The sequence below is a fragment of the Scyliorhinus canicula genome, chromosome 15 (assembly GCF_902713615.1).
Source record: "Scyliorhinus canicula chromosome 15, sScyCan1.1, whole genome shotgun sequence".
In the NCBI taxonomy this organism is placed as follows: domain Eukaryota; kingdom Metazoa; phylum Chordata; class Chondrichthyes; order Carcharhiniformes; family Scyliorhinidae; genus Scyliorhinus; species Scyliorhinus canicula.
In genome coordinates, this window is record NC_052160.1 from 16,067,685 (window position 1) to 16,296,053 (window position 228,369).

At 46.7% G+C, this 228,369-nt stretch overlaps 2 protein-coding genes across 9 annotated transcripts; one reads left to right on the plus strand and one right to left on the minus strand.

The window, feature by feature from the left end:
- Positions 1-62,397: 62,397 nt before the first annotated feature.
- On the minus strand, positions 62,398-100,171 carry thumpd1 (THUMP domain containing 1). Of its 2 annotated transcripts, none has more exons than XM_038820349.1 (5): positions 100,099-100,171; positions 71,222-71,424; positions 68,007-68,172; positions 65,246-65,494; positions 62,398-63,359 (listed from the first exon to the last, which is right to left on the minus strand). In XM_038820349.1, exons 2-5 carry the CDS (start codon positions 71,420-71,422, stop codon positions 63,019-63,021), a joined length of 957 nt encoding a protein of 318 aa, XP_038676277.1. In that variant the 5' UTR covers positions 71,423-71,424; positions 100,099-100,171; the 3' UTR covers positions 62,398-63,018. The 2 variants fall into 2 exon arrangements, with proteins under 2 accessions (XP_038676277.1, XP_038676276.1); XM_038820348.1 differs by lacking the exon at positions 100,099-100,171 and adding an exon at positions 71,613-71,830.
- Positions 100,172-100,338: 167 nt separating this feature from the next.
- Positions 100,339-204,416, plus strand: LOC119978905 (acyl-coenzyme A synthetase ACSM3, mitochondrial-like). 7 transcript variants are annotated; one of them, XM_038820836.1, is made up of 15 exons: positions 100,340-100,414; positions 132,333-132,445; positions 138,492-138,786; positions 143,250-143,460; positions 146,175-146,382; positions 154,936-155,079; positions 166,127-166,283; positions 170,019-170,098; positions 179,418-179,541; positions 188,789-188,869; positions 191,797-191,898; positions 194,896-195,023; positions 197,437-197,536; positions 199,083-199,202; positions 204,154-204,416. In XM_038820836.1, the coding sequence occupies exons 3-15, from the start codon at positions 138,529-138,531 to the stop codon at positions 204,247-204,249; spliced, it is 1,809 nt and encodes a 602-aa protein (XP_038676764.1). In that variant the 5' UTR covers positions 100,340-100,414; positions 132,333-132,445; positions 138,492-138,528; the 3' UTR covers positions 204,250-204,416. The 7 variants fall into 7 exon arrangements, with proteins under 7 accessions (XP_038676767.1, XP_038676764.1, XP_038676763.1 ...); XM_038820835.1 differs by having other exon boundaries at positions 100,345-100,414; positions 132,329-132,445; XM_038820837.1 differs by lacking the exon at positions 100,340-100,414 and adding an exon at positions 129,079-129,167.
- Positions 204,417-228,369: the final 23,953 nt, after the last annotated feature.

Consider the following 228,369-nt stretch of genomic DNA (forward strand, 5'->3'; position numbering starts at 1 on the left):
GTATGTGTGTGTGTGTGACTCCGGATCCACAGTGTTGGAAGGCATTTTCTGATCCTGGTCTATGATATAAATTATAGGTGACTCTGTAACTACATTTGTGCTCCTATATTACTTTGGAATAGTTCTGATGAGACAAAAGATACTCATTGGCTTAGATGCCAATTGAATGGCGGAGCAGGCTCGAGGGGCCAGATGGCCTACTCCTGCTCCTAGTTCTTATGTTATGTTCTTATGCCTGTTTAGAAGAGGCAATTTGTAGAAATAGATAGTGTATATACAATGCTTGCTAATATCACAAAGGACACAAAATGGCTGTTAGTTATTAAAGCAATACTAAAGACACAAAATGGGCTGGTTTAGCTCACCAGGCTAAACCGCTGGCTTTTAAAGCAGACCAAGCAGGCCAGCAGCACGGTTCAATTCCCGTACCAGCCTCCCCGGACAGGCGCCGGAATGTGGCGACTAGGGGCTTTTCACAGTAACTTCATTGAAGTCTACTCGTGACAATAAGCGATTTTCATTTTCAAATGGCTGAACTAGCCACTTTCCTGAACAATAAGTTACAAACTGTGTAAACTACCTCATGAGAACCTAGGGAGTATTTTAACAGCCACTAATAACAGCTTCACAGAACAAGGAGTGCAATGTATCCTTGATAAAGCTCAAGGTCCACAGCTGCAGACAGGATGTATCCTTGTGTTAGTTTTGAATGACGTCTGTATGAAGTGGGGGGGGGGGGGGGGGGGTAAGACAACACTCACTTTAACCATATATGTGTTAACTGGGATGCTAAGAAAATTGATTGACTGCATGTAATGAACTGTAACGCGAATATAGTTGATTGATTGTATGTAAATGAGAATACAACTAATTCCACCCCTTGAATCTGTATATTAACCCCTGTGAGCCTTAGCTGAAGTGAGAAAGGGTGCTGTCAATAGGCTGCGGAGCCTCAGGCCTTTCCTCCCAGAATTCTGATATAATAAACTGCTTTTTTACTGATACTCAGGCCTTTGTGTGAATATTTTCACTTCTAACGCACAGCAAATTGGCTGACTCTTAAGGGGCCTGGCAAGCCACTCAATTCAAGGGCAATTCGGGATGGGTAACAAATGCTGGCTCAGCCAGCGATATCCACATCCCATGAAAGAATGAATAAAAGTAATTCCAGTGAGCCCATATGTCTCTATTGCAGTAGAAGAGGGGTTTCATTCAAATGCACTGTGTTTGGTGTGGGCTAATATTTACATAGGGTAAGTTCAAGAACATTTGTAAATTTTAAAATGATGCATCAAAGAGAAAGAGAGCAATATTTCTAGTGCCTCCCTCCCCCTGCCACCCTGACCCATGGATGGCGAGGGCAGCATTTATTGCCCATTCCTAATTGGCCCTTGGGAAAGTTAGTGGTGAGCTGCCTTCTTGAACCACTGTCCATGCGGCGTAGGTGCACCCACAGTGCTGTTAGGGAGGGAGTTCCAGGATTTTGACCCAGCGACAGTGAAGGAACGGCAGTATATTTCCAGGTCAGGGTGGTGTGTGGCTTGGAGAGGTAGTTCCAGGTGATGGTATACCCATATGCCTCCTGCCCTTGTCCTTCTAGATGGTAGTGGCCGTGGGTTTGGACAGTGCTGTCTAAGGAGCCTCTGTGAGTTCCTGCAGTGCTTCTTGCAGATGGTCCACACGGCTGCTGCTCTGCGTTGGTGGTGGAGGGAGTGAATGCTTGTGGATGAGGTGCCCATCAAGAGGGCTGCTTTATCCTGGATAATGTTTGAGTTTATTGTTGGAGTTGCACTCATCCTGGGAAGTGGAGAGTATTCCATCACGTTCCTTACTTGTGCTTGTAGATGGTGGACAGGCTTTAGGGAGTCAGGAAGTGAGTTACTCACCACAGGATTCCTGCCTCTGACCTGTTCTTGTAACCACAGTATTTATATGAGTAGTCCACTTTAGTTTCTGGTCAATAGTAACCCCCAGGATGTTGATAACGAAGGATTCAGGGGTGGTAATGCCATTGAATGTCACGGGGCATTGGTTAGATCGTCTCATTTTGGAGATGGCTATTGCCTGGTATTTTTGGGGTAGAAATATTACTTGCTACTTATCAGCCCAAAATGATCCAATCCAACCCACCCTACTAACCTACTAACCCCTCCTGAGAGACCCTTGGGCTACTCCAACTACAGAGTGTAATCAATCCCTCCTCTGTGACATACCCTAAGGGACGACACAGTGGCACAGTGGTTAGCACTGCTGCTGCACAGCTCCAGGGACACAGGTTCAATTCCGGCCTCTGGTGACTGTGTGTGGAGTTTGCACTTTCGCCCCGTGTATGTGTGGGTTTCCTCTGGGTGCTCCGGTTTCCTCCCACAGTCCAAAGAAGAGTAGGTTCGGTGGATTGGCCACACTAAGTTGCCCTTAATGTCCAAAATGGTGAGATGGGGTTACTGGGTTACGGGGATAGGGTGGAAGCTTGGGCTTAAGTAGGGTGCTCTTTCCAAGGTCTGGTGCAAACTCGATGGGCTGAATGGCCTCCATTGCACTGTAAATTTTTTCTTTATCATTGACAGGAATTTGGCATCAGCAGCAAGTCTCGCACTTCCCTCATCTTCTTGATGAAGTAATGGTAAGCCACCTGTTTGAACCACTGCAGTCCATGCGGTGAATGAGCCAGAGGCTCCATGCCCCAATCATGCAGCTCTGGACAAGAAAGGCCACACCGCCTCTGAGGAGCTTCATCGCTGTTAACTTTATATTTGAACCATTGGTTCCGAGCATGCCTCCATGTTGAGGAGCCTTCATGGTCTCCAACCTACCTCAGCCGCAACATTTCCCATTGAGCCAGGAACCCACTCACTGTTCTTAATAGGACAGAGAGCACGGAGGGGGTGAATCAGGAGGCTACCTCCCAGAAGGTTGTGCCACCAGTCTCACTACTGGCAAGAGTGGGCTCAGGACCCCCAAACTTATCCTGACATTGAAGTCCTGACACTTGCGAGAAATTCCAGCCCTCGGTTCACAAGCGCAGTGACCTAACCACTATGCTACCGTACACCCATGACTAAGTTCTGATGAGACTTTTCAAGGATGTGGAGGTAGGAATTACCCAGGAAAGTCCCAAAATCCCCCTTGACTTGCTCCCTTGAGGGTAGGAACAGGTAAACGTTTCATCCACAAGAAACCGACAAAGGATTTAACAGCTGAAGGTAACGGAATCCTAATGGGGTGAGCATATTTTGAACTACTCTGAGAACACGTGCCTTCGCCAGTCCCAGGAATTTCAGAGTAATAAACTGTAATTTACGGTTACACCTGTGTCTTACTAAGTCCTCCGCTGTGCAGGCTTGAACAATCATGCAGTTTGGGGAGGAATGGGAGGAATTTGGGACATGATCTCATGCCCCTCTCCCCCAGCACATCATTCCATTATTCCAGGCAGTTACCCTTTCATTTTATGTCCCGTGACAACGCTGCATGAAGCAGTGGGGCAAGCTGCCAAGCGGAGTTCACAGATAGAGGTAACACTGGTAGGATGGCATCACTCATTAGCATTTCCACATCCAGCACTATGTACACCTGCAGAGTGCAGTCTCCTGGAAGAACAGATCACAGTGGACGGTGGACCAGTTTTTAAAAACTATTATACCCAGGACCAGATGCTGGTCAAGATGGGGAACCAGTTCTCTTTTCCTGCAGCTATTGAAAACGAGCGAGCATAATAGCTCCGTTTATATTAAGGCAAAGGGCCAGTTTGACACTCCTCCAACCATCCCACCGAGGAGGGTCACTTGGTTCTGCCACCAATATGGTACAGGTTAATGAACACCGATTGAGGATGTCCGGGACTCTTCTGGGATCCATTAAGTCCCTGATCTGTCTTCCAGAATCTCTGGCTGAATCCAAAAAATCTGGCTGGCAGTCCGATCTTCCCCATCCTTTCAGGCTCTCACCCGCCCTTTTCATCCCTCCCTCACACCCCCAACTTGGAGGAGGGCCCTGGGAATCCCCCTTCTACCTGGCAAAGTCCCCCCCCCCCCAGGCCCAATCCCTGGCAGTGCCAATGTGGCACCTAGGCACCCTGGCCCATCCGGTGGCCCTGACTTCAGTCATAATGAAGTGCTTTGAGAGGTTGGTCATGAAGCGCATCACCTCCATACTCCCAGAACGCCTTGATCCACTGGAATTCGCATACAGCTACAGTAATATATGTATATAACACTTAATGAATTCCCCCTTAACTGTTCCAATTCAATAACAAAATCCAATTAAACTAAAACCCATTTTCAAGACCGTGGCCCAGCACACTGTATTCTCACTTGAATGGGACTGGTCCTTTTCCTGAAATTCCAATATAGTTCCAGCAGATTCAAACTCCTTCCGGAAAGCAACTGTATCTTGAAAGTTACCAAGGCAGTTAGCAGCAATGAATATGCTTTTTACTAGAACAGCTTTTAAAATAAAAACAGAGAAAAACACTTCTTTCTCCTTCTGCAGTCCAAAGCAGTCAAACTGAACCTGAGACGTAAAAAAATCCCTCTCACCTGGCAGCCACAGCCCAATGTGCTACAAGTCACATGATAAGAGACTAAACCTTTCTTAAAGGGACACTCACGTGACAGTAGGAAAAAGTTTGCATATCCCTTGGAAAACAATGGTGGGATTTTCCGCCCCTCTCCTACCCTCTCTCCCCCACCCCCCCACCCCCCCACACACACACACTGTGGTGTGTTTTGCCCCCCATTAGCTGGCTGCAGGATCTACCAGTCCCCGCAATGTCAATAGCTTTTTCCATGGTTGGCACCCTCTGCAGCCAGGGATCCTGTCACCAGGGATCCTGCCACCGGGGAGCCTGCCACCAGAGGGTGGGGGGGGGGGGGGGGTTGGGAGGGTTGCCATTGGCAACATCCTCGGGAAGGGTTGGAAAATTTCAGCCAAAGTCTCTAAATGTGGGAGAGGAACAGAGGAATCAGGAGGTACAGATACACTAACCCTAAAATGTAACGATACATGTTCATAAGACCATACAATGTAAACAAAGCACTGAGCTTCCTTTCTGGTGGAGTAGAATTGAAAAGCCAAGAAGTTACAATAAATTTGTACAGAGCCTTGGTTAGACCATACTTGGAGCACAATGAACAGTCCTGGTCCCCATTTTATAAAAGGGATTTCAAGGCACTGGAGAAGGTACAAACAATATTCACTAGAATTATACCAGAATAATAATAATAATCTTTATTGTCACAAATAGGCTTACATTAACACTGCGATGAAGTTATTGTGAAAAAACCCCAGTCGCTACATTCCAGCGCCTGTTCGGGTACACAGAAGGAGAATTCAGAATGTCCAAATCACCTAACAGCATGTCTTTCGGGACTTGTGGGAGGAAACTGGAGGAAACCCACGCAGACATGGGGAGAACGTGCAGACTCCACACAGATAGTGACCCAAGCCGGGAATCGAACCTGGGAGCCTGAGCGCTTATGCCAAAGAAGAAATATTGAGCAGGCTGGGCCTCTTCTCTCTCAGCCTCAGAGAGAGACCTCTCAGATTATGAAGGAGTTCAATTGGGTAGATGGGTGTCCCTACTTGTTGTCAAAATGAAGCATCATAAAATATAAATCAGTCTCTAATAAACTCAATAGGGGAGAAAAGTCACAGGAAGTGGTTGAGGCAAAGCAAAGATACAGTTAAGGGGTTGTGAGATAATCCCACGGGAGGGAAAGGAAAAGTATATTGTTACAGAGTGAAATGAAGGAAGATGGGTGAAGGTTCATGTGGAGCATAAATAACATATACCAGTTGAGCTGAATAGTCTGGTTCTGTGCTGCAAAATTCGAAGTAATTCTATATAATTTTACATCCTCTGTGGTTTTCTTTAGAGATGAGAAGCCCGCTCAGTTATGCAGGCGACCTTGAAAATCCAAACCAATTCCCATCAGCTACTGTAATGTTAATTTGATGTGACATTAAATCGCAATCTGTGAAAACAATAATCCACGTGGGAAACAATGAGAATCGCAGCTATTGCTTCAAATTAGCAAGGATGTAACAGCAATTGCATTCGCTGTTTTATTAACTTCGCTGGTTTTTGTCTCCGAAGAAGACCACGCAGCCCTTGATAAATTCCAAAATAGAGAAATGGGCCCCGATTTTGGAGCATAATTGAGCAGGAAGTAATATGGTGAACATGGATGACATCAGTATATTCCATACCATCGGCTGGAACATATCCACATCTGCAATATTTTCCAGGCATCGGAACATGTCCACTGTTTGACACAAGGAAATGACGCTTGGAACTTATCTAGCCTTTTGAATTTTTTGCTTTCCTGTTGTAGGTGCTTAAAAGATTAGTAACTCTCACGTCAATTGTGTAGACACTGCCAATCTCCATCTATGGCTGCAAATGCAGCATAGTCAGCTTCCCCATGGAAACCCCCTTCCGTTTGTGCTTTTGCGATGCCTGACAGGTCACTCTGTATCAGAGGGCGCCCCTGCCCCAAGCTATATCAACAGAGCCGTACATACCTTGATTTTCCGAAGAAATAGTGCCTTCATCAAGGCGGCATTAACAATCTGCTGGATGGCTCATTGACAAATGCCCTGAAAGCTATGATGCTGAGAGCAGTTCAATGCAATGGAGCCTTAGACGTTTATGTAAACATAACCATCTAGCCGTAAGTGTACTAAACATGTTACATAAGAACATAAGAACGAGGAGCAGGAGTAGGCCATCTGGCCCCTCGAGCCTGCTCTGCCATTCAATGAGATCATGGCTGATCTTTTGTGGACTCAGCTCCACTTTCCGGCCTGAACACCATAACCCTTAATTCCTTTTTTTCTACAAAAAAACTATCTATCTTCATCTTAAAAAACATTTAATGAAGGAGCCTCAACTGCTTCACTGGGCAAGGAATTCCATAGATTCACAACCCTTTGGGTGAAGACGTTCCTTCTAAACTCAGTCCTAAATCTACTTCCTCTTCTTTTGAGGCTATGCCCCCTAGTTCTGCTTTCACCCGCCAGTGGAAACAACCTGCCTGCATCTATCCTATCTATTCCCTTCACAATTTTATATGTTTCTATAAGATCCCCCCCGCATCCTTCTAAATTCCAACGAATACAGTCCCAGACTACTCAACCTCTCCTCATAATCCAACCCCTTCAGCTCTGGGATTAACCTAGTGAATCTCCTCTGCACACCCTCCAGTGCCAGTACGTCCTTTCTCAGGTAAGAAGACCAAAACTGAACACAATACTCTAGGGGTGACCTCACTAACACCTATTACAATTGCAGCATAACCTCCCCAGTCCATCCCTCTAGCAATGAAGGACAAAATTCCATTTGCCTTCTTAATCACCTGTTGCACCTGTAAACCATTTTTTTACGACTCATGCACTAGCACACCCCGGTGTCTCTGCACAGCAGCATGCTTTAATATTTTATCATTTAAATAATAATCCCTTTTGCTGTTATTCCTACCAAAATGGATAACCTCACATTTGTCAACATTGTATTCCATCTGCCAGACCTTAGCCCATTCACTTAACCTATCCAAATCCTTCTGCAGACTTCCAGTATCCTCTGCACTTTTTGCTTGACCACTCATCTTAGTGTCATCTGCAAACTTGGACACATTGCCCTTGGACCCCAACTCCAAATCATCTATGTAAATTGTGAACAATTGTGGGCTCAACACTGATCCCTGAGGGACACCACTAACTACTGATTGACAACCAGAGAAACACCCATTAATCCCCACTCTTTGCTTTCTATTAATTAACCAATCCTCTATCCATGCTACTACTTTACCCTTAATGCCATGCATCATTATCTCATGCAGCAACCTTTTGTGTGGCACCTTGTCAAAGACTTTCTGGAAATCCAGATATACCACATCCATTGGCTCCCCGTTATCTACCGTACTGGTAATGTCCTCAAAACATTCCACTAAATTAGTTAGGCACGACCTGCCCTTTATGAACCCATGCTGCGTATGCCCAATGGGACAATTTCCATCCAGATGCCTCGCTATTTCTTCCTTGATGATAGATTCCAGCATCTTCCCTACTACTGAAGTTAAGCTCACGTGCCTATAATTACCCGCTTTCTGCCTACCTCCTTTTTTAAACAGCGGTGTCACATTTGCTAATTGCCAATCCACCGGGACCACCCCAGAGTCTAGTGAATTTTGGTAAATGATCACTAGTGCATTTGCAATTTCCCTAGCCATCTCTTTTAGCACTCTGGGATGCATTCCATCAGGGCCAGGAGACTTGTCTACCTTTAGCCCCATTAGCTTGCCCATCCCTACCTCCTTAGTTACTGAGGCGGAAGAAATGTCATCTCCTTCTCCTTGAGGAATTGACTGCCAGCACCATGAGAAACCACTGTATTTTCACAGAATGGCAGGTATCCCAAAGGTCCTGAGGGTTATAGATAGCATTCATGTGGCTCTATGTCTTCTCATTGATGCCACAAATCAGAAACATGCACCAGTATCCCTGCCCACTCCTGAGATGTGTATTTTTGCATAATCATTACCACTGCTTCATGAGGTGGAACTACTTTTGCTCTCCTCTTACCACAAGATACAAGGGAGGCCATTTGGCCCATCAAGTCTGCTCCGTCATTCACTGCATCCCCTTTATAAAGCAGTCTCCCAGTCTGAAGCCGGCAGAAGATAAACATGACTGCGGCTATTTGAGTTTGGCTTCAATGCAATGGTAAACTGTGTTGTACATCCCGAAGCATCGTGACACAAATCTCTGTTGCAAACTGCAGAGTCACTATGATGAATCCTGAGGAGAAGCTGCTACAGTTTGCATGTTTTAAGTAATACTAAAATCCACATAAAATCTGCTCAGAACATTACATGGAAACTTAATATTGGTCAAGTTATGCATGAAGCAACAGGAATAATAAATTCTTAACTTGTTGAAGAGCAAGGTTTTTATTTTAGTCAGTGACTAATACATCTATGTCTCCCACTGATTAGTTTCCACAAAGTTCAACTTTGCTGAATCAATTACAGAACATTACACAAAGTGAGGAGGACAGGTTTCTATTTATAATTTCTGCCGCAGAAATTGATATTTCTTTGCATTAACCAAGGTGAAAAGTGACAAATGGGTGAGTGAACCATTTTCCTTCATTATGCATGAATTATGCTGCAGAAGTTTGATGGAGCTCATCTTCTGTACAGTTAAGAGTTTCCTCTACCTTGCTCAATGCCAATTCTGTTATTGATACATTCACAGGACGATGGCATTATTGGAGAGGGCGACATTTGGTTCCCATCCCTAATTGGGTGGTGGTGAGCCGCCATCTTGAGTTGATGCCCTTGTCCTTCTATGCAGTAACGGTCAAGGATTTGTGAGGTGCATCGAAGAAACCGTGGCAATTTGATCGAATGCGGTTGTGGCTGGTACACACTGCAGCTGGTGGTGGAAGGAGTGACATGTTAAGGATGGAAAGCTGATCAAACAGTTGCTCTGTCCTTCCTGGTGTCAAGCTTCTTGGGCTTTGTTGGAGCTCCACTCAGGCAAATGGAGAGTATTCCGTCACACTCCTGACTTGAGCCTTGTAGATGATGGACAGACTTTGGAGAGTTAGAAAATGTTGTTACTCACCACAGAATTCCCAACCTCTGACCCTCTTTTGTAGCCATAGTATTTATATGGCTGGTCCAGTTCAGTTTCTGATTGATGTTAACTCCTAGAGTGTTGATGGTGGGGGTTTCAGTGATGGTCATGTCATTGAATATCATGGGGAGATGGTTAGATTCTCTTGTACTGGGGATGGGCATTGTCTGGCACTCGTGTGCCTTGACTGGAAACTCACACTGAGCATTGTTGAACATAGAACATAGAACAATACAGCACTACGATGTTGTGCCAAACTTTCGTCCCAGATTAAGAACAAATTAATCTCACCCCATCATGTGCAAACTCCACAGTGACCTAGAACTGGGATCGAACCTGGGACCTCGATGGCATGAGGCAGCAATGCTAACCCACTGTGCCACCGTGCTGCCCTTTCCACACACAAAGGTAAAGTTTGGAACTCTCTTTAAAGTGGTATTTGAGCTCGAAAAATTGTAAACAAAAATTTATCAATCGCTGATTTAATTAATTAAAGGTCTTAAAGGGCACGGGCAGCGGCTCGGGTATGGAGTTTGGCGGCAGATTTCATTGAATGACAGCACAGGCTGGAGAGGGAGGGGGCCTTCCTGCCCCATCTACCCCCCTCCCTCCATGTTCTTCTTGTAGTTCCCCTCAGTTTCCTCCTCATTTCCTCCCCCCATTCCATTTTCGTACCTCTTAGCATTGTGTGCTTTTGTCTGCTGTCCCCCATCTCTCCCTCTTTCCCCATCTCTCCCTCTTTCCCCATCTCTCCCTCTTTCCCCATCTCTCCCTCTTTCCCCATCTCTCCCTCATTCCCCATCTCTCCCTCTTTCCCTTGTCGCAGTTGGCTTCGAACAGGTCTTGAAACAGGCCGACAAATTGCCCCCATGCTTTGGGGAAGCCTTCTTCCGTAACCTCGGATGGTGTACTTGATCTTCTTCCAGATGGAGAAATTCTGCCAGGTCTGCCAGCGAGTCTGCAGTTGTGGGTGGTGCTGTTGATCGCCAGCCGAGCAGGATTCTCCGGAGTGCGATTCGGGAAGCGAAAGCCAGGGCATCTGCTCCGTTCCCCATGTGTCGTTCTGACTGTTCAGAAACCCCGAAGATTGCCGCTCTCGGGCACAGCTCCACCCTCACACCCATAACCTTAGACATCGCCTCGGAGAAGGCTGCCCAGAACCCTACAAGTCTGGGGGAAGCCCAAAACATGTTGGCCTGACCTGGCCCCGCTGACACCATTCACATTTATCTTCCACCTCCATTAAGAACCTGTTCATTTGGGTTCTGGTTAGGTGAGCTCTGTGCACCATTTTAAACTGCAGGAGGCTGAGCCTTGCACAGGAGCTGGAGGTGGCCCTGCTCAGTGCTTCGCTACACAGTCCCCACCCCACTTCTGCCCCCAGTTCATCCCCCCCTTTTATCATAGAATTTACAGTGCAGAAGAAGGCCATTCGGCCCATCGAGTCTGCACCGGCTCTTGGAAAGAGCACTCTACCCAAGTTCAACACCTCCACCCTATCCCCATAACCCAGTAACCCCACCCAACACTAAGGGCAATTTTGGACACTAAGGGAAATTTATCATGGCCAATCCACCTAACCTGCACATCTTTGGACTGTGGGAGGAAACCGGAGCACCCGGAGGAAACCCACGCACACACAGGGAGGATGTGCAGACTCCGCACAGACAGTGACCAAAGCCGGAATCGAACCGGGGACCATGGAGCTGTGAAGCAATTGTGCTATCCACAATGCTATCATGCTGCTTCCGGCTTCATCCAGTGGTTGTCTTACTCTGTCCAGTTTGGCAAATAAGTGCTGCTTGATAGTACTGTCCATCCACCTTCTATCATTTTGCTGATGACTGAGAGTTGACTGATGGGGGTAATGACAGGCAAGATTGGATTTGTCTTTCAGTACTATAGTCACAATGTTGTCTTTGTCTCTAACCTTTTCTTTAACCAATGCCTTCAGCCCTTTCTTACTCTCACACGCTGGCCACCCCATCATTGTGGAAGGGAATATTTACGGGGGTCTCCTCTTCCCTTTAATGGTCTATCACAGTTCATGACTGAATGCGGCAAGATGGTGAAATTTGGATCTGATTCATCGGCTGTGCGATTGCCAAATCTGCTGTTCAACATGCACCTATTGTAACTTCACCAGGTTTAGATATGCCTGGCATTGCTTCTGACATGTTCTCTTGTACTCCCCATTGAACCAAGGTGAGACCCTTGGTTTGGTGGTAATGATAGAGTGAGAGATATGAGCAGCCGTCAGGTTACAGGCCTCCGTGGAATACACTTCTGATGCTGTTGATGGCTCAGGAATATGCATTGTTGAGCTGCCAGATTTGTTCTGCATCTATCCCACTTTAGGAAATCCAATTAGCCATTAATTGAAATCATTTAACTGCACTATTTCTACATGTGTGGAACAGTGTCGCAACTCCCAAAGTTGCAGGATGATGGGGCGGACAAACTCCTCCAGTGATTCAGTTAATCAATGCACCGTGTATGTGTGATTCTGAGCCAGACAGATCATGAGTGCCCCAGATCTCTGGCCTGTACCGAATCAGTTATTCTCAGTCTGGGTAGAAGTCAGTAGTCTCTGCTTGAGTTAGGAGGAGAAAGCAGCCAAGCATTCTGCTCTTGATCACTGTCCAATGATCTTTATGCGTATTTGCTCATTCTGGAATTGACCCACGCACAGCTTGTGCATTACAGCACATGAGAATATCATTGGGTATATCTGCAATGCGCACCATGGCTCAACAGCTTAATAATAATAATCTTTATTCATGTCATAAGTAGGCTTACATTAACACTGCAATGAAGTTACTGTGAAAAGTCCCGAGTCGCCACACTCCGGCATCTGTTCGGGTCCACAGAGGGAGAATTCAGAATGTTCAATTCACTTAACAAGCACGTCTTTCAGGATTTATGTGGGATGAAACCGGAACACCCGGAGAAAACCCATGCAGACACGGGGAGGACGTGCAAACTCCGCACAGACCGTGGCCCAAGCTGGAATCGAGCCCGGGACCCTGGTGCTTTGAAGCAACCGTGCTAACCATTGTGCTGCTGCTCACTGTCAATGTTGGAGGACAGGGAGGTTATAAATGGAGCTACGCAATAGCAAGGAACAGGAAGGAAATCAGTTGGGGAGCAAACTGAGTAAAATATGGTCAATGTCCCCTGTTTTAAGTCTCTCTTGGGATGTGGGCATTGTTGGCGAGGGTGTTACTTATTGTCCATCCCAAGTTACTCTCTAAAGGTGGCGGTCATCTTTCTTCTTGAGCCAGTGGTACCAGATTAGCACAACTGCCTGGCTGGCTATGCCTTTTAGAGGGCAGTTAGAGCAAGACTGGAATCACAGAGATGGCCGCACGTTTTATTTTACAACAATCAAATGGCCACTCATGCAGACTTGTTTTCAACTGAATTTCAATTCTCAAGACTTGCTGGGATTTGAACTTGGATTTATCAGTCCAGATCTTAGTCATAATCCTGCAAAAAATTTGCTACACTGCTGTATTTCTATGTTTTGCTTCATGGAAAATTACCAATCTCACATAGGACTGGTAAACCAAACGTGGGTTCGTTAGAAGATATGGAATAAGATTACTCAGCAGACAGATTTAATATAAAGATTCAACAGTTATTGTTAATGTGAAGATACATGCTGCTAGCTAAACTGGAAACACCTTTCAACAATGACTGCAGGTCACATGGTTTACATCCTGCCTACTTATTCAATAGCATTTTCTCTCTCAAAATGTTATCGCAACCATATCTGACCCACAAAATCATGCCCTGCCACAAATTTCTATCGACTGCCGAGCTCATTGCGCACGCTAAATTGGACACCAATATGGATAAAAGTCTTTTCTGTATGATGCCATCAATAACACCAGGAGCTGGATTCTCCAATAATGGGGCTGTGTCCCCATGCCAGCGTCAAAACGCTGGCGTTTCACTCTGGGCTTTCCTTAAGAAAGTCCTGAGTGATTCTCCTACCTGCAGGGGGCTAGCAGGGCCCTGGAGTGTTCCTCGCAGCTCTGGCTGCAGATACGGGGGCCCGCACTTCCGGTCGAGAGTCTGACATGCGCACAGTGGCGGCCTTGCAACATGGCGGGCTCGCACCGCAGACCGTGATGGAAGAAGTAGATTGCGCGCGCCCGCGGTTTGGTGCCGCCCAGCCGCTTGCCTGGTCGTACGTGAGGCCACGCCCCGGTGAAGGATCCCCCTGCCCCCTCCCCCCCCACCAGGGCGGCCACGGACTGAGTCCGCAGCCGCCACCCAAAGTTCCCGACGGTCGATACGTGGTTAGAACCACGGCGTCGGGAACTCGGCCAGTTACCCTCAGTGAATCGCCGGGGGCGGGGGGGGGGGGTGCTTTTCACAGTGACTTCATTGAAGCCTACTCGTGACAATAAGCAATTTTCATTTTTCATTTCATTCAGGGTGCTTCTGTCAATGGCCCCCTACTCGTGCCGAGCAGACCGATCGGCCATGATTCCCGCACGAATGCCCATTCTCCGCCCCCGTGCGGAACTCGACTTTGGCGTGGAGGCTCGGAGAATCCCATCCCAGATTTTTCAATTATATCATAGTCCTTTTGACCGACATATGCTGAACAATTATGGCAGAAAGGCTTGCAACACAAGAATGTCTCTGTGTGATGTAATACAGATTCCAGTGGGTTAGATGAGAGTATTAATTGATAACTGGCATACCGTTCAATATAAAGGGATGTGGCCAAGTTGAAATTACCTTCCTGCCTAATCTTCAAATTTCAACGGGAGAATTCAGATTTCAGCAGACGAGGAGAGAGTTTCCGGCCTAAACTCCCTGAAGCCTGCAGCTCAATGTGACTTTGAAAACGTCGGAACAAGAAGTCACTGATCAGGATCAGCGATGAAAGATTTGGTAACAAACAATATTCATTTTTTCTCTGTCGTCTCAACGCTGCCTGTGCTCTGAGATATAAAAATCCGCAAGTTCCTCAGATAAATGAAGCCAGCCCTGGAAAATGCCACATGCGGCTTTACTGCTGGAGAATTGGCATCACAAAACGGTTTGGATCTGATGTGAGCCTTTAGTTTAAAGAGATGAAATGCTGTGTTGATGGGATCAGAGGGTGTTTCAAAGAAAACTTGGGTAATCCTGCCCCCTCCTGAAGGGAAGGTAGTACTGCACCTGTAGTACTTAAAACACATTAGGTTAACATTATACCATGCAGCCTTTGCACTGCCCTGCATGAGTGTAAAGTCAAAATAGATTTATGGCTTTTTCAAACAAAAGCAATACTGTGACATGCTAACTTTCTGTAAATCAGAGAGCTACACACAATTCATGGAGTTCTATTTTTACTTGCTTAAAGATAGGGTACAATAAACAGTCAGATCGACAGGGCTCAAAGGCTATGTACAGAGACAGGTGGGGTGCCGATCTTATTGCGCCTTGCCGCTGTCCTGCTACCAAGGGAACTGGGTCAAGCAGCAGGGGGTTAGAATGCGCGGCTGGGGCTCGGTTACACGCCGTTGGGAGCTGCCACACGGGTCAAGTCCAGTTTCATAATTTTTCAGGGAGGTGGGAGCACAAGTGAAGGAAAGAATATGAACCTGAGTTCAAATACCATGATTTATGCAGGCAGGGCAGCCACATTTAAGTTTTTTGACTGAATTACTCATGGAGAAGTATTAGTCCCCATACTTCAAATAAATTATTTATCTGCACACTATGGGTGGTGATCAGAAACCAGCATAGCCCAGAAAGAAGAGAAGTTTGTTTTATTTACTGGCATGAGTCACAGTCTGTGCGGAGTCCGCACGTTCTCCCCGTGTCTGCGTGGGTTTCGTCCGGGTGCTCCGGTTTCCTCCCACAAGTCCCGAAAGATGTGCTTGTTAGCTGATTCGGGCATTCTGAATTCTCCCTCTGTGTACCCGAACAGGCGCCGGAGTGTGGTGACTAGGGGATTTTCACAGTCACTTCATTGCAGTGTTAATAATGTAAGCCTACTTGTGACAATAATAACGATCGAATTAAAAATTAAGCTGGGGATGTTAACGTTAGAATCGAGGAGGTCCAGGGGAAATTTAACAAGGGTTTCCAACATCAATGAAGTAAGTAAGGGGAGATTATTTCCAATGCCAGGAGGGTTGGTGACCAGGAAACGCAGAATTAAGGTCATTGACAAAGGAACGAGGAGTGAGCTGGGGAGAATTGCTTAATTCCCCAGTGAGTTGTACCAACTTAGAATGCACTGCCCAATAGACTGCTGAAAGCAATTTAATACTAAATTTCTGAAGGAAATTGGATGGATGCCTGAAGGGAATGGCAGGAATAAGTATGAAGTCTTACAACAGGTTTAAAGTCCAACAGGTTTATTTGGAATTACTAGCTTTCAGAGCGCAGCTCCTTCATCAGGTGAGTGAAGAGTAGGTTACACAAATACAGCATATATATAGACAAAGCCATTGATGCAAGATGATACTTTGAATGCGAGCCTTTGCAGGTAATTAAGTCGTTACAGGTCCAGACGGTGCAACTGGAGAGAGGGACTTTAACCTAGTGGATGGCAGACTTCTTACTGTGCCCACCCCAGTCCAACGCCGGCATCTCCACAGCAGGAATAAGGACAGGAATGGGAAGGGAAAGTTAACAGCTGTTTCTAAAGAACTAGAATAGGAAAGGTGGGCCCAGTGGGCTCTTTGTGTCCTGCATCATTCTATGGTTGTGTTATTCCATCGGGCCCAATTTTAACCCTGTGTAAGTAGATGGGTTTTGGATTAGTTAAAATCTCAACCAACAACTTCTCTTCCTTTCTGTAAATGGAAGATTCTTTTTCTTCCCCCTCTCTTTAGAAATTATTCGATATAATTATATATAAATGGTGACAGATTCTTTGCCCAGATGTGGGTTGAAAGGGAGAAATATGGTTATGATTATAAATGGAGAGCACCTTTGGTGAGTAACGGCTCCTCTTTCAGTTTTTGCACATCACAAGTATTTCTCTTGGAATAATTCACTTCGGGAGGAAGTTTGATCTGTCTAATTAATCAGTAAAGTCCAGAACACAGCTGGTATTTTCCAGACTATATTTCAGCACAGGACACGCCCTTCAGCCCACGATGTTGTGCCGACCATTTTTCCTAATCTAAGATCAACCTAACCTACACCCCTTCAATTTACTGCTGTCCATGTGTCTAAGAGTCGCTTCAATGTCCCTAATGACTCTGACTCCACCACCTCTGCTCCAGTGCATTCCACACACCCACCACTCTCTGTGTAAAGAGCCTACCTCTGACATCTCCAATCACCTTAAAATGATGTCCCCTCGTGACAGCCATTTCCAGCCTGGGTAAAAGTCTCTGGCTATCCACTCTATCCATGACTCTCATCACCTTGTGCACCTCTATCAAGTCACCTCTCTGCCTTCTTCGCTCCAGTGAGAAAAGCCCTAGCTCCCTCAACCTTTCTTCATAAGACATACCCTCCAGTCCAGGCAGCATCCTGGTAAATCTCCTCTGCACCCTCTCCAAAGCATTCACGTCCTTCTTATAATGAGGCGACCAGAACGGGACACAATATTCCAAGTGTGGTCTAATTAGATTTTTAATAAAGCTGCAGCAAACCTCGCGGCTCTTAAACTCAATCCCCCTGTTAATGAGAGCCAACACACCATACGCCGTCTTAACAATCCTATCAACCTGGGTGGCAACTTTGAGGGATCTATGTATGTGGACCCCGAGATCCCTCTGTTCCTCCACACTTCCAAGAATCCTGCCTTTAACCCTGTATTCAGCAGTCAAATTCGACCTTCCAAAATGAATCACTTCGCATTTATCAAGGGTAAAAATCATCTGCCATTTCTCAGCCCAGCTCTGCATCTTGTCAATGTCCTGTTGTAACCTGCAACAACCCTCAACACTATCTACAACTCCCCCAGCCTTCGTGTCATCGGCAAACTTACTAACCCACCCTTCCATTTCCTCATCCAAGTCATTTATAAAAACCACAAAGAGCAGAGGTCCCAGAACAGATCCTTGCAGGACACCATTGGTCACCGACCTCCAGGCGGAATACTTTCCATCCACTACCACTCGCTGTCTTCGTTCGGCCAGCCAATTCTGTATCCAGACAGCCAAATTTCCCTGTATCACATGCCCCCCAACTTTCTGAATGAGCCTACCATGGGGAACCTTACCAAATGCCTTACTGAAATCCATATACACTATATCCACTGCCCGACCTTCATCAATGTGTCTCGTCACATCCTCAAAGAATTCAGTGAGGCTTGTGAGGCATGACCTCACAAAGCCATGCTGACTATCTTTAATCAAACTATGCTTTTCTAAATAATCATAAATCCTATCTCTCAGAATGCTTTCCAATATTTTGCTCACCACAGACGTAAGACTGATGGGTCAGTAATTCCAAGGGATTTCTCTATTCCCTTTCTTGAACAGGGGAACAACATTCGCCGCCCTCCAATCATCCGGTACTACTCCATTGGAGAGTGAGGGCGCAAAGATCATCGCCAACGGCACAGCAATCTCCTCCCTCGCTTCCCGTAGTAACCTTGTCACGTTATAGGTTAAGGAACATATTTTAAATTAACTCAGTGCGCAATCACATCTCTTTCTCAATGACTCTCATTCATCAGGTATGGGGATTGATGACAAGGTCGGCATTTTTGCCCATCTCTAATTGCCCTCAAGAAGGTGGTGGTGAGCTGCCTTCTTGTACCACTGCTGTCCATGTGATGTAGGTACACCTGACATGGACTGTTCGGGATGGTATTCTATGATTTTGGCCCAGCGACAATGAAGGAGCGACAAGATGTTTCCAAGTAAGGATGGTGTGTGGCTGAGAGGAACTTGTGAGTTATTGTGTTCCTTCTGAGTGGCATAGGTCTTGTTTTAGGAGGTGCCATCAAAGAAGCCATGGTCAGTTACTGCAGTGCTTATGGTACACACCGCTGCCATGCATATCAGTGGTGGAAGGGAGTGTGTGTATAAACTGGTGGATGAGATGCCAATCAAGTAGGCTGCTTTGTCCTGGAAGGTGTTGAGCTATTTGTATGTTGTCGAACCTGCACTCCAACCAGGCATGTGGAGTGTACACTATTCCATCACACTGCCAACATGCGTCTTGTGGATGGTCAAAAGGAGGTGTGTCAATCACTGCAGAATATCTAGTTGCTGCCCTGATCAAACTGTGCTAATTTATGTAATTAGTCAATGGTGACTCTCCAGAACACTGCTGGCGGACACTTTAGCGATCGTAATGCCATTGAATGTTAAAGAGATGATTGGATTCTTTCTTGTTGAAGATGGTCATTGTTTGACATTTGAATTGTCACAAATGTTATTTGCCACGTTTGGGCTGTTTAGCACAGGGCTAAATCGCTGGCTTTGAAAGCAGACTAAGCAGGCCAGCAGCACGGTTCGATTCCCGTAACAGCCTCCCGGAACAGGCGCCGGAATGTGGCGACTAGGGGCTTTTCACAGTAACTTCATTTGAAGCCTACTCGTGACAATAAGCGATTTTCATTTCAAATCTGAATGTTGTCCAGGGCCTGAATTTTTCACCTGTTGGGCGTGCAGACTCGACAGGCCCAGAAGCAGGCGTGAAATGTGTTCCTGGCTGTAATCGGCCAGAGTGCAATTTCCCGCCGGCTGTCCAATTGCTGACCATACAGCATGGGACGCACTCTGTGAAAGGCAATGCACTGCCAGGGAGGATGGGATGTGAACAGCTGCTAAGAAAAGAGAGCGTGTTGTCTCAGGGAGACAGACTCTGCGGAGTTATCTCAGGGAGCTGCTGACCAGTGAAATATAAATATTGGTGTTCAAACTACAGCACGAGTGTCTTGGCAGCACAATCGTACACAGACCTCAGTCCCCAGACACACTTGTTAATTTTATTTGAGCCCTGACCATTCATCCCGCCCTGGATCGAGATTGCAGCTTAAACGTGGCGGCAGCCTTGTCAACTGGGACTCCCACCAACCATAAAGGCAGACAGGCAACGTAAAATCCCAGTCAATTGGTGTTTAATTGACTTAAATCGGCTTCTTGATTGTCGGGGAGCTTGCTTCCGACTCGCACACCTGTTGACCGTAATATTGCGCAACCCGCAATGACATCAGGACACAGGCCCGACCTCTCGCATACTTTTACACACTTGTGGATCGGCTGCGTGCCCAAACTTTATCCATAAAGCTCAGGCCCAGGGCTTGCTGCATGCAGGCATTCTTAATTATCTGAGGAGTTGTGAATGGAACTGAACGACATGTAATCATCAGCAAACATCGGACATTATTGTTGCAGAAAAGGTCATTGATGAAGCAGTTGAAGATGGCTGGGCCGAGGCAATGCCCTGAGGAACTCCTGCAATGATGTCCTGGGACTGAGATGATTGTTCTCCAACCACAAACATTTACTTTGCGCTAAGTATTATTCCAAGCAGTGTAGAATTTTACCATTAATACCCATTGACCTCAATTTCTACTGGGCTCCTTGACGCCACACTCCATCAAATGCTGCCTTGATGTCCAGAGGAGTCACTCTCATCTCACCTCTGGAATTCAGTTCTTTCGCCCATGTTTGGACCAAGGCTGTAATGAGGTCTGGAGTAGAGTCCCCTGGAAGAACACAATGTAATTGTCAGTGAGCAGGTTATTACTGTGTAAGTGCTACCTGGTAGCACTGTCCATGACACCTAACGTTTTGCTGCTGATTGAAAGTAGGCCCGTGGAGTGTGTATTGGGTGGATTTGATCTGTCCCTCACTTTGTGGATGGCGCATAACTTGGCCGTTTACCACATTATCAGGTAGGGGCCAGTGTAGCAGCTGGACACAAACACCTTGGTTGGAGGCATGGCTACTCCTGGAGCACAGGTCTTCAGCATTTCTTGCAAAAGACGATTGCAAACTCTTCAACCTTGTCCTGTGCAATCATGTTCCAAGCTCCCCCATCACTGAGGACGGAAATGTTCATGGAGCCTCCGCCTCGCAATTTTAGCATGGCCAATCCACCTATATTGTGCATCTTTTGGTTTGTGGGGCAAACTCCACACGGACAGTGACCTGTGTCCGGGATCGAACCCGGGTCCTCAGCGCTGCGAGGCAGCAGTGCTAACCACTGCGCCACCGTGCCGTCCTCACATTGGTTATTTCATTATCCACCAACACCCATGAATGAATGTGGCAGGACTGTCAAACGTTGATCTGATCCACTGGTCGTGGGGCTGCTTAGCTCTTTCTATAGCATGCGGTTTGGAATGGATGTGGTCCTGTGCTGTAGCTTCAGAGGGTTGGAATGACATCTTTAGGTTTCCCTGATGCTGCTCCTGGCATACCCACCTGCACTCCTCATTGAACCAGGGTTGATCACCCTGGCTTGATTGTATTGGTCGAGTGAAGAATATGTCAGGTCATGAGGTTATAGATCGTGGTGGAATATAAATTTGCTGCGACTAACAGACCACAGAGTCCAGCGCTCATAGCTGCCCAGTTTTGAGATGGTTGATGTGTTCTGAACCCATCATTGCTGGTACTGCCACACAATGTGATGGAGGAAGCCAATGGAAATAAAAAGTTGGAAGAGACAGAAACGGGTTTGTGATTCGCCATCATCTGTAAAACTCCCAAAACACCTTGTTCAGTCCTGACAGGTCATCCACTCTGTTCCCCACATCGTCCACTACCCTGCCTATTTATCTGGCCGCCTCCTTCCTCCAGAGTTGCTGCGCAAGCATTGTACTAGCTTTTTCCCCATACTCATAGGCCATACCCTTTGCCTTCCTGAGTTGTTCCACTGCTTTGCTCATGGACAACACTCCCAGCTCAGTCTGCCGTCTCCGTCTATCTCTAAATAGGTCCTCTCTCGGAGCCTCTGCATATTCCCTATCTGTCCGGTGGATCTCCTTGACCAGTCTGTCCGTCTCCACTCTGTCCATTCTATCTCTGTGGGCTCGAATTGAAATCAACTCCCCCCGTACCATCACCTTCAGCGCCTCCCACAGGGTCGTTGCTGAGACTTCCTCTGTGTCATTAACCTGCAGGTAGTCCTGCATGCACTTCCGCAGTCTCTCGCACACCCCCCTTCTCCGCTAGCAATCCTACTCCAACCTCCATTGCGGGCACTGGTAGCTCCCTTTGCAGACCTGCAGGTCAACCCAGTGTGGGGCATAATCCGAGATGGTGATCGCCGAGTACTCCGTGTTTTTTACTCCACCTACACAATCCCTGCTCATGATGAAACATTGATTCTAGAGTATACTTTATGAACATGCGAGTAGAACGAATATTCCCTCCCCGTCGGCCGTCTGGCTCTCCATGGGTCTACCCCCTCCCCCCCCCCCCCCCCCCCCCCATCTGCTCCATGAACCCCCTCAGTTCTCTTGCCATCGCTGGGAGCCTACACATTCTGGAGCATGGCCTGTCCAGTCCAGGGTCGATACCGTGTTGAAGTCCCCACCCATGATCAGCTTGAGTGAATCTAAGTCCGGGATTTTCCCCAGCACCCTTTTAATGAAGTCAGGGTCGTCCCAATTTGGAGCATATATATTCACCAGGACTACCCTCATCCCCTCAAGCGTACCACGGACCATAAGAAATCTACCCCCTCCGTCTGCAATTGTGCCCTCCGCCTCAAATTGAACCCATTTATTAATCATGATTGCCACGCCTCTGGACTTCGAGTCCAAGTCCGAGTGGAAGACCTGGCTAATCCAGCCCTTCCTTAGTCTGGTCTGGTCAGTCACTTTCAGATGTGTCTCCTGCAACATGTTACGTCCGCCTTTAGAGCCCGCAAATGGGAGAACGCACGCGCCCTCTTGACTGGCCCGTTTAGTCCCCTGACATTCCAGGTGATCAGCCTGGTTGGAGGGCACCTGCCCCCCACCCCACTCCTTGCTGATCAACCATCCTCCTTCTTGTGCCCGCCCCAGCCCATGTGCCGCGCCCCTCCCAGTTCACCTTCTGGTAGTTCCCACCCCCGACCTCTGCTCTGTCACCTACTTTAAATCCCTCCCATGTCAGCAGAATAACTTCCCCCCCTAGCAACAACACCCCTCTGTAACCCGACCCCTGCCATATACTGGCTGCATGCATCCCCCCCACCTGACTCCCTTGACTAGCTTCCCGCTAGCCCGGTGACTCATCCCTCCGGCGCCCACTTGTCTCGCTCCCATTGTTCCCTCGAGCTCATCCCCCGACCCATCCACACCCATCTCCCTGATGGGTCCTGCTCGAGCAGTCTCTCTCTCTGCAGTACAGGAGATCAAACAACAAACAAGGGCAATCAAACAAAGACTCGAGACCGCTCCAGCAGTAATGCTGTTCCATTTGTGTAAACAGATGAGTTATACCGATCACCCCTTTCTGCGCATTAGTAATAAAAACACACAGCAACACAGTACCCGCGTCATCCCCCTACATCCAATACCTTTAACCCCCATTGCTTCCCGGCCAAATTCCTGTCCTGTTGGAAGCTCCAAAAAGAAAAAACACAAGGAAACCCCCCCCCCCCCCCACCCCCGTCGCCCATTGTACCCATAGGCAGCGAAAACGGAAAACAGAAACTACAAAGTGCCTGTGAGGCAGCAAAAAACAGAAAGTCAGTCCAAGAAAACTAGAAGTCCCACAAACAATAATACTCAGGCTCTGACTTTGGTCCGTGGGCCCTCAGTTCAGCACCATTCCCTGATTCTTTGCAAACTCCATCGCCTCATTGGGGTCCATAAAGTAGTAATGCAGGTTCTGGTGCGTGACCTGCCTCACCTGCACTCTGTGTGCCCCATCCAGCTCCAGCGGTCGCAGAAAGGAGTTAGCCCCCACCAGCTGCTGCAACAGGTCTGCCACAAACGTCGTGGAGTCCGCGCCTTCGGCCCCCTCTGGGAGGCCAATAATTCTCAGATTTTGTCTGCGGGCTCTGTTTTCCAGGTCTTCAAGCCTGACAAGCAGCCTTCTCTGTCGCTCCTTCAACCCATCTATCTCTATTGCAGCGAACGTTTGTGTGTCCGCCTGTTCCTCCCCTGCTTGCTCCAGCTCCTTGACCTTTTTGTCCTGGGCCTCAAGCCTTTGGTTCACTTGCTCCACCACTTTCTGAAGCGGTTCGAAGTTATCCCGCTTCATATCTTCAAAACTTCCTTTTATGACCTGCAGCGCTATTTGGATCGTCTGGTCCGCGGTCCGTACGTCAGCCATCTTTGGTCCTGGGTCAGCTCCCACACCACTTTGTCTCTGCCCCTTCCTTTCCTGCTTTCGCTGCTTTCTGCTCGTCTTTGCTTCCATACAGCTCCGCACGCTTCAATCAGCACGCTTTGTGGCTGTCTTTTCCAGAGCTCAAAAGTTCCGAAAAGTCGGGAAACCAGGCCCATAAACCCAGCCGGAGTGAGAGCCACCGAATGTGCGACTCACTCCCTCATAGCCGCCACCGGAAGTCAGGTTTTTAACATTTTACACAAAATGTATAAAGTAACAATCACAACCACAAACCGTGTATCAACAACCTTAAGAAATGAAACCATTCTGTGTTGGAAGTAGAAATGAGTTGTACCGGGGGCCCAGGATGGATTATTTTCTCTTTTCTCTGCACCTTGCTGAACACAAAATTAACAAAATAGTAATTGTTTTTTTAAAAAACGTGATGCAGCTGTTATGGAAAATTATGATTACCTCAGAAAAATGATGTAGACCTTTCACGAATTTATAGGTCGGTTTTTAAAAATCAAAACCGTGCTCGCCGTTCTCTCCCCAGTTGTGTGAAACTGAGTAACCTCTTTGATGTGAATTAAATCAAAGAGATCCCTACTACAGCGTAACTTCAGAAAAGAGATGATATCTTAATTAACGGGTTCAGGAAAACTTTGATGATTACATTCTCAAGCAACTAGACTGGAATCTTCAAAAAAGGTTCAAGTATCTTAATTATAGTTGTTAAAGGAAATTCTACATTCAAGCATTTTAAATTTCGAGCCAGCTTTGCCAGGGGGAGAATCATACCTGCCTTTAATGTGTTTTTTTCTAAAGATGAGTATGAGAAGGTTTTTTTTATCAATAAGTCATGGTTTCAAAATTCCTGTTCAGTTGGCATTCATTTTGAGATAAGAAAGAGATGTCAAAGAACACCATTTGATTTTATGTGCGTGATGTAAAGCCAGAAATGTTTGGCAAATGTTTCGACAAGCTACAGGTGTGTGATTTATGTGATTAAAAAAGAGCCAGCTAGCTGATGACTCATCGCTCTCCAGATCTTTTTTCAACTTCCATATCTGGTTATCATTTGTATCCACATTGACGACTTACGTGTCTGTTGTTGGCTATTGCAGGTCCCAACTGCAGAACGCTGGCAGAGGACCCAATAGCGTCAAAGTCAACTCAAACCCCAGTGCACGTTGAGCAATAGTGAAAAGGAACAAATTAATTGACGATTCCTTTTCTCTTTCTGTCTGTGATGTTACTCGATGTACAATGCAATGCACAGAGAGCAATGATCAGAAGACTGAAATTAAATCGCTGACGTAAATGTAAACAGATGCTAATATTCCGGTGGCAGGAGAGTCAGTAACCACAGGACACAGATTTAAAATTGATTGACAGAAGACCCCAAGTGGGAGCGGAGGGGCGTGATTCTCCGTTGGCGATTGAGCGGAGAATCGGTTCCGACACTAAAATCGCAGCGGGCGCTGATTTGACGCCAAATCGCAATTCTCCGTCACCTTGGCAATGACGTCAATACGGTCCGGAACGCATGTACAGTAAACAATGTTTGCATGTCATTAGCTGGCACAACCTGGTATTCTCCAGAGCCTCCGCGATTCTCTGCCTCCTATGGGCCGAGTTCCTGACAGAGCAATTCACCGGCGTGGTGGCTGCTGAGGGAGAGACAGGGGGTACGGAAAGTGTCCAACATCACTATAGTTTGCTGACAGTTGTGCCGCTGACCAGGGGGCTTCCGCCAGGGCCGGAGGGAGTAGTGGGGGATGGGCTGTAGGATCGGGGTGGACTTACATGGAACACCATTGCTGCAGCCGACAAGGCAATGGCGTGCAGAGGTCTGGTGATGCCCAGGGCAAATCTTGATTGTATGCCCCAAAGACTCAAGTATAAGGCCTAATATACTGAGAAATATTATGAGAAAGGAAAACATTGTGAGTATATAAACATGAAATAAACGCTTTATTCGATTTTAATATAAATCAATCAAATTTATTAAGTTATTTTCCCCAAATGATACCTCCTGTCACAAAACACCTGAACTACCTCACTTTTTACATCAGCTGTGAGAAATTCTTTTTCAATGCTTATTAAAGCCAGGTTGGTCAGTCGCTCCTGTGACATAGAAGACCTCAGATATGTTTTTATTAATTTCAGTTTTGAAAATTACCTTTCACAGCTTGCGACTGAAAATGCGATTGTCAGCAGTAATCTGTATGAAACACACAGCGTCGGAAAGACATCCCTCCCATACTGCAGTAAAGACTCCAGAGCATCTTTAGGATCAGGGGGAACTCTATTCCCTCCAGCTCGAAGGAGCATCACGAAATCAATAATTTCGTCATATAACTGAATTGCAACCACATCATTGTCATAATAATTTGCAAAGTCTGAACATTCCTTTTTTAATTTCTCTCTTTCTTGTTCATCTTCAATCACTACTGAATTCAAGTTCAGAAGAAAAGAAAATCGGTCACTGAGTCTTTGAAGACGGACACTGCGGTCTTCAATTTCAGTTTTTAATCTGTTCACAATCTCTACCGTTACTCTATTCATTTCTTCTTGTGCCGTCAGTCCACTATCTCTTGCTGACTCTCCAGGCATTATTCTCCTTGTTCGTGCAATTGGTATTCCCCAATTTTCACAATATTCATTGACTAAATCTATTGCATTGTGGATAATTTCGTCATTCTTCAAATTCAAGATATGAATAAGTCCTCTCAGATCACAAGAAGCTTCATGGAACCCCATTTTCGGATCCTGCAAACGTTTTGAGACTTTCTCCGCTGATGATAAAACTGAGTACCAAAAATTTAATAAAGCTATAAACGGGAACTGTTGAATAGGGTTCAGTAGCGATCCTGCATCAGATTTAGTTACCCTTGAAAATTCTCCTTCCAGCAGGTGTTGAAGGCTTGCAATAACGTTGTCACACTCTTCGTGGATTACTTGCACAGCATCATGGCTGGAACTCCATCTTGTGTCACACTGTCTTTTCACAGTCCAAGTGACAAATGATTTTAACACTTCCCAACGAGAAGTAGATGAAGAAAAAAAAGTAAAGAGTTTTTCTAGAATGCCAAAAAATGTAACAACAACAGGTTGCACCTCACTTGCATGGACACAGGCCAAATTGAGGCTGTGGTTCTCGCAGTTCACAAACACAGCTTTTGGGTTAACTTCAAGAATTTTTTGTTGAACACCTCCTCTCACTCCAGCCATAACTGCTGCGTTATCATATGCTTGACCACGACAGTCATTCATGGAAATTTTGTCTTCTTCCAATTTTTCCTGAATTTTATTTACCAGGCTGACTGCATCTTTCTTGTTGACTTGAAAAAATCCCAGAAATGTCTCCTTTATTTCTACTTTTCTGTTTTCATCAATATGAACGTAACGCAGAATTTCAGAAACCTGATCTTCATGGGCAATATCTGGAGTTGAATCCAGCATTATGCTAAAATATTTTGAGTCCTTAATTTCGAAATTATATTTTTCTTGACAGTTTCACCAAGAAGATTGATTATTTTGTTTTGAATTCTGTTGGACAAGTAGGTGACACTTTTTGGTTTCTCTTTCCCTCTCTGCAAGTGTTTTGCTAAGATGTCATCATATTTGGCCAAAAGTCTGATTGTTGCTAGAACGTTTCCTGTATTTTCACTGACTGTCTCCCCTGGCTCTGATAACCCAGATATTCCTTCTCCTCGATGTCCACGATAGGCCAGATTCTGTTTTGCCAGAAAGGATATAACCTCGACAATCCGTTCAGTTATAGCTTTCCATCTTTTCTTTTCAGCAGACATTTGCTGTTGAAGTTCAGCATCTATCGTAGTTGAATGATGGAGTCGAACTACGGTTTCTTCAAACAGCCAAAATCGCTTCTTTGCAAAAATATGCTAAAATCTTCTTTATTTTCTTCACATGGATCATCATCCTGACCACGAGACTGAGGAGAGAGAGTATTATGTTCTGACCGAGCTGAATCCGTATCAGAAAAATCCTTCTCTGCACCCACATCATCTTTTACTTCTCCAGATTCTCCTACTTCTTCTTTACTTCTTTTTATCCATGCATCTAATGTCCCTCTTTGATGGGACTCTTCTTCGACTCTGGCCCTCTTTTTTTTTCTGTTCTGTGCTCCACTCGGTTGTAAACGAAATACTCGTAACATTTCATTTTTTATCTCAAAAACCGTAAGACGCATGAGAAAATGGGAAGAAAATGGTAAACAATGGGTCAGTTGCAGACGGATAAACCATATTTCATTTCTTTGTTCCTTCGTATCAAATTATTTCACACTGATTCTCCACTGATAATTTTGTGCAATTTATATCATAGACTTGCAAATTAGTGGTATCTGTATTCGAATATTAGCATGTTAAGGAATAATGTCTCCTATTCCGAGATTAAATTCCATAGCAGTCCTCTGATCATCCAGGCTTCACTCTTACTACATCCCACGTAAATATTTCATTAAATATCACCAAAAAACCTATAAAAAACGTAGTTGCACCCGTTCTAGAGCTATTCACTGACCTGAGTAGGTAAAAGAACTAATCTAGATGCACAAAAAGCTGAAGAAAAGACAAGTTATGACTCGAGGAAACGCAGGAACAAACAGCCACGTCTGCTTGTTGCTTTTGATGGTTGCACCACGTACATCATGCGCAGGCGTGTGGGGGGATGGGGAGAAGCACCATTTTCTCTAGACAGAAAGGGTACACCATGTTAAAGGAATAAAGGAATAAAGGGCTAACAACTGCCTCTGCAGTGCGGTGAGCCTCCAAAAATTGATTTATCACCGCTGAAATTTTATAATTACTATCTTATTTCCTTCTCTGGGGCAGCACGGTGGCCTAGTGGTTAGCACAACCGCCTCACGGAACTGAGGTCCCAGGTTCGATCCCGGCTCTGGGTCACTGTCCGTGAGGAGTTTGCACATTCTCCCCGTGTCTGCATGTGTTTCGCCCCCACAACCCAAAAAATGTGCAGAGTAGGTGGATTAGCCACGCTAAATTGCCCCTTAATTGAAAAAAGTAATTGGGTAATCTAAATTTTTTTTAAAAATTAAAAAAAAAAAAAAAAATTATTTCCTTCTCTGATTGGATACCCCCATCCAATGGATGCCCGGGGCCAATGCCCCGTCGTCCCCCCCCCCCCCCCTACACACCACTGCGACAAGGCAGCCATGCAGCTGCACACACCACTGACAGCCCACTGTGAAATTAGGGCCAAGGGTTGTAGAGGTGTCCCCTCCAGGCCAACCCCCTTAGGTGCCTTCTGGCCCCAGCCGACCCATCAGCTGTATGGATGCACTCCAGCACAACCAGTCCCAACCAGGCTGGGATGAGTGTGTGTGGGAATTGTAATGTGTATGTGCATCTGCAGCTTGTCAGCCTCCCGATTGTTAATCACAAACCCTGCACTGTTTTAATTGGAATCGATTGTGTTCCACGTGGCGCCAGTGCTAGCCCCTCCACAGTCACTGAATCGATCCAGGTTCGGCGCCAGTTGAAATGAAATGAAATGAAATGAAAATCGCTTATTGTCATGAGTAGGCTTCAATTGAGTTACTGTGAAAAGCCCCTAGTCGCCTTTTCGGGGAGGCTGGCACGGCTAGTTTTGCTGTGCTGGAAGTCCAAAAATCTTGCATTGGTGTCAACACTTAGCCTCAGAAACGGAGAATCCCACCCGAGGAATTTTGTTTCCACCACAAGTTACGATATAGAATGTATTTGCCTGAAAGGTGATGGAAGCAGTGCTACATTTTAAAAGGAAACTGGATATGTATATGAAAAAGGAAACCATGATGTGGAGATGCCAGTGTGGGACTGGGGTGGACACAGTCAGAAGTCTTCCAACACCAGGTTAAAGACCAACAGGTTTGTTTTGAATCACTAGCTTTCGGAGCACTGCTCCTTCCTCAGGTGAATGAAGAGGTGGGTTCCAGAAACATCCCCACCTCTTCATTCACCTGAGGAAGGAGCAGTCCTCCAAAAGCTAGTGATTCGAAACAAACCTGTTGGGCTTTAACCTGGTGTTTGAAGACTTCTTACAATGCAAAGGAAAGGTTTGAGGGCAATTCCGAAAGATCTAATTGGATCTAATAGAATATTTATTTCAAAAAGCACAGAGAGTGCAATGGAGTGATTGGCCTTCTTTCGTGCTATATGATTCGTATATAATTTATTGAAACCAAAAACGATGTGGTTGGATTTATTTACCTTAATTTTTCTGATTGTGCATCAAATAAATTAGCTACTTGGACCCCCATGGAATCTGGGGAAATGTTTGTTCGTTCTTTGGAATTACTGCAGGTAAATCACGCTGTAAAATGTTTCTGCATCCAATGCAGGCAGGATATTTCAGTCCTGCCGACGCCAACCCCCCGCTGTGCGTTCCCCGATGGCAGCACAGTCCAGGAATGTAAATCACCATCGGCTGTGGGGGAATCGGAAGATCTTGCCAACAGCTGCTTCTCCCATGGGAAAGCCTGTCACAGTGGGGTTGAAAATTCCACCCAGTGTTCCGGATGTATCACAATGCAGTGTAGAAAGAAACTGCCTTCATATAACCACTTTCACAACCTCCCGTATGGCCCAAAGAGCTTTATGTCAGAATATTGGTCTATAGGAACTGGAGTCGGCCCCTTGAGCCTGTTCTGCCATGCAGGGTGGCCTATCTCTGCACATTTGTCCTATTTTCCTTAATGCCTTTGGTGGACAAAAATCTATCAACCTGAGATATAAAATTAATAATTGATCGAGTAAACAATTGCACTATGTGGAAAAACATTCCAAACTTCTACCATCTCTTTGTGGAGAGCTATTTCCTAAATTCACCTCTGAGAGAACTGGTTTTAATTTATTTTCCTTTATTCTTTCATGGGAAGGGACCGAAGCGTGGTACATTGGCGAGACCATGCAGACGCTGCAACAACGAATGAACGGGCATCGCACAACAATCACCAGACAGGAATGTTCCCTTCCAGTCGGGGAACACTTCAGCCGTCAAGGGCATTCAGCCTCTGATCTCCAGGTAAGCGTTCTCCAAGGCGGCCTTAAGGACACACGACAATGCAGAATTGCTGAGCAGAAACTTATAGCCAAGTTCTGCACACATGAGTGCGGCCTCAACTGGGACCTGGGATTCATGTCGCATTACATTCATCCCCCACCATCTGGCCTGGGCTTGCGATATCCTAACAACTGTCCTGGCTTGAGACAATTCACACCTCTTTAACCTGGGGTTACCCCTATCTCTGGATCTGTAAAGACTTGATTACCTGCAAATGCTTGCATTCTAAGCATTGTCTGGCATCTTTGAATTTGTCTATATATATGTTTCTGGAACATACCTCTTCATTCACCTGAAGAAGGAGCTGCACTCCGAAAGCTAGTGTTTGAAACAAACCTGTTGGACTTTTACCTGGTGTTGTAAGACTTCTTACTGTGCTCACCCCAGTCCAACGCCGGCATCTCCACATCATGGGAAGGGGGCATCGCAGGCGAGGGCAGCATTTGTTGCCCGTCCCTAATTGCCCTTGAACTGAATGGCATTTAAAGAGTCAATCACGTTGCTGTGGGTCTGGATTCACATCTAGGCCAGACCAGGCAAGGACGGCATTTCCCCAAAGGCCATTAGTGGGGCTGGTTTAGCACACTGGGCTAAATAGCTGGCTTGTAATGCAGAACAAGGCAGCAGCGCTGGTTCAATTCCTGTGCCAGTCTACCCGAACAGGCAGCCGAATGTGGTGACTAGGGGCTTTTCACAGTGATTTCATTGAAGCCTACTTGTGACAATAAGCGATTACTATTATTATTGAATCAGATGGGTTTTAATTCCAGATTTTTATTGAATTCAAATTTCACCATCTGCAGTGGCAGGGTTTGAACCCAGGTCCCCAGAGAATTACCCTGGGTGTCTGGATTACCAGGGACAATACCACTACGCCACTGCCTCCCCATGCCTCCTAGCCCAAGACACCCCAACTAGTGGAAATGTTTTATCTCCATTTACCCTACCATTGGAAATCCCTGTAAATAACATCCACAGATATCACCTGCCTACTACCTTAGTCACCTGTTCATGTTGTCATGCAAGAAGTACCTTTTACAAGCCAATGCCTCTGATCAGCAGGAAGTTCTCAAGAAGAAGATATAGAGATTTCTGATTTTAAAAAGCGGGTTAAAGGGATATTGGGAACAGGTAGGGAGGTGGATTTGAGACCAGGAAGAGATCAGCCATGATGTGATTGAATGGCGGAACTTCTGTCACTCTATCCTGAATTGCAGGCGCTAGAAATTTCCCAACAGCAGATGTTAGGCTAACCGGTCTACAATTTCCTGGTTTCACTCTCTCACTTTCCTTAAATAGCAAGGTGACATGCACAATTTCCCACTCAAAAGGAATAGTTGGCAAATCAAAAGAACTTTGGAATATTATAGTTAGGGCATCTGCAATGTTTTTACTGTTTTCAAACCCGGTTAGTTCCTATTACTTTGCTAACATTATTTCTGATCCGTCCCTCTTCTTGATTCAATCTTCATTTCCTTGGGATTTCCTGCATGCTGAGCTCTTCCTCAACTGTAAAAACGGAGCATGTCCACCTTTTCCTTATTGTCATTGACAATGTTACAATGATTAATTTTCGAGGTGCGCACAGTGATCCCGACCATGCATTTTAAAATATAATTATTTTTTAAAATTGTGTTAATTTTGGATATGCCGAGAAAGTTTATTTTCATATTTTCCTGAGTAAACTGCTGTCTGTTTGCTACCATGGAGGATGTAGTTATAATGTCACTGGGCTAGTAACCCAGAGACAAAGCCAGTGCTCTGGGGACAAGGGCCCAAATCCCACCATGGTAGCTTTCAGTAATGGTGACCAGGTGATTATCATTGATTGTTGTTCAAAGCCCGTCGATTTCACTAATGCCCTATTATTATGGGCCAGAGTTTAGAGAACACCAAAGTACATCATGTAGTTCACCTGACCCACAACTTTAAATAGATTTTGGTTATGGGGAGCACAAGGGCCCATTTTACAGGTGTGATGCAACAGAGGGCTAAAGTATGTTTAAAACAAAACAATGTTTATCTATGAATCCAGTTAACATTTTATAAACACACAGTAAACAGTTTATCAACTACAAATCCTGACTATCCCCCGAAAGATACAGTGCTCTTGATAACTTTCCAAACAACATCCATCAGTTAAATCCATTTTAAAATAAAGACAGCAGGTTTACATTTTCTACAGAAACAGGTATTACTTTGAAATCATCAAGTGATCTTTAGATTGCAGAGAGAGATCATTGCATCTTCCTGCTGTGAATGCAGCTCTTCAACTCTGAAAATGAAACCACAAACACTGCATCCGCCAGCTCAAAAACGAAAGCGCAAGGCAGACAGCCCAGCTCCACCGCACACTGGCATCGCTGCAGATATTTGATAAACACCCCATTTATTAAAGGAACATCCACCTGACACTATATGGAGGAAGGTCTGTCATCCTTACCCGGTCTGGCCTAGATCCAGACCCACAGTAATGAGCTTGACCCTTAACATCCCTCTGAAATAGCCTAGCAAGACAATCAATCCAAGGGCAGCAAGTCATTCAATCCAAGGGCAGCAAATGCTGGCCTTGCCAGTGGCACACACATCACTTGAAAAATGTGTATCTTCCCTGTTTGCCAGGATCTACGTATTTTTATTACAATCTGCGTGCTTGCTCCTTTAGTTTAATGTCATTTCATTTCATTTCATTTCATTTTCATTTCATTTCAATTTTCATTTCATTTCATTTCATTTCATGTTGTCTCTTACCTCTTTAATCATCCATGGCTGTTTGTTTTGGCAAGTATATCTCTTGCCCGTTAAGGGTATAAACTGGTTCTTTAACCCATTAAATTATTTTGTGAACAGCGCCACCTAATCTTGTCAGACAAGTTATCCCTACGGCACCTTTCTGTGCAAGTGTAGGAGATGCAAGGGCAGCACGGTAGCATTGTGGATAGCACAATTGCTCCACAGCTCCAGGGTCCCAGGTTCGATTCCGGCTTGGGTCACTGTCTGTGCGGAGTCTGCACATCCTCCCCGTGTGTGCGTGGGTTTCCTCCGGGTGCTCCGGTTTCCTCCCACAGTCCAAAGATGTGCAGGTTAGGTGGATTGGCCATGCTAAATTGCCCCTAGTGTCCAAAACTTAGTGTGGGGTGGGGTAACTGGGTTATGGGGATAGGGTGGAGGTGTTAACCTTGGGTAGGATCCTCTTTCCAGGAGCCGGTGCAGACTCGATGGGCCGAATGGCCTCCTTCTGCACTGTAAATTCTATGTAAATTCTATGTAAATGCAACACCTTCCCTTTCGCCTCTTCCCTTCTCAGTGTCAAAGACCCCTCACATTCCATCCAATTGGAACAGTGTAGTTCTTTCGACTTAGTATACTGTATCTGCTCCTCTACATCGGGGAGACAAAATACAGAAGGTTTTGTGGAACACCTTCATCCAGTCCCGCAAGCTTAACCTCCAGCTCCCAGTTGCTTGATATTTTAAATCTCTGCTTTGATCCCAGGCTGATCTTTCCTGCATCAATGGTCAGCTATAGCGTTCCACTGAAGCGTAACACAAGTTCAAGGAACAGCGTCTTATCTTTTGAATTAGCACTCTGCAGTCTTCTGGATTCAGCATTGGGTTGATCAGTTTTAGACCGTAAACCTTTGTTAGTTAGCCAATCTTCTATCCATGCTGAAATATTACCTGCAACACAACAAACTCCTATCTTGTGAAGTCATTTTTTACGTCACATCTTCTCAAATACGCTGAATCTCCTGGTTGGGCCAAATTGGGCGGCGTGGTAGCACAGTGGTTAGCACTGTTGCTTCGCAGCGCCAGGGACACGGGTTTGATTCCCGCTTGGGTCATTGTCTGTGCGGAATCTGCATGTTCTCTCCCCCGTGTTTGCGTGGGTTTCCTCCGGGTGCTCCAGTTTCCTCCCACAAGTCCCGAAAGACGTGCTGTTAGGTGAATTGGACATTCTGAATTCTCCCTCTGTGTACCCGCACAGGCGCCGGAATGGGGCCACTAGGAGATTTTCACAGTAACTTCATTGCACTGTTAATGTTAGCCCATTTGTAACACTAATAAGAATTATTATGATCTGTTTCTATTCAGCACATCCTATGCAATGTAATGCAATCCTATGTATAGTGACTGTGACTCTGATATTCTTGAGGGGTACAACCCCATTGCAGCATCTCTATCTGACCAATTCCCCAATTTCACCTGCAGCCTGTATAAAAGGAACCCATAAAGAAAGAATGAATGTCTTCATGAGAGGTGAGGATAGAGACAAGGAAAAACTATTCCCATTGGTGGAAGAGAGCCAACAGATACTGGTTTGTGGTGAATGGTAATATAACCTATGACGACATGAGGGAAGACCTTTTTAAGTAGGCATAAATGATGCTATATAAATGCAAGGTTTCCTTCCTTTCTCTTTCTTTATTTATTTCCTGCCTTTCTTAATTCCTCTATTTCTTTCTCTGTCTCTTTCTTTCTCTCTCTCGTTCTTTATCTTTCTCATTTCTTTCTCGCTTTCTTTCTTTAATAAGGACACAGGGACTCCACACTGAGCAACGTAAAAAACTATATTTATTCACAATACAGTACATTGCCCGGTAACCCTTACCAGGTACCTCTCTCTGGATGGTGCCTTACTGGCCAACCTTTTATTGATTCGTTAATTAGAGTTCAACCATCCCTAGTGGGGGATCTCGTACTCCGTGAGGACCACATAGGTCCCGTGCGGGATATTACACTTCCTTTCTCTCTTGTCTTTCTTTCTCCCTTTCTCTTTCTTCCGGGTGTCCTCTTTCCCTCTCTCTCTCTCTCTCTCTCTCTCTCTTTCTCTCTCTTTCTCCTTGCTTTCTCTCGCTTTCTTCCTTTCTTTCTAACAAAATGGTCTCAAACCAACAAGTGGGCCTGCCTATGTATGAGATATAGGGTTTGCCAACTGTGATTGAATGTATTTCTGGGGATTTCCTCACATGACCTGCCCCCACATTCCAGCCAAAAGTCATCATCCTTGCGACACACTGCCTTCCTCTGCCAATTGGAAAGCAAAAAGCCTCATTGGATGATGGTTGACTGCCAGCCAAACAACCTTTCTTTCACATTTTCAATATTTTTTACAAGTGGTGAAGAGAAAAGTTCAAAGGAAATGACAAAAAAAAAAATTCTTATTTAATGTCCTGATGATTTTTCTCCAGGATTGCACACAGCCGTGTCCTGGAGATTGATCTCCAGTTCCTGGAGACTCAAGGCCAATCCTGGAAGTTTGGCAACACTAATTAGATATGGTAATGAGGATGATTCAATTAGTAGCCCGACAGTGCATGAGCGTTTATCTAGCCACGATCAGGGTATGATCGAGTTTGACATATTGGGTAAATGGACAAGGTCAAAAGCCAAATATCATAGATGCTGCAAATCTTGAAATAAAAACAAAGAGTACTGTCAAATCTCAGCAGGTCAGGCATCTGTGGAGAGAAACAAAATTAACATTTCAGATCCATGTCCTTTTATCAGAACTGAAGAGATATAATAAGAGCAGCACTGTGGCACAGTGGTCAGCACTACTGCCTCACAGCGCCAGGGCCCGGGTTCAATTCCAGCCTTGGGTGACTGTTTGTGCGGAGTTTGCACATTCTCCCCATGAGTGCGTGGGTTTCCTCGGGTGCTCCGGTTTCCTACCACAGTCCAAAGATGTGCAAGTTAGGTGGGTTAGTCATGATAAATTACCCCTTCGTTTCCAAAAGATTAGCTGGGGTTACTGGGTTCCGGGAATGAGGCATGGGCCTGGGTAGGGTGCTCTTTCAAAGGGTCGGTGCAGACTTGATGGGCCGAATGGCCACCTTCTGCACTGTAGGGATTCCATGGTTCTATGAAATGTAAACGTCTTTAAGCTCAGTGTGCGTCTCCTGCCAACACAAAATGGCCGCCTGCATGTGTACACTGATCCAGGCAGACATCGTTCTGCCCAACATGAAGGCAGCAAAGGCTAAGGGAGCAGCGAAATAATTCAAAGAAGTGAAACGGTCTGTGCAAACTACAAACGTCCCAGCACAGTGGATCTCAGGTGGAGTAGATTCCTTTGCAACCCGTTGCCATGCAAAAGCTGCTCCGGTTTCTTGTGTCGACCATAGTGCACCACGTGCCGGAAAAACAATCTCCTAAAATCTCCTTGAATGTTTTGCAGCAAACCACAATTCATGCTCGCATAGAACAGGAAAATGATGGAGGTAGAAGAGTCACGTTGGACTCAAAGCGATAACTCTGTTTCTCTCTCCACAGATACTGGCTGTCTTTACCTCCTATTATCTGTTTCTGATTCAGATTTCCAGCATTCCCACTATTTTGCTTCTATTCAATCCGTGCTCTCTAGTTCGGAATCACGAGAACGATATTACCCAATTTTACCTGAGCCAAGTGTCTCGCAATTCTGAAAAGAAATTGAACGGTATTCCGTGTTCTATTTTTTCCATCGTTTCTCATTCCTAACATCATAACGGTGAATCCCCTCCGGGCTCTACAATGCTTTAACATCCTTTCTCGATATTGCCTTCTTGGGTCTGTGTGCTATGCAATATTTCTAAAACCTAGGATTTCACATCAGCTTATCAACCTGTCTTTGCACTTCAATTTTTAAATTACATCTTCCCCTGAATTCCTCTTCGGAATCCCATTTGTTTTGTTGGAAGCCGCTGACATGATAAATTATAAATATACTACCTCAGTTATCAGAGATTGGTGGCAGTAAAACTGTAGAGCGCTCAGAACACTAGAAAAGTGCAGGCAAACACAGCCTTTTAAACCAGCGGAAGATGGGGAGGCAGAAGAAGGGACAAAAGAGGTCTGTCATAGGGTGGAGGGCAGGGGAGATTAAATAACAGCCAAAGAGAGTGGCAGTGGGCATAGTAAAGAAACAAAGGTTGTATCCATATGAGGTGCGAATTGCTGAATAAAAACCATCTGAATGCAGCATGAAGGAGTTAAAGGAAAGAAACAACCTGTAACAATATGTATATTGTAAAGAATACAAAGGGTCAACAACTTGATGTTAATATTTCTCACCACCAGATGGAGATAAGGAGCAGTCATATAAATATCCTGTGACTCCTGGAATTCTGGGAGCAGGTGTTTAGTCGTGAGTTGGATAAGTTGCATAGGGACGAGTTCTGTAGTTAGAGATATCGGATAGTTTCATTTAATAACTTATATCTTGTGACTTGTTCGAATCTTATTTAAGTAGCGTAAATAAATCAGCTTTATTCATTAACTTAGCTTGATGTTCTTTGTTCAACACTATGTTCTCAAGACATCACACAACCCAGCAAAACAAAAAAAAACATATTGGGAGGGATTTTCAGGCCCCCCTCTAGTGGCTTGCTTTCCAGCGGCAGAGACAGTTCACCATTGGCCGCCAGCGGCTCATCATTGGCTGCCGGCTTTGCCGATGTCTCCAGTGCTTTATGTGGTTCGCCCTGCCCGCTGCTGGGGAACCCACCGCTGGGGGTGGGGTGGGAAGGGGGAGGGGGCTCACCTCTGTCGGGACAGGGAGATTCCACCGGCGAGATCGGAAGATCAAACTGGTGGGAAGGATCAGAAAATCCCATTCCGGTGAAAAAAATGGAGGCAGGAGTTCGGTAGAGTCGGGATATTTCAGATTGACAAACTATAACTAGTGGAGTGCGACAGGGAGATCGGTGCCGCGGGACATCAACTATTTACAATATATTAATGACATGGTTGAAGAGACAGAATTTATTGCAGTCTAATTTGTTGACAATCCAAAGATAAGCATGAGAGCAAACTGTAAATGGGACACAACAAAAGATTAAGTGAGTGGGGAATAGTTGGCAGATAGAGTATAATATGGAAAATGTGAGGTTAATCATTTTGGTAGCAGCAGTAGGAAAGCAGAATATTATTTAATTGGAGAGAGGCTTCAGAGTGCTGTGGTCCAGAGGAACCTACCTCAGACATGAAGGACAAAATGTCAGTATGCAGGTACAGCAAGTAATTGTTAGCCTTTATTCCGAAGAGGACGGTGTTTAAAAGTAGGAACAACTTATGATGAGATCATGCCTCGGTGCTGTGTTCCATTTTGGTCTTCCTCTTTAAGGAGGGGCTTACGCACCTTGGAAGCAGTTCAGAGAAGGTTCACTAAGTTGATTCCTGGAATGAAGGGGTTGGAGTATGAGGAAACGTTCAGCAGGTTGGGCCTATACTCATTGGAATTTAGAAGAATGAAAGATGCAAGATTATGAAGGGGTTTGACAGGGTAGGATGTTACCCCTATTGGGGGGATTGAGAGCGAAGGAATACAGTTAGATTCTTAGTGAATTCCAGATTTTGGGGGCATTCAAATTTCATCGCCTGCCGTGGGATTTGAACTCAGGCCCTCCGAGCATTTGCCTGATTCTTTGGAATACTAGCCCAGTGACAATATCCGTGTGCCACTGCCTCCCCCAGTGCCTCATGTTATTAAAATATTATCTCATGAAAAAGATGTAGAGGCGCGCGAGAGATTTATAGGAATGATACCGGAAATGCATGGGTGTGCATATGTAATAATAATAATCTTTATTGTCACGAGTAGGCTTACACTGCAATGAAGTTACTGTGAAAAGCCCCTAGTCGCTACGTTCTGGCACCTGTTCAGGTACACAGAGGGAGAATTCAGAATGTCCAAATTACCTAACAGCATGTCTTTCGGGACTTGTGGGAGGAAACCGGAGCACCCGGTGGAAACCCACGGGGAGAACATGCAGACTCCACACAGACAGTGACCCAAGCCAGGAATCGAACCTGGGACCCTGGCACTGTGAAGCCGCAGTGCTAACCACTGTGCTACCGTGCTGCCCTGTCAGGAAAGGATCGACAGGCTGGGTCCCTCTTTCCTTTGCTGAAGGCTGAGATGTTTAAAATTCGGAAAGGTTTTTAGAAATTGGATAGAGAGAGAATGAGAGGGCGTAACTGGAGACATAGAACATAGAACATTACAGCGCAGTACAGGCCCTTCGGCCCTCGATGTTGCGCTGTCCTGTGAAACCCCTCTAATGTCCCTCTACACTATTCCTTTATCGTCCATATGCCTATCCAATGACCATTTGAATGCGTTTAGTGTTGGCGAGTCTACTACTTTTTTAAAAAAATAATTTTTATTGAAATTTTTACAAAATATAAACAACTCAACTCTATTAACAAAACAACTGCGGCAACACCCCAAGAACAATACCCATCTGTCTTCAAAAGCAACTACAAACAAAAGAAGAAAAACAAAAGAACACCCAACAACAAAAGGGAAAGAGATAACACCCGCCACATCCCATAAACCCATGTACACAGTTCTCCCTCCCCCTGATCCACGCCCCCCCCCCCTCCTCCTCCTCCCTCCTCCCTCCCTCCCCCCCGGGTTGCTGCTGCTGCCGGCCTATTTCCCTACCGTTCTGCCAGGAAGTCCAGGAAAGGCTGCCACCGCCTGAAGAACCCTTGTACTGATCCCCTCAGGGCAAATTTCATCTTCTTCAATTTAATGAACCCCGCCATATCATTGATCCAGGCCTCCACGCTTGGGGGCCTCGCATCCTTCCACTGAAGAAGAATCCTCCGCCGGGCTACTAAGGACGCAAAGGCCAGAACACCGGCCTCTTTCGCCTCCTGCACTCCCGACTCCACTGCAACCCCAAAAATTGCGAGTCCCCAGCCTGGCTCGACCCTGGATCCCACCACCCTCGACACCGTCCTTGCTACCCCCTTCCAAAACTCCCCCAGCGCTGGGCACGCCCAAAACATATGGGCGTGGTTCGCTGGGCTCCCCGAGCACCTAGCACACCTGTCCTCGCCCCCGAAAAACCTACTCATCCTCGTCCCAGTCATGTGGGCCCTGTGCAGCACCTTGAACTGTATGAGGCTAAGCCTCGCACAGGAAGAGGAGGAATTCACTCTCTCCAGGGCATCCGCCCACGTCCCCTCATCAATCTCCTCACCCAGCTCCTCTTCCCATTTAGGCGAGTCCACTACTGTTGCAGGCAGGGCATTCCACGCCCTTACTACTCTCTGAGTAAATAACCTACCTCTGACATCTGTCCTATATCTATCACCCCTCAATTTAAAGCTATGTCCCCTCGTGCTGGACATCACCATCCGAGGAAAGAGGCTCTCAATGTCCACCCTATCTAATCCTCTGATCATCTTGTATGCCTCAATTAAGTCACCTCTTAACCTTCTTCTCTCTAACGAAAACAGCCTCAAGTCCTTCAGCCTTTCCTCATAAGATCTTCCCTCCATACCAGGCAACATCCTGGTAAATCGCCTCTGTACCCTTTCCAATGCTTCCACATCCTTCCTATAATGTGGTGACCAGAAGTGCACGCAATACTCCAAATGCGGCCGCACCAGAGTTTTGTACAACTGCAACATGACCTGAGGGCCTGAGTTCAAATCCCATGGCAGATGATGAAATTTAAATTCACTAAAAATCTGGAATCACTAAAAATCTAAAAGTCTAATGATGAACATGATTGTTGATTGTTGTAAAAAAATACCCATCTCGTTCACTAAAATATAAATGTCGCCACAGTCCCAGAGGACCATTGGCTGCTCTCCCCTTTGAGAGCTGGTTGGTGCTGATTTAACCTGAGGGTCACCAAGGTTGAGAAAGCGGGACCTTCATGAATAACCTCAGCCGGCACGGGAATTGAACACTGTTGGCTTTGCTCCGCAACTGGGCTAAGCAAGCCCCCCCCCCCCCCATGTGACTCCAGACCATAGCAACATGCTTGACTCTTAAATGCCCTTTGTAATGGCCTCTGGCAGTTCAAGGGAAATTAGCGATGGACAATAAATACTGGCCCAGCCAGTGACCCACCCATATCCCATAATTGAATTTTTTTTAAAGTCCCTACACCCAATTTCCAGCTTTGGCTTTAAGTCCTGGACTGGGACTTGAAGCCACATCTTCTGATTCAGAGGCAGATTCATTTGGTGCAGGCTCAAAGGGCTGAATGGCCTACTCCTGCTCAGATTGCTTCTTCAGATTGTTTCAATAGGTGATTTACACTGGGTAAGATACCAGCCCCCCTGAAGGGTAGATATGGGAATGCCACCCTGAGGGATGGGCTGTTGCTGCTGCTGCTGAGGTTCTGGGAAGATGGCAATGCTCATCGGGAAGCTGCCTCCTTCAGATGGAAGCTGGACCGAAGGAGAAGGAATGTCGATGGAAGAGTTTCCTGACACTTTGACTAAGATCTACACACTGTGCCAACTGCTCTCAACTGTTACGGGTCATATACTTTCTCTGTCTAATTAGTTATGAACCATATCTAAACTTTTGGTTCTTAATAAACTATCCTAAATTTCTTTATGACTAATTGACTGCCTTTTTAGGTACCTGTGGTCCCCGAACCCTACTAGATCTTACAATTGATAATCCCAAACACTCTCAAGCAATTTACTGCCTTTCTAACATGTGCTAAACTGCTCTGTCCAGTCTATATGAAAGTTAACCCCCTTCCCCATTAAAACCACTTTGCCTTTGTTTAATGTCTGTGTTTATACAATCTGACACTTCACAGCTGCTACCAGTGGGCCTGCACACAACTCCCATTACGTCCCTACATTCTTTGCTATTTCTTAATCCTACACATAAAGTCTCCACTCTCTGCTTACCTCTCACTGTCTCATCTCTTATTATTGAAGTGGTTCCATTCTTAATCATTAAGCTCCCTCTTGGGGCGTCACGGTGACACAGTGGTTAGCACTGCTGCTTCACAGCTCCAGGGACCCGGATTCAATTCCGGTCTTGGGTGACTGCCTGGGTGGAGTTTGCAATTTCATCCCATCACTGTGTGGGTTTCCTCTGGGTGCTCCGGTTTCCTCCCACAGTCCAAAGATGTGCAGATTAGGTGGATTGGCCATGCTAAATTGCCCCTTAGAATGCAAAAGGTTGTGTCTGGTAACTGGGTTACGGGGATAGAGTGGAGGTGAGGGTTTAAGTAGGGTGCTCTTTCCAAGGGTCAGTGCAGACTCGATGGGCCAAATGGCCTCCTTCTGCACTGTAAATTCCATGATTCTATAATACTGTTTATCCTCTATTTCCTGTAGACCTAATAATCCGGTATATTTAGTTCCCAGCACAGACATGATGGGCCGAATGGCTTTCTTCTGAGCAAGGCATTTCTATGATTCTGCGGACTACTGATTTTTGCATGCAATCACATCACTAAGAAACACTTTTATTTGGGCTGGAGGAGGTTACAGAGACAGGAAAGTTCAAAGCCATAAAGGGATTTAAAAACAAGGATGGCATTGCTCTCGGCTTTCCTTGGATTCTCACCTTGCCGTGGTGGAGAGGTTTGACCATCCCAATGCTACCAAGAGCAATGCCGTCGGGAGTCTTAAACTCCTGGCAGGGTCACCATGGCAGCAAGGTCGGAGGGGAGGAACCAGAGAAATCGCCATCCAAGACAAGTCCTCAACGGCGGATCAGGCAGAAGACACTCATATGGTATCAACCGCTGCGATGGCGAAAGAAGGCTCCAGCAGCAGGGAGATCCCCAGTCATCGAGGTTCTCTTGCCACTAGAACTGGACCTCCCCTCTGTCAGGGATTGCATTCTGCTGATGTGAAACGGCAGACCCACGTTAAGAGATGTCCCCACATCAGGCATCGTCTACATAGAATACCGAGTATGCGGCCAAATAATTGTTTCCACGAAAAGGTACATCAGGTTGTTTTTGTAACCTCTTGCCCGCACTGAGCATTTTATTAGCCAAGCCCATCAGTTAGGCAACTCATAAATCCTCAGCAGAAGTACAGAGAGAGTGATAGACAAATGCAAGGAGTCAGCTCCGTACTTAGTGCTTGTCCTCCTCACTGAAAAACAAAAAGTGCAAAGCAGCCTTTGTACGCGTTCTGGCACCATTGGGCATCCCACTTATCAAGTCTCAGTAAATCTCCCACATTGAACATCAGCCAGTCTAGGAGATCACTGCATACTCTGGCTGATCTTGAAATGAACCTGTCACAATATATATTACTTTAGTTAAAAAAAAACAACAGTGATGAAATGATGGTGGATGGGAGCAGTGTGTTTTGGATCTCAATGCAGTGCAATCTGGTTAGAGCTCAGAAAAATGTGTTTTATTTGCCACAATATAGAGTTAGAAAGCAGCAGGCCCCTGGTTTAGTTTCCAGATATAATTGATCACACCTGACTCTCAGCCGCACCCCCAGAGGGTTTCTGAAGCACGTATTGTAGCTTGTCAAATATAGGCTAGCAGAAACCCTCAGCAGCCACTAGCAAAATGAATCTCAACGACAGTCTATCACACTATGCTGACTCCTGTACTATGAACAATTTCTCAATTAGCATTGATTCTTATGGCACAGAATGTGGCCATTCAGCCCATCGCCCCTGTGCCAGCTCGTCAAAAGAGCTACACCATTAGCCCCGCTCGCCCTAATCAATCCCCAGCCCTCAGTAATACATTTACCCTTTCCAGTACATAATCATCATGGTTCGATGAGCTTCTGTTCCGCTAATCTGAATATGGCTGCAAGATTCCCAATGAAGCATTCAGCTCCCAGATCAACAGTTCTCGATTTTCATTGATGGTTTTGCAGTAAGTTCAATTTCAGTTGGGCAGAACCTGAGAGCAGACAGATATTCATCCAGCCTCTCTATTGCTTTGAATAATGTCACTCAATTGCTGCAATGATGGGCCTTGTGTTTTACAGCTCCTTTGACCCTGACTCCAATCCTCACCCAGTCCAGCCACAGGCAACATCTTTCCCTGTAATCTGGTCAAGCTCCTTTTGTAAAAATATTTTCCATTCCTCGTTATTGCCTCGATTTTCACCACCCTGTTATGTCTTTTTTCCCGTTTTGTTTAATTGTCCGTCACACTCTTTATTTTATCATGCCCCGTTCTTCCTCTTTACATCCTTACTCTTCATTCCCATCTTGCTGTTTTCTCAATGGTTCCTTTTCTTCATTTTTAAATTCGCTGTTCTGCTTATTAAACCCCGTTTGGGCCTCATTTTATTTCTTTTACTCTTTAACAAACTCACTCTTTAACCCAGTGATTGTCAAACTCAGGGGCACGACCCGCGGGTGGGTCGTGGGCGGGAGTCTGGAGGGTGGCGGAGCCGTTTCCGCGGCACTCCCAATCGCACAAATTCGCACACAGCAGCCGGCTTGTAATGACGCTGGCTGCAAACGGCCTTCAAAATGGCCGCCAACATGCGCGCCAGATCAGTGCAGCCGCTTTTTTTTCTAAATGGTCGCAGCTTTTGTTTTATAAGTTCGGGGGCGGGGTTTATTCATTTATTTTGTTCATACAATTTTTATTTTTTTCATTTATTTTATTCATTTATTTTTTTTTTTACAAGTTCGGAGGGGTTTTATTTGATAAAATTTTACAGGAAAAAAATGCAGAACTTTGGACAGATGGAGACTCCATACTTTCCGACACCGGAAGGCTTCACCTTCATCCAACAGGTTCCATTGGAGGAGCGTGTACGAGGGCCAAAGGGACCCAAAACCATTTCCTCCATTTTTGTCAGCAGCAAACAAGGTCAGAGAAAATGGTGGGTCGCTCAGGGCGGCCGGCGTGGGTCGCGAAGTTCAGCCAGCGTGGGTCGCGAAGGTTGGCCGGGTTGGGTCCCAAAGGTTTGCCGGTTGTTAAAAATGGGACCCCGGGAAAAAAGTTTGAAGAACACAGCTTTAACCTACCGTTCTCGCTCATATTCTTAATTATTGTCCAGAAGGTGGATGGCTACATTGCGCAGGCATCAAGGTGAAAAAAATATGCTGACCACATTTAACTTAAAGAGTGAATGGTATTGGGGGATTTTAATTACCTAAATATGATTTGGGATAATGTCAGTGTAAAGGGAAAGGGGAAGGGATTTATGAAATACGTTCAGGAGAACTTAATTGGCCAGTGTGTCCTCAATCCATCAAGGAAGATGGTGCAGGGGAGTGAGGTAGGTCAGGTGCCTGTGGGAGAACACTTGGGTAAGAGTGAGCATTGTATAATAAAGTGTAGATTCATCGCGGAGAAGAGTGAGAAACAATTTAAGGGTGGGGTTCTATGGCCTCCCCACAATGTGTTTCTCGGTGGCCCACAATTAGCCGGAGGCAGGGTCTTCTGGACCAGCCGCTGTCAATGGGATTTCCTACTGAATCCACCCAACATCTCCGGGAAACGCAAGGCAGGGGTGCGCCATTGGTAGAACCGGAACATTCCGCCGAAGTGAACAGCCAAAGCATCTCGCCCAAAGTCTTACTGCACAATGTATGCAGCACTTAAATATTTTTACAAACACTCCCCACTCTTGAATGAGTCTGAATTCACCTGGCACCCACCACCAGCTGAGAGCTTCAAGTCTACCTGGTGCTCTGCACATGCGACGGCCGCACTTTGCTTCAACCTCACAACTCGAACCAAGTCGACATCCAGCCGTGGTTCAATTATTGTGTGGACCCCAGGGAAGCTTCTACGGACCTCCATAAGACCATAAGACATAGGAGCAGAATTAGGCCACTCGGCCCATCGAGTCTGCTCCGCCATTCAATCATGGCTGATATTTTCTCATCTCCATTCTCCTGCCTTCTCCCCATAACCCCTGATCCCCTTATTAATCAAGAACCTATCTGTGGACCCTAATTTGAGAACCATTGACCCCATGGCATTGCATCAAGGAACAAGGCACAAAGATGGGGGAGGAGGATCTGCTACTACATACACATATTGTGTTGACCAACTCAGTAACTGTCCTGTATCTGCTCCAACTCAGTAACTGTCCTGTTTCTGCTCCAACTCAGTAACTGTCCTGTTTCTGCTCCATCTACCACCTTACCATGCACCACATTCCCCTTTCATTCTGTAGCCTGAACTCATTTTCAGGGTACAGTTCCCCTTTGCTTATTGTCATCCTCCATAATCAACCACCAGTAACACACATTTACATGGTGCTTTTAACTTAGAAAAATGTCCCCCGCGCTTCAACAGAAAGAACACAGATGCCGATTCAAAGGAGGAAAGATTTGGAGGGGGTTACCAAAAGCATTGGGCACAATGAAGAAGGATCCTAAAGAGGAAGGAGAAGTGGAGAAGCTGAGTGATTTGCAACAATTCTTTTTTTTTTAAATAATATTTTATTGGTTTCATTTTTAACAAACACGAACTGAACTACAATACAACAACTGCACAAATTGTTCAAACGTGGTACAATTCTCACATTAACAACACAAGAAATTGGAGATATAGCAAAATACACAACAAGTGTATTGTATTCTCAGTGGGCAGCACGGTAGCATGGTGGTTAGCATAAATGCTTCACAGCTCCAGTGTCCCAGGTTCGGTTCCCGGCTGGGTCACTGTCTGTGTGGAGTCTGCACGTCCTCCCCGTGTGTGCGTGGGTTTCCTCCGGGTGCTCCGGTTTCCTCCCACAGTCCAAAGATGTGCGGGTTAGGTGGATTGGCCATGCTAAATTGCCCGTAGTGTCCTTAAAAGTAAGGTTAGGGGGGGGGGGGGGGGGTTGTTGGGTTACGGGTATAGGGTGGATACGTGGGTTTGAGTAGGGTGATCATTGCTCGGCACAACATCGAGGGCCGAAGGGCCTGTTCTGTGCTGTACTGTTCTATGTTCTATGTTAAGAGCGACATCCAAATCCCCCCCATCCCTCCTGACCCATCAATAAACCCATCCCCCCAAACAGCTGATGGTAATTAACTCTTCGAAGTGAGAGATAAATGGCTGCCACCTCAGGTAGAATGCCTCCACCAATCCCCTAACAGTGTACTTTTTCCAGGTATAAATAGTCCACAATGTCACCCAACCAGTCCGAGGCACTAGGCGGAGCGGACACTCCCCATCCCAGGAGAACTCGCCTACGGGCTATCGATGAGACAAAGGCAAGAGCATCCACCTTCACCCCGGTCCGCAGTCCCGCAGACTCTGACACCCCGAAAATGGCCACCACAGACAAGGCTCCAGATCCATGTTAAGGACCGCTGACGTGGTGTTGAAGAAGGAGACCCCAAAAGCTCACAATTTGCAGCAATTCTCACAGCTTATATTTATATAACACCCTTGACATCATAAAACATCGCAAGATGCTTCATAGAAGGGTGATAAAACAATGTACGACATTGAGCCACTTAAGCAGATATTGGGTCAAAGAGGTAGGTTTTAACGAGTGTCTTGGGGGTGGGAAGTGATGTACAGAGGCGGGAGGATGTTCCAAAGTATCAAGCCTCAACAAGTGAAAGCATGGCCACCAAGTGCGGAGAGCTTAGGGGATACTCAATGGGCCAGACATACTTGAATGCAGACACCTCAGTGGGATAGAGAGGGGAAAGGCCATGAGAAATATCAAAACAAGGATGCCAATTCTTAAATAAAAAGCCAATGTGGTCAGTGGGCACAGAGGTGATGGGTGAACAGGACTTGGTGCAAGTTCAGTCATGGCAGCAGAGTTTTGGATGACCTCAGGTTTGCGGGAGACCATTCAGGAGTTCGTTGAAGTGGTCAACTTGAGAGAACAAAGACATGGGTGAAGGGTTCAGCTGCAGGTGAGCCGAGACAGGGACATGTCATGGAGGTGGATCATAGTCATGGCCCAAAATGATATTGGAAGCCCATCCCGAAGTGAAATATGACACCAAGGTTGTGATAAGACTGGTTTAATCACAGACTGTTGCCAGTCAGTAGCTAGGGAATGCAGATTGGAGCAGGGAATGAAAGCAATGGCTTCAGTCCTCCTCATATTTAGCTGCAAGAAATTTCTGCTCAACCAGTAGTGCAAAAAAGGAGGGCGGGTGGGTGGCTAAGATAGATCTTTGCGTGACACGAGAGGTCGTGGTGTGGGATCAGGAAGAGAAGCCATTGTATGCCCGCTACGGGCAGCATGATGGCACAGTGGTTAGCATTGCTGCCTCACAGCACCAGGGACCCGGGTTTGATTCCAACCTTGGGTGACTGTGCGGAGTCTGCACATTCTCCCCGTCTCTGCGTGGGTTTCCTCCGGGTGCTCTGGTTTCCTCCCACAGTGGATGTGCAGGTTAGCTGGATTGGCCATGCTAAAATTGCCCCTTCGTGTCCAAAGGTTAGGTGGGTCTACGGGGTCGCGAGGGAGTGGCGTTCTTTCAGAGGGTCGGTGCAGACTCGATGGGGCGAATGGTCTCCTTCTGCCTTGTAATATTTCTGTGGTTCTATGTGATTCGCTGATTGGGATTAGATTGGTAGAAGAATGGAAACGAGGGGAGAGCAGTCCCACCCAGCTGGGTGACAGTGCAGAGGAGATGGCGAACAATTCACCTTTGTCCTAATCACATAGGGTGTCATTGTAACTTTGATAAGAGCTGTTTTGGTACAGTGGCAAGGGCGGAAATCTGACTGGAGGTAAATCCAGGGTCTGGAGCCAAGGCAGATGGAATTAAAACCGTGTGTGACTGACCGTATAATAGCCTGCTTCAGACGATGGCGAGAGTTAATATTCCACAGTCGCAATCACATTAGTGACTTTAAACCATCAAAGTTGCCACCATTGTGCCTCTACGGTGTTTGAAGATTCAGTAAGTTTCCGCAAATGAAAGTATGCTACATTACTGTAATGTTTCATTCCAAACACTGAATAATGACTACCCTGATACTGTTGCTTGGAAACATGTGCCAGGAGCCAAGTACTTTTAAAAAAAAGGTTGTACTTGGAAATTTATCAGTAAAGCTGAATCGTTTCCCTACAGATTGTTCAAGAGGCTTCAGGCATTTATTGTACAGCAGCTAAGATCACTCAGAGACCCGAAGGGAAATAACAAACATTATTGCCAGAAAATCCAGTCTGATGATGTTTCATCTTATCCTTTGGAGAAAAGAGCGAGGAGGCCCAGATTTCAGTGCTCAGTGAAGTGCTGCCAGTAATTGCTGAGAGCATCCTCGCACAGTGTGTGATATCAGCAAGCAAAGAGTCTTTGCATGTCTGCCCTCCAACGTCCTTCACTTAAAGGGGAAACCTACGTACTCTCTTTTAAAAAATTACACCGAGGAAAAATAAAATGAAAATGAACGAAACCTTTTGTTTTTGCTCATGCACATGAAATGGACACTGTGCTTTCACATAATGGCCAAAGACAATTTGGAAAGTTTTGAGGTGATTGAGGAGGAGAAGTCTTGAAAAGTATTGTATACACTTGGCACCTCACCATGCTGTCTGAATTGTGTATGTTTCATTGCCAACTCTCCACAAAGTGCGATGTAAACTGGGCAGGTTATGAGAGCACATGAATACTAATTGATCAGTACAAGCCGACATCACGTACTGACAAGCGGAATCTATTAAGCGCTGTGGAACCTGCGTTAATGCATTTTTTGGCACGGGTGCAGACAAAGGCTGGTCCAAAAAAAAACCACGCCTGAATTCCCACACCCAATAATCCGCAAAGAATTCACAAAGTCCACCCGGGGCAGGGGGGAGGGTACACATTCAGCCTGACGGGTACCATATTGATTCGGGTGATTAACTGGTCCACAATCAGTTAAGTCGCCCTGCCCGGGGCTGTAGTCAGGCGACTGGAACGTGTTATTGTGGCTCCAGATCGCCATCTACTGGCACCCACTGGCAAGTGCACGTGGTTAGATGTCAGATTAAAGCAGCAGCATCAGGCCCAGCTGCGATGGCATGCACGGCTGAATAGCTTGCCAAAACTCACCGTCTGAAATCTGCATGAAGAATTGTTACTTGGGCAAGCTGTTGAAGGATTTCCAGTACCTGTGGAGCCTACCCCAGCATGGGTCACTGTCTGCAGGAAACCAGTTTTGACAAAGGAAGAACCAATGTTATTTCAGAGCATTTCAGCTGGAAGTCATGTTTAAATAAAGGGTTTAAGGTTTTAGCTGCGAATGAAGTACTGGTTCCTGAGAACAGAGTTAAAAAAGAAAGCTTTTATAAAATCACCAACTTCAGAACAGCAGCAGTAACAGAAATTGCAGCAAAAACAGTAACAAGAGCAATAGTAACACAGAGAAATCTAACTAACAATAGCAGCGACAGACACCACAGGAGCAGCGATAATGACTACAAAAGACTATTTATATCGAGTGGGGCAAGATTTTGAACCTGATATGCCTGGGATGCCAGGGACTGATAAGAAACATATAATAAAATGGTATGAGAACCATCCCACCTGTCTCCATTAAATAGCTCACCAAACTGCCTGTGGCAACAGAAACCTGCTTGTGGCAGCCATATTTATGGTTCAGTAGAAAGTTCATTTGAAATTGAGCGAAGAACAATTAAGTTTTGATATATAGTTTGGGCTTTTGTTTCATGTCTTTTTGATATAATATCGTCATTCTAGCTTTACATTCCAGATTTTTTATTAATTGAATTTAAATTCCACCAGTTTCTGAGATTTGAACCCACACTCCCAGAGCAGTAGCCTCAGCATCTGGATTACTAATCCAGTGACATTACCACAATGTGACTACCTCCCCCAATTAAATTATTACGAAAGGCTTGTGAAATATTGCCAATCTGCTCACATGTTGAGACTTAAAATCTTCACTCCAGTCATTTTTTAAAAAACATTCCAGCTATTTTATAGTCGATATAAATCTTCAATCTCACTTTCTGGTGGTTTGCCATAAAGTAGGCATTCTTACATCTCTACCACATAGTATCTTGTAACTCTGCTTCAGGCTTTGAGTTCCCAGAATCAAACCAAGGATCAAATGACATATTAACTGTGAACCTGAAAGTCTACATACCACAGGAGTCGCGGTCATGCAGTTCAGGGAGTTCAAAAGGTATTGCTGTGCAGGTGTTTGCAAAGTGAGCGGACCCTACAGTTAATGAAGGCACGCTTACCGATTAATGAAATCCAACTGCCCTGTGCTTCAACCAACATTGAAAAAAAAAATTGCAATTTACTCCTTAGAAGTCGAAACTTACACCAGCCGAAAGCAGTGTAGATTAAAGTCACAGCTGCACTTAAATATCCTGTGCCTGTAACATTCTGCAACTAATAGTTTGTAAGGTGAAGCTGTCGCAAACACTTTGGAGATAGGTTGGTTGCCAACCAAGTTGAAATGCAGAGTGAAAGTTGTGTGCTGCCTTTTCTAAACATACTTTTTTTTAAAAATCAATACTTTTTTATTTATATTATTTATCATGAGAGAATTCTCTCTAGCTGACCACACAACACGCTGAATGAGTGATTTGGAAATGAAGTACACATGCAGAAAATGTAGTGAAATCTTTCGTCATTAGTATGAATGGCCTGGATTGGGGGCAGCACGGTGGCGCAGTGGTTTAGCACTGCTGCTTCATGGCGCCGAGGTCCCAGGTTCAATCCCGGCTCTGGGTCACTGTCCGTGTGGAGTTTGCACATTCTCCCCGTGTTTGCGTGGGTTTCGCCCCCACAACCCAAAGGTGTGCAGGGTAGGTGGATTGGCCACGCTAAAATTCCCCCTCAATTGGAAAAAATTGGGTCCTCTAAATTTAAAATAATGGCCTGGATTTTGGAGTGGTAACGACAACTAAATACTTCTTTGAAACTAATAGCATCTTCTGGAGTCAACACATGCACAGTTGCTGTTTGTGATTCCAGCTTTTTTTAAATTCATTTATGGGGTGTGGGCGTCACTGGTTATAGATTTATAGAATTTACAATGCTGAAGGTTAGGCCAATATTTATTGTCCTTCCCTAGTTGCCTTTCAGAACGTGGTGGTGAGTTGCCATCTTGAACCATTGCAGTCTTTTGGGTGTAGGTATACCCACTGTGCTGTTAGGAAGGGGGTTCAAGGATGTCAACATAGAACATAGAACAGTACAGCACTGAACAGGCCCTTTGGCCCTCGATGTTGTGCCGAGCATTGTCCGAAACCAAGATCAAGCTATCCCACTCCCTGTCATTCTGGTGTGCTCCATGTGCCTAGCCAATAACTGCTTGAAAGTTCTTAAAGTGACCGATTCCACTATCCCAGGCAGTCCATTCCACAGCTTAACCACTCTCTGAGTAAAGAACCTACCTCAGACATCCCTCCTATATCTCCCACCCTGAATCTTATAATTATTCCCCCTTGTAACAGCTACATCCACCCAAGGAAATAGTCTCTGAACGTCCACTCTATCTATCCCCCTCATCATCTTATAAACCTCTATTAAGTTGCCTCTCATCCTCCTCCGCTCCAAAGAGAAAAGACCTAGCTCCCTAAACCTTTCCTCATCAGACCTATCCTGCAAACCAGGCAGCATCCTGATAAATCTCCTTTGCACCCTTTCCAATGCTTCCACATCCTTCCTATAGTGAGATGACCAGAACTGCACACAATACTCCAAATGTGGTCTCACCAGGGTCATGTACAGTTGCAGCATAACCCCACGGCTCTTAAACTCAAGCCCCCTGTTAATAAACGCTAACACACGGTAGGCCTTCTTCACGGCTCCATCCACTTGAGTGGCAACCTTCAAAGATCTGTGGACAAGATCTCTCTGTTCCTCCACATTCCTCAGAACCCTGCTGTTGACCCTGTAATCTGCATTCAAATTTTTCCGACCAAAATGAATCACCTCGCACTTATCGGGGTTAAACTCCATCTGCCATTTTTCGGCCCAGCTCTGCATCCTATCAATGTCTCTTTGCAGCCTACAACAGCCCTCCACCTCATCCACTACTCCATCAATCTTGGTGTCATCAGCAAATTTACTGACCCACCCTTCAGCTCCCTCCTCCAAGTCATTGATAAAAATCACAAATAGCAGTGGTACACCGCTGGTAACTGGTCTCCAGTCTGAACATTTTCCATGCATCACCACCCTCTGTCTTCTATGTGATAGCCAGTTACTTATCCAATTGGCCAAATTTCCCTCTATCCAACACCTCCTTACTTTCTTCATAAGCCGACCATGGAGAACCTTATCAAACGCCTTACTAAAATCCATGTATACGACATCAACTTCTCTACCTTCATCTACACATTTAGTTACCTCCTCAAAGAATTCAATCAAATTTGTGAGGCAAGACCTATCCTTCACGAATCCGTGTTGACTATCCCGGATTAAGTTGCACCTTTCCAAATGGTCATAAATCCTATCCTTCGGGACCTTTTCCATTAACTTACCGACAACCGAAGTAAGACCAGCCTATAATTACCAGGGTCATTCCTATTCCCTTTCTTGAACAGAGAAACAACATTCGCCACTCTCCAGTCCTCTGGCACTATCCCCGTGGACAGTGAGGACCCAAAGATCAAAGCCAAAGGCTCTGCAATCTCATCCCTTGCCTCCCAAAGAATCCTTGGATATATCCCATCTGGCCCAGGCGACTTGTCAGCCCTAAGGTTTTTTTCAAAATTGCTAATACATCCTTCCTCAGAACATCTACCTCCTCCAGCCTACCCGCCTGTATCACACTCTCATCCTCAAAAACATGGCCCCTCTCCTTGGTGAACACTGAAGAAAAGTATTCATTCAACGCCTCTCCTTCTGACTCCATGCACAAGCTCCCACTACTGTCCTTGACCGGCCCTAACCTCACCCTGGTCATTCTTTTATTTCTCATATAAGAGTAAAAAGCCTTGGGGTTTTCCTTGATCCAACCCGCCAAGGACTTCTCATGCCTCCTCCTAGCTCTCCTAAGCCCTTTTTTAGCTCATTCCTTGCTACCTTGTAACCCTCAAGCGACCCAACTGAACCTTGTTTTCTTATCCTTACATATGCTTCCTTTTTCCTCTTGACAAGACATTCAACCTCTTTTGTGAACCATGGTTCCCTCACACGGCCATTTCTTCCCTGCCTGACAGGGACATACCTAACAAGGACACACAGTATTTGTTCCTTGAACAAGCACCACTTTTCATTTGTGCCTTTCCCTGACAGTTTCTGTTCCCATCTTATGCTCCCTAATTCTTGCTTAATCGCATCATAATTACTCCTCCCCCAATTATAAACCTTGCCCTGCCGTATGGCCCTATCCCTCTCCATTGCAATAGTGAAAGACACCGAATTGTGGTCACTATCTCCAAAGTGCTCTCCCACAAATAAATCTAACACTTGGCCCGATTCATTACCCAGTACCAAATCCAATGTGGCCCCACCTCTTGTCAGCCTATCCACATATTGTGTCAGGAAACCCTCCTGCACACACTGTACAAAAACTGCCCCATCCGAACTACTCGACCTATAGAAGTTCTAATCAATATTTGGAAAGTTAAAGTCACCCATGTCAACTACCCTGTTCCTCACCTCGCTAGCACGTGGCACCGGCAACAAACCAGAGATGACCACATGGTTTGTCCTGGCTCTCAGCTTCCACCCTAGCTCCCTAAATTCCTTGTTTAAATTGCTGTCCCTTCTCTTACCTATGTCGTTGATACTGATGTGTACCGCGACTTGTGACTGTTCCCCCTCCCCCTTAAGGATTCTGAAAACACGGTCCGAGACATCACGGACCCTAGCACCCGGGAGGCAACATATCATCTGTGAGTCATTTTCGTTGCCACAGAACCATCTATCTGTCCCTCTAACTAGCGAGTCCCCAATAATTATTGCTCTCCTGCTCTCCCTCCTTCCCTTCTGAGCCACAGGGACGGACTCAGTGCTGGAGATCCATTCACTGTGGTTTACCCCTGGTAGGTCGTCCCCCTCAACAGTATCCAAAGTGGTATACTTGTTACTGAGGGGAACGACCACAGAGGATCCCTGTACTGACTGCTTCCTCCCAGCCCCTCTCACTGTCACCCATCTATCTTGATTCTTCGGAGTAACTACATTGCTGAAGCTACTATCTATGATCACCTCTGCCTCCCGAATGATCCGAAGTTCATCCAGCTCCAGTTCCCTAGCACGGTTTCTGAGGAGCTGGAGATGGGTGCACTCCCACAGGTGAAATCAGCAGGGACACTGACGGCGTCCCTCACCTCAAACATTCTGCAGGAAGAACATTGCACTGCCTGCCCTGCCATCCCCTCTAGATAAAACAAGAAAAAGAAAGAAAGAGCTTACCTGTTATTCACTCTACCCCTTAGGTTAGAGGAGGTGGAAGGGTGGGGGACACTACAAGTGTGGTGTCTAAGGTTTAGGAACCGCCCAACTTAAATACAGGTAAAAATAAAACACTTAACCAGCAACCACTGCGCCCCGCACGGGAACAGCAATCAGCTGTTATGGGCCCGCATAAACAATTTAAATCTTTACTACTTACCCAGCAGTCACTCTGTCCCCAGTCCGACCGGATTCAGCTGGAAAATCCCAACAGTAAGTTTTTTTAACTGTCACTTGACAACAGCTCCTCCGCAAACCACCTTCTGGATACAGTTACCACAATGCATGCACTGATGCAAATTTTTCCCTCAACAGCCAATCAGCAGCTCCGCTCTGCTGCCCTCTGCTGGATGCTTGCCTTCACTTGAACACGAAGAGTGTCTTGCTCAGGTACATGTTCTGGAGACAGTGACCGCAATGCACTAATGCAAATTTTCCCCACAACAGCCAATCAGCAGCTCCACTCTGCTGCCCTCTGCTGGATGTTTCCCCAACAACAGTGAAGGAGCGGCAATATATTTCCAAGTGAGGGCGGTGAGTTACTTGGAGAGGAACATCCAGGTGGTGGGGTTCCCAGCTATCTGCTGCTCTTGTCCTTTTAGTTGATAGTAGTTGATGCAGGGTAGCATGGTGGTTAGCATAAATGCTTCACAGCTCCAGGGTCCCAGGTTCGATTCCCGGCTGGGTCACTGTCTGTGTGGAGTCTGCACGTCCTCCCCCTGTGTGCGTGGGTTTCCTCCGGGTGCTCCGGTTTCCTCCCACAGTCCAAAGATGTGCGGGTTAGGTGGATTGGCCATGCTAAATTGCCCGTAGTGTCCTAATAAAAGTAAGGTTAAGGGGGGGGTTGTTGGGTTACGGGTATAGGGTGGATACGTGGGTTTGAGTAGGGTGATCATGGCTCGGCACAACATTGAGGGCCGAAGGGCCTGTTCTGCGCTGTACTGTTCTATGTTCTATGTTCTAGTCGTGGGTTTGGAAGCTGCTGTCTAAGGAACCTTGGTGAGTTACTGCAGTGCATCTTGTAGATGGTACACACGGCTGCCACTGTTCGTCTGTGGTGGAGGGTTTGGTTGTTTGTGGAAGGGGGAAGCAATCAAGCGGGCTGCTTTGTCCTGGATAGTATCAAGCTTCTTGAGTGATGTTGGAGCTGCACTCATCCAGGCAAGTGGAGAGTATTCCATTATAGTCCTGACTTGTGCCTTGTAGATGGTGGACAGGTTTTTTTGGGGGGGGGGGGGGGGGGTCAGCTGCAAGGAGATATCTTACCCCTGGCACCAGACAGGCAATATAGCCTTTGGGGCTCCTGGTCAAAATGAAGAGAACAGTATCCATTCCTCTAACTATATTATTCCTATCACTACCACATTGCTTATTGCTGCTTCCTACTTGAATAGTTTTCTGTACCGTGAAGGGGCGGTCTTTGTTCTCATTCCACATTGTTAGCAAGTACCTGAGACCCGACGGACAATGGAAAAGGCTGAAGCTTCTCTGCCACTGCATCTACAAACCTCTTACCCGCCTGAGCTACAGTCACATAAACAACTATCTAAGCAAAGGGGTCAAAATATTCAGGTAATTTTATCCATCCTTGATGATCGCAATGTCGGCACTTCAGACTCTGGCTCAACAACTCTGAACTGAACTTCCTGGAGGCATAAACATGTTGTTTCCTGGGATCATACTGCACTGCACAAACTCCCAAATATTGAAGATGCAGCACAATTTCTACACTACCCCTTCTACCTAACCTTATATTACAAACTGCGTAATTAATTTATTTGATTTATTTCAAACTAATTAATTTAACTAAAAGGAGCACCTTCTATCTCCTCTGCACCGAATTCCCAACTCACCAAATTCTCGACTTATCACTTTGTTTATGATGCACTCGATGCCTTAACTTTAAAAGTCTCATCCTTGTTTCCAAATCCTTCCCTGCCCTTGCTCCTCCCTATCTCTAATCTCCTCCAACCTCATAATTCTCCACAATTGCTATGAAGCAGTGAGATAGAGCAGATATAGCGCTTAGGGCGAAGGGAATTAAAGGGTATGGGGGGAAAGCTGGATTAAGCTACTGAGTTGGATGATCAACCATGCTCATAATGAATGGTGGAGCGGGCTCGAAGGGCTGAATGGCCTTCTCCTGCTGCTATTTTCTATGTTCCTCAACGTTTAGTCTCTTGTACATTTCTAATTATAATTTCCCCACCATTAGTGGCTGTGCTTTTAGTTGTTTGGGTCCCAGGCTCTGGATTTCCCTCACCACACCTTTTTGCTGCTTTTTCCTCCTTTAAGTCACTTCTGAAAATATCTTTGTATAACTCGCCATTTAGCTCCTAATGTAGCTGTGCAATATTTTGTTTCAGACTGTTCCTTTGAAACATCTTCAGGCATTTCATTGCATTAAAGACACTAAATAAATGTTTTTGCGACAGAATATCTATTAATATAATTTGGTAGTACAGAACTTGGGTGTTGCTGAAAAAATACATTTTGTCAAAGCTTTTTGTTTTGCTCTCATCAGAACAATCCCGAGAATCCCAATGTCAGGGGAAACAACTTTATACGATACAAGACAGTGCTGATTGGTTAACAAGTGGACTCTGATTAGAAGCGGGGATGCCATAGAGAATGTACCAGTTAATGGGGACTGATAACTGCCAAGCTTTGTTTAAAAATTTAAACCAGGCAGCTTGACTCTGATTGGGTAAAGCAATGCCCTGAGGAATGATCCAGCAAATGGTTATCACTTACTTTGTTCAGCTGAAACAGACACAATGTGTGTACATGTTCTTTCTGTCTGCCAGAAATAGGGTCCTGTGTATTAATATATGTAGCTTCCAGTACACAGAAATACACCACAGATGCTGATGCATATCAGGTGGAGGCAGTAATGCCCGGGCGAGACAGCAGTCGGATGTCTGGTCCATCCCAGGACCCAGCTGGGTCCCAGATGCCCGGAACTGATGCAGACATTAGGGTATGGCCATGATATTCAGAAGGGGATGTTAACGACGTTCCAGCAAGTCCATAGCCGATTGGAGGAATCCCAGAAGCACAGGAGATAGCACCGGCACTGCATGGCACCGAGGCCAACTCTGATAGGGTGGCATCCGCAGTGGTGAGCCTGGTGTATGACGTCAGCAACAGGAGTGTAGGTGTCCAAAGTGTGGCACGGGCGGTGATGGCCATGGGCGAGGGCCTGGGTAGAGTGCCCAACTCGCATGGGGACATGACCCAGTACCAGGCAGACCTTGATGAGGCAGTGGGACATGTCCCAGTCGGTCTCAGATGGGAGTGGCTGAGGTGCTGCGGAGCTTTTCCCAGTCGCAGGTGGGCATTGCAGAGCATGGCCCAGTCTGAGGAGCATCACCGAGGGCATCGACACCATGATGCAAACATTGGGGAGCCACCAGGGCTGGCAAGGCCAGATGACACAGGGGCAGCTGGGGCTCAATCCAGCTGCCCCTCCATTCCAAGGTGAACCCGAGGGCCCTGTGGACACCGTACCAGGACAGGGCACTGTGTGCCAACCGGAGCCCATTCTATGCAGTGGTGACACTGGCCACCAGTTCCCCACATTTCCACCTCTCCGAAAACACCGTGTCTCGCAATCAGCTCTTGGAACATTGTGGCAAGACAGGGCATGTGCCCCCGGCAAGTGAGCCGGAGCCCCTCTGGCCCCAGAGCCCCCAGTGGACGCCCACCAGGGGCATGAAGGCCAAAGGATGTGGTAAGCAGCAGGCTGCCTCCGTACCTCTGATGTGTATCCTGGGAATAACCTAGATGCAGTGGTAGAGCAAGGAAGGCTAATCACTTTGAAGATCACTGAGAGGGCACGGGGTGAGAGAGGGGATAGGTAGGGGGTAAGAAGGGAATTGTGCCTTGGTGGTGGGGGGAGGGGGAAAGAGAGGGAGAGTGGGGTGGCACCTTCAGGAGAGTGGGACAGTGGTGTACACTTGTCAATGAAAATGTAAAAACCCTCACTACAACCAGTATGATGCCTCTGGCTCTTTGATCTGTGATGCGGACTGACTACCAATCCCATGCCCCATCCCCTAGACATGGGCAGACAGGCAGGGACTATGGACAGCACAGTAGCATTGTGGATAGCAAAATTGCTTCACAGCTCCAGGGTCCCCGGTTCGATTCCGGCTTGGGTCACTGTCTGTGCGGAGTCTGCACATCCGCCCCGTGTGTGCGTGGGTTTCCTCCGGGTGCTCAGGTTTCCTCCCACAGTCCAAAGATTTGCAGGTTAGGTGGATTGGCCATGATAAATTGCCCTTAGAGTTGGGTGGGGTTACTGGGTTATGGGGATAGGGTGGAGGTGTTGACCTTGGGTGGGGTGCTCTTTCCAAGAGCCAGTGCAGACCCGATGGGCCGAATGGCCTCCTTCTGCACTGTAAATTCTATGAAATGACTAGGGTTGCTCCCAGAACACAATCCAGGGGTTGGCATTTAGGTCCCGTGCACAATTACTCCCCCAGCAAAGCCCCCTCCGGTACCCACAACATGGCAGCCGACCCCAAGCAGGGATGCACCCCTCCACCCCCCGTTGCCTCCCAACCCCCTCCAAGCACGGAGGCAGCATGACCAGTGCTCCCAGGCTCACTGCCTCTGAGCGAAGATGGCGACTCACTTCGTTGGGTCCCCGCAGCAGCCCATCCGCCAGGTTCACCTTTTTGAAAGAATTGGCACCAGCGTGGCCACTTGCTGAGGAGGGGGTTGGATCACAGGAGGCCATCGGGGTGATTCCCGTTAATTGAATGGAAATCAGTCTTAACTGCTGATTATGGTTTTCTCACCATGCTACGGCGGATCCCAATTTAGTCTACGGGACCTGACTGTACGCATTGCAAACGGTTTGGCGCCCAGTGCGATTCTCATGTTTCGTCGCTCCCGCTGTTCAAGGGCCTCATCGTGCTGTCACGCGAGCACAAACAGGCCACTGAATCGTGCCCGATACGTTTAGTTCCCTCATCCAAATCATTAATATATATTGCAAACAGTTGGGGTCCGAGCCAATCTTACAGTGTGGAATTGTAAGAATCTCAATATATGTATTAAACAATGAAGGTAGAATGTAGTGGAGACGCTCCCTGGGCAGATTTCTCAACTAGAAGGTCAAGGAAAGGGTTTCATTTGACTGTTCATTAAGACATGCAAGGAAATGATTACATTCTGCCACAGATCTAATTATAGCAAATGCATTATTGGCATATTGGAAATATGCAAGGGGTAGGAGGCGAGGCGTCATTCCATCGAAGATACGTTTCTCATGGAACCCAACAAAACGGTTTGCGAGAGCTGGGCATAGAGAGGATCCCATGGCAACACCAATTTGGGCATACATAGTGTCATTAAAGCTGAACTCAACTGCACGAGTTGCGACGTTAATAATCTCAGATTCACACAATGATGGTCAACCTAGATCCAAGCTCACCATGCAATGTATGTTACAAGGATCAGAGAGAGCATCCTGAATCATTCAGTCTAGTTCCGACTAAGCATGGGATTACAGCACAAAACTGAGCCCAGTTCATTATTAACTGTAACTCTTTAACCAGAGACCAAGGGCGGGATTCTCTCAGCCCCCGCGGGGCCAGGCCGGAGAATCCCCACGACCGGCGCGAATCGCACCACGCCGCCCCGACGCCGACACACGATTCTCTGCTCGCCATTGGTGCCGCCGTGATTGGCACCGTGCGGGTCGGGGGGCGCTCTACGGGGCCCCCCACCTATTCTCAGCCCGGGATGGGCCAAGGAGCCATCGTGAAAATGGCTGGGGGCCTCCTCTCCTATGTGCCAGCCCTTGTAGTTCTGCGCCATGTTGCGTCGGGGCCAGCGTGTTGAAGGAAGCCACTGCGCATGCGCGCATTGGCGTCGGTGCCACTGCGCATCCCGCGGGGCCCAGTTCGCGCCGGGATCAGCAGCTGGAGCGGCGTGAACCACTCCAGCGCCGTGCCAGAATTAGTCGTCGGGTCGGCCCGTTCACGCCGTCGTAAAACGCAACGGCGTTTACGACAGTGTGGACACTCTGCCACACGATTAGAGATTCCCACCCCACATCCCAGCTAATGAGCAAAATAGAAATGAGTCGCATTGGAATGGTAGGGGATGAGATACATTGTTAAGCAGATTAGAGGGAGCTTTGTTCCAAGCCGCCAGTAAGTCCAGGGAATTCAGGAGAAATTTCCTTGCCTAAAGAGTGGCAAGAATGTTCACACAGTAACTGAGGCAAATGGTATCGATCAGCAGTTCTCAAACTAAGATCCGGAGACTTGATCAATACTGACATCTCTCAGCTTTCAGAGCACAAAATCTGAATATATACATAGTGCACTTTGCACTTGTTACAACCTTTTAGTATCATTAAAAGGTAATTTACAATATCCAATCCAAAATAGAAGTAAAACAAATGCAGAAATTTCACTTGACCATCTTTAATTTTTCTCTTAAAAATCAAAACTACAGGTGCAGGAACCAAATTTTTAGATACACAGCATCAGCTTATAGCACTCACTGTCATATGCAAGTTTAACCTAAAACCATAACCATAGTTATACCAGAAAATATCTGAAGTTCCAAATCATTTCTAAACAACGTAAAAGCAAATAAAATAACACAAGAGTTCCCGCGAGATAAAATCAGAGTGCAACATTTCAACTGAAACCTTGCTTGAGCAATTTCTTTTTAAAAAGATGACCAAGATGTATTTTTTTTTCCCCAAAAAGGAAAAGTAAAAAAAAAAAATTCTTTCATCAGCAACGGCCATATCAAACAAACTAACTCGCTAAAGAATCTTTTTGTATAGCTGCCCTGTGCGTTCTGCTCACATTCTGCATGTGAAGTATAACCTCTGTGGAGTGAGCATGAGGTGCATCTCTTCTCTGGAAATACACAAAGATGTACCTTCATCACTTACAAAAGGTTTGGCATACAAAAACACAAATAGTGCCAAACTGTGTACAGGTCACAACCGACTGGACAATGACCAGATAGGTATTTTCTTTCCCCATTTGTGAATCTAGCTGTTTTTCACAAGTCTCTATTCTCCACTTTTCTGTTCTTGAAGAGCCTCTTTACCACCTGTGACAGATAGTTCCAGTTCCTGCTCATCTTGCTCACATTTCTTTTTGGGTTCCTTTGCTTCCGAAGGCTCTTTCGCTTCTGGACAATCATCATTCTCAGAGGGAAGAGAGGAGGCGCTTTTTTTCTCTTTTTCCTCAATGTCATCTTTCGCCACTTCCTGCAGGTTGTATTTGCGGAAAAGTATGTAGTCCTGAACGACGCTCACACAGCAGACGCCTTTGATTATTTCCACAATTATGGTATACTCAGGATTGTTAAGGTCCACTTTGTTTTCAGCATTCAAATTTATTACCACTCCTGAAAAATTACAAGTTAAATTAGAATTACTTACATGTGCAAGAAAAGAAAGTCAGAAAACGAGAGTTTTTAGCCGCAGATACTCAGAGGGTCAAAGAATATAAACACAAATACATAGTTCACCTACAGGGATCACCTCACAGCATATGCACCTCAACAGTAAATCACTCTGCTGAGGTAAACCCAACATTTGTTGAATTTTAGCCAATATTTTGCTTAATTTCAAAATTTTTATTGCTCTGAAATGGCATAAATAGAATAATTACTTTGGTAATGACTTTCCCACTCAAAATAGAACTGGCTTTGATTAAAAGATTGCATCAATATATTCAATTGAAGGCATGAGTCATTCCAACACTCTTTTTTTTGTTATTATTTCACAAGAAGGCCAGCATTTATTGCCCATTCCTAGTTGCCCTTAAGAGGGTGGTGAGCTGCCTTCTTTAACCACTGCTATCCAAATGGTGTAGTGCTGTTGGAGAGGGAGTTCCAGGATTTTGACCCAGCAACAGTGAAGGAATGGCAATTAATTCCAAGTCAGAATGGTATGTAGTTTGGAGGGGAACTTGCAGATGGTGGTGTCCCATGCATCTGCTTTCCTTGTCCTTCCAGGCAGTAAAGGCGGTGGGTTTGGAAGGCGCTGTCAAAGGAAACTCGGTGAGTTGCTGCAGTGCATCTTGTAGATGGTACCCACTGGATATCGATGGTGGAGGAAGTGAATGTTGAAGGTGGTGGATGGGGGTGTTGTTCATCCTGGATGGTGTCATGCGCCCCGAGTGTTGGAACTGCACTCATCCAGGAATGGGAGAGTATTCCATCGCACTCCCGATTTGTGCCTTGTTAATGGTGGACAGGCACTGGGGAGTCAGGAGGCGAGTTATTCTCAGAATTGCCTGCCACTGACCTGCTCTTGTAGTGTCAGTATTTATATGGCTGGCTCAGTTCAGTTTCTGGTCAAGGGTAACCATCAGGATGTTGATAGTGGGGGATTCAGCAGTGATAATGCCATTGAATGTCAAGGGGAGATGGTGAGACTCTCTTGCTTTCCATCTCTCCAAACATGTTTAGTACTATTAAAACTATGAAAATTTGCAGTGCAGTGGGTAGCAGCCCTGCATCTGAGCCAGAGCTCAGGGTTCAAGTCCCTCTCCAAGACTTGATGGCCATAGAGGGTACGTTCATAACGGCCAACAGGTTGAGTATCAACCTGCAAAATCCTACCAACACCAATAGCAGGCAGCAAGAGCAGGAGAGTGTCCTGTTCAACCATGCTTTATGCGCAGTGGCACCCCTCAAGCTATAAGCCTCTGACCACAGGCTAGTGACCTGTTCCAGGAAAATAAAATCGCTACGGGAACAGCTGAAAGTCTGCCTTTTGCACCACCAGGTGTGGGAAGAGAAACAAACAACTATTAAAACAGAAAATATTCCGAGTGATACTGAATATTGGCACCAGTAGACCTTCCGTTCTAGATTTGAGTTCCATTCTACTCTGTTTTTTGATACAAGCGACAAGAGAAAGCCACCCAAGGAGAGATAGGAGAAAGAAGATAAGTTTTCCCTTACTATATACTGGCAGAGGATTGAGAGGGTGAATGTGCTGGCAGGACCTGCAGGCAGACGGCATGGCTGCCTTCTTGGATATAAACTGTCAGCGCAGGCAGATAATGAAAAGAGAAACATTTAAAGGCAAGGAAATCAGGTGGAATTAATCCAGAAAATGCTAGGATTTTAGAAAAATAAATATAGTCAACCAAAACCCACAATTTCAGTCTTCTCACATTGTAACAATGCCCACATCTCATCTGTAACTCAGTTTCAATGCTAACTTCCATTTAAATATAACCCAACTATCACCTTTTAAATATGGAAAACGTGGTACCTACCTGCCAGAGCCTTGATGACATCATCTCTGCTCATGTGACTATTGTTCCTGGCTTTATAAACAATCTGGAAAGAGGCCTTTTTAGGAACTTTAAACCAGGGTTCTAGGAAAGTCTCAAAATACTTTGGGATCTCCTCCATGAAAGCCTTGCATGACCCTGACACTGGCAACATTCGTAGAATAGCTCTGGTCTTCTTCTTCTTGGTTGCGTAGAGGTCCTTCAAAATGTGGTGTACTAATTTGTCCGGTTCTGTTTTCAAGAGTAGAAAAAAGTCCCTTTAGATTCCCAATATTTATATATATATGCACTAAGTAAACTACTCATTCAAAATGCCAGAACAAGTAGTTCTGATGCAACCAATAACTCATTTCATGAATAGAGAATGACCTCTTGATTGAAGCACAGAAATTCGTATTTATCTTGAATGCAAATAGACAATAAAACCAATGAAATATTTAATCAAGGACACTGATTGATGAGCAGCAGGAGTACTTAGGCAGAGAGCAATGGTTCCCCAATAATTCCTACACATTTTAAAAGGGACTGTCCCTGCATGTATAAATCACAAGAAACAGAACTGATCTCCAATTAGGCAGCACGGTAGCACAGTGGTTAGCACTGTGTCTTCACAGCTCCTGGGTCCCAGGTTCCATTCCCTGCTGGGTCAATGACTGCAGAGTCTGCACGTTCTCCCCATGTCTGCGTGGGTTTCCTCCGGGTGCTCCGGTTTCCTCCCACAGTCCAAAGACGTGCAGGTTAGGTGGATTGGCCATGCTAAATTGCCTTTAGTGTCCAAAAAGGTTAGGAGGGGTTATTGGGTTAGGGGGATAGGGTGGAAGTGAGGGCTTAAGTGGGTCGGTGCAGACTTGATGGGCCAAATGGCCTCCTTCTGCACTGTATGTTCTATGTTCAGCCATTTAATCTACGAAAGGATTAAAGAACCTTTATCATTTAGTGATTTGGACAAGGAACATTGATGGCCTGCTTTATTTGAAGCATCAAGTTACATTATTAATAATAATAATCTTTATTAGTGTCACACGTAGGCTTACATTAACACTGCAATGAAGTCACTGTGAAAATCCCCTAGTCGTCACATTCCGGTGCCTGGTCGGGTACACAGAGGGAGAATTCAGAATGTCCAATTCTCCTAACAAGCACGTCTTTTGGAACTTGTGGGAGGAAACCGGAGCACCAGGAGGAAACCCACACAGACACGGTGAGAATGTGCAGATTCCGCACAGACAGTGATCCAAGCCAGTAATCAAATCCGGGTCCCTGGCACTGTGAAGCAACAGTGCTAACCACAGTGACTGCCAAAGCCACCCACTACTGTGGGATCTGAAGGGAAACGATAACCCCAAGCTTATTTTCTTCATCATCATCCATATTCGTCAACCCCTATTACGGGCCCCTTCCACCACCTTGAAAGTGAAAGAAGTTTGCGTAGTCCTGTCCTTTGTCACCAAGACCATCCACTCTCATGCCTCTGCTCATTCTGCAACCCGCCCCCAGCCACCTTCTTTCCTTTTGTCCAGTAAGTCAACTTCTCCCTTACCATAGCCCTGAAACTTTGGCTCCTACCTTCATCTCCCTCTAATTCTCTCCTATCTTCCCACATTGTCTTCTGAACATAACTCATTCACTGGACTGGACTGCTCATTCATCCCATTCCCATCTCTTTCTCTCTCCCCCATCATTGCCTGCATGCTGGCTGACATGATTAATAGCTCCCTCTCCCTTTTCATAACATGATTCCATTTTCAAACCTTCCGTCCTTGCAACTTGCTGTCATATCTCCAATCTCATTTCCACCTTCCAAATCATTGAAAGGTCATCACCTCCCAAATCTATGTCCAACTTTCCAGCAACTCCCTGCTCCCTGTTTGAATCCCTCAAGATTGCTGCCCGACCAGAGCACTGGGCTGGCCCTAACTAAAGTTACAAATTACAATCTCTGCTTATGACCATGGTGCATCAGGATTCAAACACATTGGGGGGGGGGGGGGGGGGGGGGGGGGGGTGTTTAAATTTCTCCTTGCAATCGGACAAAATAGTCCATAAATCAAAGCTACAGCTGAATAAATTCAAGAAAGATCATCCTCGTTACTTATTAGCTTTCATGATGGCTGAATGACTACCGACTCAGGCATGTCAGTGAGAGTGGGAAAGCAATGCAGAGTTTGACTGGAGGAGCAATGAGCGTGGTAGACACAGAATTTCTGAGTAGGTGCTCCTCCAACCACAGAGTCTGTCTTTCCCATGCTCATTGCTCCTGCAATCACCAGATTCGCTTCCTCCCGTTCTTGTTGCTCCTCCAACGACAGAATCTATGGTTAGTGGCACAGCAAGGGTGAGGGTGGGAACTTCTGATTGGAGATTGAGGAGTAGAAATCCTGGACAACAGGTCTGACTCACTCAGCATTCTTTGGGACCAGACAGCCGGAAAACCAGTAACAAGATCTAGGGAACTGCCTGTAACAAAGATATTGTCAAGGGCAGCAGCTAGTCGAGACAAGTTCCAAGTCATTGTAATTTCGCAATAATTCAGACTGTCACGAGCCCATTATGCAACCAATTGTTTGCAGCCTCTGCCCTATATGTAACTTGGGACTCTGAAACTAACACTAAAGCAACAACTAATGCAACCCCCACTTGACCCTTCACAATGATGACACGGCTTTTCTCAATTGACTGCAATATACATACATCACTCCCACCAGTGGCACAGAATTCAACTCGATCAAAAAATAAACGTCACCAATGTTAAGAGTTCTGATGAAGACAACATTGTTGGCTCCACTGTCCAAAGCCTGGAATCTACGGAGATTATTCTGTGTTGATGCACGGATCTGCTTTACTTCTTTCTTCAAAGCAGCTTCAGCATCGTCATCTTCCTCATCCTCGCTATTAGATTCTTCTACAAACTGAGAAAGCACAGCAATATTACATCCAAAAATTCTGAACATTTACAAAATGACAAAGCGACAGTGTGTTGACAGCTGCATATTAAACATTTATCTGCACCTAACCTCTCCTCCACAAAATCACAGGAAGAAGTGGATCAGAAAAAGTTAAAAACATTTATACAGTGCGAACCACTCATATTGTTCACTGTGGCCAGAGAATGACTTAATATCCATGTCTAAAATTTGATTAGCATTTTGGTGTTTCCATTAGTTTCATCAATTCATTGCACTAACAAGTGACTAATGGACATCCACTAATGCTGCATTCACCAAACCTTAAAACTGGAATTTCTGTATCTGGAAGCAGCCAAAATACATTGCACAGACATCAAAGTACCCCCATGCCACATCAATCTGTCTCTAAAAAAAGATATTTCAATTTAAAATTGAAGGTTTTTAAAGGGATTTCTCCCAACAAGCCTGGAATTTAGCTCATACAAAAAAAATGTTATAACTGGATTGGATTGCATATCTAAAAACATAAATGCAAAATTAGAAGAAAACATTACTTTGAAGATTCCTGGTTATCAATATTCGCCTTATTAAAAAAAAACTTTTTTTCTTCATCTTGCGACTAGTAAAATAACAGTATAACTTCAGCAGTGCTCAGAAATGAAGCACAAGGGGCAACTGCTCATGTTCATATTTTGTTTTTCCTTTATTCATTCATGGGATGTGGGCATCATTGGCTATGCAAGCATTTGTTGCCCATCCTCAATTGCCTGTGAATTGAGTGGCTTGCTTGGCCATTTCAGAGCCAATCACATTGCTGTGGGTCTGGAGTCACATGTAGGTCAGACCAGGTAAAGATGGCAGATTTCCTCCCCTAAAGGACATTAGTGAACCAAATTGTTTTTACAACAAGCGACATAGTTTTATTTAGTTCAAATTCCACTAGCTGTCATTGTGGGATTCAAACCCGTGTCCCCAGAACATTAGCCTGGAGCTCTGGATTACTAATTCAGTGGCATTACCCTATTTTGAGACAGATCAAGTAACCAACTAAAATACATCAAATAAACTTAGGGAAAAGGTAGATTTGAGAACAATCGACTTACAATCATCATTAGACTTTAATTCCAGATTTTTATTGGATTCAAATTTAACCATCTGCTCTGATGGGATTCAAACACAGGTCCCCGGAGCATTATCCTACATCTGTGGACTATTAATCCAGTGACATTACCACTGCACCACCATCCCTCAGAGTACAATAACCTAATTAACCCATAAAGTTAATTAACTCTGGGCACTCAAAAGTAAAGTACAAGTTCCTCATTCAGTCTCAAAGTCAGTATGGGTTATCGTCCTCAGAAAGGACATTATGATGTTTACATTAAAGGTTCTACATAAATGCAAACTGCTGTCATTGTTGGGAAGGATCAAGAGATTACTGTTGTAACAGTTAACAGCGCTGTTATAATAGTAAATATAGAAAATAAAAACTGCATGACAATGTTATCGGCACGTATTCTGAATTCTAACCTTTCAGTTAAAACTATATGTTTGTCATCATAACAATTCATCCTCTACCTTTCTCCTCCTCAACCCATAAAGTCAGAGGTGATAAAAAAAATCCAAACACCCCAATAGCACAACTTTGATCAAACAACAAAACTATGAAATCACACTAACTCTTCATATAAAGTTTCCAGACACCTGGATCAGAATTTCGACACAATCAGGTGGGATTGGATGCAAGAGGGCAGAAACATGGCATTGAATAGGAAAATAATATTTTACTTGCATGTGCCTGCCTCTGGTCCATTTGGCAGAGTCAGAGCTCAAGATGCAAATAAAAGCACCGTCCATTGAGACAATCAAAAGGCAAAATAAAGTCGACATTCTGAGGCTGACTGGAATTTTTCAGCCTGCCAGAATGCCCCCCCCCACCCACCACCAAAAGCACAGTCAACGCATGGGGGCCTCCCACCTCCCAACAAGAGTGACTAGGGTGGTGGGCATCCAACACTTCACCAGCACTGGGGCAGCATGGTGACACAGCAGTCAGCACTGCTGCCTCACAACACCAGTGGCCCAGGTTCAATTTCGCCCTTGGGTGACTGGGTGGAGTTTGCATTCTCCCCATGTCTGCATGGGTTTCCCCCAGGTGTTCCAGTTTCCTCCCACAGTCCAAAGATGTGCAGGTTAGGTGAATTGACTATGCTAAATTGCCACATAAAAGAGTCCAAGGATGTGTAGGTTAGGTGGGGTTACAGGGACAGGGTAGGGTTACAGGGACAGGGTGGGGTCATGGGCCGAGGTAGGATGCTCTTTCAGAGGGTTGGTGCAGACTCGGTGAGCTGAAAATCCTTCTGCGCTGTAGGAATTCTATGGTTTTAAATCTTTCTCCTCCCCTCTCCCCCGCACAGTAGTGGCCAATTAGCTATAGTCAATAGCATTAAGAGGGCATTAAGACTGTTAAAAACCATCAAGCATTATATTGGACATAAATAATTAACTCTGTTTCTCTCTCCACAGATGCTGCCAGACTGGCTGAGTTTTCCAGGATTTTCTGTTTTTGTTTCAGATCTCCAGCATCCACAGTAATTTGTTGCAATCCCTATCTTGACATCCCTCTCCCCTCCACAAATCGGCAGCTCCCACCTCCGACAGTAAGACTGTTGATCTGAGTGTGCTGTTGGGCCTCCTTTTGGCAATCCAGCCACTCTGAATTGGACAACCAGAGTACTCTATGGTCAGAAATTGGCCAGCTGGGGGGGGGGGGGGGGGGGGGGGACCTGATGGCAGGTCCAGACTCAAGAAATGCACCTGATATCAGGGGGTCACTCAAATCCAGCCCGTGGTCCTTACATGTACTAGAGAGTGAGTTGGTGTTTTGTAAACTGCGTAAGTGATTTTGGAAATTCGTTTTTTTTTAATTGTTTAAGTCTCTAGGTTGCAAATTCTGAATCAGAAGCAATTTGGAGTTTTCTCGCTTATGTGGCGCCAATTTCCCAGCTCCTGTTTCCCCAGGAAAGAGTTGCGGGATCTGGTTGCACTGCACCTTCTCTGGGCCATACAGTTGGTCCGCGTATTCGTTCAGCAGACTGTACGCCTCGGCCGTGCATTTCTTCTCGTTCATGTTGCAGGTGATAAGCAGCCCTTGCATTCCAACCTCCAGCTCCCGGCTCCCGCGGGGCTTCTTGGCCGCATGGCTCAAGAACGAGCCCTTGTTCCTCCGCTTGGCTCTGGGGTCTGTTGCCATTGCTGTTGAAAAGGAAGAGAATGGCTGGAATTAGCAGGAAATACACAACGAGGTGGGCCAACTTGAAACATATGCCAAACACCATGATATTATTTATATATATATATATACACACACACACGTGTGCGCGGTTTTAAACTGGATCGTTCAATAGAATTGTACGCTATAAACAACCTCCACCTGCACTCACCGCCGCTTCAGCTCAAAACACTGACTCGAAAGGACTCCTCCTTTTAGCATCATTATACTGCGACTCAAGAAAATATACAGCCTGCCGCTGGGTCCTAGCGCTAAAGGAGATCTTGCTTGTGTTTTTTACTCCTGGGTTACAATTTTGCAACTTGGTCAGGCTGGCATTTTCTAATGAGCTGTCCAGAATTCAAAAAACTGAAATCAATACACCAAAAGACTGTCTTCACAAAGTCCATTTTTTCACCTGTCTCAGGAAGGTGCGTGCATTCGTTCTAGATGTTTGTTGTCCCCCCCCCCCCAAAACTGGATGGTGGTAATAAGAAAAAGGTTGTGACAAAGCAACCGCCTACAAGGCGGGGTTTGATAGCATGTGTAAAGTGATTGGAAATGTGGGACGTGATACAAGTAAAACGTTTATAAGTGTCATTTTTGTTGTGTTCTGTGGACTGGCTGATATGAATGATGCACTACAGAATATCTAGTTTAAATAATTTACAGTGAAACAACTATGTGGTAAAGGTAACTTGAAGAAACAAATAACAAATTACTAACACTATTATAGAGCTACTGCAAAATATGTCTTATCCACCTACAGGACTTACTCCCAACTCAGGGAGACACAGAGCCACATGGTACACTTACACTGCCACCTGCTGGTCAGAGGTCATGTATGTATTATATACAAAATTGCTTTATGCATATCATTACAATTTTGGGTGAGTTTAAGTGAGATCCACACCGGTATACAACCACACTTAAGTGATTTTTTGGGGGGCTTTGGGGAGTTTCTTCCTGAACCAGCCCACACTTAGAAACTTTTTCAGCAATGGGGAGCTGAACTCGCCGTTGAGACTGGCTCCTCGGAGATAGGGCAGACATTTTGATAGGGTGCACCGATCTTTAAGTGAGCTTAAGAATCCTCCACACACATCCACCTACGGACATTGTCACCACCCCCCCCCCCCCCCCCCCCTCCACCGGCACACATGAGCATTACCTCACCCCCTCCCTCCCCAAGCGATGACATCCACTATGGGGTTGCTGAGGCCCCCACTCCCTTTCATGCCTACCCACCCTCCCCTTTCAGCCCCACCCCTCTCAGGACACCCAATCTTCACCCCCACCTTTATGAGGCCCCTTCATACCTGTCCTTGACCTGGCAGTAGCAGGATGGCAGTGCCAAGGTGCCAGACTGGCACTGCCAAGGTGCCTGGGTGGCAGAGTGAGCCAGGGTGCCACCCACCCTATCCTCGGTCATTCAGGGGTCTCCAATAACCTAGGAGAACCCAGATGCCATTACACCTGGTTCACACTTGTGTAGACCAGGAGCAAAAATGGCAGTTCAACTTTCCTGGATGTAGGGTTTTCAGGCAAATAGAGAGGGGGTTAAAAATGATGGGGGGTGTAGTAATATTGGTTGAAAAATCAATTACAGCTGTGAGGAATATGTTGAATAAATCAGCAAATGAAGTCGTATGCGTTGAGCTCTGAAATAAGAAGGGGACAGCCACATGTACAATAGACCCCCAAAATAGACCCCCAAATATAGTGAGCAAATATGTAGGTAAATTTCAGTGTGCAAAAGCAAGAGGTCAATAATAGCTGGGGTCTTCAACTACCTTAATCTCAATTGAGATATGAACTGCTCCGAAAGCTAGTGATTTGAAACAAACCTGTTGGACTTTAACCTGGTGTTGTAAGACTTCTTACTATGCTCACCCCAGTCCAACGCTGGCTTCTCCACATCATAATAGTTAGATTTAGCATAACTATGGGAAAGGATAAAGATAGAATAGGAATAAAAGTTCTAAATTGGAAAAAGACGAATTTTGCAAAGCTGAGAGGCGATCAGACAAAAGTGGACAGATCTCAATTGATTGATTGATATTTATTGTCACATGTACCAAAGTACAGTGAAAAGTATTTCTGCAGCCTATGTACGTACGTAGATAAAAGAATAATTGACAGAGTACATTGACAAATGGCGCATCAACAGGTTACTGCTGCATGAAGGGAAATAATTGGCAGACCAGTGGGAGGCATTCAAAAGGAAGATTTTATGGATATGTCCCCACAAAGAAAAAAAGTGGTCCTGCCAAATCTAGAGCCCCCTCGTTATCTTGAAGCATACAATACTGTTGAAAGCCTAGATGAGTATGGAAAGTACAGGCATGCCCTTGTCATCCTCCTCATCCCCTGCATCCTCCTCGTCGAATGAGGCCTGGCGTTCCTCTCCTCCTCCAGCACTTCACCCCTCTGCTGCACGATGTTGTGGAAGCATTAGGCCACCACGATGCGGGCAACCCCCTCAGCGTCATACTAGAGGGGCCCCTCTGGAGCAATCCAGGCACCTGAACCATATGTTCAGGAGGCCAAGGCACCATTCGATCACACCAATCGCTACATGGGCGTCATTGCAGTGGTTAACCCCTGTTGCCCAGGAGCCAGCCCCCCAACCGGGGAGGGGAGGGTTTTTTCCGTCTCGAACATGTCTGGAATCGTTGAGTGTGCCAGGATGAAGGCATCATGCACACTGCCCATGTCTGCATGCATACAGACATGTATGATGCGCAGCTGATTGCCATATAACAGCTGCACCTTCCTCGAGTGTAATCCCTTTCAATTTGTGTACAGCGGCCTGTCACCTGCAGGTGCTCATAGGGTGACATGCATCCCGTCGATCACCCCCATGGATCCGGGACATCCCATCGATGACGGCAAACCCCACTGCTCGGGCATCCTGGTGGGCTCAGTGCACATTGAAGTGGATGTATTGAGCCACCTGGGCATATAGGGCCTCCATGACAGCACAGATGCACTTGTGCACCATGGCATAAAAGCTCAGGCCAACACCACCTTGACGGCCACCGGGAGCAGGTGTCTTCCCCCATACTGCTTCGGTGCCATGATCTGGCAGATATCTCACTGTCTCCCTGCTCAGCCGGAGTCTTCGATGGCATGCCCGGTCCGGCAGGTCCTCGAATGACAGGCGGTGCTGGTACACACGAGTCCTCATGTGGCGCCTCTTTGGCACCTCCTCCTCGGCCTGTTGGTCAGCCGACTTTTATTCCTGGGCAGCTGCCTCCTGTCCCTCTGCGGCACGCTCCGCTGCTGCAGCTTCCTCCTCCTCTAACAGCTCTAGCCCGTACTGCTGCAGGGCATCCCTCAGAGCTGCAGCGACTAGCAGGATTGCTGGGTGAATTCCAATATCCATTGTCTGCAGGGAGTGAAAGGTCGACATGTTAGCATGGTATGTACTTACGTGCCCAACCAGGTCCAACGGGCTACATGGTGGCCCTGGTTGGCACTCCGGGCTCTGCCCCCACATGTCCCTCCGCACCCCTGGTCCCGTCATTTCCCGGCACCGTTAGGGCCCCTGGCCCTCCCTGCTGCCAGGGTAACCGTCAGCTGGCACTGCCCTTGCCAGCGGTGCACTGCACCATCCCTGCCGAGTGCCTCTGTAGGGGCTACAGTGGGCATTGCCCTGGTTGGGCTGCCTGATGTCCCACCGGTGGGGGGTATGGCGAAAGGTGGGGTGCGGGCACCCATACGGCCTGTGCCACTCTGCAGAACTACGGGCCAAGATGGGTGGTCAGTGGAATGCCCAGCTAGATGGCTGCCTTGGAGGCCGCAGCAAGGGCGCTCCATAAGTGGACACTGTCCCAGTCCCTTTGGGTGGGGGGGGGGGGGGGGGGGGGGGGGGATCAACCCGACCACAAGGCCCGTTACCATGTCACCCCCGCTACCTCCCGGCCCTGACAGGGCTGCCCCCACCCCAGCCAGACAGCTCGCAGTCGCTCCTCTCTGTGTCCTACCCCCTTCTCACTCTCCCTCATCAGCATCGATGCCAGTTTCACGATTTTTAAAAGCAGAAATGAACTGCGCCGTCGGGAACTCGGCTCATCGGAGGCAGAGAATCGCGAAGGCGCCGGAGAATATCGGGTCAGGCCCACTAATGACATGCAAACGGTGTTTACCATACATGTGTTCCAGACTGTATTGACGCTGCTGTCGACGTGATGGAGAATTGCGGTTTGCCGTCACATCAACGCCCGCCACGGTTTTGACATTGGAACCGAAACTCCACCCAGTATTATTTCATGATTTCAGCATTAGCCAACAGGGAATCCCACCACATGTTTATTCCATATGACAATAGATATCAGGGCAGTTTCTTAAAAAGTTGTCTAAATTTATAAAATTATTTTTTTTGAGCAGATTGCAGCAAAATCTGAATTAAAGCCAGTTATACTAACTCCAGAAGGACTACAGTCAAATCGAGGGAATATTAAATCAATGCCATCAGAGTCTTACATCTCGGTTTAAAGTCACCATAGTCCTAGAGGACTGCTCTCCCCTTTGAGATAGCTGACTGGTGGTGATTTAACCTCAGGGTTACCATACCTCAGGCAAGGGACAAAGTTGAGAAGGCGGGCCTTCATGGTAACATCATTAAACCCTGTGCTGTTGCCGTCGCTCTGCATCAAGACTGTTGGCTGACTCTGATGGCAGCAGAAGCTGATTGCCAATTGTGTGAGAAGCTATACACTTTAAATCAACTCTCAAGCACCCTCAAGTGCTTAGCACTGCTGCTTCACAATCTCTGGGACCTGGGTTCAATTCCAGCCTTGGGTGACGGTCAGTGCGGAGTTTACACGTTCTCCCCGTATCTGCGTTGGGTTTCTTCCTGGTGCTTCAGTTTCCTCCCACAGTCCGAAGATGTGCAGGTTAGGTGGATTGGCTATGCTACTTTGCCCCTTATTGTCCAAGGATGTGCAGGTTAGGTGGATTGGCCATGATCAATGCATGGGGTTATGGGGATAGTGTGGGGGATGTGGACCTTGGTAGAGTACTCTTTCGGAGGGTTGGTGCAGACTCAATGGGCCGAATGGCCTGCTTCATTCTATGTTCTATAGACTTTTTTAAAGTGGAAAAGCTCACGAGTCTACGCACTGAATTGGAGACTGGCATCCACCATTTGGGTTGAAATATGGAACAAAAACAATGATCAAAGTACTGACAGATGGCATCTCCAGCTGTAAAAGTAAATAAGGCATTCAAAGCTTTTTGACCTTCAGCAAAGTAGCTACCAAAATATTAAGACATGATTACCTGCTTACCCTGCATCGCTCCCCATGCTCCTGCCTCTAATCAGTCAGTTTTAATCTTGGTAAACTATGGAGATCCACAACATCAGGATGTGTATTAATCAGTATACTGATTGAGCTTTTCCTGGTCCTCACACCATCTCTTGTATTTTAAGTTTTTCCCAGTTACACGCATATTTGCCAAGAAGAAAGATAATGCTGAAGTCAGCATTAATGGGATGATTACTGTTTCAAAATGGTGTTGTCCCATTTATGCAGGCACTCTGCCTGTTGCTACTTTTAAAGACGCCCATCACCTTTCTTTCAGAACGCACAATTAGTTGCTGATATTTATCATTTTTATTGATATTAATTAGCCTATTTTCAGCCTGCCTAATTAGCACTAAAGCCCTTATGAGTATTTCTGAGCCTATGTAGTACCAAAACTAAATTACTGTTCAGTTATTTTGATTATTTAATGGGCAAATACTCCACACCATGAAGCATCATAACTATTGATTCATACAGGCCATGAACTGGCCCTATTTTTGATTCCTTTAGGTTTGGAAAGGGTACTGAGTGATAGGATTTCTGAGCATCTGGAAAGAGACTGCTTGATTAGGGATAGTCAGCACGGATTTGTGAGGGGAGGTCTTGCCTTACAAGTCTTATTGAATTCTTTGAGGAGGTGACCAAGCATGTGGATGAAGGTAAAGCAGTGGATGTAGTGTACATGGATTTTAGTAAGGCATTTGATAAGGTTCCCCATGGTAGGCTTATGCAGAATGTAAGGAGGCATGGGATGGTCGGAAATTTGGCCAGTTGGATAATGAACTGGCTAACCAATAGAAGTCAGAGAGTGGTGGTGGATGGCAAATATTCAGCCTGGAGCCCAGTTACCAGTGGCGTACCGGCACCGCAGGGATCAGTTCTGGGTCCTCTGCTGTTTGTGATTTTCATAATGACTTGGATGAGGGAGTTGAAGGGTGGGTCAGTAAATATGCAGATGATACGAAGATTGGTGGAGTTGTGGATAGTGAGGAGGGCTGTTGTCGGCTGCAAAGAGACATAGATAGGATGCAGAGCTGGGCTGAGAAGTGGCAGATGGAGTTTAACCCTGACAAGTGTGAGGTTGTCCATTTTGGAAGGACAAATATGAATGCAGAATAAAAGGTTAACGGTAGGGTTCTTGGCAATGTGGAGGAGCAGAGAGATCTTGAGGTCTATGTTCATAGATCTTTGAAAGTTGCCACTCAAGTGGATAGAGCTGTGAAGAAGGCCTATGGTGTGCTAGCGTTCATTAGCAGAGGGACTGAATTTAAGAGCCATGAGGTGATGATGCAGCTGTACAAAACCTTGGTAAGGCCACATTTGGAGTACTGTGTGCAGTTCTGGTCACCTAATTTTAGGAAGGATGTGGAAGCTTTGGAAAAGGTGCAAAGGAGATTTACCAGGATGTTGCCTGGAATGGAGAGTAGGTCTTACGAGGAAAGGTTGAGGGTGCTAGGCCTTTTCTCATTAGAACGGAGAAGGATGAGGGGCGACTTGATAGAGGTTTATAAGATGATCAGGGGAATAGATAGAGTGGACAGTCAAAGACTTTTTCCCCGGGTGGAACAAACCATTACAAGGGGACATAAATTTAAGGTGAATGGTGGAAGATATAGGGGGATGTCAGAGGTAGGTTCTTTACCCAGAGAGTAGTGGGGGCATGGAATGCACTGCCTGTGGAAGTAGTTGAGTCGGAAACATTAGGGACCTTCAAGTGGCTATTGGATAGGTACATGGATTATGGTAGAATAATGGAGTGTAGATTAATTTGTTCTTAAGGGCAGCACGGTAGCATTGTGGATGGCACGGTTGCTTCGCAGCTCCAGGGTCCCAGGTTCGATTCCGGCTTGGGTCACTGTCTGTGCGGAGTCTGCACACCCTCCCAGTGTGTGCGTGGGTTTCCTCCGGGTGCTCCGGTTTCCTCCCGCGGTCCATGGATGTGCAGGTTGGGTGGATTGGCCATGATAAATTGCCCTTTGTGTCCAAAATTGCCCTTAGTGTTGGGTGGGGTTGCTGGGTTGTGGGGATAGGGTGGTGGTGTTGACCTGGGGTAGGGTGCTCTTTCCAGGTGCAGACTCGATGGGCCGAGTGGCCTCCTTCTGCACTGTAAATTCTATGATAATCTATGATTAATCTAGGACAAAGGTTCGGCACAACATCGTGGGCCGAAGGGCCTGTTCTGTGCTGTATTTTTCTATGTTCTATGATCTCAGCCAAAGCACTATTTGTACTGGAACAACCCTCTTGAAAGGAGATAATCTTTCAGGACTCCTGATTGCTATCCAGTGATTTCTTCTGCAAGTCTGCAATGTATGCATTCTGATGAGAAGGAGTGTTTAGCCGTAATAAAAATAATGCTAGAAATACTCAGCAAGACTGACAGCATTTATGGAGAGCGAAACAGAGTTAACATTTCAGATTGGTGGTACTTTGTCAGAACTGGGAGTGCTTAGAAATGTAACTGTTTGTAAGTAAGGCAGTATAATAACTCCTCAGATAACTCATAAACATAGGTGGATTTATTTACATATATTATATATAAATATATACACACAAGTTAAAATTTACATAGCAACTCACTCCCAGTGTAGTCCCTATTGGGAGGATAGGTCTGACCAGGCCCTGACTTTATTATTGTCACAAGTAGGTTTACATTAACACCGCAATGAAGTTACTGTGAAAATCCCCTAGTCGCCACACTCCTGCGCGTGTTCAGGTACACTGAGGGAGAATTCAGAATGTCCAACTTACCTAACAGCACGACTTGTGGGAGTTGTGGTAGGAAACCGGAGCACCTGGGGGAAACACAGAAAGGCACGGGGAAAACGTGCAGACTCTGAACAGTGACCCAAGCCAGGAATCGAACCTGGGGCCCTGGCGCTGTGAAGCAACAGGGCTAACCACTGTTCTACGGTGCAAGCCCCAGGTGGTGGGTCTCCTCCTCCTACCTGGGGAGCTCAAATTCAATGAGCCCCATTGGGAGATTGGTTATTATTTTCTTATGATTCTCATGCGGGTTATAACAGGCAGGGAAAGCAAGAGGGGAGGACAAAAAATGAGAAAGTCTGAGGTAAGGTGGAAGGCAGGAGAGATTAAATGATGAAAGGGACAAGGGGATAAAAATAGAGTACAGGTAAGAAACCAATTCTGTGGGGGCAAGAACAGGTTGAATTGATGGGTCGACCATAACAGTCTTGTTTGTCGATCTTCGGGAGAAAACAGAAATGGACTGTGCAGGATTGAGGAACTATGCGGCTGCAAGTCATGGAGATAAGATCTCCAGAGTTGAAATCAGTTACAGTCTTGGAAACAATGGTTTGATGCTAGGTGATGGGGGCCATGGTCCAGCAGGAGGTAGGAGTCAGAAAGTCAGTGTTCACCAAGCAACAATAGAATCCCCCTTGTCAGCAGATTTGATGACAATGTTAGAGATGGACCTGAGAGAACACAGTGATGAAACTTCAGAGAGAAATAGGTTAGAGTGAATGAAGAGAGCAGAGAAATTAAGATGGCCAATATCAAGCCGGCTACTCAGTCATAATTCACCAAAATAGTTGATGTGAGAGGTTTTGTAAGATGCTGGGCAAACGTGTGTTTTATGTCTTCAAGGTGAGGAGAACAAGGCTGAATCAGGATAGACATTGAACAAGTGGGTAAATAAACAGCTACATTTTCTGCCATCGCTGTGCATGTAGGGCGAAATTCTCCGCCCCCCACGACGGGTGGGAGAATAGCGGGAGGGCCTTCCCGACTTTTTTGACGCCCTCCCGCTATTCTCCCCCCCCCCCCCGCCGAAATCCCGACACGAATCGCTGCCGCCGTTTTTTTTACGGCCGGCAGCGATTCTCAGCTGTTAGAAGGGCCGAAGTCCCAGCCCTTTACGACCTTTTTACGAACGGCAAACACACCTGGTCCTGCCGTTCGTAAAACGTTGTGACAAACTCGCAAAAAATAACCATGGCACCGATTGGCACGGCAGTACCACGGCCGTGCCAAGGGTGCCATGGGCCCGCGATCGGTGGGCACCAATCGCGGGCAGCGGGCCCGATGCCCGCGCACTATTTGTCCTTCCGCCGCCCCGCAGTATCAATACGCGGGGCGGCTGAGGGGCAACCCGGTCCGCGCATGTGCGGGTTTCGCGCAAAAACGCGATGACGTCACCCGCGCATGCGCGGGTGGAGTCTTCCCACCTGCGCATGCGCGGCTGACGTCATATGACGCGTCAGCCGGCGCTAACTCCGGCAAGCGGGCTTAACGATTTTCGTTAAGCCCGACTTGTCGGAGCCTCCGACGTCGGGCTGCTAGCCCCGACGGGGGACCAGAATCGGTCCCCCGTCGGGAAGGGGCGCGCTGCCGTAAAACCCGCCCGGGTTTTACGGCAGTTTTACGATTTCTCCCGTTTTGGGAGAATCTCGCCCGTAGTGTTTCGCTCCATGATAGCATTGCAAGCAATGGAGTAGATAGTGGTCAGGAGTGGATATGCTTATCAAAACAATTATTAAAGACAGTGATTAAAAAGCCAAAACTTCTCCTCAATGCCTTCCATTTAGCACCAGGGCACTGACTACAATGTCACACTAACTTGGGATCACCAGAGAGCTGTGTGGGCGGCACGGTGGCACAGTGGTTAGCACTGCGGCATCACAGTGCCAAGGACCAGGGTTAAATTCCGGCCTTGGGTGACTGTCTATATGGAGTTTGCATATTCTCCCTGTATCTGCGTGGGTTTCCTCTGGGAGCTCCGGTTTCCTCCCACAGGTCAGGTTAGGTGGATTGGACATGCTAAATTGCCTTAGTGTCTAAAGGTTAGGTGGGGTTGTGGGGATTGGGGCTAGGTAGGGTGCTCTTTAAGAGAGTCTGTACAGACTCGATGGGCCAAATAGCCTCCTTACTACACTGTATAAGCTCTGAATCCTCCTGTTAAGCCTCACAGTATAAACAGATCAATTTTTTCACAACACCAACTGAACACATACATGCTTTTTGGAAATGAAAGTTCAGTACTGTATTGTCGTTTACTGATATAAATAGCCCGTAGAAATATCCAGCATTGACAGAACAGGGGGAAAAAATACAATTCTTAAACTTGTGTCTATTAATCTTCTGTCCCAGAAGAGTAGTGTCAAAATTAATGAACCATTTAACAAATTGCTTGAACATTATAAGTGCCCTGTGTGTGAAATTAAAGAGGAAAGTTGACATTTTAAAGGTTGCAGTGGTTGATATCACAGTCAGATTTCTGCTAGCATTGTGTCTCCTGCAAATTACATCAGTGGTTTTCTGCACACGCGGACAAGTGGGAGATATTGGTGGCCATTTTGTATTGGCAGGAGACAGAGAGTATATAAATATGTGTTTTTATACTTGGCCTCCAGGTTATAACTTCCGGCAGCTGATTTACCAGTTGCTTTTTGGAACATCTGTTCATGGGACATGAGCATCACTGGCAAGGCTTGCATCTATTGCCCATCTCCAATTGTGCTTGAGAAGATCATGGTGTCTTCTTACACTGCTGCAATCCATGTGGTGTATGTACACCCACAGTACAATTAGGAAGTTCCAGGACTTTGACCCAATGACAGTGAAAGGACAATTGGTACAGTTCCAAGTGACAAAGGTGTGTGACGTATAAAGCAGAAGTTACAAATGGTAGTGTTTCCATGACTGTTGGCAGCCAAGGTTACAGGTTTGGAAAGTGCCATTGATGGAGCCTTGGTGATTTGCTACAGTGAATCTTGTAGATAGTATACACTGCAGCCACAATGCACTGGTGGTGGAGGAATAAACATGATGGATGTTGTGCCAATCAAGAGGGTTGCTTTAACCTGGACATTGTTGAGTTTTATAATGTTGGAGAAGCACTCATTGAGGCAATTAAAGTCTATTCCATCGGGTTAACATGTTATGTGCCTTGTAAATGGTAGACCATCTTTGGGGACTGAGTAGGTGTGTTACGTGTCATTGAATTCTTAGTTTCTGATCTGCTGTTCCAGAAGCATATTTACTTGGTGGGTCAGGTTAGGTTTCTTGTCAATGGTGACCCAGGATTTGAAGGTGAGGATTCAGTGATGGTAATATTGTTGAATGTCAAAGAGAGGTGGTGAGGGCAGCACGGTGGCACAGTGGATAGCACTGCTGCCTCACAGCGCCGAGGTCCCAGGTTCGATCCCGGCTCGGGGTGACTGTCTGTGTGGAATTTGCACATTCTCCCCGTGTTGCGTGGGTTTCGCCCCCACAACCCAAAGATATGCAGGTTAGGTGGATTGACCATGCTAAATTAACCCTTAATTGGAAAAAATGAATTGGGTACTCTAAATTTTTTTTAAAAGAGAGGTGGTTAGATTCTCTCTTGTTGGATTTGGTCAATGCCTTGTGCGGTATGAATGTTACTTGCCCTTTATCAGCTTAAGTCTTAATATTGTTCAGGTCTTGCTGCGTATGGATATTGGGTAACTTCATTATCTGAGGAGTTGCAAATGCAATTAAACACTGAAATCATTGGCAGACAAGCCCACTTCTGATCTTATGATGGAGGACAGACAATTGATAAAGCAACAGAAAATGGTTGGGCCAAGGGCTACCCCAAGTAACTCTTGCCGGAATCTCCAGGGGCTGAAATGATAGACGTCCAATAACCGTGACCATCTTCCTTTGCGCTAGGTATGACTCCAATCATTGGAAAATTTTCCTCTTGATTCTTATTGACTTCAATTTTACTAAGGCTCCTTGATATCACACTCAAATAGTATTGGATAAAAAGTTTATGAAGCAATCTTCCGGCAGGATTAATTATGAAGTGTATCTGCTGTAAAAGAATGGTAAATGAAAATGTTCCTCATACTTACCTTGATCGATGCAAATTCAATAGACAAATTCAATAAATTCAATTGACTTAAAAAGTCAAACAAATTCCACCAATTTTCCAACAATCAAGTTGTATGGCAAGGGTAGTAAATCGTCAGAAAAATAGTGACTTTAGAGAAGGATACTGAAAGCATATTTGAAGAGATACATTGTTATCAGACATTTGAAGCCAGAGACGGAATTCACATGGTGAAATTATTCTGGAAGGGGCCTGGGAGAGGCATACTGATTGTGAAATCAAACTCTGATTGCAGAAAGGAAGGGGGGAAGTGTAAGTAGTAACCTGGACTGTGAGCGATGGAAGATAAAGGCTGGATGTATAGCATAGAATATTTTTCAAATATCAGTTAGGGCATGGAAGAATTTGAAAACATGGTCAAGGCTCACAAGTTGACTAAGAGGCAGAGGGATGTGCTGACAAAGGAGTATTGGGTATGCAGGAGCAGGCATTTAGAGTTCTGAATTCACCAGAACTTGTGATAAAACAATACTAGAGAAATGGATCCTTCAAGAGATGAAGGTGTGCTTGATGTTTTCAGCAGTGGCAATGTTGAAGTAGATAGAGGTGCAAAAAAAGTTTTCTGAAAAAGGGCAAATAAATAGATACAGGGAAGAAAATTCACCTCAGAAGCAGAAACTGCCATGGTTACACACCAAAAATCACAACAAAGTGTAGTCATGGGGTTGATGTGTCAGTGCAAGAAATAAATTATACTGAGTGCAGCCAAGATGGCTGGTATCCAGCTTGCTGATGTTGAGCTGTAAAAAGATTCAACATGCAGAGCGCAATGTCTATAAATGTTGTTAACAATTTCCTGATCCACCTACAAGGTTCAGACCTAACCAACATTTTAATAGATAGGCAATGTGACTGGTTTTGGAAAGTTATTCACACAGATAGAAATTAGGCAGCATCATAAATCAAGGTTGTAAAAGGACATATATGGTGATAAATAATCTCACAGGGAATATTCTGGATTTCTTCAATTTAACATAAATATGCCAAAAAGGAAGTAATTGAGGAGAAATAAAGAAACAGTCATTATCAAAGTGCATGTCTGCAAATGTTTTTAGAAGAAATCATAAATATATCATAAATCTTGAAAGTTCAATTAGGCTACCTTTAAGTCTACCCTTTTGCAATATAAAGTTGGCTATCTCTGAAGATTTTCAAATAGATATCAATCATTGTTGTTCTATTTTCCTTAAAATCTAAGTGCAACCTTGATCTGTAATTTGTAGTGCTAAGAACATGTTGAAATTTAACAGTTAAGTTTAAGGCTAAAACAACAGGACATCTATCTTGTGCACATACATACCACGTAAGACAAAAGAATGTGCGCCGCAGGATTGTCAATCTACCAGCTTCATTATCAATATAATAACTACTAACAGAAAATGACGAAAAAACTCAGCCGGTCTGGCAGCATCTGTGGAGAGAGAAACAGAGTTAACGTTTTGAGTCCGTATGACTTCTTCCAGTTTCATTAAATAGCGTAGCTGTGATGAGTTGCTAGTACATGGGATGTATTGGGTGGGATTTTCCAGGCCCGCTGAAGGCGATCCTATGACAAGGCGGGCAAGCCATGTAAAACGCTGAATAGTTTCAGGGTGTTCAACAGTGCTGTTAGGTTAGAACCATGTTTAAATCAGAAGAATATCTATTTGTTCCTCCAATGCATCGCAAATGACAAACACATTTACTGACACAAGTAACAAATTTTAACTGGTGAAGGTTTTGGGGGGAGGGGTGTGTGATTTTAAAGGAGAAAGTAGAGGCCAGAGCATAATAAGATAAACAAGATGTAAATGATGATGCAGGAAGGCAATGCAATCAACCTTTTGCTGTGAAAGCTATATAATTATTTGATAATAAATGCAAATTAGGAAGCTGCAGTCAGTGAACACCATGCTGACCCAGGAAAAGAAATAATGAGGGGGAATGGATAAATAAATGCGATTCAACAGAGAACAGAATAATTTGCTTAGGCTACAAATGTATCTTGGGCGGAATTCTCCCAAAAATTGACTAGGGTGGGATTCTCCGTCCGTTTACGGCACAGGGATTCTCCGCTGCAGTGAATGGGGGATTTGGCTGAGCACCAAATTATCCGTCCTGGCTAGCAGCAGTAGAGAGGCGGACTCGCAAGGGAGGATCCTGGCATAAGGGTCACTTCGGGCAGCTGTACCATCACAATTTCCATCACAATTCTCGAACATTGTCATTTTTTGGGGCCAGGGTGAAACTCACCAGAAAACGATGTGTTTGACCCGAAGGCATCAGCAAGCCCAGCCTCACAGAGATCGGGACACCTTCTGATCTGAAAGTGAGAGTCTAGGGCCCCCTCTGTCTCCAACATCGCAAGCATCTGGCCTTCAGTCCCGTCCCCCGTCCCCCCCCCCCTCTCACTGGCACCAGCCCCCTTTCCCCCTCCTCCAAGGCTAGCTGACATTATGGCTCACCAAAAGGGTCCCCCTCCAAGCCCCACCCCGTCTACTTGGGATCCCCCCCCCCCCCCCCCGTTGACACTACCTGCAACACCCCCCCCACCCCCAGGTGAACGACAACCCCGCTACGCGGACGCCAAATGCACTCCCCTTCAATCACCCTGCCTTCATGTCCATACCAAGTGGTATTGACGTGCCATGTCCCTGACCACGCCAGGGCGCCAATGTCCTCCAAGCCTCCTGGAATGGTCATCACATCCGGCTTCTGATAGTGGAGACAAGTTTTGATTCCTCAGCTGCATCGGTGCAGGTGGAGAACAATCCCGGGAGCCGGGAGAATCTGGCATTAAACTGACAATGTTGATTTGAATCTGCTAATCTGGTTCATGCTCAGTGAGGGCGTGAACCAAATTATGTTAGGTGTGATGCCCTATCAATTACGACGAGACGCAGAGATGTGTAGCCTCCCACAGCTGCTGCCGAAATGGCTGCAGCTCGGAGAGCTCACACATTTATATTCCGCTTACTGGGCGGAGCCAGCAGGCAGGGATCTACCCCCATACCCGTAATACACCTCATATGCGATATATACAGCAGTGGTGACTACCACATTCACCCCCTCTTGAAAAAAAAGAGTCCAGTGGGGGTGGTGGAAGACAATTTACACGCAGGCATTTAACATTTTAGGAAAAGTTTACAAATTCAGACGATCGGGCGCCTTGATCCTTCGTTGTGAGCGCCGCATTCCTGGTGGCGATGCAGGCGTCGGTTCGGTAGTCAGTGACTCCGGGAGCGTGTCGACCTCATCTTCATTTCCGGGTGGGACCAAGGGGAGGACGGATCGTCCTGGAGCGGGGGCTGTGGTGAGGTGCGCTGGGGGGAGGGAGGGTGGCGCCGGAGCAGGTGGGGGGGGGGGGGAGGGGGGGGATCCAGCTGCCGCCAGGTCCCTGAGGGAGACTGGGTCTTGGCGGCCGTCGGGGTACGCCACGTAGGCGTACTGCGGGTTCGCGTGAAGTAGCTGTACCCTCTCAGCCAACGGGTCCGCCTTGTGGAGCCGCACGTGCTTGCGGAGAACGGGTCCTGTAGCTGCCAGCCACGTTGGGAGCGAAACCCCGGAGGTGCACTTCCTGGGGAAGGCAAAGAGACGTTCATGAGGGGTTTAGTTAGTCGCACTGCAAAGCAACGACCGAATGGAGTGAAGGGCGTTGGGGAGGGCCGCCTGCCAGCGGGAGGCCGGGTGATTTTTGGACCAGAGGGCCAGCTGGACGGCCTTCCAGACCGTCCCATTCTCCCGCTCCACCTGCCCGCTTCCCCGGGGGTTGTAGCTGGTCGTCCTGCTCGAGGCAATGCCCCTGCTGAGCAGGTACTGGCGCAGCCCGTCGCTCATAAATGAGGATCCCCGGTCGCTGTGGACATAGGCGGGGAAACCGAACAGAGCGAAGATGGTGTTGAGGGCTTTGAAGACGGTGGCGGACGTCATATCGGGGCATGGGACGACGAAGGGGAACCTGGAAAATTCGTCGACCATGTTAAGAATGTACATGTTTCGGTCGATGGAGTGGAGGGGCCCTTTGAAATCCATGCTGAGGCGTTCAAAGGGACGGGAGGCCTTCACCAGGTGTGCTCAGTCTGGCCGGTAAAAGAGCGGTTTACACTCCGTGCAGAGCTGGCAGTCTCTGGTGATAGCCCTGACTTCATCGATGGAATAGGGCTGATTGCGGGCCCTTACGAAGTGAAAAAAACGGGTGACCCCTGGGTGACAGAGATCATCGTGCAGGGTCCGGAGTCGGTCCACTTGTGCGCTGACACACGTACCTCGGGATGGGGCATCGGGGGGCTCGTTGAGCTTACCGGGATGATACAAAATCTCGTAATTGTAGGTGGAGAGCTTGATCCTCCACCTCAAGATCTTATAATTTTTGATCTTGCCCCGCTGTGTGTTGTTGAACATGAAGGCAACCGACCATTGGTCAGTGAGGAGAGTGAATCTCCTGCCGGCCAGGAAATGCCTCCAATGCCGCACAGCTTCTACTATGGCTTGGGCCTCCTTCTCGACGGAGGAGTGCCGAATTTCGGAGGCATGGAGGGTGCATGAAAAGAATGCCACGGGCCTGCCTGTCTGGTTGAGGGTGGCGGCCAGAGCAACATCTGATGCATCGCTCTCGACTTGAAAGGGGAGTGTCTCGTCTACCACGTGTGTCACGGCCTTGGCGATGTCAGCCTTGATATGGTTGAAAGCCTGGTGAGCCTCGGCCGTCAGTGGGAAGACGGTGGAGTGAATGAGTGGGCGGGCATTGTCCGCATAGTTAGGGGCCCACTGGGCATAGTACGAGAGGAACCCCAGGCATCGTTTGAGGGCCTTGGGGCAGTGGGGAAGAGGAGAGTTCCATGAGGGAGCGCATGCGATCGGGGTTGGGCCCTAGAACTCCATTTTGAACCACATAGCCGAGGATGGCTAATCGATTAGCCCTGAACACGCACTTCTCCTTGTTGTAGGTTAGGTTGAGGAGTTTGGCGGTGTGGAGGAATTTGGAATGGTTAGCATCGTGGTCCTGCTGGTCGTGGCCGCAGATGGTGACGTTATCCAGGTACGGAAAGGTGGCCCGCAGTCCGTACCGGTGAACCATTTGGTCCATCTCCCATTGGAAGACCGAGACCCCGTTAGTGACGCCGAATGGAACCCTAAGGAAGTGGTAAAGGCGGCCGTCCGCTTCAAACGCGGTGTACGGGCGGTCCGCCTTGCGAATGGGGAGCTGGTGGTAGGCAGATTTCAGGTCCACTGACGAGAAGACCCGGTTCTGTGCAATCTGATTGACCATATCAGATATGCGTGGGAGGGGGTACGCACCGAGCTGCGTGTACCGATTGATGGTGTGACTGTAGTCAACGACCATCCTGTTTTTCTCCCCAGTTTTCACAACTACCACTTGAGCTCTCCAGGGGCTGTTGCTGGCCTCGATAATACCATCCTGTAGCAGCCGCTGGACCTCAGACCTGATGAAGGTCCTGTCCTGGGCGCTGTACCGTCTGCTCCTGGTGGCGATGGATTTGCAATCCGGGGTGAGGTTCGCAACAGAGAAGGCGGGTCGACCTTAAGGGTCGTGAGACTGCAGACAGTAAGGGATGGTAGGGGTCCGCCAAATTTCAGGGTTAGGCTCTGGATGTTGCACTGGAAGTCCAGGCCGAGTAGCAAGGCAGCGCAGAGGTTGGGGAGGACATAGAGCCGGAAGCCGCTGAGCTCTACGCCCTGGATGGTGAGGGTGGCGGTGCAGTACCCCCAGATCGCCACGGAGTGGGATCCGGAGGCCCGGGAGATTTTCTGGTTAATGGGGTGGACCGTGAGGGAGCAGCGCCTTACCGTATCGGGGTGGATGATGCTCTCAGTGCTCCCGGAGTCCAGAATGCATGATGTCTCGTGCCTATCGACCTTCACTGTCGTCGACGTGGTCGCGCAGTCGGGACTGGTCGATCGTGAAGGAGGCGAGACGTAGCTGGTCGGCGGCGGTTACAGGCGATGAGCGGCCCGATGAGGTGCCCGACGAGCAGGGGTCCTGAGGCGGGGAAGATGGCGGCGCCCACGGGGCGCACGTGGCGGGCGGTGTGAAAGATGGCGGCGCCCATGGGCCGCACATGTCCTGAGGCAGGCAAGATGGCGGAGCCCACAGGCTGCACGTGTTGTAGGAGACGAGCAAGATGGCGGCGCCCATGGGCCGCACGTGGTCTGAGGCGAGGAAGATGGCGGCACCCACGGGTCGCACGTGGGGGGTGCAGGGACAATAGCGGCGATCAAGCGGGCCTGGCACACAGCAGCAAAATGTCCTTTCTTCCCGCAGGCCTTGCCTCCGCGCCGGGCAGCGATGCCGGGGGTGTTTTGTCTGTCCGCAGAAGTAGTACTTGGGTCCCCCGGGGTTGGTTGGCTGCCGTGCGGCACAGGCCTGGGGTTGGCTGGGGACGGTCGCTGGCGGGGCCCATGATGCTCCAGGAGGGGTGGGCCGTGCGGTTGGGGGCATACGCCTGTACATTGCGGAAGGCGACTGTGAGTCGCCGCGAGGTCGAGGGTAGCCCCTTCTAAGAGGCGCTGGCGGATGTAAGTTGACCCTATACCCGTAACAAACGCATCTCTAATTAGAAGGTCAGAACTGGCAATCGCAGTCCCTCGCCAGGGTGTGAAGGGCACGCCAGAAATCTTCCACAGACCCACCTGGGAGTGGATGCCACGTGGGCAGGAGGTGCCTGGCGTAGATTTTGTTGGTCTGCTGAGCGTAGTTCTCCTTCAGTAGCACCATGGCCTCAGCATAGGTAGGCGTGTCCCGGTTGAGGGGAAAGATATCGGAGCTCAGCTGCGTGTACAGGATCTGGAGCTTCTGTGCCTTTGAGGGTGGTTCTGTCGCAGATCCGATGTATGCTTCGAAGCAAGCTAGCCAATGTGCGAAGGCCGACGCGGCGTTGTCTGCTTGAGGGTGCAGCTGCAGGCGATCAGGCTTGATGCCGAGATCCATCGTTGTAAAATCGCAGCGTAATAAATCGATGCACTATCAATTACGTCGAGACGAGAGTAGAGTGTAATCGAGGCTTTATTACGCAGAGATGTGTAGCCTCCCGTAGCTGCTGCCGAAATGGCTGCAGCTCGGAGAGCTCACACATTTATACTCCGCCTACTGGGCGGAGCTGGCAGGCAGGGATCTACCCCCATACCTGTAGAACAGGAGCCTTACCGTAATACACCTCATATGCGATATATACAATATAACAGTGGTGACTTCCACAAGGTGCAGCGACTGGAAGCATTGTATTTTGTTCGGCGTCCAGTGTGAACCCTGTTTAGAGCCTCTCCCCTTATTCTCCAGAAATAGTGTGATATGTGCCAGGCGCAAGGCGGGCAGCGAATCACCCCCCTTAATTTTGGTAATGTTCATGTGTTTTGTGTAAATTCTAAAGAATTACACACATCTTTCATTCATGGAATACCTTTAATATGCAAACAATGGAATATTCTAGGGAGGCTTGATCAAAAATGTGAGTTTTAAGGCAGGCTTAAATAATCAGGGTGGCAAGCCATGAAGTTTGGTGAGAGGATTCCACAGCACATGGCCCAAAAGTTGCTTACGTAGTGGATACCATCTGAGGCTATTGTTCGGTTGCGGGGTATGGCTATGTACTACCATCAACTTATAATGGCCGCGTGCAGTCTGAATCCTGACCGTTTCGACAGGTGTTAAGAGGGCCAAGTGTGTTTCGATCATAGTGCATTTTGCTTCTCAATTGACACTGCATGAAGGTATCATTCACATTTGTTTCAAGCTTGATGTGCCTGGAAAAGTCGTTATGCTGATGAGGACAGGCCCTGTCATGGTAGGTTTCTCAGACTGAGGAGTGCAGCATAGTAATCTGTGCGATCTCAGGCACATTTCTCTAGATGCTTAGCTGAACGTACCACCCGTCACACCAGGGATTTGGACTGTGGGTAAACGGAGCTGCCCATGATATGCTCAAAGTTCCATGTGCGTGTAAAGTTTTGAAATTCAGTGGAGACTAATTGGCGAGCATTGTCTGTCATGAGTCTCTGAGGGATGCCATACGTGTGACAGAATATCTCTTGAGCTTGATGATGTCTTTCTTACTCATCATGTTTGGCAGGTAATCGAGTTCAAACCACCTGGAATACAATTTTTTTTTTTAAATTCGTTTACAGGATATGGGAGTCGCTGCCTTGGCCAGCATTTATTGCCCAGCACTAGTTGCCCTTCAGGTGGTGGTGGTGAGTTGCCTTCTTGAACCACTGCAGTCCTTGAGGTGTAGGTACACCCACTGTGCTGTTAAGGAGGGAGTTCCAGGATGTCCAGCGACAGCAGTGAAGGACCAGCGATATATTTCCATTCAAGGTGGTGAGTGACTTGGAGGGGAACCTCCAGGTGGTGGAACTCCCAGGTATCTGCTGCTTTTGTCCTGGATAGTAGTGGTCATGGATTTGGAACTTGCTGTCTAAGGAACCTTGGTGAGTTAGTGCAACGCATCTTGTAAATGGTAGACACGTTGTGGAATGTTTCTGGAAGGGGTAGCAATCAAGCGGGCTGCTTTGTACTGCATGGTTTGATTTGATTTGATTTATTGTCACATGTACGGAAGTTACAGCGAAAAGTATTTTTCTGATGTTAAGCTTCTTGAGTGTTGTTGGAGCTGCATTCATCCAGGCAAGTGGAGAGTATTCCATTACACTCCTGACTTGTGCCTTGTAGAGGGTGGACAGGTTTTGGAGGGGTCAGGGGATGAGTTACTCGCCGTAGTATTCCTAGCTTTAACCTGCCCTGGTAGCTACATGTATTAATATGGCTAGTCTAGTTCAGTTTCTGATCAATGGTGATCCCCAGAGAGCAACACAGTGGCGCAGTGGTGAGCACTGGGACTACGGCACTGAGGACCCGGGTTTGTATCCCGGCCCTAGGTCACTGTCCGTGTGGAATTTGCACATTCTCCACGTGTCTGCATGGGTTTCCCCCCCCCACAACCCAAAAGATGTGGTTAGGTGGATTGGCAATGCTAAATTGCCCCTTAATTAGGAAGAAGAAATAATTGGGAACTCTAAATTTATAATTTTTTTAAAAATGGTAACCCCCAGGATGTTGATTGTGGGAGATTCAACGATGGTAATACCATTGAGTGTCATGGGAAAGTGGTTAGATCCTCTCTTGTAGGTGATGGTCATTGCCATGTGTGGTGCGAATGTAACTTGCCACTTGTCAGCCCAAGCCTGGATATTGTCCAGATCATGCTGCATTTGGACTTGGACTGCTTCATTAATTGAGGAGTCTTGAATGGTACTGAACATTGTACAGTCATCCGCAAACATCCACACTTTTCACCTTATGATGGAAGGGAGATCATTGATGAAACAATGACTAAATGTTGCAATGTCTAAATGACCAAGACTAAATGTTGTTTACTATTCCATTCGAAAATATCAGCTGCTGTGAATAGCCATGGGAGGTTCAAGAGCTCATGAAGGTGCAGTGGTTCTTTGGTTTAATGCAGCTTGAGTACATGCAAGGTGTACAACTTTAGACTTCCCTTTCCATGTCAGGGCCAGTAAAGTTATTCCTTGGTTCTGTATTTGGTTGCTTCCAACCCAGGGTGCCCCTGGTGAATTTGTTGTAGTACCTCTGAAGAGAAGTAGGGATGATGAATCGCTGGCTATGCAGTATCAGTCCATCCTGTATGATTAGTTCATCTCTGATGGTGAAGAACGTACAGGGCCCATGGGGAAGCTCCCTTGAGAACTCTGGCCAGCACCTCATAATGATGTTATGCAGTTTTCTGTACGGCGTCTTTGAGTTCATGGATTCCACGAGACGACAGCACCTCTATCGTCATGATGTCTGTGTCATACTCATGATCTACCTGGTCTGTATTGGGTAGGAAGGCTCTGGAGAGTGCACCAGCTGTCTACAGCTCCTTACCATGTTTGTGGATGATGCTGAGATTATAACGTTGCAGTTTTAGCATCATGTTGCAGTCATGCAACGCAGTGTACAGAGGCTTTTTTAAAAGAGTTATGAGTGTCTAATGATCCATTTCAACAGTTTCAGGATGACCATATATGAAGTCATGAAATTTCTGACAGACGATGACTAGAGCGACGAGTTACTTTTCGATCTGTGCATAGCCAGTCACAGAGTCAGTTAGGGCCCTTGATGCAAAGGCTATTGGTCTGCCATTCTTAATTCAGACTGTACCAAGTCCGTGCTGGGAGGTTTCTTGTTGATACACGCATGGGTGCTCGAACATCAAGGTATTGTAGCACCAGTGGGGCTGTGAGTGCTTACTTGAGTCTGTTGAAGACAGCTGTGTGGTGCTCGTGCCATTTGGCATCCAGATGGAGGAGTTGGCAAGGTGGTCCAGTGACCTTACTATATCAAGGAATGAACCTGGGAAGATAATTTGTCATACCAAGTGCTGTAAAGTGCCAATGTCTTGTCTGGATGTAGCTTTACATGATCAGTTCTGAGTAAACGACCCACACAATGAACCTGGTTGAACCTGAATCGGCAATTTATAGGGTTAAGCTTTGGCTGTACAGTCCTGATTCTGTCGAGGACAAGACAAAGATGTGCATCATGTTCTTACATAGTACGACTCCAAACCAGAATGTCATCGACGATGATTTCGTAGAGCTGGCCTGCAAAGAGTTACTCCATGCACTACTGAAAGACCTTGCTGTAAGTATAGATCCCACTGGGCATACAAATAAAACGATATCTGCCAACCAGAGACCTGATTGTGATACGTTTAGAGGATTCTTCACCTAGTGGGATCTGCCAGAACCTGCAATTTGCATCCAGCTTACTGAAAACCATAGCAGTTGGCATATCTGCTATCACCTGTTACACTGTCTTCATAGGATGATGAGGTCTGAGCAACACCTTGTTCAAGTGCTCCGAGTCAATGCATATGCTGACCATGCCATCTTTCTTTACTGCAGCTACAATTGCTGAAACCCATTGTGGCCTCATCTTTAGAGTTAACACACCTAGTGTTGTCATCCAATGCAGTTCATTGACTACTTTCTGCCTCATGCCTAATGGTACTCTCCTGGATTTGTTCATTGTCACGTGCACCAAAGTACAGTGCTCAGAACACTAACCGTTGGTGCTACTTGGTTATCTAGTTTTATGTGGTTTTCTACTGGTAACATACCAATGGCATCACAGTTGAAGATGTCTTTGTACTCTAATATTTCTGGGGCCTAGTGTTGCAAAGCATTAACTCTTAACCAAGTTGGATGAGCCCCAGTGTAATGCTGTCCCAAAGACTTAGCAGTGGGCTTACGTTCTGGCCAACTATATAAAACTGCCCTATGTACAGTGGAGAGTGGCCACACCTTCAGTGCAAATGGTTTGTCTGGCATAAGCCACAAAGTCCATCTGGTACTGGGGTCCAGTGCTTCATTTGAGCCAAACAGTTAGGAAGGCAAATGGTAAGGTTGGCCTTCATTGTAAGAGGATTTGAATACAGGAGGCCTTGGTGAGACCACACCTAGAGTACCATGTGCAGTTTTGGTCTCCTTATCTAAAAATGGATATACTTGCCATAGATTCACCAGACAGATTCCTGGGGTAGCAGGATCATCGTATGAGGGGAGATTGGTTGACCAGGCCTGTATTCACTGGATTTTGAAGAATGAGAGATCTCATTAAAACGTATAAAATTCTCACAGACTGGATGCAGGTATGTTATTCCCTCTGGCTGGAGGATCTAGAACAAGGGGTCTCCTCATCTCAGTCCTAAATGGCCTACCCCGTATCCCAACTGTCTACAATGTTCTCACTGAAGACAAGCGGCTCGATGCGGCAAAGCCCTTGTGCCATACTACCAACTCCTGACACCATGTAAAAGTTCTGGGTTCTCAAACACTGACAATAAGGACGGTAACAAACAATACTTTATTCACTAGCTGGGTAGCCACTCCATGCTTGTGCTCTGTCCACGCTCTGGGAAAAGTCCCGCACTCCCATCATATGACCCTTTTGTAGCTGTGACATCACATGACCATTCGGTCTACATTGAGGTCAAGAGTTGAAATCGGGGGTGGGGGGTCTTATTATGCTGAAGGAGTTCCAAGTAGAGAGGGCCGAAGTCATGAAGGTATTTAAATACAAGGATGGGGATTTTAAATTGGAAGCGTTGGATGAACCAGGGCCCATGTAAAAACAGGATGATGGGCAGGCAAGACTTAATGCAGAATATGTATAAGTAGCAGAGTTTTAATCAAAGCCTTTTATTCATGTTGTCAACTTAGTGAATCACTTCAGCAAATAAGATACGTCATCCAAAATAAAGCATACAAACGGCATCCAAAACAAAGCATAATATTCCAACTGCAGCCCAATGAATGATTTGTGTGGAGAGATACACAATCGATACAACTAACTGTTCACATATATCTCTGAGGCATTCTACATACTTTAGCCATGTTTATTTTGGCAGAACAGACCAAATAGAAGTGGCAGCACAGTAGTATATAGTCAGGAGGGAGTTGCCCTGGGAGTCTCAACATCGACTCTGAATCCTATGAAGTCTCATGGCTCCAGGTCAAACATGGCAAGGAACCCTCCAGCTGATTACCATGTACCGTCCCCCCTCAGCTGATGGATCAGTACTCATCCATGTTGATTACCATTCAGAGGAAGCACTGAGGGTGGCAAGGGTGCAGAATGTGGTGGGGGACTTCAATGTCCATGACCAAGAGTGGCTCAGTAGTACCACCACAGACCTAGCAGGCCGGACCCTAACGGAAATAGATGCTCGACTGGCACTGCGGCAGGTGGTGAGGGAACCAACAAGACGGAAAAACATACTTGGCCTCATCATCATCAAACTGCCTGCCGCAGATGAATTTGTCCATGACAGTATCGATAGGTGTGACCACTGCATGATCCTTGTGGAGACAAAGTTCCGTCTTCACAATGTCGATACCCTTCATCGTGTTGTGTGGCACCACCACCACCATGCTAAATGGGATAGTCTTTGAACAGATCCAGCAACTCAAGGCGGGGCATCGATGAGGCGCAGTAGATGAGCAGCAGCAGAATTGTACTAACCACAATCAGTAACCTCATGGCCTGGCAAATCCCCCACTCTACCAGAACCACCAAGTCTGGGGATCAGCCCTGGTTAATGAAGAATGCAGGACGGCATTGATATATTGATTGATTGATATTTACTGTCACATGTACGGAACTACAGTGAAAAGTATTTTTCTGCGGCCAAGGGAACGTACGCAGTAAGTACATAGTAGACAAAAGAATAATTGACAGAGTAAAAGCAAATTACTGCAGATGGCGGAATCTGAAACAAAAGAGAAAATGCTGGAAAATCTCAGCAAGTCTGGCAGCATCTGCAGGGAGAGAAAAGAGTTAAAGTTTTGAGTCCGATGACTCTTTGTCAAAGCTAACAGACAGAGGAAGTGGGAAATATTTATACTGTGGAGTGAGAATGATAGATGAGTCACAGCCACAGAAACCTAGGGAAACAGGGTGCTAATGGCCACAGAAACCAAGGGGAAAGAGTGCTAATGGCAGTCCCCAGAGAGAAAAAAAGATGTGAAAGGTCAAACAGCAGGGAAATTATCAGAGGATGAACTGTAGATGTGGGGGTGGGGAAGGGGGAAGCAAAGAGAAAGATGAAGAAAAGGTGGATAAGATTGGGGGGGGGGGGGGAATTAAATCTATATTAAGAAAGAAAGAAATGGTAAAAGACAGTTAAAATGAAATGGGTCCAGGTGGGGTAGAAGTTGTTGAATTCGATGTTCAGGTCAGAAGGCTGTAACGTGCCTAACCGGAAGATGAGATGTTGTTCCTCCAGTTTGCGTTGCGCTTCACTGGAACATTGCAGCAGGCCAAGAACAGACATGTGGGCATGTGAGCAGGGTATTTTGTTAAAATGGCAAGCAACAGGAAGGTCAGGGAATTGACAAGTGTAATTTGACAAATGGTACATCAACAAATAGTGATTGGTTACAGTGCGGAACAAGGGCCAATCAAGCAATACATGAGCAAGAGTAGCATAGGGCTGTCCTTACAGGGAACAGATCACTTCTTGGGAGAGTCATTAAGGAGTCTGGTAGCTTGGGAGAAGAAACTGTTCCTATGTCTAGATGTGCGGGGACATGTCAGGAGCAACATCAATCATATCTAAAAATGAGGTGGCAAACTGGTGAAGCTACAACACAGGACTGTGTTGCCACAACACAACACGTGCCAAACAGCATAAACAACAAGTAACTAGGTAGAGCTATGTCATTCCAGAACCAACGGAGTCCTGCCGCATCAACCGTGAATGGTGGTGGACAATTAAACAACTGACTGGGGGAGGTAAACATCTCTATCCTCAATGATGGAGGAGCCCAGGACATCTGTGCAAAAGACTGTAATCTCTGCCCCCTCCATCATCTTGTCTCCGATTCTTTGCAATGTGTTGGTCTTAACCATAATAAGAAAAATAAAATACTGCAGATGCTGGAAATCTGAAGTAAAAACAGAAAATGCTGGAAAGGCTCAGCGGGTCAGGCAGTAGAGAGTAAAATTGAGTTAAAGATTTGAATTTATATGACTCTTCTTGGTTAACACTGTTGCCTCAGCACCAGGAATCCGGGTTCAATTTCAGCCTTGGGTGACTGCCTGTGTGGAGTTTGCACGTTCTCCCTAGGTTTCCTCCGGGTGCTCTGGTTTCCTCCCACAGTCCAAAAATGTGCAGGCTAGGTGGATTGGCAATGCTAAATTGCCCCTTAGCATCCAAAGATGTTTAGGTTAGGTGGGGTTACGGGGACAGGGAGGAGGGAGTGCGCCCAAATAGGGTGCTCTTTCAGAGGGTCATATCGGACTTGATGGGCTGAATGAAAATGAAATGAAATGAAAATCACTTGTCACGAGTAGGCTTCAATTAAGTTACTGTGAAAAGCTCCTAGTCACCACATTCCGGCACCTGTCCGGGGAGGCTGATACGGGAATCGAACCGTGCTGCTGGCCTGCTTTAAAAGCCAGCGATTTAGCTCAGTGAGCTAAACCAGCCTCCTTCTGCACTGTAGAAATTCTATGCTTTGCTCTGGAGAACCATCCTTTGTTTCTTTACTTGTCTCATTACTTCTTTCTTTGACTCTGCCCCAACTACTCTTGTCATTTAATGCCATCAAAGGGGCTGGTTTAGCACACTGGGCTAAATCGCTGGCTTTTAAAGCAGACTAAGGCAGGCCAGCAGCACAGTTCAATTCCCGTGCCAGCCTCCCCGAACAGGTGCCAGAATGTGGCGACTAGGGGCTTTTCACAGTAACTTCATTGAAGCCTACTCGTGACAATAAGCGATTTTCATTTCATCAAATTTCCACCCTACCAGATTCCCTTTTGCTTCCCCCCCCCCACCCTCCTCCATTTCACCTCATTAAAAGCTATTCCATTTCTAACTTTTGCCAGCTGTGATAAAAGGTCATGACCTGAAACGTTAACTCGGTTTCAGATGTTGCCAGACCTGCTGAGCATTTCCAGCATTTTGTTGTTATTTGAGTTCTTCTAGTATCCTGGCCAATATTTACCTGTCAATCAACAGCACACTGAAATAAATTATCCCATAGCAGTAGTTGCTTGCCACCCCAGTGACTACTTCATTGGCAGTAAATGTTGCAGTAAATGTTGTGAGGTGTTTTGCTTTCAAATAGTTCAGGATACAAGAACAGTGACCCCGTTGGTGGGAAAGAAGTCTTATGAACATAGAACACAGTGCAGAAGGAGGCCATTCGGCCCATCAAGTCTGCACCGACTCACTTAAGGCCTCACTTCCACCCTATCCCTTTTGTACACTGAGGGCAACTTGGCACGGCCAATCCACCTAACCTGCACTTCTTTGGACTGTGGGAGGAAACCGGAGCACCCGGAGGAAACCCATGCAGACACGGGGAGAACGTGCAGACTCCGCGCAGACAGTGACCCAGCAGGGAATCGAACCTGGGACCCTGGCGCTGTGAAGCCGCAGTGCTAACCACTATGCTACCGTGCTGCCCAAACCTGTAGGAACTTCACCTTTTGTTCTAATATAAAGTAAAAACAAAAAATGCTGGGGGTGGGGGCAGCAGGTCTGGCAGCATCTGTGGGGGGGGGGGGGGGGGGGGGGGGGGGGGGGAACAAAGAGTTAACGTTTCCAGCTCAGGATGACTCTTCTACTTTCCAGCATTCACACTATTTTGCTTTTTATCAATCTTTCGCTCAGTTTTCCTAACACGTTTTCATTGGCAACAGGGAGTTTTAGGACGCCTTGTGGTCGTGTGTGGCACGATATAAATGCAAGACTTCTCATTCCAGGAGGTCCCACCAAGTTCTGTTCTTGTTGGGCTCATTTGTTCAGCTTTTGCTGGTCACTTGGCCCATTTGAGTTGGACAGGTGTGTCCCACAGGTGATATCAGAGACCACACTGAGGGACACCGCGACTGAGCACCAACCAGGCAGCAAGCCCGACCCATGTTTTCATTTTTGTTTTCAATTGCTTTCTACCTATCTTTCTTCACAGGTCACAACCGTTATCTCGTCACCAGCCCGCACTCCCCCGCTCGTTCTGCCTTGATCGCCTTCACAGTGCTCGAGACCTTTTCGGTGCCGTCTACTGCGCAAGCGCGAGCAAGGGTTTTTTTTTTGTTTTGGAGGGGGTCGCGCGCCTGCGCAGTGTTGGAGCAGGGCACGTGCTGAGGGGCCGGGCACGTGGGGAGGAAGGGGCCGGGCACGTGGGTGGCAGTTGGGCCGACCGAGGCAGCTTCCCGGCCCAGGGTGGAGGCACCTTACAAGCCAGTGCGCGGTTCCATGGACGGCAGAGGTGAATGCCTTCGGGAATTTTTTTTTAAGTAACTTTGGATGTAACATTTGCTGCCCATCCCTGATTGCTCGTGAACAGTTTAGGGCCAACCTCATTGTTGCAGATCTGGAGTTATATATGTAGAGTAGGCCAGACCAGGCAAGGATGGCACACTTCCTTCCCTTAAAGGACATCAGTGAACCAGATGGGTTTTCTTTGTGATCACTGTAGTATAAGGATCTAACGCACAAAGGGTTAATGTGGGACTGAGTGCAGTCCAGTGCCACCCACACAGTGGACCATGTGTTCTCTTCCATCATCATCCCTCAACAATCCTTGACCCCACTATCCTTGCAAACCAGTGCAACATCCCCAGCTTCCCTTTCTTCTATAAAGTCATTGAACCTATTGTCACCCTCCCAAATCTGTGTGTATTTCTCTGGAACTCCTTGTTGCCAACTCCTCCTTAAATTTACTCACTGCCCCAGTATCCACCGCACTTTGGGGTAGCAAATTCCTTAGATTTGCGACCTTTTGGCAGAAGTAGTTTCTCTTCATCTGTTTTATATTTGCTACCCCTTATCCTGATACTATGACTTCTCGTTCTAGAATGCCTCACAAGAGGAAGCACCCACTCTACATCTACTTTATTCATACCTTTTATCACCTTGATGTGGAGATGCCGGCGTTGGACTGGGGTGAGCACAGTAAGAAGTCTTGCAATACCAGGTTAAAGTCCAACAGGTTTGTTACAAACACTAGCTTTCGGAGCACTGCTCCTTCCTCAGGTGAATGAAGAGGTATGAACCTCTTCACACCTCTTCATTCACCTGAGGAAGGAGCAGTGCTCCGAAAGCTAGTGTTTGTAACAAACATGTTGGACTTTAACCTGGTGTTGTAAGACTTCTTACTTTTATCACCTCAATTTGATCTTCCCTCATTCTTCTAAACTCTAGAGTATCGGGCTAAACAGCTCAATCTTTCTTCATAAGACAAACTCTTCATCTCTGAAATCAATCGAGTGAACCTCCTCTGAACTGCCTCTAATGCCACTACATATTTCCTCAAATAAGGGACCAAAACTGTTGGGTTGGATTGGATTTGTTTATTGTCACCTGTACTGAGGTACAGTGGAAACTATTTTTCTGGGAGAAGCTCAACAGATCATTAAGTACATGGAAAGAAAAGTGAATAAAAGAAAATACATAATAGGACATTGTTCACAATACTCCAGGTGTGGTCTCACCAATGCCTTGAACAGTCGCAACAAAACTTCCTTACCGTTATATTTTAACCCTTAAGCTATAAATGCCACACATTAATTTTCACCCCTATATCGAAGATATCCTGCTCTACCTCACCACCACTTCTCTTAATTCCTCTGCTATCGCTGAATTATATTGCTTGTTTGACATCCATTTCTGGATGAGGAGAAAATTCCCCCAAGTAATTATTGGGACGATCAAGGTTATTGTCCTCCGTCCCTACCACAAACTCTGCTCCCTAGCCACTGACTCCAAACCTCCCTCTGGCAGCACTCTGATGCTGAACTACACTGTCGTTGTATTTAAATCTGACCTGAGCTGGTAACTGCGGATCTGTGCCATTTCTGAGACTAACTACTTCCAACACCATGGCATCACCCAAAACCAACCCTGCCACAGCCCATTATTTTAAAATCTATTCATTCACAGTATATGGATGTCTTTGTTTATCAGCATTTATTGCCGATCCTTAATTTTTCTTGAGAAGTTAGTGTTAAAATGCCTTCTTGAAGCACTGCAGTCAACGTGCTGTGGGTACTCCCAAAGTGCTGTAAGGTAGCGAGTTTTGGAATTTTGACACCACAACACTGAAGGAATGGTGATATAGTTCTGAGTCAGGATGGTGTGGCTTGGAAGAAAATTTGAAAGTGCTGGTATTCCCATGCATCTGCTGGTATCAGCCTTCCATCTATCACGGCTTTGGAAGGTGTTGTCTTGAAGATGGTACACGCTGCTGCTGTGCATCATTGGTGGAGTAAATTAATGTTTTAAATGGTGGATCAGGTGGCAATCAATCAGGCTGCTTCGGTCTAGATAGTGTTGAGCTTCCTGAATGTTGTTGGAGCTGCACGCATCCAGGCATGTGGAGAATATTCCTTCACACTGCTGGCTTGTGCCCTGTAGATGGTGGACAAGGTTTAGAGAGTCAGGAAATTAGTTACTAAAGGAAGTGAGGGGCTTTTCACAGTAACATCATTGCAGCCTACTTGTGACAATAAGCTGTTACTATATTATTATTACTTGTCACAGAATTGCCAGCCTCTGACCTGCTCTTATAGCCACAAGATTTATATGGCTGGTCCCATTCAATTTCTGGACAATGGTCACACTAAACACCTCATCATTTCCTTTGTTATCTCTAACTTGAAGGTTCCAATGCAGCTGGCCAGCCAAACTCTGCTACTGGGTCCTTACGCCAAATCCCATTCATCACTTCTGGGCTCACTGACCCAGTTAAGCAACATCTTAGAATCATTGAAATTACAGTGCAAAAGGAGGCCATTCAGCTTATCGAGTCTGCACCGGCCCTTGGAAAGAGCACCCTACTTAGGCCACGCCTCCACTTTATCCCCAAAACCCAGTAACCCCACCTAACATTTTTGGACACGAAGGGCAATTTATCACGGCCAATCCACTTAACCTGCACATCTTTGGACTGTGGGAGGAAATCCACCCAAACATGGGGAGAAAGTACAAACTCCACACAGTTTTCAGCTGAGGCCGGATTGAACCCGGATCCCTGGAGCTGTCTGGCAGCAGTGCTAACCATTGTGCTAATTGGGATTGGGAAATTCTCATCCTTGTTTTCTAATACCTCCATAGTCTTGCAATTCCTTATCTCTATAATTTAATCTAGCACTTTAGACCATATACCTGTTTTTATCAAATTCTTGCGGATTCAGCATCCTTGATTTTAATTGCTCAACCACTGGCGACCGTGCTTTCAAGGGAAATAAATCTACTGGACCTTATTCTCTCCAATCCAACTGACCTCGCATAAAGTGTCAATTCCGAATATAATGCTCTGGTAATCCAAGAAACTGTTTTGAGTAGGATTCTCTCATCTGTGGTTTCACAAGTCACTTGTTGGAAAAAGCTAGGGCGGCATGTTGGCCCAGTGGTTAGCACTGCTGCCTCACAGCGTTGAGGACCCGGGTTCGATCCTGGCCCCGGGTCACTGTCCATGTTGAATAAGAACATTCTCCCTGTGTTTGCTTGGGTCTCACACCCACAACCAAAAGATGTGCAGAGTAGCCGATCGGACATGCTAAATTGCCCCTTAATTAGAAAAAAAAAGAATTGGGAACTCTAAATTTTTTTTAAAAAGGAAAAGACAAATTTGTTCCAATGAAATTATCATGGGCTTGATATAATTTTTGATGTCTGAGTAACGTTTTAAAATTAGTTTCAAGAAGAGTATTGAGTCAACATCAGTCTGGCAGATAAACTTTTGTTTCCTCATGTCAGGGTAGAGATACAATCCACAAAATATATCAGGTGATGGGCGGCCATCTTTCCCAATCTTTTTTGAAAAATGTAGCGTTTAAAATGTAATTTCAAAGATTTATAGCATCTTCATGTTGGTATCTGGTGAAACAAACCTCCCTCCCACAGAAACAAATGGAAATCTATTACATTATTACATGGTTTTGTTTGTGAGTAAAGATGAATTGTACAAATGCATTGTTCCACTCATACATGAATTTCCATACACGGCTATCTGATACTGCTACAATTTTCTCAGTTGTATCTCTTAAAATCAACCTCAGCCAGTTACATTTTCTCTGATTAGAGTTTATTATATCAGTACACCAGTTTCAAGAATGGCGACTTTTCTAGATTAAGTATTTGGATTGGATTTGGGTTTATTGTCATGTGTACCGAAGTACAGTGAAAAGTATTGTTCTGCGTACAGTCCAGACAGATCGTTCCATACGTGAAAAAAAGTAGGACATATGATCGATGCACAATGTAAATACATGGACACAGACATCGGGTGAAGCATACGCAGTACAATACTACTCCATAGAGAAGATGTTCAGTCCATAAGAGGGTCATTCAGGAGTGTGGTAGCCACAGGGAAGAAGCTGTTTTGGAATCTGTTGGTGCATGTTCTCAAACCTTTGTATCTCCTGCCTGATGGAAGTGGTTGGAAGAGAGAATAACCTAGGTGGTAGGGGTCCTTGATTCTGCTGCCCGCTTTCCCAAGGCAGCGGGAGGTGTAGACCAAGTCAATGGTTGGGAGGTGGGTTCACGTGATGGACTGGGCTGTATTCACGACTCTGTAGTTTTGTACGGTCTTGGGCCGAGCAGTTGCCATATCGGGCTGTGGCGCAGCCAGATAGGATGCTTTCTATGGTGCATTGCAAAAGTTGGTAAAGAGTCAATGTGGACATGCAGAATTTCCTTAGTTTCCTGAGAAAGTATAGGCCATATTGTGCTTTCTTGGCCATGGCGTCGATGTAGGTGGACCAGGACAGATTGTTGGTGATGTACACACCAAGAAATTTGAAGCTGTCAACCATCTCCACCTTAGCACCATTGATGCAGACAGGGGTGTACGATACTTTGCGTCCTGAAATCAATTACCAGCTCTTTAGTTTTGCTGACATTGAGGGAGAGATTAGTGCTGTTACACCATCCCATTCGGTTCTCTATCTCCCTCATGTACTCTGACCCATCGTTGTTCAAGATCCGACCCACTATGGTCATGTCATCAGCAAACTTGTAGATGGAGTTGGAGCCAAATTTTGCCACACAGTCGTGTGTGTATGGGGAGTATAGTAGGGCGCTAAGTGATGCACGATCAATTGTACAAAGACTAAGGTTGGATACAACTGTGTCTTTATTGCAGTAAGATGTGTGGCCTCTCACTGCAGCTGGTGAAATGGCTGTTGAATAGAGGACACGCATATTTATACTCCTCCTACTGGACGGAGCCAGCAGGCAGGGGCTACCGGCGAACCTGAAGTACAGGTCCTACCTTACATCACCTAATACAGGTGTAACAGTGGTTTACCACATCCACCCCCTGTTAAAAATGAGTCCGGCGGGGGTGGTGGAGAACTATATGCAGTAGTGAATTTATGTACAGTGTTTTATCAAGGAAAAGTTAAAAAAATGTCCTTTGAAAGTCCGGTGCCAGTTAGACATTCAACCGGTCTGGTGCCTTGACGTTCCGCTGGGAGCGACGTAGCAGTGGCGGCGATGTCGATGCTAGCGATGTTGATGCTGGCCTGATGTTGGATGACTCCGGGAGTGTGCCAAAATCCTCTTCGTCCTCTGGCGTGGGCAGGGGAAGGAGGGATGGTCCTGGTGGGGTTAATGTTGGGAGTGCCGGGAGAGGGGAGGGTGGCGCCGTGCTGAAGAAGTATATATGGGTGGAACTTGCTGGTGCCAGGTCTCTGAGGGAGACAGTATCTTGGCGGCTGTCGGGGTATTAGGATAGGCATACTGGGGATTGGCATGGAGCAAGTGCACCCTATCCACCAATGTGTCCGCCTTGTGGAGTCGGACGTGCCTACGGAGCAGGACCGGTCCTGGAGCTGCGAGCCAAGTGGGGAGCGACACCCCTGATGTGGACTTCCTGGGGAAGGCAAAAAGACGTTCATGGGGTGTGTTATTCGTAGCGGTGCACAGTAGTGACTGGATGGAGTGTAGTGCATCAGGGAGGACCTCCTGCCAGCGAGAGGCTGGGAGGTTCCTGGACCATAGGGCCAGTTGGACGGCCCTCCATACCGTCCCGTTCTCCCTCTCTACCTGCCCATTTCCCGGGGGTTATAACTGGTCATCCTGCTGGAGGCGATACCCCTGCTGAGCAGGAACTGGCGCAGCTCATCACTCATGAATGAGGATCCCTTGTCACTATGGATGTAGGTGGGGAGGCGTTCAAAGGGGCAGGAGGTCTTCACCAGGCGTGCATGGTCCGACCGGTAGAAGTGTGGCTTGCACTCCACACAGACCTGGCAGTCCCTGGTGGCTGTCCGTACTTCCTCGACAGAGTAGGGCAGATTACGAGCCTTGACAAGATGGTACAATCGTGTGACCTCCGGGTGACAAAGGCTGTCGTGTAGGACCCGGAGTCGGTCTACTTGTCGCTGGCACATGTACCTCGGGATAGGGCGTCTGGGGACCCGTTGAGTTTGCTGGGGCGATACAAAATCTCGTAATTATAGGTGGAGAGCTCGATTCTCCACCGCACGATTTTATCATTTTTGATCTTGCCCCGCTGCATGTTGTTAAACGTGAAGGCTACCGACCGTTGGTCAGTGAGGAGAGTGAATCTCCTGCCGGCCAGGTAATGCCTCCAATGCCGCACAGCTTCAACGATAGCTTGGGCCTCTTTTTCGGCGGACGAGTGCCGAATTTCTGAGGCATGAAGGGTGTGGGAAAAGAATGCCACGGGTTTGCCTGCCTGATTGAGGGTGGCGGCAAGTGCGATGTCTGATGCGTCGCTTTCTACTTGGAATGGCAGTGTCTCGTCTACTGCGTGTATCCCGGCCTTGGCTATATCAGCTCTGATACGGGCGAAGGCCTGTTGTGCCTCGGCCGTAAGGGGAAAGTGGATGGACTGAATGAGTGGGCAGGCCTTGTCTGCATAGTTTGGGAGCCACTGGGCGTAGTAGGAGAACAACCCCAGGCAGCGTTTGAGGGCCTAAGGGCAGTGGGGGAGGGGAAACTCCATGCGGTCGGGATCGGGCCCCAGAACTCCTTTCTGGACCACATAGCCGAGAATGGTTAAGCGGGTTGTGCTGAACACGCTCTTCTCCTTGTTGTAGGTGAGGTTGAGGAGAGTGGCGGTGTGGAGGAATTTGGCACGGTTGGCGTCGTGGTCCTGCTGATCGTGGTCGCAGATGGTGACGTTGTCTGGGTACGGGAATGTGGCCCACAAACCGTACCAGTCGACCATTCGGTCCATCTCCCTTTGGAAGACCGAGACCCCGTTAGTGACGCCGAAGGGAACCCTGAGGAAGTGATAGAGACGATTGTTCGCCTCGAAAGCAGTGTATGGACGGTCCGATTTACGAATGGGGAGCTGGTGGTAGGCGGATTTGAGGTCTATCGTTGAGGGCCTAAGGGCAGTGGGGGAGGGGAAACTCCATGCGGTCGGGATCGGGCCCCAGAACTCCTTTCTGGACCACATAGCCGAGGATGGTTAAGCGGGTTGTGCTGAACACGCTCTTCTCCTTGTTGTAGGTGAGGTTGAGGAGAGTGGCGATGTGGAGGAATTTGGCACGGTTGGCGTCGTGGTCCTGCTGATCGTGGTCGCAGATGGTGACGTTGTCTGGGTACGGGAATGTGGCCCACAAACCGTACCAGTCGACCATTCGGTCCATCTCCCTTTGGAAGACCGAGACCCCGTAAGTGACGCCGAAGGGAACCCTGAGGAAGTGATAGAGACGATTGTTCGCCTCGAAAGCAGTGTATGGACGGTCCGATTTACGAATGGGGAGCTGGTGGTAGGCGGATTTGAGGTCTATCGTTGAGAAGACCCGGTACTGCGCAATCTGATTGACCATATAGATATGCGTGGGAGGGGGTAAGCGCGAGCTGCGTATACCAATTGATGGTCTGGCTGTAGTCCACGACCATTCTGTGTTTCTCCCCAGTTTTAACGCCTACCACTTGGGCTCTCCAGGGGCTGTTGCTGGCCTCGATGATGCCTTCCCGAAGCAACCGCTGGATCTCGGACCCGATGAAGGTCTTGTCCTGGGTGTTGTACCGTCTGCTCCTGGTGGCAACGGGTTTGCAATCCGGAGTTAGATTGGCAAAGTGGGAGAGCGGGTCGACCTTTAGGGTCGCAAGTCCGCATACAGCGAGGGTTGGTAGGAGCCCGCCGAATTTGAGGGTAAGGCTCTGGAAATTGCACTGGAAGTCCAGGCCTAGTAGTAGTGCAGCGCAGAAATTAGGAAGGACGTAGAGGCAGAACCGGCTGAATTCTACGCCCTGGACCGTGAGAGTGACCGTGCAGAACCCCCGGATCGCGACGGAATGTGATCCGGAGGCCAGGGAGATTCTTTGATTGGCGGGGTGGATCGCGAGGGAACAGCGCCTTAGCGTATCCAGGTGGATGAAGCTTTCGGTGCTCCCAGAGTCCAGCAGGCAAGAAGTCACGTAACCGTTGATTCTCACACTGGTCAAAACAGTGGCCAGGTTGTGTTGACGATCGAATCGTCACTGAGGCAAGCCGGCGGTCGTCGGTCATCGCTGGCATCAGAAGATGGAGAGCATGGGGGGACCCAGGTCATGGAATGCTGCCGGCGTCCATGCACTGTGGGGAAGACAAGATGGCGGCACCTGAAGATCCTGCGGGGGATAAAATGGCTGCACCCATGGGCTGCACGTGGACTGAGGGGGGGGAGATGGCGGCGCCCACTAGCCGCTCGCAGCCCCGGGAGGTGAAGATGGCGGCGCCCACTGGCCGCGCGTGGCCCCGCGAGGTGAAGATGGCGGCGCCCATTGTGCGTAGGTCAGAGGGGAGGGGGCGATAGCGCCGATTGCGCGGGCCTGGTACACCGCGGCGAAGTGCCACTTTTTGCTGCAAGCCTTGCAAATGGCAGTGCGGGCCGGGCAGCGTTGGCGGGGGTGCTTCTGCTGGCCGCAGAAGTAACATCGGGGACCCACGGGGTGCGCGGGTTGGCGTGTGGCATAGGCGTACTGGCTGGGTAAAGCCCCGGCTGGGGCGGCCGTCTGTGGGGTCCACGAGGGATTGGAAGGGTGGGCCGCGCGGCCGGAGGGGTAAGCCTGAGCATTACGTGAGGCGATCGTCATGGAGAGTGCTAGCTTTTTAGTCTCAGCTAGGTCGAGCGTGGCCCCTTCTAGCAGTCTTTGGTGTATGAGGTCTGACCCAATCCCCGTTACAGACGCATCGTGCTTAAGAAGGTTGGAATGTTCGGTAGCCGTAACGACCTGACAGTCACAGTCCCGGACGAGTGGGATGAGGGCCAGCCAGAAGTCTTCAATGGACTCACCAGGGAGTTGAGAGCGAGTGGCGAGTACGTACCTGGCGATGAGTGTGTTCGTTTTCTGTGCGTAGTTTTCTTTGAGGAGCCCCATGGCGTCTGCGTAGTTCGGGGCGGCCTGGATCAGCGGAAACACGTTGGAGCTCAACCTTGAGTACAGGATCTGTATCTTCTGAGCCTCCGTCGGAGGGGTGGTCGTTGAGTTGATATAGGCCTCAAAGCAAGCTAGCCAGTGATTTAAGTCCTTTTTGGTATCGCTTGTTTGCAGATCCAGCTTGATGTGGTTTGATTCGGAGGTCCACCTTTTAGAAAGTCTTACTGAAATAAATTGATGCACGATCAATTGTACAAAGATTAAGGTTGGATACAACTGTGGCTTTATTGCAGTAAGATGTGTGGCCTCCCACAGCAGCTGGCGAAATGGCTGTTGAATAGAGGACACGCATATTTATAGTCCTCCTACTGGGCGGAGCCAGCAGGCAGGGGCTACCGGCGAACCTGTAGTACAGGTCCTACCTTACATCACCTGATACAGGTGTAACAGTGGTTTACCACACTAAGTATGCAGCCTTGCGGGGCCCTGGCATTGAGGACTATCGTGGAGGAGGTGTTGTTGTTTATCCTTACTGATTGTGGACTATGGGTCAGGAAGTCGAGGATCCAGTTGCCGAGCGAGGAGTCAAGTCGTAGGTTTTGGAGCTTTAAAGTGAGCTTGGCTAGGATTATGGTGTTGAAGGTGGAGCTGTAGTCAATGAATAGGAGTCTAAGGTAGGTCTCCTGTTGCTGAAATGCTCCAGGGTTGAGTGTAGGGCCAAGGAGATGACGTCTGCTGTGGGCCAGTTGAGTTGTTTTGCGAATTGCAGTGGATCAAGGCATACTACTAAATGTATTGAAAATCATATACCTGTTGATGTTAAAGTCCTGAAAACCTTGCGTACCAAGATTAATGAACACTCACCAGATAACACATAACTGAGAAAATTTTAAAAGAGGATGTGGCAGGCAGAGAAAACCATAGCTGTATTGAATTACCGTGTGCATATCCGAATGTGTGAAGAGTGGATGGGTACTTTTTCTTTTGCTTCACAAGGAAACCATGTAGAAGAAATGTCAGTAAAATGTCATTCTTTTTCCTGGTCTGGTGAAGGTGTGTAATGCCCCAATATATTAGGAACTCTCAGTCAATACTTTTAAACTGGACACAAACAAACTATTAAAATGGCTACTGTAGATCATGTGACCCTTAACCAGTTAACTACTGACAATACCATGTCTCAAGTGAAAACCTAATTAAATATGAATGTTTTTTTTAAAAATAATTTTTATTGAAATTTTTCGATACAAACATTTACCCCTATTACATTTTAAATTATAACACTACAAGTCCCCCCTGGAAAAACCTCCCCACGCCCTCCCCCGCGCGCACCCCCCCCACCCTCCCTCCCCCCCCCCCCCCCCCCCCCCCCCCCGCGCTATCAGTCTAGCAACCAGACCGTTTTTCCCCTTCTGCCGATGGCCTCGGGCAGTCATTGCCCGCGACCCCCCGCTGACGTGCTCCCTTCGTTGCTATCCCCCCCCCTCCCTTCCCCCCCCCCCCCCCCCCTTTTCTCCCCGGGTTGCTGCTGTTTCGGCCTCCAGTTCCTATCTCTGATCCAGAAAGTCAAGGAAGGGCTGCCACCGCCGGAAGAACCCCTGTACCGACCCTCTCAGGGCGAATTTGATTCTTTCCAATTGGATGAAGCTTGCCATGTTGTTTAACCAGGTGTTAACACTTGGTGGCCTTGTGTCCCTCCACTGAATCAAGATCCTTCTCCGAGCTACCAAGGACGCAAAGGCCAATATTCCGGCCTCCCTTGCCTCCTGTACTCCTGGCTCCACCCCAACCCCAAAAATCGCTAGCCCCCACCCTGGTTTGACCCTGGTTCCCACCCCTCTCGATACCGTCCCCGCCACCCCTCCCAGAACTCTTCCAGTGCCGGACACATCCAGAACATATGTACATGGTTCGCAGGGCTTCCCGAACACCTAACACACCTGTCCTCCCCCCCGAAGAACCGACTCATCCTAGTCCCCGTCATATGGGCTCTGTGCAGCACCTTAAATTGGATGAGGCCCAACCTTGCGCACGACGACGACGAATTGACCCTCTCTAGGGCATCCGCCCATGTCCCATCTTCTATCTGCTCTCCCAGCTCCGCTTCCCACTTGTCTTTCAGCTCCTCTATCGGTACCTCCTCCACCTCCTGCATTATTTTGTAGATGTCCGAGACCTTCCCTTCTCCGACCCAGGCCCCTGACAGCACCCTATCACTCGCCCCTCCATCGGGAAGCAAGGGGAATCCTTCCACCTGTCGTCTGGCAAATGCCTTCACCTGCAGGTATCTAAACGTGTTCCCCGGGGGGAGCTCAAATTTCTCCTCCAGCTCTCCCAGGCTCGCAAACCTCCCCTCTATGAACATGTCCCTCAGTTGCCTGATGCCCGCCCTGTGCCAGCTCTGGAATCCCCCGCCAGTGTTCCCCGGGACAAATCTGTGGTTCCCTCTCAGTGGCGCCGCCATCAGACCCCCCATTAAATATGAATGTTGACAGCCATCCAGGGAATTCGCATCTTTTTGCTTTTTTTAATAAACATTTTATTGAGGTATTTGTGGTATAGAAACAAAAACAAAATAGACAAGGTACTTCGTACAGGTCCCACCCTTATTACCCCCCTACTCTAATCTAAACTCCCCCCCCCCCCCCCCCCCCCCGGTCTGCTGCCAATTAATTTTCCGCAAGGAAGTCAACGAACGGTTGCCACCTCCAGGTGAACCCTAACAGTGAACCTCTCAAGACTAACTTAATTTTCTCCATACTTTGGGGTCTTTGGGTCCCTCCATGCCAATAGTATCCGTCTCCAGGCTACCAGGGAAACAAAGGTCAAAACATCTGCCTCTTTCTCCTCCTGGATTCCCGGATCTTCTGACACCCTGAAAATCGCCACCTCTGGACCCAGCGCCATCCTTGTTTTTAAAACCTTGGGCATGACGTCTGCAAACCCCTGCCAAAATCCCCGAAGCTTTGGACATGTCCAAAACATATAGACATGGTTTGCTGGTCCTTCCGCGCATTTTGAGCACCTGCCCTCCACCCCAAAGAATTTGCTCATCTGGGCCACTGTCATGTGAGCCCAGTGCATAACCTTAAATTGTATCAGGCTGACCCTGGCACATGTTGCAGATGTGTTGACTCTACTCAACGCGTCTGCCCATAAACCATCCTCCATCTCACCTCCCAGCTCCTCCTCCTGCTTACGCTTCAGCTCCTCGGTCTGCGTCACCTCCGACCCCATAAGCTCCTTATCGATGTCCGAACCACTGCCCTCCCCTACCCACCCTCTGGAAATTACCCTGTCCTGAATCCCCATCAGCGGTAGGAGCGGTAAGGTTGCCACCTGTTCACGAAGGAAGTCCCGCACCTGCAAGTATCTGAATTTGTTTCCCCTCGCCAACCCAAACTTTTCCTCCAACGCCCTCATACTCGGAAAGCTCCCCCCTATGAACACATCCCCCATCCTCTCAATCCCCGCTCTCCGCCATACCTGCAACCCCTATCCATACTTCCCAGGGAAAACCGGTGGTTATCACAAATTGGGGCCCAGACCGATGCTCCCACTGCTCCCACATGCCGCCTCCACCGCGGGGCTGGTGGAGTACCACGCCAGCAGGAGCGGCAGAGGCGCAGTTACCAACGTCCCCAAACTGGTGCCCTCACAAGAAGCCACCTCCATACACACCCACACTGACCCCTCTCCCACCACCTACTTCCTGATCATGGTTAGGTCAGCCGCCCAGTAATAATTGCTAAAATTTGGCAGAGCGAGCCTTCCCCTCCCCGGCTGCGCTCGAGCATTACCTTCCTTACCCTCGGGGTCTTGCCCACCCAGACGAAGCCCGTGATCACCCTGTTGACCCGCTTAAGAAAGGACTGCGGAATAAAAATGGGCAGACATTGAAATACAAATAGGAACCTCCTGAGGACCGTCATTTTCACCGTTTGTACCCTCCCGGACAGCGGCAACGGGATCGCGTCCCATCTCCGAAAATCATCCTTTATTTGGTCCACTAGCCGGGCCAGATTCAATTTATTCAATTTATACCTAAAACTACCCCCTACTGACATAAACGGCAGCTCCCCCAGTTGCCCCTCCTGTGTCCTCGCCTGAACCACAAACGTCACTCTTATCCATCTTTAGCTTATACCCCGAAAACCGGCCGAATTCCCCAAAAATCTTCATGATTGCCTCCATCTCCTCTACTGGGTCTGAAACGTACAGAAGTGGATCATCCGCATAGAGCAAAACCCTGTGCTCCCCCCTCCCCCCCTCCTCAGAACAGTCCCCTCCAGCCCCCTTGAAGCAGAGCGATTGCCAACGGCTCTATAGCCAGTGCAAACAACAGTGGGGAGAGGGGGCATCCCTGTCTCATTCCCCCGATGCTGTCTAAAGTAGTCCGAAATTGTCCTATTCATCCACACACTTGCCACCGGAGCCTGATACAGTAACCTGACCCAGTCAATAAAGCCCCGCCCGAATCCGAACCGTCCCAGTACCTCCCACAGATAGCCCCACTCTACCCGATCAAAAGCCTTTTCTGCATCCATTGCGATCACTACCTCAACCTCCCTACCTTCCGGGGGCATCATGATCACATTCAACAGCCTTCTTACATTGGCCACCAACTGCCTACCCTTAACAAACCCTGTCTGGTCCTCCCCAATCAATAATGTCCGGAACACAGTCCTCAATCCTGGAGGACAAGATTTTGGCCAGCAACTTGGCATCTACATTCAGCAGGGAGATCGGCCTGTAGGACCTACACAGCTCCGGGTTCTTGTCCCACTTAAGAATCAGCGAAATCATTGCCTGTTACATCGTCGGGGGCAGCACCCCTCTTTTCCTTGCCTCATTGAACATCCTTAACAACACTGGCCCCAGTATCCCCGAGAACATTTTATAGAAGTCCACTGGGTACCCATCCGGACCCGGGGCCTTACCCGCCTGCATGGCCTTCAAGCCCTCCACTATCTTGTCCAGCCCAATTGGGGCCCCCAGCCCTTCTACCTGCTCTCCGTCCAACCGTTGGGAAATGCAGCCCCTCCAAGAAGCGCCTCATCCCCTCCGGCCCTGTAGGAGGTTCCGACCTGTACAGCCTGCTGTAAAAATCTCTAAACTACTGTGCAAGCATTCTGCTGGCCTTCTCCCCATGTTCATAAATTGCCTATCTCGCCTTTCTCAGCTGCTCCACCGCCCCCCCCCCTGTGGTCAGCAAACTAAACTCCGCCTGCAGCCTCCGCCGTTTCCTCAGGAGCCCTGCCTCTAGGGTCTCCGCGGTATCGATCTGTAATATCTCTTTTACCAGTCTGTCCGTCTCTGCCCTGTCTACCTTCTCCCTATGAGTCCGGATCGAGATCAGCTCCCCCCTCACCACCGTCTTCAGTGCTTCCCAAACAACCGCAGCCGAAGTTTCCACCGTGTCATTGACCTGTAGGTAGTTCTGAATGCATTTCCTCAGCCGCTCACACACCCCTTCATCCGCCAAAAGTCCCACATCTAACCTCCAGTGTGGGCGCTGAATACTGTCTTTACTAACCTGCAGGTCAACCCAGTGCGGTGCATGGTCTGAGGTTGTGATCGCCGAATACCCCTGTCCACTACCCCGCCAGAAAGACCCTGCTAAAATAAAGAAATCATCCGGGGGTACACTTTATGCACGTGTGAGTAGAAGGAGAACTCCTTTCCCTCAGCTGCCCAAACCTCCATGGATCCACCCCCCCCCCCCCCCCCCCCATCGGCTCCATGAACCCTTTTAGTTCCTTTGCCATTGCTGGCACCCTGCCCGTTTTCATGCATGACCGGTCTAAGCTCGGGTCCATAACTGTATTGAAGTCCCCTCCCATGACAAACCTGTGCGAGACCAGGTCCGGTATCTTCCCCAGCATCTTTATAAACTCCACATCATCCAAATTTAGTGCATATACATTCACTAATACCACCTGCACCCCCTCCAGTTTCCCACTGACCATAATATACTGACCTCCCATGTTCAAGACTATTCTACCTGCCTCAAACACCACCCGCTTATTGATTAGGATTGCGGCCCCTCTAGTCTTTGAATCTAGTCCTGAGTGAAAGACCAGACTGACCCAGCCTTTCCTCAGTCTAACCTGGTCTGTTACCTTAAGGTGTGTCTCCTGAAACATCACCACTTCCGCCTTCAATCCCCTAAGATGCGCAAACACACGTGCCCTTTTGACCGGCCCATTTAACCCTCAAACATTCCAGGTGATCAGCCTAGTTGGGGGCTCATTACCCCCCCCCCCCCCCCCCCCCCCCCCCCCCCGCCGATCAGACGTCCCCTTTTTTAGGCCCACCACCAGCATGTGGTCTGCACCACCACCGGTCCATCCCCAGGCAGCTCCCGCTACTGACCTCCTCGCTGTCCCTCAGCCCAAGTCCCTCCCTCGCCAGCAAAACATTCACCCTCCCCCCAAGCAACAACACCCTGTAACCCAATCCCTTTCCTAAACCAAACACATGCACACCCCCCACTGCGCTTCTGAGAGCTAGCTCACCCAGCTAGCTTGGTGGCCCCCATCCCCGGCGCCAGATAGTCTCCCACCTACTGTTCCCCCAACCCCCGCTCATGCAAACAAACCCCAACATCAAAGAATCCCCACACAATTGCCCAACAGAAAATCACCAAGATCAAAACTAGCACACCACCATCCCCCAACAGTGCAAATGAAAACCTAAACTCACCCAGCTCTACTGCTGGTTCCAAGCAAAACGAGAAACTTTTTACAAAAACAGGGAAACAAAACAGAGAAAACAGAAACACGAACGTTGCAGCCAAGTTCAGAAGTTCTCAGTCCTTCGGTAGCCCTTTCTTGCAAAGTCTAACGCGTTCTCAGGCGACTCAAAGTAAAAGTGCTGATCCTCATGCGTGACCCAGAGATGGGACAACTCAAAAGTACCTTCTCTAAAACCAATCAATATTGGTATTATCAGATTGAATAGGACACTCAAGAACACTGACTATCTCAAATCCTCAAAGGTGTTAACCCACCACAAGTTGTGGAATCAACAAAAAGACCACCCACCTCTTATTTGGAAAATGACTAGAACTTGTGGAAAGTTCACATGGTGAGACAGTTATGTTTTGTCTCCTTTTAAAAACACCTCTAAGAACAGTTTGCAGGCTACTCCACCAATAGTTCAGTTGTCTGAAAACAAGACCATGAACTAGCTACAAATCATCAAACAGATGAACAGAAATAATTAACCGAAATACCTTGAAAGCAGGAGATCCCAACAGAGAGGAGTCTCCCAAGCTGCTCCAACTTCAAATTCATTTTAGAACCAGCTTACTAGAAGTTTGACTACAAGAAACCTCACAGCCTGCTGAGAAACCTTTTCTACATAACACTTTCACTGCAACCTTAACTCTTCAAAACTATTCAAAAGTCTGCACGCCTTCCACATGGGAGACTGGAAGTCATAAACCAGAGACTACAATAACTAATCTGTAAAAGTGCATTACCTTATCTGGATCTAATATTTGTGTGTGAGGACGAGGTATGAGACTTTGAATTTAATTTGGGCATGTGTATGAGAATAAATACCCTTCTGTTTTAAACTCACAAAGTTTACTGCTGAAATATATTAATTGGGTAAGAAAATACACACTTCTTTCCATACAAAACATACTGAGTGTGGACAGTAAGAAAATATGTACATGCTGTCTGTAAAAACAGCCACTTAAATACTGTGGCTACAAGAGGCTGGGAATTCTGTGGCACTTAACATACCTCTTGATTCACAAAAACTTGTTCATCATTTACAAGGCATCAGTCAGGAATGTGATGACTGATGATTCACTTACTTCGATGAGCATGGCTTTTGGCTCCAGCAACTCGCAAAGTTTAACACCATCCAGCAAAGCAATCAACTGGATCAGCATCCATTCACCACCTTAAACATTCACTCTCTCCTGCACCGGTGCATGGTGGCAGCAGCTGTGTACCAGGTACAAGACACACTGCAGCGACACACCAAGGCTCTTTTGACAGCATCTTCCAACCTGCAATCCCAAGATAAGGATAGCAAATGTATGGGAACACCAACACCTGTAAATCCTCCTCCAAGCCACATACCATCCTACCTTGAAACTATATCACTCTTCCTTCACTGTCACTGGATCAAAATCCTGAGCTCCCTTCCTCATAGCCCTGTGGATATTCCTCTATCAGATGGACTTCAGCAATTCAAGAAGATGGCTTATGACCACCTTCTGAAGGGCAATTATGAATGGACAACAGTGCTGGCCTTGCCAGTAATGCACACATCCAATGAAAGAATACAAAAAGCTGTTGCACTCTAAACTCTGAAATTTCCTTCCTAAATCTGTTTATCTCTAATTCTGTTTCTTCCTTTAAGATGCTCCCTAGGTCGCTGTCTGTGTGGAGTTTCAGCCCCGCACATTCTCCCAGTGTCTGCGTGGGTTTCAGCCCCACAACACAAAGATGTGCAGGTTAGGTGGATTGGCCACAGTAAATTGCCCCTTAATTGGAAAATAAAATTGGGTACTCGAATTTTTTTTTTAAGATACTCCTTAAAACCTACTCCTTTGGCCAAGTTTTGGGTCACCTGCCCAAATATCGTGTTTTGCAATTCAATATTATATTTGGCTTTATAACTTCGATTTAAAGAACTTCAGGATGTTTTATTGTTTTAAAGACGCTCTATAACACATTTCTGTAGTTGTTATCCATATTCCACAGATGAACTGCATGTAGACAAAGCCTTAGTAGTATACAGCATGTTACAGCGCAGAAGCAGGCCATTCAACCCAGCATGTCTTTTCCAGCTCTTTGAGTGAGGTATCCAATTAGTTTCTCCACCCTGTCCTTTCTCTCAAGCCTTCAAAATTTTATCCCTTCAAATAATATCCAATATCTTTGAAAGTAGAATTGGATCTGCTTCCACCTCCACATACTCTGCAGGTGAAGAAGGATCTGTGGAGAGAAAACAGTTAACACTTCAGGTCTGAAACCTTTCATTAGTACCAAGGGAATTAGAAATGTAATAGATTTTGAACATGTGAACCGGGGGAATAGGTAGTGTTAGGATCCTAGATGAAAACCGAACTGTTTGCAATTTGTAAAACTGTGAGAAAAGGTGAGTACACTCATAGGAATGATAACACTGACCAATCAGTATCTTTTGTGTTAAAACACAAAATAAATCACATTGGCAACAAAGTAAGAGCCTGACAGTTAACAGTTCTTAAATAAAAGGAAAAACTTTAACTTAACTCCGTACACCTGCAACTATATATTTTTCCAGTTAAGAAAACCAATATAGCACAACAATAAGGTTTACTTCTTTGTACCTTACAGAGAACATTTTAGGAGCCATTTCGAGACACTTTTGTTCAATTTAAAGTCCTGTGGCAAACTGAAACTTCAGACAGACCTGGTTCCTCCCTTAAATACATAATCTCTACCAAGATGTCCCATGACCTGGTTAGCCAGTACCAAAACACAATCCCTCATATATTATCTACATTCCAAGGATCTTCCAAAACAATATTCCATTATCCCATTATTAAAATAAATTATTACCTCACTTTTACAACTCTTTTACTTGCAGCTTCAGCTGACATACTGGTTGTATGCATCTTAAACTCGTTTTAAAATAACTACTGCAACAAATATAACAATTTCTCACGTTCACCACAGGAGAATGAAAGGGAAGGTCGGTAATAGCGGGGAGGGCAGGATAAATTAAATGGCAAAAGGTTTAATGTTTCAAAAGCCAAAGGAAGTGGTAATGAGTAAAGAGCTAGAACATGAGTCTCATGAGGTATGAATGACTGGATTGGAGCCATCGAATTGAAAAGTCAAACGATTAAGAAACAAGATAAATCCATTTTTTTATCTGCTCCAAGGAGAAAAGCTCCAGCTTTTCTAGCCTCTCCAGATTTCAGGAAATCTCCTCTGCATCCTCTCCAAAGCTATAACTTATTTTGCCACAATAACTTATTTGCAATATTTATCTCAATGCCAACCAGTGACCAGTGTTTACTTACAACTGAAACTATTATATCTAATTGTAATAGCCCTCATGAGACCCATGGGGATGACTCGATTGATTTGCCCATGGGGCACGTGCAATATGAGCTCTCCCTCTGATGGGCGGTGGCCCATCAGCTGGGGCTCTTAGAATCAAATTGGATCCGGCATGATCAGTAGTCCCAGTTGGGACCTATGTGCTCTACGCCAACTCTTCTAACTTATTCCATTGGGCAGGAGATACAGAAGTCTGAGAACATGCACAAACAGACTCAAAAACAGCTTCTTCCTCGCTGTTACCAGACTCCTAAATGACCCTCTTATGGACTGACCACATTAACACTACATCCCTGTATGTTTCACCCGATGCCTGTGTTATGCAGTTAATTGTGTACCTTGTGTTGCCCTGTTATGTATTTTCTTTTGTTTCCTCTTCTTTTCCTGTACTTAATGATCTGTTGAGCTGCTCGCAGAAAAATACTTTTCACTGTACCTCGGTACACGTGACAATAAAGAAATCGAATCCAATCCATGTTGCAACCTTTTCTTTTGGTTTTGATTCACTGTCTCGGGTCTCTAAAGCTTTTACACTGGCGACAAGGAAAAACTATCGCTGCAATGCTGGACGTCCGGATGGCACTTGATTCTCTCAACAGCATGGTCAGAGAGATTTTTAAAATGCTGTTTATTGGAAGGTTAGAAGCGTTTGAAAGAAGCGTGGAAGATTGAGCCCAGTATACCGAACGGATGCGGTATTTCTTCAAGGCGAATGGTATTGTAGGAGACAACCAACAAAAAGTAATACTCCTGACCGCCTGCGGAATCCCAACTTTCAGTGTGACCAAAAGCTTTACCTATCCGGCAGCCCCAGATTTGAAGACCTTTAATGAACTTGTAGGGCTTGTCACAGACCATTATGACACTAAACCATCAGTGATCGTGTAAAGATACCGTTAAACACGGATGGACGGAGGAGACGCAGACAGAGGAGCTGAAGTACAAGTGGGAGGAGGAGCTGGGAGGTGAGATAAAAGATGGGCAGACTCATTGAATAGAGTCAACATGTGCGAGGCTCAGCCTGATACAATTTAAGGTTGTTCACCGGGCTCACATGACAGTGGCCTGGATGAGCAGATTCTTTGGGGTGGAGGACAGGTGCGCAAAATGTGCGGGAGGACCGGCGAACCATGTCCACATATTTTGGACATGTCCGAAACTTAGGGGATTTTGGCAGGGGTTTGCAGACGTCATGACCACGGTGTTAAAAACAAGGGTGTCGTGGAGTCCAGAGGTGGCGATTTTCAGGGTGTCAGAAGACCTGGGAATCCAGGAGGAGAAAGAGGCAGACGTTCTGGCCTTTGCTTCCCTGGTAGCCCGGAGAAGGATACTATTAGTATGGAGAGACTCAAAGCCCCCCAAAGTCGGATACCTGGCTATCGGACATGGCTAGCTTTCTCTGGAGAAAATCAAGTTCGCCTTGAAAGGGTCATGTTTAGGGTTCACCAGGAGGTGGCAACCGTTCGTCAACTTCTTTGCGGGGGAAATTAATCGTCAGCAGACCGGGGGGAGGGGGGTGGGGAGTAGCTTAGATTAGAGTAGGGGGTCAATAAGGGTGGGACCTGTACGAGAGGTAAATGGCTTTTGAACTATTTTTATGGTTTCATGTATATTGTTTATTTTGTTACTGTACCAAAAATTCCTCAATAAAATGTCATGATGTGGAGATGCCGGCGTTGGACTGGGGTGAGCACAGTAAGAAGTCTTACAACACCAGGTTAAAGTCCAACAGGTTTGTTTCAAACACGAGCTTTCAATAAAATGTGTTATTAAAAACAAAACACGGATGGACAAACTCCGAGGGAATTGGTCACGGAATTCCTGACACACCTTCACAAGCTGGCTGAGCATTTTGACTATGGCCCATCCCTTCCAGAGATGTTGTGAGGCCGCCTAGAATGTGTCATTAATAACATGACGATCTAATAAAAATTGTTGGCGGAACTATCCTTTGATCTAAAAAGGTCCATAGAACTAGCCCTTTCACATGAAAATGCGGAAAACGAGATCCAGGAACTCCAGTGCTTCATGGGCTTTGATGTACATAGTGAGTAACTCCTCTCAAGCGCAAGGCCTATGGGATCCAGTTGCCACCTGAGCAACGTTGTGACAAGACCCATTGACCAAGATCCACCGCTGCCCAATGAGACATCTCCCCTGGGGTCCAGGAAGAAAGCTCACAACAGTGCTGCACTTGCGGCTGCAGGAACCGTGGCAGCTAGGGGCACCAGAATTGACAGCAAATGTATCACCCTGGTTGGGTAACACAAGCACCTTGAGCCAAGACTCTACAAATTTCCCAGTCCAATGAGGATGACTGCATGCGACTAAATTGCAATACGCACCTCAAGTAGCCCCAATTAAGATAATCCTCCAAGTGAATGGCCTCTTTCATATGAAAATAGATAAAAGGGCTGCCGTTTCGTCATTAGACAGCGGACATTCTGGAAAAAACATTTCGGGATCCAGCACCTGGGCTTAAAGGACACTTAAAGCACAGCTGCCGGCGTATAACGGGGAACCATTAACACTTATTGGGACAACGATGACCCTGGTTACCCATGGACAAGAATCAGTTTGACTACCTTTGGTAGTGGTGCAGGGACCCAGATCTAGTCTTCTGGTCCATGACTGGTTACAGATACTCCGCCCAGGTTGGCAACAGAACCTTAGAATGGGTACAGGCGGATTGTGTAAGATCCTGGAAAAATACCCAGAGCTTTTCCAGGAAGCCCTAGGGAAGATAAAGGGGCTACTGCTACAAAAAACAAGATTATTATTAATTTATGTTGACCAGGATGCCCAACCCAAGTATTTCACACCGTACCAGTACCATAAGCTCTGCTGTCAAAGGTGGATGACAAGCTGAGCCGGTTGGAGAACTTGGGGATTATTCACCCGGTCCAATTCGCAGAGTGGACAGCACCAGTGGCCCTGGTGCGGAAACTGGACAAGACCATCCCCTTGTTTGGCAATTATAAAATGACAGTCAACAAGGCTTCCTGTTTTGACAGGTACCCCATACAATGCGTGAAGACCTCTACGTGAAGTTGCCTGGGGTCCATTCTTTCATGAAGCTGGACATGAGCCAGCTGGAGTTGGACACAGTATCCAGAAAGCCCGTAACCGTTAACACCCACAGGGGAGTGTAGGAGTACAGCAGGCTCCCATTTGGGATATCGTCCACATGTTCAATTTTCTCGCAGGTTTCTTCAGGGTTTCCCCAGGGTGGCTGCATACCTGGACGACGTATTGATTAAGGGTGCTTCTGAGAAAGAACACGTAGACAATCAAGAAGAAGTCCTCCGTCAATTCTCAGAAGTAGGTGTCCACCTAAAACGAGGCAAGTGCATCTTCCAAGCAAGAGAAGTCATATACCTGGGATATCTTCGCCATCACAGAGATGCCCCAGGTCCATGGGGCAATGGATAGTATGCATGTTGCCCTGCGCCATCTGGGAGTGCTCTAAGTTAACAGAAAGGGGTTCCACTCCTTCAACATAGAGCTCGTGTACGACCACCACATAAAGATCATGCACGTGTGTGCACGCTTCCCAGGGAGCACCCATGACAGCTACATTCTGAGGCAGTTGATCATCCCCAGCCTCTTCAAGGACCGCCCTAGGTTGGGTGGTTCTTGCCGGGGGGGGTTCCACCGAGGACCAGGCTGATGCACGATCAATTGCACAAAGGGGCTGGTTTAGCTTACTTGGCTAAATCGCTGGCTTTTAAAGCAGGCCAGCAGCACGGTTCGATTCCCGTACCAGCCTCCCCGGACAGGCGCCAGAATGTGGCGACTAGGGGCTTTTCACAGTAACTTAATTGAAGCCTACTCGTGACAATAAGCGATTTTCATTTCATTTTCACAAAGCAAGAGTTGGATACAACTGAGGCTTTATTGCTCTAAGATGTCTGGCCTCCCACAGCAGCTGGCGAAATGGCTGCTGCACAGAGGACACACATATTTATACTCCGCCTACTGGGCGGAGCCAGCAGGCAGGGACTGCTGTTGTACCTGTACCACAGGTCCTACCATACATTACTTAATATAGGTGCAACAGTGGTTTACCACATTCACCCCTTGTTAAAATTGAGTCCGGCGGGGGTGGTGGAGAATTATATACAACAACTGAATTTTACATTTACAATTTTTGTGAGAAAGAAAAATGTCTTTTGAAGTCCAGTGGACCAGTTAGAGATTTAATCGGTCCGGGGCCTTGATGTGCCGCTGGGAGCGACGCAGTGGTGGCGGCGATGCCGATGCTGGTCTGGTCTTCGGTGACGCCGGGAGCGTGCCAAAATCCTCTTCATCCTTGGGCGTGGGCAGGGGGGAGGACGGATGGTCCTGGGTGGGGGTTTCTGCTGGGAGCGCCGGGGGAGGTGAGGGTGGCGCAGGGCCGGAGGGGTGTGTGTGTGGGGAACCTGCTGGTGCTATGTCCCTGAGGGAGATAGTATCCTGGCAGCCGTCGGGGCATGTAACGTGGGCATACTGGGGGTTCGCATGGAGCAACTGCACCCTCTCCACCAATGGGTCTGCCTTGTGGAGTCAGATGTGCCGACAGAGAAGGACGGGTCCTGGAGCTGCGAGCCAAGTCGGGAGCGACACCCCGGATGTGGGCTTCCTGGGGAAGGCAAAGAGATGTTCATGGGGTGTGTTGTTAGTGGCGGTGCTCAGTAGTGCCCGAATGGAGTGTAGTGCGTCAGGGAGGACCTCCTGCCAGCGGGAGGTCGGGAGGTTCCTGGACCGTAGGGCCAGTTGGACGGCCTCCATACCATCCCGTTCTCCCTCTCTACCTGTCCGTTTCCCCGGGGGTTATAGCTTGTTGTCCTGCTTGAGGCGATACCCCTGCTGAATGAGTGAGAATGAGAATCCCCTGTCACTGTGGATGTAGGCGGGGAAACCGAACAGAGCGAAGATTGTGTTGAGGGCTTTGATGATGGTGGCAGACATCATGTCGGGGCATGGGATGGCGAAGGGGAATCTGGAGTTCTCATCGACCACACTGAGAAAATACGTGTTACGGGCGTTGGAGGGGAGGGGCCCTTTGAAATCCACACTGAGGCGTTGAAAGGAGCGGGAGGATTTCACCAGGCGCACGAGGTCCGACTGGTAGAAGTGCGGTTTACACTCCGCACAGACCTGGCAGTCCCTGGTGATTGTCCGTACTTCCTCGATGGAGTAGGGCAGATTGCGGGCCTTTATGAAATGGTACAACCGTGTGACTTCCGGGTGACAAAGGCTGTCGTGCAGGGCCCGGAGTGGGTCTACTTGTGCGCCTGCACATGTACCTCGGGATAGGGCGTCTGGGGACTCGTTGAGCTTGCCTGGGAGATGCAAAATCTCGTAATTGTAGGTGGAGAGCTCAATCCTCCACCTCAAGATCTTATCATTCTTGATCTTGCCCCACTGCGTGTTATTGAACATGAAAGCTACCGACCATTGGCCAGTGAGGAGAGTGAATCTCCTGCCAGCGAGGTAATGCCTCCAATGCCGCACAGCTTTTACGATGGCTTGGGCCTCCTTCTCGACAGGGTAGTGCCGAATTTCTGAGGCATGAAGGGTGCGGGAGAAGAATGCCACGGGTCTGCCGGCCTGATTGAGGGTGGTGGCTAGGGCGACGTCTGATGCGTTGCATTCCACTTGAAAGGGCAGAGTCTCGTCTACTGCGTGCATACCAGCCTTGGCGATATCGGCTCTGATACGGGCGAAGGCCTGTTGAGCCTCGGCCGTCAGGAGAAAATGGGTGGACTGTATGAGTGGGCGGGCCGTGTCCGCATAGTTTGGGACCCACTGGGCGTAGTATGAAAAGAATCCCAGGCAGCATTTGAGGGCCTTGGGGCAGTGGGGGAGGGGAATATCCATGAGGGAGCGCATGCGGTCGGGATCGGGCCCCAGAACTCCGTTCTGGACCACATAGCCGAGGATGGCTAAGCGGTTCGTACTAAACATGCACTTCTCCTTGTTGTAGGTGAGGTTTAGGAGAGTGGCGGTGTGGAGAAATTTGGCACGGTTGGCATCGTGGTCCTGCTGATCATGGCCGCAGATGGTGATGTTGTCTAGGTACGGAAAGGTGGCGCGCAAACCGTACCAGTCGACCATTCGGTCCATCTCCCTTTGGAAGACCGAGACCCCGTTGGTGACGCCGAAGGGAACCCTGAGGAAATGATAGAGGCGACCGTCTGCCTCGAAGGCAGTGTATGGATGGTCCGCTTTATGGATGGGGAGCTGGTGGTAGGCAGATTTGAGGTCTACCGTTGAGAAAACCCGGTGCAATCTGATTGACCGTATCAGATATGCGTGGGAGGGGCTACGCGTCGAGCTGCGTGTACCGATTGATGGTCTGGTCAGATGGATCTGATGATCTCCCCAGTTTTAACTACTACCACTTGGGCTCTCCAGGGGCTGTTGCTGGCTTCGATGATGCCTTCCCGAAGCAGCCACTGGACCTCGGACCTGATGAAGGTGCTGTCCTGGGTGCTGTAACGTCTGCTCCTGGTGGCGACGGGTTTGCAATCCGGGGTTAGGTTTGCCAAGAGGGAAGGTGGATCGACCTTTAGGTCTTAAGAGGTGGTAGGGGCCTGCCGAATTTCAGTGTTAGGCTCTGGAGGTTGCACTGGAAGTCCAGGCCGAGTAGTAGGGCTGCGCAGAGATTAGGGAGGACGTAGAGGTGGAAGCCACTGAATTGTACGCCCTGGACCGTGAGTGTGACCGTACGGTACCCCGGATCTCCACGGAATGGGATCCGGAGGCCAGGGAGATTCTTTGATTGGCAGGGTGTACCGCGAGGGAGCAGCGCCTTACCGTATCCAGGTGGATGAAGCTTTCGGTGCTCCCAGAGTCCAGCAGGCAAGAGGTCACGTGTCCGTTGATCTTATCGCTGGTCGATGCGGTGGCCAGGTTGGGCGGAAAAGACTGGTCAATGGTCACTGAGGCGAGTCGTGGTTGGTTGTCGCTGGTGTCGGATGATGGAGGGCACGGGTCCTGGAACGCTGGTGGTGCCGTGGGGGAGACAAGATGGCGGCATCTGAAGATCTTGGGGAGGACAAAGTGGCGGCGTCCATGGGCTGCACGTGGCGGAGGTTGAACAAGATGGCGACGCCCATAGGCCGCACGTGTTGCATGGAGGGGACGATGGCAGCGCCCACTGGCCGCGCATGGTCTGAGGGTGGGAAGATGGCAGCACCCACTGGCCGCGCTTCGTCTGAGGGGGAGAAGATGGCGGCGCCCACTGGCCGCACGTGGTCCGGGGAGGTGAAGATGGCAGCGCCCATTGTCTGTAAACGAGGGGGGTGGGGGCGTTAGCGGCGACTAGGCAAGCCTGGCACACCGCGGCAAAGTGCCCCTTCTTACTGCAAGCCTTACAAAGGGCAGCTCGGGCCGGGCAGCATTGGCGGGGGTGTTTCTGCTGGCCGCAAAAGTAACATTAGGGACCCTAAGGGTTCGCTGACTGGCGCGTAGCGCAGGCGTATTGGCTGGGGTGGCCGTCTGTGGGGTCCACGAGGGGTGGGCCGCGCGGCTGGGGGTGGATGCCTGAACATTGCGCGAGGCGACCGTCATAGAGAGCGCTAGCTTCTTTGTCTCTGCAAGATCAAGCGTGGCCCCTTCTAAAAGTCGCTGGCGTATGAGGTCCGACCCAATCCCCGTAACAAAAGCGTCCCGCATAAGGAGGTTAGAATGTTCAGTGGCCGTAACAGCCTGACAGTCACAGTCCCGGACTAGTGGGATTAGGGCCCGCCAGAAGTCTTTTATGGACTCACCAGGGAGTTGAGAGCGAGTGGTGAGTACGTGCCTGGTGAAGAGCGTGTTTGTCTTCTGGGCGTAATTTTCTTTAAGTAGTCCCATGGTTTCAGCGTAGTTTGGCACGTCCTGGATCAGCGGAAAGACATTGGAGCTCAACCTCGAGTACAGTATCTATATTTTTTGAGCCTCTGGAACAGGGCTTGGCGCTGAGTTGATGTACGCCTTGAAACAAGCTAGCCAGTGCTGAAAGTCCTTTTTGGCGTCGCTTGATTGCGGATCCAGCTGCAGGTGATCCGGCTTGATACGGAGGTCCACCTTCTGAAAATCTTAGAGCAATAAATTGATGCACGATCAATTGCACAAAGATGAGAGTCGGATACAACTGAGGCTTTATTGCTCTAAGATGTGTGGCCTCCCACAGCAGCTGGTGAAATGGCTGCTGCACGGAGGACAGATATTTATACTCCTCCTACTGGACGGAGCCAGCAGGCAGGCACTATTCTCGTACCTGTAGTACAGGTCCTACCATACATCACCTAATATAGGTGCAACAGTGGTTTACCTCACAGGCTAATGATGCTCGTTTGGAGGCTGGAGACTGAAGCGGAGACCCAGTACAATGAGGCCCATGTGGCCAGCCAGGCTGTGACTAAGCAGTGCATCGGACTCCTCAAGATGCAGTTCTGATGCCTCAACCGCCCCTGTGGTGCATTCCACTGCAGGAGGGCTGCCCACTTTGTGGTGGTCTGCTGTGTCCTCCACAACCTGGCACAGCAGCAGGGTGATGTGCTGGAGATTGGTGATGAGGAACATGTGACCACCACTGAGGAGGAGGACGATGGGGATGATTAGATGATGCCGGACCAGCAGGGGCTAGAGAACGAGCCCAGGGAGGAAGCGGAGGTCCAGCCTGAGGCTTCAGGACAGGCAGTAGCGGCGAGGGTCCAGCAGGCCCTCGTACTTGCCCAATTCGCATAGGAAATGGCTTAGTCCGTTATCGCTACCTTATCCACCTCCAACCCCCATTTCCCACCATCCCAGGGTACGTGTTACTTCACTCCAAGTGCTGGGACAATGTCGTCACCATCAGCAAGTCAATGCCAAGGGTAAGTGGGGAGGAGGGGTGTAATGACAACCCACAGAAAGCTGAACGCCAATGCTCCTGAATCTGTGCTATAATAGATCATAGAATTTTACAGTGCAGAAGGAGGCCATTCGGCCCATCGAGTCTGCACCGGCTCTTGGAACGAGCACCCTACCCAAGGTCAACACCTCCACCCCATTCCCACAACCCAGCAACCCCACCCAACACTAAGGGCAATTTTGGACACCAAGGACAATTTAACATGGCAATCCACCTAACCTGCACATCTTTGGAATGTGGGAGGAAACCGGAGCACCCGGAGGAAACCCCTGCCTGTCTGCTGAGTGCTCGCTCATACCCATCACCTGTACGTGGTGTGCCCTGGGAGGGGGGTTGCCTGGAGAGATGGGTTAAATAAATATTGCCACCAAATGGTAGTTTTTAGCAGCTATCAGTACACATGGCTGAATGGAGGTAAGTTCAAGGATCAGTGCTTGAGCCTCAACTATCTAAGTAATTAACATCGATTGTAGACGGCTGAAGCCCAAGCACTGATTGTTGTGGTCCCACATTAAGTTATGGCTTACCGCCCAAAAAATTACTCTTGCATCTCTACTTCCTATTATCTGTCTGTTAACAAATCCTGAATCCATGTTTTCCAACAAACTCACCATATATTCAATTACAGGAAGTGATTTCACGGTTGTTGTGCAGGTAAAGTTTCCGAAGGGTGAACTTATTATGTTCCTTTCCTCTTACACTTCAATCTAAAGGTAAGCCTTACTGGCAAACATTTTAACTTCAAAAGGCTTTAATAGCAAATACAAATATGATTTACCATTCTGAACAGATGGGACCTTAGTTAGGAAACACAAATCATTCTTTTTAGCATATCAGATATTTTGGGAAGCAAATATTTTCCCTACAGTAATGTTTAACACATGTATATTTGGATATTTATTTGGTCATAAACTCAAAATGAAGTAAGTGGCAGGCCAGAGGCCACATTTATACAAAGGGAATAAAAGCATGCAGGATTTACATTAAACAAATTAGAAGGGGAGGATGGTGTCATATGATGTAAGCAAGCTCGGGCACTGCTCTTTTTTTTACCCTTTTTTAAAATCCTGATGCTTAACCAATAGTTATTTGATCCTGGTGTGTATGATCTTTGATATGTTTCTGCAAGACCCTGGTTAGATTTTGGCGATGGGGAGCCAAGTTAAATCAAGAAAATCCTTGGTTGATTGAGGTTGAGATATTACGCACACATTGATGAACTACAGAATATCCTAAAGAGAATGGATGAAGCTGAGAAGGGGATCCTGTCGGTTGATAGGACAGTCTTCTCGGTGGGGGCTCACCTTGAATTCTTAGATGTCCTGTTACATGATAAGTCGATCGTCCTAGTTGATTTGGGGAGATGGGGCTGGAGCAGTGTTCATGCGCCCGGTCTCGCGAGGGGAGCTGGGATGAATTCCTGCCCGGGTTGGAGAACTGGCTGCCATGCTTTTCACGTTCTCGATTTGCAGATTAGGCGTTTGTCGGAGTACATTGTGTCCAGTCTTCGAGCCTGGGGTCAGTTGGAGACCCCGACCATTGTACTCTACTGGATTTTGGGTTTTGTAGCGTCTTGTGGTTTTATGTAAAATATCCTCTTAGAACTAATGCTTTTTCTCTTATCTTGTGGTTAAAGAATCTTTAACTGGCTCCTGAAAAGGTGCAGGCAGGTCTCATATCCAAGGGAGACATTTTGTGTCATTGGTGCCTCTGGTATAATTGGAGTTGGGGGAGATATGTTTTGATGCATGCCCGAGTGTGGCATGGAAATGTTATCTTATATTATTGTTGGCTGTATCAACAATTGCGACATGTGAAGATGTGTGCCTTTTGGCTTTATTCTCTTCTCCCTCATTCTCTAGTTTATCCACTTACTGTTTTTCTGGTATAAACTGAGACATCAAGATTAATGATTGAGCTGAACCAACTCCAACTAGGTTAGGGTTCTGCTGCCTTTTTTCTCTGTGTTTATGTACGCTGAAGTATTTACACTTTAACCGTGACAGTTTCGATGATTTTGTTGCATTATTTGTGAAATAGAAAAACTCTAATAAAAATATTAAAATAAACAATAGAATAAAATTGGTGATGAAAATTATCTGCTAGTGATGATCATTTTTTTTATCTCTAGCTTAACTGGTATGATTTTAAACAAGTATATGTGACCATGTTTGTGGCATCATGTAGCTACGTATAAGCGTTTGAAGAGTTTCCAGAACCTAATAGTTTTAGGCAAATACATTAAAGCAATTTCCTCAAAGCTACTCTCATTATGCTGGCAAAAGTACAGCAGAAATAATTTATTCATGGAAACCAGTTTCAACTGGACGTCTGGGGAAGTAACAGTGGCAGCCGTTGGAACAGCTCTGAGAAAATTCCAAACTATTTATTATTTTTCTTATTAACGTTCGGAATATGGATTAGCAAATCCAGAATTTATTGCCCATCCAGAGCTGCCTTTGAGAAAGTGGTGGTGGGCTTGTGCAGTTCATGGAATGAGCAAACTCCCACAGTGCTATTAGATGGGCAATGCAGGATCTTGTTCTGGTCAAGATGGAGGAACAGTAATACATTCCAGTCAGCATGGTTGAAACGGGCACGGAATTGTTTACCAGACTATTTTCACAGTTAGACAAAAACATTTGTAAAAGAGCTTAACACAAATTACAACAATGGCTCAACGCATTGGCTCTAATGAAGCAGTGCAACTTATACATAAATCAATAAATCAAAACATAAATTCTTGGAGCATAACTTCACTTGAGTATCATTAGTAAACATTGCGCCAAGGCTGAACAAGGGTGGCAGGCAGGTTGGAAGGGGGTGCAGAGTTAGATGGATGGGTGGAGGGTAGGCTGGACAGGGGAGGCATGTTTACAGGGGAGTACTTCTTCCTTCATGGTTGAGTAACTTTTGAAGTGGTTGGCTGTGAAACTAACCACAATGTTTATAAACATCAAACTTTGATTGACACCTCTTGGACCAATCTCTTAGTTTCACAACTTATCACTTCAAAGTTACTTAACCGTGAAGGGAGATGAATGAAACAGTGCTGATAGCTGGATGTGTGTGGAAGCTGTCAATCACAGCCTAGTAAAATCAAAGAGAAATGAATGAATGGCTTGCAGATCAAAGATCTGAGGGGGTTTAAACCCAGCTGACTGGTTTTCCCTTTCCAGGAATTGGCAGGTGCTGCTTCCTCTGCCTGATGCAGTAGGTGTATTGCACAGGTGAGTTTTAAAGCAGTGATTTTATTTCACTGTTTCTGTATGGACTCTCTAGCTTCCAGATTGGGGGGGGGGGGTCACTTTAATTAGGGGTTCTCTATGGGGGTCCCTCGGGATCTCTTTATTTAGAGGCTCTGGGGTCTCTTTATTTAGGTAGTCTCTGAGGGGTCTCTTTTAGTCAGTAGTCTTGGGAGTGTGGTGGGAGGGGAGATCGAGGAGTCACTGGGGGTGGATGTTGGGCGAGCCTGAAAATTCCAGGGGTGCGGAATTGCGATGCAGAGGTGGGCTGAATTGTGTTGCGGGGGGGGAGAGAGAGAGAGAGAGTAATCCTTCGTAATCCCAGCCATGCGAAAATTCACATGGCTAAGGATTGGGAATTGCTTCCTGATTTGTGCTCCCAGCATGAGCGCAAACCAGGTGCAATTCAGCTCCGGCGGGAGAGCATGGTCTCCCAAACGAATCCTGCCCAGTGTAGTAATGAGAGGAGCCAGGGCTGTACAAGGTCTCTAGCATTCATTTTGGAATGAATTCTGTGGAAGTTGTGAACTGAACAATAGCTTCTGCATAAGGCTGTCAAGCTGAGCAGTAGTCTGACACAGACAAGAATCTGCAGGCTGTTTCCTGACCAGATTTCTCTTTCCCCCCAGGCAGTCTTTTAAAGGAATTCTTTATCCAGAGGCTGGCAAGTAATCCTGTGTTTGCTAACTTTATTTGAAAGTTGGTTTGGACCTGTGATGGATTTTGCTTGATTGGAGATAAAGAAGGTAGCTTAGGAGTTAAGTGTTTCATTTTATGATTAAGCATTGTTTACCTGGTAATTGTAAGTTATATTTCTGTTCTGTTAAAGGTAGTTAATACTGTGTTAATAATAAAGTTTGTTTTTATATACCATGTTCCTATTTTTGTGTGAAATCACTCTTAGAGTACAGTATCCTTTCCTCATAGCTTTGCAAATTTTTTAAAAATTGGGGTTTCTGCCCAGTATCCTAGCAAATGTTGGGATCTGGTCCAAGATCGTAATAGAATTCAGTTGCTCTAGTTTTGAGGCTTACCATGGTATGGGAGCAGCATATGGTCTTGCATGTTTCCCATTCCTGTCTTGTTGGTTGGTACTTTATTGGAAAGCTTGAACTGAGTGCATTTTTATTATTTACATTGCTGAAGAGACAACATTATATCTAAAAACTGAGTGGATTTTTGTTCAATATGGGGAATTATGTAGACCCTTGAAAGTATTATTCAAATTAAGTTTCTGTAGGAACCAGAGAATGACATTATAAGGAGACATCTATAAAAATGATGCTTCACTTTTGTCAAATAATTTAACAGTGACAGTAGAGTACTTAAAGTAGCTCTGTCCAAATGGAAGGCAAAGCTACACATCGGTTCTTCATGGTGTTGTTAAACTGGTAGTGCTTCAACATTTATATAATTGGGTTATGTATTTTGGAACAGAAACAACCCCCCCCCATCCACCACCACCCCAAGAACAGTTGAATAATCTGTTGACATTCTGAAAAACCACAATATTACTCTCCTGTAAGCTGGCAAACAGATTTTCCTTTCCCCCGACCTTGCTGGAGCCCACCTGTACCCAAATGACTCACCATATACTGACCCCAGCTCTACACCTGCCTACAAGTTCCATATATTGCCAGTATCTGAGCTGGCAGGTGTCAGGTCAAGTATTGGGACCTCTTCATTCATGCCATGCTGTTGCTCTCCTTCCCTCTTCTCCTTTGGCTGACCATAGTTTTTCCATTTTCTGAAAGAGATAAAGAAGGCATCCACCTCTTTTTCATCAAACTTGGGGATTAAATGGGCACACTTGAATACCTTGATCCTTAAGGGGTATCTTCTGTGGACACAGTGTTAACCTCCCTTCTCAGCTTGAGCTATTTTAATTTCCTTTTCTATTTCCTGAACTTCCCTCTCCTCTTTCTGTTTCTGCCTCTATTTTCCCCTTTCCTGCCTCTCTCTCTGTTTTTCCCTTTCCTGCCTCTCTCTCTCTGTTTTCCCTTTCCTCAAATTCCAGATTCAATTCCTACTGCTCCAAACTTTCTTTTTCTGCTGCTAATTTATGTTTTAGTGTCCTCAATTTCCACCTCTAGATGTTTCGCCAACCATTTTAAAATTAAATTTTTTCTAGCTTTTGGCCAGATCTCCACCTCTAAATGTCTAGCTACACCTTTACATTCTTTCATTGTCCTTAACTTTCACTAGTTATCTCATCCTGCTCTATAAAAGCATTAACACTGATTGTACACATTTTAGCATTTTAGTACTAGACCTAAGGAAACTTTTTGGAGGAACAATTTACTTTCCCCGCTCCAATTCTTTTGTCTGTGGGAACAAATTCTAGTCAAGTTGAACTGGCACTTTCATTCAAGCTTCTCAGTTGGTCACAACAAAGGCTTAAATTTCTATTTCACAAGTCAGAAGGTCTACTAGAAGAATGGTTGGTTATATGGAGATGTGTCTTCCTATCTCATCAAGATGGATAATGATTAATTTAAGGGACATATCTGGGACATTGCAGAATCTATGTCCCCCACCCCGGACCCCAGCCATTAAACATTGGTTCAGACATCTGGGCCAGAATTCTCTGACCATTGGGATTCTCTGTTCCCTCCAGATGCGAACCACCGTGTGCGGCTTCCGGCGGCGTGGTGTGGCTATAATGGGAAATCCCAATGATAAGCGGCGGGAGTCTAGAATCTTGCTTCAAAGTGAACGGCGCACACCAAGAGTCACGCAGCTAGGGGACTGGAGAATTCAGCCCCATATAAACAAACACAGCATGAAATCATTATGTGGAGCGAAGATATAGTAACTAAAGTAACCATTCTGAAATCTTTCACACAAGTGCTAAAGAGAAAAGGAAATGGCCTGGAAAAGTTGCCAATGGAGCAGTAGGAGTTACATTCTCTCCTCACCCAATTTAAACCTTGACCTCATACAGTTTAAAAATTCACCACAGAAGTATTGAATTTTCCATCGGAACGAACCTCAGATTCACAATTCATTAACCTTTTGAAAAAGATAGATTATGGTTTAAAAAGAAATTTACCTGAATTTTACGCTCCCATAGAACCATAGAATTCCTACAGTGCAGAAGGAGATGATCCAGCCCATCGAGTCTGAACCGACCCTCCCCTGCCTATCCCCATAACCCCAGCTAACCTGCACATTTAAGGGACAATTTAGCATGGTCAATCCACCTAACCTGCACATCTTTGAAACATGGAAAAAAACCAGAGCACCTGAAGGAAACCCACACAGACATGGGAAGAACATGCAATCTTCACACAGATAGTCACCCAAGGCTGGAATTAAACCCAGGTCCCTGGTGCTGTGAGGCAGCAGTGCTAACCACTGTGCAACCGTGTTTCCCCAACAGCAGGTTTTTAGGCAGGGAAGCGGGACATGAAATTGAAGGGATGAGCTTCCAAATGGATTCCCGTTTGCCCCTACAATACCGCAATATTACACTAGGGCTTGTAAGGCCTCGAATCGGAAGCCCACCCTTGTCCCAATTTACCCCATTAAGGGCCATTTCCTGCCCACCCTCAATATTTAAGCTGGCAGGAAGATACCTCTGTGGGAGAAACCTGAAATGCAACTAAGTTGCATCTCGGGTGAGAATGGGGGGGTGCTGGGAGATGCCTCCAACAGAAGGCAGCAGGGTAGCATGGTGGTTAGCATAAATGCTTCACAGCTCCAGGGTCCCAGGTTCGATTCCCGGCTGGGTCACTGTCTGTGTGGAGTCTGCACGTCCTCCCCCTGTGTGCGTGGGTTTCCTCCGGGTGCTCCGGTTTCCTCCCACAGTCCAAAGATGTGCGGGTTAGGTGGATTGGCCATGCTAAATTGCCCGTAGTGTCCTAATAAAAAAAGTAAGGTTAAGGGGGGGTTGTTGGGTTACGGGTATAGGGTGGATACGTGGGTTTGAGTAGGGTGATCATGGCTCGGCACAACATTGAGGGCCGAAGGGCCTGTTCTGTGCTGTACTGTTCTATGTTCTATGTTCTAGAAGCACCATTCTGAAGTCCAGTGCACCCTGCCAATCCCCCCCCCCAACTTTATGGTCCGGCTGCCTCCAAACCTACCCTCCCCCACACACACACACACACACACACACACACAGGGCCTCTCCCCTGAGACCCCAACCTCCCTCCTTGAATCTCCATACCCTGGGACCTTTTGATCTTACCTTGTTTCGAGACTTGGAGTGGGATCTCCCAGGTGAATTTTCTGCCAGAGGAGGCAGCACAGTATTGGGTAGCAACGGGATCTTCCAGTTAAGACTCCAGAAAGAGGTTGAGGGGGTGACCTGATAGAGGTCTACAAAATAATGAGGGGCATAGACAGAGTGGATCGTCAGAGGTTTTTTCCCAGGGTAGAGGAGTCAATTACTAGGTGCATAGGTTCAAGGTGCGAGGGGCAAGGTTTAGAGGAGATGTACAAGGTAAGTTTTCCTACAGTGCAGAAGGAGACGATCCAGCCCATTGAGTCTGAACCGACCCTCCCCTGCCCTCGCTGGAACTCGCTGCCGGAGGAGGTGATGGAAGCAGGAACGATAGTGACATTTAAGGGGCATCTTGACAAATACATGAATAGTATGGGAATAGAGGGATATGGACCCCGGAAGTGTAGAAGATTTTAGTTTAGGTGGGCAGCATGGTCGGCGCAGGCTTGGAGGGCCGAAGGGCCTGTTCCTGTGCTGTACTTTTCTTTCTTCTTTATCCCTGATGCACAATCAATGGACATGAAACGTAGATAAAGTCCGAACGATAGGCTTTAATACACAAGAAGTGGACCCGGCAGCACACATACAGAAGAATGGCAGACTGCCGGGGAACACGGGTTCTTATACCCCGCCTCGTAGGCGGAGCTACCTACCTCTCAGCCAATCGGCTGAGAGGCACATGACATACCTGGGCCAATGGGCAGCGAGTCCTATGCACCAATGGCAGCTCACACTTCCAGGTACCGTAATACCCCTAGTCATACTGCCACAATCCCACCGATGCCTGCACGGTTTGGCTGCTCCACACCCTCCGCCAACGGGGAAGGGGCCACGAGAGGCACCATTGGCGGGACTGGAAGATCTCACTGGCAGGAAAGGTCAGGAAAATTGAGGCATTAGTCTCCAATGACCTCTTGAACTTCCTGTTCTGTCCACTACAGCGCTGTTGCTGCAGGAACTGGAGACAGCTTCTTTTTTTTAATGCATTTTATTCAAACTTGTATCAAAGCAGTTACAGCAAATAAACCCCGGGAGACATTCTTCCCAACAATCACCTACACAGTTTGCACAGATTTTCCTCCTTTTTCACCCCCACTCCCCATCACCCCCCCCCCCCCCCCCCCCCCCTCAACGAACAGCTCCTCAAACACGGTCACAAACATCCCCCATCTCTTCTCAAACTCCCCTGCTGAGCCCCTTAACTCATATTTTATCTTCTCTAACCGCAGGAAGTCGTACAGGTCACCCAACCATGCTGCTATCCCCGGAGGCGATGCAGAGAGGCGAAGGCCGTAACATCGGCCTTCCTCCTCTCCAAGGAACTGGAGACTGCTGGCCAGTCAGGAATGCCAGTATAAGGTGGAACTTTCTCCTGGGTCAGGGATGGAAATTCCACCTGCTGCCAATCAAAGTTTATTGGAGCATAAACTGGCTGTGGAACAGTTGGAATTGGCAGGAATATGTTCCCGCCAACTCTTCAGATGGCAGAGAAGAAGACCCGGAATCTGAAAAATTCTGACACTTGCAGTTTTACATGTGCTCCAACCCTACTCCTGGAACTTCATGATCACCAGGGAAAATCAGCTGCAGCCAAAGATTCCTAAACCATGAACTCGCCATTTCTTTACCTTTCAATATTGAACTTTAATTTGGCTAGCAAAATAACTATATATAGTATAATTTGTAAATCTTGCACCTTTGTATGTGTGTGAATGTAGGTTGCGAAAGATTGAGGAGTGCATATTTAACTTTTGAAATATTTGCTGTCTTTTCCTGAGTGGGTTTTTAACATCAAGAAAAACTAACCCTTTTTTAATTTCATATCAAGAAAATCTGTCAGGTGCATTTTTTTGCAGTCAGGACATAAATGCTTAAACAGAATTTGAGTAAAATAGCTTTATTCTTCTGAATTATTCAACAAACCCTGTTACAGCCAGGCTTGAGGGTGGTATCATAGGTTAGTCTTTGCGGGCGTCATGGTGGCACAGTGGTCAGCACTGCTGCCTCATGGCGCCTAGGACCCGGGTTTAATCCCGGTCCTGGGTCACCGTCCATGTGGAGTTTACACATGCTCCCCGTATCTGCGTGGATCTAACCCTAACAACCCAAAGATGTGCAAGGTGCTTGAATTGGCCATGCTAGATTGTCCCTTAATTGGAAAAAAAATAATTGGGTACTCTGAATTCAGAATCATTTGTGCCCCTCCTCGTCTAGCCATTTTCTTTGGTTATTTTCTGAACTAGCAAATTTATGTACAATGAATCCAAGACTGCTCGACAAATAGTTAGTTTATGTACCTACATTTTGGCCTGAAATGCTGAAAAGAAGCTCTGGGATTCCTTTCCACAGCCTTGCCCCACTGGCTCCTACACCTCATCATGAACAGGTTTGAACAAAGCTACAAATGTCAATCCTGGTTGAACTTTGCCAAGAGTCATCAAGTGTGCCATACAGTGTTGCAAATCATTGAACTATCTTGATTTCATCGTTATGTATTTATTTCTTTTCTGTGAGCTCAGTTCTTACGCAAAATGTTTATCATTGATGAATCTTTGTTTTTCTAGTATTTTTGTGTGCATTAGCAGACCTATCCCACATAAAATGAAGGTCCTTATGATTCCATTTGGTACGCTAAAGCTACGAATAATGAATGTCAATTCATCGATCCTGGCTAATCGCAGAAACAGAGTTTTCGGGATATTGAAGACACAATTCAGATCATTCTTATCAACTAACAAGACTTGTAACCCTCAGAATTTCACAGACTATGAATCTATCAAACAGCAATACAAGCCACAAGTGCCAGAATACTTCAATTTTGCCAGGGATGTCCTCGATAAGTGGAGTGAAGAGGAAAAGGTATTTTAGCACAGTGGGCTAAATAGCTGGCTTGTTAAGCAGACCAAGGCCAGCAGCACGGGTTCAATTCCCGTACTAGCTTCCCGAACAGCCGCCGGAATGTGGCTTTTCACAGTAACTTCATTTGAAGCCTATTCGTGACAATAAGCAATTTTCATTTCATTTATAATCCTCCTGTGTGACAAACACAGTTTATTTTTAGACTTAATGATCAGTTTCTGCCAAACTTTAAAGGTACATGTTTCATCAAAATGTTTCAATTAGTTGAATAGTCAATGCAGTTTATGCGCTCTGGCTAAAATAAGTGAGTTTTTATATTTGAAACACTGAAGGCCCGAATTTGATATCCAAAGTTCAGGTGTGGGTCTCACCTGGAAATGGAAGAAATCATGCGAGAAGACTACTCCAGGGTGGGAGCATGTCCCGATGTCAGCGCGGACTTAAGGGATATTCAGGTCGAAGTGTGCTCGCCGTCAATTAACAAACTAATTTAAATGATTAGAATTTAACATTTTACGTCTGTACGTTGACAGATGAGTTGATAATCAAGGTGGCCTTTATGTTTAAGCTGAAACCTGGATCCAGGGTGGGAGCTTAAATAAAATTAACAAATTTGTCTGAGGACTGAGGTCTGTATATGATTGTGCTGCCGAGACTCTTGTAGCATATTTTTCCATCGATTTATTTTTACCGGTCAGCAGCTTCCTGACACAGCTCTGCAACAGCTGTCCTGCTGAGGGAGCACATTGGAAGCACCAGCCTGCACCCTCCCTGTTCTTACTGCACACCCTTCCTAGCAGTGCTCCACCTTTACCAGGGTGTGTTTCTCAGTAGTTGGCAAATTAATGGTGCAGCCAGGAACACATTTTGCACCCACTTCCTGGCCCGCTGAGTGCACACACCCAAGTGATAAATTCAGACCTAAGACCACCCCAATTATAACAACTCTAAAATGGTATATGGCTTAATGTGAGAAAACAGAAGTAATTTTCCCAATCTGACTGGTTTTCTGAAATTACAAGAACTACATAAGTATTCATTTAAATTTGATTGAAAACTTGCAAAAATATTAGAAATACGACATTCATGGACAACTTTTAATTGTCCAGAATTTGTGGTATCAAAAGCTGGATTATGACAGTGCCAATAATTGGAACTAAGTTAAGTTTTTCTAAAGGATAAACGTGCTAAATGTGTTATTCCTAAGTCTTATTTATTCAAATAATACTGTAAGGTTTATGGGCCCTGACGGTATTCCACCATCATACTGCTCCAGAACTTGCTGCACCCCTAGCCAAGGTGTTCCAGTACAGCTGCAACACTGACATCGGCCCAGCAATGTGGAAAATTACCCAGATATGCCCTGTGCACAAAAAGCAGGACAAATCCAACCCAGCCAATTACTGTCCCATCTGTCGACTCTCCATCATCAGTAAAATTATGTTAGTTTGGGTTCCACCGGGGAGATCCCACTCCTGACATCATTACAACCTTGATTCATACATGGACAAAAGAGCTGAACACCAGAGGTGAGGTGAGAATGACGGTCCTGTTGGACATGACCTAAAGGTTCCTTTGTCTAGGGTCTCACCCCCACAACCCAAAGATGAGCAGGGTAGGTGGATTGGCCACACTCAATTGCCCCTTAATTGGAAGAAAAAATAATTGGGTACTCTAAAGGTTCCTTTGTTTCTACTCTGGATAAAACTGATGCAACAACTTGGATGATGTTTCACCAAGGGGGTACACCTTTATTAAACCACTGAGCAATAGTACATACTCACAATAATAGTTTCTTATTCTTATGACTCTGTGTGCCAACGTCTGCCTCAGTGATCAATCCAATGATAAAATCCTCAATGCATGTCTTCTGAGCAAGTTGCAAAATTGTTCCAACTACTGCAGCCTAGATGGTTCTGTGGGATCTCTCTTTCACCCTTTTTTGCTAAAGATAAAAGTTGTTTTTTGGTCCATTTAATTGGTTTCCAATTACTTCAGTCCTCATTTCCATACCTTTGCAAAATATCATGGTAGGCCCCACCCAAAGGTTACATTTCAAGTCAAATTGACTCTGCTTTGTTATCTCAAACACCGTTATCAGTCTCATAGCTGGGGGAAACTGGCATATTTACTGCCCTTAATAAGGCTCTGTCTACTTATTATCCCTGGTACGAGTCCTTCTAAAGTTTAAGTCATTTTGTAGAACTTTGCTGATGCTAGCAAAGCTTTACCTTGACTAAATTGACCATCATGTTTTGAGCCCACAGTGCAGCTGAATACAATTCTTTACATAACTTCAGTTTTCAGATCTTTTGTCTCAATATTCCATGTTCCCATCATGAGACAGACTCCACACCTGTTTAATACCACAACCAGTCCACCTCGATTAATATAAAATTAAGGAACGGTTACATAGTTCAAAGTAATTGTACATTAAAAGGATAAATAATAAATTAAATTACAGTCCTTGACATCAAAGCAGCATTTGGACGAGTGTGGCATCAAGGAGCCCTAGCAAAACTGGAATTAATGAGAATTAGGGGAAAAACTTTCAATAATTGGAGTCATACCTAGCACAAAGGAAGATAGTTGTAGTTGTTGGAGATCAGTCATCTTAGCTGCAGGACATTATTGCAGACGTTTCTTTAGGTAGTGCCCGAGGCCCAATCATCTTCATTTGTTTCATCAATTATCTTGCTTCCATCATAAGTTAAAAAGTGGAGAGATTTGCTGATGTTTGCACAGTGTTCAGCACCATTCATGCCCACTTACACACTGAAGCAGTCAATGTCCAAATGCAGCAAGACTTGGACAATGTACAGGCTTAGGCTGACAAGTGGAAAGTAACATTCACACGATACAAGTGCCAGGCAGTGACCATCTCCAACAAGAGAGAACCTAACCATTAGCCCTTAACCATCACTGAATTCTCCACTATCAACATGCTGGGGATTACCTTTGACCAGAAACTCAACTGGTCTAGCCATACAAATATTGTGGCTACAAGAACAGGTTAGAAGTGCCAAATCCTGCATTGGGTAACTCACCTCCTGACTCCCCAAAGCCTGTTACTATCGACAAGATACATATGAGAAGTGTGGTGAAATACTCTCCACTTGCCTGGATGAGTGCAGCTTCAAAGACACTCAAATAGCTTGACACCATCTAAGACAAAGCAGCCTGCTTAATTGGTAGCCCATCCACACACTTTCACTCCCTTCATCATCTACAAGATGCACTGCATGAACTCACCAAGACTCCTCAGATAGCACCTTCCAAGCTCATGACCGCTCCCATCTAGGACAAGGGTAGCGGAACGCCACTTCCTGGAAGTTCCCCTCTAAGCCACTCATCATCCTGACTTAGAAATATATATGGCGTTTCCTTCATTGTCACTGAGTCAAAGCTGAAACTCCCTCCCTAGTAGCACCGTGGGTGCATCTACCCCATATGGACTGCAGCAATTCAGAAGGCAGTATGGGCGCGATTCAGTGGCCTCGTCACACCCATCTTGGTGTCGGGCTGAGGCCTTTGAATCCGCGAGAGGTCTCTCACGAGATTTGCGACATTTGAAACGTCCTGTGAGATTCAACGCAATCTCGTGAGAAGTCACAATCTGGACCTCACTGGGCGTGTTCCAGATCAGCATATTTAATTGAGCAGTATGGCTCATTTAAATAAATGTTCGCTAGATTCACCTGGGACTCAATGGCTGGGCCTGGGGACCTCGCCAGGGCACCATTTAGTACTGGTCCACACAAACATGGACCAGTTGTAATGGCTGGGGAGGTCTCCCATGCCATTGGAGTGGTCAGGGACAGAGCAGGGTGGTACCTTTTTTTTAAATGTATTTTATTACAAACATGTATCAAAAAAGGTTACAGCACATAAACATCCCGGGTAACATACTTCCCAACAATCAACTATACAGTTTGCACAATGTTTTCCCCCTTTTCAGCCTCCCCCCAGCAGGGTGGTACCTTGGCTTTCATTCTGGCATCCAGGCATCTTGGCAGTGTTACCCAAGCACCCTGGTGGTGTCATCCTGGTATTGCCAGGGTAGCACTGGCATGGGTACTGCCAAGCTGGCAGTGCTTGGGTGCCAAGTTGGCACTGCCAGGAATCAGTCTCAGGGGCCTTACCCCTTAGAGAGAGGTTGATTTTGGGGGGGGGGGGGCTGAAAGTGGGGTGGCAGGGTATTTAGGGCAGCTTTCCAAAATGGCACCTGATCTGCAAGTAAAGGAGCCTTTCATGCTGGTGAACATCAGCTAACCAGCAGGAAATCCCTCTAATGCAGTCTGAGGAGAGAATCTCCCTGAGGCCCAAAAAGAAACAAATTGCCGCTGCAAGTGCCGAGAAACACCCCACTAAACACATCATTCGTTGGACTTTAACTCAAGTTCACTTATCATGCCCATGGTGGTTTTACTTGTCTAATAATATTTCCATTGATATTTCTGCAGGCTGGAAACAGAGCTTCAAACCCTGCTTTGTGGTGGTTGAGTGAACATGGGCAAGAGGTGAAATGGAACTTTCAAGACCTCGAAGTCTACTCTAAGAAGGTGGCCAATATTATGTCAGAAGCCTGTGACCTACGCTTAGCTGATCGAGTTATTGTTATCCTGCCACGGGTTCTGGAATGGTGGCTTATAAACATAGCATGCATGAGAACAGGTAAAAGTTTTGTTGTCAATATGACTGTTGAGATGGATATTTAACAAAATGCATTTTACTGTCTTCTTCCTTTAAGAGATTATCTCAAAACAGCTAATTTAAACATCAAATCCTTGCAAGGAGTTCCTGATTAATGTATACAAATGTCTCTTAGTTGTCATATTTGGAACAATTTCTGTTAAATCTGTGCAATTGTTGGCAAAATAGGTACTGATCTCAGTCTACTGGAACTGAATTAATGCATGTAGAAGTAGCCATTGATCTGCAGGTGCTTCTGTGATTGTGTCCTTTCCAAACATACATAATTCGTCAGCCTCTGATTTATCGGGATTAATTACTCATGCAAGCCATACATTGATAATGACATCAAAGCTAGTGTATCAACAAAAATATTTAAATGGAATAAAAATTGCAAGAATTATATTAACCAGGTTCTGATGCTGAACCCGGGCCCTCGGGAGGCCATATTCGTGGTGTCAGACCAGCCGGGGTTGGAAAAGGGTGCGGAGGCAGATGTAGCCTTCGCCTCGTTGATCGCCCAAAGGCGGATCCTGCTGGGATGGAGAGCTTCTTCTCTACGCTGTGCCCTGGCGTGACGGGAGGACCTGTTGGAATTCTTAACTCTTGAGAGGGTTACATTTGAACTGAGGGGAAGGATGAAGCGGTTCTACAATTCATGGCCATTATTCATTATGCATTTTCAAGAATTGGATAACATCGAACATTAGTGTGTGGGGAGGGGAGGGGGGGGGGTTGAAAGGGTTGGTGGGAGGGGCACTGTATGTGTTAATGGTGACTATGGGTGATTCCTGATTCCTTTTTGTTATTTGTTTATGTTAACATGCATGCTGCTGTTTGGGGGTTTGGTGGGCGGATGGGATTGCTGTTGTTGATATGGGGATTGACATTGTATTCGTTACTGCTTATTGTTTATGGTTGGTGGGTGTAAATTTGGGAGAAAATGTCAAAGAGGAGGAAAATAAAAAAATTTTTCAAAAACAGGTTCTGGTTTAGATTTTTTATTGATTCCATGGGAACCTTGATTTCTGCTTGGGTAGTTGAATTATTTTCCAGCCCACAATAAAGATTTATTTCTGTGACTAAAGAATATATAGATTACAGGTATGAAACTAGAGTACTAGAAAAACTGGAGGTCTTATCTCATAGTGGGCCAAATCGTCACCTTTGAATCTGAAGCTCAGGGTTTGTATCCCTTTGCAGGACTTGTTGGCCATGGAAGGTCAGTTCATAACGCAGAGGAATTGCTGGGTCAGCCATGCTTGATGTTGGGTGATGCCCTTCATGCTATATAGTCATTTGCTTTAAGCTAATGTCCTGTTCCTGGAAAAGTGAGCACATGAGAACACCCGCCCACACATAGTGGACACCCCGATGGAGCTCCCCAGAGGAAGGAAAGGAGGCAGTGCCAAAACACTGCCCAAGCATGGTCCCCCCACCCCTATAGCCTTCCAGGGGCTATATCTACTTGTGTGCCCCTGGTTAGTTCCCTTCACCTGGCTGCTCTGGAACAGTTGTAAACTTCACGGGCGGAATTCTCCGCTCCCGCGAAAAATTGGGAAGGCCGTCGTGAACTCGGCCGAGTTTCACGACGGCCTTGGAAGCCGCTCCTCTCACCTTATTCACCCCCACCCGGGGGGCTAGGAGCGGCGCTCCGTTCTTCTCGGCCGCCAGACCTTGACGCTTGCTGGCCGGCTCCAATCCGCGCATGCGTGTTCTGACGTCACGACGGCTGACCGCTCAAACCCGCGCATGAGCGGTTGTCGTCTTCCCCTCCGCTGCCCCGCAAGACGTGGCGGCTTGATCTTGATCTTGTGGGGCGGCGGAGGGGAAAGTGCGTCGCTTTGAGACGCCAGCCAGTCCCCTCCTGAGCACGGCCGTGGTGCTCACTCCCCTCTCCCCCACAAGCATCAAACGGCACTTTGGCGCCCATGTTCACGACGGCAGCGACCAGGTGTGGTTGCCGCCGTTGTGAACCGGTTGGGAACGACAGGCCCCTTCGGGCCGGAGACTCGCCGGTCGCTGTGAAAAACGGCGAGCGGCGATTCTTCCGAGTGGGGGGTGGGAGAATCATGGGGGTGCCAGGGGGCGTGTTGTGAGTCGCCCAGCCCTCCCGCAATTCTCCCACCCAGCGTGGGGCCCCACATCACCGAGTGAGACGGGGAATCCCAATGTGGGGAGATGGTACAGTGGGGAAGCCTGCTAATGATTTTAAGATGTGTTCAAATGTGGTTCCCAACCTTCTTGGGTGGGAACTTTGTTGAGTTAATGGTGGGGGGCGGGGATGATTACATCTCGCGAATATGGCGTGGGGGTTTTCATTTTTCGCCTCTCACGAGATTTTGCACCCATCCCGGTATCTGTTTATTATTGTTTGTTCCTTTAAAACATTTCAAGTCCGAATTGATAATTTAATTCCAATTTGCTTTAGTGGTTAAGTCTGCAAATATTTAGGATGTGGAGATGCCGGCGTTGGATTGGGGTGAGCACAGTTAGAAGTCTTACAACGCCAGGTTAAAGTCCAACAGGTTTGTTTCAAATCACTAGCTTTCGGAGTACTGCGTTCACCTGAGGAAGGAGCAATGCTCCGAAAGCTAGTGGTTTGTAACAAACCTGTTGGACTTTAACCTGGTGTTGTAAGACTTCTAACTGTGCAAATATTTAGGCATTAATCTTTTTACTTGTGTTCTGATTAGGTACTGTATTGATTCCTGGTACAAGTCTGTTATCAGCCACGGACATTTGCTACAGGCTGCAGGCCTCCAATGCAAAATGCATCATTACAGATGAAAGCCTGGCAGATGCTGTAGACTCAGTGGCATCAAAGTGCCCTTCTCTCAAAGCAAAGGTGACTATATCATATAAAGATAGAGAGGGATGGATGAACTTCCAGGACCTTTTCCGGTTAGTAATAACTATTTACATGGAGTTATTTTGAAACTGGTTTTGCATCATTTCCTCAAATAAAATATACATCCAGTAAATGTATAGATTTTTTAAAGATGTTCTCAGGAAATTAGGTTAGTCAATTTAACACATAGAATTGCAAGCAATAACTATTAATAACTAGTCAATAAATTTGATGAATTTTAATAATATGCTTGGAAATTCTTTAAAAATCAAACAGTTTTGAGCACTTTAACTGTTTGGTCAATTGATAAAGCTATGGGTGGTATTTACCGAACATCCCGCCACACGTTTTTCGGTGGCGGAGGATCTACTGGTCCTGCCATTGTCAACAGGATTTTGTCGTTGCCAGGAAACCCATGCACCGGCATGGGACCGGAATTTTTCACCGACGTGAATAGCCGGTAACGCCAAAGCTATATGCCATATTATTTTTTGTTGATTATTTATAGTTAATTCTTTGTTTATTTTGCTGTAATTTGGCAATATCATTAATTATTAACTCAGATAGCCAGACGCTGAAGGGTAGAACACTAAGCGGGCACAAATCCCAGAATGGCCACTAAATCTCGCGAGCAGCCAAAAGTGGGGTTTGCGGCAGATCTTCCCCACCTGCCTCCAGTGACATAATCAGAATGGGCATGATTTCCATAAATTTAAACACATTAACAGACACTTACCAGGCTTGACTTTGCAACGTCTGCTCATCAACTGTCTTCTCTCCCAGTTGGTGTGGCATAATGCTGCCGCGAATCACGACTGGTTTTCAAAAACAAAAACGTTGTGATGACCACGGGTAAGTATAGCCCCCGGTTGGTGAGGGCCCTGGCACTGTGCCTGACAGAGCCCCTCTTGCAGTGTCTACCTGGTGAGGGGAGCGATGTCTGTGAAGGGTGGAGTGCCCCTGTGGTGTTGGGGCACGCCAATGCTTGCGTGATGCGGGGGAGGCAATGCTTGGCGTGAGTCCCAATGTCCATGGTATGATGGAGAGGTTGCTTTTATTTAAGTTGCCAATCGGGGCACCCTTTTTTCCTGGCCTTGTAGGCTTCTATAGGCCCCACTCCTCCAGCTGACTATTTGATTCTCATTACCCTTTTAAAATGTACAGAATGTTGGTTAATACGGAGAGAAAAGCCAGTTGTGAAGCCTGCAAGCTTCACACAGATTTCTTGTCCGAGCAAACATTCTGTGCATTTTTGTGAACATTCCGATCTAGATTTTCAATCCCTCTTTGAAAAGGGCTGTCCAAATGCAAGGTTGTATTGGAACTATTGTTTATTTCAATAGGGTTTCATTTCTGTTGTTTCATCCTATACTAATTCGGCATTAACAAAATTGTTAATGATGTAGGGCGTGATTGCACAATGCACCCGACCCCTATGCCCGATACGATCTAGATCACTGCCTCGCTGAGTGTGATCCAAATCAGCATATTTAAATGAGTCATTGAACAAATTTAAATATGCTCAGCTCGCTCAAGACCAGAGTCTCCTGGTTCCTGGTGTACACCGGCCCAACAGCGAAGCCCAAAACCAAATGGAAACCAGATCCGATAGCTACGCCTGGGGGCCCGGAAACCATTGGAGCACCCAGGTGGTCGGGGACAGGGCAGTGGTACCCAAGCACTGTCAACCTGATGCCTCGGCAGTGCCAACCTGGCACCCTGACATTCTGTACATTCAGTGCACTGCAGGGGCACTGCAAGGATGACAGACTGGTAGTGCCAAAGTGCCCGGGTGGCATTTTGATCACGGGGCGTCAGTCCTAGGGGTGCTTGCCCATGTGAGGTGGAATGCGGGGATTCGAGGAATCCCCAACAAGTGAGTTGAGACGTTGGGGGGTTCCAGTCGTCATGTCAGGGGGTCGAAATATTGAGGGACCATTTTAAAATGGTGCCCCGATCGTTTCTTGCACTGCTGAACTTCGCTCGTCGGAGCTCCTCGGTGCAGGAAATGAGGCTCCGTTCAGCCTCAGCAGGGCATTCCCCGTTGAAGCCTAATAAAAAACAGAGGGCGCGATTCTCCCAAAAGGAAACAAAGATCTCTAGCGAGCGCGCTTAGCTGCGTGTTTTCTGGCACTCACAGCGACTCGCATTGAATAAGGGGCCTGAACAGGGAACGCGCGGCCAATGCCGCACATAGCCGCATTTTGTACCGTTTTATTCTGGCGAGCGGAGCTCCCCATTGTAGTGAGAGATCGGGACGCCATTTAAAAATGGGGTTGCAATCCAAGTTCCCCGAAACAATCCCAAACATCACCTGGAGGTGGGCCGCCATTGGAGGGTTGAAAGGATAGTGCTGGTGGGGGCAACCGGGAGGCAACCGCTCGCAGCATCAGCATGCCAACTCTTGAATCGTGTGTACCTGTTCTGGGGGCAACCCTTGTCTCAGCCTGTCTGCCCCACCCGTAACTCCCACCGACTGCCAAGACCTCTGGTTGTGCATTTCCCTTCACACTTGAATGCACCTCAAGTAGCCTGGTTTGAACCTAACCAATGTTTATAAACATCTAGGAGTTATTAGCTTTCACTTCCTCTTTTTCTCAGCAGAAAGTATTCAACTGCTTTTGATGTGCTAATGACCTGTGAATCATAGCTAGATGTTTATAAACGTTGTGATTAGCTTTTGCTGGTTGGAGTCATGCCTCAGGGCCGTGCCCTGTGCCTAACCATCTTCAGCCGTTTCATCAATGACCTTCCTTCCATCATGAGGTCAGATGTTTGCTGATGGAGGTGGTCGCTGATATGGGCGGGTCTCTGGTGGGGAGATGGGGCTGGAGAGTGGGGTGGGCAGATTTGCATTGTTGGGGAGGGGCCCTCTAATGGACATTGGGAACACCAACCTGAAATACTTAGCGCCTTGCTCCACCATGTCAGGGCCACGCTGGTGTAAGTACTTGCACAAATCCATGCCAACATGAATCACATTCCAGAGGGACACAGCAGCACAGAGGTGTGGAGAATTTGGTGTCCAGCCCATTAATAGGGGCTGGTTTAGTTCACTGAGCTAAATCGCTGGCTTTTAAAGCAGACCAAGCAGGCCAGCAGCACGGTTCAATTCCCGTACCAGCCTCCCCGGACAGGCGCCGGAATGTGGCGACTAGGGGCTTTTCACAGTAACTTCATTGAAGCCTACTCGTGACAATAAGCGATTTTCATTTCAAATTTTCATTTTCATAATAGGATGCAAAATCATTTTGACTATTTGCATCCTTCCGCTGGCGTGGGCCGTGAACTTTAATGCCACCGCAAGCAAGGAACGGGACTATCACAAACAGAGATTCAGCTTTTTCCCCGACACAGGACTCTCTAGCACATCGGCAACTCCGCCCGCTGCCAGCGGTGGGCAGCAGAGAATACAGCACACTGTATAATATTTAAAAATAATAAAAATATATTTTTAAAAATATAAAAAATACTGATGCAAAAAAAAGGGCATTTTAAATAACTGAACTCAAGAGGTTAAAGCACCTGGCCTGGATGGATTGTATCCATGCATTTCAAAAACAACTAGGGAAATGAAAGCAGAGGCATTTTTAACTTATTTAATAATTTGTTTGGAAAAAGGTGTAATGTCAGAGGACTGGTGGATAACGAATGTAATTTGAATGTATCCAGGGAATTATATACCAGTCAGATTAATATTGATGGGAGGGAAAATAATGGAAATTATAATATAAAATGGAATATAGGACAACTAAAAAAGCAATAAGGGGGAAGAAGTTGAAATATGAGTGTAATCTAGCTAGTAATATAAAAGATGAGATTTTTTTTTCAATATATGAAAGATATGAGGGAGGCAAAAATAAACATTGGACCACTGGAAAATCAGGCTGGAGAAGTTATAATAGGAAACAAAGAAATGGCAGAGGAAATGAAAAGTTACTTTGCAACCGTCTTCATGGTGGAAGTCACTACAGTAGCGGGATGCCAGAGCTCCAGGAGAATCAGGGGGCAGAGGTGAGTGTAATGGCCATCACTAAAGATAAGGTTTTGGAGAAACTGAAAAGTCTGAAGGTGAACAAATCACCTGACCGGATGAACTACACCCCAGGGTTCTAAAAGAAATAGCTGAGGAGATTGTGGAGGTATTGGTGGTGCTGTTTCAGGAGTCGCAGAGGACTGGAAAGTGGCTAATGTAACACCACTGTTTAAGAAGGGAGAGAGGCAGAAGACGGAAAATTATAGGTCAGTTAGCCTGACTTTGGTCATTGGTAAGATTTTAGTGTCCATTATTAAAGATGAGATCGCGGAGTACTTGGAAGTGCATGATGAAATAGGACTGAGTCAACACAGCTTTGTCAAGGGGAGGTCATATCTGGCAAATCTGTTAGAGTTCTTTGAGGAGGTAATACAGATGTTCGATAAAGGAGAACCAGTGGACGTGATTTATTTAGATTTCCAGAAGGTCTTTGACAAGGTGCTGCATAGGACCGTGTTCTTCAAACTTTTTTTCCGGGAACCCATTTTGTACCAACAGGCCGAGCTTCGCGACCCGCGCCGGCTGACCTTCGCGACCCACCATTTTCTCTTGCCTAGTTTGCTGCTGACATAAATGGAGGAAATGGTTTTGGGTCCCTTTGGCCCTCGTACACGCTCCTCCAATGGAACCCGTTGGATGAAGGTGAAACCTTCTGGGTTTGGAAAGTATGGAGACTCCATCTGTCCAAAGTTCTGCATTTTTTTCTGGTAAAATCATTTCATTTCAACCCACCCCACCCCCCGAGCTTGTAAAAGTAAAAATAAATTGAATAAAATAAATGAAAAAAATAAAAATTAAATGAATAAAACCCCCCCGAACTTGTAAAACAAAAAGCTGCGACCGTTTTTAAAAAAGCGGCCGCACTGCACATGCGTGCCCGATCATCGGCGCGCATGCGCAAAACTATGCGCATGCGCGCCGATGATCTGGCACACATGTGCAGTGTAGCTGCATTTGTTTTACATGTTCGTGGCCATTTTGTAGGCCGTTTGCAGCCGGCGATTTTAACAGCCGGTGCTACGGCTATTGCACGCAGATTTGTGCGCAGATTTGCGTGATCGAGAGCGCCGCGACAGACTGCTCCGCGACCCTCCTGACACCCGCGCACGACCCACCTGCGGGTCGCACCCTTGAGTTTGACAATGCCTGGCATAGGAGACTGTTAAATAATTTAAGAGCCCATAATGTTGAGGGTAAGATCCTGGCATGGATAGAGGATTGGCTGACTGGCAGAAGACAGAGAGTGGGGATAAAGGTGTTTTTTTCAGGATGGCAGCTAGTGACGAGTGGTGTGCCTCAGGGGTCGGTGCTGGGACCACACCTTTTCACAATATACATTAACGATCTGGAAGAAGGAACTGAAGGCACTGTTTGCAGATGATACAAAGATATGTGGAGGGACAGGTAGTATTGAGGAAGCCGGACGGCTGCAGAAGGACTTGGACAGGCTAGGAGGGTGGCAAAGAAGTGGCAGATGGAATACAGTGTGCAAAAGTGTGAAGTTATGTACTTTGGAAGGAGGAATGGGGGCATAGACTATTTTCTCAATGGGGAAAATGCTTACGAATTCAGAAGCACAAAGGGACTTGGGAGTCCTTGTTCAAGATTCTCTTCAGGTTAACGTGCAAGTTCAGTCGGCAGTGCAGAAGGCAAATGCAATGTTAGCATTCATGTCGAGAGGGCTAGAATACAAGAGCGGGGATGTACTTCTGAGGTTGTGTAAGGCTCTAGTCAGGACCCATTTGGAGTATTGTGAGTAGTTTTAGGCCCCATATCTAAGGAAGGATGTGCTGGCCTTGGAAAGGGGCCAGAGGAGGTTCACAAGAATGATCCATGGATTGAAGAGCTTGTCGTATGAAAAACGGTTGAGGACTCTGTGTCTGTACTCGTTGGAGTTTAAAAGAATGAGGGGGTTAACAAGAACAAAAAAAGTACAGCACAGGAACAGGCCCTTCGGTCCTACAAGCCTGTGCCGATCATGCTGCCCGTCTAAACTAAAATCTTCTATACTTCCGGGGTCTGTATCCCTCTATTCCCATTCTATTCGTGTATTTGTCAAGATGCCCCTTAAATATCACTATCGTCCCTGCTTCCACCACCTCCTCTGGCAGCGAGTTCCAGGCACCCACCACCCTCTGTGTAAAAAATATTGCCTCGTACATCTCCTCTAAACCTCCCCCCTGCACCTAGTACCATAAACCTCTGCCCCCATGTAATTGACCCCTCTACCCTGGGAAAAAGTCTCTGACTATCCACTCTGTCTATGCCCTTCATAATTTTGTGGACCTCTATCAGGTTGCCCGTCAACCTCCTTTGGTCCAGTGAGAACAAACCAAGTTTATTCAACCTCTCCTCACAGCTAATGCCCTCCATACCAGGCAACATCCTGGTAAATCTCTTCTGCACCCTCTCTAAAGCCTCCACATCCTTCTGGTAGTGTGCCGACCAGAATCGAACACTACACTCCAAGTGTGGACTAACTAAGGTTCTATACAGCTGCAACATGACTTTTCAATTTTTATACTCAATGCCCTGGCCAATGAAGGCAAGCATGCCGTATGCCTTGTTGACTACCTTCTCCATCTGTGTTGCCCCTTTCAGTGGCCTGTGGATGCGTGGACTTCCACCGGCCGGCGAAGGCCTTTTGGCCCCGGCTGGCAGGACGCCAAAGGCCGTTCGCGCCGGCCGGCGGAGCGGGTGCCACTCCGGCACGGGCCTAGCCCCTAAAGGTGCGGAGAATTCCGCACCTTTGGGGAGGCCCGACGCCGGAGTGGTTCACGCCACTCCATCCCCCCGCCCCACCGGGTAGGGGAGAATCCTGGCCCTCGTCTTTTTGGATCTCAATGTGACCTAGACTATCTACACACCCTTCTCTAGACTCAACATCCACCAATTGCTTCTCTTTGATGAATACTGATGCAAAGTATTCATTTAGTACCTCGCCCATTTCCTCTGGCTGCACACACAGATTCCCTCCCCTGCCCTTCAGTGGGCCAACCCTTTCCCTGGCTTTTTATGTACATGTAAAAAGCCTTGGGATTTTCCTTAACCCTATTTGCCAATGGGGTTCTTATTGAAATTTATAGGATACTGCGAGGCCTGGATAGAGTGGACATGGAGAGGATGTTTCCACTTGTAGGAAAAACTAGAACCAGAGGGCACAATCCCAGACTAAAGGGACGATCATTTAAAACTGAGATGAGGAGGAATTTCTTCAGCCAGAGGGTGGTGAATCTGTGGAATTCTTTGCCGCAGAAGGCTGTGGTGGTTCAAATCACTGAGTATCTTTAAGACAGAGATAGATAAGTTCTTGATTAATAAGGGGATCAGGGGTTATGGGGAGAAGGCAGGAGGATGTGGATGAGAAAATATCAGCCATGATTGAATGGCGGAGCAAACTCGATGGGGCAAGTGGCCTAATTCTGCTCCTATGTCTTATGGTTTTAACAAAATACAGAATAGAAGGAAACCTAGAAAGGGAAAAAATATAATCATAGAATTGTCAGCCTGGATTCCAAAACTGGAAATTTTGTTTGGCCAACCATACTGAATTTATGAGAAGGTAGCAAAGAGAGCGATAGACCATGGTAGTGCAGTCGATGTCATTTATCTGGATGAGATGAATAAGATTCCCATAATAGGCTAATGAACAAAGTCAGAGAATGCAGTCAGGGACAAATGATAAAATGAATTGCTATTGCTCGCTGACTTTAAGATAGAAAGCGGCCAGTGGGAGTAAAGGGTAATTATTCAGAGTGGCAGAAGGTGGGTTCTCGAGTTCCACAAGGATCAGCGCTGTGGCCTCTGTACTGTTCACAATTTACATTAATAATTTGGACTTTAGATTTCTAAATTTGCAGATGTCACAAAATTGGAAACATGGGTAGTAAGAAGGACTGCAAGAACTTAATGTCCTTAATGAGGACATTGATAAATATTTAGAATAGTTAAAAAATTGGAAAATGAAGTTAAACAGAGCTAAATATGAGGCATACATTTTGGTCAGAAGAATAAGAAGATCACTTATTGCTTTGGAAGATGCCTGTACACTCTGCGTTTTGACTTCCTCAGTCCTGGCATCAAAAAACTTCCAACGTACTGGGTATGAAGTGCTTATTGATTACCCAGACAAATTAAACTAACAAATTTGCTTGTTGCTTATAGCATTTGAGCAAGACAACTTTCTTTAGCTTAAAGTAAAAGCAACTTACTGCAGATGCTGGTATCTGAAATAAAAACAAAAAATACTGGACTATCTCAGCAGGTCTGAAACCATCTGTGGGGAGAGAAGGCAGCTAATGTTTCGAGTCTGGATGATTCTTTGTCAAAGCTCTGACGAAGAGTCATCCAGACTCAAAATATTAGCTACCTTCTCTCCCTACAGATGCTGTCAGACCTGCTGAAATTGTCCAGCATTTTCTGTTTTTGTTCTTTTAACTTAAACCGTCTTTTGTCTTGATATCTTTTTAAAATGTGCTCTTCTTTACAAAAAATTAAAAATAACTAGTTTTACAAGTTATTTTGAAAATATAATTAAAAATTGACAGTGGTCTTAATTCTACCTCCCAAGGAATGCATCAAAAGATCACAAGTGTGCAAATACCAAGAGTTCAGATCCAATGGCCATTTTCTTTACCAGCGGAACCACAGGAACTCCAAAAATGGCCTTGCACACCCACTGCAGTTATGGAATGGGTCTTGAAATGAATGGAAGGTCAGTTAACATGTTCATATATCAATGTGAATTATATACAATAACTTTGTATTGTTAAATCTGGACCTTGGGCACTATTAAAACAAAATAAATTGTGGAGGTCTATTCGAGCCTATGCCTAAAATAAACCAGAAATGTTTTTGTTGTGGAGAATAATGTGTTTACTATATTTTTTTAAATTATATTTATTGTCTTCCTGCATTACATGCCATCACACAGGACGGCAACCTGCTTGCATTCTGCAACTAAATACAAAGTTGGGAGCTTGAGAATCTGCCAGATATACGAAATGTGTTGTTAACAGAATATATTATTGATCTCAAGCTGTACTGTTGAGCGTGAGGTTAGAAATGGTCAGTGTGGTGACATTGTTCCTTGTAGGGCCTGTTTTCCAGGTAGAAAACAAGGTAAAAGGACCAATTTTTTGGGGTGATGTCTCTCATCCTGCGAATAGTTGAAATAAGTTAAATATCATATTGGCCTTGGGTGATAAACAGATACCCTGGACAGCACTATAAATGTTCTTAGGCCACATGCATATATTAATGAAATCTACCTCTTTAAGGACCGATTGCAGAAGTAGGGCTGCACTGAGCAGAGCACATGGCAAGCCTGAGCCTCAAAGATTTACCAGTCTTTGTTGGATCCTTGCAAGTGGCCAACAACAAAAGGGTCAGGTTATTTTTCCTTTATTATGACATGGTGCTAGGAGGAGCAGGATTGCTTCCCACAACGCCGAGGCACTCCTCAGAGCTGCAGCTAAGCTGCACAGTTCCCCTCCCTCTTTCTGCACTTCCTCTCATGACAAAAGTTCGAGAAACAGATGTCCAATTTGTTCATCTTAAAAACATCTCTGGAGGTTTGATAGTAACCACAGCTCACTGGTAATATTGAAATGAAGCCTGGAGCCAGCTTCTTGTATGTGAAAGAAGTGCGTCAACCGCTCTGTGCCTGAAAATGGATCTAAACGAAGATTTAACCTGATGTGTTTATGTTACATTAACTAAAATACCCAGTTATATGGGGAATTGGAACATATGGAATAGAATTTTGTGGGCTGTTGCTGATGGATTTCCAGGCAGCCAGGGGTCAGTAAAATTTCCCCCGTGTCTTTCCTGCCAGACCAACCCACTAACTCCTAACTTGTCCATGGGTGGGCACAGCCTAGGGCAGGATGCCAGCCCATGTCCCAGTTGAGAACCTTAAGTGGTCAATTATTGGTTATTTTAGGGTCACTCACACCCGCCACCATCCTGCCACACAATGTAGGAACCAGCAGAAGGAATTCAGGGGTGCAAGGAGGCCTGCCATGTTACCCTTCTTGGACCCCAAGTGGGAGAAGTGGGCCTCTGTCACTGATCCCCTTTCTAGATGAAGCGCCCCCTCAAATACTTAACACCGCAGGTGCTCTCTTCCAGCCTTGTCTTCCCCTCTTTCCCCCCTCCCACTGGATTTCCTCCCAGGTGACCTCCAACTAATTAACCCCCTTTGAGCATTAAATGGTTATACCGCAGGTGCTCCCTTCCTGCCTTTTCATCAGTATCCCCATTCTCTCTCTCTCTCCCCCCCCCCCCCCCCCCATCCACTCCCCCTGGATTTCCTCCCAAGTGACCAACACCCACCTCCAGCTAATTCAATCTCTTGGAGCATTAAATAGTTCCAGGGAAATTGACATGAGGAGGGATGTATTTCCTGCTGACTCGTAAATTGACAGGTGGAAAATGCCACCTGTTAAATGCTGCCCATATCGTGTAACTGATGTTAACCATTTGCCTTGCAAAATGGTGCATACGGATCCAAACAATCTGAATGCAGATTGCTACTCTGTTTAGTAACAAGTCACAGAATTATCTAATTGTGATCTGGAAAGTTGCGATTACATGTATCCTCTGTTGGTTTGATAGGAAATAAAAAATTTGAACAACGTTTTCCAGGTTTTGAACGTTGGGAGGTTACATGTATTCTCTGTCAAAATTAAACCATGCTCTGGAGCAGTGGGGCAACATAGGCTAATGTGTGAGGGGGGATGGGTTGCAGAGTGGATGTACCATAGGGTCATGCACAACTAAATATAGAAGAAAAACTGAGTCAGTTTAGAAGGCAGAGCAAAGGGAAACATGTTAAGGTGCAAGGGAATATGAGCAGGGCTGGATGGCATTTATATTAATGCAAGGAGTCTTTTAGCTGAAGCAGATGAACTGAAGGCACTGGTTAACACATGGGAGTATGATATTATTGCTACCACAGTGATATGGTTGCAGGAGGGCAGGACTGGCAGCTCACTATACCAGGGTATAGAATCTTCAATGAGTCTGGGGCGGGGGTGTGAAAGAGGAGGCGATGTCTCAATATTGATCAATAAGTCTGTTACTGCAGTGAAGAGGAATGATATTGTTGCAGGCTCCTCATTTGAGGTCATATGGGTAGTACAGAAAATCAAAAAAGGGGCAATCACTTTTCTGGGAGTGTTACCAAATTATGAAGGATATAGATATGGTAGATAGGAAGAAACTTGTTCCCTTAGTTGAGGAGTCAATAACCAATGGGCATAGATTTAAGGTAATGGTAGCAAATTTAGAGGAGATTTGAGGTGGCAATCAAGAACTCACTGCCTGAAAGGGTGGTAGATGCAGGAAACAATTAAGAAGTATTTAGTTGAGCACTTGAAACACCATAGCATACAAGGCTATGCACCGTGCTGAAAAACACGATTAGAATAAATGCTTGATAGCTGGTGCAAAGATGATAGGCCTAAGGGCCTATTTCTGTACTGAAAAAGCCTATGACTATGATTCTTAAGTGGGCTACAAGAGTGGCCCTCCTTCCATCTCAGTGAGCCACAAGCTTGAAATCAGGCATGTGCACTAACCATGATCCCCATGAATACACATTGAATATTTCAGAATGAAAATGCTACGTTATTCATATATCAATAGAACTGTCAACAATTTCAAATAGAAAAACAAAAATTACACTTGCCTTATGTATACTACAATTTACTGTGCTTGTCAAAGCTAGTACCAACTACTCCCAGAAGTTATACATTTCTTAATTACACAAATATGTGCTGTAAGAACAAAGACAAAGAAAATTACAGCACAGGAACAGGCCCTTCGGCCCTCCCAGCCTGCGCCGATCCAGATCCTTTATCTAAACTTGTCTCCTATTTTCCAAGGTCTACTTCCCTCTGTTCCCGCCCATTCATATATCTGTCTAGATGCTTCTTAAATGATGCTATCGTGCCCGCCTCTACCACCTCCGCTGGTAAAGCGTTCCAGGCACCCACCACCCTCTGCGTAAAAAACTTTCCACGCACATCTCCCTTAAACTTTCCCCCTCTCACTTTGAAATCGTGACCCCTTGTAACTGACACCCCCACTCTTGGGAAAAGCTAATTTCTATCCACCCTGTCCATACCTCTCATAATTTTGTAGACCTCAATCAGGTCCCCCCTCAACCTCCGTCTTTCCAACGAAAACAATCCTAATCTACTCAACCTTTCTTCATAGCTAGCACCCTCCATACCAGGCAACATCCTGGTGAACCTCCTCTGCACCCTCTCCAAGGCATCCACAGCCTTCTGGTAATGTGGCGACCAAAACTGCACGCAGTATTCCAAATGTGGCCGAACCAAAGTCCTATACAACTGTAACATGACCTGCCAACTCTTGTACTCAATACCCCGTCCGATGAAGGCAAGCATGCTGTATGCCTTCTTGACCACTCTATTAACCTGCGTTGCCACCTTCAGGGTACAATGGACCTGAACTCCAAAATCTCCCTGCACATCAATTTTCCCCAAGACCCTTCCATTGACCATATAGTCTGCTCTTGAATTTGATCTTCCAAAATGCATCACCTCGCATTTGCCTTGATTGAACTCCATCTGCCATTTCTCTGCCCAACTCTCCAATCTATCTATATTTTGTTGTATTCTCTGACAGTCCTCCTCGCTATCTGCAACTCCACCAATCTTAGTATCATCTGCAAACTTGCTAATCAGACCACCTATACCTTCCTCCAGGTCATTTATGTAGATCACAAACAACAGTGGTCCGAGCACGGATCCCTGTGGAACAACACTAGTCACCCTTCTCCATTTTGAGACACAACCTTCCACCACTACTCTCTGTCTCCTGTTGCCCAGCCAGTTCTTTATCCATCTAGCTAGTACACCCTGAACCCCATACGACTTCACTTTTTCCATCAACCTGCCATGGGAAACCTTATCAAACGCCTTACTAAAGTCCATGTATACGACATCTACAGCCCTTCCCTCATCAATTAACTTTGTCACTTCCTCAAAGAATTCTATTAGGTTTGTAAGATATGACCTTCCCTGCACAAAACCATGCCGCCTATCACTGATAAGTCTATTTTCTTCCAGATGGGAATAGATCCTATCCCTCAGTATCTTCTCCAACAGTTTGCCTACCACTGACGTCAAGCTCACAGGTCTATAATTCCCTGGATTATCCCTGCTACCCTTCTTAAACAAAGGGACAACATTAGCAATTCTCCAGGCCTCTGGGACCTCACCCGTGCTCAAGGATGCTGCAAAGATATCTGTTAAGGCCCCAGCTATTTCGACCCTCGCTTCCCTCAGTAACCTGGGATAGATCCCATCCGGTCCTGGGGACTTGTCCACCGTAATGTTTTTTAGAATACCCAAAACTTCCCCCTTCCGTATGACAACTTGACCGAGAGTATTTAAACATCCATCCCTTGCCTCAACATCCATCCTGTCCCTCTCCTTTGTGAATACCGATGCAAAATACTCATTAAGAATCTCACCCATTTCCTCTGAGTCCATGCATAAATTTCCTCTTTTGTCTTTAAGTGGGCCAATCCTTTTTCTAGTTACCCTCTTGCTCCTTACATACGAATAAAATGCTTTGGGATTTTCCTTAACCCTGTTAGCCAAAGATATTTCATGACCCCTTTTAGCCCTCTTTATTGCACGTTTGAGATTCGTCCTACTTTCCCGATATTCCTCCAAAGCTTCATCAGTTTTGTGTTGCCTCGATCCTATGTATGCTTCCTTTTTCATCTTAGCTAGTCTCACAATTTCACCCGTCATCCATGGTTCCCTAATCTTGCCAGTTCTATCTTTCATTTTCACAGGAATATGTCTGTCCTGCACTCTAATCAACCTTTCCTTAAAAGACTTCCATATTTCAAATGTGGATTTACCCTTAAACAGCTGCTCCCAATCCACATTCCCTAGCTCCTGCCAAATTTTGTTATACTCTGCCTTTCCCCAATTTAGCACTCTTCCTTTCGGACCCCTCCTGTCCTTGTCCATGAGTATTCTAAAACTTACGGAATTGTGATCGCTATTCCCAAAGTAATCACCGACTGAAACATCAACCACCTGGCCGGGATCATTCCCCAATACCAGGTCCAGTATGGCCCCTTCCCGAGTTGGACTATTTACATACTGTAGGTATTTATTTTTATTTATATTTATTTATCATTATTTATTTTAATCAGTAAACCCTCCTACTCCTGATTAGCTTTACTATTGCTTTTAGAAAAACTTTATTATGAAGAAAATCTTACCGTTAACAATAAAATGTAAATTTAAAGATAAATGAGGGCAATAAGTAATAAAATACTCACCGATCCACCATTCCACCCTCAGCCTTTATTTTCTTGTGCTCCTTTATCCTCCCAGTTCTGCGCTTAGGCTTGCTCTTCCGTGTGGTCATTTATACTTCCAGATCTGCTCTTGGTCTCATTCTTTATCACGTCCTTTTATCATCCCAGCTCCGCTCTTGCTCTTTCTTGCACTCTTATATCACCCAGCTCTGCTCTAAGTATCTCTCTTTCTCATGTTCTTTTATCTCCCTAGTCTCACTCTCGCTCTTTCCCACGCCCTTTACCTCCCAACTCCGCTCTCACTGTCGCACGCTCCGCTCTGACTCTCAACAAAATGTCTCACGAGATGCAGTCAGAACCATGATGAGCCACAGGTTGCACACCACTGCTCGAGAATAGACATTTTCTTTTACACCTTTTACTTTGGCAATGAGGACTTGTTTCTTAATTTGTTTGTATGGGCAAGTTCACTTCCTTTGAAATGAATCACTTCCTACAATTTTACTCTTGCAAACTTGCCTTCCATTTTCTTTCTACTCCTCCTCTCCACCAGTTTTGCAGCTCCGTAGTAGGTGTCAGCACAGATGCTGGAATTTGAAACAAAAACAGAAAATACTTGAAAAACTCAGCATGTCTGGTGGTATCAGTAGGGAGAGAAAACAGAGTTAACGTATCATGACCATTTGATTCTTCTTAAGAACTAAGAGGAAAACGTGTTGAATTATATACTGTGTAAGAGGGGTGAAGCAGCTGGACATGTCAGTAGCACAATTTTCGAAGGTGGCATCATCAGAACACATGCGACGGAAGTGAAGAAACTGGGAGAATGGAATGAAGTCCTTACAGGGAGCAGGGTATGAAGCGCAGTAGTCGTGACAGTGGGTGGGCTTGTAATGAATATTGGTGATCAGTCTATCACTGGAAATGGATACAGAGAGGTCAAGGAAGGGAAGTGTCCGGGATGGACCATAACGAATGGACGAGGGGTGTGGAAGTTGGAAACAAAATTGATAAAAACAGCACGGAGGCACAGTGGTTAGCACTGTTGCTTCACAGCGCCAGGGTCACAGGTTCAATTCCCGGCTTCGGAAATCTACACATTCTCCCTGTGTGGTCTGTATGGACCTCCTCCGGGTGCTCCAGTTTCCTCCCACAAGTCCCGAAAGACGTGCTGTTGGGTAATATCGACATTCTGAATTCCCCCTCGAACAGGTGCCAGAATGTGGCGACTAAGGGATTTTCACAGTAACTTCACTGCAGTGTTAACATAAGCCTACTTGTGACAATAAAGATCATTGTAAATATTTCCAGTTCAGGACGAGAGCATAAAGCGGCACCAATAAAATCATCGATGTAATGGAAAAGAGTTGCAGGGGTGGGCCTGAGTAGGACTGGAAAATGGACTGTTCCACATAACTCCTAAAAGACAGGCATAACTGGGACCCATACAGGTACCCTTGGCCACACTTTTTATTTGCAAGAAATGAGACAAGTTAAAGCTGTTCCATACCTCCTATACAATATAATACCCAACACATTTTCCCTCTTTTTCAGTTCTGAAGAAGAGTCAAATGGACTTGAAACATTAACTCTGTTTTCTCTCCCTACAGATGCTGCAAGACCTGCTGAGATTTTCCAGCATCCTTAGTTCTGTTTCATCACATACAAACCTCACCTGGCATCCGCAAATGCATATGTTTGCAGAGATTAAGGATGCTCATAAAGAGTACCTTGAATCACTTTTCATTCTTTTTCGTCCTCTTTTTCTCTTCTCCGGTAATGCAATGACAGCTAAGTCACCTTAGAACATAGAACATAGAACGATACAGCGCAGTACAGGCCCTTCGGCCCACGATGTTGCACCGACATGGGAAGTCAAAAACTAAAGGCCATCTAACCTACACTATGCCATTATCATCCATATGCTTATCCAATAAACTTTTAAATGCCCTCAATGTTGGCGAGTTCACTATTGTTGCAGGTAGGGCATTCCACGGCCTCACCACTCTTTGTATAAAAAACCTACCTCTGACGTCTGTCCTATATCTGTTACCCCTCAATTTAAGGCTATGTCCCCTCGTGCTAGCCACCTCCATCCGCGGGAGAAGGCTCTCACTGTCCACCCTATCTAACCCTCTGATCATTTTGTATGCCTCTATTAAGTCACCTCTTAACCTTCTCTCTAACGAGAACAACCTCAAGTCCATCAGCCTTTCCTCTTAAGATTTTCCCTCCATACCAGGCAACATCCTGGTAAATCTCCTCTGCACCCGTTCCAAAGCTTCCACGTCCTTCCTATAATGAGGCGACCAGAACTGTACGCAATACTCCAAATGCGGCCGTACCAGAGTTTTGTACAGCTGCAACATGACCTCATGGCTCCGGAACTCAATCCCTCTACCAATAAAGGCCAACACACCATAGGCCTTCTTCACAACCCTATCAACCTGGGTGGCAACTTTCAGGGATCTATGTACATGGACACCGAGATCCCCCTGCTCATCCACACTGCCAAGGATTTTACCATTAGCCAAATATTCCGCATTCCTGTTTTTCTTTCCAAAGTGAATCACCTCACACTTCTGTACATTAAACTCCATTTGCCACCTCTCAGCCCAGCTCTGCAGCTTATCTATGTCCCTCTGTAACCTGCAACATCCTTCCACACTGTCTACAACTCCACCGACTTTAGTGTCGTCTGCAAATTTACTCACCCAACCTTCTGTGCCCTCCTCTAGGTCATTTATAAAAATGACAAACAGCAACGGCCCCAGAACAGATCCTTGTGGTACGCCACTCGTAACTGAACTCCATTCTGAACATTTGCCATCAACTACCACCCTCTGTCTTCTTTCAACTAGCCAATTTCTGATCCACATCTCTAAATCACCCTCAATCCCCAGCCTCCGTATTTTCTGCAATAGCCGACTGTGGGGAACCTTATCAAACGCTTTACTGAAATCCATATACACCACATCAACTGCTTTACCCTCGTCTACCTGTTCAGTCACCTTCTCAAAGAACTCGATAAGGTTTGTGAGGCATGACCTACCCTTCACAAAACCATGCTGACTATCCCTAATCATATTATTCCTATCTAGATGATTATAAATCGTATCTCTTATAATCCTCTCCAAGACTTTACCCGCAACAGACGTGAGGCTCACCGGCCTATAGTTACTGGGGTTATCTCTACTCCCCTTCTTGAACAAAGGGACCACATTTGCTACCCTCCAGTCCTCTGGCACTATTCCTGTAGCCAATGATGACATAAAAATCAAAGCCAAAGGCTCAGCAATCTCTTCCCTGGCTTCCCAGAGAATCCTAGGATAAATCCTATCAGGCCCCGGGGACTTATCTATTTTCACCTTGTCCAGAATTGCCAACACTTCTTCCCTACGCACATCAATGCCATCTATTCTAATAGCCTGGGTCTCAGCATTCTCCTCCACAACATTATCTTTTTCCTGAGTGAATACTGACGAAAAGTATTCATTTAGTATCTCGCTTATCTCCTCAGCCTCCACACACAACTTCCCACCACTGTCCTTGACTGGCCCTACTCTTACCCTAGTCATTCTTTTATTCCTGACATACCTATCGAAAGCTTTTGGGTTTTCCTTGATCCTACCTGCCAAAGACTTCTCATGTCCCCTCCTTGCTCGTCTTAGCTCTCTCTTTAGATCCTTCCTCACTTCCTTGTAACTATCAAGCGCCCCAACTGAAACTTCACGCCTCATCTTCTCATAGGCCTCCTTCTTCCTCTTAACAAGAGATTCCACTTCTTTGGTAAACCACGGTTCCCTCGCTCTACCCCTTCCTCCCTGCCTGACTGGTACGTACTTATCAAGAACACGCAATAGCTGTTCCTTGAACAAGCTCCACATATCCAGTGTACCCAACCCTTGCAGCCTACTTCTCCAACCTACACATCCTAAGTCATGTCTAATGGCATCATAATTGCCCTTCCCCCAGCTATAACTCTTGCCCTGCGGGGTATACTTATCCCTTTCCATCACTAACGTAAAGGTCACCGAATTGTGGTCACTGTTTCCAAAGTGCTCACCTACCTCCAGATCTAACACCTAGCCTCGACACTGGTCATCAATTAACTTATCGTGATCAGGAAACCAGAACAAAATACTGAGGATGTTGGAAATCCAATATTAAGACAGAAAACACTGGAAATATTTAGAAAGTCTAACAGTATCTGTGGAGAGTAGCAGATTGTGACCTTTAATGATGTAATAATGTAGGTGAAACGGTGCAGTGTGGAACACAAGAAGGGAGATCTCAGAGAGTGGAAACCAGGGGCATCCTTAGACCCTGAAGGGAGGTGACTGCAAATTGATCACCCATTTCCGAGTGTGGAATAGACCGCATTGTGATCAGCGAACACAGCTTATGAGATTGAAAGAAGTATTGATAAATTTCTGCTTCACCTGGAAGGTATACTGCAGGTCATCTTAATTCTACAGCTTGTCCTCAAACTGACACCTCATTCCTCGGTCAACTGCAGTGTTCCACTTTTGCTTGCAGATAGAGCAGGGGTGGGCAAACTTTTCCGTGCAAGGGCCACATTCAGAAATTCACAATTCACAAAGGGCCGCATAGTATATTAAGTAAAATAATTACTTCACCCGGTTATGATTCTGGGCGCCTCATATAGAACATAGAACAGTACAGCACAGAACAGGCCCTTCGGCCCTCGACGTTGTGCCGAGCAATGATCACCCTACTCAAGTCAACGTATCCACCCTATACCAGTAAGTAACCCAACAGCCCCCCCCCCCCCCCCCATTAACCTTAAAACAAAATTAAAAAAAAAATTTTTTTAATGACTTGGTGGGCCGCAGAAATACCTTTGGCGGGCCGCATGCGGCCCGCGGGCCGTAGTTTGCCCACCCCTGAGATAGAGGCTAGCTGTTCAATATTCTGCCACATACCTTCGCTGGGGACCGGTCTTTTTTTTTTGCTTGTCCCATTACTGCTTTCTTTGGCTCTTCTACTCCAACTCTCCTGTTGTCCTATCACAGACCTTCCCTTGTTTTTCTTTCCCACCTTCCATTTTTCTCTTTTTCCACCCCTCCCCATATCACCCACATAAAGCTCTCTATTTTTCCCCCAGTTCTGATGAAAAGTTACACCCTGAAATTTGAATTCTCTGATGTTGACGGGCCTCTGAATATTCCCAGCATTTTCTGCTTGGATTTTCCTAATCAGGATTTGAATCTGGATTTTTCCTGTAAATTGTAGTTCTCTGCTGTGCTGCATGATATTCACTTGGTTAACCCCATGTATTTCAATTGACAGGAATTGTATTATTACAGCAATTTCATTTTGCCTGGATCCAAAGGGAAGTAAATTGCAGAATTACGTATCCAAAAATGTGTTTGGTTATAATATATTGGGGCAAAAGGCTGATTATGATAATGCCCTCTACCAGGTACTGGTTGGATCTCACTCCCTCAGATGTGATGTGGAATACTTCAGACACTGGCTGGGCAAAGTCTGCATGGAGCAGTATATTTGCACCATGGATTCAAGGATCCTGCGTTTTTGTCATTCAGATGCCACGGTTTAACGCAAAAATTGTATTGGAAGTAAGCAGTCACTGTTCTTTCTCGATAAAATGTAATTGTAAGTATGCTGTTAACACCAGTTCTGCAAATAAATGAACAAAACACTTCTTCACTTCCATTGTGGCCTTCTTAAGCCCAGCACTTACTTCCAGAATCATGCTTCCGGCACATACGTTTTCTAATTATTTCAATCAATCTATTGCAAATTGTAGCCAGAAGAAAAAAAACAAGTTTGAAAGTCTAATTGCCTCTGTGTAAATTACATATATTTGTTTTGCTGTCACTGACTTTCTAATCAATTATTCCATAGCTCACATGTAAAATATGTATATTGATACTTTTTATTCTGCATTTTAGTATCTATCTTCATGAGCACACTTTTCTCAAGTCCCTCTCAAGTCCTACCAACATCGATTATCTCTAAGGTGGTAGTCTATGACAGAAATTTTCAAAGTGCGGGTTGCAAACTGCAGGTGGGTCGCAGGCGGGTGTCAGGAGGGCCGCGGAGCGATTGGTCGCAGCAATCCCGCAGCGGTTCCGATCATGGGAGAAGCGCCCAACAGCCATTAAAATTTAAATTGAGAATACTGCCTGCTACCAGCTTCTAAATTAGAATTAAATGAGGCTATCCGTAGTCTTCCGACCATAAGCGGCGGCAGTGAGCAGGTCATGTGTCTTGCATCTACACTTGACACCAAGAGCCTTGGAAATACGTGCTTTTGCCGCCAAGTCATGGAGGAGAGATTCTTCCATTTTCTACCTGCTAGGAAGCAAGGCAAGAGGACTGTGAAGATGGATCGTTTTGTTACAAGAAAGAGATGGCCAGAGACACAAATAGGCACTATCTACTGGCCAAGATTTTGCATCTGAATCTGCTGGAGAGAGCTGCTGAGGAGAATCCAAGGCAGGACAGGGCAGTGCTAGTGTTACCTCTGTACAGAACTCTAGGGCCTCTGGTTAACAGCCTTCAAAGAAGAAACTTAACTTGGTACCAAAGTAGTATAAAAAATATTTCTTGAGGTATTGGAAATAAGGATGCAAAGCCCATGTATATTATATGCAGGGTAATACTGGAACAGCATAGAATCCCTACAGTGCAGTAGGAGGCCATTCAGCCCATTGAGTCTGTACCGACCCTCTGAATGAACAGTCTACCGATGTCCACGCCCTTGTCCACCCTGCTCTATCCCTGAAAGCCCATAACCTAACTGCACATCCCTGGACACTAAGGGACAATTTATCATGGCCAATTCACCTAACCTGCACATCTTTGGACCATGGGAGGAAACTAGAGCACGCTGAGGAACCCCACGCAGATACTGGAAGAGCATTCAAACTCCACACAGACAGCCACCAAAGGTCGGAATTGAACCTGGGTCCCTGGGACAGTGAGACAGCAGTGCTAACCGCTGTACCATTGAGAGCAGAAGTTTCAGATTTTGAAAGAGAAGTGGTGGGTGAAAAATTCCTTTTGAGGTTGAGATCACAGAGTCAGCTATTAGCTTACAGCTGACTCCAAATGAAAAGACTAAACTCCTGCACCTGACCTGTGATACCACATTAAAAACATGGCAAAAGTCCATGAGGCTGTCAGCATTCTGGAGTAGCATCTCCCAAGAGTATCCAGTGGTGAGTAAAGCAAGCATTTTGTTACTATTGGCCTCCATGACGGCCAACATGTGCGAGGTTGGATTTTCCATTCTAATAAAGATCAGGACGGCACAAAGGAACTGGAGGAGGTCTGCACCCGATGTGCGCATTGCCTTCTCCTCCTGTGAACCTGGAATGGAGTGAGATCATGAGGACCAAGCAGATTTGCCTTTCACATTAAAAGATAAGCGAATGTGGCGTGTATCGCAAAGGTCAGCCGGCGTGGGTTGCAAAGATCAACCGGCGTGAACCCCGAAGGTTGGCCAGTTAGCAAAAGTGGGACCTGGGGAAAAAAAAGTTTGGAAAACTCCAGACTATGATAGAATAATGGGCTCAATCTACCGGCCTCGTCACGCCTGATTCAGGACGCAACAAGGTCATTAAATCTCACAAGAAACTTAATACGAGAATTGCGACACCCGCAAGACCTCGTTAGATCTAACCAGATCTTCTGCGACATTGTGATCTGGATCTCGCCCTCACTGGGTGGGATCCAGATTTGCATATTTAAGTGAGCAGTTACCCTCACTTAAATATGTCTGCGCTGGAGTCTCCCAAGGTACAGTATTGAACACCCGCATCTGGGAGACCGCACCGTGGCACTGTTTAGCACTGGTCCACACAAACATGGACCGGACCAGGCATAATGACACCTGGGGGTGGTCCTCCAGGTCACCCGGTTAGTCTGCCAGGGTTCTTGGGTGGCACTGTAGGGTTGTGGTGCCAAGGCTGGCAGTGCCAAGGTGGCAGGTTGCCCGTGCCGGGGACCAGGATCGAGATTGCCCTGCCCTTATGAGGTGGATGAGGGAAGCTCGAGGACCCCTAACAGGTATGTTGGGGCACTGGGGGATTCAAGAGATTGGGGCGGCATTTAAAAATGGCACCCCAATATCTTTCTGTACTGATGAGCTGAGCTTGTCACTGCAGGAGATTAAGGTAAATTCACCTTGGCGGGGCATTCCTTGTCAAGGCCAGAAAAAAAATGAGAGTCTTGTTTGATAGCGGGGTCATTCTCGGCGCTGCAGGTGCAAAGAAACACCCATTAAATGCACCAAATGGGACTTTTTTTCCCCCGTTAAAGAGAATTTCTTTCTTCTGTGCAACTTTTCTTGTCTCCATTTTTACTAATAGTGCTGTGACTACTGCTCTTGGGAACTAAGTCTTGTTAGCATATGATAATTGGGGACATATGATGTTGACAGGATCCTGATAAGAATAATGACAGTAACACGCGTGTAATTGGTCTAGTTGTCTGCTGACAGAATACTACATTTTCAATTTTATTTTTATTTCCATGAAATTACTTGCCTCCTATCCCTTTCAAAACATTTTGTTCAGAATTATTTTTTAATGGCTAAATTTTAATGTGGTTGAACGTCATGAACCCTTACACTCAAACCAGCCCAAATAGGCTACACAGGTCTACATTTGTATGATGTGAGCATTGAGTTAAGTGAAGAGGATGGGAACTAGGTCTTTTCAAATCAAAAACGGCAATTATAGTTCAGTAGCAGTAAGATTGTGTGAATTTCATTTGATATCTTTTTTAAAAACTGAAAATTTGTTTTGAATTGTACACCAGGATTGGAACCCTATGCAGCATCTTCAACTACCTCCACTACCGACACATAGTGGCAGCAGTGTGTACCATTACAGCATGCACTGCAGCAACACCAAGGCTCCTTTCACCGCACCTTCCAAACCTGCAATCTCTACCAATAGAAGGACAGATGCATTAGAACGCCACCATTGCAAGTTCCCCTCGAAGCCACACACTATCCTGACTTGGAGCTATAGCCATTCCTTCACTGTCACTAGGTCAAAATCCTCAAAGTCTCTTCCTAACAGCACTATGGGTGTACCTGCATCACATGGACTACTGCAGTTCGACTCACAAACACCTTCTCAAGGGCAATTGGGGTTAGACAATAAATGCTTGTTTAGCGAGTGACGTCCGCATCCCGTAAAATAATTTTTTTTAATCATTTGGTTCGTTATTTGTGGTCTCCAGAACATTTCTACCAGAGGCGTGATGTTCTTTGAAGATAGATGTTTGTTATTGCAATTGACATTTGAATGATCATTTATTTTTAAATATTCTCCTAGGTTTTATCCAACTATCCAATAACAACCTTCTGTGCTCCACCTACTGCATATCGTATGCTAGTACAGAATAATGTCAGTAGGTACAGTATTAATTTTCTTATCATTCCTTTTTTAACATCCATTGAACTTGTATAGCAACCATTCAAACTCACCAAATCATCCTGTTGTCTGCACTCAGGAAAATAACTTCTTAAGACTATTCAGAGTTCCCTCTTGAATAGGCATAGTTACCCTTTTCCCTTTGCTAACTACTGCATTATTGTTTTATTTTCTTAAGGCAGGTACTCTCCAAATGACGTTTTGTGAGGTTGTGATATATAAACATTTCAAGCTTATTCTGTAGCCTGGATTCTCGATCACACATACAGAGATGGGGAAGTCCTAACTTCGCAAACCCAGCTCTCTAAAAACTGCCATAGATGGTATGATTTTGGTTCCAGGGACGGGGTCTCATGCTAGTCAGGCCCATCAGACCCATAAGTAGTGGAGAAGCGGAGGCAAATTCAGTGTGGGTTAGGCAACTTGGTTGTAAATAGAAAATGAGCCAGTAAGGAAGTCCAATTGTGAGGCAGTAGGTCTATGTTGGTGTTGTTGTAGCTTGGAGGAGATATCAAAATGGAACAATCGGGTCAATAATAAAGATTAAATCTAAATATACACGTGTGGTAAGACCATTCAAAGCTGGATGCCTTATGAGCCTTTTCATTGGAAATCTTTCATGCCAGTATTTCTCACTAAGTCTAGAAGGAGGAGGAGTAAGGGGTGGTGTACCTGCTTCAGCAGTCAGGACCTCTAGATCAGGGGTGGGCAAACTTTTCCGTGCAAGGGCCACATTCAGAAATTCACAATTTTAAAGGGCCGCATAGTATATTAAGTAAAATAATTACTTCACCCGGTTATGATTCTGGGCGCCTCATATAGAACACAGAACATAGAACAGTACAGCACAGAACAGGCCCTTCGGCCCTCGATGTTGTGCCGAGCAATGATCACCCTACTCAAGTCAACGTATCCACCCTATACCAGTAAGTAACCCAACAGCCCCCCCCCCCACCCCCCCCCCCCTTCCCCCCCATTAACCTAAAAAAAAAAAAAAAATTTTTAATTAAAACATTTTTTTTTTAATGACTTGGTGGGCCGCATAAAGACCTTTGGCGGGCCGTAGTTTGCCCACCCCTGCTCTAGATACTGATATAGGAGATCCAGAGATGGCAAGAAATGTTGTACCCAACTGACCGCCACAACCCATCAGCAACTCGAAAGAGGGCATGGCAAGATATAGCAGCTGCTGTAAGCTCAACAGGGGACCATAGAAGAACATGGATACAGTGTTGGAAAAAATCTACGACTTGATGTGTTCTCGCAAGGTGGATTGGGCACAAGCACACGGAGATACAAGTGATGGTTCAAAATGCTGCACCTAAAATGGGAAACCTGGCACATACATTTTATAGGTTTACGGTGTGAGGGGCAAGGTTTAGAGGTGATGTACAAGGTAAGTTTTTTACACAGAGGGTAGTGGGTGCCTGGAACTCACTGCCGGAGAAGGTGGTGGAAGCAGGGAAGATAGTGACATTTAAGGGGCATCTTGACAAATACATGAATAGGATGGGAATAGAGGGATACGGTCCCAGGAAGTGTAGAAGATTTTAGTTTAGATGGGCAGCATGGTCGGCACAGGCTTGGAGGACCAAAGGGCCTGTTCCTGTGCTGTACTTTTCATTGTAAGAAGTCTTACAACACCAGGTTAAAGTCCAACATGTTTGTTTCAAACACTAGCTTTCGGAGCACTGCTCCTTCCTCAGACCCTTCCTCCTTCACCTGAGGAAGGAGCAGTGCTCCGAAAGCTAGTATTTGAAACAAACATGTTGGACTTTAACCTGGTGTTGTAAGACTTCTTACTGTGCTCACCCCAGTCCAACGCCGGCATCTCCACATCATGTACTTTTCTTTGTTCTTTGTACATCTGCTATAACATTGAGGCATGTATGTCCAAGCCGTTCCTGTTGATGCTCACATAGAGATGTGAATGTCCATAGTGATGCACTGATACATTCAAGAGATTTCTCCTTGGCAGTACTATATATTAGGCTGATAATACTTTGTTGTATTTAGAGGTGAAGAGGGCCCAAAACGCCTGGCGCAAGCTCTGAGTGAGACTGCTAGGTTAAGGGCAGTTATGAATGTTGAGGAGACAGCCATGATAACCAGAGTGCCTACTTGGCTGGCCTTTGAGGTTGGAGAATCACCTATAGCTGGTAATTAAAATGGTGGTAAAGGCTCTTTGAAACATGAAATGAAATGAAAATCGCTTATTGTCACAAGTAGGCTTCAAATGAAGTTACTGTAAAAAAGCCCCAAGTCGCCACATTCCGGCGCCTGTTCGGGGAGGCTGGTACGGGAAACATGGTAGTAATAATAATCTTTATTGTCACAAGTAGGCTTCCATTAACACTGTAATAAAGTTACTGTGGAAAGCCCCTAGTCAACAAATTCCGGCGCCTGTTCGGATACACTGAGGGAGAATTCAGAATGTCCAATTCACCTGACAGCACATCTTTCAGGACTTGTGGGAGGAAACCGGAACACCCGGAGGAAACCCACGCAGACACAGGAAAAACATGCAGACTCCACATAGACAGTGACCCAAGCCAGGAACCGAACCTGGGACCCTGGCGCTGTGAAGCAAAAGCGTTAACCACTGTGCTACTGTGCCGTCCTGGTAATGGTGAAGGTGATGTTGTTCATTTACTGAGGACAAGGGACTTTGGCTTAAGAGGAAGTGCAAGGATAGGATTGCATGATAATGGCAGTGCGATCATGGTTAAAGGCAATGGTGTGCATCAGAGGGTGCTTTCACAGTGACAAGGGCTAAACCCAAATAACTAATTTCTGTTCCACAAAGGCCCCAGAGCTGCTCACTCACCTAAAGTGGGTCATTTCAGTCCTTGGGCAGGACTAGGAGTTAGTGCTACATCTTTCTAGCCCACTGTTGCCTTTTCTGTGGCTCTGCTGTAAATATGGCACCCAGTGAGATTGTCCTCCTTTCTTTGGATATCTATATTCTAATGCTCAGAGTCGCCAGGTATCAAATGATACCACCACAAGGTTCAACCGGCTATCGATCAAAGAGCCAAACACCAGTTAGTTAGTTCAAGCTCAAGGGTACTTTATTTACACACACAATTAGTCATGCAACATACACACTACTAGCTAAACTAGGGGCAACACGGTAGCATGGTGGTTAGCATAAATGCTTCACAGCTCCAGGGTCCCAGGTTCGATTCCCAGCTGGGTTACTGTCTGTGCGGAGTCTGCACATCCTCCCCGTGTGTGCGTGGGTTTCCTCCGGGTGCTCCGGTTTCCTCCCACAGTCCAAAGATGTGCGGGTTAGGTGGATTGGCCATGCTAAATTGCCCGTAGTGTCCTAAAAAGTAAGGTTAAGGGGGGGGTTGTTGGGTTACGGGTATAGGGTGGATACGTGGGTTTGAGTAGGGTGATCATTGCTCGGCACAACATTGAGGGCCGAAGGGCCTGTTCTGTGCTGTACTGTTCTATGTTCTATAAACTACACCTATCGACTAAGACAACCTGTACTTAACTTCAGGCACCCGGCTTAGGTCAGAGGAGCAGTGGCCGTTGTTCGATTCTGTATCTATCGAGACTGTAGAAGTAACTGCTGCTCAGATAGGCTCATCTGTCTGGTAGCGGGCGTTGAACTTGGACTCGCTTCTGGTGGTGCTGCGATTGGAGATGGTCGTTGCCAGGGCGCCAAATCCAAAAGAGGACGAACACGTGGTGGACTCTCTTATGCTTGGGGGTTTTCGCGCTCTTTTGGGCAGTCCTTCAGTTTGGACCCCACTAATTGGGTGATCCCTGATCACTATGTTCGATTTGAACCAATAAATGGGCGGGTGTATTGATGGCTGGGTGTGTCCCAAGCGGTCCCTGTTGTTTACGCTTCCCTTGTACAGGGAGTGACGCGGAAATGTCTGGGACAATACCAGTCCTTTGTCTTGGTGGAGATGGGCCATCAAGTGCTAATCGGTCCATCAAATGCTAATTGGTCGGGGTTTCGATACCGTCTGGATTCCTTACTCCGCAAATATACATTTTCAGGCTCTGAGCCTGCCTGAATCTCGCGTTGTCCATTTTACCCGCTATGCTTTGCGAGCTTCTCTGTTCCTGGTTGTAAGTGGCCATCCCAGATAGCTACACCACATTCTGTCAACACAGACACCAGCACATTGGAGGAATTTAGTGCACATGTACAGTTAGTGGCATGGAGTGATGGGCAATATTCCAGAGTGCAGGATGAGGTGACATAGTTGTCAGAGATATCTGAGACCAGTCCCCTTCCAAAGGGAGAGGAAAGTCATAATGATGCTCCTGTGGGCAGTAATGTGTAGCCTCAGGAATCACCTTTTGGAGGACAGTATTTGTGTAATCAGATGCAGATGAATAGACATCTAGGCAATACGAGCCCATGCGCTGAGTGGAGGAGCTTCACATTCTTTCAGGGGTTTGAGCACACAAGCTCCAAACATGATAGAATTCCCAAGGAGAGGCACCTGCTGCATCATTCAAAGTGGATGCAAAAGCAGAGGCACCGCCTCAAAGAGTGTAACGCTCACTCAGTTGTCCGAAACAGTGCACTCAGAGAAGCAGTCATCCACCGAATACGTGATAAGCTGTGTTCCTTTCACTGGATTGTCACATTGCTGGCACAACGGTTTCTGGAATGGATGACTGCTGCGCACCAGCAACCGACCCCATCTGAAGTCTTAATAATTTAATAATAATCGCTTATTGTCACAAGTAGGCTTCAATGAAGTTACTGTGAAAAGCCCCTAAACGCCCATTCCGACACCTGTTCGGGGAGGCTGGTACATCTAACCTAAGGTTGTGAAGACTAGTACCATGATGGTACCGAGAACTCCTCAGCACCCTCAACCTCTTCCAGCTCCTCTCCTAGAGATCAGGGCCGGATCAGAATGATGTACGCCAGCGTCAATGGGACTCCTGGTCCAGCAATTCAGTTTTTAGGGGGCTAGCACGGCGCCAGAGTGCTGTGCGCTGCTTTGGCACCGAAAAACGGCCCTGCACGGCCGGCGCGAGTCCGCACGAGGCTGAGATTGGAAGGTGGATTCTCTGCATTCCCCCTGCTGTGAATCCCGGAGGCAGCAGGCTGTCCACTGTTGGCTGGCAGCGGGATCTTCTGGTCCCGCTGCTATCAATGGGATTCCCCATTGATTCCACCCTCGCCACCAGAAAACCCACGGTGGGTTCACCAGCAGCGGGACTGAAAGATTCTGCTGTCGAGAATGGTGGGAAAATACCCTCCAGAAGAATTTTTTCTCTCTCAGTATTTCTTTCCCAAAGAGCGGTGGCGGCAGGGTGTTTGAAGTTATAACTTTAATGCTTACTCACTGAGTAAAGGACGAAGCCGAAGCCAGCCTTTCTTTACCTTAGTTTATTCACAAAACCCAGAGAACGTTGGTGTATACTCTCTTTCCTTCCCCACCCCCAATCCAAATGGAAACCAGTTCGTATCTATACTTAAGAGTAATGCACTAACCTTGCCCCAATTAGTAACATCGGCTCTCATTTATAACTAGAACTTACTTGTGGCAAGATTGCAAATTACACATGAATATTTTGATGGCAGAGGTAGATAGATTCTTGACTAACAAGGGAGTCAGGAGATGGCGACGGTAGGTGGGCATGTGGAGTTGAGACCACAATTGGATCAGCCATACACACTGAATGGTGGAGCAGACTCAAGGAGGCCAACCCCTGATACTTGGGTTCACATTCACTGTGGTTCAGATATCACTATTAAGCAGTTTGTGCCTTGGGCTGCTTTTTGTACACTAAAACCCTGAATGAGAATCTTAACATGATGGGAGCCCTCATGGGGTGATGGGCGTGATTGGCCGGTTGGGGGGGGGGGGGGGCGGAGTCGATAGGGGGTGGCATTTGGGCTGGAGGGAGTAAGGGGCTCAGCGCCCACACATCCAACGTACCATCCTCCGGATCGTGTATACCCATACCAGGGGCAACTTCGGCTTCTGCCTGTCCGTCCCACCGAACACCTCCAGGACAGAGCACCGTCTGTGGTAATATGGTAAAAGACACTTTAACCCCACCGACCTCTGGCCACATAGCTGAAGGCTATCGCTAATCGGTAGTTGGCAGTGTTAGTAATGTGAACACTTCACAGCTCTCAAGTGGATTCCCGTGGGTAGATGTGCCATGTCGCAGAAGGGTGTTACTGCCCAGCACCCCAATCAGATCGTGAGGCTTGGACACTTTGCTTGAACATTGGAGGCTTCAACATCGGAGGGACAGCAGCCAACAATCAAACACCAAGAGCTGGGCTGCAGCACTGGGGATACCATGCAACCAGAGGATGGGTGTGTAAATCTGCAGGGGGGCATTGGGGAGTGGCTGAGTCCGATCCCAGTTCTATTCCCGGTGGGGGTCTGGGGTCCGTTGCCCAGAGACCACTGTTGAGGGAGGGAATATAAGGGTGGGATGGGCTTGAGGAATTTGTGGATACCAGCCTGGAAGCCATAACTGGTTGTGGGCCTCTCACCCTCTCCAATTCCTTAGAGATATCACAGTATGAATGATATTGTGGACCCCGCAGCAGCAACCGTGGAAGAGGCAGTGGCAGGCAGGCGGCGGACAAGGCAGCAGCATCAACAGTGTTTTGAGGCCCGCTCCACATCCGGGAAGGGGGAGGCCAGCGATAGCCGAAGATGTATATGCATTGCTGGTTGTTTGAAGAGATGGCGAACAGCATGTGCTAAAGGAGGCCCATCAAGACACCTGGGCAGCAGGAGTTTCTGCCATTGCCAGGATGCCGCAGTGGCTAATAGATGGCCACGCATGTCGTCCGTGAGCTGCCTTCATTAACAGGAAGGGGTTCCACTCGCTGAACATTCAACCTGTGTGCGACTACAACCTCAAGATCATGCATGTGTGTGTATGTTTTCCCAGGAGTGTGCACGACAGCTACATCCTGTAGTAGTTTGAGATCCCGGCATCTTCGAAGACAGCCAGTTGGTTCGGGGGGTAAAGATTACCCACTGAGATCCTGGCTAATGACGCCAGTGCAGAGGTCGGTCACTGATGTGAAGACACGATATAACATGGCCCATGTGGCCACCCGGTTGTCATTAAGCAGTGCATCGGACTGCTTAAAATACGGTTCCGATGCCTCGACCACTCTGGTAGTGCACTGCAATATACCCTCCGGAAGGTTGCCTGCTTTGTGGTGGCCTGCTGTGCCCTACACAACCTGGCACAACAACGGTGCAACGTGGTGGAGGAGGAGGAACATGTGGCCTCATCAGAGGAGGAGGAGGAGGAAGAGCTGGACTAGGTGGGACTTGAGGACAACCCAGATAGGATCCGTGTGAGCAATCAGAAGATGGAGGACAGGTGGCGGCGAGGGACCAGCATGCCCAGAGGGTCAGGTAGGCATTCATTCACCCTTGCCCACTTCTCATAGGACATGGCTTAATCCATTATGTCACACCTTCCCACCAGTCATCCCACCCCACCTGTTACCCTCTCCCCTCCCGATCCGCCGCCGCCCCCATAGTTCTCTTCCACCCTCTCAGGTCTATCACTGCGGAGGGGGGCGGGCAGGTTGAGGAACACCCCCGGTCTAGGACCACCATGCCCGGGGGACTGGGGCCGAGGGAGGGTAGAGGGCAAACGAGGCAGCGGGATGCAGGCCGTCCCACAGTGGAATAACGTAGCAGAGGCTTTGGGTGTCTTCGATGTAAAGTGTTTTAATGGTGTGCAATCGTGACCCTAACTGTCCCTCTCTATCAATAGTGCCCATTCCCCACCCCCTCCACCGTGCCCTCTCAGTGACCCCCTCAATCTTCTTAGTCTTTTGTACTCTACTGCTATGTCTATGTGTGCCCCCAGGATGCACATCAGAGATGGAGGCAGCCTGCTACTGACCACGAGCGCCCTGTGGCTTTCCGGTTTGTTGGCACAATGTGCATTGCTCCCTTCTCTGGCACTCTCTCTTTCTTGCCAGCTGGGTCCCCGAGTCTCTAGGGGTAAAAACCTATGACCTTCCAAGGCTACTGGTCCCTTTGAGTGTCATCTACACACTTGTGTTTTATGTTTTTCAACATCTATGGCAGTTGTTTCAACTTTTTAACCCCATCCAAAAAGGGACCTGAGCTGACAAAGGGTTACCTGCCTCTAAAAAGAACTCTGGTAAATTTACATCTTCTGAAAAATTTAAAGCCCATGAGTCATTTTTTACTTTCCTTGTTGATCCGACTGAAGGCAACTGCAAGTTTAAATCTCTTTGTGAACCTCACATATCTAAAATGCAACCCATTCCTGTTATCTCTCCACCCCGCCAAAAATAGTGGGTGCAGGATTTGGGGGTGGAATCACGGCCCAGGTGCCATTTTGGCTAAACCAGAGACACTATGGGAGAAAGTTTCCCAACGAATAGCAAAGTGTCAAGTTCTGACTGAAAACCAGTATGTATCACCCCAGAGAAGCAGCCATGTTTTCCCTCGAACTTCTGATACTTTGTCAAAACAAAAGTGGAGGGGCCTGATTTGGGCCGTCATTCTTGAGGGGTGGGGCCGAAAGAGACCAAAGGGTGCCCTGATCTCAAAGTTAAAAGACAGGCTATCGCTGGGCGTTAACCTGATTACACCGTCTGCAGGGGGCTGGGAAGATCTCATTCGCAAGAGTTAACGGGCATAATGGGATTTGCATCCACACTAAACGGCGATGGAAAGCGCCCCCTATATCTGTCTCAGTGATTTGTGTTCCACCTTTACAACAGTAATCAATCCAAATCTATTTAGTTAAAGAAGTGGGAGGAACCGGCCCAGCACATCAAAATTAAAGCAAACCGTTGATCAAATTTGATTTTCTTTTGTTACCTGAATTCCTGTAATCTGAATAGATTTTTCAGATACTGCATTTTAAACATTTTGCATTGGGATGTTCACATTTTTATGAAACTTATAATTTATTATTCCCAAACTAATAAAATAAATATAACCTACCCTACAAGAGACCTTAGCATATTCTCAATATTCAAAAATAAAGGCCTGGACCTTCTCATCAGCTTTTTGCAGCATGCTTTGATGCTACCCATGAAGATTTCTACTATCTGACCTTTTTTGAGAAATTTCAGCTGGACCTCAGAGGGGTCTAGGTGTGCATTTCACAATTTACACCAAAATCTAATGTCAGGATACCACAGGATTTGGGGCAAAATTTTTCATTCTAATTCCGATTCATGATATTTTGAGAATTTCACAAAGCAAACCATAATGTTGATGCTGAAAACTCAAAACTCTCCCTGTTGCTCGTGACCTCACTTATTTTCTTCTAATTTAGTTACAGATTCAAAAGCCTCCAGCACTGTGTGAGTGCTGGTGAGCCCATTAACCCCGAAGTGATGGAGAAATGGAAAGAACAGACCGGCTTAGACATCTATGAAGGATATGGCCAAACTGAGACTGTAAGTGCTTCAAACTTGAGCAACAGGTTTTGTTCCTTTAATGAAGAAGAAAGAAACCAGCCAGCTTTGTAGTGAAGGAGAGGGTCCTGTAACTTAGTAAGATAAATCTTGAATCTTAGGAAACAGAGCAGATATAACTTTGAGATTCTTTTCTCCACTACCAACCATTTCCTGCAACCCCTTTTTCCTGCTCCATCCATCTCCACTTCCAAAAGAATGAGAAACCCTGGACTTCTTTGTCAATAGGATGGAGACCAACAATTCAACTGCTTCTGTTACTTAACCCGTTTCTCTTTCCCACTAAGCCAAACCTTTTCTAAAAAATGATTTATCTTCAGCTGCTCAAAGTCAACTAGTCATGTTGCTCTGCAGCAAGCGCCTGTGATGTTCCACGCGATTTTCCTCCCTCCCCTGAAAATGGTTCTACAACATGGACAGGAGGCCTGACAGGAACCTGTAAAATTACTTGCATGAGTCTGACCCCAGGAAATTGCCTCATGGAAGTCACAACCCATTAATATTGTGCTGAATTCTGTCCATGGAGAAAATCATCCTCTTGATGCATGTGTAGTAGAATAAGCTATGGCCAGGTTTTTCTGTCCCATTTGTGGTGGGCATCATGGTGGGTGGGCGCGGATGATCTCACAAGGTCGTAAAATAGAAGTGCTTGATTGGAGAAGAGAGGTAATCCTAAGGTGTGTGAGGGCGTACAGATTTAACTGAGCAAGTGGTCTCAAGAATGTGAGGGATGAGGTGAACATGGTGCATAGGTAGCTCCACTTCAGAATATCTATGGGCTAACAAATGAATATCTAGAACAAAAACAATAGGATCATGGGATTGGATGTGTGTGTGTGTGGGGATGGTGTGTGAATGAGAGATCTTTGAAAGATGGGCAATCTTAATCTTCCTCGGTGATGATGTGGAGGATGTGTTTCCATGCTTGTACAGGGAGAGTCTCACTGGTCTAACAATGAGAACTCACCACCACCACCATCTTGTAGTCTGCAATAATTGTGCAGAGAAAAAATATATAATGGGAACTAACCTGCTGCGGGGGGCACTGCAGGTACCTTAGCCACCAATTGACTGCACTGGGAGGGCTGAACGATTAATAGGGCAGCCAACTGAACTGTGTATTGGCACTTGAGCAAATAGACACAACTGAGAGTTGCCTCTCAATGATATTGCAGGGAATCAGCAAAGTGAAGCAATAATGCACATTCAATCTCTTGGTTTTAACCCCTTGCTCACAGCATGGCAATTTTCCACAGTGACAAAGAGGTTCAGAGCAATTGAGCACCTGGACAAGATTTGAAGCGTATTGCCATAAACAGGACCCAACGGTTCCCAGAGGCTTTCCCACTGACAAAGCAGTCTCACAGCAGTTGCTCATGAATAGGGGAAAGGGAGCTCCTTGAGATACACTCTGCATTGTATATCATTTCTGGGCCAACACAGGAACCAGGGCCACAAAAATCGTGCATGAGTCATTGACAGAGAGAATAGTTTTGCAGGCAAATCCTGACTCTTGCCTGTTTCTCATTGAGAGAAAGCCATCAGGAAGATGGAGCCTGGATTCATTGCCGCCTGCATAATTACATACAGGCATGAGAGAAGAAGAAGACGAAGATTACAATAGAGGAACCTGGCTCACCAAAGGAAGGAGAAAACCCCCATTCCAAGGGTTCAACAGGACCTCTCCAAACAAAATGTGAAGAACAGCGACATTGTGCGTAGGTGCTTCACTAGAGCCAGTGTGTACTAACGTCACCTGTCTTCTCTGCAGATGAGTGAGAACCAGTGTCACCGACGCCTCCACATGTGCAAGGGTCTGGTAACTGACATTTGCCTCATTGTCCGGGAATTGGTGCCATGTGGACTCTGAGGATATCCATTGCCAATAAGAACATAAGAACTAGGAGCAGGAGTAGGCCATCTGGCCCCTCGAGCCTGCTCCACCATTCAATCAGATCATGGCTGATCTTTTGTGGACTCAGCTCCACTTTCCGGCCCGAACACCATAACCCTTTATTCTTCAAAAAACTATCTATCTTTACCTTAAAAACATTTAATGAAGGAGCCTCAACTGCTTCACTGGGCAAGGAATTCCATAGATTCACAACCCTTTGGGTGAAGAAGTTCTTCCTAAACTCAGTCTGAAATCTACTTCCCCTTATTTTGAGGCTATGCCCACTAGTTCTGTTTTCACCCGCCAGTGGAAACAACCTGCCCGCATCTATCCTATCTATTCCCTTCATAATTTTATATGTTTCTATAAGATCACCCCTCATCCTTCTAAATTCCAACGAGTACAGTCCCAGTCTACTCAACCTCTCCTCGTAATCCAACCCCTTTAGCTCTGGGATTAACCTAGTGAATCTCCTCTGCACACCCTCCAGTGCCAGTACGTCCTTTCTCAAGTAAGGAGACCAAAACTGAACACAATACTCCAGGTGTGGCCTCACTAACACCTGAAATGAAATAAAAATTGCTTATTGTCACCAGTAGGCTTCAATGAAGTTACTGTGAAAAGCCCCTAGTCACCACATTCCGGCGCCTGTCCGGGGAGGCTGGTACGGGAATCGAACCGTGCTGCTGGTCTCCTTGATCTGCTTTAAAAGCCAGCGATTTAGCTCAGTGAGCTAAATCAGCCCCTTACCTTATACAATTGCAGCATAACCTCCCTAGTCTTAAACTCCATCTCTCTAGCAATGAAGGACAAAATTCCATTCGCCTTCTTAATCACCTGTTGCACCTGTAAACCAACTTTCTGTGACTCATGTACTAGCACACCCAGGTCTCTCTGCACAGCAGCATGCTTTAATATTTTATCATTTACATAATCCCGTTTGCTGTTATTCCTACCAAAATGGATAACCTCACATTTGTCAACATTGTATTCCATCTGCCAGACCCTAGGAGACTTCCAGTATCCTCTGCACTTTTCGCTTTACCACTCATCTTAGTGTCATCTGCAAACTTGGACACATTGCCCTTGGTCCCCAACTCCAAATTATCTGTGTGTGAAAGTGAAAGCTGCTCTCAATTATGATGCCATTGGCTCCTTCCAGAACATGACTGGGAACCTCTGTGGGATCTCTCAAGCATCCCCACACAAATGCATAATGAAATCACAGGCACACATTTTGCCAAGGCATCAACTTCGAAAGGGCAGCACGGTAGCATTGTGGATAGCACAATTGCTTCACAGCTCCAGGGTCCCAGGTTCGATTCCCGGCTTGGGTCAATGTCTGTGCGGAGTCTGCACATCCTCCCCATGTGTGCGTGGGTTTCCTCTGGGTGCTCCGGTTTCCTCCCACGGTCCAAAGATGTGCAGGTTAGGTGGATTAGCCATGATAAATTGCCCTTAGTGTCCAAAATTGCCCTTAGTGTTGGGTGGGGTTACTGGGTTATGGGGATAGGGAGGAGGTGTTGACCTCGGGTAGGGTGCTCTTTCCAAGAGCCGATGCAGACTCGATGGGCCGAGTGACCTCCTTCTGCACTGTAAATTCTATGATATTCTAAGTAAGAGCTCCAGGATGCCAGAGCACTGGGCTGCGCAGAGATTTCCGGTTTGCCAGATATCCAGAAAGTTTCCTACATATATTTTGAGTAGATTTCACATCTCGGCCATCTTTGAGAGACCACACAGAATTCAGGGGTGGCTTAGGACAAAGAGTACCTACAAAAGATATAGTTGAGCACACCCACAGAGAGAAGGTACAACGAGGCTCGTGCCACTACCCAGACATTGGTGCAGCACACCATGGGGATGCTAAAGATGGGACTGTGATGCCTGGACAGACCTGTCAGAGCACCCCATTACACTCCCCAGAGGGTCTGACAGATCCTTGTGGCGGAGATGTTATCATGGTGCGTACTGCTTTGCCCAACCAGGTCCAATGGCTATGTGGGTGTCCTGGCTTGCACTGCAGCCCCTGCCCCTCTATGCCCCACTGCCAATCCCAGCCCCACCTACGGCCGTTCCCCCAGACACCTTGCCTTCTGCACTGCACCCCTGGCCCCGCTGGTTCTTGTCACAGTGGGGCCTCCCAATGCCACCCTGTCAGCGTTGCGCACTGCAGTCCGTGTCCTGGGCCCTCCTGTGAGGCATACAATGGGGCTTACTTCTTGGATGAACCGTGTGATACTCCGCCAGCAAGGCAGCACTTGGTTGTAGTGCAACCGACCAGTGCCATGCCTGGTGGCATGCATATAGGCAGGGCCAACGGTTGGGGCTGGTTGAGAGGGGGGCGGGCACCTGTTGGAACCGTAGCTGGCGTGTGCCGTGGGTCCCCTCTGCAACGTATGGGTCGAGACTACCTGTCCGGGTGCTGATTAGATGGGGGCATGTGCACAGTGGGCAGGCGAGGCTTGGTGATTGCCGGTGGTCCTGTGGGGTTGGCTAGCTGCTAGTGCCACTGGTGGAGCATCCGCGTGGAGGGGGGGGGGGGGGGGGGGGGGTTGCAGGCAGTGCGGTGTGGCCATGGGTGCACCCGTATGCTCTTCATGGAGTGCTCTGCACGCTCCACATGCAATGGGGCAGCGCCTCAGTTGGATGCACTGCGGGGTGCCAAGACCTGGTGAGCCATTGGCTGTGCTTGACTACACACATCCCTTTGGTGGGTTGGCTGGGGTCTGGGGGTTCCTGGGGTGTGGCCTGGGGGGAGGGGGGCACCCATACGGCTGGTGGCGCTCTGCACATTTACGGATCACAGTGGGCAGTCACTGGAATGCGCAGCCAGGTGGCTGCCTTGCAAGCCGCGGCAATGGCAGCCCTTCCCGAACACACTAGAACCAGGGGGACATCCCGGGCCCACGGTCCATCTACTGGTCGCCCCCCCCCCCCCCCCCCCTTGTTCCTGTTTTTAAATACCACAAGTGAACCGCGATAGTGTCACCTCCGCCTGGCAGAAGCACAGCAACGCAGGAAACCAGAGATTACTGGTTCAGGCCCATTAATAATATGTTAACGAGTGTTACTGTATGATTTGCATGCCCATGCCCGCAAGAGGCGTGGAATGCCTCCACGCTGCCATCGAGGCGCTGGAGCATGGCACTCCGTTGGATGCCTGGCACCAGCCTCGATTTTCAGTTGACACCTGTTTCACCACCCGATCATGATTCGCGATTCTGGCATCGCTGCATGGAGAATCCCACCCCACATCTGCAGTACTGTGGCAGTTTTGGTCCCCTTATTTTTTTAAATAAATTTCGAGTACCCAATTCCTTTCGTTTCCAATTAAGGGGTAATTTAGCGTGGTCAATTCACTTAACCTGCACATCTTTTTAGATTGTGGAGATGAGACCCACGCAGACATGGGATGAATGTTCAAATTCCACTCAGACAGCAGTGACCTAGGGCCAGGATCAGGCCCGGGTCCTCGGTGCGTGAGGCAGCAATGCTAACCACTGCACCACCGTGCTGCCCTTCGTCCCCTTATTTAAGGAAAGATATTGGCACGTAACTTACATATAGCAGCGGAAAGCCATGGGCCGCCAATTCTGAGTTAGAAAAATGTGCACTTATCTGCGCTCGGATATCACAGTGAACCTTCCTTTCCATGCGGCATCCTTGGGCCTCCAGCAATATAGTCTGCACAAACTCCAGCGTAGCGCAGTTTCAATCTAGCCGTGCCCATCCCCTTGTGATGCAGCAGCTATGGGAACACCCATTGAAGACAGCCATTTAAACTGCAGGTTTATATTGAAGACAACAGGCAACACGTTTAACAAGGGTTTTAAAGATATGTATAAGCTTTTGTTTATTTGCTCTTTCTTGTATACAGGCATTGCTGTTGTTATTGGTTCTTTTTAAAGTAATTTTTAATTTTTTTATGATTAAAGGTGATTCGTTATAATTGAACGGAAGTTTGGTTATTTGTTTTAAATCTGTGAAACTATTTAAGTCTGCATCATATTATTATGTAACTTTACGTGTGCCATGTTTAAAAGTGTTTGTATATTTTAATTTAGATTATGGTGAGAAGAGCACCTCGGGGCTTTTTGCTGTCACTGTCCTTGTAACATTTGGTATTTTTTTGATTTGTGTTTATAGAATTATAGAATCACTGCAATGCAGAAGAAAGCCATCCAGGCTATTGAGCCTGCACCAATGCTCCGAATGAGCACCCTACCAGACCCCCGCTCTATCCCCATAACCCACCTAACCTTTCGACACTACGGGGAATTTAACAAGGCCAATCCACCTAACCTGCGTATCTTTGGACTGTGGGAGGAAACCGAAGCACCCAGAGGAAAAAGCAGCGGCATGGTGGCACAGTGGTTGGCACTGCTGCCTCACAGCACCAGGGACTGGGTTCAATTCCAGCCTTATGTGACTGTGTGGAGTTTGCACTTTCTCCCCGTGTCTGTGAGGGTTTCCTCCGGGTGCTCCAGTTACGTCCCACAGTCCAAAGATGTACAGTTAGGTGGGTTGCCCATACTAAATTTCCCCTTTGTGTCCAGGGATGTACAGGCTAGGTTCCGGAGATAGGGCAGGGGAGTAGATCTAGTTAAGAGTGCCCTTTCAGAGGGTTGGTGCGGACAAAATGGGATGAATAGCTTCCTTCTGTAGTGTAGGAATTCTGTGGTTCTCTTCTATGGTTTCAGGAAGCTTATGCAGTCGCGGGGAGAATGTGCAAACACCACACAGTCACCCAATGTCCAAATTGTGAGGCTGCAGTGCTACCAGTGTGCCACCATGTTAGCCGTGTTATTATGTTTCTGCCTTGATACATCAATTATAAATTTATAATTATCTCATAACTAAATGTGTTTTGATTTTTCAGTAAGACATTTGTAGAAGCTTGTAAAGTTTAATGGAAAAAATTTATTAACAAAAATTATATTATAAATACCATTTTATAAATAATTTTGAAATCAGTTAACATTTAACTGAATGTTTACAGTAACATTTTGTGTCATAACCTCAATTTTTACAGGTTTCTTGGGATAAAATATACTTTCTCACATAAACACAACAGTCAATAAAATATATTTTTTCACATAAGCACAATGGTCCGTCTACTTGTAAGGGGGAAGGGTGGGAAGGCGAGGGAAGGGAGGAGGAAGAGTGATGAAGGGGATACGGTGAAATGAGGAGGGAGAGAGGGTTCAGACATATCAATTGTTAATTTTACAAACACAGGGTCCAAGAGCAGCGGCTGCTGAAGTGAGGTATCCTTGCACACATCTCCTCTGACATCATTTTGGGATGTCCTTTGCCTGTACACTTAGGGGTGGGTAATTGATTTGCTTCCTTGCCAGGCAGAGATGTAGCCTGATTCTTCTCTTGAGATCCTTGCACCTACGTCGAAGCCTCAAAAGAAGTTCATGGATTTTAAAAAGATGATGACCCAGCCGAGGTGAAGCATGACTACAGATTTTGAATCTGCACTGGATTCTGCAGTACCTGTCAGAGAGATAGTTCACATTGGCTAACAGGAGACTTGCATACGTCAACTAAGACATTGAACTTTGTTCAAGCATTTGAAGTAATACTGAGGGTTGTGAGGATGAACATTACATCAGGGAGATTCTTAAACAACACCGCTTAAAATACATCACAAACTCCAAATATACTTTAGCTTTGAATCAGCTGGGAGGACAGGAAGGGGTCAATAGCACCAGCATCGAGGCCATGATCATCCAAAACCTACTCTGCTGACATCTGTTTGGATGTCAGAGCCCCAACTGCCAAAGCAAATCATCTTCACCCAGTTCAAGGAAGGATCATTAACAAGAGGAGGACAAATGAAGGTCTTCAAAGACACCTTGGAGGCTAACCTCAAGAAATGGAATATAGACATCAATGCCTGGGAGACCTTTGCTCAGAGGAGACCTACTTGGAGGAACCTCCTGATTGAAAGGATACAATTCTTTGAGAACACCTGACGGCAACAGGTGGTCTGAAAAAGTAGCCTGAGAAAGGAATACCCCCGACCTACGGTCCAAGGACCGATCCCACCTTTTGGAAACTCTCGCCAAGCGAGTGATTGAAGAAATGGCTCTGGAATCCGGCTCATTAGCCACACAAGGACCCACAGAACCCGTGACCAGTAACACGGAGTATCTTCGGTGGACAATCATACTCGTTCTATCCGTGATAGTTCCTTCGATGGAACCGCGTTCTATCCGTGATAGTTCCTTCGATGGAATAACATCTTTGTGACAAACCAAAGTTTATTTAGCACAACGTATTTCTGAGAAGGGAGGGGACGGGTTGTTACATTTGTTTAATAATATCAGCCGTTTACTTCTGTATATTATAAATTTGCCATCTACTTCAAATTTGAAGTTGCTTAATTCAAGCCACCTACTACTTCAATATTTTTGACATTTTTATCCTGTTTCAGTTAAATTAATTAATTTGTTCAAAATGACAAGATAGAAGTAGGCTGTAACATAAAGATGTAGAAATGCGATTAGTAGGTTATGAAGTTAATCAAAGTGGCATGCACCTAGCAACCTACTCACAGATATATGCAGTTTGTAAGCCATTGTTGATCTAGCAACCAGACTACTAAAGTTCTGTGTTATCAATATTGTTTGAATAAATGTCACTAATCATAGGGATCTGAGTACAAGCTAGGAACCTTGCAGCAACATTTTCAGATTTCAGTCTATAGAATAGCACTTTACAATATGTTCCACTAGATTTCATAATTAGTATTAATTTGCTCCCAAAAGGAAGATAATGTAGGTGAATACCCAAGTTTTTATGGGAATGAAACCAATGCCCCTGCAAGACAGAAAATATGTATATTTCAATCTTATGTATTTCATATTTCGGATTTGCGCCCAAAGCAAGTGATTTTTTTTTTAAGCAGCCACTCTTATGGTTGCTCAGTAAGGCTGATGATTTGGCATCCATTTATGGATAATAGTCTGCTGTAGGACTGTGCACAATATCCACAGAACACTGAGTTGGGATTAGTGTGCTTGCAGATCTTCTGACATTTATGCTGATGTTTGGAACAAAATCAACAAGAGACCAGTTTGATGGGATCTATGGTCACCAGTCCTCCAGTGACAATTGAAGTCATATTCTTTTGCATTGGTTAACTAAAGTATCCCAGGCTTCTTATTCTTGCTTTCTTTATTCTATATATTGTTTTATTTATATATAATATATATATATTCTATATATTGAGGCTTATTCTTGCTTGTACTTTATGTTGCTTTGGGCTCTTAAGCATTGTGATTATAATTAGCTTTTGCCTTTTTCATAATTACCATTTAGGTCTTGGTCTGTGCAACATTCAAAGGCATGAAAATTAAACCTGGTTCAATGGGGAGGCCATCTCCAGCATTTAATGTGCAGGTGAGCACTGTCTTTTTTGATATCTTTAGAATTGGCATTAACAATCCAATCCTGACTGCAGTATTTTTTTCAGTGCTCTTTGTGCAACTTGTCTATCGTGTTTCACAGGAATTATTACTACAAAATAAAACTTAAATGCCACTTTTGGGCTGTATATTCTAGATGACAAACAAAAATCGATTCCTCATGTAGCCTCTGGTTCTTTTGCTGATCATCTTAAATCTGTGTTCTCTGGTTACTGGCCCTCTCTACCAGTTTGATAAGACATGAATCTTCCATTTTTAATAAAACTTCCATTTGCAATATATTGAAGATCCTGAGGGTATCTCAAAGCATTTCACAACTAACAAATTGCTTTCAAATTCATTCTGGTGCCTCATTGTTCTATGAGAGTCACAGCAGATAATTTGCGCGCAATAAAATTCTTTAAACACAGAGTCAAATAACCTACTCATGTTTTTTTAGAGGGAGAGATGGTCACCATAACACCCTCACTGCATTTTTTTCAATTACTGCAGCACACCCTCAATACTGCACTGAGGTGCCAGCTTAGATTATGTAGTCAAATCCTGGAATAGGCTTTGAAACACACTTCTAGGGGCATGTTATTTCATGTTATTTCTTCTTATTTATCTATTTATAGGGGCATAGAGTACAAGAGCAAGGAGGTTATGTTGAACTTATGCAAGATTCTAGTTAGACCTCAGCTGGAGCAGACCTCTGGGCATCACTCTGTAGGAAGAATGTGAACACACTCAAGAGTGCAGAGGAGGTTTACAAGAATGGTTCCAGGGATGAAAAAATTCATTTATAAGGATAGATTGGAGAAATTCTGATTATTCTCCTTAGAGAGAGGAAGGCTAAGAGGAGATTTGATAGAGATGTTCAAAATCATGAAGGACTGGACAAAGTAGAATGGGAGAAATTGTTTCCGCTCAGAAAAGGATCAAAAACGAGAGGGCACAGATTTAAAGTGATTTGCAAAAGAAGTAAATGTAATAATAATAATCTTTCTTAGTGTCACAAGTAGGCTTACATTAACACTATTAAAGGTTACTGTGAAAATCCCCCAGTTGCCACATTACGGCTCCTGGTTGTACACTGAGGGAGATTTCAGAATGTCCAATTCACTAACAGCACGTCATTCGGGACTTTGTGGGAGGAAACCGGAGCACCCACAGCAAACCCACCCGAGTGTGACCCAAGCCGGGAATTGAGGGTCCCTAGCACTGTGAAACAACTGCTACCTTGCTGTGATGTGAGAAAAAATGTTTTCACATAAAAAGTGTTTTGGTCTGGAAAACACTGCCTGAAAGTGTGGTGGAAGCAGGTTCAACTAAGGCGTTCAAGAGGACATTAGATGATTATTTGAATAAAAACAATGTTCAGGGGCATGAGGAAAAGGCAGGAGAATGGCACTAAGTCATGAGACCATACGTCATAGGAGCAGAATTAGGCCATTTGGTCCATCAAGTCTCATCCGCCATTCAATCATGGCTGATAAGTTTCTCATCCCCATCCTCCCACCTTATCCCCATAACCCTTGATCCCCTTATTAATCAAGAGCCTATTTATCTCTGTCATTTTCCTTTTTCTTTGTTTAAATAAATTTAGAGTACGCAATTCATTTTTCCAATTAAGGGGCAATTTCACATGGCCAATCCACCTACACTGCACATCTTTAGGTTGTAGGGGCAAATCCCACGCAGACGCGGGGAGAATGTGGGAACTCCACATGGGCAGTGACCTGGGGCCGGGATCGAACCGGATCGTGAGGCAGCAGTACTAACCACTGCACCACCGTGCTGCCCTATCTCTGTCATAATGCTTATTGGAGAACTGGCAGACATGATGGACAAAATGGCCTCCCTCTGCACCATAACAATTTCTAATTAAAATGTGAGACTACTACCAATGAGCTAAAGTGGCAGGAATAGACAAAACTTTAAATGCAATGGGAGATTTTGTATGGTTGATTTCACATAAAGGTGGACATTATGTGAACAGAGAGTGAAGGTGACAAATTTGGGCAACATTCCCACTGCGCTTCCACCTGGCGTTAACTGAGATTGAGCATGGGAGAGCTCCTCAGTTAAGCAGGAAGAGGCTTATTTCATGTGGGCCTGAATTTTCAGGATGGCTATAATTCTGAGAGTAGGCAGGGACTGCACCTCTGTTGACTTTGACAAGCACTCTGCCATTTTACACTAAATTGAGCATTGATTGGCAGCAGGCAGAACTTTTGTCCACCCTTGGATAGAAGTCCTGCCTTGGAGAGCTGTCAGACAATCTGATTAGCTGACCGCTCTCCAGCCCCTCTAGGCACAGTTCTGAAGTGACCAGAAGAGGTGCTGCCTAAGTCACAGGACCACACTTCAGGGAAGTTCCAAGAGTCCCGGGGTTGAAAGGGTAGGGGATATCCTTGGGATCGGAAGGGAGAGCAATCTCGTGTCCTGAATAGGGTGGGGTGGGTGGGAGGGAGAGCGAGTGCCGGAGCTCTACGGTCCCTGAGGGGAGGGCACGCTAAATCAGAAGGGGCCTACAGATTGAGAGGCCCTCCACTACCCTGCCTTTTTTCGCAGGATCTGAGATCATGGTTAAAGACTTTTTTCTGTTTGGCACCTGGTCCAACAGGCACCTACCTACCAGCCTAAAAATTTAGGCTTGGTGGGATAATGCCCTTAAGTAGCCATTTAAGGCTCTTAATAGGAGCAAGGACAGGCTTCCTGTCTCAGGTCCTGCCCACCTCACTTTAAAATTGGGGCTGGAGGGAATCCTGTGTGTTCAATTTTACGCCTCACAGAAAATCTAAACTAAAAAATAGGTTACTGAGTGACCAACATGAAAGTTATTTATTGAGAACCACAGAAATAATTGTTTCTGCTGTGATTCGCACAGTTTTAGAATTCTCGTTATTCTCATTTCAGATTATTGATGAGAAATGCAATGTGGTTCCTCCTGGAGCGGAAGGTGAAATTGCCATTCAACTGAAGCCTGTTAGACCATTCGGCATCTTTTCTGGATACATTGTACAGTAATCCTATTTCAAGTACTTTGCTGAAATATTTCTTAATTATCACAAAAGATAATGATGTAATTTGTGTTAGTTGACGAGTATGTCATTTGTTTGATTTAATGATTCTGCTTACTTAGTGGGATAGTGAGATTTACTCAGATCATTTGGAGCCCTAAAACCAAAATATTGGAGGCATTCTTCCTATCCTCGACAGATCTCAAACTGCTAAACTAATTTACCCAACAGGGAAGTAAGTACAGGTCACTGACCGGGTAGGGGGTTAGAAGGTGTATATTTAGCACTTGCCTGACCATGTAATGACCTTAACAGAACTTTTAGTATTTGCCTGATTTAAAAATGTGGACAAATCACCAGTCTCCTGGTTCCATACTTGTTGGTAATTTCTACACTGGGAACTGAAAAATACTTTCCAAATGCCTTTAAGAATTATAGTGTGCCCCAGAATGTTCATCTTTCAGGTAGGACAAATGCACTGGGTGCAAATCATTTGACAACTGAATGGCACATCAGATAGGTTTCCTCTATGGCTTGACTGCACCTGAAGGGAACACAGCATTATAAATTTCATGCAAATGAATGTCAAAGACCTTTGCACTCAGATTGCATCTAAAAGCACCAGACACGGTTCTGAGGTAGAATGCTCTCAGAAAGAAAATGGTGCTGCTGATTGCAGAGTCACTGCTTAGGCATTATCTGTTTAAGCAACAAAATTGCCTGAAAACATTTATATTTTAAACTTTTTTTAGTAGGTTGGTATTTCTCTACTTGTTTCAGAATGCACTTTGTCATTTACGCACTCACGGTGCCCTCCTTTCAGACACAGTTTGTTTGGTGGGGAAATAACCATGCGATTCTTGGCAGCTGCTGAGCTCATTCATCCAGCCATAAGCATCTGTTACCCTACCACAGTTTAGAAAATCTCCACCTGTCAATGACTCCAAATCACTTAGAATGAAAATACAATCCACGTTCAATCCAGCACCCTTCCTCATTCTTGTAGCTTCGTTCTCAATACCAAGACACGTTTTCTCAGTTCTGCATCTGTACTTGGCACAAAGGTACTAGCTTCTTACCAGCTCCCTCCAAGACAGTCTGCAGAAGCATCTAGACTGCTGCTTGGATGGTGTCATTCATGATAACAAGGCAGCACGGTGGCACAGTGATTAGCACTGCTGCCTCACAGCTCCAGGGTCCCAGGTTCAATTCCGGCCTCCGATCACTGTCTGTATAGAGTTGGCACTTTCTCCCCGTGTTCATGTGAGTTTCCTCCCGCTGCTCCGGTTTCCTCCCACAGTCCAAAGATGTGCCGGTTAGGTGAATTGGCCACGCTAAATTGCCCGTTAGTGTCAAAAAGCTTAGGTGGGGTTACTGGGTTACAGGGGTGGGGGCGTGAGCTTAAGTAAGGTGCTCTTTCCAGGGGACGGTGCATACTCGATGGGCTGAATGGCCCCCTCTGCACTGTAAATCCTATGATTCACATTTTTGAAGGCTACTGGAATGTAACTGACAGCTGCTGGCACCACATGCATTAATTTCCTTCAGCGTTCGTTCAATGTACAAGCATTAATTCTACCCCATTACCTGCAGCATCAAAAGAAATCTTCTAACTTTCCCATGGGGTTTGAACAGTGCCTGAAACTATAATGGTGCTGGTGCTTTTAAGGCCTTGGATGTTCCCTATCTATTTCTGTCCTCGTGTCTGTCGCCGAAAATGAACTCGTATAGGTCTCCATAACGGTCTCCTGAGCAGTACCAGGAGAGGAGTAACAACCCAGATTATTATTTAAACCCTAAGAATTAGGAGCAGGAGTTGTACATTCAACCTTTCGAGCTTGTTCTACTATTCAATAAGATCATGGCTGATCTGCTTGTAGCCTTAACTCCACTTCCTTCCCACACACATAACCCTTGACTTCTTATATAGAAAAAAATATTTCTAACTTGACATATTCAATGGCACAGCCTTCAATGCACTTTGTTGAAGAGAATTCTTTTGTGAGGGCCACGAAGAATCCAGCACGAGTTGAAGGATAGAAAGAAATAACATTTATTTACAATAACATATATATATACAGCAGCAACTTCCTTGCTGTTCAGTCTCGTCTCGCTGGTTCCAAACTGGCCAGCTTTATTTATGCAGGAAATCTGCTAATGATTTCTCCACCCCCTCATTGGGGAAGCTCATACTCCCAAAGGATTGTGGGATTGCCATTAGTCCCCAGCCAGTGGTAAGCAGGCAGGTTATAACAAATTCCAAAGAAAAAATTCTCATAATGTCAGCATTAAATGGGAGACCTGCGGGGAGCATGTGAAAAAATGGGAGTTGGAGCCCATTTAATCCATGATTGCATTGAATGGCAGAGCAGACTCCATTCACAGTGTAGTCTGCTCCTGTTCCTTTTCCTTCTCTTCTTGTGCGTTTACTTTGGAACAGTGTCTCAAAGTTCTATATTCCCCACCAAGGGAAATGCCTTCTCACCATTTCCCTGTCTTAACCTCTCAGAATCTTCTATGTTTCAATACGATCACGTCTAATTCTTCTCAATTCCAATAATTATCGGCCAATTTAATCAACTTTTCCTCAAAAGACAACCCCTTCATTCTCAGAATCAGCCTAGTGAATCTTCTCTGAACTGCTTCCGATATAAGCGTGTCCCTCCATAATTTAAATTAAATGAACCATGTTCAGGAGAATAAAATATGGAACAACAAGGATATAATGAAGACCAGGTTTAAGAAGCATTAAAAGGTAATTAAACTTCATACAGACCTGACCTCAATATAGGTCTTCTGAATTTCAAATGTTTTTCTAATATCTGTTTAGCATCCTGGTATATATGTATCTTTTTTCTAAAGTAATAAGTATTTTGTGTGGGGGAGAAAGGATTAAGGTGGATGGAATTTTAACCACAAAGCATATGCTATTTTAAAATTGTTACTACTGTATCTTACTTTTGAACTTTGAGCTGCTTTATTTGTATGTTGCTAGGATGATCCAAAACGAACTGCTGCAGTCCTACAAGAAAACTATTATTTGACTGGAGACCGTGGTCTAATGGATGAGGATGGATACATCTGGTTTCTTGGGAGATCAGATGATATAATTTTATCAGCCGGGTATAGTGATCCAATTATTCACATTTTATTTACTCAATGTTTCACACAGGAGCTGAGCTGGAGTTATTATATTTACAATACAGATAGAATACTTGAATGTTGATTAATTTTATTAAATATTACAAATTACAATATTTCCAAAAGATCATGGGTGAATTCTTCCATTTTGAGATTGAATGCAGTGGTAGGTAGCTCCTGTGGTGCCTGTCCTGCTGACCTGAATGGCAGAATTCCATGCCAGAATTCAGTGCTTGGAACCTCATTAGCTATGCACAGGGAATTCTGCTCCAAATCTCTGGTGGGCCAGCAGCTGATTCGTCCGCCCGCCCTCAACTAACAGGTTTGAAGGTCCTAACGCCATATTTAAACACCAGTCTAGCCCATTCATCTCACACTCTCCAGCCCACGTGTCTTCACCAGATGGTACAAAATATCTGGAACCCAGAGGGAAAAGACTAGCAGCTTCAAGAAGAAGACAGCACCAGCTTTCAACACCAGGGCTTTTGAGGCCCTTATTCAAGGAGTTCAGGCCCAATGGCATGCTATCTACCACAGGGATGAGCCAAAGAAACACACCAACCTCACCCTCTGGCTTGGGAGGCTGTTTCCCAGGAGATCAGCATGGCAATCACCTACCAGGGCAAGTTCTCTTCGAGTTCCCTCTAGCACCCACAGGAAGGATAAATGTCAGCTGCACACCCCAGGGGCCTCCACTCAGGACAATCCGTGAGTATACAACCGCTCACAATTCCCGCTGTCTGTGCCCACACGAACTCCAGAAGCACATGTCGCCAAGGGTTCTTCTGCCCCTGAACAGGAGACCCTTATGAGCCCGGGGCTCTCCAGGCTGCAGGATACCAGAGGACGTCTGCCACGGTCATCACGGGTATCCGAATATAGCAGTCTGCCTCTGTCCCTGCTGTAGATGTCAGGCTGCACCAAAGCACTGTGGTAGGGTTAAGAAAGTTAAGAAGTTTTGATGTCACCTCAGGGTCACGGTTGCTCCATCACTGTGAATAAATTGTACTTTTTGAAAATAAATTCATGATTCCACATTGCTCCCCTTGTCTTCGTCTGCCCACTCCAATTCCCCCTCCCCCCACTTCACCTCATGACTCATATGGCTATATGTCAGTCAGTCCCAAAATATGGCAATGTGTCAGTTTCTGCACGGAAACTGGTGCGAATCTTGCTGACCCTAGCAGCGCAATCCAGACCACAATTTTTAGACACTGAAAAAAAATTCCCCTGGTGACAAACGCCGCACCTGTGACATGAAGCATCTGATTTGCCTGCTCTGAGGTCATCTGAGCACTCCAATCAAGGGGGGCGCTACATTTAAACGCCTCCAAATCACTGGCCCACAGTCAAAATAGGATGGCAGCCAGGAGGAAGCCAGCTCCACAATTCCCTGAGTGGTTCTCATAAGAATGTTGGATGCCTTGGAGGAGAGAAGGGCAATTATCTACCATCAGGCTAGCAGGAGACTCTCCAGCAAGGTCACAGATCCTGCCCGCGAGACGGTGGCCGCAATGGTGAGAGCCAGCACCCCCCACAAGTGGGCGGGTGTGCAATGCCAGAAAAAAATGAATCACTTACTCCGTTCTGCCAGGGTAAGTGCTTCATGTCTCCTCTCACCATTCACCTTTTCAGTCACCCCTCCCATGTCACTTGGACCCCACATAGTGCCACATAGGGGGCAGGGGGTTGTGGGGGTGGGATCGGATGTCCGTGCCACTGGCCTGTCCCCCTAGTTGGTGAACCTGGAGGCGATCAGAGCTTCCCATGCACATTTGACCTGGTACACATGATTGTGCAGTCTCTCATGCCTGACCGGGCCCCATGTCCTCCCGATTCCTGCCCTCTTCCGCATCCCACTCGTCAGAGCAGGGTTGACTGAAAGGGAGCCAGGATGTGAGGAGAGAGGAACCAGCGAAGGTGGAGAGTTCATCATTCTGATTGATCTAAAGGTATGTGCTCCTGAGCAGTCGCTGCACCTGCTAGGTGCAGGTATAATTGAGCATAAGTGGGCCCCCAAGAAGATGCAGAGCCATTGGAACCCTGAATAACAGTGGCAATTTCCAGCTTTTGGGACCACAAGACGAAGGTCAATATATTATGCCAAAGTGGACAACTAATTTGCAAAAGTATTTCATTATATTTAGTTCCTGGAGGAGATTGTTCACTCAGTCCACTCCTGCACCACCAGCCAGCAACAAGTTCAAGAGTGGCAAAGGTACAGAACTGGGAGTAGGCCATAATAAGGGGAACTAATGTGATACCCACTACCCGGTTAAGCTTTAAAAACATTAAATGGTTATGGTAAAATATGAACAAATATCATGCATTAAAGATGCTTTAATGTAAGCCAATAATGCCAATAATATATGACTCCTTTGCAAATATGTCACAGGTACCGTGTTGGACCATTTGAAGTAGAAAGTGCATTGATAGAGCATCCGGCAGTGGCCGAGTCAGCTGTGGTCAGCAGTCCTGATCCAATCAGAGGAGAGGTATGCTTAGAACCAACACGAGTTTAATCACATGTTGTGAGCAGATTATTTTGTTAAGACTGGGCTGCAGACATATTTAGCAGGATTTACCTCCTCACAAAATCACGTGGAAAATTTAAGCAAAATCCTAACTTGGAATAGCTTTTTGGCAGGTGACTGAACTCTTTGGGCAGAATTTTCTCTCAAAACTAACAAAGTCTAACCGAAAACCAGCCAACGTTGTCTCTCCAAATCTTCTGACGTTTTGTCCAAAAAAAATCAGGAGGGTGTATTTTGTGCCATCGTCCTTGAGGGGGCAGAGCCTAAAGACCACCAACAAGCGCAGCTCCACAGAAATCGGGGCACCATTTTTAATGGGCACTCTGGTCTCAAAGTTAAAAGACACCTTCCCCACCCCCACAGACATTGGGACCACCCTCCAATCCATTCACCACCACCAGCAATTACCCCCCCCCCCCCCCCCAACCCCACCATTAAACATCACCGGCAATCTCCCTCTCTTTCTGCCCCCCCCTCCCCAATTGTGGAACCCCCCCCCCATTGTCATAGCCGCATGCCAGCGACGGGGAAGGGGTGATGGGGACGACACATATGACGAACTCGGGGGTAAGATGTTATGTTGTTTCGGCATATTTAAATCTATTTAAATTCATGGTAAGCAGGTTTCACGCCCTTGTGAGTTAGCACCCATGAGAGGATTTGTATCCGCCTCAAATGGAGCCAGAAAATTGCCCCCTTTGATTTAATTTAATTACACATTTTTGACAGGATTCAGATCTATTACTGCAAAAGCCTGGCCTTTACACCACCTTTTACAAATACAACTAATGTAAAATACTCGCTTCATTGGCACAACTGGCTGTTGCAATATCACATAACAGAACATAAAGAGTATAAATGTAAGGAAGTGCTGTTGCAACTATACAAGGCGTTGGAGAGACCACTCCTGGAGTACTGTGCACAGTTTTGGTCCCCTTGTTAGAGGAAAGATGTAGTGGCATTGGAGGCAATTCCGAGGAGGTTCACTAGGTTGATTCCAGATATTAGGGGTTTGTTGTATGAAGAGAGATTGAACAGTTTAGGCCTATATTCTCTATAGAGTATAGAAGAATGAGAGGACATCAGATTGAGGTATACAAGATGATAATGGTATGAAAGTCGACGTGGAGCAGATGCATCCTCTTGTGGGGCATTATAGAACAAGAGGTCATTGTCATAGGATAAGAGGTAGCAAATATAAAACAGTTGAGGAGAAACTAATTCTCTCAAAGGATTGTTAATCTGTGGAATTTGCTACTTCAGCGTGCGGTGGATGCTGGGACAGTAAATCTAAGCAGTTAGACAGATTGTTCATTGGGAATAGGTTGAAGGGTTATGGAGAACGGGCAGGACGGTGGAATTGAAGCCAGGATGGGATCAGCCACTGGGTCAAGTGGCTTAATTCTGCTCCTATATCTTATAAATAATGCCCATAATGATCCTCAGTGGCATATCACATTTTGAAGACTCTGAATTTTCCCATATTAAAAAAAAATCTTCTTTTAAGGTTGTGAAGGCATTTGTCATTCGAAGTGCTGCTTCTATCTCAAGTGATCCTGACAAATTAATTAAAGAATTGCAAGAACATGTGAAGAAAGTCACCGCACCATACAAATACCCAAGAAAGGTTTGTACTTTACCTCTCCTGAATTCCTGTATTAGAATGAAAGCTATTATAACAGCTTCTGAGTAATTCTTTCAAGATCAGTAATCTAGATAGGGCAGTGAATACAACGGCCATTTTAGTGTTGTGCATTTTTATTTTAGATTAGTTTTTTTTAGCAGTACTGTTATGGTCTTGGCCTAGACCAGTAACAATTTATTCTTTAAAAAAATCTAAAGTCTGAGCTCTTTACTGAAAGAATGCAGCCACAATATTCCATGGTTTAAAACAAAATAATTTTTGCTACACGAAAGTCAATCAAGGCAAATGTTAAATACTATCCTGGTCACCAACTACATTTTAAAATGCAGAATCGATGAAAGTTAAACATGAATTGACAGGCAAATTGTGATTGATTATAAACTATAAATTTCACATTAAATGGCAGATACAACTAAGACAGATACTGCAACCTAGCTCGGCTGTCCACTCAGCATATATGTCATTAATCTCAGTTTATTTTACAAAACCCACTGCTGCCTTTTGCTAATCTATGTGCCCATATCTCAAATTGTTAAAAGATTTGGTGCATTGAAAACTGTCTGTACTTTGCAATCTCGGTTTCAGAATGCCTTTTGTATACCTATCAGACAAGTTATCTTGATCTTTTAACATGTGCAAATTTGAATGAGTTTCATTGCAATCAGCCCGTGTTGTAGGCATTTACAAAAAAAATCCCTAATCCAGTCAAAATGCTGTTGCATCCATTCAGCTATTGATTACACACAATCTGTGCGTGTGAATCTGCTGTACCAGCTGTTCTGTCGGACTGGCTTTTAATGTTGAAGGTAAAATTAATTTTATCAATATAATTTAGAAACTAGCAAATTAATCTGTTGAAGTTTAAGGAAGTGCGGGTAATGGATAATCATCTACACAAATTGAGGAGATAAATTTTGTAAATACAATAACTGCTTGGTGCTGCAACCTGACCAATGAAATGTTAGCCTATAAATTGGATAAAATCCAGTTACACTATCCAAAATTTGAATTAAGATATGCAGTACACTCTGGTGCTGCTGGGAAGTGGTAGAATGCAAACCTTAAAATTCTTCGGGCGGTAATTTTTTTAAAAATATTTTTATTCTCCTCCTTTTTCACATTTTCTCCCAAATTTACACCCACCAACAATAAACAATAATCCGCAACAAATATGTCAATCCCCATAACAATAACAACGATCCCATCCTCCCACCAACCCCCAAACATTAGCCAGCGTGTTTACATGAACAAATTACAAAAAGGAATCAGAGATTACCCATAGTCACCATTAATACACACAGATCCCGCCCCCCCCCCCCCCCCCCCCCCCCCCCCACAAAGAATCGGCTCATCCTCGCCCTCGTGAGGTGTGCTCTGTATACGACCTTCAGCTGTATCAGCCCCAACGTCGCATAGAGGTGGAGGCATTCACTCTCCGGAGCACCTCACACCAGACCCCCTCCTCTATAACCTCTCCCAACTCTTCCTCCCACTTTGCTTTGATCCCTTCCAGTGGTGCCTTGTCTTCTTCCAAAATAGCTAAGTACACTGCTGACACTACCCCCTTCTCCAGTCCCCTTGTCTTCAGCACCTCCTCCAGCAATGTGGAGGCCGGTTCCTCCGGGAAGCTCTGTATCTCCTTTCTGGCAAAATCTCGAACCTGCATGTATCTAAACATTTCTCCCTGCTCCAGGCCATACTTTGCTTCCAGCTCCTTCAATCCTGCAAACCTACCCCTAAGAAACAAATCTTTTAGCATCTTAATCCCCTTCTCTTCCCATTTCCGGAAATTTCCATCCCACCTCCCTGGCTCAAATGTGTGGTTCCCCCGAATAGGCATTTCCCTTGACCCTGCCCCAACCCGAAGTGTTGGCGAAACTGCCTCCATATTTTCAATGAAGCTATTATTCTTTGGGCAGTATTTAATGTGTTTTTCCCCTACCCACCCCAATCAAGAGAGTTTCAGGAGTCAGGAGGCCATGTAATCGGTTGAGATGGAGGCCCTGCTACCCCCTTCCTATCCTCGGTGGAGGGGTGGGTGGGCTTCAGTCACATCTACTCTGGGCTTAATCCAATGACCCAACATCGGGGGGAGAGGGGGGGCTACTGCCTTTTCCTTTTCCTCTAAACCCGCCTTCTCCTCCCCCCTCCCCCACTCACTGCTCACTGTGACCCTTAGCCCAACTCTATTTACCATTTTCCAGGGATCTAGTGACGATCCATGTGCGTCTACTTGGAATGGGAGAGCTGCCAGCTTCTGAGTGGCCAACAGCTTTTGGGGACAGAATTTCTGCTGCCTGGGGGACGTGAAGCAATTAGATGTTACTTGTGATGCTGGGAACCTCGTGGCAAGATTCCCACAGCCAATTAGGTACATAACTCGCATGGGATTCTTGGAGATAGTTTTAGTGAAGGTGCTGCCGCTTTTGGTGTTGGAGGTTAGGTTCACCCACCCCTCCTCCAACCCCCACTGTTCTAAGGTTATTTGGTGTTTTACTGAGAGGTCTGGAAGTTTGTGTGGTTGAACATTGGTAATACATAACTATAGGCATCTCCAAGGTAGTGTATTGACCAAACACTGCCCTCACACTGGCTTCTGCTAGACTCTCTCTACAGATAGTATATCATCATGGGACTGTCTACATCATAATGTGGGCAGTCCTGTTTCCATAGTGCCACATTAGCCCTCACTAATCCGAAACCCATTATACTGTATGCCACCCCCCACCCCCCTACTCTTTACCCAAACATATTTACAATGCAGTCTTTAGTTCCATAATACCCCATCTCCCCCCACCTCAGCTCAAGTCTTTAACTTCACATTCAGACAGTCTGAAGACGTTATGATTCTTCTAGATCTCATTTTTATCACGTTGAGAGGAGTGGTATCCTCAGTTGCTTTGGGCTGATTTTGTTGGCTCAGAGTTGAATTAGTAGTATTCACAGTTTTTGACACTTGGGTGTCTCCTCCTGATATTCCACTTTTTGTGCCCCTTATCGACAATCTGCCTGCTTGTTTGGACAAGTGGGTTTGTCACGTTCTTTTCGGAGGGAATATTTGCTCTGTTCATTGTTAGAGTGGATAATGTTTTCTTTCTCTGTGGGGGTGAGCATGTTCTTCCTGGAAGTTGACATTTCCAAAATTGAACCTTCATTTCTACTTGTTTCACAATGTCAGCTAAATATTGTTTATTCATATTTTCCAGTTCTTTTTCATTCATCTTGGCAACTATTCTGTTGAGTTCAGTTGTTTTTGATTCAGAGTCAATCTACAGAACCTTTATACAAACTTAACAACTTCATCTCCGCATTTGTTTCCTTTTGAAATTTTTGTTCCTTGGTCACCGGCCGCTTTCAGTTCACTCGAAAGATCCTCAATTTGTTTCTTAGAATTTTCCTTATCTGCTTTCAAATTCTGGATTTGCTCTTCCTTTACTGCACATTATGTTCTTCAGATTGGATTGAAGTTCTAAAATGTCATTGCTCTTTTAACAGTGAAATTCTAACATTTCATCAGTTTGGTGTTAATTCTGCACTCAGCCAACTGTTCTGATTAATCAGCAATCCCTTTTCCTACTAATTCTGAGTCTTTTCATGATCCAAGTATTTTTCACAATATTTAATAACGGTTTCTGATACTTGAAATTCATCAAGTTCTAATTGAAGATCAATCTTTATTGAATTTTCTTCAATAAGGTTATCATTTGAGTATTTCAAGTCCTACTTTCTGTAAGCAACACGGTAATGTTCTCATCAGGTCCTGTTTATCATTAGCAAACGCATCTTTCATCCATGAACATTGGTTCTTTGCACTGAACAGCTTCTCCTAAGCAGAGCATGATTCCACTATGCTAACCGCCAACACATATTTTGGAATTTTACTTCTGCCTATTGGTTCTGAGACTTTTTACATTCCTCTGTGAGAACTTTCAGTTGGCTACATGGTAGCAGAGGTAGAAAACATCTTTTCCTACTGTCGAACTCCAGCTGAAGTTTTTCTTCTACTTGTTGCCCCTGTACACAACAACTCTTCAACTTCATCTTCTCCTTTCCCTTCTACAATTCCAAAACTCTGTTGTTCAGTGATGTTTTTCATTGTCCCGCACACTTCAGTATGAATGTACTGTAACTGTATTTCCTCTTTAAATGCCTGTATATCAGATTGCAGCCTGTTATTTGCTTCCTGGATCATAAAATATCGCTGAGCCTTCTTTGTCAACTGGTCCTTCAGTTCTTTCCAGTGACACTAAATTAATTTTGCTTGTCTTTGTAATTTTCCAGAGGAACAATTTTGTCCTGAGGGATCTTCGGAGCATGTGATGCTCGTGTAACAGGCTTCTCTTTTCTTTGAGAAGCTCACTGTTTCTTCTTGAATTTTTTTGTACTTCAACAGAGTCTTTGTTCTGTTGTTCCTCCATTCTGTTCTTCAAGACAGTCTTCATGCCGCAGAAGTGCTATGTATTCCTTTTGCAATTTATTTTAAAGAACAATTAACTGCACTTTCAACTGTTAATATTCTTATCGATATCTTGCCAACTTACGCTGCACTTTAATGCATTGCTTTGGCATGACTAATAGATTCAATACAGCTTTTTCTGAAGCAGTATTCAGTATCTTTTATAACTTTTCTCCACGTTTTGTGAGTGGCATCTATTTCCGCCGGGATGGATCTATGGTTTCTACAGATGGGGGCTGTAGCAGACATGTCATCAAGTTTGAAGTGGTGTCTGAGCTGGTTCCAGGACCTTAGAGTGGCAGCCACCACCGGGCTCCTCGAGTACGTTGTTGGGAAGAATGGGAGTGGGACTGTGGCCAGTGCTCATAGGGATGTTCCAATACAGGTCACCTTCATCTGTACCCATTCAGTTTTTGGTAAAGAAGTTTGGCCTATCTGAATGCACATTAATCACGAACTGTCTTTGTTTCCCCACAGATTGAATTTGTGACGGAACTGCCCAAGACCATTAGTGGGAAAATCAAAAGAAGTATATTACGAAAGAAAGAATGGGAGAAAAACACTGAGGCCTAAATCATTTTTTACAACATCGTAAAGAGGAATCATTAATAAAAAGCAAAAATTTTAATTCAACTAATTATTTGATGACAATATAAATTATATGTTAACTGATTGATTTGTTAAAGTCATAATAGCATATGGGTTTTGTTGAAAATAATAAAGGATGCTTTCATTATAAAGTTGCAGAATTTCCTTTTACCCACTACTTGTTAATACCCACTATTTGTTAATAGAAAACAATCAAGTTGAAGAGTGACACATCCAGCCACTCCGTTTTTGGGTCCCAAATGATATGTTAGAATACCGACAGTGCAGAATGAGGCCATTCAGCCCACTGAGGGTGCATCGGCCCTCTGAAAGAGCACCCTACTCTCTATCCCCGTAACCCCACCTAACCTTTGGGCACTAAGGGCACTTTAGCATGGCCAATCCACCTAACCTGCACATCTTTGGACTGGTAGGAAACCGAAGCACCCAGACGAAACCAGGCAGTCACAGGGAGAATGCACAAACTCCACACGGACAGTCACTGAAGGTCAGAATCGATCTTGAGCCCCTGGCGCTGTGAGACAGCAGTGCCAACGACTGTGCCATCTTGCCGCTCATATTGTGTAGTTGTTGCTGCAATTTGAGAGATTTCATACTTTGAAGAATAACCATAGGCTGGATTCTCCATTTGGGAGACTACATTCTCCCGCCGGAGTAGAATCGCACCTGGTCTGCACTGGCGCTAGGAATGGCACCCAGGAGTCACATCCCTACCATAGAACATATCCATGAGGTGACCCAATCCCCCCTTCAGAGATCCCTGCCATCCGATCCCCATAACAGAGACCCCCATCAGACTTGCATATCAGAGACGCCCCATATCAGAGACTCTCCATATCAGTGATCCCTCCCACCCCATTACAGCAGTCCAGCAGAATTTTTGAAAAACCACTGCTTTCTCACTTAACTATCCCTGAACCTGCTGCCTCAGACAGATGTGTAGAAAACAGCAGCTGTTACTCCGTAGAAATCAAAACGCATCACAAGGCTTTAAACCCCATCAGTTCCTATGAGCTGTGAGGTTTCTATTCACTTAGGGGCTGTTTAGCACAGGGCTAAATCGCTGGCTTTGAAAGCAGGCCAGCAGCACGGTTCGATTCCTGTAACAGCCTCCCCGAACAGGCGCCGGAATGTGGCGACTAGGGGCTTTTTACAGTGACTTAATTTGAAGCCTACTCGTGACTTTCATTCACTTTCAAAAAAAATAGCTTTTAGTAGTCTGTAATTGACGGGTAATAGCTGCTAAACTGCTAGGTATTTGGATTGTTTATTTTCATCTCCATTCATGCTTGAACGCTTCTCAAGTATCCTGCTGTAAACTTAACCACGATGTTTATAAACATCTTGCTATGATTGACAGGTCATCACATCAAAATCTTTCTGCTGAGAAAAAGAAGTGAAAGCTCTCATCTCCTAGATGTATATACAGGTGGTAGAGAATCCACCCCCATGTTTCGCTCAATATTTAGCGTGAAATCAAGATATTTTTATTTAAATATTAAGCCAAAATATAGCGGGGGACTTCCGGTGGCGTGGGCGAGCAGGGCAGCCGCAGCTAAAAGAGCTCCCGCCGGTGGCCACAATTCTCGGCGATTTCGGGAAATCCCTGAGTTTTAACGTACCCCCCGACTATCATCGGCATTGGGGGGGTGTTGCGAGCAGCCGGCGAAAAACCCCGGGTGGCGGGGGCTGAGGCGCTGGGCCCAGAGTGGCGTCGAGGTGAAAGCAGTGGGGGCAGAGCTACGAGGAGGCCGAGGCCAGGGCAGTGGGGGCAGAGCTACGAGGAGGCCGCGGCCAGGGCACAATGTAAGTCGGGTGCTCCACGGCGGATGGCTCCCACCTAGGAGAAGCCTGGTCCCAGGGGAGCTCTGGGTGAATGCAGAGGAGAAAGAGAAGATTTAAGGAAGTTTGGTGAAGGTTTTTTTCTTCTCTTCCCCCCTCCCCCCCCACCCACTTTTTTTTTCAAAAGAAAAAATAATAATTCAGATTGATGAAGGACAGGAGGGTGGAGAGAGGAGAAGAGAAAGAAAGTAAAAAACAATAAGCCGCTAAAGAATGCAAAAAGCTGCGTCGAAGAAAGGAGGAAACACGGGTTCGCCGCTGAAGGAGAAGACGAATGAAAGTGTTGACCGGATGGTGGAAGCCGAACTGCAAAGCGGGGCCGCGCTACTTACGATGGAGAAGATGACCAAGGTGATGGCGGTGGAGCTGGAAAAATAGTTTGCGAGGCACATGGAGGCCTTGAGGAAGGAGACGGCGGTCGTATTGAAGTCATTGGTGGAGGAAGCAATCGCCAAGGTGGCGGTGGCAAAGGCTTTGGCCAAGGTGAGAGAGCAGGGCAAGAAGATGAAGGAAGTGGAGGAGGCCGTGTCATGACACAGCGACCAGGTCACCTCGATGGGGTACGAGCTGCGGAGGGTTGTGGAGGTTAACAGAGGACACCGAGCAAAGCTTGAAGACATGGAAAACTGCTCAAGGCAGCATAATTTGAGAATTGTGGGCTTGCCCGAAGGGACAGAGGGCCCAAGGCCAACACAATACTTTGCTAAGAAGTTGGCGGAGCTGATAGGGGAGGGTGAGAACCCCTCCCGGTACGAGCTAGAACGGGCTCATTAAGGACGAAGCCCAAAGTGAACAAGCCGCCAAGGGCAGTAATTATCTGCTTCCATAAGTTTTGCATGAAGGAGAAGGTATTAAGCTGGGCAAAGCAGAAGCGGGAGGTGCTATGGGGTGGTACTGCGGTTCGGATCTACCAGGACATGACGGTGGCAAAAAGAAGAGCGGCGTTTGGGTGAGTGAAGGTGACATTGTACAAGGGGGTGTGATTTGGTATGGTGTACCCAGCGAAGTTGGGGGTAACGTACAACGGCAAAGACTTTTATTTTGAGACAGCGGATGCGGCTGAGACGTTCGTGAGGGCAGAAGGCTTGGGACAGACGTGAAGAGCGGAACTGGAAGAGAGACTGTGGCCTGTGTTTGAACAGCTGGAAAATGTATAAATGTTATAACTTTATTTTTACGGATTTGTATTGTAATTTACTTTTCTTTGCATTGTTACAGAGTTCAAGTTAATGGTGGGTTGATTGGTGTTCTGTGTTGCGACGGTTAAATGTTATGTTAGTGAATTGTAGGGGTTGGATTGTTGGGTTTGTTTTGTTTCTTTCTCTGGGACTGGGTGGAAGGGGACGATATGTCTTGCCCTGGATAGCAGGCTTCAATGGACCTACGAGGCGAGCGAGAGGGGGGGAAGGGATGGATGTTGGAGGATGTTGTTTCAGGGGGAAATGTAGGGGGGTTCTCGGGAGGGGCAAAGGGGTTCGATGTTAACAATGGACAGGGGCAGGTCAGGCTTATGGGGCAGGGCCCGGGGGTATGATGATGGTGGATAAGAAAGGTGGGGGGGGGGGGTGGTGAGAGACCCCCAGTAAGGATAGTCACGTGGAACGTGAGAGGGCTAGGAGGTCCGGTCAAGGGTGCTTGCACATCTTAAAAGTTTGAAAACCGATGTGGCAATGCTGCAGGAGACTCACTTGAGGGTGAAGGACCAGGTGAGACTTAAAAAGGGCTGGGTTACCCAAGTGTTTCACTCTGGATTTAATGGAAGGGCTCAAGGGGTAGCGGTGTTGGTCAACAAAAGGGTACGCTTCCAGATGGAGAAGGTGGTGGCAGAGCAGGAGGGTAGATACGTGATTGTGGCAGGGGTGCTGGAGGAGAGATTAGTGGAGCTGGTAAGTGTATACGGTCCCAATTGGGACAATGTGGGATTCGCGAGGAAGGTGTTTGGGGCCATTCCCAACTTGCACACACACAAGCTGATTATGGGGGGGGACTGGAACTTGGTGCAGGAGCCAAGGTTGGACAGATCATGGCCGCGCTCGCTGGTCCCATCAGGGGGCAGGGGGGGCGAAGGCGCTGGCTGGGCTAATGGTGAAAATGGGAGGGGTGGACCCTTGGAGGTTCCTGCACCCAAGGGAACAGGAGTACTCATTTTTCTCAGCAGTCCATAAGGTAAACTCGCGGATCGCCTTTTTTGTGGTGGGAAAGGCTTTACTGGCTGGAGTCAAGGGGTCGGAATACTCTGCAACTGCAGTGTCAGATCACGCTCCACATTGGGTGGATATGGTGCTGGAGAAGGGGGTAGCGCAGAGGCCAGGGTGGAAACTGGATGTGAGGCTTTTGGGGAACCAAGTATTCTGTGAGAAAATTGAAAAGGTAATTAAGGAATATGTAAGTTTCAACTGTACGGGTGAGGTGTTGAAGGCAGTGGTGAGGGGTGAGGTAATTTCAATCAAGGCCAGTGTGGACAAAGAGGAGAGGTTGGAGCGGCAGAGGGTAATAGATGAGATGTTGGAGGTGGATAGTGATGTGTTGGGTACTCTGGATCTGTGGAGACTGCATTTACCTTAGCAGTAACATATACAGGCTACCAACACTTGAAATACTACAACACTATTTTATTAAGCTAGGAACTGTTGAACATACTTGCACTGTGGGTCGACACTATGTTAGATTAAACTGAAGACCTATGCCTATCCTGACCAGTCTAAACTGTTAGCACGTGGTGAAGATCTGTGCTGTGAGCTGCGAGCTCTGTCCTGCTCAGAGGCTGCATCCGAATGAGCGGGAAAACTAGTGCCCTCTGGCTTTATAGTGTGTGTGCTCTAACTGGTGATTGGCTGCTGTGTTGTGTGTGTTGATTGGTCTTGCAGTGTGTCAGTCAGTGTGTGTCTGCACCATTATATACTGATGTGTATATTAGGACATATAGGAGTTATGCAGAGGATGGGGATCCAGCGAAGCTGGAAAAGAAGAAGGAACTACAGGCGAGCTTCGACCGACTATCCACCAGGAAGACGGTGCGCCAACTGTGACGAGCAAGGGGTGCAGTTTATGAACATGGAGATAAGGCAGGTCAGCTCCGTTGGGAGGCAGCGGCAAGGGAAATTCTTCAGGTAAGGGATGGGGCCGGGAAGTTGGTGGTGGCTCCGGAGCTGATTAACAAGGTTTTTGAGGAGTTTAATGAGAGGTTGTACAGGTCAGAGCCACCCGGGGGAGACCGTGAGATGCTGGAATTTCTAGATGAGTTGGAGTACCCGAGGCGAGGGGAGGGGGACAGGGTTACATTAGAAGGAGCAATATTGGAGCAGGAAATAAAAGATGCGATTGGGAGGATGCAGTCAGGGAAGGTGGCGGGGCCGGATGGGTTTCCGGTGGAATATTATAAAAAATTTAAGGATAAATTGGCACCCTTGATGGTGGGGATGTTTGAAGAGGCTATAGGGAAGGGAGTGCTACCACAAACCTTGGGGAAGGCATTGATTTCACTGTTGCTTAAAAAAGATAAGGATCCAACGGAGTCTGGGTCGTATAGGCCCATATCACTTCTGAATGTGGACGCAAAAGTATTGGCGAAGGTACTGGCGGGTAGGCTGGAGGAGTGCCTCCCGAAGGTGATAGGTGAGGATCAGACAAGGTTCGTGAAAGGGAGGCAGCTGTTTTCGAATATTAGGAGGGTTTTGAACGTCGTTATGGCACCGGCGGAAGGGAAGGAAGCAGAGGTGGTTGTGGCATTGGATGCCGAGAAGGCGTTTGATCGGGTAGAATGGGGGTACCTGATGGCAGTGCTGGAGAGGTTTGGGATTGGACCAAGATTTGTGAACTGGGTAAAGCTATTATATAAGGAGCTGAAGGCGAGTGTCCGCACGAACAAGATCAGCTCGAGATACTTTTCTCTCCACCGTGGGACGAGACAGGGATGTCCTATGTCCCCCCAGCTGTTTGCACTTGCAATTGAGCCGTTGGCCATCGCATTAAGAAGTTCGGGAGCATGGAAAGGAATAGTGCGGGGATGGGGGGGGGGGGGGGAATAGAGCATAGGGTGTCCTTATATGCCAGGGTGTCCTTATATGCCGACAACTTGCTGCTGTATGTGTCGGAACCGAGGAGGAATATTGGAGTTACTGCGGGTATTTGGATCTTTCTTGGGGTACAAGCTGAACCTGGACAAGAGTGAGATTTTGTAGTGTGTTTCGGCCGGGGGTGGGGGCAGGGGTGGGGGGGGGGGGGGGGGGGGGGCTGTATTTCACAGGGCTGGGACTCACTTTAGGTATTTGGGGGTGCAGGTTCCCGGGAGTGGGGAAGGCTTCGCAGGTACAAATTTAACCTAACATTGTTTTCTGAATTAACTTGTGTGCTGTATATGGAATCTTATTCAATGGGAGACAAAGCAAAATTCCATCCATATTTATGCATTGCACCCGGCACAAATCCAGCATCTGGCATTGCCTAGACTTACCTTGAAATTAATTAGCCACCAGTTCTCTAAGGCAGTGTTTACTTCAAGAAGGGAGATGGAAGTCTCTTCCTGAGACACCTAAACATAGTGTTCAGAATACACAGCATTTTAGTGGGTGGGCTTCCTACCAATCTTTTAGTCAGTGGCAAGGAATACTTCGCCCCTTGAAATCTAACGGACTAGAATATAAAACATTCAAACATGCTCCACCATTCAATAAGATCCTGATCATCTTAACCCCACTTTCCCACACTAACCTCATATCCTTTGATTCCATTTATATCCTGTTGCTCGTTTTGCTAAGTGTGCTTTACACTTAATTTGCTCTGTTTAATCACCTTGCTCTAGAGTCGCCAGGTATCTTTATGATACCATCACAAGGTTCAAGTTCAAGTGCTGATCAATACCTCAATACACCAGTTAGTAAGGTTCAAATCAAAACACATTTATTATATACACAGTCAATCGCTACTCATGCATAGAATACTATTCACTAGACTATCACTAACACTAACAGGCCAATACTTAGCTTTGGAAAAGGGACCCACTAGGTCAGGGGAACAATTGGCCTCTCGTTCGATCCTGAGTCTGCAGGCTTCCAGCTGGTATGGACTAATGGTTAGGAGCGCCTATCTCGTAGCGTGCGTTAACTGGACACTTACTTGGTTGGTGCAGCTGCTAGGCAGGTCACGGTCAAGAGTACTTTTGAGCTGCTGAGAGACCCTGCCAAGAAGCTGTTAGGCCGGACCCTGCCAAGAAGAACAAATTGAACTTGGGGACTCTACTTTATAGTCCCCAGGGGCTTCGCGCCCTTTTGGGCGGACCCCGTACCTGGTTCCAAGTGTTTGGACTGAGTTCTGATCACTTGGATCGATTTCTCCAATACTGGAGCTGTTCCCTGATCGCTGGGCAGTTCTTAAGTGTCCGTTGGCCTTCCTTTGTTTTGGCTCCCACTGGCACCGAGGAGTCTGGTTTGGTCTTGATTACTCTTAATGTTACCAATTGATATTGCGAACAACGTGAAGGAGACACATCCTGAGTGAGTGAGACACATCCAGAGTGGGAATTGGAACTTGGTAATTTGGTGCCGTGAGGTAATCAGGAAAGATAAGTGGTAAGTCTAATTTTGCTGTTTTTCAGTTAAAAGTGCAGTGTGTAGCTTAGTGTCTGTTTGGCTGAAGCTGCCCCCACCCTACTTGCTGAGAGGCAGTTATCTGTCAGTCACCTGAGGCCTGTTTAGTGGCACAAGGGTGTACATTGTATTCTTATGTTTGAATCTTAAGTAGTGTGTCACCTAGTTAACTGAGGTCTGTATAAAAGACAGACAGAAAGCGTACTCAGCAAGCTTTGGGCAGGTGAAGAAGACACATCCTGAGTGAGTGAGACACGTCCAGAGTGGGAATTGGAACTTGGTAATTTGGTGCAGTGAGGTAATTCGGTGCAGAGTGGGAGAAGGTGCTTTTTCCCAACGTTTTATTTTCTTTCTTCTGGCCTATAACTGTTAATCTGCAGGGAGAGAACCAGAGAGCATCCTGGGAAGGTAAATGATTTTATTACCTTTTCAAATTGTGTGTGTGGGGGTGGGGGGGGGGGGGGGGGAAATACTTAAGTGACATCACAGTAAAGCTGTGATCTGATTGGCTGGTTGGGAATCTTAAATTTGGGGAAAAAAATATTGCAACACAAATCTAATTGATTAACTAGACAGTGGTGTAACTAAACCTGAGGGCAGTGATCGGTATTTAGCATTTAATTTTACAGTAAAAATCATCTAGCGTCAGGGCCATATAGTTAATTGTAACTCACTCCGACAATAATTCAACTGTTTATTTTAAATTAATTAATTAGTGCTTAAATGTCACTCAGTGGGGTGCAGTGCTCCAACTGTGAGATGTGGCAGATCTGTGACACTTCCAGCGTTCTGGTTGATTATATCTGCAGCAAGTGTAACCAATGGCAGCTCCTCACAGACTGCGTGGTTTGGTTGGAGCAGCAATTGGATGCACTTAGGAGTAGGCACGTGGCGGAAAGCGTCATAGATAAGAGTTATAGAGACTGGTCAGACCCAAGGTGCAGGCAAAGAGATGGGTGACCACTAGAAGGGGCAGGCAGTCAGTGCAGGAATCCCCTGTGGTTGTCCCCCTCTCGAACAGGTATACTGCTTTGGATACTGTTAGGGGGAATAGCCTATCAGGGGAAAACAGCAGCAGCCAGAGCAGTGGCGCCATGGCTGGCTCTGGGTCAAAGCGCAGAAGAGCAATAGTGATAGGGGACTCTATAGTCAGGGGCACAGATAGGCACTTCTGTGGATGTGAAAGAGACTCCAGGATGGTATGTTGCCTCCTTGGTGCCAGGGACCAGGATGTCTCAGAACGGGTAGCGGGCATTCTGAAGGGGGTGGGCAAAAAGACAAAGGTCGTTGCACATATTGGTACTAACAACATAGGCAGGAAGGGGCATGAGATCCTGCAGCAGGAGTTCAGGGAGCTCGGCAGAAAGTTAAAAGACAGGACGTCTGGGGTTGTAATCTCGGGATTACTCCCTGTACCATGTGCCAGTGACGCTAGAAATAGGAAGATAGGGCAGCTAAACACATGGCTAAACAGCTGATGTAGGAGGGAGGGTTTCCATTATCTGGACCACTGGGAGCTCTTCTGGGGCAGGTGTGACCTGTATAAGGACAGGTTGTATCTAAACTGGAGAGGCAGAAATATCCTGGCCGCGAGGTTTGCTAGTGTCACACGGGAGGGTTTAAACTAGTATGGTAGGGGAGTGGATACCGGAGCAATAGGTCAGAAGGTGAAACATTGAGGGAGAACTAGGGAATAGGGCCAGTATGGCTCTGAGGGAGAGCAGGCAGCGGGTCTGGTGGCCTGAAGTGCATATGTTTTAATGCAAGAAGTATAATGGGTAAGGCAGATGAACTTAGAGCTTGGATTGGTACTTGGAACTATGATGTTATTGCCATTACAGAGACCTGGTTGAGGGAAGGACATGATTGGCAGCTAAACGTTCCAGGATTTAGATGTTTCAGGCGGGATAGAGGGGGATGTAAAAAGGGTGGCGGAGTTGGGCTACTGGTTAGGGAGACTATCACAGCTGTACTACGGGAGGACACCTCAGAGGGCAGCGGGGCTATATGGGTCAAGATCAGGAATAAGAAGGGTGCAGTCACAATGTTGGGGGTTTACTACAGGCCTCCCAACAGCCAGCGCGAGATAGAGGAGCAGATAGGTAGACAGATTTTGGAAAGGAGTAAAAGCAACAGGGTTGTTGTGATAGGAGATTTCAACTTCCCCAATATTGACTGGGACTCACTTAGTGCTAGGGGCCTGGACGGGGCAGAGTTTGTAAGGAGCATCCAGGAGGGCTTCTTAAAACAATATGTAGATAGTCCAACTGGGGAAGGGGCTGTACTGGACCTGATATTGGGGAATGACCCCGGCCAGGTGGTAGAAGTTTCAATAGGGGAGCATTTCGGGAACAGTGACCACAATTCAGTTATTTTTTAAATGCTGGTGGACAAGGGTAAGAGTGGTCCTAGGGTTAATGTGCTAAATTGGGGGAAGGCTAATTATAACAATATTAGGCGGGAACTGAAGAATCTAGATTCGGGACGGATGTTTGAGGGTAAATCAACATCTGATATGTGGAAGGCTTTCAAATGTCAGTTGGAAGGAATTTAGGACCAGCATGTTCCTGTGCGGAAGAAGGATAAATACGGCAAATTTCTGGAACCTTGGATAACGAGAGATAATGTAGGCCTTGTCAAAAAGAAAAAGGAGGCATTTGTCAGGCCAAAAGGCTGCGAACAGATAAAGCCTATGTGGAATATAAGGAAAGTAGGAAGGAACTTAAGCAAGGAGTCAGGAGGGCTAAAGGGGGTCATGTAAAGTCATTGGCAAATAGGGTTAAGGAAAATCCCAAGGCTTTTTACACGTACATAAAAAGCAAGAGGGTAGCCAGGGAAAGGGTTGGCCCACTGAAGGACAGGCAAGGGAATCTATGTGTGGAGCCAGAGGAAATGGGTGAGGTACTAAATGAATACTTTGCATCAGTATTCACCAAAGAGAAGGAATTGGTGGATGTTGAGTCTGGAGAAGGGTATGTAGATAGCCTGGTTCACATTGAGATCCAAAGGATGAGGTGTTGGGCGTCTTGAAAAATATTAAGGTGGATAGGTCCCCAGAGCCTGATGGGATCTACCCCAAAATACTGAAGGAGGCAAGAGAGGAAATTGCTGAGGCCTTGACAGAAATCTTTGGATTTTCACTGTCTTCAGGTGATGTCCCGGAGGACTGGAGAATAGCCAATGTTGTCCCTTTGTTTAAGAAGGGTAGCAAGGATAATCCAGGGAACTACAGGCTGGTGAGCCTTACGTCAGTGGTAGAGAAATTACTGGAGAGAATTCTTCGAGACAGGATCTACTCCCATTTTTGGAAGCAAATGGATGTATTAGCGAGAGGCAGGATTTGTGAAGGAAGGTCATGTTTCACTAACTTGACAGAGCTTTTCGAAGGGGTCACAAAGATGATTGATGCAGGTAGGGCAGTGGATGTTGTCTGTATGGACTTCAATAAGGCCTTTGATAAGGTCCCTCATGGCAGACTGGTACATAAGGTGAAGTCATACGGGATCAGGGGTGAGCTGGCAAGATGGATACAGAACTGGCTAGGTCATAGAAGGCAGAGAGTAGCAATAGAAGGGTGCTTTTCTGATTGGAGGACTGTGACTAGTGGTGTTCTGCAGGGATCAGTGCTGGGACCTTTGCTGTTCGTAGTATGTATAAATGATTTGGAGGAAAATGTAACTGGTCTGATTAGTAAGTTTGCAGACGACACAAAGGTTGGTGGAATTGCGGATAGCGATGAGGACTGTCAGAAGAAACAGCAGGATTTAGATCGTTTGGAGTCTTGGGCAGAGTATGGAAGATGGAGTTTAATCCGGACAAATGTGAGTAATGCATTTTGGAAGGTCTAATACAGTTAGGGAATATACAGTGAATGATAGAACCCCCAAGAGTATTGACAGTCAGAGAGATCTAGGTGTACAGTCCATAGGTCACTGAAAGGGGAAACACAGGTGGAGAAGGTAGTCAAGAAGGCATACGGCATGCTTGCCTTCGTTGGCCGGGGCATTGAGTATAAGAATTGGCAAGTCATGTTGCAGCTGAGCCTTAGTTCGGTCACACTTGGAGAATAATGTTCAATTCTGGTCGCCACACTACCAGAAGGATGTGGAGGCTTTAGAGAGGGTGCAGAAGAGACTTACCAGGATGTTGCCTAGTATGGAGGGCATTAGCTATGAGGAGCGGTTGAATAAACTCGGTTTGTTCTCACTGGAAGGACAGAGGTTGAGGAGCAACCTGATAAAGGTCTCCAAAATATGAGGGGCATAGACAAAGTGGATAGTCAGAGGCTTTTTCCCAGGGTAGAGCGTTAAATTACTCAGGGACATAGGTTTAAGGTGCGAGGGGCAAGGTTTAGAGGAGATGTACGAGGCAAGTTTTTTACACAAAGTAGTGGGTGCCTGGAACTCGCTGCCGGAGGAGGTGGTGGAAGCAGGGACGATAGTGACATTTAAGGGGTATCTTGACAAATACAAGAATAGAATGGGAATAGAGGGATACAGACCCAGGAAGTACAGAAGATTTTAGTTAAGATGTGCAACATAGTCGGCACAGGCTTGGAGGGCCAAAGGGCCTGTTCCTGTGCTGTACTTTTCTTTGTTATTGTTGGCACATGATTATGATATCTAGTGTCATAAATCAGAGCAATTTGCAAGTGTGGATGCTTTATCCAGACTGCCGTTACAAGTCAAACAAGATCCTCAAGTCAAACCAGAATCTGAAGAAAATTTTGTAAATGTTGTCCACTTTGTAAAGAGATGAGCTGGTTGGTGGGGTTACAGGTTTGTGTGAAAAGGGCAGGGGAGTAGGCCTGGGTTGGATGCTCATTCAGAGGGTCAGTGCAGACTCGATGGGCCAAATGTATTTCTTCTGCACTGTAGAGATTCCATGGATTTTATATCTCTCTCGCGTGGAAAATGTACCTGTGACTTCATATCAAGTACAGAGGTATACAAAAACTAATCCAGCGATGGGGAAGATTATGGATGTGATCGTAAACGATACGTCAACAGATGTGCATTGGAAGGATCCAGACCTCAAGCCATACATCACAAGAAGATTTGAGTTGACAGTCCAGAGTGGAGTACTGTTAAGAGGAATTCAAGTGATCATTCCTCCGTGCTTGCGTAACAGAATCCTTGATCAGCTATATGAAGGATATCCTGGTGTGGTGAGGATTAAGGAATTGACATGCAGTTATTTTTGGTGGCCGGGATAAAGATGCCCAAATTCAGGAGAAGGTGGGGCGCTGCCAATCCTGCGCTACACGAAGGAATGCTCCACCTCTGCAACCCATACATCCATTGGAATGGTCGACATGGCCATGGCAGAGAATACAAATAGACTACGCTGATCCAATTGAGGGGCATACGTTCCTAGTGATGGTTGACACACACTCAAAATGGCCAGAAGTCACAATCATTAAATCCACGACAACTAAACAAACCATTGAGAGACTGGATGAGGTATTCGCAAGGTTCGGAAGACCAGAGCAACTTGCAAGTGATAATGGAACTCAACCTACCTCAAAAGAGTTTGAAGATTATTTCGAGGATTGGTATTCAACGTATCAGATCAGCTCTGTTGCACCCTGCAACAAACGGGTTGGCCGAACTATTTGTGCAATCACTCAAACACAACTTCAGGCATCAAATATCAAGGCTCCTTAACAAAACGTTTTAACAACTCTCGAATGGCATATAGAAATGCTGCACATGCAACAACGCAGAGCTCATCAGCGATGCCATTCTTCAAGAGGAAATTCAGAACGCAATTCGACCTCTTGATACAACCTGATACTTTGGAAATTGCCAAATGACAACAACAAGGACAAATTGCTGGGAGAGAGTGAAACTCAGAGTAGAGTCTTCAACTGAGGAGAACACATTAGCTAGGAGCTATACCTTGAGTGAGAAATGGACACCAGCCATCATCCTAGCAAAGACAGATCGGATATCTTCCACCATACAGACAGATGATAGAAGAGTTTGGCAACATCATGCTGACCAATTACTAGCTTCACAAAGTGAATGTACTGAGTCTTCACCAGAAGTATTTACATCGGAATGTATGGACAGTGTTACATCAGAACCGAGGAAATTATAGCATCTGTCACTGCAGAATCTTCAGTGCCAACGGTGACAGATACCAAGTTATTTTCTCGAGAAGTATCACCGACAAGTGAACAGGAAGACACTTGCAAAGTCTTAAAGAAGCAGGTTCCTGAATGTCAAATATTACTTAAAAGAGACAGACAACCTCTGAAGAAACTGTCTTTCTAATGCATATTTCTACAGATAACACAATGGTGCAGAGTAATATGATTAATATTTGGTTGAGTCTGTTAACGTGTTTAAAATAAAAGTTGTTTTGTTACCTGTAAGGCAGGTAATCTGTGCTACTTAACTCAGTTACAGTAGAAACTTTGGAAGAAGGCTCGGAGTCGTCCAGAAGTTTTACAGAAGGTTTATTGAGCAACACAACTTAAATAACTGCGTGGGTTCTTACTTTAAGAACTGTACTAGTAGAAAGGTTACAACTTTTCTATACGCTACAACTCGGCCTGACTACACTAGCAGCTCTGAGCTAAATCTCTGCCTCTATTCTCCTCACAGTCTAATCCACCTCAACAGGCCAGATGGCTGCTTGCTTCCCCTTTTATATACGCCAGTGCTGCCCCCTAGTGGTCTTTCCATTACCCATCAGCCCCTTCTGTACATACCCATGTAAAGATCACTACAAAAGTCACTTGCACTAACTGGGTAAAGGGGGAGGGGTGTTTATGTATTCAGGTAATACTGCCTGCTGGTGGAATGTGATCTGCCATGGTGTCAGCGAAGTGTTGTGCGTGGGCTTTCAGCTCACATCTTACCCTGTAGAAGCAACATCTCCATATAAATCATGCATTGTGTTTCCACGAACTTAGAGCGTGGCACCTCTACTTATTTTTCTCTTTGGACTAACAACAAAAATATACAGACAGGTTGAGGGAGGGGCAGGACTGGTAGCTCAATATCCCACAATATAAAATCTTCAGGCAAGATGTGTTGTTGGGGTGGGGGCTGTAAAAGCGGACGTGGTGTTGCGATATTGATCAAGGAGTCAATTAATGCAGTGAGGACGGATGATATGTTAGCAGGTTCTTCAGTTGAGGCCATATAGGTGGAACTTAAAAACAAAAAGGATGCAAAAACATTGCTGGGAGCGTACTATAGTTCCCTAAGCAGTCAGGGAGAGATAGAACATAAGAACATAAGAACTAGGAGCAGGAGTAGGCCATCTGGCCCCTCGAGCCTGCTCCGCCATTCAATTAGATCATGGCTGATCTTTTGTGGACTCAGCTCCACTTTCCGGCCCGAACACCATAACCCTTAATCCCTTTATTCTTCAAAAAACTATCTATCTTTACCTTAAAAACATGTAATGAAGGAGCCTCAACTGCTTCACTGGGCAAGGAATTCCATAGATTCACAACCCTTGGGTGAAGAAGTTCCTCCTAAACTCAGTCCTAAATCTACTTCCCCTTATTTTGAGGCTATGTCCCCTAGTTCTGCTGCCACCCGCCAGTGGAAACAACCTGCCCGCATCTATCCTATCTATTCCCTTCATAATTTTAAATGTTTCTATAAGATCCCCCCTCATCCTTCTAAATTCCAACGAGTACAGTCCCAGTCTACTCAACCTCTCCTCATAATCCAATCCCTTCAGCTCTGGGATTAACCTAGTGAATCTCCTCTGCACACCCTCCAGCGCCAGTACGTCCTTTCTCAAGTAAGGAGACCAAAACTGAACACAATACTCCAGGTGTGGCCGCACTAACACCTTATACAATTGCAGCATAACCTCCCTAGTCTTAAACTCCATCCCTCTAGCAATGAAGGACAAAATTCCATTTGCCTTCTTAATCACCTGTTGCACTTGTAAACCAACCTTCTGTGACTCATGCACTAGCACACCCAAGTCTCTCTGAACAGCGGCATGCTTTAATATTTTATTGTTTAAATAATAATCCCGTTTGCTGTTATTCCTACCAAAATGGATACCTTAATGGAAGAGCAGATATGTAGGCAAATCCAATAGGGTGAGAATAGGAAGGTTTCAATTTGCCCTATGGTAATTGGGATAGGCAAAGTGTGAAAGGCTTATAAGGGGCAGAATTCTTAAAGTGCACCCAGGAGAGCCTTTTGAGCCAGCACATAGAAAGTCCTACAAGAGAGGGGACAGTATTCCCCTAGTTTTAGAAAATGAAGCCACACATATGGTAGAACAGTCACTGGGGAATAAATCAGCATGATTTAAGGCAGTTTTGGAAAAGGACAAAGATGGACTGGAAATAAAGGCCCGTAACTTATTCTGTGATCCCCGACTTAAGTCGCGCAACAACCTGGAAGTGCAGACACCTTTTTACTTGCACAGTCATTTCTCAATCTTGGATCATCAAGCAGAGACAGGAGACATCAGGAACCATTTGGTAGTATAATCTTTTATATTATTCATGTTTAGCGTTTATAAATATGTTTAAAATGAAAAGAATGTAAACGGAAGGTTTTTTAAAACTTTTGTCTATCATGAGACTGTTAATTCCATTGGGCAGCACAGTGGGTAACACTGTTGCTTCACAGTGCCAGGGTTCCAGGTTCGATTCCCGGCTTGGATCACTATCTGTGCAGAATCTGCATGTTCTCCCCGTGTCTGCCAATAACGCCAATGAATTGTAGAACCCCCTCAATCCTTCCCCTCAATTCAAACCTAACCGCCTCAAGAGTTAAGGATTCCAGCAGGTCCCCCCACCATGCCAGGGCACAGGGTGGAGAGGCTGCTCTCCATCCCAGCAGGATTCACCTTCAGGCGATCAATGAGGCGAAGGCTACAACATCTGCCTCCGCACCCGTTTCCAACCCCAGCTGGTCCGACACCCCGAATATGGCCTCCTGAGGGCCCGGGTCCAGTTTCACGTGCACCACTTTAGAGATTACCCTAAAAACCTCCTTCCAGTAATCTTCCAGCTTTGGACAGGACTAAAACATATGAACGTGATTCGCGCGTACCCCCCCTCACCCCCCCCCCCCCACCCCGCCCCACACACACACACGCACACACACACACACACACACACAACGTTCACACACATCTTCTACCCCCTCAAAAAGCCGGCTCAACCTCGCCCCTGTGAGGTGTGCTCTATATACACCTTCAGCTGTATCAGCCCCATCCTCGCGCACGAGGTGGAGTCGTTCACTCCATGGAGCACCTCACACCAGAACCCCTCCTCCATACCCTCTCCCAACTCTTCCTCCCACTTTGCTTTGATCCCTTCCAGTGGTGCCTTCTCCTCTTCCAAAATAACCCTGTAAACCGCTACACCCTTCTTCAAGGTGTCTTTTAAGAGCTTCCTTTGCCCTCCTCGTGTACGTTTAGCTCACTGGGCTAAATCGCTGGCTTTTAAAGCAGACCAAGCAGGCCAGAAGCATGGTTCGATTCCTGTACCAGCCTCCCCGGACAAGCGCCGGAATGTGGCGACTAGGGGCTTTTCACAGTAACTTAATTGAAGCCTACTCGTGACAATAAGCGATTTTCATTTTCATTCATTTCTCCTTCCTTGAGCTGGATGAAGAAGACTTGCTTTGGCAGTCAGAACTTTGGCATCCTAAACAGATGGGCGACACAGCGGAGTAAGTTTTAGATGATCATGGCCTCGCTACTTGTGCTAATGACTTCTTCAAGGACATGCCTGTCCTGTCAGCTGATTCAGAGCTCAAGTACAGTTGAACTTTGCTATGTATTTTAAGCTGTGTTGTTTAAGAGTTTGCCTGATGTAATGTGCATCATTACAAGACTCAATGATTACTTGAAATTATTTAACAAAGTTTAATGCCTTAGATGACATTTGCAAGCGTCCTGTGAACTATCCCTCTGACAGGTACTGCAGAATCCATGCAGATTCAAAATCTGTAGTCATGCTTCACCTCCACTGGGGCATCTACTTTTGAGGCATTAACGTAAAATGCAGGATCATGAAAGAAGAATCAGACATCATCTCCACTGGTGACATAATGATCACTCGAGATCACCTGGCAGCTGCTGCTTTTGAACTTTGAGCTTGTAAAATTAACAATTGGTATGTCAAAACCTTCACTTTTCCTCCCCTATAAAAATAGACAGAACCATTGCGTTTATGTGGAAACATATTTTATTGACCCTTGTGTTTAAGTGAGAAAATACATTTTATTGCAAGAAATGTGTAAAGGTTGAGGTAGTTTTGAGTAATTGTTCAGCTGATAACTTTTTAAAAAATAAATTGAGAGTACCCAATTATTTGGGTACTCCCGACATTTTTTACGACCCCCTGGCGCCCCCGCGATTCTCCCCCCCCCCCCCCCCCCCCCCACCCTCGGAAAAATCGGCGCTCGCCGATTTGCCACGGCGAGCGGCGATTCTCCGAGCCCCATGGGCCGAGCGGCTGGCCCTTCACGCCCGTTTCACCATGGCAGCAACCACACCTGGTCGCTGCATTCGTGAAACGGGCGCCGGATGCCCGTTTGGGGCATCCAGGGGCCCGATTGGAACGGGAGCACCACGACTGTGCTCCGGAGGGGACAGGCCACTGATCGTCGGGCCTGTGTCCAAAACGGACAAACTCTTTCCCATCCACCGCCCAGCAAGATCAAGCCGCCACGTCTTGCCGGGCGGCGGTGGAGAAAGACGGCACCACGGGTTTGCGTCGTCAGCGCGCTGATGACATCCGCGAAGCACCGTTCGGGCGTCATTTCCGGCGGCCGAGGTCGCGGCCTGGAACGACGGGGGCCCGCTCCTAGCCCCCTGGGTGGGGGTGAATTAGGTGCGGGGAGCGGGCCCCGGGGCCGTCGTGAACCTCGGCCGAGTTCACGACGGCCTCCACGATTTTGGCCACCAGCGGAGAATTCCACCCGACAACTTTTAGGTTTCTGACAATCGCACCCCCTTTATAGGTGACCACTTTCAGGTTTTTGTATGAGCCAATGGCATATAACACCCGGCATCGAACACTTCGGTCGAGAGTCATTCAGATCTTCAAGAATGCGATTTCCGGTGACAGGCATGTGCTGAGAAATCGCATATCAGTGGCTCTCCTCCCATTATCCTGAAAATAGGCTTTTTTCACCCGAAATAGCCCACTAATAGCAAGGATAAAACATCCCCACAGCTCAACCAGCAGCGATACAAAGGGATAATGCCAAACAACAGTCGCTCCAGTGGCCGCAATGAAACCAGGGGCGAAATTTTCCCAAAGGGAGACAAAGTGCCGACGCCGGAGTGAAACCCGGGGTGTTTCACTCCGGCGTCGGAGGCCGCTCCTCGCCCCCTATTTCCCTCCCCCGCCCCACCCCCAGGGGGGCTAGGAGTGGCGGCGCGTCAATCTCGCCCGCCGGGCCTTGACGCTTGCGTCAAAGCGGCGCCGCCTGAACGCGCAGCATGCGCAGGTTGCCGTCTTCCCCTCCGCTGCCCCACAAGACATGGAGGATTGATCTTGCGGGGCGGCGGAGGGAAAAGAGTGCGTCTTTCAGAGACGCCGGCCCGAGGATCGGTGGGCACCAATCACGGACCAGACCCCTCCTGAGCACCCATCTGGTGCTGGATTCTCCCTCCGCCACCCATAGGCCCCACACGCAGCGATCGCATGCTGTTCACGCCAGCAGTGACCAGGTATGGTTGGCGCCGGCGTGAACCGGTCGCAAAACGCGACACGCCGTTTTGGGGGAGGGGTGGGAGAATCGCGTGCGGGTGCCAGGGTGGCGTGGCGCGAGTCGCCCGGCACTCCCGTAATTCTCCCACCCGGCGTGGGGTCGGAGAATCGCGCCCCAGGAGTGGAAAAAGCCAGGAGAAACAAATGGCTGAGCCGGCTGACACATGAGGCAGCGAAATGCGGGCCTCACCAGAGCGAGAAGGACTGACCCGCCACACAAGAAACCCCACCCACCCACACCAGGGGATGGGTGGAGGATGTTTCTTTCAAGGGGCAGCCAATAAGCCAGAGGAAGGGAGAAGGTAGCCACAAAGGACGGGGAGTAGGGAATAAAGAGGCATGGAGCCCAACCATGCCCAACATGGGGAGGGGGGGGGGGGGGGAGGAAGAAGAAATGGGGGAGAGGGGAGCAGGGGACCCAACTAGAACCAAATGCCTACCAGAAAATGAAAAACAAGAAGCTGTAACCATTGTAAATAATGAAAGATAACCAACGTAAATAACAGAAGATGACCGTTGTGTATATATACTTCTCTTTATTTTACTTTTGTTTTCAATGTATGTCCACGCTTAACTTTGTTCTGTATATTACAAAAATCCTCAATAAAAACTTTTTTTAAAACGATCTTCAGGAATGCAATGCGATAGCAAACTAATAAACTACTTCGCCAGCATTTGGCCAATTTCTGGCTTTCGCATATATCAACCCTCCAATCACCGCAGGGGTCACATCTGCTGAGTTGCTCATGGGTCATCGCCTGAGGACCCAGTGAGATCTCGTGTTTCCGAATTTGGCAGGGAGGGTGGCGGCATGTCCGGTCTCTCAGAGGAGCCAATGGGAAGAGCTGAGGGGTGACAGGTTGTTCTGGGTGGGAAACCTGGTTTTGGTCTGTAATTCTGCTTCAGGACCTCTGTGGCTAGCTGGACAGATTGTGGCCCAGTCGGGGCTGGTGTCATATAGGTTAAATGTCAGTGAGAAGACTGTCAGAAAGCACGTCAACCACTTGAGGAGTCGGGGGGGGGGGGGGGGGGGGGGGGGGGGAAAGCTCCCGACTGGAGTCAACGTGCTACCTGTGTTCGAGAAACCCTTGTAAATTCATCTGACGAAGGGGAGCGTTGAACTCCTGAATCCACTTAGCCAACTACACCTATTGAGACCGGTGAGGCCAGTTCACCTGTCGTTGAGACAGTGCCTCCTGAGGTGTCACCAACCACTAACAATCCGATACCCAGGAGGGTGCCGAGCCTACGGATAGGATCCAGAGGTCTCCAGACCAATTGACCTCTTGATGGACTCTCTCCCCTATTGTCTTTTCTAATGTTTGTAAACTCTATTTAGTTTTTTTTGTGTAGTTTATAATAAGCGACTTAAGCGGGGGAGGGATAAGGTAGTACAGCCTGTTTAAGGGGACGGGCTCAGCGGACCACGTTGTGATGTTCTTTGATTTCTTAATGCGGATGGCTTTGAAGTATAGTGTCTCACAAAGAACATCAAGCCATGTTTTGAACACAGCTAATTTATTTACACTACAAAATAACTAGATTTCTCTTTCTTGCTAAGATACAAATGATAACAGATTAAGGGACTTCCGGTTGCGGCTATGCGGAGCTAAGCCGCACATTCGGCAGCTCCCGCTTTAAGAGGACTTGTGGGCTCTTTTAAGGGCCCCAAACGGCGCTGATTCGACGATTCCCGGTGGATAAAGGGGTCTGGAGCAAATCCCCCCGGGATTTATGGTGCGGACTCGAAGTGGGGCGAGGAGAAAAATGACAGTAGCTCCCCTGGAAAAGCGGGGGAAGGTGGTCAAAATGGCGTCCGGTGGAGCCCCTGAGGAGTGGAGGCAGTGGGCTGAGGAGCAGCAGGTGGCCCTTCTGCGCTATTTCACGGAGCTGAAAGGGGAGTTGTTGGAATCCCTGAAGGTGACGACGAGGAAGCTGCTGGGGACCCAGACAACCCAGGGTGCAGCGATACTTGAGTTGCAGCAGCAGGCCTCTGAGCGCGAGGAGGAAGTTTCGGCCCTCGTGGGGAAGGTGGAGATACACGAGGCGCTTCATAAAAAGTGGCAAGATCGGTTCGAGGAGATGGAGCTTCGGTCACGGAGGAAGAACCTGCGGATCCTGGGCCTCGAGGAGGGGCTGGAGGGGTCGGACCTGCCGGCCTATGTGGCCGTGATGCTGAACTCGCTGGTGGGGGCAGGATCCTTCCATCTGCCCCTGGAGCTGGAGGGAGCCCACAGAGTACTGGCCAGGCGGCCTAAGGCGAATGAACCCCCGCGGGCGGTGCTGGTGCGGTTCCATCGGTTCAGTGATAGGGAGTGTGTTCTCCGATGGGCCAAGAAGGTGAGGAGTAGTAAGTGGGAGTATTCGGTAGTGCATATCTACCAGGACTGGAGTGTGGAGGTGGCCAAGCGGAGAGCCGGGTTTAACCGGACGAAGGCGGTGCTCCATGGAAAGCAGGTGAAGTTCGGCATGTTGCCGCCTGCGCGCCTGTGGGTCACCTACAAGGACCGGCATCACTACTTTGAGTCCCCGGAGGAAGCATGGCCCTTTGTGCAGGCTGAAAAGCTGGACTCGAACTAGAGATTGGGGGCTGTGGGAGTTTTTCGATTTCTGTATCATTGTTTATGCTGTAGCGGGTTATTCTGTTTGTTTCTGGTTTTTCCCTCACTTTCGGGCGATGTGGGTTATGGTTTTGTGTTCTAAGGGGGGTACTGGGGATTGTGGTTGATATGTTTGTATTTGTTTTTGGCTTTGTTTGTACGGAGTTGGTGGTTGGGTTGGGACTGCGGTTTGGGAGCTGCGTTGGTGGGGTGGGGCAGTGTGAAAGCGCGGGCGTTTCTCTGGTTTCCCGTGCTGCGGGACAAGGGGGTGGAGCTGGTGGCGAGGGGCGTGGTTATTAGACCGGGTTTCCCGTGCTGAAGCGGTGCCAAGGAGCTGATGCAGGGGAGGAGGGGGGACCTCATATCGTGAGGGGTCGGAGTTAGAGCGGGAGCTGCCGGGGTCAGCAGAAGTCAGCTGGCTCATGGGAGTACTGTGGAGGGAGAGTCGCGGCTAGGAGGGGTCCTAGCCTTGGGGGGGGGGGGGGGGGGGGGGATACCGGGTTGCTGCTGGATTGGCCAGAGAGGAGTTGGTGCGGGTCGGGGTGAGGTTCAATCGCCGTGGGAAACGGGCCGAATGGGTGCTGGCCAGGGGCGGGCAGTCGATGGGCTATGGCTAGTCGACGGGGGAAGGGGGCGGGGTGCCCCCTGATCCGGCTGATTACGTGGAACGTGAGGGGGTTGAATGGGCCGGTTAAGCGGGCCCCGGTGTTTTCGCATCTGAAGGGGTTGAAGGCGGACGTGGCCATGCTCCAGGAGACCCACCTGAAGGTGGCGGACCAGGTCCGTCTGAGGAAGGGGTGGGTGGGGCAGGTTTTCCATTCAGGGCTCGACGCGAAGAACCGGGGGATGGCGATCCTGGTGGGGAAGAGGGTGGCGTTTGAGGCGTCTGAGGTGGTGGCTGATAGTGGCGGCAGATATATGATGGTGAGCGGTAAGCTGCAGGGGGAGAGGGTGGTGTTGGTAAATGTGTACGCCCCAAATTGGGATGATGCTGGTTTCATGAGGCGTATGTTGGGCCGCATTCCTGGCCTGGAGGTGGGGGGCTTGATCATGGGGGGGGACTTCAATACGGTGCTGGATCCCCTACTGGATCGTTCTAGTTCAAGGACAGGCAGGAGGCCGGCGGCGGCCAAGGTGTTGAGGGGGTTTATGGACCAGATGGGAGGAGTGGATCCCTGGAGGTTTGGGAGGCCGAGGGCTCGGGAGTACTCTTTTTTTCTCCCATGTGCACAGGGTTTATTCCCGCATTGATTTCTTTGTTTTGAGTAGGGGACTGGTCCCGAGGGTGGAGGAGGCCGAGTATTCGGCTATTGCGATTTCGGACCATGCTCCGCACTGGGTGGATCTGGAGATGGGGGAGGTGCGGGACCAGCGCCCGCTTTGGCGTCTGGATGTGGGGTTGTTGGCTGATGAGGTGTGTAGGAGGGTTCGGGGATGTATCGAGAAGTACCTCGAAGTCAATGATACTGGGGAGGTCTAGGTGGGGATGGTGTGGGAGGCTCTGAAGGCAGTGATTAGGGGGGAGCTGATCTCCATCCGAGCCCATAGGGAGAGGGGAGAGGAGGGAGAGGGAGAGACTGGTGGAGGAGCTGTTGAGTGTGGATAGGAGGTACGCGGAGGCCCCGGAGGAGGGATTGCTGGGGGAGCGGCGTAGCTTGCAGGCCAAGTTTGATTTATTGACCACCAGAAAGGCGGAGACACAGTGGAGGAAGGCGCAGGGAGCGGTCTACGAGTATGGAGAGAAGGCGAGCAGGATGCTAGCGCACCAGCTTTGTAAGCGGGACGCGGCTAGGGAGATTGGTGGAGTGAAGGATAGAGATGGGAATGTGGTGCGGCAGGGGGCAGAGGTCAGTGAGGTCTTTAGGGACTTCTATAGGGAACTGTACCGGTCGGAGCTGCCGGCGGTGGGAGGGGGAATGGAGAGTTTTTGGACCGGCTCCGATTTCCAAGGGTGCAGGAGGAGCAGGTGGAGGGACTGGGGGCGCCGATCGAGTTGGAGGAGCTGGTCAATGGGATTGGCCACATGCAGTCGGGGAAGACGCCGGGACCGGATGGGTTCCCGGTTGAATTTTATAAGAAATATGCGGACCTGCTGGGCCCCCTGTTGGTTAGGATCTTCAACGAGGCATGGGAGGGGGGTGTTCTGCCCCCGACGATGTCCCGGGCGCTGATCTCCCTGATCCTGGAGCGTGATAAGGACCCTTTGCGGTGCGGATCATACAGGCCGATTTCACTGCTGAATGTAGACGCCAAGTTGCTGGCGAAGATCTTGGCCACTAGAATAGAATAGAATAGAATAGAATGGGTGGTACATGAAGATCAGACGGGTTTTGTAAAG

What these genes read in the sequence shown, in the direction of transcription:
- thumpd1 (XM_038820349.1), bottom strand. Translation starts at nt 71,422, where the DNA reads ATGGCAACAGACCCCAGAGCCAAGCGGAGGAACAAGGGCTCGTTCTTG. An exon ending in AACTGTATGGCCCAGAGAAG is followed by an intron (nt 68,173 to 71,221) that starts GTGCAGTGCAAC and finishes GTGCTTTCTCAG; the next exon opens with TTTGTAGAAGAATCTAATAG. An exon ending in CATCAGAACTCTTAACATTG is followed by an intron (nt 65,495 to 68,006) that starts GTGACGTTTATT and finishes TCTTGAAAACAG; the next exon opens with AACCGGACAAATTAGTACAC.
- LOC119978905 (XM_038820839.1), top strand. Translation starts at nt 138,529, where the DNA reads ATGAAGGTCCTTATGATTCCATTTGGTACGCTAAAGCTACGAATAATG. An exon ending in AGTGGAGTGAAGAGGAAAAG is followed by an intron (nt 138,787 to 143,249) that starts GTATTTTAGCAC and finishes ATATTTCTGCAG; the next exon opens with GCTGGAAACAGAGCTTCAAA. An exon ending in CATACAAATACCCAAGAAAG is followed by an intron (nt 199,203 to 204,153) that starts GTTTGTACTTTA and finishes GTTTCCCCACAG; the next exon opens with ATTGAATTTGTGACGGAACT.